Source organism: Peromyscus maniculatus, chromosome 3 (assembly GCF_049852395.1).
Source record: "Peromyscus maniculatus bairdii isolate BWxNUB_F1_BW_parent chromosome 3, HU_Pman_BW_mat_3.1, whole genome shotgun sequence".
Taxonomy (NCBI): Eukaryota; Metazoa; Chordata; class Mammalia; order Rodentia; family Cricetidae; genus Peromyscus; species Peromyscus maniculatus.
Window position 1 is genome coordinate 167,072,341 of NC_134854.1, and position 281,674 is coordinate 167,354,014.

Below are 281,674 nucleotides of genomic sequence, written 5' to 3' on the forward strand. Positions count from 1 at the left end.
CTGGCTGCCTTGAAGTTGCTCTGTAGCCCAGGCTGGCCTCAAACTCACAGAGATCTGCCTGCTTCTGCCTCCCAAGTACTGGGATTAAAGGCATGTGCCACCATCATCTGGCTAACTTTTTGTTTTATTAGACATGGTCTCACTAGGTAGCTCTGGCTGGCCTGGAACTTGATATGTAGACCAGGCTGGTCCAAACTCAGAGATCCATACTGGGATTAAAGGTTAAGCCCTACCACACCTGACCATTAATTTCATTTATACGAGGAAGTTCAATACCAATGGAGGTTCCCAGTTTGGCCACAAAGATAGTGACTGTTGGTGGAAATCAAGAGAGGTGCGAAAGTAGAACTTCCCAGAGATGGGTGGGATAAATCCCAGAAGTTGAGATACTCAAAAATTATTTCCTCGATATGACTTCAAAATGCCCTTCAAATTGTTGGAATTTAAAATTAAAATTTTAAATTTAAAAGTCATATGTGAATAGGATTTAAGAGGGGAGACCTCTGAAAGGTGACTGGGTCCTAAGGACTCTATAGTTTGGATTTTCAAAGCCCCTTAAAGGCTCATCCATGTATTAATAGGCTAATGTGATTAAAGAGTGTTCTCTTGGGCTCTCTGGTTCTGCCTTGTAACAGGCCCCCAGACTTTAATTTCAACTGACTCCATGATGGAAATGACATTGTACCATTCGGGTCATAAAACTCAGCACGTAGACAGCACCACCTGCCAAAATGAAAACGAAGACCTAATCTATCAAAGTCCATCGTTTGGGGAAACTCTCTAAATGTACTGACCTTGCTTTTTGACTTCTGTAATTCTGCTTCTGGCTAACTGTTCTTAACACAATATAACTGAAGTATGTCAGCCCAGTATGTGGCTTTTGTGATTCAAAGCTCCCCCTGAGGAAAGCTTGGTACTACAAATGGGATCCTGAATCCGCAGTGTAGTCACTGGTTAGCTAATAAAGACTTCCTATTGGCTTAAATCCATGTCTGAGCAGTCTTCTCTGGTGGAAGAAGACACCTCACAACAGCCTCACTGTGTTACACCCTCCTCTGTTAGGATTCATCGAGATGTTAGCACCTTGATAGCGGACTTCCCGGTCTCCAGAACACTGAAGTAAGTCAACTGTGCTTTGTAATTACTTGTCTGTGCTATTCAGTGACAGCAACAGAAAACAGGCTAACACATCCACCCACCGCCAACACCAGGAAGATAACCAGGAATAGTCAGTCTGGGGACTATGATAAAGAGTTTTTGTGGGAAATCCAGGAACCAGGCATCTGCAGATTCAGGACTCATTTCCCATTAGCTCATCCCCAAACTAACAGAAATAACCTTCCTGCTATCATTCTGTAGACGGATTTTTCTTGGGCCCCCAGCTCACAAATAACGACACAGAAACTTCCTACAAATTAAGAAAGTTCAGCCTTAGCTTAGGCATGTTTCTAACTAGTTCTTATAACTTAAATTAACCCATGTCTTTTTTTTTCACCCTGAGACAGGGTTTCTCTGTGTAGCTTTGGAGCCTGTCCTGAAACTCGCTTGTAGACCAGGCTGGCTTCTGCCTCCCGAGGGCTGGAATTAAAGGCGTGCGCTGCCATGCTTGGCAGCCCACGACTCTTTATCTACATTCTCTTATGTGGCTTGGTTACCTTTACTCCCTATGGCCCATCCTGCTTCCTCCACGCCTGGCTGGCAACCCCGCCTTTTCCCCCAGAGATCTCTCTTGACTCAGAAGTCCAGCCTCCTGCCTAGCTGTTGGCTAGTCAGCTATTTATTACACCAATCACAGCAATACATCTTCACACAGTGTACAGATCTCTCACAACATCCCTCTTCACATGTAAAACTGTAAATAGGTCTCAATTCTAAATCTAAATTCCTTAAAACTGAACCTGAGGCCTGGCGGTGGTGGCGCACGCCTTTGATCCCAGCATTCCGAAGGCAGAGGCAGGGGGGTCTCTGTGAGTTCGGGCCAGCCTGGTCTACTGAGAGAGTTCCAGGACAGCCAGGCTGTTACACAGAGAAACCCTATCTTGGGATGAAAAAAAAGACTGAACCTGGCTGACTTGCTTATCTTCCGGGACCCTCTCTTCTGGCCAGAGTCCTGCCCTCTCCTCCAGTCCTCCTCACAGTCACACAGAAGGCATTAGCTACCAGTGCCGACTACATACCTCAGCACGGCGCAGTTAAACGCTTCGTTTCCCCCGCTTTCCGTTTCTGGCGTGCCCGCTTCTCCAAAAGGCACCCCTCCCCACTCAGAATGAAAGCACGAATCTGGCCTCCAGCTGGCTAAGCACCTCCTGCCCCAAACGAACCAGACGCCCTCTTTTAGCCACTTGGTTTCCTGGCGAAGGTTAATCTGTTGGATTTAAATGTTGGGACCCCGAGCATTTGTGACCGGCTCGCCGCGTGTGTGTTTTGTGGTCCGCCTGGAAAGTAAAAGTGAAGGAAAACAAGGATTCCAGGTAATGCAGAGAACAACACCCGGGCACAAACTAAGCGCATTCCAGGCCGGCCTGCAGGCGGCTGGCGGACGACGGGAGGAAGCGAGCATCGCCCGGCTCCTGCGGACGACGGGAGGAAGCGAGCATCGCCCGGCTCCTGCGGACGACGGGAGGAAGCGAGCATCGCCCGGCTCCCGGGCCCCTGCGCACGGGCATCCGCCTCCCTGGCCGGGTCCGCCCCGGGCCAACAGCCCCGCCCCTCCCGGCAGCGTGCGTCCTCGGCCACGCCCCCGGGAACGGAGCCCTGTGATTGGCCCAGATCCGCCATAAATTGCCCAATCGCGGCCGAGCGGGGAGCTTTGGCGTCCGTGCGTACGCGGGCAACATGGCGGACCGGCTCACGCAGCTGCAGGACGCGGTGAACTCGGTGAGGGCTCCCGTCCTCCGTCGGCCTTTCCTCCGGACCGAGACGCGCGGAGGGCGCGCTGCCGTGGGGGGCGCGGGGGACGCCGGAGGGCCGGGCCTCAGGGGGCCGCGGGCGGGGTCTGAGGAGACGGCGGCCGGGCCTCAGGGGGGCCGCGGGCGGGGTCTGAGGAGACGGAGGCCGGGCCTCAGGGGGGCCGCGGGCGGGGTCTGAGGAGACGGCGGCCCGTCCTGGGGAGGGGACCCGCGGTCTGTCCTGAGGAGGGGACCTGCGGTCTGTCCTGAGGAGGGGACCCGCGGTCTGTCCTGGGAAGGGGACCCGACGGCCCGTCCTGAGGGGACTCAAGGTGCTTGGCCGAGTAGCAGGACGAGTGAGCTCAGGTCCCAGGGGTCAGGGCCAGCCTGAGCTCCAGTGTGAGTGAGAGCCCACCTCAGAAAACAACACAGACGACCAACACAAAGTGTTGAGTGTTTGTGTTGGAATGTGAGCTTGCCTTGGCTCCTGTGGGCCACTCTGACCAGTCCTTAAAGAATCCCACGTACTAGGGGAGTCTCCAGATCTGGTCCTCGATGGCTTTCCATTTGTTTAGGTCCGCTTTAGGATCTGCCCTTATTGGCTCTTACAGGCAGGCAGAAATGAAGTTCTTGCAGCGCACTACCACGGACAATGACTGTACACAAGGACAATTTTTGTTTTGTTTTGAGACAGGGTCTCACTGTGTAACACTGGCTGACCTGGAAACCACTGTGGAGACCAGGTTGCCCAACAACTTAGGAATCAAAATCTACAACAGAAGCTCCTGAAAACTGCTGGCTGTACTAACTTTGTCCCTTCTGGCTGTTATTCTTGCTTACTATACATGAATGGTAACTACACACAAGCTAAACAATACTTCTGAGCCGAACAAGAATGGTGAGCTCCAGGACAGCCAGAGCTATGTAGAGAGAGACCCTGACTCCAAAAACAAAAATAAAAAATACTTCTGCTTATTTCCATTAAGAGTGCAACAGTTTTCCATTGGTAGTTAAAATCTCAGTGTCATTCTGGTTGTAGCCTGATGTTCTAGGAAAAGCGCCTCTACTGAAAAGAATACCTGGTCCCTGGCCAGTGTTTTTCTTACAGGAGGTCATAACTTGGCTATTGGCAATACATCACTTTGAGAGTACTTTGAGATTGTGAATCTACTTTTGGGAATACTGCCTACTCTGTGTAAATAATTTTTAAGTTGAAGGGCTATGCCTTAAATGTTGATGTAGTCACTAAGCTAAATTCTGCTTTGCAATGATCTCTGTGGGCTGCCAGCCAACTTCTCCCAAGAAAATACTCCTTTGAGATTTTACAAATCTTAATAATGCAGTGTAGGAGCTAATCTCAGGGAAAAAAATCGCATATTTGTGTAGGTCCTGTAGTTAGGATAGTAAAAATACCATATGGTCTTGACTCATCTTAGGAATACTGATAATTTAGCTAACATAGATGCCTACTGTGTCTATAATATGTGTTTACAAAAAGCTACTCCTCAAGGAGCTTAGAAAGATGCCATAAACTCAAGAGACTTAGATGATGAAACCCCACACATGGCTAGGAAGTTAGAGGAAATTGTTTTCAGCTCTTAAGTGCTAAAGTAGATTGGAACATAGAGCAATATTAACATTTGTTCTACCATCTGGAAACTCCTGAGTACAGAAGCTATGTCATGTTCATCTCTATAATATTTATATACAGTACTTGTCATGGGGTTGGTTTTTCAATAAATATTTTTTTTGAACAGATGAACAATGGGTTTTGAAAGCATTTGCGTGACAGAACACGTAGCCACTGTACTGAATAAGTTTCATTTATATTTTTCTATGTGTTATAACCACTACAAAATGGAATGCTGCAACTTAAAAATGAAAAAAAGAAAAAGAAAAAGAAAGAAAAAGAAAAGCCACCCAGGTTAGCTTTTCAAAAATAACCCAAATTTTTGTCATTGAAATGATGACAGCAAAACAATAGAAATGCTGTTTCCTGATTGGAAATAGTAATTGAAGTTTCAGGGATCAGGACTAGTGAGAAGTTGGGTGGGGGGTATACATGTATTTAGTTTGCAAATGGTACGAATTCAAATTTCTTGAATACATTGTTTTTTGCTTTTTTTTTCTTTTTTTTTGAGACAGAGTCATCTTATGTAACTCTGGCTGGACTAGAACTCTCCACATAAACCAGGCTGGCCTCAAACTCACAGAGATCCGCCTACCTCTGCCTCCCAAGTGCTAGGATAAAAGGTGTGCACAACCATGCCCCAACAACAAATATTTTGAGCAACAAGATTATAATTTGAGTCTTGAAGAATTACATTTCTGGCAACTTACAGAATTTTTTTTCATGTAGTCCACACTGGCCTGGAACTTCTTATATAGTTGAGGATGACCTTGAACTTCTGTTCTCCTTGCCTTCTGAGTACTGGAATTACATGTATGTGCTATTACTCCTAGGCTTTGTTCAGTGCTGGGGATCCAATTCAAGGCTTCATGTATTCTAGGCAAGCAATCTACCAACTGAGCTATATCCTTAACACTCCCACTGTTTCTTTAAACTTGGCAACTGCTCTGTTCACAGAAAAGAAATCATGTGCTTTCTACATTACTTTTTTGTTGTTAACCTTGGAAACATAGTAGATATATTTGCTAGTCAGATTTAGTCAATCTCACAACTACTGCTCTTTTTTTTTTTAGAACTTTATTTCAATGTAACTATATGCATAAGAAATACACTCATATTGGTTAATAGAATGCAATTATGTTTAACTTATCCTACACAATCTTGACCAGAAACTTGGTACATGGTTTAAATTTTCAAAAAAAGAAAAACAAAAACTGCAATCTGGTTTATTTCTATCTATTACAAATGTATAAAAGATCCTCCATCAACGCTGCTGATAGCAGCAGAACCTTGAGAAATATACCTTTGGTTTGCCTCAGAAAAGGAACACATATTGCACTGTAAGGTTTATAAAATTGGTGCAAAACATTGTGGTAATGTTACAATACCAGTTTTAAGAGTTCAGTAACTAGTGGGGAGCCGATGGGATGCATGCAGAACTGTAAAAGCGATCTCACTTAGCCAGCTGTACGCGTAGACTGTAAATCTACATTCAGATCATTTCTGAACTAAGACTATCAGCTCAGTTTATCTGTTGAGGTCAACCAGGAAACCCTAGAATATACCTTGATTTTTGCAAAAAAACAAAATAGGGGGAGGGGTTTCTTCAGCATTTCAGTCCACGAGTAACAGTATCCTAACAGGCAAAGTGTTCTCTCACTGTCAACATAGAATGAACTGCTGCTGGAGGTCAACTTGGGCTTTAATTTGCATTAGCACTTACATGCATAGTAGTCCAAGTTGTTGACCTCATGACTTTAAAAAGTAACTCTAAAAAAGTAAAATGGCCCTTCTTGGAAGACTAAAGAAAGACATCCAGCCACAGTTGTAAAAAGTCTCATCAAAACAATGTACCCTTTTATGAATTACGCCTCAATTAAAAAAAAAAGTAGCCCCAAATAAGAAGCAGCTCTGAAAAAGAAAATATAACTTAAGATATTTGAAAAAACAAAACAAAACAAAAAAACAAGGTGAATACAGGTTCAAAAATAATTAAGATACATTTTCCTAAGGCTACCTAGAATTAGGCTTTAAAGAATTCTACCATTTCAAGTTTACCACTAGTTACTAGATACCTATTTACAAACAAGATGTTCACTTTTTTTGTTCCTTTATCAAGAGAAAAATCTACCTTCAGACTATGAGGGTGGTGATGGGGAGGGACTAGAAAACAAGATTCAAACAATCCCATGCAAATATCACATTTTTCAAATGGAAGAACTCCACACTGCACTAGAAGTTCCAATCACTAAGACACTTTCCATTGAAATGATTTAAGTACAAATACATGGCACCAAGACTACTGCTTTTTAATAGTATTTATTTTTGCTTGAAATAAGTACTGACATATATATCTCAATACTTACAAAAGAAAAGAAAGATTAGTTTTGGTTTGTTTGTTTGTTTTTGTTTTTGTTTTTGGAGACAGGGTTTCCCTGTGTGTAGTTCTGGCTATCCTATAATTTGATCTGTAGACCAGGCTGGCCTCGAACTCACAGAGATCTGCCTGCCTCTGCCTTCTGAGTGCTGGGATTAAAGGTGTGTGCCACCACTGGTCAAGACAGGCTCTCATGTAGTACAGGTTGTCCTCAAACACTTATGACTCTGAGGATATCCTTGAAATTCTCATCCTGCCAAGTGCTGGCATTACAGGTGTGCATTGCCATGTGCAGTTTAAGCAGTGCTGTGGATCAAACCCAAGGCTTCATATATGCTAAGCAAACACTCTACCAACTGAACTCGTGTGTGTGTGTGTGTGTGTGTGTGTGTGTGTGTGTGTGTGTGTGTGATTTAAGCATGTGTGGGTGTGTGCAGGTGCATTTACTTCTGCATGCTTATGTAGAGGTCAGCGTTGTCTGAGGATAACTTCTTGTACCATTCTCTCTCTCTCTCTCTCTCTCTCTCTCTCTCTCTCTCTCTCTCTCTCTCTCTCTCTTTCTCTCTCTCTTTGAGTAAGGTCTCTCATTGAACCAAAAGCTCATGTTTTCCAATAGACCAGATGACCATTGTGACCAAAGGGTTTCTGATGTGGGTGCAGAAATCCAAATTCTGGTCCTAATGTTTAACATTTACCCAACCCTGTTTTTTTGCTTGTTTGGTTTTGGTTTTAAATATTAGCATATGGAGCTGGAGAAATGGCTCAGCAGTTAAGTGTCTGCCTGCTCTTTCAGTTTGACTCCCAGCACCCACATCTAAAACTCCAGTCCAGAGGATCTGATGGCCTCTGTGGGCACTGAATGCTTTTGGTCCACATACATACATACATACACATAAGTAAAGTTAGCATATACAATAATTTAGGGGCTGACAAAGTGGCTCAGTAAGTAGAGACACTTGCCACTAGGTCTAACATCCTAATATTGAACCTCAGAACCACACTGTAGAAGGAAAGAACAGACTCTTGCAACCATCATTCTTAGAATAAGAATAGAATTTGTTGTCCACCAGTTCAACCACTTTGGTATCTTAGGATTTGTTTATTGAGTTATGATTTGAAGTAGTCTTTTTTTTTTTTCAATGTGTGTGTTTTTACTACACCTGTGCTTGTGTACCACATGGGTGCCTGGTGCCCACAGAGAACAGAAGAGGATGTCAAATCCTTCGGAATTAGAGTTACAGTTGTGAGCTGTGGATTCTGCGAATTGAACCCAGGTTCTCTGCAAAAGCAGCCAGTGCTCTTAACCATTTAGTGTCTGTTTCTCTATTGCTATTTGTGCATCTGCTGGGATGGATATCTGGTTTTATTTGTGAGCAACCTTCTCTTGAGAACTCAATCTCCAGAACCACTTAGAGAGAATAAAACAATCACTATGGCTGAGTCTTCAGCTTTCTCGTGTATCAGTTCTTTAAGATAGATTGATACAAATTTAATTTCACCTAGACTGATACCAAACAAGTTTCTTCGTATGATTAAACCATTTAATCCAGGCTAGATATAAATAGATTGCTGGTAAGAGTGCTGTACAAACTCTGTCATTGTTAGTAATAACTGGCTCATTTTATATAAAAATATTCCTTTGTGTGAGGAGTTTGCTTTGAGATCATTATTATGACGAAATTATTGCCATGTCTCATAAAATCCTTAAAACTGACAACTCTTTATAACCTTGATTTTTTTTTTCTTCTTTTTTTTCAAGCTTGCAGATCAGTTTTGTAATGCCATTGGAGTGTTACAGCAGTGTGGTCCTCCCGCCTCTTTCAGTAACATTCAAACAGCAATTAATAAAGACCAACCAGCCAATCCTACAGAAGGTGAGGTCTTCTTAGTTTGACTGACATTTCTTCTATAATTTATAGCTTCTTTGTAAAAATGTGACTGTGGTTGTACTCTGTTACTGTTAAGTTTTGCCATAAATAGTTCTTCTTTTTTACATTTATTTATTTAGTGTATATGTGGGTGTGCCTGCCATAGCATGCATGCAAAAGGTCAAAGGATCCGGAGCTATTCTTTCCTTCCACCATGTGGGTTCTGGGGATGAAACTGAGGTCCTTAGATTTGGTAGCAAGTGCTCTTATGTGCAAAGCTATCTCAGAGATAGCCAAGGAATGAATTCATCAACTCAATTCATTATGCTTCATAATTCTGTTCACGTCCAATAAAAAAAAGATTGTTACTCCCTTAGACGAAAGCTTGTATGAGTTGAGCTGAATTTTGCTTGTATGACCTTAGTAAGAAAAGTGTCTCATTTATGGATTCCTTTGTTCAAGGTACCAAAATGTCCTAGGAAATAAAATGACATATTATGCTAATTCCCAATTTGAATTAATATTTAGTGTATAAATAGTATTGATATACTAAAATTATGCTTTACCATTAGAATTGCTATATTTGAAAGTTAGCTGAGCTTTTCTAGTTTTATTAATTTTATAATTTCTGCTTATAAAAATGTAAGACTTTGATAATTTAACTTAATACTTTTCTTCAGAGTATGCCCAGCTTTTTGCAGCACTGATTGCACGAACAGCAAAAGATATTGATGTTTTGATAGATTCCTTACCCAGTGAAGAGTCTACAGCTGCTTTACAGGTGAAAACTCTTTTCTTGTGATAAAATGACTAGTGGTAGAGAACTTTGAATTAAAGGAGGTTGTGACATTCAATTTAAGGTTAAATTTTAAATGGGAGGTATTTTGGAGTGTGTGTGTGTGTGTGTGTGTGTGTGTGTGTGTGTGTGTGGCCAAATACAGGGTCTCGTTCTGGAAAATTATGCTGAATAATTGTCCAATTTTGACTTAAAAGATCTGATCATGTGTGTTCAAGGCAGTATCGACATTGAGCAGTTTCATCTTAGGCAGAAGTCTCCTTAATGCCCTTCATTTTGTTTGACCAGAAGAGTGAGTGGAGAATGGCATTCTGAATATGGACAAAACAGTGTCTATAAGCATTGTATACACAGGACACATATATATACCTATGTATTCTGACAGAAAATTAGTCTTCTAATAACTCAGAGAAAAATTTTTAAGTTGATATTTAAAATACCTGTTACTAAAAGATAAAACACAATGGTTGGAAAATCATTCTGATTTTAAAATAAATACTTGTACTTTAGTTTCTAGCCATTTCATCTCTGAGTATATTAAAATTCATGTCTTAAAGGCTGCTAGCTTATATAAGCTAGAAGAAGAAAATCATGAAGCTGCTACATGTCTGGAAGATGTTGTTTATCGGGGAGATATGCTTCTGGAGAAGATCCAAAGTGCACTTGCTGATATTGCACAGTCACAGCTGAAGACCAGAAGTGTTACCCATAGCCAGTCTCTTCCAGACTCGTAGCATCAACAGAACACGTGACTGAGAAAAGAACTGTTTGGATGACACTAAGAGTGCTGCATCAGATTCAATGTAAGCTCTACCAACAGCTACGGAACATCATATGCTTTGACTGTGTTACCTTTTTAACTAGTTTTCACTATTTTCTGTTTCCACTATTAGTAAAATAAAAAGCTTTAAAATTGCAGTTGAGTCATCCTCAAACATCATTATGTCATTTCCTGGCACTAAGGACCTATGTCTCTCCTACTACTAGTAAGGCAAGTCAAAGGGATGTAGCCATAGAAATGAGACCTACACATATTACAGGAATGAGTGATTTGATCAGGGAATTGGCACACAGAATTCAAGAACTGGGAGAAGGAAAGGACCAAAAAGAACAGAAAAATAATGTCATCCTGAAGATGTGAACAGGCATGTAAAAGATTGTGACAAATAGGAGGAACTGATATGTGGCACTGAACAGAACATAAAGGGAAAGTTTGGGAACAATCTTGTGAAAGCTGCTGCTGTGTAGGACTTGCTGCCTGTGTAGAAACTGCTACCTTGTCATTGGCATGTTGTCTGCTCACTGGATGCCTTGTGTTTCAACAGTGGAAACCCATAGCATCTTGCAATATTAGCTAGTGCCCCATCATAGAATTCCTTTCATTGACCACCTCTAACCTTGCTAACATTAAATATATGTAATACTGAAACAAAAACAAAACCCAACCCTAATCTTGTATGACAGCATGGACATTTCATGAAGTTAGAGGATTTTATGTGTGTTTTGTGTGTGTGTACTAAAAATTGAATCCAGAGCCTTGTGCTTTCTAGACACTCTACCTCTGACCTATATCCAGTCCTCTTTTTACTTTTTGAGACAGTGTCTCTCTAACTTCCCCTGATCTCACTGAGCCCAAGCAGGCCTTGAATTCGCCATTTTCTATATCTCCGGAGTAGCTAAGAGTCTGGGTCTATATTACCAGGGCTAGCTGAAGTTACTGTTTTCTTGTGCCACTTTTTTTTTTGGGGGGGGGGGTTGGTTTTTGTTTTTGTTTGTTTTGTTTTTGCAACAGGGTCTCTCTACATACCCCTGGCTGTCCTGAAACTCACTGTGTAGATGTAGAACTGAACCCAGGTCCTTGCAAGAGCAGCCAGTGCTCCCAACTACTGAGCCAAATCTCCAGTCCCAATAATGATCTTTGTTTTTAAAAGCCTTTGAAGAAAGTATCCTCTGGATCCTTTGTTGCATGAATCCTAAATGGTCTTATAATAAAAACGTGGAGCCAGATATTGGGGTAAATGTAGCAGGAATCTTAAAAGTTCTTATTAATAAAATCAAACCCAAGGCCAGTTATTGGGGTGAATACTGGAAGGTCAGAGAGACAGAACAAGCCACAGCTATCTCACTTCACCAGTTCCTCAGCTGGTCCTGTTTCCTCAGACTGGAAGCCTCTGAGTCCTCATCCAGAATGAATCCCAGCTGAACTGTGCTGCTTCAAAGCCTGAAAGCTTAACCAGCCAAATGTTTAACCAGCCAAATGCTGCTAGTTTCTGGTCCTCACGCCTTAATATACCTTTCTGCTTTCTACCACCACTCTCTGGGATTAAAGTCTGGCTTTCTGGGATTAAAGGCATGAGTCACCATGCCTGGCTGTTTCCAATGTGGCCTTGAACTCAGATCCCAGATGGATTTCTGCCTCTGGAATGCTAGGATTAAAGGCGTGTGTTATCACTGCCTAACTAACTTTTTCTGTTCTCTGACCCCAGATAAGTTTATTAAGGTACACAATATTTTGGGGAACACAATACCACCACATTTCCTCTCTTTTTGTCTAAAAGAAAGCTTATAACTAATACAAGAAAAACTATCCAATAAGTATATACAATATATACAGCCAAAATTTACACTAATGATGTCTAGTCCATTAACATTTGACAAATTCAGATAAAACTCCATTATATATATTAATAATGTCCAGTCCAGTAACATCTGATAAACTCAGACCAAAAAATTTTCATTACTTATCTTATTTAAAACAAGCAGTTCCTTTTTAAAAGTAGATTCCATAATCTCCCTTTTTATCTTATCATATTCATATTCTCTCTTTTTTCTTTTCATAATATATTCAGTAGTCTACCTTTTGTCATTTTTATATCTTCCCCTTTTTCTTCAGTGTAGATTCAGTGATCTACCTATTTATCCTATTATTTCTTTATCTTTTTTCTCAGAGTAGATTTGATGATCTATCTCATATCTTATTCTCTTTTTCGTTTTGCTTTCTAGGGGTGAAGATATCTTTAGGAAATCTTGAAAAGAAAATTTTTGGGTTAATTGTCAAGTCCTGTATCATTTGTCCAGTCTCTGCATAAAAGGAAAGTTCAGGGCTTGTTTCAAGTCTTTGTTCAAGTAGTCTGTCAGGCTGGATCATCTGAGCTAGCCATCTCAAAATTGTCCTAAGCAGTTTGTAGTCCAAAGCAGATCTTTCCGCGGTATTAATCAGCTTAATGGCTTTACCATAGTCCTTTTGAAGATTTCAAAGTTGCTGTTAGGTGTGGTCATGGTTCCATGCAGACTTTTTTTTTTTTTTTTTTTTTTTTTTTTTGTGCCTCCTCTGTGGTTTGGAGCAATCACAGTCTGATAAATGTCTGTCTCTTGGAACCATGAACATTCTTCCCTAGAACAGAAAATCTTCACAACAATTTTTCCCCACCATTTGTCTTGCCAAACTTTTCCAAACTGACCTTTGCCGATGCTTTCTTGTAACACGATGGTCCTGGCAATTCTTCTCTGAACCAGCAGCAGTAAACCCTTCATCCCAGGTAGCAGCATCACTGCAGTCACCAACACGATGAGAAGGAGCTGGCAATGTGGAGCAGTAGCCACTGCTTCCATGGTCCCACCACTCTTTGTGGCTCAGTCCAGGCCAAAGCTTCTCCCAAGCCTCCTAGGCGGGCCTCAAACTCAGGATCCTACTGCCTCTGTCTCCTTCAGCAAATCCTACCAGCATGCGCCACCACAACCGGCTGAGTGTAGCTTGGGCCTGAGCTGGGGCTCACAAGGCCACAGGCAAACAGCTTTTTCATGAATTCATAACATGAACGTTGGGCTCCAGATATAGAAGGAATCTTAAAAGTTCTTATTAATAAAATCAAACCTGTGAGCCAGGTATTGGGGTGAAGCTGGAAGATCAGAGATACAGAACAAGCCACAGCTACCTCACCTCGCTGGATCCTCAGCTGGTCTTGTCTCCTCAGACTGGAGGCCTCCTAGTCCTCATCCAAAATGGGTCTCGGCTGAATTGCTGCTCAAAAGCCTGAATGCTTAACCAGCCAAATGCTTAACCAGCCAAATGCTGCTAGTTTCTGGTTCTAATTAAGGTACACAATATTTTGGGGAACACAATACCACCACAGGTAAGTGCTGAAAGATCAGAGGAAACATGCCACAGCCACTTCTCACCTTGATAGCTCCTCAGCAAAAAAGAGAAGATCCTGTCTCCACAAATCCTCAGACTGAATGCCTCTGAGTCCTCAGCTGAAAGGCTTGAGTTCCTGTCTCCTCACACCTTATATGCCTTTCTTCACCAGCCATATCCTTCCTGTTTCAACCTTCCTAGTGCTGGGATTAAAGGCACGTGACTCCCAAGTACTGGGATTAAAGGTGTGTGCCACCACTGGCTGGTCTTTATGTTTAATCTAGTGGCTTGTTCTGTCCTCTGATCTTCAGGCAAATTTTATTAAGAGTACAAGCAATATATCACCACAGATCCTTCTAGAGAATATAGGGGTATCATTCTCTCCCTTTCCCCCTCCCCCTCCCCCTCCCCCTCCCCCTCTCCCTCCCTGTTTCTCTCTGTGTCTTTCTCTCTCTCTCTCTCTCTCTCTCTCTCTCTCTCTCTCTCTCTCTCTCTCTCTCTCTCTCTCTCTCTCTCTGTGTGTGTGTGTGTGTGTGTGTGTGTGTGTTAGAGATCACAGAATCAAAGCATTAGGATTTGAGAGTGTGACATGATCCTCTGTTGAGGAATCAAGGGGAAGCTGGGCCTTATGCTAACTAAGTCTATAATCCCAGGACTGGGGAGGGAGAGGCAGGAGGATTGCCATTAATTCAAAGCCAGTTTGGGCTACATAGTTTCAGAACAGCCAAGGCTGCTTAGGGACATTAGCCATCTCAAAAGGAATATACTCCCCACCCCAACCCCCCAAAAAACAATGACCTAGATACTCTTCTCTTTCAGAGGAACAATCTGAGCTCTTTAAACTGCCTCCCAATGTCATGCTAATCTGACAGATGGTTGCTTTGTTCTTAGTTGACTGTTCATATTTAATCAGAACAGGCTCCTTCACCACAGCACTGTATCCTGGGTGCTCTTTCCACAACACCTGTACTGGTCATCCTGGGGTCAGCTTTCTTCATGTCTGTACAAAAGAAACCTCAGAGACCATTCCTTACCTGAGACGGCAACTCATCCCGCTCACTCTATGTCCCCTTCAGCTCTTGCTTCTGTTGTTTGTAGTCATGTGACTGGCTTCCTACATTGCTCCTGCTGTGTTTTTAGTAACTAGAACAGAACCTGATATAAAGAACAATCAAATGCCTGTTTCTGTGATCAAACCATAAAAGGAAGTCAAAGATTAACCGATGTATTCTAACTGGTATGTTTTGTTGGTAGGGCATAGCTATCAAAGCACAGATAATCTTTCTAAAAGCAGAGATTCTCTGATTCACTCAAGGCCCTAAGTATTGTGTAAAAAGCAGTGCACCAATATCACTTTCGAATATAAATGAAAACCATAAAGGACATATGTAGATGTAACCAACCGTCTTATTAAATAAGAAACACAGAACCAATGAAAAGAAGAAAGCCAAGAGGTCAGAGCTAAGAGCTAAAACCTTACCCTTCCTCCTGCGGTGGTCCTACCTCTCCGAAAGAGAGCTACTTCCTGTGTTAAAGTCTTTATAAAGACTTTCGGTTCTGCCTTCTCATTGGTTGTAAACCCAACCACATGACCGCCTCGTCACTGCCTGTCTGTACAGACCTCCAGGTCTTCTATGGTTGGTATTGAGATTAAAGGCGTGTGTCTCCATGCTGGCTGTATCCTTGAACACACAGAGATCTGCCTAGCTCTGCCTACCAAGTGCTGGGATTAAAGGAGTGCACCACCACCGCCCAGCTTTCCTATGGCTTGCTAATAGCTCTGAACCCCGGGGAACTTTATTTATTAACATATAAATAACATTTTAGTACAAAATAAAATATCACCATAGACATATCAGCAGATCAAACCATGAGTTCTATTAAATGGGGGCTGGAGAGATGGCTTAGTGGTTAATAGCACTTGGTAAGATCATGAGAACCAAAGTTTGGGTTAAAGCACCCATGTAACAAGCTGGGCACCTGCAAAAACAGTAACTCCAGCTCAGAGGAGTTGGATGCCCTCCTCTGGCCTGCAAATCACACATGTACTCATATAGACATGGAGAATATTAAATTTTTTTTTTTCAGATAGTATATCACTGTATAGCTCTGGCTGGTCTGGAACAACGTGTGTAGACAAGGCTGCCCTCAAACTCAGAGATCTGCCTGTCTCTGCCTCCCAAGTGCTGGGATTAAAGGCATGTACCACCATGCCTGGTTATAATTTTGGGGGTGCTCTCTGCTTCCTGACTGGATGCAATGTGACCAGCTGCTCCAAGTTGTTGCCACCATGACTCCCATGCTGTGATGGTTTGTACCCTTGAACTGTGAGCCAAAATAACCCTTAAAGTTTTGGTTTTGTTTGGTTTGATTTTTGAGATGGCATCTTTTTCTATAACCCAGGCTGGCCTGGAATTCATTATGTAGCAAAAGTTGGGCTCAAACTCATGGCAATTCTCCTGCCTTAGCTTTCTAAGTGTTGGAATTAGAGATGTGAGGCACATTCCCAAATTCTGCTTTTTGTTTGTTTGAGACAGACTCTTTGTTATACTGTACAGGCTGTTCCTGAATTCACTATGTAGCCCAGGATAGCCTTAAACTCTTGATCTATCTCTGCCTTTGGGGTGGTGGAATTACACCTGCACTACCACACCCAACTATCAGCACATCAGTAAGTAACAAAACAATGGGTATAGTGGCATGTGCCTTTAAGTCCAGGATTCAGGAGGATCTCTGAGTTCAAGGCCAACCACAATGAGACCTTGTCTCAATAATGATAGCACAAAGCAACCTTTACTATAAAGATTTAAATAGGAAAAAGGAGTGGTCAACCCTGTACTCCTGGAAAACTCTTTGGCCCCTCCTGATGTACGTTGTTCTGATAACAGGTCAGGAAATGCCATGTGTAAAAGTGGGTACTACAGAAAGTGTTGCCATGGTGCCAGGTAGGCCCAGGAGACCTAGGGGTGTACCCCTTGTCTCTGCTCTGAGAACTGTAGACATGGGTCGACTAGAGACGCTCAACACAGAAAGAAGCAGAGTCAACAACAGATGGCAGTGTGTCCTACACCCCTTCTTTCACCCATCCCTCAATAGGGCTCATCATCTCTGATCCTGAAGGACCACAAGCTCTAAGCCTCAGTATGGAGACCTTTCTAATGCTACAACCCTTTATCGTAGTTCCTCATGTTGTGGTGACCCCCAACCATAAGGTAATTTATATAGCTACTCCATAATTGTAATTTTGCTACTGTTATGAATTGTAATATAGATAGCTACGTTTTCCAGTAGTCTTGAGAGACCTCCAAAGGGGGATCATAACCCACTGGTTGAGAACCACTGAGCTATGGAGACAAATACAACCTTTGTGGTTAGAGAGCTAGATATTAGCCTTTTCCTTTTCCCACTATGAACCCTTGGTGAAATTCCAGTTCCCTGGAGACCTTTGTTTAAATAATCTGATAGCTGAAGGGAGGAACACAGTGTTTCCACTTACAATATCTTCACTCTGGTCAGAATGGTTACAGTGCCAGCCAGAGGAGGAATGGTCTCCCAGGAAGAGATCCCACAGCCCTGATAACATGTCAGAACCTTGCAAGAGAAAATGGATCCTAGACAATGGTGGGTCCCTGATGGGCAGGACCGCGCCTTGACCAGAACTGCTTAGTTATTGCCTCAGGAAGATGGATTGAGGGGTGTGGGACCACTGGTCCTCATGTGACCACATTGAACAAATAGTCTTTGTAACACTAATCTTAAAGGGCCAGGTATTGGGGTGAATACTGGAAGATCAGAGAGACAGAACACAAACCACAGCTGACCTCACCTTGCCAACTTCTCAGCTGATCCTGTATCCTCAGACTATAAGGCTCTGAGTCCTCATCCAAATGGATCTCAGCTGAACTGTTGCTCAAAAGCCTAAAAGCTTAACCAAGCTCTAGTTCCTGGTTCTCATGCCTTGCCTTTTATATACCTTTCTGCTTCCTGCCATCACTTCCTGGGATTAAAGTTGTGTGTCACAATGCCTAGCTGTTTCCAGTGTGGCTTTGAACTCCCAGAGATCCAGATGGATCTCTGCCTCCTGAATGCTAGGATTAAAGGCGTGTGTGCTACTATTGCCTATCCTCTATGTTTAATATTGTGGCTGTTCTGTTCTCTGACCCCAAGATAAGTTTATTAGGGTGCACTATATTGGGGAACACAATATCACCACAAGTCTTTCTCTGCTTTTCCCTGTTATTTGTCTCTTTAATTGGTCTTTTGGGGATGGGTGGCCAAGCCTGGCTTGCTGGTGTTGTTAAGGCCAGTGCTTTGACTCTAACAATTGTTAGCACTGAGAAGCATAAACACCTCAGGTCAATGAGAATATAATGGAAAACAATGGAATCCAGAACTTAATGAAATAAAATAACTGTGCCCAGCTAAGACAGTATTTATGTCAAAAATCTAAGATTCAACTTCCTGTTCTTATTAGGAAAGAAGCTTAAACCTGAGCCGAGTTTCCCATTGGGTTAGAGAAAGAGAAGAAAGGAAACAAAAGTAACAGCAGGACGGCAAACAACCATATGGTGGAGAAAATAGGCACACAATGTTAGAATGTAAAGGTACAGAATCAGCAAGCATGTTTGATCAAGGGAAAAGAGGTGCCATACATAAATAATATTAAACAAAAAGCCAAAGCCTAGCACTGACATTAAAACATTGAGAACAGTTGAAGTTAAAGATATATGCCAATACTGAAAATCTTGACAAAAGGGATGTTTCTAGAAAAATAATTTTAGCAGTGGGCACAAGAAGATATATGCACAATACCTCTTTAGGTTACAGAAATTAAAACAATAATTAAAACTTCCCCACAAATAAAGCACCAAGCTAGAGTTTTGGAAGGTTTTACTATTCATTCAGAATTGGTCTTTGGGGCCTATAGAGGTGGCTCAGCCAATAAGAGGATGTATTGCCAAGTACCTGAGTTCAGTTCCCAGTGTCCACATCTGACAGCCCCAGATCAACACCATCCTCTGGATTCTTTGGGGACGTGCATTACACACGCTCACAGGTGCATGCACATACACACATACACATAATTAAATATAAAATAAATCTATCTGCACATGCTGGTACATACTTTTAACCCCATCACTTGGGAGGCAGAGGCATGCAGATCTCTGTGACCAGACCATCCTGGTCTACATAGTGAGTTCCAGGCCAGTCAGGGCTAAATACTGAGACTCTATTTCTAAATAAATAAATAATTAAATTAATATTTTTAAAAATTTAGTCTTTGAATTCTGGTTTTGCACAAAATATAGGAAAAACCATCAATTTGATAGTGGTAGTCCAAAAATAAAAATTAAGACCTATTTCACTAATAAACATGAAAAATACTAGCAAATCAAATTCACTGGCAATTAGAGAACTGAATGAATCCCTTTGAATCTATGTTTAATCTCAGGAATGAATGCATGGCAGTTTTACCTTTAAAAAATAAATAACTTCACATTTTTGCTAATTTAGATGTTTTCTCTCTCTCTCTCTCTCTCTCTCTCTCTCTCTCTCCGAGACAGGGTTTCTCCGTGTAGTTTTGATGCCTGTCCTGTAGACCAGGTTGGCCTCGAACTCACAGAGATTTGCTTGGCTCTGCCTCCCGAGTGCTGGGATTAAAGGTGTGCACCACCACTGCCTGGCTAGATGTTCACTTTTTAAAACTAAAATTCGTTGATCATTTTGAAATGTAATAATGTATTTTGCAATTAATGGAATCTTTGATCCAGTTAAATGTGATAATATAACTTAACACACTAATAAATTAAAATGAGAATCATACAATAATCCATCTTGGTGCAGGACAAGCATTTTTTTTAAATCTATGAAAAAAAACTTTTAATAAAGGAGAAACAGAAAGTATTTTACACTATAAAGTATAGAGCTAAAGAGACGGCTCAGTGGTTAAGACCACTGGCTGCTCTTCTAGAAGTCCTGAGTTCAATTTCTAGCACTTACATGGTGGCTCACGACCATCCATAGTTGTAGTCTCCTGAGATGCATGCCTTCTTCTGGTATACTGATATATGTGCAGATAAAACGCCTATATGCATAAACTATATAAATAAAAATACTTAAAAAATAAAATGTATATGTAAATGTATAACACACATCGTACTGCAGGGTCAGATGCGTTCCCTGTAAGCCTGAGATCCAGGTCCATTTCTCTTTATGCCTGTGACATCATCAAGACGTTGAAGCACAGAACAAGTTACAATTGTAATATTTTTTCTCTCTTTTTATTTATCATGTACACAGTGTTCTATGTGTATGCTTGAACACCAGAAGAAGGCACCAGATACTTAAGATCCGCATGAGGACAAGCGTGATAGGGCTTGTTTTCATCATTATCACAGGAGCCTAGGATGTAGCTCAGTGGTAGAGATTGCCGACCACACTTCCCTTCCAGTTATTACAGGGTCAGATCAACTGATCAATGAGAGAAAGCCAGAGATGAAGCACTGTCTACACAGGTGTTTGAACTTGGGGTGTCACAGGAGATGTTGCAAATCACTGAGGAAAGAATGAAAACACTGCATGCTGAAACACCTGTTTACATAATACATATATGATGTGCATACATGTAGGTATTGTTTGTGTATATATTATACATACACACACAACACACATACACCATACAATAAAGTCAATGATTATGGGGATCAGGGAAGTTAAAATGTTCAGAGGTTAAACAGCTGTACAAATCTGTGACTACACTAAAAATACTTCATTGTGTCATTTAAAGTGTGAATTTTACATTATGTGAAATAAATGTAAGAACATTTAAAATTCAGACAGGATATATAGGCCACCTAGTAATTGCTTAGGATGTGCAGGGCCCTGGGCTTGGGCTCCAGTATTAGCAATCTGTCTGTCTATCTGTCTGCCTGCCTGTCTCTATCTATCTATCTATTTATCTATCTATCTGTCTGTCTGTCTGTCTGTCTGTCTATCTATCAAATCTACTTACCTATTTATCCATCCACCCACTCATAAATAATTTTTATGCCAAATGCACTTAAAACTTCCACATTAAGGGCAAATATCTTAGAAGACCACAAGAGGGCAGTTTGACCTTGAGTTTGGGCCCTACACAGGCCCTGACTGGAGCGATGTTCCTGACACTGAGAGAGCCTGGTTAGCTAGCTTGGTAGCAGTATCAGAAAGCTGATTTCCCTGAAGTCCACTGAAAATTAGTGTTATGATTCTGTTTGAACTAGTATCACCCTGCAGGCAGAAACTCATGTCCAATGATGAAATATTCTTTTTTAAACATGAAAACCAAAGTGTGTAGACACATATTCATGGTAAAGAATTTTAGGCCTGCCACAGAAAAGTTAAGCACTAGGACCAATACAATGCCACTTGGAACACTGGACACAAGAAGTTATCTGTGTGCATACCCAACACACACTTTAATCTGTCATTTCAAGGGGAAGGGCACCTGATGTGGAATCTCTACCTCTCTGCTATGCTTTGGAATAATCCTTCTATACACTGTGAATATGTGTTACTCTCACTGGTTAATAAAGAAGCTGATTGGCCTACAGAAAGGCAGAATAAAGTTAGGTAGGACAATCAAACTGAGGAGGTTGGGAAGGAGAAGGGAGGAGTCAGGAGATACCAGCCAGCCTCTGAGAAAACAGGACATGTAGAAAATGAGGTAACAAGCCATGAGCCACGTGGCAGAGGGTAAATAAGAAATATAGGTTAATTTAAGCATAAGAGTTAGCTAGTAACAAGCCTGAGCTATGGGTCAAGCATTTGTAATTAATATAAGCCTCAGTGTGGTAATTTGGAAGCAGCTCCTGGGACCGGAAAACTCCACCTGCACTGCCAGAATGGCTCTCTGAAGCTTTTTGGCAACAGATGTTTGGAAATATTTTCATCTTTGGTATGTTGTTGCCAAAAATGATATATGCCATCAATAAAAATCTATGGGACCGCTTAAGACAACTCTATACCCATTTATCTCATCTATTTTAAATCTTCCAAAGTTAGCTTTGAACCCTTTCATTTAAAGTATGAAATCTATGTTTTTGAAATCTAGCAAATCTAAATTTGCTACTTAAATTTCAGTTATAATTGTGTGTGTGTGTGTGATGTATATGCACAGGTGTGTGTGTGTGTGTGTGTGTGTGTGTGTGATGTATATGTGTGCAGGTGTGTGAAATGTATATGTGTGCAGGTGTGTGTGTGTGTGATGTATATGTGTGCAGGTGTGTGTGATATATATGTGTGCAGGCATGTGCGTGTGCAGGTGTGTGTGTGTGTGTGTGTGTTAATAGGTTTTCTACAGAGCCCCCCATAATCACTTTCTCTGCCTATGCAGTAAGCCAGAGCAAGCCAAATTGAAAAGTATAACCACAGGTTTATTGAGCAAAGCAACTCTTGGGCGAGTTCACTGGTCCCAGAGATTGAAGCCAGAGGGCCACTGCCCTCCCACACTAAGGCAGGGAGATTCTATAGGTTGTAGGCGAGGAGTGATGATGTGTCCACCACAAGCTGAGGTTGTGCCCAATATGGTCAGAGGCTGAGGGCTTTTAGGTGGGGACTTGGGTGGCTGGTGGCAACAGGGGAGGAAGCCTCAATAGTCACCAAGAATGAGGCACTGGGCTTTTTGATGCCTTTCCTTTGGAGACTCTCTGAGAAGGCGGGATGGAGAGAGAGAAAGAGGAATGGGGCTTTCTAAACCATACAGGGCAGGCCAGAGGCTCCACCTGTGTGTGTGTGTGTGTGTGTGTGTGTGTGTGTGTGTGTGTGTGCGCGCAAGTGTGCTCACTGGTGTGCATGTGGTGTGTGTGTATGTGTGTGTGTACAAGTGTGCTCACCAATGTTTGTGGGGTGTGTGTGTGTGTGTGGTGTGCAGGTATACTCACCAGTGTGCATGTGGTGTATGTATGTGTGGGTGCAGGTGTGCTTACCAGTGTGTGTGATGTATGTGGGGTGTGTGTGTATGTGTGTGTGTGTGTGTGAAGGTATACTCACTAGTGTGCATGTGGTATATATATGTGTGTGTGTGTGTGGTGGTGTGTACAAGTGTGCTCACCAATGTGTGTGGTATAAGTGTATGTATGTGTGTGTGTGGTATGTGTGTATGTGCAGGTGTGCTCACCAGTGTGACTGTGGTGTATGTGTGTGTCTGTGTGTGGTGTGTATGTGTGTGTGTAGGTATGCTCACAGTGTGTGTATGGTGTATGTGTGTATGCAGGTGTGCTCACAGTGTGTGTACATGTGGGGACCAGAGGTTGACATCAGGATGTCTTCCTCACTCACTTCTCTGTCTTATTTTATTTCACTGATGGCAGAGGCAGGCAGTTCTCTATGAGTTCAAAGCCAGCCAGGTCTGCATCACAAGCTCCAGGACAGCAAGGGTTAGAGAAACCCTGACTCAAAAAAATTCTAATTTTATTCTTATTTTGTGTGTATGAGTCTTTTGCCTGCATGTCTGTGTACCATGTACATGCAGTACCCAGGGAGGCCAAAAGAGGGCACCAGAGCCCCTAGAACTGGAGTTCTAGTGATTGTGAGCCATTGTGTAGGTGTTGGGAATTGAACCTGGATCTTCGAAAACAACAAATGCACTTTAACTGCTGAGCTGTCTCTCCAGCCCCTAGCGTTAGTATTTTTTTTTTAAGCAGCCATTGGTAAAATTAACCAAGCCTTAGAGTTCAACACAAAATCAAATTCGTCATTGTACTCTTTTCTTTTGAAATAGGTATTTTATTTTGATGCATGCATATTTGTGTGTGTGTGCGGGGGGGGGGGGGGGGGAGTTATACCTGTGAGCGCAAGTGCCCTTAGAAGCCAGAAAAGGGCATTAGATCTCCTGGAGCGGGAGTTACAGATGGTTGTGAGTGGCCTTTGTGAGTGCTAGTGTGTACTTACTTCTCCAGCATTAGGTACTCTTAACCACTGAACCATCTTTCCAGCCTGTCATATATTCCTTACAGGCTTATGTTGTGAGGAAAGAAAAAAGGAAACAATTACTTTGCTTAAGAACCCATTTGAGGGCCGGGCGGTGGTGGCGCACGCCTTTAATCCCAGCACTCGGGAGGCAGAGCCAGACGGATCTCTGTGAGTTCGAGGCCAGCCTGGGCTACCAAGTGAGCTCCAGGAAAAGGCGCAAAGCTACACAGAGAAACCCTGTCTCGAAAAACCAAAAAAAAAAAAAAAAAAAAGAACCCATTTGAAGAAGCAGTGAAAACTCCTGCGATCTGGACTCATGACCACACACCCTTGGAACTCTGTGGGGCCAGCCGTGAAGCCTGCATCCGCAAAGCACGTCTGCTGCATGTCAGGAGGGATGGGCTCCTTCATGCAGTGGTGTGTTAATGACTGACACAGTCTGGTTAGTCGTAACCAGGTGACTTCACACAAGCAATGCAACTAACCCTGTCCCTTCGAGGAAGGGCATGTGTTGCCAATGATAAAATTTTAGCTTTCAGGTGAAAAACCAAGAGTTTTAGAAGACTGTATTCTGTCTATGAGTGTGACAGTTTCCTTATACCTGGGGATGTTTCTGATATGCAGCCAGTAATATTAACAATGACTGTGTGGAAGCATTGTGTAAAACTCTGGGCATGGTGGTGCAAGCCTGCTATCCCAGCACTGGGTAGGGCTGAAGCAGGCTGCACTGTCCAGTTAGTGAGATCCAGAACAAGCTGGGAGATAGAGTGAGACCCTGTCTCAAAAAAGGGTCTCAAAGAAGGATAAGCACAACTGTCTGAAATGGCACTAAAATCTTCCTCCTGGCCAAGCATGCTGGCACACGCCTTTAATCCCAGCTCTCAGGAGGCACAGGGAGGAGGATCGCTGCAAATCTGGGGCCAGCCTGGTCTATCTACATAGCAAGCTTCAGTCCAGCCAGGGCTATATAACAAGCCACGTCTTGAAAAAAATTATATATTTACCCTAAAAATTATATATTTCTCCATAAAATGGTTATTTAGACTTTCTTCACATACTTTAACCAAACAATGTATTATGACTGACCCAAAGAAGAAAAGGATGCCACAACCCAGCACTGACAAAATTTTTCTGTATCAAAAGTTATTTATGTGTGTATATAGAAAATAAAGTGTATATATTTCTATAGGATACAGCTTATTGCTTTTAAATAAATTAATAGTGATTACATCTCCATTTCAATTTTTGGATGCCGGGACTGGAACCTGGGACCTTGTGGGGTAGGTACTCTGCTGTTGAGATAGTCCCCGGTTTTTTTTCCACTCCTCTCTCTTGTAGTCCAAGCTTGATGTCATTGGTATTTTGAATCATTGGAACTTGAGAAGAATAATTCTGAGGATGTGAATGACCCATATAGACCATGTCAACCTACGAGAGGAGAGCTGCCCTCACTGTCAGAATTAGCCAGAATGCCACGGTGTTTCTGTGTATTATCTGGACCCAAGATGGGCTAAAGTCACAGATTCCTCTTTGTGGTACTGGGGACAAAGCTTTGTGGGTGCTAGCCAAATCCTCTGCCTCTGGGCTGTCTTTTAATTTTTGACAGGGACTCGCGGTTTGACCATCTGAGCTTGAACTCATTCTGTAGTCCAGGCAAGCCTTGAACTTGTGATCCCCCTGCATCGGGCTCCTGTGTAGCTGGGATAATGGCTGTGCTACCTTGCTCAGCTGGAAGAGTCTTCCCAAGTTACAGCTTTCTTCTGCCAGAGCTAAAAATGTAAGGAAGTCTCTACTAGGTAAAGGGTTGTATTGGTGGTCTTTAAGTTATGATTTTTAGCACATGGTGAAGGCATTGTTATTGAAATAACAAGTCCGTCCCAAAGCAAAAAAACAAAACAAGACAAAAACAAAACAACAAAACCAAAACCAAAATTCAGTAAGAGTTGCTGTAGATATTGCAACTACTGAAGACAGCTGGACACCACTGTCCTGACCAGCCATGGTCACTCCAGCACCTGCTCCTTCCAAATGCTTCAGCAGATAGTCGTCACAGCAAGTCCCCCCATTTCCCAAGAGTGCTGCTTGGAGAGACTTCTCCCCTGCCTATCTAAAGCTCTTTCTTTAGTGCATGGATTATATTTAATTCCTGTGATTTGTGCGTATCATTTCTAACAACAGCTGATGCACAGGGATTCAGGAAGGCTGCTAGGCCTGAGATGGAATTACACTGTCAGCTTTTTGTCATGTTGGCTAAATAAAAAAGGAAGAGTTGCCAAGGAATGTGTGCTACGTAGAACTCAGGACTTACATGGTGATGTGATTCAGCACTGATTTTCTTCTTCTTCTTCTTCTTCTTCTTCTTCTTCTTCTTCTTCTTCTTCTTCTTCTTCTTCTTCTTCTTCTTCTTCTTCTTCTTCTTCTTCTTCTTCTTCTTCTTCTTCTTCTTCTTCTTCTTCTTCTTCTTCTTCTTCTTCTTCTTCTTCTTCTTCTTCTTCTTCTTCTTCTTCTTCTTCTTCTTCTTCTTCTTCTTCTTCTTCTTCTTCTTCTTCTTCTTTTACCCTCATAGTTTTCTGGGAAATTAGACAGTTACTGAGAAAACCAATGAACACTGGCTCTGTGCCCAGTAGGCGTAAACTGGGGTTATGAGAGGCGGGGCTTTACTATGTGCCTCCTGGTATCTTTTTCTCTTAGATGGGACTCAAGGGCTGCAGACCTCAAAGGGGCTCTACCTCTGAGTAAACTGCCCTCCCCTGCCTCAGCTGCCAGTCTCCTAGTTGTTGCTACAAACCCTCCTGCATATTACTGATACATCTCCCTTGAACAGCTCTGTACTAGAAAACCTAAAACACAGGCTCTGAGCCCGAGCCCTGGCTGGACCACTTTAAGTTGTATAATATTGGTTAAGTCCCATCATATTATAGCTATAAAACAAGAATAGTTTCCAGGTTCTGGGCTATTATGGATAATGTTGCTACGAACATAGTTGAGCATGTATCTTTGTGGTATGATTGAGCATTCCTTGCGTATATGCCCAAAAGTGGTATGGCTGGGTCTTGAGATAGATTGATTCCCAATTTTCTGAGAAACCGCCATACTGATTTCCACAGTGGTTGTACTAGTTTACATTCCCACCAACAGTGGAGGAGTGTTCCCTTTGCTCCACATCCTCCCTAACATAGATTGTCATCAGTGTTTTTGATCATAGCCATTCTGACAGGTATAAGGTGGTATCTCAGAGTTGTTTTGATTGGCATTTCTCTGATGATTAAGGATGTTGAGTATTTCCTTAAATGTCTTTCAGCCATTTGAGATTCTTCTTTTGAGAATTCACTGTTTAGCTCTTTAGCCCATTTTTTAAAATTGGATTGTTCAGTATTTTGTTGTCTAGTTTCTTGAGTTCTTTATATACTGTGGAGATCAATCCTCTGTCAGATGTGGGGTTGGTGAAGATCTTTTCCCATTCTGTTGGCTGTCTTTTTGTCTTATTGACTGTGTCCTTTGCTCTACAAAAGCTTCTCAGTTTCAAGAGGTCCCATTTATTAATTGTTGTTCTCAGTGTCTGTGCTACTGGTGTTATATTTAGGAAGTGATCTCCTGTGCCAATGTGTTCAAGACTACTTCCTACTTTCTCTTCTATCAAGTTCAGTGTAACTGGATTTATGTTGAGGTCTTTGATCCACTTGGACTTGAGTTTTGTTCATGGTGACAGAGATGGATCTATTTGTAATCTTTTACATGTTGACATCCAGTTATGCCAGCCACCATTTGTTGAAGATACTTTCTTTTTTCCATTGTATAGTTTTGGCTTCTTTGTCAAAAATCAGGTGTTCATATGTGTGTGGAACAACCTAGATGCCCATCAACTGAAGAATGGATTAAGAAAATGTGGTACATATACATAATGGAGTACTACTCAACAGAGAAAAACAATGACATCATGAGGTTTGCAGGCAAATGGATGGAACTAGAAAATATCATCCTGAGTGAGGTAACCCAGACTTAGAAAGACAAACATGGTATTTACTCACTCATAAGTGGATACTAGATGTAAAACAAAGAACAATCAGACTGCACCTCACAGATCCAGGGATGCTACATAGCAGGGGGGACCCTAAGATGACTGTGGCTTAGAATAAGTTTTATTTTTACTCAATCACTGGGCAAGCTTCAGTGAAACATTTCACTATTAGAATAAGAATTTATACCGTATCAAGCTGATAATAGAAAATAATAATAATAATAATAATAACCTGAAGTGGTGCAGACACTTCTGTGGATCCTGAAAGAAGACGCAAAGAGCACACAGCAAGAGGGCAGGCAGCCGCTATGGGGCTTCACTCCCACAGTCCCCAAGAACAAAACCCTCCAACACACAGTTTAGAAGAGATGAGACCACATCCTCTATCAAGATTGGCAGTAACTGAGGCTAAAATTAATACAACAATACGATGAGAAGCCGAGTATTCCAAAGAGCAAGCATCATTGTTTTGCACCAACCACTGCTGATTCCCTCTGAATAAATGGTATGCAGCCTCAAAAATAAAATAAAATAAAATAAAATAAAATAAAATAAAATGGCTCTTAATGACAAAAAAAAAAAGAATAGTGATGAGCCATCTCATAGAATCATGTGACCTATATCAATAATATACAGTCTGACACTAGTGGCCAATAAATGTTATTAAATGTTTTTAACATTTATCTGTAGCAGCATTCTTAAAAGTTCTTATTAATAAAATCAAACCTGAGGCGAGTTATTGGGGTCCATGCTGGTAGATCAGAGAGACAGAACAAGCCACAGCTATCTCACCTCACCGGATCCTCAGCTGGTCTTGTCTCCTCAAACTGGAGGCCTCTGAGTCCTCATCCAGAATGGGTCTCAGCTGAATTACTGCTCAAAAGCCTGAATGCTTAACCAGTCAAAATCTCCTAGTTTCTGGTCCTCATGCCTTATATATCTTTCTGCTTTCTACCACCACTTCCTGGGATTAAAGGCTGGCTTTCTGGGATTAAAGGCGTGTGTCACCATGCTTGGCTATTTCCAATGTGGCCTTGAACTCACAGAGATCCAGAGGGATTTCTATCTCTGGAATGCTAGGATTAAAGGTGTGAGTGCCACCATTTTCTAGCCTTTGTATCTAGTGGCTGTCTGTTCTCTGACCCCATATAAATTTATTAGAGTACACAATATTTTGGGGAACACAATACCACCACATTTATCTCTCATTGTGACACACAGCAAGTAGAAGCCATAGGACAACTTGCAAGCGTCAGTTTTGTTGTTGCACCATGTTCCAGGGATGAACACAGCCATCAAGCTTGTGGCAGGTACCTTTATCTGATGAGTCATCTCACAGGCTCAATGATTTTATTTATAATTATTTTTTCTTTTACTCTTGCATCTTAGAACAACCTTATGGTTATTATGAGGTGGGTATGCCTAAAGGTAAACTGAGCCTCAGAAGTTAACTATCTGTGGCCTTCTCAAAGCACCTTAGGAGATATGCAGATGTCACTCATTCCTTGTAAGGGCGGGATCGTATAACTTGACTTTACACAGTCTAAGGCCCAATTTAGTCCACTCTGAGGATTTATATCACCCATAAGTATATATATATATATATATATATATATATATATATATATATGAGCTTTAAAACTTTGATCAAAGTACACAAAATTTATTATGTTTATTTCATTCTCTACTAACCACATTTTTGGCTGTTTGCTTTTTGTTTTGTTGAGAGAGGGTCCTATGTAGCCCAAACTGGCTTCAAATTCTATATGTATCTGAAGATGACCTTGAATTTTTCTTTGTTTTATTTTGTTTTGTTTTTTAAGACAGAATTTCTCTGTGTAACAGCTCTGGCTATCCTGAAACTTGATTTGTAGACCAGGCTGGCCTTGAACTCACAGAGATCTGCCTGCCTCTGTCTCCTGAGTGCTGGGGTTAAAGGCGTGCGCCATCACTGCCTAGCAGACTTTGAGTTTTTGATCTTACTTCCTCCACCTCCTGTGCTAAGATCACAGGAGTATACAGACTAGTTACCCAGTTCACACACCTGTTGTTTATTTGCTCATCTATTTATGCAGTAATGGGGGTCGAACCCAGGGCCTCCCGTATGCTATGCAAATGCTCTGCCACAGAACTTCATGTGTTTTATTGCTATATCAATTTCTTCCCTGTTGCTATTATAAAATAGCATGACCAAGGAACTTACAAAAGGAAGGGTTTATTTGGGCTTATGCTGTGGATATCACTCTATATAAATAAAACTCTGATGGCCAGTGACCAGGCAGGAAGTATAGGCGGGACAAAGAGAGAGGAGAATTGGGGAAACAGGAAGAAGGAGGAGAGACACTGCAGCCACGGCCAGGACAAGCAACATGTGAAGACGCTGGGAAGCCACCAGCCACGTGGCAAGGTATAGATTTATAAAAATGGGTTAATTTAAGATAAAAGAACAGTTAGCAAGAAGCCTGCCACGGCCATACAGTTTATAAGTGATATAAGCGTCTGAGTGATTATTTTATATGTGGATTGTGGGACTGCGGGGCTTGGGGAACCTGGAGAGAAGCCCTCCGGCAACAAATGGCGCCCAACGGCTCGAGTTTCCACCTTAAACCTGAGAATATTTAATAACCAATTCTAAACAGAGCCAAAACCAGGTTCCTGCTTCTTGTCTCATATGAGCAGCTAGACGCCACAAAACGCAGGTTTGAACACTGGCGGGTTCCTGGCGTGTGCGTTTGACCGGTAGTATGGCGGGAATGAGGGGTCTGCCAGAGGCACGTTATGCTGTGTAGTAGATTTAGTCTTTACTAGTATTTTTTAAAAAGAGATTTCTGGGCTACATGCTGCTTTGATAAAAGCTTAGACCCACTATTTCTGAGACTTGATGACTCCCAGAGCTGGCGGAAAACGTACCACTGCCATGTTGGGAAGCTGAACTGGGCAGAGCCAGCAGCCATAGCGCTGTTTCAGGCTTAGAAGGATGCAGTTTAAAGCAATAGGCTCACAAAAAGACTGATTCAGATAACATCGTTTACAATGTGTGTAAAATATACGTAGGCTTGAAAGAGACAAAAAAATTAATGTAAAAAGCCACGTAAAGATGAATATTACACAGACAATCTGGATTCTGTTGTCTTTGGGATTTTTAACTGCAAAAAAACATTTGATCAAAAAAGATGTTGAATTAAACCAATATGTATATTTTAAAGGTAACTTGACTTCAAAATTTAGATTTAAGGATATGTTACTTTGGAAAAGAGGTTTTGCTTTTGTTTCCACAGAAAGCCGGAGACTGTGGATTTGTTCCAGATTAAGATACATCAGGTTTCACCAGCCAAGACCCCCTGAAAGGTCTCCGATGACACCATGGCCCAGATGATCCAACATCCAGAGCGGTTTCAAGGCAACTGGTTCACACAATACAGCCTCAAGGACTACCCCATAGGCTTAAAATTTTCTTTGCTTCCCCATAAGATACAGTGCCCCCCTCCAGCAGGAAGTAGTAAGAGATGCTACGCCCAAATTCCCAAATATACCAAGCTGGCTTTAGAGGTGGAATTGGCTCACTCCCCCTCTAAACCCAGACATATTGCTTTTAAAAAAAATGGTTAACAGATTCTTGTGTCCCAAATCAGAAGAGCCCTCTGATGTGGGACAGAGAAAAAACAATATTTTTATTTAAAACAGGTTGATTATAAATGTGATCTCTTTCTAAAAAAGAAAAGGGGATATGATATGGATATATAGGATATGGAGATGATAAGATAAAAGGGTAGATTAATGAACCTACTTTTAAAGAACAACTTGTTTAAAATGTTTTACATTGGCATAGATTTTATTTTATGTTTAAAATGTTTTACATTGGTATAAATTTTAGTTTATTGATACAAACTTGAATTAATTTTGTTATACTGTATATATATATTTCTATTCTTGTTTGAGGTATTGTTTATGTAACTCATTTAAAATTGTAATGGATAATTAAAATAGATTAATAATTAGTCATCTATGATAATCATATTTGTAGCCATGTTAGTTAAGTCTTCTAGGTATACATAGAGATATTTCAGATAGATAGGTAATCTTCAAACACTTCATAGACCTAGAGAATATGGCATTTAAATAACTTAAAATTCTGTTGACGTGAGACACAATTGCTCCTGGCTGCACCAATTGATCCCGAGAGAATGTTGGGCTTCTAAGACATTTCCATTTGGAAGTTTGTCTTTTGGCACAAAATGGCCTACTGGGCAAAGAACTGCCCTTGCCTTGATGGCTGACAGTACAAATGCAATGCTGTCCTTTCTGGACAAGCGGGACACAAGGAAAGCGACCACTGTACTCTGCCAAGACAGGGTAAGATGGTCTCTCAGAATTCCTGCTTCTGAAAATGGTCTGTCAGATACTCTAGGCCTATAGCCAATTTGAATGCACCAACAATGCTGAGAAACATTAGGTGACTGTCCAGGCTGCCAGCTGTCTTGGTCTACTCTTGCAAGATTCCCGAAAGTTGCTTGCATCCATCTACCATTTCTCAGGTACCATTATGTTCCTTCTCAGGTCTTTGATGTGGTTGAAAACTAGATAGTTATAATTTCCTCAGTTATGATAAAAGATAAGTTAGCTATAAAACCTTAAACTCACAAATATAAGATAGGTAAGACATCTTCTTTAATATTGTAACTATAATTCTTGCTCGGTAATTGTTTTGTTATATGTAATTTTACCATGTTAAAGTTAAAACCTTCCTTTTAAAAAAAAAGAAGAAAGGGGAAGTGCTGTGGATATCACTCTATATAAATAAAACTCTGATGGCCAGTGACCAGGCAGGAAGTATAGGCGGGACAAAGAGAGAGGAGAATTGGGGAAACAGGAAGAAGGAGGAGAGACACTGCAGCCACGGCCAGGACAAGCAACATGTGAAGACGCTGGGAAGCCACCAGCCACGTGGCAAGGTATAGATTTATAAAAATGGGTTAATTTAAGATAAAAGAACAGTTAGCAAGAAGCCTGCCACGGCCATACAGTTTATAAGTGATATAAGCGTCTGAGTGATTATTTTATATGTGGATTGTGGGACTGCGGGGCTTGGGGAACCTGGAGAGAAGCCCTCTGGCAACAGGCTTAAGCTCCAGAGGGAGCGTCCACAGTGGTGAGAGAGGCAGGGCAGCAGGCAGACAGGTCAGAAATCTAAGAGGCCGCATCTTCAGCCGTAAACAGGAAGCAGAGAGCAAACTCCAATCAGGATAAGGCTGCAGATTCTGAAAGCCCTCCCCCAGAGACACACTTTCTGCAGTAGGGCTGCACCCCCAAGCCTCCCCAACAGCACTAGTAACTGGGGGCCAAGTGTGCAAATGCCCAAGATATGGAGACATTTTTCATTCAAATCACCACAGTTGCCTTCATGTGCCTTTCCTGACCAGACATCCACGGACCAAAACTGCTACACTTGGAAGTGTTGCCTCCTCACATTTAACATGGTAGCCTCTCAGAGTTCTAGAAGGCAAAGAGGACCCGAACACTAGAGTCCAGCACAGTGCTCTCGAGAATTGAATAAATTAAGAGTTTATTTATTTATTTCTTAACCCAGTGAACATTTGTTATTCTTCCAATGTATGCAAGCACAGCAGCAATTCATAAGCCATAAAACCCCTTATTCTTCTAGAAATTACTCCGTGAATTAAAGGTAGGAGAAAAATATTCTCAGAGACAGAGAACAAAGCAGAATGACGTGATCCAGCTGAGGGGAGAGGCTGGCAGGGAGGTTCTGGGAAGGCCTATTTGTGGGAGTGATCTGAACTTGTTTTTTTTTTGCATCCTTAGAGATGAACAAGCTGAGCAAAGACTCAAGAGTCACACAGTGTGAATGGTAATGGGAGGGCTGGGGCGGAATGTTACAGGAATAAAAAGACGGTGACTGGGAACACTGAAACGAAAATTATTTATTTACCTTCTAGGGGAAAAAAGGAGGGGAAAGGCTGAGGTATGCCTTTCCCTAAAGTAGTTGCAGGGTAGAAGCAGTTTTGGGTTTTTGACAGTTACAGTGCCAAAGTAGGTACTAGGCATTCCTTAGAAGGCATTTGAGAACCAAAACGTCTACCCATTTATCTTTGTTGGTTTGTTTATTTATTGTGTGTGTTGTGGAGATCCACAGAGGTTTCCTAGTGAGAACTTACTCAGGATCTGAGAATCTGAACTTGCTTTACCCAAGAGGGCTGCATAAGGGGATTATTTGACCATGTGCATGGTTACCAGGTGTTTGGAAGGGTCTACACTTGGCTGTGCAGTGAGCTTTGATCTAGCAAGGCGGAGGTCTTTTGGCCTACCCCTTGGCATTGTTATAAAAAGCCCTTTTGAATAAACAGAAAAGGCCATTAGGTATTGACTCAGGTCCTCCTGAAGCTATCCTGTGTTTCTGTCTTTCTCCTTTTCACTATCTTTCTATCTAATATTTTCTTATCCCTTTCTCCTCCTTATAAGAACCCTTGAAAAGGTGGGAGCTGGCCTCCCACAGTGTACTCTGTGTGTGGTACATGCTGAATCAGGGGGCTCCAGCTTCAGCAAGAGACCTTGCCTCAGTAAATAAAGCTCAGAGCAATCTAGGAAGACATGGGACATCAACTTCTGGCCTCACATGCACATGTCCCAGCACATACATGTGCCTTCATGTGTCTCTGACACACACAAAGAATAGAATGCTTTAACTAACTGGGCAGTGTTGGTGCACGCCTTTTTTTTTTTTTTTTTTTTTTTTTTAATATTTACTTATTTATTATGTATACAGTGTTCTGCCTGCAGGCCAGAAGAGGGCACCAGATCTCACTACAGAAGGTTGTGATCCACCATGTGGTTGCTGGGAATTGAACTCAGGACCTCAGGAAGAGCAGCCAGTGCTCTTAACCACTGAACCATCTCTCCAGCCTAGTTCACGCCTTTAATCCCAGCACTCAGGAGCCAGAGGCAGATGGATCTCTGAGTTTGAGGCCAGTCTGGTCTACAGAGTGAGTTCCAGGACAGCCAAGGCTATACAGGGAAACCCTGTCTCAAAAAACAAACAAACAAGCCGGGCTGTGGTGGCGCACGCCTTTAATCCCAGCACTCGGGAGGCAGAGCCAGGCGGATCTCTGTGAGTTCGAGGCCAGCCTGGTCTCCAAAGCGAGTTCCAGGAAAAGGCGCAAAGCTACACAGAGAAACCCTGTCTCGAAAAATACCAAAAAAAAAAAAAAAAAAAAAAAAAAAAAAATAATAATAATAAATAAATAAATAAATAAATAAAATAAGAAAAGAAAAGAAAAAAAAGCCACATGTGTTGGCTTTTATGCTATGGTGCAATGTTATTCATTAAGGCGCTGTGAGAAAAGCCACGAGGCACAACAAAACCCACTATCAGAGTTTGTTAGGGACGGACAGAAGAGGATGTGCTTAGGCCTATGGAAGACATGTGAAGGGAAGGTGGGGGCAGTCTGTGACCTGCTTTTTCTGGATTCCCCTGCACATGCACATATGGGCTTACGGAGCTACACCATGCATGCGCTTAGATTGTGTACTCATGCTGCATGCAAATTACATGACCATGAAGTTCATGGATTACTAGGACGGAAAGCCCTGGAATGACTCATCATTTTGCCAGTGCATGCACGGTCATGTGGCTGGGGGAGTGGCCAGGAATTCCAACAACATTGAAACTTGCAGTAGTCAGATGGTAGACAGCAAGGAGGGCGGCTCGCTTGTTCCTAATCTCTGTGCTTCTCTACGGATTCTTGGTTTGTAGATTTTTCTAAGTAAAATGTCTGACATCTTTATACCATATTTTCAATACCTCTTTAAAAATCCCCCTTCTCAGTGTCTTAAAACTTTGAAAAAATATTGTAAAATTTCCACTATGGTGGAACAAAATTTTTACTCACTCTGGAAACTGGGTTGTCTTTGTTTGAAGCCTCTTCCTCCTAAATCTGAGAACATACCTGCTGTGGATATCGCTCTGTATAAATAAAATGCTGATTGGCCAGTAGCCAGGCAGGAAGTATAGGCGGGATATGCAGAGAGGAGAATTCTGGGAAGTGGAAGGCTGAGACAAGGAGACACTGCCAGCCGCCACCATGACAAGCAAGATGTAAAGATATTGGTAAGCCACGAGCCATGTGGAAACTTATAGACTAATAGACATGGGTTAATTTAAGATAGAAGAAGTAGATAACAAGAAGCCTGCCATGGCCATACAGCTTGTAAGCAATAGAAGTCTCTGTGTGTTTACTTGGTTGGGTCTGAGTGGCTGCGGGACAGAGATTTGTCCTGACCATGGGCCAGGCAGGACTGGAGAAAACTCCAGCTACACACATCCAAGCAACGAGGTAGAAAGTCTTCTATGGTCCAGCGGGGAATTCTGCATTTAGCACAAAAGAAGCAAGTCTGCTGGCAGGCTGGCCACGTGGGTTTTACCAAGGCCTAAACAGATAGTTTTAATATTTAACGTGTGGGTTAACACTTGGGTCAACGGGCAGAGACTGCTCTCAGTTCTGGGGAGAACCAGGCGTGGTCCACTGTTTCCTCAGCTCTGGCTGCTTCTCAGTTCCTTCCGTCTGTGCTGCCTCCTCTGTGGCATTTGGGTTTCTCTCACTCAGTCTGAGAAGGAAGGGCCACCTCCATGGTGGCAAATAGCGGAGGCAAAATGGTAGTGCCTGGCATTTCCCAAAGGTTTCACGTAAACCACAGATAAGATTAGAAGAATCCCACAGCTGAGTCTGAAGAGAAGCAAAGGCATGCAGGAGAGAGGAAGCCAGAGCATCAGGACAGCAAAGCCTCCCTAGTGACAGAAATGGAGAGATGTCAGTCACACAGCCTGCTTTTTAGCCACACCCCTTTTTATTGAAAATAGATTCTTTTCTCATACAATCTATCTTGATTATAGTTTCCTGTCCCTCTGCTCCTCCCAGTTCCTTCCCACGTCCCCTCCCCTCCGGATCCACTCCCTCTCTGTCTCTCATTAGAAAAGAACAGGCTTCTAAGAGATAGCAGCCAAACATGACAAAATAATATTCTAATTCTAGCCCTTGACAATTCATCTCACTTAAGTAGCCATCTATCTTGCCTCATGAATAATTCCCTACAAGTTTTTGGTTTTGCTATTTGCTAAATAGGAAAAAAAAACATAATTAAAAGTTATTTCATCTGCCTAATGTCCACTTCCATGCTCAGATTTAGTGTATCGAGCTGTTTTTAAAGTGTGGCTGGATTACGCACTGGGTGTGGAGGACCCACTGTAGTTCCGACCTTGGGAGGCTGAAGTTGGAGAGAGTTGAAGACTGACCTGGTGGGGGGTGGCATCCAGATGGTTGCATGGGTGAAGGAGGAAATGCCAGGACTGATGCCCTGTTCAGTCCCTGGGAGCCACTGGGGAAGGTGAGCACTGACTTCCCCAAATTGTCACCTGACTTTCATACATGGACACCCCCCCCCTCCATCAATCACATAAAACTGAGAACAAAGGGCTGGAGAGATGGCTCAGCAGTGAAGAGCACTCCCTGCTCTTCCAGAGGACCCAGGTTTGGTTGCCAGGCCACATGGTGGCTCACAGCCATCAGTGACTCCAGTTCCTGCTATCTGGTGCCCCCTCTGGCCACCAAGGGCACTGCACACACATGGTGCACAGACAGATACACAGCCAAATACTCATCCACATAAAAGCAAATCTTTGAGAAAAAAAATTCCTTAGATATTACTATGGAGAGAAAAATAAATTATAGCTATTTAAGCATGGTTTTATATTAAATATTAAAGTAAAATATTAAATTTTACTTTATAGTAAATTTTCTTAGAGATAATGTAAAAAAATCTAGATTTTTAAAAATAAGAAGACAGCGGAAAACATCTATTATTTCACCATCCCAAAATAGGTATTGAAAACATTTTGGTGTCTGTTTTACCTTCTTATATAATACATATCATCTCAGCAAAATGTAGTTCATAATACATATGCTTTACATGACCTGATTTTTTCATTTAAATACCTGTTGAAAACAAATGTATATTTTGTCCCTAAAATTAAATGTTATCTTGATAATTTAGCAACCATTTTATTTGTTGCACACCTGGCTTGTCTTTAATGTCAGATGTGCTCACTACATATGTTACTGATCTCAATGGCAGGAAAATAGCTGATAATGTCTTCTGGGGGATTGATGGGAATCTCTGATCATGGGTGTGAGGATCAGGATTAGACTTAGATGAAATGTCGTTTTAGCGAGTCCACAGTCCTCACTACCTGCCCTCTATTATCTAATCACGTTAGAAGCAGGAAGTCACTTAGCGCTCTCAGTAACAATGACGTTATAAGCCATCTGCTGGTGTTGCTTGTCCAGTATTTCTCGTGTGAAGTGACAGAAACAGTCCGGCATCTGGGCTCCCGTTCTCGGCTGTTTCTGGGTCATCTGAGAAGCAATGCTTGTGTTCTTGGCTGGGCACATGAGACGTCTCAGGCAGATAATTTGACAGGCTCTGGGGAAGCAGCCTAGACCGTCTCCACAGATAGGAACCAAACACAGGGCCTTTTTTTGACTCAAAATAGAAAACCCCATGTGAGGAAATTGGGAACATCCTCTACTCAGATCTATTGTGAGTTTAAAATGTAGTTTTCCAAAATATAATTATTCTACAGAGCATGACATTTTCCTTTCATCATTTTCCTGTGACATAAACACAGTTAATTATTCATTTAGTGAGAAAAGATTTCAAACTGACAGTGGTACAGACTCTGAGATGTTTGCCCAAAGTCTTCTGTGTAATTAATCCTAAGAATTCAAGACAATGCCGGCTGTTCTCTATCAAAGTTAATGATTCCAGAGAGGAATTCAATAGCAACCTGTCCTCAGGACAACAGTTTCATCTTGGAGACCTGCCCACTGTCGCTGTGAGAGGCCCGCCGCAGGAAGACAGGTGCCTCAGTCCACTGGGGTCACGTGATGTGCATCTGTAACCAGAGGGATTAGTTGTTCTGAAGAAGAACAAAGGCCCTTTCTCACTCTCTGAGGAGGTCCTGTAGGGACTTCACCGTGGCTCCTTATTAACTGTTCAGGTTTGGGGACCTAGTTCTCAATGCTGCTGAAGACTGTCGGCACAGTGTGTGCACTCTAATTCTGCCAAGCACTAGTATAACAAGCCCAGTTCCGCTGACAACACTCCAACCACACACACAGAGTTGTGAATGTACCCCGCTTTTCTCCAGGGAGACAGAGACAAGTGCAGGCTGGCAGACACACAAGAAGCAGCTACTCCTGCTTACAGGACACCTCAGCAGAGACAAGGTTTTGTTAATTTTTGCTTTTAAAACATTTATTTTTATTTTATGTGTATGAATGTTTTGCCTGCATATATACCAAATTTGATTCCCAGCACCCAAGTCAGGTGGCTCACAAGAAACCCTCCTTTGGTCCCTGCACCTGCACACATGTGACTTGCACACACATGCGCGCGCACACACACACACACACACACACACACACACGTGAAAATAAAACTAAATCTTAAAAAATGAACTTTCTCTTTTCCTTTTTTTTTCTCTTGTATTTGTTATTTTGAATTTGATTGGGGCTTTTTGTATTTGCTTTTTAAAATATTATGTACTTATCTCATTGTGTGTGTGTGTGTGTGTGTGTGTGTGTGTGTGTGTGTGTGTGTAAGAGAGAGAGTTCAAATGTGCATGTGCCAGGCATGCATGTGGAGGTCAGAGAAGAATGCTGTAGAACAATCCTTCTGTACACTGTGAATATGTGTGACTCTCATTGCTTAATAAAGAGCTGACTGACCTATAGCTGGGCAGGAAGAGTTTGGGTAGGAGAACCAGATGGAAAGATGGAGAATGCTGGGAAGAAGGAGGGCAGAGTCTGGAGTAGCAAGCAGACACAGAGAGAAGCAAGATGAGCATGTTATACTGAGAAAAGGTACTAAGCCGTATGGCAAAGTGTAGATAAGAAATATGGGTTAATTTAAAATGTAAGAGTTAGCTAGTAACAAGCCTGAGTTATTGGCTGAGCATTTGAAATTAATATAAGCCTCAGTGTGTTTATTTGAGAGCTGCTGGCAGGATAGAAACTTGTGTCTATAGTGAGTCTCCTGTCTGCTTCCCATCTCACTGTAGGGGTGCTAGGATTACAGTGCACATGGCTGTATTATGCTTTATGTGGGCTCTGGGGGATCTGAACTCAAGTCCTTATGTTTGCATGCTAAGAGCTTTATTCTGAGCCTTGTCCCCGGCTCCCTGATAAGCTAATCTCAATGTCGCTTAAACCTCCTTCTCTGCCTCAGCAACATACAGCTGCAATCCTAACACTTTGGAGGCTGAAGCAGAAGAGTTGCCATGATGTTAATGCTAGCCTTGGATACAGTGGGTTCCATTGCCAGCCTTCCTACAATGTGAGATCCTGTCTTAAAAGAATAAGCAAACAAACAAAAAACAAAACAAAAGGGTGTAGCATAGTGGTGTATGAGGCCTGGGTTTAGTCCCCAGGACTATAAAGGTGACTTCAGGAATGCAAGATGTAGAACATTATCCAGAAAAACTAGGAGCTTGTCTTTCTGATGTCTTGAGTGGGAGCTTTCCACTGGACAGTCCTGATAGAGGCCACTGTTGAAGGCGACCTTCCTGGCAGGTGACAGACAAAGAGCTGTACTCATCCAGCTGCCATACCCAGACCTGCTCCATCAGGTTTGAGCTGAGCCAGGCATATTTTCAAGTAACCATTTATTTTACTGAACAAAATTAAAACCTATAGGCATCCATTATAACATATTTCCAGGCTCTGTTTAATCTAGGAGAAGGAATTTACGAAATGACACCTTGTTTTTTAGAAGAACTGACTTGACTTAACCAAGTGAGCTGTTTGTCCAAAGAGCATCTTGATGATCGTGCGCGGAAGCTGCCTGCCCTGGGAGGCAACTGGGGATAAGACATCACAGATCCCCTCCTGCATCTAGTTTAATGATGTATACAGAGGGAAGAGAGCTTTGACACAAAAGCATAAATATGGTCCAAGATACAGTGATCTATGATAAGCACCCCCCCATACACTTTAGGTAGCAAAACAACTGATTATATGTCTGCTCTTTGAAAAATAAGCTTGTCTCAATGTGAAAAATGCTTACTGAGGACGCAGTGACCTGCAAGGCCATGGGTTGGGTGGTCAGGATGGAAACAGACAGTGAAGTGGCTGTTCTCCAGAACTCACTATGTAAGGGAACAACAGGGGCACAGCTGGGAGTGATAAAATGTGGGAATGATTACACTAGTCAAATAGAAGATAAAAATGTGGAAACAGTGAGGAAGCTACGGATGCTACCAGGGAGCCCAGGCAGCCAGCAGCAAGGTGCTAGGAAAAACACAGCAGGGGAAATGCTTGAGTTGGATCATGCAGGATCTGTACCACGTTTGTAGAAGGCAGAGAGCTAAGAGATAAAGAGGCACACGAAAGGGGGCAGCAGTGCTCCTTGATGAGAGATGAGTACAAACGACTTCCTAAGACCAAGTAACAAAGCATCATTGAACAGTCTTCCAGGATGCTGGGATGACATGGAAAGCTCTTGGCTGGGGCAGAGACCTGGTCTGAGGGCTGGTGTGTTGTTCTTGTTGCTGTACTGGAGAAAAATCCCTGACAAAAGCGAGCTGAGGAAGGAAGGGTTTGTGTGGCTCACAGTGTGTGAGTACAGCCATCATGAGAGGAGGGCATGAGGGCGAGAGGTCCTTGGTGGCAGGCGTGTGCAGCTGAGACTCGTTGGTGCCTCACATCTGGAGGAATAGGAAGCACAGAATGCACATGAGGCCAGATGATGGGCTTACCCTCCAGGCTTGTCCACCATGACCCACTTTCTCCAGCGAAGCTCCACCCCCTAAAGGTTCCACAACCTAAACAATGCCACCAGCTCGGGACCAAGTGTTCACACGCTAAACAGGCAGTGTGCAATGAGCAAAATGTGGGGACACTGGGGATGTGCTGCTCCACTGGGCTTACGGGCGGAACAGAAGGTTGAAATGTGGCCGCACAGGATCTTCTGGAAGAAGATCAAGGAAAAGCCTCTTAGGAACTGATCTTCAGAATCCGAGAACGCAGGAGACAAGCACAGGCTGATGGGGAGGGGAGCTGGTCAGCAGCCCCAACAGCTGTACAGAGCTCCAGAAAAACAAACCAGAAGCCTACTGGATTGAGCAGCTGAACCACTTTTAGTGGCTCCTTTGAGATCAGTTCCAGGAGAACAAACAGGGTGGGAACCAGTTTCCACGTCAGACATGGAAAAATGTTTGTAACATGCAGGAAATTTGAAGAGAAGCAGGAGCTGATGTAGCCTATCTCAAGGAGAGCAGTGTTCAGGGAAACTTATGGAAAGCTTGAGAAATAGGAACTGAAAATGTCTAGTCTCCCAAACCAGACAGACAAGAAACATTTGCAGAGTGATGTCATTCTGCCTCCTTCGATGATATCATTTTGCCCCTCAGAGGGTAATCCAGACTGCATGAGTCGACATCTATATTTGGACATAAAGAGAACTACCTTCTATGCTGTGTGCCAGTTCAGAAGTCTGTCTATGCTAGTCTGGTTTAGCCCTGCCTAATTATTTTAGGTTATGATTTCACCAACAGCCCCTGGTAGTTAGTCTGTTTAATATCACACAGCACATTCATGCTCACATGCGTCATTGTGATTGGTCTGTTCCCTTATGTTTTTGGAAGACCCTAGCATTATATTCACAAGGACGTTCATAGCATGTTTTTAAAAGGCAAAGTGGAAATATCAGAAGTGATCACATGTCCAGGAGCTTATGCACATGCTAGGTATGACCACACAAGTGTCATGCAGTAGACTCTAGGAACTAAGAGCTCAGGGTTGGCAAGACAGTTTTCATAGAAAATTGCTATTTTTCAATATAGCTCCCAAATCTAGTCAAGGTTACTAGCTGAAAAGGTAAAGCAATTTGTGCCATGTTCCTTCTGGCAGAAAGTGGTGGTATTTCAGCCTTGTGTTCATCTCTTCAAAGACTTACGGTGCTCATTACCGCAAAAGAGAAGTGAACCAAGGGACTAAGGAGATGGCTCAGTTGGTAAAATCCTCCCTGAGAAAGCATGAGGGCCCAAGTTCAAGTCTTAGCACTCACAAAACTACAGAGTAAGACCTTGTCTCAGGAAAAAAAAAAAAAAAAGCTGGGCATGGTTATGCACACTTGTATCCTGGGCTCACTGGCTAGCCAGCTTAACCAAATTTGTGACTCCCAATGAGAGACCTTGTCTCAAAAAACAAAGTGGATAGACTGAGGTGCTGGCACATGCCTTTAACCCCAGCACTTGGGAGGCAGAGGCAGGCCAGTCTCTGAGTTCAAGGCCAGCCTACAGAGTAAAAATGCACACACACACACACCTGCTTGCACCCACACCAACATGTACTCACCCCTGTGACAAACTCACCCCCCCCCACACACACACACACTGTGGAGTCTCCTTTTTCCTCATGGTCCACTGGCCACCAGTCCACGAAGACAAAGGGGCAGAAGGATGACAGAGAGCTTTGGACGGCCTGTGAACACGGCAAAGAGCCTTCCAGGATACAGCTTCAGTGAGACAGCTCAACTTCACCCAGAGTGAGGGGAATATAAAGGATGGGGACAGTGCTGGGGCATCACCTGATTCGCATTAAACAGCACACTCCTATCAGGAAGCTCCTATCGTATGTGGAAGCATGGTCCTAACGTAAAGCACAACGTCCAATTACCATGTGGGCAGCAAGGAAAAGCTGCAGGGAACTGCATCAAGGGTCACTAGAGGTAAGTCAGGCATCTGGGCCTAGAGACATTCTCCAAATAAGGTCAGATAGAGGGAAGGAAGCCCCACTCTGGGGTGGGGGGTCCTCCATGTTTCCGAGCTCAGAGAGAGCTGCCAGGCCATAGCAGACTGCAACCTCTGACCAGCAAAGCCTCCCAACAAGACACATGTACCTCCATGCACCTGTGTATACACAAGCACACACATGTACACATACAGAAAAGGGAGCCAAGTCATGTCACTATGTTCACACTCATCTGTAGAGCTCTTAGTGGGTGTATCTTAGCCATCTAATTTTTATTTGGAGGTAAATGTCACCACATGCATGTTGTTGGTGAAACTGATCAGTGAGTGACTTCAACTTCTACTGGAGAGCAGAAAAACACAAGAGGAAGGAAGCCCACCCCAAGGAGTTAGTCCCGGGGGAAAGCCCAGGTTTCAAAAGACATCAATTCTTGTAAGGTCTTAACTCTTTTGAACTGCGATGATCCTTTCTTTGTTCAAATCCTAATAAGGACACTTGGAGTCTTACTGCTAGACTCCCTACAATGGCCACCTACAGTGGCAAGCACCTGTCCCTACACTGAGGTGACAGATGGTGAGTAAAGATGAAGGAATTGATGCTGCTCTCTCAAGCCATTGAGCTGGCACTGTATGTGTGGTTTTACAAGGACAGTCAGAAGGCTTAGAAAAGGAATGAAGCTACAGACGTAAGCATGGACAGAGCCACGTGTTGGACATGATTAGAGTAGTGATAGCTTCCATGAGTTAAGTGCTCGGCGTCTGCCAGCCAGTCTTCATAGAAAGCATGTTATATAATGGCATGGGGTCTGAAGTAGACGCTGAGAGAGGGATGATGAAGTAAAACTGGGGCATCTGGGGGTGGAACACTGAGCAGTGAAGGGTATGGTGCTTGAGACTGTCATGGGGCCATTTCCCCATGAACTCCCCCAGCTGAAGGAATTACTTTGGAAAGGTCACAAACATCAGATTGCTAATGTTCTGAAGTGTGTAAATAGTTCTTGAAGCACTAATGTAGAAAATAGAGGAGGCTGGGGGTACTGCTTCTGGAGTCGTGTGTGGGGCATGAGGGAGGTTAGCAACACTCACTCATCGTTCAACTCTCGGGGTCCCATTTTCCTCTATTACTGTCAGCAGCTGCACCACAGAGTCACCTCGCTTGGCTGATCATGACCTGCACAAGAACAAGTGGCATTTGATTCCCAGCACTAATACTCCAGGAGGCCCACAGAAGGTACTAGATCTTTATTATTGTTGGATCAGCGAATGAAGCACAGAGCTCTCTATGTTCTTTGTCTGAGCACTTCTGAGCATGGGACAGTCCTCAGGTCGAGCTGCAGACCTTTCTGTGCAGCTAATGTTGTTGCCATGGGCTGCTGTGATCTCATCCAGCTTCACCAAATCCTGCGCCAGCGATTCCCTCCATCTCTGGCAGGAGGCTTCAATGACTTACAAGATTTGACTCCGCTCTTGAAGGCAACATCAGAAACAAAATGATATCTGTGTAAGCAAATGTCATGACTCCTTGAATCTACAGCCTGTGACCAAGGAGATCTCCAGTTTGCCTTTCTCTTTGACCCCAAGATGACACCAAGTTGCTAAGGTGCATTTTTCCCCCACTAATAAGAGTTCTAGTTGAGCATCTTTATTGTGGGTTGAACAGTGCCCTAAAATCTTACGTCTACACAGAACATATGATTATGGCATTGTTTAAGGTAGGGTCCTTGTGGATATAAGCAAGCTAAGATAGGCCATATTGGGAAAAGGCAATAAATCCAGTGACTGGTATCCATATTAAAAGAGGGAAAGTTTGGACATGAAACTCACTGGAATAGCATTTGGTTAGCATGGTAAGGCTCTGGGTTTGATCCCAGCACAGCTAAGAAGGAAGGAAAGAAGAAAGGAAGGAAGGTAGGAAGGAAGGAAGGAAGGAAAGAAGGAAGGAAGGAAGAATGAAAGAAGGAAGGAAGGAAGAAAGGAAGGAAGGAAGGAAGGAAAAATGGAGAAGAGAATTTGGATGAAGAGAAGGCCGTGAAGACACATACCATAACTGGGGAAGAGATTAAGAAGAGATTATGTGTCCACAAACCAAGGGACACTAGGATTTTTGATAGTCACTGGAAGATTTGGAGACATAAGAAGGAATGTGTAGCTCTGAGGAGAGATGGCCCTGCCCACACCTTGATTTTGCACTCCTGCCCTTCAGAGTGTGAGAGAATGTGTTTCTGTTGTCATAAGCCACAAGTTATGGTTATTGTTATCACAGCCCTTACACACACCTTCCTGCTTCTTGGGCAACTCTGTGGCATCCTTTCAGGAAAAATAGGAGAGAGGGAGAGATCTGTTCACAATGAAGCAACTTCCTAGGATTGCTTCACATGCAGCCACCACTCAAGAAAGCTCTAGCGGATTTCATAATGAGGCTCTGCTTTTCTTCTTAATCTAGCCTGTCAAGTTGTAGTGAGAGAAGCAGCCCCTCTGCAGACCCACTGCTTCTAGAACTTTCCTTCATACCAAAGCTGAAACAGTCTCCCAGCCACTCCCTAGCTTGTAATGGGCTATAGTTCCTTATTGGCACTCCCTGAATCATTTTGTTTACTCTTCTTTTTTAAAGATTTATTTTTATTATTTATTTATTTATTTGTGTGTGTGTGTGTGTGTGTGTGTGTGTGTGTGTGTGTGTGTGTGTGTACGCACACGCGTGTGTGCACGTGCCTACAGAGGTCAGAAAAGGGCATCCACTCCTTTGGACCTGGGAGTTACTGATGTTTTAAACTGATTGATTAACTTGGGTTATGGGAACTGAACTCCAGTCTTCTGGAAGAGTAGTAAGTGCTCTTAACCACTGGGCCATCTCTTCAGTCCTTTTATACATTTCTTTACATGCTGGGTCAACCCTACACAATCTCAGATCCATGATGATGGACTTTGTCTCTGGGTAGATCTCTGAAACACCAACAGTGGTGTCTGAGACACAGGAAGTGCTAGAAGAAAAGCAAGCAAGCAAGCAAGCAAGCAAGAAAGAGAGAAAGAAAGAAAGAAAGAAAGAAAGAAAGAAAGAAAGAAAGAAAGAAAGAAAGAGAGAGAGAAAGAGAGAAAGAGAGAGAGAGAAAGAAAGAAAGAAAGAAAGAAAGAAAGAAAGAAAGAAAGAAAGAAAGAGAGAAAGAGAGAAAGAAAGAGATGGAGGGAGGAAGGAAGAAAGAAAGGATAGAAGAGAAAGAAAGGAAGGAAGGCTGACTGAGCCATTGTCAAAGGCATGCTAACGTGAATTTCATCTTAAAGTGGGAATCTTTACACGCAAAAAAATAAATTCTGCATTTTTCCGAAGTGAAGAAGAGTGTAGGGGTGATGGGTGTTTATGTTAACAGACTACAGAAAAAGGCTCAGAACATTGATGTGTAAGAAGAAATCCCTACTCTGGGTTTGTCCTTCCTTCCTGATTCTGAGCTGCTAAGCCCCCGGAAGTTCCCTAGTAGTGGGGAGAGGGGGAATGGGAGATGAATAATGCTGTTATTGTTCATGCAAGTCCCTCCAGCCATAGCTGAGCTGGTTGGCTCTTGGTGGCCCAAGAGAGTGTGCCAGAGGAGACAGCCATGTGAATGAGTATGTGGTTGGAGCTTCGAGCCACACAACCTCCAGGGAGTAAAGAACTAAAGGTGAATTTAGTCGCCAACAGTCAATGATATAATCAATCAAGTCTATGTGACACAGCCTCCATCAAAACCTGAAACAAGGTTATCTGGAGAACTTCCAGGTTGGAGGCCATAGGGGCTGTCAGGATGGTGTGCTCCGAGAGGGAGCAGGAAGGCTTCCCAGGACCTTACCCTGTGTAGCCCTTCCTTTTGGCTCCTCTTAAATCATAACAACAACAACGACGACGACAAAAAGCATTTCCTGAGTTTTGTGAGCAAATTACCGCTCCTGAGGAGGAGCCTCCACCCGTTCGCCTCACACATACATTCCATGGCTGGTTGGTCACAGGACTAGGTGTTAGTGTGTAAAATGACTGAGTTCTCAGCCTGTGGAGTCTACTAACTCTGAGCACCTGACAGAACTAGGCTGAACGCAGGGCATGCAGGTGGAATCCCAAGTTAAAGAATTAATGCCACCAGGTGATGGTGGTGCACGCCTTTAATACACTCAGGAGGCAGAGGCAGGTGGATCTCTGAGTTTGAGGCCAGCCTGGCCTATAGAGTGAGTTCCAGGACAGCTAGAGCTGTTACACAGGCAAACTCTGTCACAAAAACACAACAACAAAAAACAAAACAAACAAACAAACAAAAGCAATTAATGCCTATGAGGGAGATGCTTTGTGTTCAGAAGTGTCAGAAGTGTTGGGAATAAAATCAGTTTGCAGACAGCTGAGTGCAAATCTGAACAGAGATGATGCTGAAGATTCTCTTTTCTCATTGTGAAGAGCATATGAGCTCTGATGGGCCCTTAGTGTCCCTGCTCATTGCTCCTGAGGACAGCCTGCTTTGTTTCTGGAAAAGTCTTTGAAAGACATGCTCTTTTCGGTTTGGTTTCAGAGCTAGGGATGGAACCCAGGTCTTTGTGCATGCTAAGTTCTCTACCACTGACCCGTGTCCCCAGCCCTGGTTTCATGTTTGTTTGCTTGTTTTTCTCACTGTGTAACCAAGTTGACCTTGAACTCACAGAGATACGCCTGCTTCTGCCTCCCAAGTACTGTGATCAAAGATGTGTGCCACCCTACCTGTTTCCCCCCCACACCCCCAAGACAGCATCTCACTCCATAGCCCAGCCTGGCTTGGAACTTACTATGAGTCCATTGTGGCCTAATGGCAATCCTCCTGCCTCGGCTGCCACAGTGCTCGGATTACAGCCACTAGGCCTATTGGAAAGGAACACGCATCTCCTAGACAGGCATGAAAGTGCACATCTGTAATTTCAATAAGACAAGAGGAGAATTTCAAGTTTAAGGTCTGCCACACAGTGAGTTCCAGGCCAGACTGCAAACAGGGTGATGTAGTTGGTTTTTTTCTTCACTCTTTGCTCTGTGGGCCCCCACCCAGCTTCCAAACAAATACATGGAGACTTAATTCTTATTTATGAATGCCTGGCCTTATCTTGGCTTATTTCTAGCCAGCTTTTCTTAACTTAAATTATCCCATCTACTCTTTGCCTCTGGGCTTTTCCATCTTTCTTCCCTTCTTAATCCGTGTCTTGCTGGGTGGTTGGCTCCTGGTCCCCTCTTTTTTTCTCGCTCATCCTTCTTGCTCTTCTCCTCCTATTTATTCTCTTTGTCCACCAGGCCTGCTTGTTTCTCTCTCCTACCTAGCTATTGGCTGTTCAACTCTTTATTAGACCAACCAGGTGTTTTAGACAGGCAAAGTAGCACAGCTTTGCAGGGTTAAAGAAATGCAACGTAAAAGAATGCAACACATTTTTGAATCATTAAGCTAATATTCCACAGCATAAACAAATGTAACACATCTTAAAATAATATTCCACAACAGGGTGAGCTCCCTCATAAAATAACCAACAAAAAGGTCCATCTTTCTAAGAAAAATAGTTATGATATTTCTGGAAGTTGTGAAACTATAAAAAATAAAACACGTACCTTTCCTACAGTATTTTGTAACATTGAAAGGGCCTCCTAACAAGTCACTAGGGATGTTGTTGGCAACTAAGCAAGGAAGTGAGTTGGAAGGACACAGGGTAAGAAAGGAAGAAAGTGGCCGTGACCAGAAAACCCTTCAATTCAGCCAGCAGGACTATTCCACTGTTTTCCTCTAATGTTACAAACAAGCCATTTTCAAGCCTTAAAACCATGACACCTTTATTTGCAATATGGCCAGGGCTTGCTAGGCACAGTCCAGCTTGATTCTGTTTGTGTCATTGGGGCAGCTCAATTGCTTCTGAGGACAGAGGAGCACCTTCAGAATAATCGAGTCACATGCTATTGAGTTGGTACTGACATGGGCTGATGTTGGCAACAGGGGCTGGCCAAGCCGATGGTTCCCCCAGGAGGACGTTCCATGGCTGTGTGGATCTGCAGAGCAGAGCTACTCAGTTCCAAGAGGAAGAAGTTAGTGTTGCCAGGAGTCCCAAAGACTTGGCCCAAAGTTAGCACTCAGTCATTTGTTCTGTCCTCTCATGGTCATAACAGTGTCATGCCAACCCAGATTTAATGGACAGTGAAGTGACAGAATTGGTGCCCATCTTTAATCCTGGCATTCATTTACCTAATCAATCCCTTTTAGTGCATTTTAAATTGTGTCAAACTTTATGTGAGGATTCATTCGATTCCCATTCCATCCATCCCCATTCATGGGAATCCATTCAAAGTTGAATAAAAACTGTTTTTTCTCTTCTGGGAGTTGATAACTTAGTGGGGAGGCAATTGCAGAGAGACAATGGGATGCTGCCACATGAGGGGCCTGGGGTTCAGAGGGAGCACAGAGGACAAATGCCTTAACCACCATAGCCGGGAATCCGGGTCAGCAGAGTTCCCATTGCTGTGTATCCAATGATAGAGTTAGCCAGAAGAGAGAACAGGTGGCAGATGGGGGCACTCCATGGAAGACAGTCCTTAGCAAAAGCACAGACTCCAGAAATAGCACAGTACCGGAGGAGGCAAGGCTGCTGGGGAGAGACTGACAGGAGAAAATAAAGGTGGAGGGAAGACAAAAAGAAAGTAAGAGAAGAGAGCTCGAGTCTGGTTTGTATTTTCTTTAATTATAAAAAAAAAAACATGGAATAAAATGCTTCCTTCTCTTGTCTATGGTAGATGTTGATCCTTCTCAGCACAGATGACATTTTCACCTCACAAGTGCTGCATACACTGCAGGAAAGGGGAAATTCTCAGAGCTTGTGTAGATGTGGAGGACACTGGCCAAGCAGGAAGGAAGGGTTTGAACAGCACATGTTCCAGAGCTTCTGGACTAACCTAGAGGCGAGAATGAGAGACTGAACCCAAACACAGGAGTGCCAGAGAGGAGTGGACAGATGCTAGGGTGATCTAGAATGCTTTTTAAGTTGTTTCACTTATAAATATTTTCTGCCTGAGAATTTTTTATACCATCCTAAGTAAATAGGTATATAAATTAGGTATGTAAACCCAACATTTAGTAATAATAAACAATAAAGAAGTTAATTTAAAAACAATTCTTTGATATAAGTATACTTTTACCATTTACTAAAGACAAAAGAAATTTACATGTTAATTAGAAGGATATGGTTTTTTTTTTAAATAAAGAATTGAATCCTGGCTAAATATTTGATCTGAAGGGCATAGGATATCTTCAGTGTTCTTCAAAGTTGATCAACATTTGATTTAATAATCAAGAACAGTAGTTCACATAAATACATAGTAGAAAATGGCAGGAATATGTTTAGAGAAATTCCAGAAGTTGTTGGACATCTTGTTCTAATTCTAAGTCAAAAAATTAATGTAATAATTCTTTTGAGATAGTTTCTCAAGTACCCCAGGCTGACCTGGAACTCTATATGTAGCTGAGGACGGCCTTGAGCTCCTGAGTACAGGGACTGTAGGCATGCACCACCATACTTGGCTCACTAGAAGGTCTTCAGGGGGACCAAGTGCATGGATCCTTCATTCCTGCTGCTCTGAGCCCTACCTCTCCCTGAAACCCTACTTCCTGGGGAATGTACCTGGTGAATGCTCCATTTGTATCTTAGTGGCCTCTGCTGGAGGCCCCACCTGGTGAATGCTTCACCTGTATCTTATTGGCCTCTGCTGGGGGCCCCACCTGGTTTATGCTTCACCTGTATCTCAGTGGACTCTGCTGGGCCCCCACCTGGTGAATGCTCCACCTGTATCTCAGTGGACTCTGCTGGGGGCCCCACCTGGTGAATGCTCCATTTGTATCTCAGTGGACTCTGCTGGGGGCCCCACCTGGTGAATGCTCCACCTGTATCTCAGTGGACTCTGCTGGGGGTCCCACCTGGTGAATGCTCCATTTGTATCTTAGTGGACTCTTCTGGGGGCCCCACCTGGTGAATGCTCCACCTGTATCTCAGTGGACTCTTCTGGGGGCCCCACCTGGTGAATGCTCCACCTGTATTTTAGTGGACTCTGCTGGGGGCCCACCTGGTGAATGCTCCACCTGTATCTCAGTGGACTCTTCTGGGGGCCCCACCTGGTGAATGCTCCACCTGTATTTTAGTGGACTCTGCTGGGGGCCCACCTGGTGAATCCTCCACCTGTATCTCCACCTGTTTGCTTTCCATCTGGATTCTAGGGTGCAGCTGACCTCGCCAGACCAAGGTGTTTGAAGAAAAAGTGAAAAACTTCCCTTCTGAGAGACAAACACCTCAGGGGACATGACCATTGGACTCCTTCCATGTCACCACAGACCGTCTTTCCAGAAGTCACTCTCCTAGTTACAAGTATTTGCTTGGTCTGTTGCTTGGGTTTCCTTCCCCACTTTTAGGTTACACTTAAAATTCCTTATTTTTATCTGTTGTGAGAAACAAGGCAAAGAATTTGACATTCTAGATAGGTTTCCACCACTTCTCACAACTATTTGGTGAAATTGTTTTTGCTTTTTCCCAAAACATCAAGTTCCTTTAGAGGTGATGATATCACTCATTGGCCCATCTATAAACAATTTGTGTTCTTTGCTATTTCTTAGGACCATTTACAAGTTCCCACTGAGTAAGGTTTGGTCCTGTTTAACATTCTATTTGTGGAGTTCTTGCTATTCGTTCACACACACACACACACACACACACACACACACACACACACACACACACACAGTTCTTGTTTGGTGCTTGAATGTAAGTGAGGACAGGGCTGCTCCCAGGTATAGTCGAGGAGAAAGATTTTATTGTAGGTATGAGTGAGAGCACAGCCAGAGTCATCTGGAAGAGTTTAGACTGAACCCAGCTTTGAGAGGAGAGAAAGGGGAGGAGAGCAAGAAAGAGGAAGAGAAGAGAGATGCGAGAGGGGCCAAGAGGACTGAGAGAGCTCATGGGACCCAAGAGGGTGGGTAGCCAAAATGGCTGAGTTACATAGGAATCAGAATCTGGGGGAGGGGAAGTGAACTCCAGTCCCTGTCAGGAGAGCTTTAGGGTTGGGGCCAGGGTGAGAAGTGCTGGAAGGAGCCACAGGTACTGAGTGGGACTTAGGGGGCAGTTGTCTGTGGGACCTGGCAGTGCTCATGGTGGGGTTGGGTGCAGGGAGTCTGAGGGGATTAGCTTCTGCAGCAGGCACACTGCAGAAGTCAGGTCAGAACAAAGACGGCATGAGGTGGGTGGGGTCTCTGTCCTGGAGTGTTCTCTGAGGCAGTGCTTGAAAGAGCAGAGGTAAGTCAGGAGTGGTCAGAGTATGGCAGTAACTGGGAGTAACCAACCCAAACCCAGTCCTGGCCCAATTGGTAAGGAGTCTAAACATTTCTTCCTCCCCTTTCTTTTTCCTACTGTTTGTTCTTCTGTAGAGACCCACAGAGGTTTCCTAGTGAGAACTTACTCAGGGTCAAAGAATCTGAGCTTGCTTTACCTAGTAGGGCTGCATAAGGGGATAATTTGACCATACGTGTGGCTACCAGGTGTTTGGAAGGGTCTACAGTTGGTGGTGCAGTGTGCTTTGATCTAACAAGGGTCTTTTGCTTCTCCCCTTCGCATGTTATAAAAAGCCTTTTGAATAAACTTCGAGGTCATTGGGTTTTGATCCAGGCCCTTCTGAAGCTAGCCTGTGTTTCTCTCTTTCTCCTCTTCACTATCCTTCTATCTAATATTTTCTTATCCCTCTCTCCTCCTCATAGGAACCCTGGAAAAGGTGGGAGCTGGCCTTTCACAGATGGCACCTGAACAGGGACTTGGATACAGAGGAAATAAGTAAGAATGAGAAGTGGGCACTGCGGAGACAGTTGGACACGTCCAGTTATGAATTAAGGATTAGACGGTGGTTTTCTGTTCTTCAGGAGTAAAACTGTATATAGATAAAGCAGAATGGCTAAAAGTTAAGCCAAAGCAAGTAGTAAAAGTTAAGCTGCAGCAAGTATCTGTCTCTCTGTTTTTTCTCTCTCAACTTCTATTTACTAAATTAGGTAAAAATATAATATTTAGGTATAGGGATATTGTGTAGGCTTAATAGGAAGAAATTTAGGGTAGGAGTAGAATTTCCCTAGTGCCAGACCTGGTGCACAGAAAGAAGTGTCCAGGACTGAGCAGTCACTGCAGACTTAGCAGTCTGAGAAAGAGAAGCCAATATGGGGCAGGGAAATAGTAGATAGATGTTTGAATATTCACTTGTAGAGAGTTTGAAAAATAGGGAGTTAAGGTAGAGTAGCAACAAGTACAGAGGTTCTTAGAGTTTGTAGAGGAGCTGTGTTCTTGGTTTTCTGACTATGGAACCCTGAATGCACACTCATGGGGGAGAATTGGAGTTGAAATTCAACATTATGAGGAGCAAGGGCCAGAAAAGATCCCAGTGGAAGCTTTTGGCTTGTGGGCACTTATTTGGGGCAGTTTGGATCTGAGTCCTAAGTGGCAGGGGGAATTTTCCCTGAGGTAGACATGAGCACAATAAAACCCTCCAATCCACTGGAGCTGCCACTAGATGGGGACACTTTTACAAAATCATTCAATCAAGGTCAGTCCCCTCTTGGCCAAGAAGCTGAGTTTAAGGAACAGAAGTCTTGGTATGAGACAAGGGAAGAACTGAAGGGCTTGAGAGACTTAGAAATTTCTCTTTCTCAAAAATTGGAGACTCTTCAGGTCTCTTCTCAGAAGGGTACTCACCTTCCTTCTGTTGGGCAGAATTAGAGTCACCTGGGAGGTCATGTATCAGAATGGAAAACTTGCACATAATTGCCCTGGCACAAAAGCCTCCTGGAGTATGGCAAACCCTTGCTGCTAGCCCTGTGTCTCCCCTTCAAGCCAGTATTAGAGAAGCAGCTAGCAGAGGGGAGGAGGTGCAAGGATTTCAAATGCTCCCAGTAATTGAACAGCTAGACACCCAGGGTAATATAGTGTGATTGCATGTAAATGGAGCCCGGAGCTACACTGCTTCTGGTTGCTAGTGGCAAACCAATGTGTGGCTCCTTTAAGAGATGGTTTCCTGATTCTTACTAGCTGAGCAGAAAGCTTGTCAAAGAGTTCTACAGCAGTTCAGTTCAGTAATTCCACCTTTGTCCTAGGGCAGCTTTCCTAGAGAAGGCTACCAGAAAATGCAGAGACTCATTTGGACTGGGTTGCTGCACTGCAACAAGTTTTGGTAATGGGACCACTATACAAAGACTCCAGAGCTGCTGATGAGTTAGGCTCTGATTTCAAACTTTCAGGGGAACTTTAAAACTGGTCTCAGAACTGACTTTGAACTTCAAACTTCAGAAATGAAACAGTTTTGACTTCACCTACAATTTTAACTATGGTGACTCACAATTCATGTACCCTCTGTCTTGTTAGAATAAAATGTAAATGGTTCTGTTAAGAGATCACTTTTGAATGTTTGCTAAAGTTTGTAAAGTGTAAATAGTTCTATTGAGAGCCTACTTTTGGATGTTAGTTTGTAAGAATTGTAAATATGTATAGTAATATTCATGCTAGAATTATGTTAACTTATTGATATTAATGAACCATGGTTTGGTGAAGCCAAGGGAGTCTTTAGATTTGATGCAGTTGCATCAGGAGTTTACTGATTTATTTAATGTGGTTACACCAAGAGTTTATTGATTTAAAAAAAGGGCTTGGTGCAGCTAAGACTGCTATAGACATCTTAGACCCCTTCAAAAAGGACATTCCATCTTGGTCATCCTCTATTCCTTTACTGGGAGTTGTGGCAGCCCTAGGAAGCAGGAATATTGCTGTGGTTGTTCCAGCTACTCGCAAGTTCTTAGGGACCTGAGTCAGAGCTGCATAAGGTCAAGCTCTGTACTTTCACCTGCCAGAGGCTGGTAGTCAGAAACAGGTAAGTCCTTCTTGCTAGCTGCCAACCTAAAACAGAGTACACTTGATGGAAAGTTTATCTCCATGACAGGTAAGGCTAATTAGAGGAGAAGAAGACAACCTAAGACAGACACAGTCTGAGGGGTCTGCGGGGCTCTTTAAAATTTTAAGAAGTGGGAGTTATAGAGACCTACAGAGGTTTCCTAGTGAGAACTTACTCAGAGTCCAAGAACCTGAGCTTGCTTTACCCAGAAGGGCTGCATAATGGGATGATTTGACTACGTGCATGGTTACCAGGTGTTTGGAAGGGTCTACACTTGGCTGTGCAGTGACCTTTGATCTAGCAAGGGGGAGGTCTTTTGCCCTGCCCTTGATGTTGTTATAAAAAGCCCTTTTGAATAAACAGAAAAGGCCATTCAGTATTGACCTAGGTCCTCCCAAAGATAGCCTGTGTTTCTGTCGTTCTCCTCTTCACTATTTTTCTACCTAATATTTTCTTACCCCTCTCTCCTCTTCATAAGAACCCCTGAAAAGGTGGGAGCTGGCCTCCCACACTCTTCCATTTCTGAACCTCATACTGTCCTAGCTGTGCTCTTCTTTGACAGAAAATACTGATGGGAAAACACCATGTGTGGGAGCACATGGAGGAAGAGGCAGGAAGATCAGCTGTTCAAGCAAAGACCAGCCTGGGCTACATGAGACCCTACCCTACATGCTCTTCCACAGGGAGGCCCTAGTTCTTTTCTTAATTCAGACTATGTCCCTATGATGTGCCAAGTCTTGGTGCTAGAGACATAGTGTTAGTCAATGTAGTTAATTAAAATAAAAAAAAAAGTCCTGCCATCACACATCAGCAAGAAAACAAAAGCCACTGGGATAATTGGATGAGCTATAAGTTACCCAGAGGGGTGAAAGTCACCATGTGTGAAACTTAATCTCCACTGTCAACTTGAAGGCATTTAGAATCACCGTAGAAACACAGTTTTAGATGTGTCTGTGGGGGTGTTTTCTGAGACATCCTCCCTGAATGTAGACAGCACCATCCCACAGACTGGGGTCTTGGCCTGGATAAAAAGCCTAAGTTAGCAGTGAAGCAGCACTCAGTCTCCCCTTCCTGCCTCTGGACACAAGTGGCAGCTGCCTCACACCGTGCTACTAACTCCAGCTGCTCTCACTCTTGCCACCATTGCCACTCTGAGGGACTGGACCTCCGAATGGTGAGCTGGAATAGACTAGTTCTCCTTAAGTTGCTTTGGTCAGGGGTTTCATCACGCTATGAGAAAGTGCCATATGTGGAGGGGAAACCCTTCACACACTATCAGACCTCCCCAGTTGGTGACCCTTGGAATCAGATGCACCAACAGTGACCTAGAAAGCCTGGGCCATCCGCACAGACCCATCAAACACAGCTTCCCCAAGCTACTGTTCATGTATTCTCGGCAAGTCTGGGCTTTGGTCTGAGTTCTATGGGACCACACTCTAGCTCTTGGCTGGCATTGGAACCCACCCACCCTGCTTAGTTCTTGTCAAGTTGCTTTTGTCAGGAGATCAAATCCTCCTTGTTCTCCTTCCAGCTGGTGGCATTCTTCTAGGCTGGGCTGCTCTCTATCAGCCTAGCTCAGATTCTAGCCAACCACAGGATTGTGGTTGCACATTGCCTTCCAGAGCAGACCAACGGCCCAAGCCGAGCCCAAGTTAGCCTAAGACCATGAAGGTTTTCAGAACTCCTTGGGTTGGCCCACAGTTCCTGCTTTTCTTACTCCTGTTTTTCCCCTGCCTCCATTTTGCAGTGGGACCCCACAGTCTGTGACTAAGTCTGAGTTGTGCCGTTGTTACCCAGAATGCCCTGGGCTTATTGGCAATTGAACACATATTTATCTGTTCTTTCTTCTTTGCTCATGGTCTGAGTATTGCCTGTTCATGCAACAAAAGTTTCCCAAGAGTCCAACATGTGCCAGACACTATTATGAGTGTCAAGGAAACACTAGTTGACTAAACAAGGAGCTTGAGCTAAGCCCTTGCCCTCTGTATGGGCTCTCTGAAGCACTGAACCTCACCATCAAGCCCACTGTGATGCAGACCAGTGGGCCTCTGCCCAGTGGACATAAAATTGCTTCCAATCTCCACGTTTTCAGGGCAAAGGCACCCAGGTATCACCTCCCATCCATGCTGCTCACTTCCTCCAGTGAAAAGGAATCCCCTTGTGGACTGTTTCCAAGCTATCCTGCTGACAGCATGACATCACCCCACAATGACTGTACACAGTTTCCAAACCGCAGCTGATAAGTGAGTTTCAGCTTAGAGATGGAATCATTGCACCCCCATGTCAGAGATTCAACGCTGCCACAGAGAGTCTGAGCTGGTGTTCCTCTTTTCAGAGACTTTAACCAGGCTATTTAAGGAAACACAAAAATGGCTTCTGCTCTGATTAGAACTTATAACAACACGGATCCCTGCTGGTCAAACACTCCTTTATTTTTTCTTCCAACAGTTTGTATTTTGCTTAACACACACACACACACACACACACACACACACACACACACACACACACACACACGGGGTCTATACCCCTGAACATATGTGTAGTGATCTATGCAGTTTCTTCGGCTGTTTTTCATTTTTCTATTACTCATCCTTTCCTTTTTTCCCTTTCATTTCCTTCTCTTTCCCTGCTCTCTCTTCCTCTTTTGAGAAAGGATCTCACCAGATAGCCCTCAAATTTGCAGGAATCCTCCTGCCTCTGCTTCTTGGGTGCTAAGATTACAGGCATGCACCACCACCCCTGCGGTGACAGCTGCTGTCCTCCCTCTCATTCCATCTCAAGAGTCCCCTCTTGACTCTGACAGTAACTAAGCAAACCAATGTTGACTGTCAAAAGCAATTACTAGCCAGGTGTGGCAGTGTGTGGCCATGAGCTGCAGTCTGTGAGGTGCATGGCTGTGATCCCAACACTGGGTGAATGAAGGAGGGAATCACAAGTTTGATGCCAGCCAGGGCTATACAGCAAGATCCTGTCTCAAAGCAAAACAAAGAATAACAGCAAGCAAAGAAATTAATGGTAAGCAGCAACTAGCCAGGAGCCGGGCTGAGCAGTTTCCTCTGGCCTTCAGATAGATACTGTCCCACAGGTCACCTGAGAACCTGAAAGGCTGAGGTCAGGACAATGCCCTGGTGCACACAGGAATGTGCCAGTGATGTAAGACAGACTAAGCTCTGTGTCAGACAGGCGGAGAGGGTAACTGGTCGTGGTTACTGTGACTGTGTGAGGGCAGCGTCACACTCCTACTGCTGGCCTGCATCTGGTATCACAGACAGGACACAAATCGAGGGAGGAGCCCGGGGAGAGAGAAGCTATCCTGGATTCCAGGCTAAATCCAACTTCGTTTTTTCCATCTTGTTTTCCCCAAACATTAGGGGTGCCTTCTAAGAGCAGGGCACTGTGTTCAACATGGACAGGCCAGAGCTAAGTAAGACACACTTTCCTCCTCTCAGGATCTGATAGAAATAAAAATTCAAAACATACGCAAATGAAGGAACCAGCACGATTGCTCAGTGGGTAAAGGGGTGGCTGCCAAGCCTGGTAACAGTTCAGGTCCTGGACCCCACAGGGCGGAAGGAGAGAGCCGACTTCTACAAGTTGTCCTCTGATGTCTACATGCACACCACAGAACACACAAATGTGTAAGTGTGCGCATGTACACAAAATAACAAATGTAATTCTTAGATATGGAAATGAGGGGATTGTGGTCATAGCAGAATAGTCTTTCTCTCTCTCTCTTGCACAGGATGGCCTAGAACTTGAGGCAATCCTCCTGCTTCAGCTCCTGAGTGCTGGGGATATAGGCAGAAGCAACCATGCTGGCTTCAGTTCTGCGTCTTCAGAGCAGGGGCGGACTTATGGATCTGTGTGGTCGGGCAGCAGAACAGTTGTATCAATGTCAGCTTCCTGGTTTTGAGGTTACTGCAGCTCTGTGAAATGTGACCATCGGGAGAAACAGGATGAGAAGTACAGGGACCATTGTTTACTAACTTTGTAAGTTTCTGGACTCAGTGATTATTTACAGTAAAACTATTTTAAGCAGATGGAAGCAGTAGTTGCTCTCGTTTCCCGAGAACATAGGTGAAGTTTCATGACGATTAAAGTGTCAGAATTGAGTTGTGAGGTAACAAAAGCATTCGAGTCTGGAGTTCTGGGGAAAAATCTGGAATGTTTCTGCAGGCCTTGACTGTTGTTGGGGAGGTTTGCTCTTTTTTGGGGGGGCCCTCCAGCCAGCTCCCAAATAAATCACACACAGAGGCTTAGTTTTAATTATGAATGCCCGGTCTTAGCTTGGCTTAGTTTCTAGCCAGCTTTCCTTAAATCATCCCCTCTATCTTTTGCCTCTGGGTTTTTCCTTTTCTATTCCTGTATGCCTTTCTTTGTTTCTTACTCTGTGGCTTGCTGTACAGCTGGGTGACTGGCCCCTGGAGTCCTCCTTCCTTCTCCGTCTTTTTTCTTCCTCCTCCCAGATTCCTTCTTCTATATATTCTCTCTGCCTGCCGGACCCACCTGTCCTCTCTCCTGCCTTGCCATCGGCCGTTCAGTTCTTTATTAGCCCATCAGGTGTTTTAGACAGGCACAGTAACACAGCTTCACAGAGTTACACAAATGCAACATGAACAAAAGTAACACACCTTAAAATAGTATTCTACTACACTTGACTCTCGGTGGAGAATGACGGGGACTACAAACAGCATCGGTGACAGCATGAGGAGGGATGGATAAGGTGTGGCCAGGGAGAAGGAGGAAAACCAAAGGAGCTGGTGTGTGAGCACGGGGGAGACACTAACTTAGGGAACACATGGCTGCTGCCCCTTGACCTCTGCTCTCCTGTCACCCGTGTCCACACCTGCCCGGGAACTCCTTTGTGACCTCGAGGACAGCCCTAAGTTGACCCTCATACTTAGTAATGAACGGGAGGAGAGAGGGTGGGATACGTGTCACACGGATACGAGTCCTCCGATAAATCCGTGTGTGCAGGAGAGGGACCAGTGTCGGTGGGATGGGGACAGGCGATAGGAAGGGGTCTGGATGCTCCAGGATAGGAGCAAGGAGGCCAGAGAGACAGTTTCTAGACACAAAATGGTTGGTGTCCGAAGTTGCCTTCCCGGGTTTCGGCACCAGTTGGTGTCTGAAGTTACCTTTCCCGGGTTTCGGCACCAGTTGCGGCGCGCTCCTCGGCCAGCGAGGAAGAACGACCACCATGCGAGGATCCTTCTCAGAACACACTTTATTGGAGCACCTCTTGATTAAGGGAGAGCGGGAGGTGAGGGGCCGCCCTGAGGACTAAACTGCAGCTGCTTATAAAGGGAATCAGGCAAACGTGCCGTACTGTGATTGGGTCCCGCCAGAATGCTAGCACGGGGAGCCACGGGATAGGCTGAGGACATAAGGCCAATTACCATACTCGTGCATCATAGCCAAATATGGAGTTGTTTACAGCTAGGCTACCAGGAAGCCAGCGCCATCTTTGAATAGCGGCTCCCTACAAAAATGTGAAGCCATCAACCCAGCAGAGTCATCAAGCAGACGGAAGGACGAGATGCTGGACCGGCAGTTTAGCCTGAGCGAGGGCGGGTCAGACACCGACGCTACAGTGAGGAGAAAGGGTGATGGTGGACGTGGGGTGCCAGACTCGTGTGCAGTTTCTGAGATTTTAGTGTTTCCACGTGAATGGGGAGACCAGGCCACTGGCGAGTGTGAGAGATCAGCGAAGAGCAGCAGAGGCGGGGGTCACCGGAGAAGCTGCCGGGACGGAGCGTGCTGGGGCTTATGCACCAGGCTTCCTGGAATGAACCCCTAACACTGCTGAGAGCAGTCCTAGGCCGAGGGCCGAGGTCTGCGGGGTGGGGCCTTCACAGCTGGGCTCCATGCAGCCTCTCGGGTCCCCTCTGCAGTGGAACCAAGTTACAGCTGCTCAAATGAGCAGTAAGCAGCTCGCCCCTTGAGAATGGTGTCTCTGGCCCATCCTGCTCCCTCTCCCTCTCCCTTCCCCTCCCCCTCCCCTCCCCTGCTCCCTCTCCCTCTCCCTTTTCATCATTTCCTCATCTCTCTCATCTCTTTACTCCTGTACTTGAGGAGATTCAAACCCTTGCCTCCTGCTCTGCCTTTGTGGGAACTGAACCCAAGACAAGATCTGAGTTGAAATTGGTGACTATCAAGTGCTATGTACCTGTCTGCCGAAGTGTGATCCTCTAACGCTGTGTGTTAACTTGGAGGTGAAAGGGGAGCCTGGGGCCGGCTCAGGAGACTCTGCAGCCCCTGCCATGAGAACAGTGGGGCCAAGCGTTCACAATATTGGCAAGAGGGTATGCTCAGCTGGTGACCTGAAGTCTAAGATGAGCAGAGGTGGACTGGAGAAAGGAGGTGCTGAGTGCACGAGAGAATGCGGAGTGAACTCGCTGACTGCACCATTGTGGAGATGGGGCCTTGCACACGGTGTGGCTGTGTGTGGAGATGGGGCCTTGCACACGGTGTGGCTGTGTGTGGAGATGGGGCTTTACACACGGTGTGGCTGTGTGTGGAGGTGTGTCACTCTACTGTGTTTCACTGAAAATAAGGAATTTTTAAAGATCTGTGGTGGCAGGTGCTGGGAATGCAGCTTAGGTGGCACAGTGATTGCCAAGTGTGTAGAAAGCCCTGGGTTCAGTCCCCAGCGTGACATTAACCAGTTGTGGCAGCACAAACCTGCAGTCCCAGAATGTGGGAGATAGAGGCAGGAGAATCAAGAGTTCTAGGCCAGCTTCAGCTCCACAGTGAGTTCAAGACCAGCTTGGGATACTGGGATAGGTGAGATACTATATCAGAAAAGAAAGCTAGAATACATGGGCTGGCTTAGTTTTACATGTCAACTTGACACAAGGTAGAGTCATTGGAGAAGAGGGGAGACTCACTTGAGAAAATGCCTTTAAAAGAGCAAGCTGTAGGCAAACCTCTAAGGTGTTTTCTTAATTAGTAACTGATGTGGGAAGGCCCAGCCCATGGAGCTGGCTGAGCAAGCTATGTGGAGCAAGCCAGTAAGCAGCACTCCTCCAAGGCCTCTGCATCAGCGGCTGCCTCCAGGTTCCTGCCCTGCTTGAGTTCCTGCCTGATTTCTATTGGTGAAATTATTAAGGCCACTCCACATAGTTAAAAGATTTATTTAATGGTGTAACTTACAAATGAAGGAATGGGTAGGTTGAGGGTTCTGGGAAAGACACAGCAGTAGTCGGGCGATGTTCTCTGGAGAACTCTCCTCCGTCCACCTCTAGCATCCCAGCTCCCAGCAGCAAGAGAGTGCGGCACATCCCGATCTCGATCTCGGGTCTTCAGGCCCTCCCTTGGCCCCGCCTTGTGGGAGTGATAGTTACCAAAACCTCAATGGGGGTTGGAACTTCCAGACCAAAGCTAAAATGGCTACCCACTACAGACTTCCTTCAGTGATGGACTAGGAAGTATAAGTCAAACACACCCTTTTCTCCACCAGTTGTTTTGGGTTATGGTGTTTATCAAAGAAATAGTAACCCTGACTAAGATAAGAAGAAAGAAAGGAGAGAGGAAGGAAGGAAGGAAGGGAGGGAGGGAGGGAGGGAGGGAGGGGGGGAGGGGGGGGAGGAAGGAAAGGGAGGAAGAAAAATAAAGGGAAAGTCCTGAGGCTGGAATAGCTTGGTGTGTCATAATCTGCCACCCTGGATGGTGATAATGTGGATGACAACAAGCCAGGTGTCAAAGTCTATCATTAAGAGGGGTAGAGTTACATCGACTCCTCTGATGAACCGTGATACAGCCGATGGAACGCCACGACTCAGTCACTGAAGCCATGTGTGTTGACGTAGTCTGAAGTTGCTGACTTTTAGGTTGCATAATATTTTATAGATGCCGGTTCCACCCTTAACACCGCCAACTCTACTGAGGGGCATTTCGGTGTTACAAAGTATAAGTGCCTTTTCTCCAAAGTGTTTTATCTCCTTGGAATCAAGTCCTACCAGTAGAGGGTTGTTGCACTGAAGAGCGTAGATGCCATGTTTTGATATTTCTCCTCAAGTGGCTTTGGGAGAGAAGGGCAACATTTCACACATCCACAGAGAAAACACTGGCTTCAGACTTCTCGAAGCCTGGTCATTAAGTCAATTCAGTCAGCGAAAACCTTTCTTTATTGTTTTAAACCACCTTCCTTAGTATTAGTGGATTAATCCACTAATTAATCTTTCCCAGATGTTTAGAGATGATTTGTATTTTTCATTACTAATTTGTGACTTTTGACCACTTTTTCTATTATTTATATAAGCTCTTTGGCTTGTTGTTCTGTTTTTGCCATGCTGGAGACTAAACCCAGCACCTTGCACTTATATGATAGACAGGTGCACTGTGAGCAAACCACATCTTTTATTGTGGTGGCCTTTAATTCTTTGCCTTATATAGTATTGTTAATTTTCTTTTCCCCTCAGGGGACTGGAGAGATGGTCCAGCAGTTAAGAGTGAGTATTGATCTTGTAAAGAGCCTGAATTCAGTTCCTAGCATTCATGTCCACAGCTCACAACCGCCTCTAGTTCCAGGGGATGTGATGCCCCCTCTGGCCATCTAGGGCACCTGCACTCACACTCACATACCCACACACAGACACATAATTTAAAAAGTAAACAAATCTTTAAAAGATTATTTTTCTCAGTGTGTGTGTGTGTGTGTGTGTGTGTGTGTGTGTGTGATGCTGTTGCCTCCTTCTCCAGAGGTGGATTCTCCTTTCCTACAGTGGGTAAACCTGCATCTTCCACTGTTGTGTCACCAAGAGCAAGTTCCCCCTGCTGTCACATGCTTGCTTTGGGTGGGAGGCAGGCTGCGGCCCCTCCTCTCCCTCTGGGCTGCTGTAGATGCTTGAGTTGTGTGGGCTTTGCTCAGAGTGCCGGCTGTGGGGCAGGTTGAGAAGAAATCAAGTGCTGATACAACACAGTGCTAGGGAAGGGATGGATGCCAGGCAGCCAGGAGGAAAGTGGACTTCTTTCTAGATATATTTGAGACAGGGTCTCGTTTAGCCCAGGCTAACCTCAAACTCACTATGTAGCTCAGGATGCCTTTGAACTTCTGACGCTCCTGCCCCCACATTCAAGTGCTGGGTTGCAGGTGTGCCCACTCACACCCAGGTTTGTGGTGCTGGGGACAGAAGGGGGTGGCAGGTGTGCCCACTCACACCCAGGTTTGTGGTGCTGGGGGCGGAAGGGGGTGGCAGGTGTGCCCACTCACACCCAGGTTTGCAGTGTTGGGGGCGGAAGGGGGTGCCAGGTGTGCCCACTCACACCCAGGTTTGCGGTGCTGGGGTGGGAAGCCAGGCTCCTTGAGTGCTAGGCAGGCATTCTGTCAGCCCGGCCCCAGCCCCGGTCTCAAGTGCATCTCTCCAGTTTGCTCAGCTGCCTTGCTGTGGCTGGCAGCAGCCCTGGGACTTGGGGAAACTCCCGAGTGCGCCAAGGTTTTAGCCTTCTGCAATAGGAAGGGCTCAGGCCTTGTGGTCTTTACCCAAAGGGTCTGTTTCCAGTGTGACATGTTCAGGCCCCTCTGTTGCGTTTCTCCCAGTGTCTGTAGTGAAGCCTGTTGTCACTGAGCTTCAAGAGAATGTGAGTGTCTTGTCCTTGTCTGGAGCTAAGAAGCTGTTAGGAAAACCACTCTCTAAGACTCAGTCACTCTCTTTTTGCTTTCTCAGGAGCTTAGGAATTTCTAGGTAAGACAGCCCATATCCCCAACAGAGGCAGGGCACATCTGTGCAGCCATCTACCCCATGCTCCTCCAGCCACCCTCCCCCAGGATTCGGTCTCCTTTACCCTTGGTCTCTCCCTCTCACCCCGATGACTGGGTCAGGAGCCACTGAGTTCATGCATGACTCTGTCTCCTCTGCGGTTTTATCTTATTGGACCTCCAGTTTTTTGCCTAGGATTTTCTAAACAATGGAGGTGTAAGATTTTAGAAAAGAAAACCGTTGTGTGTCATCAGGGTTCCTTCCTGGGACAGAAGGTAGATTTACAGCGAAGGTGAGGTAGCAGCTGGAGAGAAGCAGAGATCCCAAGCGCCGAGAGGGCCTGGCAGACTTCCAGTCTCTGGTTCCCATTGTTTTCTGTGGCCCAACAGTTAAGGGGAAGAAAGACTAATTTTGACTGATGAACTGAAAGTCCATTATGGTGAGGAAGGCATGGTGGAGTTCATGGTGGCAGGAGGGTAGCTGTGCTTGTTACGCCTTGGAGGATCAGGACATAGCTGGCACTAGGAGCATAGGCAGCTTTGAGCCCTCAACTTCCTTTCCTCTGGCCCTAATCTACCAACCAGCTCCATCTCCTAAAGGTCCCACAGCCCCCTTAGCAGCACCTGCAGCTGGAGGCCAAGTGTTCGAACACTTGAGCCTGTGGGGGACATTTCACTTTTAACCAGTGACATCTTCCTCCTTGGATTTTGAAGCTGGCCACCTCCACCCCCACCCCCCTCTGCTTTTCAGGCTAATTCTGTTTCTGTTACTTTACCATCAACAGCTCTGCTAGAATGGGTGAAGACCTCCAGGGTGCTTTTTATTTCTGGTTGGACTGCATGGAAAGCTCACTGTGAATATCACTCCACATAGGTGAAAAATCAGAGGTGTGTGGTCGCCTGTTGTTTAGATTGTTGAAGAGGATTTCTGACCTGTTAGTGGCTTACAGAAGTGAACACTAGGAAACAAGTCCACTCACAGCACTGTTGGCTTCCTGAGAGAACTGCTTGACTCCTGAGAAGTTGTCTTTCTTTAAGGGAATTGTTTTGTTTTTTGAGCAGCAGAGTTCTATTGTATAGTGTAGAATTCTTGAGACAACTTCCTTTCTGTACACATATATGAGCAACTTAAAAAGTGATATAAGCCAGATGAGCAGTCAAGAAAGGTGTATGCATAGAGTCGGAGTCTCTGCTGAGGCTTGGTCCCCCATTTCACATGACCAATGTCATTAGAAATCTTTTCATTCAGTCACCATGGAGCAATGCTTACTGAGAAACACTGTGGAAGCAGCAGGCTAGACAAAGGGTACATAACCCTGAAAAAGATTAATATGGGACAATTAGAACACATGTGTGCATCAAGGGAATGAGGTATCCTGGGAGTGTGAAGGGACCAGAGACTAACACTAGAAGCAGTGGAACCCACGACTGTCCATGCAGATAACCAAGCTCAGGTCACCATTTTTTAATGACAGCTTTGCAATAAGGTGACAAGCCTCTGTACATGAGCATATCATAGGACCATTAACCCATATCTGATCCTTCCAAATTGAGGTTCTGTTTGTGATAATAGTCTCATGTATCCCAGGCTGGCCTCGATCTTGCTATGTAGCTGAGGATGACTATGATAGATGGGTGTTTTGAGAGTGGCCTCCATAGGCTCATATATTTGAATGCTTAGTCACTTGTTAGTGGAGCTGTTTGGGAAGGATTTAGGAGGCATGACCTTGTTGGAGGAACTGTGACATTGGGAGTATTCTCTGAGATTTCAAAACCCACACCAGGCCTGTGGTTTGAATGTAGTTAGCTCCCATATTCTCATTGGGAGTGGACTATTAGGAGGTATGGCTTTGTTGGAGTGGGTATGGCCTTGTTGGAGGAAGTGTTCCACTGTAGAGGTGAGCTTAGAGGTTTACTCAGGATACCACTGAGTCAGTCAGTTGGCTTCCTGTTGCCTACAAGCCAAGATGTAGCCAGCACCACATCTTCCTGCATGCCGCCATGCTCCCTACCATGACAATAGTGGACTAAACTGTTGTTTGTTCTTGCTCTTTTTTGGGGGCCCACCATCCAGCTCCTAAATAAACCACACATAGAGGCTTATTATTATTATTTTTTTTTTTTTGGTTTTTCGAGACAGGGTTTCTTAGTGTAGCTTTGTGCCTTTCCTGGAACTCACTTGTTAGCCCAGGCTGGCCTCGAACTCACAGAGATCTGCCTGCCTCTGCCTCCCAAGTGCTGGGATTAAAGGCGTGCGCCACCACCGCCCGGCCGGCTTATTCTTAATTATAAATGCCAGGCCTTAGCTTGGCTTGTTTCTTGCCAGCCTTTTCTTAACTTTAAATTAACCCATCTGTCTTTTGCCTCTGGGCTTTTACCTTTCTCTATTTTTGTATACCTTTCTTTCTTACTCCATTGCTGGTTGTGTAGCTGAATGGCTGGCCCCTGATCTCTTCTCCTTCTCTTACTCCTAGATCTCTGTCTCCTTCTATATATTCTCTCTGCCTGCCAGTTCTGCCTATCCTTTCTCCTGCCTTGCTATTGGCTGTTCAGATCTTTATCAGACCAATCAGGTGTATTAGACAGGCACAGTAACACAGCTTCACAGAGTTAAACAAATGCAACGTAAACAAAAGTAACACACCTTAAAATAACATTCTATAACACTAAGTCCCTGAAACTATAAACCAGCCCAATTAAATGTCTTCTTTATAAGAGTTGTTGTGGTCATGGTGTCTCTTCACAGCAATAAAAACCCTGACTATGGCAAGGCCCAATATCTCTCTCTCTCTCTCTCTCTCTCTCTCTCTCTCTCTCTCTCTCTCTCTCTCATTAACAGGAAAGGTGATAGAGCAGGCTTGGTGGCACATTTCTATAACCTCAGCACCTGGCAGAGGCAAGAACATTAGTGGTTCAGAGCCAACCTCAGTTACATAGAGAGTTTCAGACCAGCCTGGGCTGTATAAGAACAAGTTTAAACAGGAAGGAGAGAAAGTAAAAAAGAAAGGAAGAAAGGAAAGAAAGAAAGAAAGAAAGAAAGAAAGAAAGAAAGAAGGAAGGAAGGAAGGAAGGAAGGAAGGAAGGAAGGAGAGAGAGAGAGAGAGAGAGAGAGAGAGAGAGAGAGAGAGAGGAAGAAAGTAAGTAGAGAGAAGAAGCAAAGACCCGTGAGATGGCTCAGCTGGTAACGGTGTTTGCTGACAAACTAACGACCTGAGCTCTATCCCAGGTCCCACGTGGTAGAAAGGAGAGAACTGACTTTTGCAAATTGTCCTCTGACCTCCACACATGTGCTGTAGTGTCAGTACACATACACACAAATGAACAAATAATTTTTTTTAATTTAAAAAGAAAGACAGACTGAATATTTTGATTGATAAGTTCATATGACAAACTGCTGTGCCCACTAAAAGTGATAAGGGTAGACAAGCCTTTGGAAAGTCCTGATCTTATCTCCAGCTTTGCTGATCTCCCTGAGCAAAGGCGGCCAGGGGCAGTATATAAAAAACAGTGCAATTGCTCCAATAAAAACAGAAAGAAAGCTTGAGGGATGCTCAGTGGCTAAGGAGTGTGTGCAGGGGACCCATGTCAGGTGGCTCACAGCTACCTGTAACTCCAGCTCCAGGGGATCTGATGCCTGCTTCTGACTTCTGTAGGCACATGTGTACACAGAAAAACTACAAATAAACATTTTAAATTTTTATTTGAATTTTTAAAAAGTGCCGAGGGGGAAAAGTGCACAAAATTGCATAATGAATTCATTATGGATTTCTGAGAGCAGTGGATCCTCTCTCAGCTTAGGGGGAGCTCAACCTGGTGGGGGTGGAGCAGTCAATGGTCGTGAGTCAGCCTGAGTCAGTGGCTCTGAAGTTCATTGTCTTGTGCTGATTGTGAATAAAGACTCGGACAAAGGAGTGAGAAGTTGGTTTATTGAGAAGTGAGAACGGTGCTCAAGAATGCTAGGGGTCCCAAGAGAGAAGAGCCATCAGTCCGCCTAGGGAATTTTTATAGGAATTGTACCAGAAAGTGGACAAGAACTAAGGTCATTTCTGTTGATGTTGGTTAATTTCAGGGCATATAACAGACCAAGCTAATGGGGCTCACACGCCCTGTGCATGTCCCCCAGACCTAGCTGGGGAGATGGTCATGCACTGCCCACCCAATCAGGACAATGATCAGGAATCCGTTACCCCTGTTCATTTTTTTTTACCTGGGCGTGGTTTGCCAGCTGACCTTGGCTGATACTGTTTTGTATTAATTACACAAGCTGTCTTTTGTCTCATGTTTGTGTACCCATAGCTCACATGACCCCGTCTTTCTGCATACAGGAAGCTAACTCCTGCTACAACTACCAAGACACAGCTGTAGCTTTCCTCCTTACCTCATAGCTGGCTTCTTGCCTATGGTGTGGTATGGGGTGGTCTCCTTCCTAGAAGAGGAGGAGGCTGTTTAAAATCTGTCCTTACCCACAAGTCTGTCTGCCATGGTTAGATATAAGGGCCTGTGAAGGGCACCTGTGCTTGGCATATGTTCCTGGGTTGGGGGCTTTATGGGAGCCAGCTGGAACCTGTGGAGACTGTCCTCAAGTTTCTTTTCGTACTGCTCCTGATCTCATTCTTTTAAGCCTAATGTTCCCTTGAACACTAACATTTGTTTTACTGTAACAAATTGATTTTAATAATTTTTATCGTATGTCTATTGTGAGGTTTTTTTTGGGGGGGGAGTTGTTTGTTTTTTGGACAGGATCTCATACAGCCCAGGCTGGTTTGAACTCATGTCCCTACCTCTTACTTTGGAGAACTGGGGTTATATATATAAAGCACTACACACAGCTATACGTCTTTTTATAAGATACTTCATTTATTTTTAAAAGACTAAACAGAGACTCTCTTCCACTAAAGCTGAGAAAATAAAGTGTAGTTGGTTCAGGCTGAGGCATGAAATGTGATGAAAGAGTGGCGCATGCTTTAACTCCAGCACTCGGGAGGCAGAGGCAGGTGGATCTCTGTGAGTTCAAGGCCAGCCTGGTCTACAGAGTGAGTAAATATACCAAAATAAATAAATAAGCAAAATACAATAAAATATATGCTGATGTGCAAAGCTATTCAAGACATATCTATTAAATGAAAAGGCTATACAGTAAGATACAGAGTAGTATTCATTCACATACTTAAAGATTTATATTTATGTGTACAAATGTTTTGCCTGCATGCTTGTTTGTACATCACGTGTGTGCCTGGGACCCATGGAGGTCAGAAAAGGGATCAGATCCCCTGGAACTGGAGCTACAGTTATATACAGTGGTTACAAACTGTGAAGTGGGTGCTGAGAGCCGCACACAGGTCCTCTGGAAGAGCAGCAAGTGTTCCTAACTGTTAGCTATCTCTCCAGCCTTGCATTCACACTCTTAGAACTTTATATGTTCCTTAAAACATCTTTCCAAGTAACTCTTAACTGACAATGGTAGCCACATCTTAAGTAAGGACTGGGAGTACCATTAGTTACCTGATGTCACATAAGGACACCCTTAAAATGTGTCCTTAGAGCAATAATGATCATTTACAAATTTCCTTGGCTAGCTCTTTCAGGAATTTGGGGGCAGCTCAGTTGGGCTGTGCTGACTCAAGCAATGGTGGGTTCACCTGTGGCTGGGGCTGAAGGAGTCTCAGCACCTGTTCATTTACACATCTGGCCCTGGCCTGTGGTGGTCTGAGCAGCTGGGGCTCATAGTTTCAGAGGAGGTAGTCCATCCACAGTGTGAGGGCGTGGTTGTGGGAAGGGCTCTCTGCTGTGCCAGCAGGAGTGTAACCAGGCAGGAAGTGGGGTCAGATTATAGACTCTCAAAGTTAACCCAGTGACCTACTTCCTCTAAGGGAAGGTCTCCACCTGGCAGCTGGAGACCAAACATTCAAACACACAAGCCTGTGCGGGATTTTTCACATCCCGACCATGACAGTCCTCCACTGGTTTTCCCAGTGTGGAGGCTGCATAGTCACTGGACTTCTTAAATGGCATCTGGGATTCCAGAGAGTTGGAGTAACAGGTCCAGAGAGACAACCAGGTTGCAGCCAGCTTGCCTTTAATGATCTAGCTGTGGAAGTCATGACTGGCACAGTAGTTAGAAAGGTCTGCCCTGGTGGAAGTCGGGAACACAGGTTTCCTGAACCTTCCCTGGTGCAGTGTCAGAATTCCCATTATTGGAGAGTGTGTGTAAGAGGGAATACATTGACAGAAACTTTCTGGCAAAATATTATCTACTACAGCATATTTTATATAATTTTGTGTTGTTTTAACTTTAACGATGAACATCTTATTTCAGAATGAGCAACACCAATATAAAATTACTTCAATTTAAAATTCTACAAAATAAAAAAAAATGAAGTATTTCTTCCGTCCTGCTAACACAAAGAAACAAAACATACATTACATCCTGTCCACATTGTATTACAGTGTTTTCAGTAGGAAGCAATTCTACCAAAAGGAGAGGCGATTACACACCCTATAATTATCACAGAGTGATCTATTTTAACAGAGTCCCGCAAAGCTGCATCACATGGAATGTTTTAAAATAAAATAGGCTTTGCATTAGTGGCATGTCCATTTTGCCCAGACTCATTTGGAGCTATTTAAAAAATTTTAAAGCATTTAAAAAATTTGAAGTCAAGTAACACTGGAGAAGTGATCTCCATTCCTAGAATTAAGAGTTACTCAGTTCTAATACATGATTCCTAATGTGTAGATGAACCTACTGCTTTCTACCAAAAAGTCTGCCATCCCAGAGACTCTAACAACCAAGACCTAAAACCAACGGGGTAGGACAAGGGAAAACTGAAGGGATTGGGAAGGAGAAGGGAAGTCCCATTCCAGAGTCTGTTGAAGCCTGTTGGTAGGAATCAAGAATTCCAGGACAGCCAGCATGTACTGTGGAAGCTGTCTATGTAGAGATGGTATGCCTTTTATAGAGAGATGTTTCCAAATAAGCATCTAAAAACCAGAGTGAGCCATGCTTAAGGCCCAAGTGACATGACCCTGGAGTGTACATGCTCCTTTCCCAAAGGTGAAACTGCAATTCTGTGGGACTCTCACAAATAGTAGATAAGCTTTGGTCCAGTGAAGACACCTCATCTTTCTGTGTACCACACCAGGCAAGGATTCCACCTTGTCAGCTTTTGCTCTATCCAAGGCCCCTCAGGAACCATCAATGATCTCATTCAAGTCCCATTGAGATGTCAGAAACTACCAAAATACACACAAAATTGTAAAGATACTTAAATACAACTCTCTTATTTATTTATTTATTTATTTATTTATTTATTTATTTATTTATTTGTTTATTTGTTTGTGTGTGTGTGTGTGTGTGTGCCATAGCACATGTGTGGAGGTTAGAGATCAGCTTGTGGCAGTAAGCTCTCCCTTTTCATGTGGGTCCCAGGGATCATACTTAGACCATCAGTCTTGGAAGCAAGCACATTTACCTTCTGAGCCGTCTCTCTAGTCCATAATTTTCTCAATTGTATGCTTTAAAAAAGTTATTTATGTATTCATCCATTTGTTTGTTTGTTTGTGGAGGGATGCACACTTGTGCAGGTGTGGCGTTCAGAGGACAACTTGCAGTGACTGGCTCTCTCCTTCCACCGTGTGGGCTCCAGGATTGAACTCGGGTCTCTAGACTCTAAGACAAGCACTTTTACCCCCTGAGCCATCACTCTGCCCCCCACCCCCAGGACCCCCTTGAGAAGCCAGACCCATGACCATGCCCACACCCACACTTGGTTGTGCCTTATCCTCTCCCTGTACCTTGCCGTTAGCTGGTACTTCTTCCTAAGTGGGGCCGGGGATGGCTCAGCGGATAAGACTGTGCTGCTCTTGCTGAGGGCCTGAGTGTGGTTCTTGGGACCCATGCCGGGTGGCTCACAACCACCTGTAACTCCAGCTCCAGGGGATCATCTGAAACCCTTTCCAGCCTCTGTGGGCACCTTCACTCACACGTGTGCACACATGCACACACACACACAGAGGCACACACACAGAGGCACAAACACCCTCTTCCTAACTGCCTGTAGCTCTGCTTCCCACTGGCTCATCTGGAAATTCTCTGTGTCAAGTAGGAACCCTGGTGTTACCCAGTGAGTTCTCTGGAATTCCTCAATTACCTCAGGCGACTGTGGTGCTGAGTCTTCAGCCCATACTGCTGCTGACGCTGTAACCTTAAATTTTCCACTTAAATTAAAAAGGATTTTTTTTTTCATGGCAAAAGCATCACTTTCAGCTTCACTTGGGTCTTCACATCTAATCCTGAGTATGAAGATTCCGATACACAGGGATCCCCGTCACCTACTTTATTGATGATTAAGGTCCACTCTGTTGGTCATAATGACTAATCATTTTGCTTTCTTGCTAAATCACCCTGCTTATTATTCCAAGAAGGAAATTCCCACGCCTTGTCAACAGTCCACTCCTTTCCATTTTCAGAGGAAGGAATGAATCACAGGATTTAAAAAACTTTAAATAGCTCAAATGTTCAACTATTGGTGATTTGTTGGTGTTAGATGTGTTATATTGATTCCCTTACAATGGATGATAAAATATCTGACTTTCCCACATCTTCTCTCATTTCCTCCCTTTCTTACAGTGACATCACCATTTGAGGCCCATGTTTGTTTCCTTAAAATTAACTACAAAACCACAGCGCTCAGTGCTGCAAGGGATTAGGATCGAAACCAGAGGATGAGGATCAGAGATTTAGACAATGTTATGATTCCATTGGCATAGTTATCTGCTTTGAGCTAAATGCTTCTCTCTGAAATTGCCCCTCAAGGGGAACTTCAAATACACAATGCTTTCTATTGTGCTCCCAACATGAAAGTGTGTAATATTATAAATGAGGCCATGTGGAAGGAAAGGTTGCTCTAATGAGAAGAAAAACTTGCTAATTGGGGATGGGGGAAAGAAGTAGACAAGGGGCTGAAGAGACGGCCCAGCACTTAGAGCACTCGCTGCATTCTGCCAGCTGCTCTTGCAAAGGACCCAGGTGTGGGTCCCAGCACCCACTGGTGGCTCATGACTACCTGTAACTCCAGTTTAGGGGATCCGAAGCCCTCTTCTGGCCTTTTCAGTGGACATACAGACAAACAGACACACACACATACACATGCACATACTTTTTAAAAAGCACTAAAAGGAATAAAAATAAATATACTTTTTAAGTGGTAGACAAAGAAATAAATACGGAAGCCAGCCTGAGCGAGTTAGCAAAACCCTGTCTCAAAAACAAAACAACAACAGAAAACCCAGCAACAAAAGGGGCTGGAGAGATGATTCAGTTAAAAATCTCCCCACTCTACCAGGGACCAGATTTGGTTCCTAGCTTCTACTTAAGGCAGCTCACAATCCTCTATAACTCCAGCTCCAGGACATCCTACTCCCTCTTCTAGCCTTTGATGGGATATTCACCCACATGCCATACACCTACCAGACATATACACATACAAAAATAAAACTAATAAAAACAAAAGAATTAGCCGGGCGGTGGTGGCGCACGCCTTTAATCCCAGCACTCGGGAGGCAGAGGCAGGTGGATCTCTGTGAGTTCGAGGCCAGCCTGGTCTCCAAAGCGAGTTCCAGGAAAGGCACAAAGCTACAAAGAGAAACCCTGTCTCGAAAAACCAAAAAAAAAAAAAAAAAAAAAAAAAAGAATTAAATAATGGTAAATAAAAAGCAAAACCCAAATTAAAAGCAATAGCAAAACAAAATAAAAACAAAAACAAAGACAAAAAAATCCCAAAGCCCTAAAGGCAGTGACTGCTAACCCTCTGCTGAGCTGTGAATGAGAACTTCCATATTGTTGGTTGTAGCAGGATATCTAGTCAGATGAAAGTGTTTTAGCTGTGCGCTTAACAAACAAAAATGCTGGGCTCTCCATTAAATAAGCATGCCAAATAAACAACGAACACTTCCAGCATCAGCATACCCTGTGCAGTGTGCTGTCTGGCACCCCTGAAAGATATATTTACCATGCTCCCTTGTAGCAGGGATAATTAAGGATGTGGTGGTTTGAATGAAAATGTTCCCCAGACACCAGCTGAAAAACTTTGAAAGGATTAGGAGGTGTGGCCTTGTTAGAGGAGATGCATCAGCTGGAGGTGGGCTTTGAGGTTTCAAAAGCCCACACCAGTCCTAGGGTCACTTTGTCTGTCTCCCGCCTATGGATCAGGATGTAAATCTCTCAGCTACTGTTCAACTACCATGCTGGTCTGGTTCCTGCCATGATGATCATGGACTAACCCTCTGAAACTGTAAACAAGCTCCCAATTAAATGCTTCCTTTTATATGAGTTGCCTTGGTCATGGTATCTCTTCATAGTAATAGAACAGTGACAGATGTGTAACCAACTCTACATATATGTCTTCTCATCCCAGATAAGGAGTCCACAACAATCTCAAGTACAGATCTTATAAAAGTCCAACTTGGTGAATTATTAGGGTTCTCAAGAAGTCCCACAAAAGACCACCATTCACGTATGCAATTAGCAAGAGCATTTATTATCTTGAGAGTTCTAGCATGCTGGCACCACACATCTGACACAAAGGCAAAATGGCAACCACGAGAGAAGCTTGCAGGCTCTTTTATACACAGCTAAAGGAATATAGGCAGTGCGGTCATTCTATCTAGGGTTGGCTTACACCAGTGGTAATCAGTATGTTTCTGATTAGTTAGGGATAGTAGGGGTTGACTAAATGTTTCTGATTAGTTAGGGATAGTAGGGGTTGGCTAAGGCTACAGTTTTTCCATTTGGGGACTGGCTCAGGCCTTACATGTGCAGTTCCCCTCATCCTTGCTGTCGGGGTTGGCGGGGAGGTGTTGGTGATGGATTGACCTTCGTTTATGCTTCCTCAGAAACTGTCTGCTCAGTTTCAAGAGGTAGGAACTGAAGCCTAGTTCTTAACTGAGTTATTAGGAGCCTGTCATGGTATTTGCTTGGCCTTCTCAGAACCAATGAATTTTACTTGTAATGGAGTTCCTTACAGAATATGGGTGAGGGGTTGCCTACAGGACCAGAAATGACTCAAGAGAGCTGCATCACCAAAGCCCACCCCAGCACAGGTGACAGCTCACAAAGCTGGGAACCGGGACACACTGCACAGCCTGCAGGCAGCTCAGCAGGTTGGAGAGCGTCCTCTCCAGGTGACTCAGTTGGTCTAAACCTCTTCCAGGCAGCCTGGCTGGTTTCTGCTTCTTCCAGATAGCTGGTCTGTCTTCCGAGTCTTCTTCGCAGCTTGGCTTGTCTGAGTCTTCTTTATAGCTTTCCTGTCTGAAAGTGACACTTGGCAGCTTTATTGCTGACTTTGGGAGGGTGGGGCCTAATGAATCTGATCAGTTTCAGGGACTCTCTGAAGCTATTTTGAGTTGTTTGCTTTCTGCTTAAGGAGCTTCCCTGTAGGATGGAATGTTTCAACCTCAAAAGAAAACTATTTCACGGCAGTGACTAAGACAGTAGAGCCTTCTAGAATTGTCTTAGGAAAGTGTCTCCCCAGATACATCCGCAAGTCCTTTTCTCTTCCCGCTTCTTTCTGCTGACATGCTAACATGCTGTGGCGTCTGGTGATCCTGGGGTGTTGTGGAATATTACTTTAACTGTGTAAAGGTGTGTTACATTTGTTTATGCTATGGGATATTACTTTAACTGTGTAAAGATGTGTCACATTAAAAAAAAAAAAAGCCGGGCGGTGGTGGCGCACGCCTTTAATCCCAGCATTCGGGAGGCAGAGCCAGGTGGATCTTTGTGAGTTCGAGGCCAGCCTGGTCTACAGAGCGAGATCCAGGAAAGGCGCAAAGCTACACAGAGAAACCCTGTCTCGAAAAAACCAAAAAAAAAAAAAAAAAAAAAAAAAGATGTGTTACATTTGTTTATGCTATGGGATATTACTTTAACTGTGTAAAGGTGTGCTACATTGTTTCTGCTGCATTTGTTTAGTTATGTAAAGATTTGTTGCATTTGTTTCACCTTGCCTGCCTAAGGCACCAGACTGATCTAATAAAGAGCTGAACAGTCAATAGCTAGACAGAGAAAGAATAGGTGGGGCTGGCGGGAAGAGAGAATAAGTAGGAGGAGAAATCTAGGAATGAGAAGAATGAGAGACAAGAACAAGGGAAAAAGAGAGGAACAAACCTGGGACCAGCCAGGCAGCCGCCAGCCAGCAGACAGAGTAAGACATTCAGAAAGAAAGGTAAAAAGCCCTGAGGCAAAACATAGATGAAGAGAAACAAGTTAAAAGTTAAAGAAAAAAAAAGCTAACCAGAAACGAGCATAAGATAAGGCTGAACATTCATAACTAATAAGTCTCCATGTCATGATTTGGGAGCTGGTTGGTGGCTCAAAAGGAAAAGCCTGGTACATGGGGGCAACTTTGAGAACAGACCCTGTGCGGGGGGCAGGACTGCAGACAGATTGGAGACTAGTAACTGTTGCTGGCCTCACAGAGCAGCTGTGCTGCCTAGACTTATCTTACACAAGAGGAAACCCATTTCTAATTTGTGGAAGCCAGCTATTTGGGCTTATATTTCAAGGTTTTGCAACTCAGTCCTAACCCAAATAGTCCAAGTGTCATTAGAAAAGGTCAGAAGGTCAGACCCCCTTGTCAAAATCTGCCATCTTCATTCAAATAGTATAGGACAATTGTGATGACTATTCTTGTCAACTTGACTGCATCTGGAATTAACTAAAACCCAAGTGACTGGGCACACCTGTAAGGGATTTTTCTCTTAATTAAGTCCTTTGAAGTAGGGAGACCCACATTTAATCCGGATCTTCTAAGGTGGAACAATACACCTATAATCCATATCTTTCAAGGAGGAAACATCCACTTTTAATCTGGGCCACACCTCCTGCTGGCCGCCTGTATAGAGGAGATGGAAGACGGAAGCTCTCCCTCTGACTGCCTGCTCTTGCCAGCAAGTCCTTGTCTTCAACTGGCATCAGAACCTACTTTTCAGGGATTCCAGCCTATACTGGAGAGCAGCTCAGACATTCAGGCTTGTAGACTGAACAACTACTGGATTCTTGGACCTTCTGTTGATAGAGAGCCTTTGTTGGGCTAGCTGGGCCACAGTCTGTAACCCACTCTAATAAATCTGTGTGTGTGTGTGTGTGTGTGTGTGTGTGTGTAAACACACACACATTTTTTTTCTATAAGAAGATGGGTACTGATCAAGCTTGAGTAACCTGATTGAACCTGCTGTCCATACATGGGGCCACCCTGGCTTGAGAAACAGGTGTATGTGTTCTCCCCTGAACTGTGCTGCCTAGTTGCTAACAGCTGGTCACAAACTTGGATTGCACTGGGACAAAATTTTCACATCTACAGTGAAATGAGACAAGAACTAGTTTAGACAACTCCAGGGTTTAGTCAAGGTGTTCGCGACTTTTCTTTTCATCGGGATCAGGATCTGGCAGGGAACAGCTTGAGGGTGGTCGTATTTCTTTTGGCTTGTGTTTTGAGGGGATACAGTCCATCACAGGGAGGGCATGGTGGTCTGTGGTTCTGCAGCAGCAAGAGTGTGGGGCAGCTGGTCACTGCACTGGCAGCCAGGAACAGGACGAGCTGGAACGCCCAGGACGAGCTGGAACGCCCAGGGTCTCTTCCCCAGTGGCCACTTGCGCTAGCAAAGCTCCCTTGCCGAAAGGTCTTGTACTCAACCGAAACAGCATCAGCTGGGAATACTGTCTCACACATGAGCCTACAGGGGACATTTCACAGGTAAATCAGGGCCACTGTGGGTACCGACCTTGAAGTGAGACATTTGCCACCGAGCCAAAAGTGAGGTTAAATGAGCTAGTGCCCAGTGGGGCTAAATGTTTTGTGGCAGGTCTTAAGGCTGTTTTCTTTCTTTTTCCTCTTCTTTCTTCTTCCTCCACAGCTGTTCCATTTCAATTCCCAAAGACACATCTTTTTTGTTTGTTTTGTTTTGAGACAGTGTTTCTCTGTGTAGCCCTTGGCTGTCCTGGAACTCACTCTGTAGCCCAGACTGGCCTTGAACCCTGAGATCTGCCTGTCTCTGCCCCCCAAGTGCTGAGATTAAAGGCGTGTGCTACCATCACCTGGCCCAAGACACATCTTAAGGTCCCAAGGGATCCATCCATTGCTTTATTGGTGGCAACTCTTCAGTCCCCTCCACCCCAGACTTTCCATCATCTATTCTCTCCCCCCAGTTCTTAGTTCAGAAAAACCAACGCTGGATGTTATCCTCCCCCAAACTGCTCTCTCTTCACACTCGCTTTTCTCTAGAAGACTCCACAGTGGCTCTTGCTTTCGTTACTCTGCTTTCCACTAACCTACTCAGTGCAATTGTCAGCCAGCAACTCCAGCATACACCAGACACAAAACATGCCTGGAACCCCACCAGGAACATGGTGCCGATAAGCCTGGACTTACCACAGGAGGTTCATTGTCTATGTGGAGAGATTGAAATTAGCCCATCTCATTTTATCGTCTGTAACTATTTTGAATCCTAGTTAGAGGATCGGCTTGGGGACATTTGGCATAAGTAGTCGCTGTGCAAGTTTGGAAGTGGAGGCTGAGGCTGAGTTGGTGTTTGGTATCCAGAGAAGACAGAAACCTTGAGAGGAGGTGTCGTCTGATCTTTCCAAGGGAGCCAGGGCAATGGCTGAACAAACCAGCACCTTTAACTGGAGTTATTTACAGGAACGTGGGCAACTGATAGGCAGCTATCCCGTCCAGAAAATCCCTTCCTCCTCAACAGCTATTGACTGGTTGGGGATCAAAGGGGTCTCATGCACCTGTCTGCCTTCTAGGAAAGACCGTCCATGGACAGTGCCAGGACCTCTTTTCAAATTATTTATTATTTATGATGTGTGCTTGTGCCTGGAGGACAACTTTCAGGAGTCAGTTCTCACCTTCCACCTTGTTGAGGTGGAGTCTCTTGGGTCTACCCTGTGCTGACTGAGTACCCCAGGCTACCCCTATTCCTTGAGTACCCTATGCTTCCCCTACCCCTTGAGCTTCTGGATGACTCTCCTGTCCCCATCTCCCAGCTCAGACTAGGCGCGCCCCTACATCTGGCTTTTACCTGATTCTGGGGATCGAATTCAAGAGTCAGGCCCGAGAAGCTATCACCCCTACCTGCTGAGTCACATCCTCTGCCCTTGTGAGGATCTCCTGTAGGCGATCACATCGGCTCTGTTTTCGAGATGACGATGGCTAGAGGGTAGCAGCACGATTAGTCTTGGAGAAGGCTTTATGCTGACGGGGAAGATGGTTTTAAGGGGACTATGGTGTTGACGTGAGTCGGTGCCAGCCAACTGAAAAAGAAATGGGACTGGAGGATGGGTAACAGTAGAAATAAACAAATGGTGAGTTGAAGTTTTGGGTTTTTTCCCCCCGAAGTTTGCATTTCTCTAGAAGTCCCTGGCATCACTAAGGTTTCCTCTGTTTAAAGATTTTGGCTCATTGATTCCTAGATGGTAAATTGGGAAGAGCCAATGATTTAACCCTCTCTCCTGAGGCTGACTAATGGAGAGGCTCTGTAGCTGATGCAGAGACTCAATCCGCATTCTCCAGGGAAGTCTGAAACACTGGGTTAGCAGCTCAGGGCCCTGGTGAGCTCACCACACTGTTGCTGCTCTTACATGCTGAGGGCTCCCGTAGGTGGAGTATCACCAGTGTGCTAGAGAAAACTCCCTCCTCTAAACAGGGAAATCCATTCAGTCTCTGTAGACGAGTCAGAAGCAGTGAAGACCACAGCTGATAGGCTGGCTGTCTCTGTTAGTGCAGGGAGAGGTGCCTGGCTGCTGTCTGCGTCTCTGGCCTGGGCTCAGAACATGGAGCTGACTAGTTAATTCTAAGTCAGTTGAGAACATAAAAATGGAGTCTAAAAATAGGAAATGTCACCTAATGGAGAATACATTTGGGTATTAGCTAATTGAAGAAAACCAATGAATAATACGTTATCCTAATTGGTTTATTTAAGTCTAACCAATGTTTATTACTTTTATTTAAAGTCAATGTTTGTTCTTTACTTGTAATTAAGACTTCCCACCTCAGCTTCACTCTCACAAAGAGAAGAAACTTGATTTAGAACTGACAGTGAGGAATTTTATTAACTTTTTTCAATGATGTTTTTAGCTTTTAAAGCTTCATTTTTTTTTATGTGTATGTGTGGTTTGCCTTCAGGTTTGTGCACCATGTCCTTGGAGGCCAGAAGATCTCCTGGAACTTGATCATGAGCCACCCTGTGGATGCTAGGAATTGAACCCAGGTCCTCTGGAAGAGCAGCCTGTGTTGTAATCACTGAGCCATCTAAGACAAGAATGAATTAAGTTAGCATTAGAAGGTTATCCCTTTAAACGTTTTGTAGCCAGACTGGCCTCTTGGACTCACACCAATCTCCCTGCCTCAGCCTCTTGAACACAGTGATTACAGTTTTGAGACATCACATCTGGTTCTTAATATTTTATAATAGTCACACATTATGTTTTATGTACATAAAACACAGATAATGAATAAAATATGTACAAAAAGGTTATGTGTATATACACAAATAATTAATGGGGCCATGTTCCACAAACTGTTATTATGCCCAAGATACCCTGAATCGGTGGGGCATGGTAGTGTATATCTTTAACCACAGTACCCAGGCGGCAGAGGCAGGGGGATTTCTTTGAGCTCAAGGCCTGTCTGGTCTATATAGCCAGTTCCAACCAGCCAGTTCTATGCAGTCTTAATCCAATAATGATACTGAGATTAAAACCAGCTCTTTCCTTCTATCATTCTGACATTTGAGGTCTCATGTAGCCCAGGCTGGTCTCAAACTTGCCATATAGTAGAGCAGTGGTTCTCAACCTTCCTGATGCTTCGACCCTTTAGTACAGCTCCTCATGTGTGGTGACCCCCAACCATAGAATTATTTTCATTGCTGCTTCATAATTGTAATTTTGCTATTGTTATGAACTGTACTGTAAATATGCAGGATACCTGATATACAACCCCTCTGAAAGGGTCAGTCAGCCCCCAAAGGTTGAGAACCATGGTAGCAGAGGATGACCTTGAACCTCTGACCTTCCTGCCTGCACCTCTTGACTACTGCACTCTTACCTGCTAAGACATCTCACTTACATCAGCCACAAGCTGTTATTTTTAGATATGCTAATGATATTTTAACTAAATATCTTCTATATAAATGTTTTTTTTTTCAAGTAGTAAATGTCTTACTTTCCGTAGTCTATCTTCAATTACCATTATTCTACTTTTCAAAACCATTATCTGGCTCTCATCCTTTGGGCTTCTCTTTGCATAGATTTTATTTGTACATTCAGTGACACTGTTCCTGGGGAGGCAAGAACATATATGATGTCTCCTGTCTCCAGATGGAGAATTGATAAGAGGCCAAAGTAAGCATATCACTGAAGTCTAACTTGGTGAATGAATACATTTACTGGGTTTACTTACTTTCAGAAGTGACTCAAGGAAAGCTGCATCACCAAAGTCCTCTCCAGCATGGGAGGTTGCTCACAAAAATCAGAATCCTGGAGCTCACTGTATGACTTGAAGGCAGCTCTACAAGTTGGAGATTGTCTTCTAGGGAGCTTGGTTTGTCTGCACCTCTCTCAGGTCTCTGTCTCCTCAGCAGTCCTCTTGCTTACATAATCTTGGAAATGGAGATGGTCCTTGTACATCTGGTCAGTTTCAGGAACTTCCCAAGACTCTTGAGTTGTTAACTTCCTATGCTGGGTAGTTTTATGTCAACTTGATGCAAGCTAGAGTAATTGGAGAGGAAGGAGCCTCAGTTGAGAAAATGCCTCCAAAAGATCTAGCTACAGATAAACCTGTAGTGCATTTTTTAAAATTAGTGATGGATGGAGGGCTCAGCCCATTGTGTGTGGTGCTGCCCCTGGACTGGTGGTCCTGGGTTCTATAAGAAAGCAGGCTGAACAAGTCATGGGGAGCAAGCTAATATGCAGCACCCTTCCATGGCCTCTGCATCAGCTCCTGCTTCCAGGTTCCTGTCCTGTTTGAGTTTCTTTCCTGACTTCCTTCTGTGATGGACAGTGATGTGGACTGGTAAACCAAACCCTTCCTCCATAAGTTGCTTTTGGGTATGGTGTTTCATCACAGCAATAGTAATCTGGTCTAGGCTACTTCTGAGTCTTAAAGAGTGAGCCTGCCTTTTAATTTCCTAAATATTATTGAGTTTTGGAGAAACTGCTACATAACACTAACACACAAAGTGAAAGCAGCCACTAGGAAAGGCCACACCTGTATGATTCCGACTCCAGGAGAAAGCAGGGAGGGAAAAGTGGTGGAAACAGCAAAGAGGTCAGTGAGTGCCCGGGAAGGGACAACCAGGCAACGCACAGAGGACTTTTTGGGGTGGGATTGCTTTGTGTGCTGCTACAGTGGTGCAGACACAAGTCACTGGGCCCTTTCCAAATCCACTGAAGGCACCCCACCAACACTGAACCCCAGTGGAGGCTGGGCTTTGACTCCTCAGCTGGAGTCGTCCAGGTTGTCATTTGTAACACATGCGTCACTGCAGGACTAGATGTGGACAATGGGGTGGGGGTCCAAGGGTAGGTGGGCCTTCTCTGCGCTTTCCACTCAGCTTTGCTGAGAACCCAAACCTGCTCTAAAAAAATAAAGCCTATTAAAAAAAACTTGCACACCTCTATCCTGGCATGCAGGGGGCAGAGGCAGGTAGATCTCTGAGTTTGAGTCCACCCTGGTCTACAGAGTGAGTTCCAGGACAGCCAGAGCTACACAGAGAAACCCTGTCTCAAAAAACCAAAACAACAACAACAACAACAACAACAACAACAAAAAGTGTTAGCTTAAAAACAGGTCTCAGAGTCAGCGAGCTGGGGCTAAGTACTGATCGGCAGAGCTAGACATCAGCTGTGCTTCCCTATTAAGTCAAGTTAGCTTTCTCCCCTGGCGTTGTCCCTCCCACCCACCCTCTTCATGCTCCTGCAAGCACTCAGTTGCTTGTTTTTGTCTATACTTAACTTCTGATCTCATCTTAGTACTTCCATGTTTGGGGAAGACACACTTAGAGCCTAGCCCGTGGCAGCCGCTGCCAGGGTGGGGTCATCAGAGCATAAGAGGCATTTGTAGAACGGGCCACCCATGTGTGCTTCCTGTCTCTCCGCTGTCCTCCTTCCTGTCCCTTCCCCTCTCTCCTTGTTGACCCCAGCCCTCAGGTGCTCTGGCTCTAGAACTCTTGGGCCCTCAGCAAGACAGACATCCAGGCTAAGTAGAAATTACCACCACTCGCAGGCTCTGAGTTTCCTCTGCCTTCTTCCAGTCCCCAAAACTCAAGCCTGGCCTTTGGGTATGACTGGAGGTACAGAGGAGACCCCCAGACCTCCTCTTCCCTCTCCAGTTAGGGTCCACTTCAGAGGGTATATTCATATTTTTCCTGTTGCTATGATAAAATACCCCAACAAAAGCAACAAAGGGAAGCTTTATTTTGGCACACAGTTTTAGGGTACAGCCCATCATGGCTGGGAAGTCATGGTACATTAGGAGCAGTTGGTCACATTGCTTCCACAGGAAGGAGAGAGGGATAAATTCTGTGTTCACCTCACCTCCTTTCTCTTCAGCCCAGGATCCCAGCTCACAAGAGTATTGCTGACTATACTTAAGTTGAATTTGCCCTTATTTAACCTAACCAAGATAATCCCAGGTGATTCCAGACCCCGAGGTTGACACCCCAATGGTAGCTACCACAGAGGGCTTTTATCTGGGAAGGGTGCAGGGCTGATGAATCCAGTGCCTGGCAGTGGCAGGAAGACACTTACCACTGAGTCACACCCTCATCCTTTACAATTGGTCAAGAGGGCTTTACCAACTGTAGTCTGGTTTCTGCAGCTGGTGAAGGCAGGTTCCTTTCTCTGTAAGTGCAACCTGATGCCCCAAGAGTCTTCCTCTTAAAGACCACACTTCCCATTCACCCCACCCAAGAAAGACAGACTGTCCATGGATCAGAAACCTTCTTTCAGTGGGGCGAGTTCCAACTGGAACACACATTCTTTCCGCTCCAATGCCAGGCTGCCTTATGAGAGCAGGGGAAGAAGCCAGGCAGCCACGGGCCCATGGGGTGATGGGAGGTCTCCCAGGGCAACCACTCCCCCCAAAAGCCATCGACCCTGCCCCCTCCATGGGCCATTTCCTGCCTGTGCAAGCAGCCCCTCCCAATCCCTGAATCTATCTTAGTTCAGAAGCATCCTTGGGGATTCGAGGTCGCTGTGTGGCCAGAAGGTCTTGAACAAAAATATATGGTCCCTGGGGTGTGACTCCATGGCAGCTCCAGAAAGAGCCTGGGTTATTTTAATCTTGTAATAAATAGTCCAGGCCTGTGCCAAACGTGAAACAGTCTCGTATCTATCCTGTTTCAATGTGTGAGCAAACGCAGAAATCCTACGGTGGTGGGGACCTTAACGGCTGGGTTCTCAGCCAGACTGGGAGTGTGCCTGTTTGAGTTCCCTATTTGAACTGCCCTCTCACCGCCTTGGAAGCTTTCTCCTTCCCTGGCAAGCCAGACCCACCCATCTCAGCTCCCCAACTTTCATTTGCAGACCACAATCAAGTCTGGAAAAGATTTGATTAATTCGAACAGGTTTGGAACAAACGAGAATTGAAGTTATGCTGGGAAAGATGACGACGAGAAAAAGTGTGGAACAGAAATGTTCATAAAACTAGAACAGAAATAGAAAATTTGGAAAAGAAACCATGCTGTTACGGAAGAGAGTCACGCTGGGTGAGCTGTCAGAGGCAATAGACCCCTGAAATCCGCAGGTGGTTGGTGGTTGGTGGGTACGGAGTAGAGGGAGATTCCTCAGCGTGGTAGCTGCTCGCTAGGTCCATGCCTGCGCCAGTGACCCTAATTAAATGACTGGTTCACCAAGCTAGGTGAACAGAATCTGTCTTTGGTCTGCTGTTGGTGTCCTGTCTGTTTGCCCTCCCGGAGACGGTCACACGATGCGTGCATATCTGAAAACAAGGCTCTTCCGAATTGATAGCAAACCTGGACATAGAATTCTAAGCTGAAACCCACTTTCCCTCTGAGTGTTGACACTGATGCGGACTCTGGAGTGCCTTTGATGGTGATACACATGCTCAATCAGCATGTTTGTTTGTACACAACTGTATGTGTGCATGTGTGGGTGTGCATCTACGTGAGTGTATGTGTGAGTACACTTTGTGTGTGTGTGTAGTGTACACTTTGTATCCAGAAGCTTTTACATGCCTGTTTGTGTCTCCAGATTATATTACTACTCATGGTGACTCTGAGCATGGTGTGGATCTGCTGATGTGGGCTTCTGTTCTAAATAAATTTAAATAAAATAAAAAAGAACACAAAAACAAAAAAAAAAAGGGTGGTTTTTTTTGTTTGTTTGTTTGTTTTGTTTGTTTTTTGGTGCTAGGGATTGAAGTCAGAGCTTTATGTCCAGTGAGGCTACTGATATGGGTTTATTTATTTTGGTGTATGTGTGCATAGTATAGGTGTGTGTGCATGCACAATCTGTTGTATGGAGGCCAGAGGTCAACGCCAAGTGTCTTCTTGTTGTGGGATATATTTTAACTGGGCAAAGATGTATTACATTTGTTTATGCTCCAGAATATTACTTTAACTGTGTAAAGGTGTGTTTCTTTTGTTTGTGATGCATTTGTTTAATTATGTAAAGATATGTTGCATTTGTTTCACCTTGCCTGTCTAAGGCACCTGATTCATCTAATAAAAAACTGAACAGTCAATAGCTAGGCAGGAGAAAGGATAGGAGGGGCTGGTAGGCAGAGAGAATAAATAGGAGGAGAAATCTAGGTTCAAAAAGCATGAGAGAAGGGGAGAGAGAGAGGGACATGCCTGGGCAAGAAGCCAGGCAGCAGACAGGGGAAGCAGTGAAAGTAAGGTGTGCAGAAGGAAAGAAAGTAAAAAGCCCCGAGGCAAAAGGTAGATAAAGAGAAACAGATTAAGTTAAAAGTGCTATCCAGAAATGAGCCTAAGCTAGCCTGAGCATTCATAACTAATAACAAGTCTCTGTGTCATGATTTGCAAGCTGCTTAGTGGCCCCAAAGAAAAGGCTTCTTCTATTGTTCTCTACTTTTTTTGAGACAGGATCTCTTACTGAACCCAAAGCTCACTGATGGTTGGGCTGGCTACCCAGCAAGCTCCAGGGATGTAGATGCCTTTGATCCCAACACTGGGGAGGAAGAGACAGGCAGATATTTGTGAGTTTCAGGCCATCCTCATTTACATATAGTCCCAGAACACATAGGGCTACATAGTGAGAATCTGTCTCGAAAAATAAAACAAAATGAAACAAAACGAAAGTTAGAGAGTTGGCTCTTTAGTTAAGAGCACTGGCTGTTCTTCTAGAGAGCCCAGGTTAGAGTCCCAGCTCCCAGTTGCCAGCACACAGCTGTGTGGAATTACAGTTCCAAGGCACTCGATCTCTTTGGTCCCCATAGGAACCAGGCATGCATGTGGTGCACAGACATACATGCATGTGGTGCACAGACATACATGCATGTGGTACACAGACATACATGCATGTGAAACACCCATACACATATTTTTTAAGGTGCCTTGTGTCTGAGGAATGACAATGAGGGTTGTTCTCTGTCACACACATGTGTAAACACAATTGCTTTGGGATCTTTGGATGAAAGTAGTGTTTGTAAAGGTCAAACCTTCTTCTTTGGTCAGCTGCAACAATATTCTAAACACTTTTCTGATTGAGCACAGGGAGCTCTCCTTATCATTATGTAGGTAACGATAAGGTTTGCCAACAGTGTGTATGGAATACGGAAGCAATTTGTAACCAATTATTCATTTCTATCTTATTGATTACTGTTGTACCTGCCGTGGCATGCGTACACAAATCAGAAGACAATCTTGTGAAACTGGTTCTCTCCTTCAACCGTTAGTGGGTTCTGGGGGTCAAAGTCAGATCATCAATTTGCAGGGCAAGAGCCTTTCCTGCTAAGCCACCTTATTGTTCCAACAAAGTATTCTTCTCAGAGGCTAAAGAAAACTCAGTGGCTAAGAGAGCTGGGCTGCTGTACCAGGCATTTTGTCTTTTGGGCCACCAACTAGCTCCCAAATTGTGACACCGAGACTTCTCATTAGTTATAAATGCAAGACCTAGCTTAGGCTCATTTCTGGACAGCTCTTTTAACTTAAACTAACCTGTTTCTCTTCATCTACCTTTTGCCTCAGGGATGTTTACTTTTCTTTCCTACTGTATGTCTTATTTTCACTGCTTCTCTATGTCTGTCTGTCTGGCATCTCCTTGGCTTCTGGCCCCAGGCATGTTCCTCCTTCTCTCCCCCTCCTTCTCTCATTCTTCTTTCTCTAAATTTCTCCTATTTATTCTTTCTGCCCGCCAGCCCTGCCTATCCTTTCTCTGCCTAGCTATTGGCTGTTTGGCTCTTTATTAGACCAATCAGGTGCCTTAGGCAGGCAAGGTGAAACAAATATAACACATCTTTACATACTTAAACAAACAGCATAAACAAAAGTAACACACCTTTACACAGTGAAAGTAATATTCTACAGCATAAACAAATGTAACACATCTTTGTCTAGTGAAAAATCATATTCCACAGCAGGCTGCTTTTCCAGAAGACCTAAATTCATTTCCCAGCACCTACAAGGTGGATCACAATTGCCTTTAACTCTAGTTCCAGGGATCTAACACCCTCTTCTTGATTTCATGGAAACTATACATATACAGTGCACATAAATTCATTCAGGTTCATACACATACACATTAATTTAAAAGAATCTTAAAAATAAAATCATGTTCTTCATTGACAGATACTAAGGGTCTTCCCATGGCAAAACTGGTGATATTTGAGATAAACTCAAATAGTACCATTTAAATGAAATACTTTATTATGTTTCTATACTTAAATACTGCTCTGTGTGTGTGTGTATGTGTGTGTGTGTGTGCACATATTGGGGTATGGTTGAACCCAAGGTCTTGTGCATGGCAAGGCCAGTTGTCTGCCACTGAACCATGTCCCCTAATTGGCCCATACTTGCCTCATAGGGAAATGTAGGTGGGAAGTCCTTTTGGAAATGCACTTGATAAGGAAGAGGATTTCTGTGGTTTTATAATTTATCTATTTTTCCACAACCTGTGTAGCACTCAGCTCTGATGAGATATACTCCCAGTAGACCAGATACACATTTCTGCTCATCTAGGTACTTCTGTCCCAAACACATTATGGTATACAGCATAATGCTTAAGGTTAAAACCTCTATGGTCTGTTAATGTCCACATGGCTCCCCTCAGAATAGTTCACACCAGCATCGGAGTGTGCAGTAGTTCACACTGTCATCAGAGTGTGCAGTAGTTCACACTGTCATCAGAGTGTGCAGTAGTTCACACTGTCATCAGAGTGTGCAGTAGTTCACACTGTCATCAGAGTGTGCAGTAGTTCACACTGTCATCAGAGTGTGCAGTAGTTCACACTGTCATCAGAGTGTGCAGTAGTTCACACTGTCATCAGAGTGAGGAGTAGTTCACACTGTCATCAGAGTGTGCAGTAGTTCACCCTGGCATCAGAGTGAGTAGTTCGCACTGTCATCAGAGTGTGTAGTAGTTCACACTGTCATCAGAGTGTGCAGTAGTTCACCCTGGCATCAGAGTGAGGAGTAGTTCACCCTGGCATCAGAGTGAAGAGGAGTTCACACTGTCATCAGAGTGTGCAGTAGTTCTCCCTGGCATCAGAGTGTGCAGTAGTTCACATTGTCATCAGAGTGTGCAGTAGTTCACACTGTCATCAGAGTGTGCAGTAGTTCACACTGTCATCAGAGTGAGGAGTAGTTCACCCTGGCATCAGAGTGAAGAGGAGTTCACATTGGCATCAGAGTGAGTAGTTCACCCTGGCATTGGAGTGATGAGGAGTTCACACTGGCATCGAAGTGTTTGTTTAACCACCTTTCTAAAACCTTCCATGGCTGCCCATTGCTATTACATGAAGCTGAACTTTGACCTTCTTCGGAGGTCCTGTGTGGTCTAACCACAGAGGAGGAGGAAGAAGAGGAGGAGGAAGAGGAGTCACTTTCAACTTGAAAGCCATGTTTGGGTTACTTCCTCCAGGAAACCAAATCAGCAGAAAATGCAGGAGGCAGCAATCACACTTGGGGCGGCTGGAGAGTGTGGCAGAGTGTGAGGAAGGTCCTGGACTGCTGTTTATTCTCCACTCTAGTTTTAGGGAAACACCCAGCAAAAAGCAATAATAGATGATGTAACCGCCCATCCAAGAAATGATCTTGCCTGCCCCAGATTCTTCTAGAAGACTTTATAATTAAAGAAACCACAGGTTTCATAACTTCCCTTTACAGCCTTGTCCCAACTTTAGCCCCAGAACTGAAAGAGGGACTTAGACTCATGCCTGCGAAGCGAGGTCATTCATACCTTATGGTGCTCTCTTAGGTCTTTATTGCTTAGTCCCAAATAGTTAGAAGATTGTGCAAAGAAGCAAAAACCATCCAAACGTGAAGATAACCAGCAATTGATCAATTAAGATGAATCTCTATGGAGGCTTCTTTTCTCTTCCACTCTAGGGTCTATCTCTAGCTTTTGACAATGGCTTAGTCTTTTTTCCCCTCTTTTTTTAAATTTAATTTTTAATTGTGTGTGTCTGTCTATCTGTCTGTCTGTCTCTCTCTCTACATATATGTGTGTGTGTGTGTGTGTGTGTGTGTCTGTCTGTCTCTCTCTATATATATGTGTGTGTGTGTATGTGTGTGTGTGTGTGTGTGTGTGTGTGTGTGTGTGTGTGTGTGTCCTAGAACTGTCTATATATGTAATAGTTATTCGTTCTACCTATGACCTTGGGGTACCTTAAGTGGCTAGTTTAAGACCTGAGGAGCATGTATGTGGGCCCCTTCTCTCTCACACTCTTGGATGGTGAAGACTGAGCCAGGTGGCATGAAACAATGTGGGACCAGTTCTCAGCCTTCCAGGGACTCTGCTACTGAAATGGTCATATCCTGTATCAGTGAGTTGATACCCCATATAATCCCTTAATAAATAGATTCATTATTGGTAATCCATGGAGTTCCTTTTCCTGCATTATTTGGCACCCAATGTGGGGCATGAACCCACGACCCTGAGATTAAGAGTCTCATGCTCTACCACAGAGAGCTGCCTGCCTCCCAAGTGCTGGGATTAAAGCTATGTTCCACCACTCCCAGCTTAAACTCTAATCATAATTTTATTTGAAGTTTCATTCTTCAAGATGGAATTGAAAGACTAGAAGTGAGATAGACTTTCTGGCAGACAGTAAGGAGAGGGGTCAAGGCTACATAGGAGAGATAGCAAATCTGAGGTGGCAGGCTTCTTCCTCACCCTCCTGACTTGCTACCAGCAGGCCCCTGCTGATTTACTCACTCAGCAAGTTCAGGGCCAGGTCAGGATGCCACACAACAGTTATGGACAGATCAACCATCTGTCTTCAAAGTCACCAACCCTGAAGTAGGGAAGAAAAATGCTTCAGAGGCTTTAAAACCACCAGCCCCCGCACCGAGAGACTTTTCAGCTTTCTGAGCCCTTCTCAGAAAGTCTTTGCAGAGGGTCTTTTTTCTCTCTGTGCGTGCATGTGTGTGTGTGTGTTTCCTCAACCTCAATACCTTTCTTCAACTGTCCATTCTGTCTTAATACTTCTCTGTTGCTACCTGCTAGGCTTCAGATGTTTCCTACTCTTTAACTTTTTAACTGGCAGAGAAAATGAATCCATTTCAAGACTCCTAGACTGCATCAGAATCTCCCTGCCAAAAGGCAAAAACAACCCCCCCCCATTTTCTTCAATATTTACAGGCGAATACTAGTCCTTCTTAATAGGTTTCTCCACTGACACAGTAAGCCAGATCAAGCCAAATTGAAAAAAAGTAGAACCAGTTTATTTGAGCAAAGCAACTCCTGGGTAAGTTTTCCAGTCCCAGAGGTTGAGGCCAGAGAATCCACACCCCTGAACTAAAGCAGGAAGACCATAGGCTGTAGGCAAGGGTGATGATGTGTCTAACAAGCTGGGCTTGTGCCCAAGTATGATCAAAAGCTGAGTGCTTTAGGTGGGGATTTGGACTGCCAGCAACAACAGGGGAGGAAGTTGCAATGGTCACCAAGAATGTGGAACTGGGATTTTTGGTGCCTTTTCTTTGTCGGAGAGTCTGAGTGACAGGGTTTGGAGAGAAATATAGGAATGGGGCTTTCTGGATCATGCAGGAGTAAGCTGGGGGTTCCAACTGAACACTTCTAATACTTCATTGATTCCCCCTACAACAATTATCCTCCCATAATGAGGATCTTCTACACTATCCCCATATGGATGAGTACCTTGTGGCAGAGAGTAGAAGAACCATGCCTGTGTTCGTGCCTTTAATGCTGTGGTCGAGTATCTGTCAGAGGTTCATGGCTCATGGTGTGAGAAAGTGTAGTCCTGCAAGGTGGGAAAGGCTTGATAGAATGCATGGTGGCAGAAGGTTGAAGCTGAGACCCTCAACTTGGTGGACATGAAGCAGACAGCGTGGGTAGTAAGCAGAGGGGAGTATAAACTTCAAAGACTCATGTCCCCAGCTAGGCCCCATGTCCTAAAGATCCCTCAAACTCCCCAAACAGCACCACCAGCTTGGGATTGATGCTCACACATGGGCCTACAGTCTGTCCTGCCCTCTAAGCAAAGATGCTGGTAAATGCTTCTGCTAGGTGCCCCCACATTAGGCTCAGGTGGCATCTGAGCTATTCCTGGGGTGTAAGTCAGAGACATTCCCCTTCCTACATGTGCAATCAGACTTGTGTTATCAGGCTCGGTTGCAGGAACCTTCATTTGCTGAGACATCTTGCCAGCCCCTTGAGACATTCTCCATCTGCCTTTTTTCTAGTTTCATCAGCTAACCAACTAGACAAGCAGTTAACATATGCTTGAAGGGGTCGAAGTCGTGCTTAAAGCCACTGAGCAGGGTGGCTATAAGAAAAGGAAAGAAACCACATCCACCACTAAAGGAAACTCCTTCATTACCTTTCTTAGTGTATGGATCTTTAAAAGAGCTCACACATCTCTAAAGAGCTAATTTTAACAATTCAAATAGTCTGAGGCTAAGTCATATTCACTTATAAAAATCAACTACTTTACATAGTTCATATTAATTTAGCATAAATTTGGAGAAGAGGAAAAAGGTAGAAGAACATAAAATCTATATTAAACCACCAGAAAATAAGGTTAGCAATGGCTACAGCATGTATCACTCACCTGGTGTTATTAACTGAGATAGATAGATAGATAGATAGATAGATAGATAGATAGATAGATAGATAGAATGAATTTTAGGAGTCCCACAAATTAACTATTATTTAAAAGAAGGATTTTAAAAAAGATTTATTTTTAATTATGTGGGTGTTGGGGGGGGTATGAACATGTGAGTGAAGGTGCCTATGGAGGCCAGAAGAGGGTGCTGGATCGCTTGGAGCTGGTGTTAGATAGTTGTAAGCCTCCCAATATGGGATGCTGGTGCCTGAGTGTGGGTTTTCTGCAAGAGCCATACATGCTCCTAACTGCTCTGAACAGTCCCTTCAGCTCCAAGAATTTTCTTGAGAATAAATTTTTATGGAATAAAATATGTGTATAGTTCTAGTCAACATGTGCACACTTACATTTCTTTCACTAAATACTAACCGAAAATGATGATTTTTTTTCATCCTAACAGGAGACAGGAAATCACAGTAATATTAGTGATATCCGTGACTTTATTCCCAGTAGAAATGCTACTGCACATTGTCTACCACATTAAAGTCACTTCAAGTGTCTCAAAATATTGCTGATATGTATCACTACTACAAAATTCTTATCAGTCTTGATGTTGTTTAACACATTAATAAAGAATACTGCAGAAAACTGTTTAGTTTTATCTAAAGCTGTGTGACAAATTACCCCCAAACTTTTTTTATTTAAAACAATTTATTGTCTTGTGGAGTAGATCACAATTTTAATCCCAGCACTTGGGAGGCAGAGGCAGGCGGATCTCTGCATTTAAGGCCTGGTCTACAGAGTGAGTTCCAGCACTGCCCAGGCTTCACAGAGAAACCCTGTCTTGAATAAACAAAAACAAAAGGATTTATTACTTCACAGTTGTGTAGGGTAGGACCTGGCATGGCTCAACTGGGTCTGGAGTTGCAATAATAGACACCAGGTATTGAAAGAAGCTGCAATACAAAATTCTGCCTCTAAACTTCCTTGTAAGATTGTAGGCAGGATTCCATTCCTCAGGAATTATTAGATTGAGAGTTTCAACTTCTTGGTGGCTTTTTTGTTTTGTTTTGAGACAGGGTCTCTGTGTATCCCTAACTGACCTGGAACTATGTAGATCAGGATGACCTCCAACTCACAGAGATCTGTCTGCCTCAGCCTCCCAAGTGCTGGGACTAAAGGTGTGGCCACCAAGACCAGGCTCTTGGTGGTTTCTGACTGGGTCTCTCTCTCAGTTCTTGGGTCTGTGACCCCCTACTATAATGTAGGTCACAGTACAGCATCGAGTGTCTACCAAAGTGAGTGACAAGAGAGGATGAGGGGAATGAAGGCCAGAGTCCTTTGTTACCCAGTGTTGGAAATAACAAACCACCGATTTCACTACACTGTCTGTTTTACAACCACATGACAAGGTCCAGCCCACACTCAAGAGAGAAAATTATACAAGGCAACAAAAATCATAAGGATAATTGGGCATCATCTTAAGAGCTACCTACCATATAGCAATATCACAAATTTGCTTTTTTTAGCATTTTGATAAGTGTATAATTAATTTCTCTTGTACATACTTTCCTTTTTTGTTTTTGTTTGTTTGTTTGCTTGCTTGTTTTTCAATACAGATTCCTGGCTGTCTGCTGTGGGATGGTCTGTATGTTAAATTGCTCTGATTGGTCAATAAATAAAACACTGATTGGCCAGTGGCTAGGCAGGAAATATAGGCAGGACTAACAGAGAGGAGAAAAGAAAGAACAGGAAGGCAGAAGGAGTCACTGCCAACCACAGCCATGACAAGCAGCATGTAAAGGCACTGGTAAGCCACGAGCCACGTGGCAAGGTATAGATTTATGGAAATGGATTAATTTAAGCTATAAGAACAGTTAGCAAGAAGCCTGCCACTTCCATACAGTTTGTAAGCAATGTAAGTCTCTGTGTTTACTTGGTTGGGTCTGAGCAGCTGTGGGACTGGCAGGTGACAGAGATTTGTCCTGACTGTGGGCCAGGCAGGAAAACTCTAGGTACAGCTGTCCTGGAACTCGCTCTGTAGACCAGGCTGGCTTTGAACTCACAGAGATCCACCTGCCACTGCCTCCCAAGTGCTGAGATTAAAGGCATGCACTGCCACTCCCTGGTTTAGATATTTTTCTGAATATTACTTTGAATATTATTATATTATATTATATTATATTATATTATATTATATTATATTATATTATGTAATATTATTCAGAATATTACTTTGAAAGGTAATCCATAAAATTCACCAAACTTTCAAAAGGTGCATAGCTCTAAAATGTTTCAGTTTGGATAACATCAATGACTTCCTAAGGGAAGTTGTTTAGAATGATCTCAAGCTATCTAGAGGCCAAACTTATGCTCAAGTCAAACATTCTAGATTAGTTCACATTATCGCAGTGTTGAGAAAAAGCATACATATTTGGAAACTCAAATTTGCTATCAAATAAACCATAAAAAATTCTTGGTCCTACATTCTTGAGTCGGTATGCATATGTATATACTATAAGGAGTGGAGTGTACAGGCCTCCGCCAAGCTTGTTTGATCACAGTTAAACCCACTGTTTGCATATGACAGCTGTCATTTGCAACTATATGACTATGCAAGTGGAACCAATTCCTCAGAAATACACGGAACACCAAACTGTTTGTTTTCTTAAGCTGTGTATGGAAAAAGCACAGAATATGAGAGAGAGAGAGAGAGAGAGAGAGAGAGAGAGAGAGAGAGAGAGAATGAAATAACGCTATAATTCTTTCCTTAAGGCTTTGCATATGTCACCAGCTCTTGGCAAACCTAGTGTTTGTGTGTATCTATCTGTGTGGTTTTTCTATGTGTGCACATGCAGATGCAGGTATACATTCGTGTGCAGAGGCAACTTCCTCAATAACTCTCCACCTTATTATAAAAACAGATTTATTATATGTGTGGTGTGCGGCTATGTTCATGTGAATGCAGTTGCCTGTGGGAACAGGAAGGGAGCATCAGATACCCTGGAGCCTGAGTTACAGGTGATTTTGAGACACACAGAGTACTGGGAAGTGAACTTCCCTCTGATCACCCTTAACCACTATCCTCCAGGGAAATCTGTTTTGTTTTCCTCCTGATACAGAGGACTGAACTCAAGGCCTTACTCATGCTAGGCAAATGCTCTACCACTGAGCTATACCCTTTACAGATGGAACCATCTCTTCATTCCTTAATTGCTATATATTTTAAAATTTAGGTATTTTTATTTGTTTATGTACACACGTGTCTCTGTGTATGTGCCCGCACATGTGCCTGTGTGTAGGTGCCCACAGTGGCTGAAAAGGGCTTCAGAGTCCCTGAGCTGGAATTACAGTGTGAGCCGTCTGCTGCGGATGCTGGGAACCTAGCTCTGCTCTTCTGCAGAGCAGCAAAGTTCTTAATTTCCGAGTCACCTCTCTAGCTCTTGAGTGAAAATTTTCTGCTGCATGTGCTGTTTTGTTTTGTTTTTTTTCCAAGACAATTTGTCTGTGAAGCATGCTCCTAATTAGTCTTATCAATAAAAACCAGGAGTCAAATATCGGGGTAAAAGCTGAAAGATCAGAGAAGCAGAATTGCAGCCACCAGAGACTTCTTACCTCTCTGAATCCTCAGACCAAAACGGCAGAGATCCTGTCTCTGCCTAGCAGGCAGTCTGGATATGCCAAAGACAAGCTGTAGCCGGCTTTTGTTGTTGTTAAGACTGGGTCTCATTCTGTAGCCCCAGCTGGGCTCGAACTCACTATGTAGCCCAGGCTGGTCTCAAACTTGCTGCAGCTCCTGCCCCAGCCTTCGGAGTTGTGGAATTACATGCCTGAGCCACGGTACCTGGCTTTAGAGTATGATTTCCAACGTTGTTGGTTTAAATGAGGGGCAGACCAGATGAGGTTGCTGAAATCAGTGTTTATCGTTACTCTCTTACTGTGCAGGATGTATACGTTACCCACGGGTGTGTGGGGGACACACAGTGTAAAGTGGCTCTATGCTCACTTTCAGGCACTCCCTGGGTCCTGAAGTCTTTGATGAGGAGGGAAGGGAAGACAATTTTCCGACCTAATGTTGTATGTTATGTTGCCAGCTGTCCTAGCATCTTAGAGGTAAGTCAGCAAATTTTTCACGTATGCTGGCAGGTTTCTTGTGTTTTCCTAAATCCTAACTCCGTCTAGGCCTTGGGGTCCAGTCCTGGAGATATGGAAGTCACAGAACTGCAAAACGTGGGACCTCAACCTCTTAACTTCGCATCTTCGCATTGCCCGGAGGAGTGCCGAGGGCGGGTGAGTACCTCTGCATCACACCAGGCCCCTCTCAGGGTAAGGCAGATCCAGTTCGAACCAGAAAGGGCCAAGAGACAAGGATCCCAGACAGCCTAGCAGTGCCAGACCTGAACTGAGGCTCCTGGACCAGCCAGGACTTCCGCCAGAGAAGGTGGGAGGGGCGGGATTGGCGTTGACGCCAGAAGACTACTTCCGCCAGGGTCCGTATGACGTCAGGGCCGACCCTTTAAGACCCTGGAGTCAAGCCTCGCGAGATTCCGGAGCGGTCGCTTTGGCCCCGCCTCACGGGGCGGGGCGGGGCGGAGCTTGGCGCGGTGGACGCGCGCCGCGGGCTGCGGTGGCTGAGGAGGCTGAGCGGCCGCTGGCGACCCGGGCAGGTGAGAGCGGGCGCGGGGCGGGTGCGGGGCAGGGCCTCGGGGCTGCGGCTGCGCTCGCGGCGGGGAGGCGCGGCGGGCTCGGGGCGGCACGGCTCGCGGCGCCCGGCCCTGGTGTCCCCGGCGGAGCGGAGAACCGCGGCGGTGCGCGGCGTCCCCGGGCTGCAGGCGGGGCCGCGCCCCCAGCGCCTGTCAGTCACCGGGGCCTTGGCTGAGGCGGGTGCGGCATCCTGCGCACCCGGAGCGGAGCCGCCGGCCCCGCGCCCGCCCCTGCTCCTGGCCACCTTCCCGTCCGCTCCCGACGCAGAGGGCACGGGCGGCCGGCACAAAGTTGCCGGTGCCCGGTGACAGCGGACTGTTCCCAAGCCGCTGGCCTGCGGGTCACCGGTGCTACTTTTTACGGTACGGGGTCGCTTTTCGGATCCCGAAGTTTGGAGAAACGCTGCCAAGAGATGCGAGGTGTGGCTGAGCAGCCGCTGCTGCAGAAGCGCGCTGCAGCCGCCCCTCGGGACTCGGGGCAGCGCCGACGCGCTCTCCGCCTCCTAAGTGCAACTTGGGATGCGTTTTGCTAGAAGCCACTTATGGAAATGGCCCTGGTATTAGCCCCGCGACTGCCAGGAAGCCAGACGAACAAAGTTAAGTGGTTTTGAGGTGGTGATTGACGAGGGAGATCTTGCCCTTGTTTGGCAGTGGTGGCTTAAATCGGTCAGTTCTCCCTTGAAGTCAAGATCTGCTGTTCTTAAGCCTTGCTAATTGGATACCAAGTTGTCTGTCTGTCTGCCCCCCCCCTCTCTCTCTCTCTCTCTCTCTCACACACACACACACACACACACACACACACACACACACACACACAGAGTTTTTCTTTTATGCCTCAGGATATATAAAACAATTAAGTTTATTGTACTCTCTCCCCCGTGACCAAGAGGCATTGTATCTGAGTTAGCTGTTCCGCTCCTGTGTCTTATTTGGGGAGAGAAATTAGTTCAAGATATGGTAAATTATGATATGGTAAGTTGTATAAGTTCATAAAAGTACTTTTATTTGGAAAATCCTGAACCCAAAAGAAGTACAATGGATAAAAGTTTGGGATATGACCTTACTCTGCTCAGTGTTTTTCTCTGAGTTAGAGGACTGATTAGGTTTCTCATTCGTTGGGATGTGCTTAGAATGAGAAGCACACTGGGTGTAGTTTGTGTGCTCTTTTGAAAGGCCTTGCTGTTAAGGAATGAAACAAATCAGACTCAGAAAAGCCACATTAAGTTAGTACAATACTGCAAGTCCCAGCATTTATTTTTGGAGTTTGCTTAAAAATAAGTCAAAGAATAGAAACTACGATTGTGCAAATACAGTCTTCTCTGTGTTTTTTTAAATTATTTTAAAACAATTTTTAAGTTTAAATATATTTTGATCATATTCTTCCCCTCTCCCAAGCCCTTCCAGATACTCTGCTTCCTACTCACTGGACTTTTAAGTTCTTTCTCAAAAACAACAACAAACCCTGAAGTTTTTTTAATACTAGATTTTAATTTCAGAAGGTGGAACATTAAGAACAAAGGAAAAATGTATTTTATAGAAAATGAGAAAGCAATAGCCTCAGTTTGGCCATTTTTCCTTTAGAAAAGTTCTGCTCCCTCAAATAACAGAGGCATCATGTTGGTAGGGTTGGTAACATGGCCTAGCCTTCTCACAGCTGGGTAAAGTTGGAGGCACCAAAGCCAGGAGGATTTGCATCTCACTGTAATGTTAAAAGAATTTATTTTACATAAGTAAATGCAGGGCCAGTTAAACAAGCATATTGCTGCTTGAGAATCCTAGCATTACAGTCCTAGATGGGCAAGTCATGACTGGGTTAGATTTGACATATGCAGAAAGCTTGCCCCTGAATTTTTATGAAATGCACCATAGGCTGTTTCAGTGAGATGATGGAAACAAGCTTAAGGTAGAAGGATTTTGTTTAAACCAAAACAACAACAACAACAGACCACAAACAAACAGAATAAGCATACATCTCCTTTCTTTCTTCCTTGTCCCTCCAACAACAGTTTTTGTTCTGGTCTCAAAAGAATACTTAGTGAGGCATGAGTGGTGCTTTCATGTACTGGTTACATGGGACTCTGTCTCCAGGTCAAAGTTTTGCTGATTGGGAGGGTATTATTGTTTACAAGCATTGGAAGGGGATGAAAGAAGAGTTGGTTGCCTGCTATACACAGATGCTGTGGTCTGTCCTGAGGCAGGTGGAGCCTTGGAGAGAAATATGACCCTGCCTCCAGTAACTAGAATATAAAATTGATGCTGAAGCTAAGGAAGGAGAGATTCAATCTTCCCAAACAACAGAAGGGTTTCAGGAGGAAAAGGCATTGGTGAAGATGGTTTGAGTGACTTGATAGCATGGGAAGAAAGTAAGAGAACACTTTATACAGGGCCACTTGATGCCAAACCCTTGTTTACCTTCAAGAGTGTTTCTGTTACTCCCACCTTGCTGATGGAATAAATGAGGTGCCAAGGTCGGGTAGACAGGAAGTAACAGAGTCACCTTGGCCTGAACACCTGAGTTTACCCACTGTCCCTGTTTCCTGCTATTCAGTAACGTCTTGCTCAGGTCTGTAGTTGCAAAGAGTGGATTTTGGAAAATGCATATAAATTTTGAGATTGGCTTTCTGAAAAACTCCCAAGGTAACGAAAACCTAGGGAAATGAGTTGTGGTTTTTGTTTTTGTTTTTGAGACAGGGTCTCACTGTGTAGCTGTGTAGTTCCAGGCTGCCCTGTATCTCACTATTTAGACCAGGCTGGTTCTAACTCACAGAGATACACTTTCCTCTGTCTCCCAGTGCTAGGATTAAAGGTGTGTGCCACCACACTCAGCAAGTGAGTTATTTTTGGCATGTAAAATATTTTAGTCCACTTTGGGAAGTTGCTTTTAGTGCTAGTTGGTTGTAACCATTGAGTAAGACTTTTGATAATTTTGAATTACTGCCTGTCAGCACCCATGTGGATTCAGAATGAGAAATTAGAAGCATACTCACCCTTACCCCACTGCAACATTTCAACTGTTGTGTATTTTATCTTGTATTTTTAAAGGTTACTTGGCATTAAATATTGTTTGGATTGACTTATGAAGCTCGAATTGAGTTGATGATGTCAGTCTCATCCCTTTCAGTTTTTATTTCCATAAATAGCTGTTTTGAGTACAGTTTTGTATATGTGTAAAATGAGAGACGTTCAGTCATGGATACTAAATATTTGGGTGTCGTCTAAGGTCTCTTGGACTATGAAGTCACAGGTGTGCTTCATACAGGCATGCTAGGTAAATGGGTACTGAAAAAATAGTGTCTGATTTTATTTATGAATTTTCAGGCTTAATGTTTGTTGCTGGTTAACTGGAAATGGAGTCACAGTAAATTCAGCTAAACTTAAATGGTGTATATGAGTGATCTGTGGTGGGTCCGAGCTCTTCACCTTCACCCTTGCTCAGATTGTCTGTGCTTATTGCAGAAGGTTCAGGGACCAGTTCATGAGTCAGCGTAGAAAGTGTTGTTCTCTTGGCTGAATGGGATAGATTCTGAGATCCCTCTCCAAGCCAGTAATTTGCAGTTCATGAACTTAAGTGGGAGAAAGGAGCAGCTGTCAGGTGGGTCACCTGTGTGCAGGTGGCCTTCATTGTCTTGCCTTGTTCAGTTATTTGTACCTTTGACAACATCTTTCAAATCTTCAGCCCAAAATTTCATAGAGATGCTTTTAAGTCCACTTCAGTAGTTTGAAAGGTTCTTGGGATAAAGGGGCATCAGTTCTTCCATCGAAGGGAAAGCAAGCGCCCTTCCCGGGGGACATCTTTTCCCACTTGAAAAGCACTGAGGCATGATGCCTCCCTCCTAGATGATCTCTGCCAGATCTTAGGGAAGACCTTGACAAACAGGCTGTGTGGTGTTCTGACAATACACTTTCCTGTTGTGTGAATCCCAACAGAACTCAAGCCTTGCTAGTTGCCTGGGCGTACTTGAACTTGTTTGAAGCTTAGTTTAAATTTTTTATGTATATTGTGACATTTCATAATATGTATAATGTATTTTGACCACATTGACCCTCCTATTGCCCTGCCGTCCCTCCTCTCACTTTTAAGTTCTTGAACTAGCACCTTGCCTCCCCTGGAGTAATTCATTCTTCCTCCCTTCCTCAGTTATTTGGTTCCTTAGACTCAGGAAGGGAATTTATTTCTTCCTTTCCTGGTTTCTGGAGCACCTTCGTCGTGGTTCCTGAGCAGGGTGAAGTTAGTAATGCTAGTCCCCCAGATCCACTGCAAATACAACACTTCCAGTGAGAAACAAGAAGGCAGCACCCAGATGACTGCATGACTGCTGATGCCATCTATCTTTGGCATGCCAAATCACAGCCTTTGCTGTGGGTCCCAGCTTTTGTTGTGTCTCTGAAAGTTTAGAAAGTTGAGTCTGGGCCAGAGAATCACCTATAGACATTAACATGCCCCTCTTGGTATACTTTCATGCCTGTTGTACACGTGCAGGAGCCGATGTGGCTGGTGCTTTTGTGACTTGGGATTTTGACTGTGTTTCTCTCTGCAGCCCTCAGTAGTAGTCTGGTCAAAACTGTCTCCCAGTGTGATTTATAGATTTGATCCAGAGCTGTATGCTCTTCCTCCTACACAGGTGTCATCTGTTTTCACCAGGTATATGTCTAATTTCTCAATAGCTGTTTAATTTATTACTTGGTATGTATTGGCACTGTACTCCGTAACATGAATACAGTGTGTATAGACAGTCTAACTGGATACATAAAGGACCCTAACGGATCATTATCTGAGGAAGTTGGAACTTAGAAAGATGAGGTGACTTGGCCAGGAATATGGGGGAGATAGAGGTAGAGTTTGATAGTCACCACTAAGGCTTGTTCTCTCTCCTGTTACTTTATTACCAAAGCTTTTCCTTGGCTGTTTGCTTATCCCCTCTCCCAGTCTTGCCTGACTTTTCTTTTTTCCCTCTTACCCCTTAGGAGCTATTTACAGTTTGCATGCCAAACATTAACTTTCCTGGGAAATACCTACAACTGTGCTCAGATATATAGTGAGGGGCTTGCTCCTGAAGAAAGCTTATCTCAAGATTTGCACCTTGTATTGTGTTTCATGGTTCTGTGAAGCACTTTTATATATGTTCTTGCTCATTTGTGGATGTGTAGGGAGGATGGGGCAGTTACATCCATGTACAGGGGAGAGAGAACTCAGATTTGAGTAACTTATCTGAGATCTTAACAGAGAGAGCCAACACCTAAACTTGAATCTAACATGAACACATGCATGCTAGTTGTCTTAATAGACTAGAAGCCATTGTAAGCAGAGTGCTTGCTGAGAACTCTACAAAATTAGTTGATGAGACATGGTTCTTGGCCTCAACAATTAAGCCAAAATAAACAATACTATCAGCCATCTGACTTAATTAAAACCAATTAGGGTTGGCTAAATATTACAGCACAGCATTTTCTTTAACAGTGGCATAGTTTTGAGCCTCGAGCATTGTTTTTGATTTTATAAAATTGTGAGGCTGGATTTTATTTTTCCATTTGTAATCATGAAATGCTCAGTCTTCGGTTCTTAGTTAAGTTGCTCTCTGCTCGTCCTGAGCTCAGAGGCTTGCCTCCTAACTAGAATAATCATGCTGAAGGAGTGGATGAGGCAGAACAGATAGAAATTGAAATAAAAAACCGAGGGTTGGAGCTAGGCTTGGTGAAGAAGGGCAATCTCACCTTTTTAGTATGTGTGCGTGTATGTATGTATGTATGCAAGCAAGTAATTTTAGGCAGGGTTTCACTATGTAGCCCTGGCTGGCCTGGAACTTGAAATGTGGACCAGCTGGCCTCAAGCTTAAAGAGGTCTGCTTGTGTCTGCCTCCTGTGTGCAGTGATTAAAGATATGCATGACTAGGCTTGGCAATGAGCTATCTTACAGTGGCCCTGTTGTAGGAAATTCAGTATGCATTTTATAGCATGGGAAAATGGGCTCTTTGAGAGATCAGAGAACCTCTTTAGTGATCTATTTATGGAAATATTATCTTGTACCAGTATCTTGCTCCATATAATTTAATTTTTAGAAGTCATGAGCATTTTTTTCTTAGTTAAACATTGACGTGCTGCCAGACCCCCATTATGGAAGCACCATGCAGTATTTGCCCTGCAGGCTCTTCTTTCTGTATTTGTCCTCAGGGGCTGGTTGCCTGGTTTATAGCACTAAGGAGTTGCCCTTGGCTGCATTTTTTGCAGTTGAGATCCATATCATTGCTTGTATACACCTTTCACATCTGGTGAGGAGATTCTCCCCATATGCCCGCCATTTCTGTGCCTGGTGTGGAAAAATTTCAGTACTGAATTGCATGCATTGCCCTGTTGGTATTCTTAAAATGGGTTAGCACTCAAGGAAACTCCTGATGCTTCTAATCAGGTTAATTGTAATTTGGCTTCTTGTCCAGCACTGTGAGGTACCTGGCAAAACAGACAGTGTGATGTATTACCTTCCTCGAAGATGGATTCTGTCTTGTAAGTGGTGTGGTGAATAGGTACAAATAACTACAGTTCAAACAGAATGGGACATCTAGAATACAGAGGAAGCAGAGATTCTACTGAGTGGGCAGATTAGGAAAGTGTCTTTCATGAACTCAACTGTGAATTGACCATTTAAGAGTGAAGGACATGCCAGGCAGAGGGATTAGCATAATTTGGGTGTGTCCTGATAACACCGGATAAGTTATGTGCTAATTATGTAATTTTTTTTTTGTTCAATTGGATTTGAGGCCATTGAGCTTGGAGAAAGGTGATTTTTAGCATCTCAGCCTTTTCTTCAACAGCCACATAGCTTGGGACATTTAATTAAAGTTGTGCGTCAGTAATAGTACAGTGATAGGCGTACATAGGGGGTGAGCCAAGAGAAGGGAGACCAGAAGTGGGAAGACCACTGAGAGTGGTGGGCATTGTCCTTGTGTTTCTTCATGCTGAGGCACCTGCCTGTGCTGCAGGTGATGTGGGGTCACCGAGTTTTGGTGCTCTCTCACTGGACACGCAGCCAGCCAGCCAGAGTAATGGTGTCATAGGTGTAACGCTTTAGCAGGGCACAGTGCAGGAACAGTGAGACGATAAAAAAAAAAGAAGCCTCTGTTTAGGAACTGTGATTTAGGCTTTCCCAAGAAGGGATAGTGTTTGAGCTGCCATTTGATGGATAAGTAGGAGTTTTTAAGGCCAACTAGTCACAGGAAGACATCATAAAATGATGTAAGACACTGGAACATTCGGGGCGCCATGGGCCCTGGGTTTTTTAGTGTTGGGACATGAGGCTGGGCAGGACAAATGAGCTTTTTATTTGCAGTGCTTTTTGGTGTTATTTTGTCTGGCTTGAACACCCTGACCTTTTGTAAGTGTTTTGTTACTTCATATAGGCCTGATGGAAGCATCCTTGGTGAGTGTCCTCCCTCCTGCACTTGGAGTTTCAGCAAGAAACTACCTTTTGCTTCTGTTTTGGGAAATTAGACAGAGAAAGTGACAGCACCATCAGCTAGAGAGAGGAAGAAAAAAAAAACAATTTACTAAATGCCTTTAATGAATGCATGGACTTACTCTGGTTCTTGTATAAAGAGACTTGCAGCAAAGCACAGCTTCAAGACCAGTTGTCCTGGGGAGGGGCATTGTAGGAGGAAGCGTTGTTTATCTTTTCTCTAAGGCTTATGGAACACTGGATTTCTGTGGGATACCTTCAAGTGATGGCAGGCATTCTCTCCCCCACCCTGCTGCTGGTCATAATGAGTTCTGATGCCCATTCCACTGTTGCAGCTAGAAGCTCACATGTGTTCTTTCTGCGGTGCTGTTCTGTTCTGTGGACTAAGCCCAGGAAACAATACATTTAAACAGTTCTCTGCAGACAGCCGAAAAGTTAATAGCAGACTGCAAGTAGGAAATGCCCATTGTGTTTCCAGGCCATGGGTCCGCAGCTGTGTTAGCTTTATTACCATAACTAGCTATAATAAACATTTACGAGCAATAGGCATGGCTGGGAGAAGTGAAAGACAGAAAAGCAGAAGGAGAAGTCCTACAGAGCAGTGGGGGAGGCCCTGGGTGGAGAGGTGAAGTTCATGTGTTAGAAAAGACCAGGTGCTTCTAACACCTTCCCAGGTGAGAGTTGAGGTCAGGTTAACTCACAGTTGCCTCACAGTGCCCTGTGGGGATCCTTAGGGCAAATAGTGGCAGCGTGTTTTAACCCAGTATTTATAGATTCAATTTAAAATGTGTTCAATAGAGACTCTCTAGACTTGGGCAGAATGGGAAACAAAAATCAACACTTTAAATAGTCGTGAACATTATAGCCACAGTTCTGAAATGTAGAAAATAAGTAAGGATATGAATCCATAGGTGTTTGACATTGGGCCATAAGCAGTTTTCTGATATGCCTTTGCCCACACTTTGTGGGTAATTCCCATATTCTCTTCTTTCCTTTTACATGTAGCCCCTGTCAGGTGGAGGTGGGGGCAAGAGGTAGGAATGTTTGTATGAGATAGCATTTGTTTTTTTTATTATGACCAATAGGGTTTTCCTTACCAGTATGAGACCCTTAATGCATCAAAGTAGGTTTTATTAGACAGTAAACAAAACATTTTGAGATAGCATTTTTTAAAGATTTATTCTTATTTTATGTGTATGAGTATTTGCCTGTATGTCTGTGCACCATGTGTGTGCAGTGCCCTTGGATGCCAGAAGGCGGCATTGGATACCCAGAAACTGGAGTTACAGATGGTTGTCAGTCTCCACGTGGGTGTTGGGACCTGATCCCAGGCCCTCTGACAGAGAAGCCAGTGCTCTTTTTTGTTTGTTTTGTTTTTGAGACAGGGTTTCTCTGTGTAGTTTTGGTGCTGTCCTGGATCTTGCTCTGTAAACCAGGCTGGCCTCGAACTCACAGAGATCCACCTGGCCTTGTCTCCCGAGTGCTGGGATTAAAGGCGTGCGCCACCACCGCTGGGCCGAAGCCAGTGCTTTTAACTGCTGCGCCATCTATAGCCCTGTGTTAGAGTTTTTACTAGTAGAAAATTGCATTTTCTAGCTGATGTATAGTATAACTGTTTCTAGGAGGGAAATGGATGAGAGTCATCTGGAGCTTGTGTTGTCTTGTCCACAGAAGCCCCGCCACACACCTGCCCCTGGAAAACAGCCCCAGGGGCTGACACCAGACTGACAAAGAAGTCAGATCCCAGGCTTTAGTTTTTCCATGATGACAGTAAGTTATTTCACTTCCCTGTGGAAAGGCATTCTGCAGTTCATATCTAGTCAGTTCCAATAGAAAGTATCTCTCTGTCACTGCCACCAACTGGATTCTGATTTCTGTCTAAATATTTAAGCTCCTTCAGCTCTTACGGCAGCTGGTTTTCATACTTTTAATGGTTGCTATTCTCCAGCCTTCTACCCCCACTTGTCCTACTCCATATGCTCTGGGGTTGGTGATCTCATGTGGTCTGATATCTTTAATGGGCTCTGTGCAATGATGACTTCCAAACTTACATATCTTTTTAAAAACCTTTTTAATGATATGCCTGGGGGTGGGGAGTATGTGCATATGAGTATGGTTGCCCAAAGGAACCCAAAGCATCAGATTCCCTGGAGCTGGAGATACAGGCTGTTGTGAGTGACCTGGTGTGGGAGCTGGGACCCAAACTCAGATCCTCTGCAAAAGCAGTACCTGTTCTTAACCCTACATCTCACCAGCCTGGTGTGCTCCTTGGATAACTTGGATTCCATTTGCCTAACTTTACCTTCTGTCCTAGCTCTTGCTCATTCCAGTATGTGATGTTACTCTATCACACACTTGTTCTTGTATTTTGAGATGAGATTTCATATGTTTGCCTCAGCCTTCCAAGGTAATCTGACCCATAACCCTGGAAATTATCCTTGGCCCCTCCTTACTGGTCACTGTGGCCTGTCATTTATGAAGGGCCACCTGCCATTGTACCTGCCCTTTATTCTTGTGTTTGCTTCATTCTTAGTGCCGCTCTCTTGACGTCAGGCATTTCCCATTGCTCCGTCTTTCCCTCTTCCAATCCTTTGGCTCCATAGAATTCTAATTATGTAATTCTTACACTTAAGAGTCCTAGGCAGGAGAGAACTCACTTCCACAAATTGTCCTCTGATTTCTACATGAGGTCAGTGCCCCATCAATAAAAAACATAAATTAAAAAATTTAATATTTCCAGTGATTCCCTATAACCCCCCTGCAGACATTCTTCTCAGTTTTGGTTCAATTTGGGAACCTCTAGGTCATCACATCCATGGATTACTAAAGTTAGTGGCTAATTTCTCTCTGTTTAATTCATTCTAGTGTCATTTCTACAGTATGACTTAATCTCAGATTTTGAGGGCTTTCTTTGAAAATAACTACAGGGCATGACCACATGTTGAAACTTCTCCAAGTTTTGTCTCTACTCTAGCCACACTAAACCTGGAGCTTTTCTTACATTGGGCCACATACACTGTTTCCTATAGACTTTCCAGCCTTTGTGGGTAACCCTGTGTTCTCTGCTTAGGTGTCCCCTCTGTAAAGGACATCTTCCTTTCCTCTTTCTGGCAGTTAGCTGTGTGCCTTACCTCCCCAAACCTTGGCTTTTCTAAGTGTTTTATACATGTGTCTGCAATGGTGTTTTACATCTTAAAGCAATGGTAAATAACATGCTATTACTCTATTTACTATTCGTCAGGCTTGGAACAGTGTTAACTGGAATTTTCTCCTGTGTAATTTGGCCTGTTCTTACCACTGAATTAGGTAATTTCTGGGGAGAGCAAAGTAGTATTTGAAGATGACTATCTTACACCTCTGTTTATAGCTAAGCATCTTTATTTCCCGTATTCAAATATGGGTTCTGCACATTTCACCGTCTTAGCCACTCCTCTTTGTCTTTGTTTTGTCAGTGTTTGATTGACATTGTCATAAGGAAGGCAGGATGCCCCAGATGTTTAGAACCTCGATTTGGATTCCATATATAAGGCCTGATGCTCACCTTTCTAGATCTGTTCTTGTGAAGGTTTTGTTTTGGGTCTAGAAGTCATCAGGATTTGGGGAATTTGTTTAACTTACCAAGTGATTGAGAGCCTGATGTATAAACAGGATTGCTAATTAGCAGCTTTGTTCATAGGAGTAGAATGAAACTGGGGTCAGCATACTGCCCCCTACAGGGGAGCCACAATCTAATCAAGTGGATAATCCCAGTAGGAGTCACTGAGCCAGGATAACCTGATGTTGCCTCTTTGTAAAGACACTTGGCTTGTCTCACTCAGAGTGTGTGCAGTGCACATGTTCTTCAGACAAACTGTAAGGTACAAAGCAAAACCTTGCTTGTTAACTCTTGCTTCCTCATCCCAGACTGACAGGTTTCCTCTGTTGTCTTAATCTCTGTTCTATGGCTGTGATAAAATACCATGACCAAGGCAACTTACAAAAGAGTGTACTTGGACTTAGGGTTTCCAGAGGGTTAGTTTGTGATGGCAGAGCAAAGGTATGGTGGCAGGCAGCTGGATCTGCAGCTGAGAGCGCACATCCCAGTCTGCAAGCAGGAGGCAGAGAAAGCACACTGGGGATGATGGAGGCTTTTGAAACCTCATGCCCACCCCTAGTGACACACCTCCTTCAACAGGGCCACACCTCCTAATCCTTCTCATACAGTTCCACCAGCTGGGGACTAAGCATTCAAGTGCCCAAGACTTATAGGGGCTTCTCATTCAAACCACTGCATTTATTAACACACTCTTTTCTTCAGCAAGGTTCTTGTTTTCACATTCCAGAGTCTGCATCCTTCTCACTGCTCTTGGACTTGGGATGCTCCAGGTTTCTGCAACCACATCTTGGAATTACTTGATGTTGGTGACTGGTTTCAGTCACTCCTTGTGGTTCATGCTGGTGTTAACTAAATTTTCAAGTCATGGGGACACTTACTCTGCCTATGCATGCCTGACTATGGAGCCTGGCCTAGTGTTAGAATACTTCCTCTGGTGTAAATTGACTTACTGCTACATGGTACTCAGGTGTGAACTTTATAGATGTAGTGTGGAAAGGTTGGACACACCTAATAAGTATGACACTCACTTTCCTTGTTTCTGAACCATCTCAGCCTGAAGTTTAAGAATATGAAAATTTGTGTGGCAGGGTGGCCATCTCGTTCTTAGTAAAAATAGTGCATGTAACAGTTTATCTCTTAGTGTTTGCTTTCTTGTGTGTGTGTGTGTGTGTGTGTGTGTGTGTGTGTGTGTGTGTTTACAAGTGTCTGCAGGTGAGTGTATGTGTGAGAGAACAGGTGTTTGCACAGGTTTGTGTAGGTGAGTGTGTGTGTGTGTATGTGTGTGTGTAAACAGGTGTTTGCACAGGTTTGTGTAGGTGAGTGTGTGTGTGTGTGTATGTGTGTGTGTAAACAGGTGTTTGCACAGGTTTGTGCAGGTGAATGTGTGTGTGGAGCCCCAAGGATGATATTGGATGTCTTTCTATGTTCTCTCACTAAACCTGTAGCTTACCAGTTCATTTGTCCTGGATTGCCAGTGAGCTCTAGGAATCTGTCTGTCTCCTGAGCAGTAGGACTACATGTGTGTGCTACTGTGCTCAGCTTAGGTGGAAAGTCGGAATCCAAACTCAGGTCCTTATACTTATTCAGCAGCCACTTTATAGACTGAACCATCTTCCCAGTCCCATATTTGATTTAAAAAATTTAAGTCAAATATAGTTTATATTTTGTGTATTTAATTTAATTTATTCTTCTGTTAAAGTGTTTCAAATTTGGACTCTAGTATGCTATTTTGGATTATTCTTCCCAGATTTAGGTAGGTAACTCTACAGTCAGTATTGACTAAGTCATATGAGTCTTGTAGAACTTATGGACATTCTTAGGTTTGTTTGCTTTGTTTTTGTGACAGGGTCTCAGTACGCAGCCTAAGTTGACTTTGAACTGGCCTTCCTCTTGTCTTGGCTTTTTGAGTACCAGGATAATGACAGGTTTTTGCTCGCATCCACCTTACATTCTGAATCATGTTTAATCATTCGCCAAATACATCTGATTCTTATATTCTCTCTCTCTCTCTCTCTCTCTCTCTCTCTCTCTCTCTCTCTCTCTCTCTCTCTCTCTCTCCCCCTCCCTCCCTCCCTCCCTCCCTCCCTCCCTCCTTCCCTCCCCACCCAATAGAATGTAGTTTGTGAAATCCATTCAGACAACTCACAGAGGTTTGTCCCAAAGCTTTGCTGACAAGAGAAATAGCAGCATGGGTAGCACCCTCCTCTCCCAGAATTCTAATTCACCCCTTTCCACCTCTTGTAAACTTCCATAATAAAATCTTCCTTGAGGCCCGTTTATAAAGTTTTAAAGTGTCTCTAAGCCCCCCCTATGCTTTGCATACCCCTCCCCTACTAGACCATAAGGGTACTTTGTATCAGTCACCTGTATTCCAAGAGCAGTGCCTGGCACACAGTGATGCCTGGTATTTGTTGAGCTAATTAATCAAAGCCATTTCACTAGAATTCTATTCTTGAGAGCTTCCTAAAACATGACTCACACTTTCCTTTAGCATCTGAAGCAGGATTTGCTTTTCTTTGTTCTGAACATTTTGTAATTTGTGTTCCCTGATTGTGTCCCACATTCCCATTTCCAGCTAGCATAGCAAGCTTCAGAATTCTGTGCTTAATTGCCCTCCATTCAGTCAGCTCACTTCCTCCCAGTGGTCACATTGATGCCTAGAATATTTCTTTCACTATATGAGACATAATGGGCTATTTTAGCAAGGCACTCCTAAATGTCTTCATTTTAGCTGTGGGAGAATTTTAGCAGATATCCTCAAAGTTGAGGTCCTCGTCACCACAGCTCATTTCTGCATCAGCTTCTGTCTCTAGAGTATCAGTGCCTCTGACATCTCTGCTCTCCTGCCATTGCTGCATCCAGTCCAGAGCCCCGCCCCATCCTCTTCTCTGTGATGCTCAGTGGTACCATGTTGACTTGGTGGTGAAGGGTCAAGTACTTTCTTTATTGAATACCCAGCTTCTAGTCATGGTCTCCTGGGCTTGCTGGGCTTTTGAGGGATGGGGATCCAAGTCACACTGTTGGTAACACCCTTCCCATTTGTTTCATTCAACACATAAAAATAACAGATGCCTTCTCTGAAGTCATGTTCTTCCTTAGGAATTAAGTGACAGGCAGGTGTTATACAGGGTATACTGCTTGCCATCATTTGTTAAGTAATGGATGTATTCAGTCTGAATGGTGGTATATGGTGCTCATGGTCCTTAGTATCAGTAGCAGAAGCCATTCTCTGGGTAAGCACATTCTTCTTCCTCTCAGTAAGATAGTCTCACTAGCAAGGTCCCTCCCTCCCTGTATGCTGAAGTACAGCTCCATTTCTCTCTTCTCTAGGTCACCAAGTTGGTAGAAGACTCACAGTAGTGAGTTTCCGTGTCTGCTAAGGTTGGAGTCCAGGCGATAGTGATGACTTTATTGAGAACGCAGTCATTGCACATTGAAATTAAATTAAAATACATCTTTAAATTTAAAGTATCAATTTTATAAAATAGAAATGTCACCTAAGGCCGTCTCTCAGTAGTGCAGTTTTTGCTTAATATGTTTAAAGGTCTTGATTTGAGCTCCAAACTGCAAAATAAGTCATTTTTTTTTGTAGTTTACATTTGGTAAATTCCATGTACTTTAATTGATTCAATATAAAATAGACAAATTAAAATATTTCCTTAGGAACAGAGAAAGCACTGTAAAAACTTTTGCTAGGCATTGGTAAGTTAAATAGTCTAAAACATTACATTTTGAAAATTTTGTTATTAATTTGTTTATTGAGACAGACTGGTCCTGAACAGTCCTCCTGTCTCAGCCTCCCAAGTGGGATGACAGACATGCACCACCAGTCAGCATTTTTCTTGTGAAAATGAGTATAACTGTTGAGTATTTACTTTCTGAAGTGGCTCTTGGTTGTAGAATAATATGAAGAGTTCTGTGTTTAGTATACTCAGAATGAAACAAGTATTTGCTCTATGGGCAGTTTTAATAGGGTACTTCACGTCCTTCTCATCCTGTGTGTAGGAAAGGTCAGTCAGTGAAAGATAACATACACAGGAAGTCCCAGGACTAAAAAGCATGGAATGAGTGCAGGTTAGTGTTACTGTGTGTGTGAAAACTGCTTCTTCCCAAGCAGCCTGCAGCATGGCTGGCCCAGAAAGATGCATGGTTTAGGAATAGCAGTATCTCTCAAGCAGTATCTTTTAGTGCAGTTCTGACTTTGTCTCTAGTCTAAGCACCCTTTAAAAACCTCATGCCTTTTCTCTGGAGATGGGAAGTATTTGAGATTTTCAATTACTATCTCTTTGGAAGATGCCTAGAGAAACCCAGTTGTCATTCCCAAGAACTCTTGTGTGTAGGGCTTAGCATCCCTGCTGTTACTGTTGTGACACTTGAAGGGCCTCCTACAGAACAGTGCCTCTCAGCAATCTTCTGTTACACCCTTAGGACAGCACTTGACCGGCCCAAGTTGCGTGCATGGGTTACAGAGAGGCTGGGCTGAAGCTGATTTTTTTTTGCTACACATTTGAGTACTTCTGTACATTCAGTGTTATCCTGATTATCATGAGGAGTGGGTTTGGGATGGCTCTGGATATCAAGGAATTTGGATCTTCATGGTTATAGCATATATGACTATAAGTCTGTCTGCTTGAGCTTATGATTTGACACCTTATTGTGAGATTGGTAATAAGTGCAACACAAGTTCTGAAACGAAAATCAAGTTGGAGACATGAAATCTAGCAAAAGAAGGAAAATTCATTATTTTCTGTAAATATAATAGAAGGAAAAAGAAGGAACATTTTTGTTTTTGTATTTGTATGTGTGTATGTGCTTGTAGAGGACAGAGGCCAACCTTGGTTATTATTCCTCAGAGTTGCTGTCTACTGTGTGTTAGGGTAGAGTTTTAAAAATATTTTTATATCTACATGTATGGGTCTGTGTGTAGGAGTGTGCTTATGTAAGTGCCGAGGCCTTTGGAGTCCAGAAGAGGGTATTGGATCCTCTGGAGCTGGAATTATAGACAGTTGCTAGCCACCTGATATGGGTGCTAGGAACTAGACTCCAGTTCTCTGGAAGAGCAGCAAGCACTCTTAACTAATGAGCCATCTCTTCAGGCCCTGTGTCTGGGTTTTTACATGAGTTCTCAGGATGGAACTCAGGTCCTCATGATTGTATGCACATACTTTATGGGCTGAGCTAGTTCCCTACCACAGTTTTTATTTATTTGTTGATGGTACAAGAGATTGAACTTGGCTCTGTACTTACTAAGTGCATATTCCTCCCCCGAGCTATTCCTCCAAGTCCTGAGGAAGGACCATTTAAAATTTATAACACATGCATGCAACTTGGGCAGGTCAAGGCTTCATGGTAAGATTCATTGTAGCATGCCATTAGGCTGTTGAGGGAGGGGACTAATGAATGGTAGAAAATAAAGTTACATATTTAGGGTGGGTCACATTACAGGATTTAATAAAAACCAAGCTTAGAAGTTTAAGTTGGAATGACTTCCGTGGCATCATCCCAGTTTTAAATTGGACAGTGGCTTAGAGATAAGAGGCTGGCATCTGTAAGCCTGCCTCATGCTGCTTCAGCAGACGGGTCCTGCAGCATAGTTGGGGATGCAGGTGAGAATGAAGAGGATGATGGATGGTAGGATGAAGTGAGAAAGGAGAGACCAAGACAGACTGCTTCCCAGGCTCCTTGCCTGGGTGGGAGTGGGGACACCACCATGAGCAGGTAAGGCACAGCTTGACTCTCTGGCATTTACCTTGGGTGTAATTAAATAGATGTGAGTTAACTCTTAGATGTTTTAGCTGAAATGTACCAGAGAGTAGAGACATGAGATTGGGTGAAAAGATGGATCCAGAAGATTTAGGGGAGTTCCTCAGCTTTGTTGAGGGTTACTTAGCCTAGGGAAGGGATCTTCTCGCAAGAGTCAGAGACATAGACCAAGGGCACTGTCACAGTCACATCTAGTAAAAGTCTGAAGAGCTCTTCTTACACATGCTGACTGAAGTTACTTTGTAATTTCTCCCAGGAATGTGGCATACAATGCTCTTTAGGAAATTAGAAATTGTCAAAGGTATGAAGGAGAAAAGATGATTGGGGCACCTAATGCAGCTTCTCTCCTGACTTTTTTCTTAGAAGAGGATAGCAAATCCATGTGTGCATGTGTGTATATGTGCAAGGTCATGTAATATATACCTCTTCATTTTTGTTGAGACAAGGTTTCCCTATGTAGGCTGGCTTGAAACCTCATGAGCTTCCTACCTCAGCTTTCCAAGGCCTGGGACTCACTATGAACACCAGGCTGGCCTTGAACTCAGGCTCATAGAGATCCACCTGCCTCTGCTTCCCAAGTGCTGGGATTAAAGGTGTGCACTGTCACACCCAACCTAATAAAGTATGTTTTTAAACAGTGCTTTTAGTCACCTCACATATTAAAGAACTACTGTGTCATTCCATAAAATACCACACATGCCTACATTCCTTTTAATTTTTAAAATTTGATTGAATGAGGGGTTAGAGAGATGGCTCACTGGTTAAGAGCACTTACTGTTCCTGCAGAGGACCCACCATGTACATTGGATACCTCACAACCACTTGTAACTCCAGTTCCAGAGGATCCAACACCCTATTCTGGCCTCCATATGCACTATATACATGTGGTGCATATGCAGATAAGTAGGTGTATACCCCCTGACACACAAAAATATTTTTAATTATTGAATAAAAGAATGTTAAATGTCCCTTTCTGGTAATTTCCTTCATTCCAACCCCTGCATGTCTAACCCATTTCTGGCTGTAATGTGGCAGGCTGTATAGCTGTAAGGGAAGCCATGCCATGTCTGGCCATGGAGAGGCACTTCTGTTATGCTTATGATATTAATAGACTTGTATGCTGCTTTCTACTGAAGCTGAGTTAATTTTATTTCCTCCTAAAAGATGGTACTGCCCTATTGATGTTGTTAAAATCATCTTTCTGAGTCAGTAAGGTTGAAGATGGAGCCTGGGTTGTGATAAATGGCCAAGCTAACAAATGCACTGTTAAGAACCCTCTGATAAAGTTAGTCACTGGCCTCTACCATGTGAGAACTCAGAAGATAGTTAACTCTTAGAGTCCATACATTTTAACTTTTGAGGCAACAAAAGCAATGTTTTTAAAAACATACTTTATTAGGCTGAGTGGTGATGCACACCTTTAATTCCAGTACTTGGGAGGCAGAGACAGGGGGTTCTCTGAGAGTTGGAGTTTGAAGCCAGCTTGTTCTACATATGGAATTCCAGGCCAGCCAAAGATATGGAGTTGAACCCTGTCTTTAAATAAAATTGTTGCCTCTAAGGGTCTCCTAGAGGAGTGGGTCTCTTGCAGAAGTGACGAAGGCAATCTAGAGAATGTGCTGCTTTCCTGGGTGTACTGTGAAGTTTTCAGGTGAAACTCACTTCACCAAAGGAAATTTTTGGTTTAAAAAACAAACAAACAAACACTGAAAATTCTTCTCTTAGTTTTATTAGTGAAAAAGTACTCGTTTTTGAAAACAACTTAATTCAGAGGTTTGATTTGAAATAGAAATTTTGTACTGAAAGCTTCTATGGAGCTCTGCCTATATCAAATGTAACCCTTTGTCTCAGTCTGCCATAATCTTGAAAATTTCTTATGTTACAGGTAGAATTTTTCTCACTTTCTACATATTTTTTTTCTTTCTTTGTTCAGCCTCCAGTAGAATCACAAAGGGAAAAGAAAAGAAAAAATAAAAGTGTCCATGTTTATACAATACAAAGTAGCCATTTAGTTCCTAAGAATTTTGGATGGTTCTGAGGTTTCATGCCACTAGGCCAGTGATGAGACTGCACAGTCATCCCTAGGATCAGAGTGTCTGGGCCTCTGTAGCAAGCTTTCTTGTCACACAATCTTTGGGTCACCAGCCCCCAAATAACTACATGGAGACTTACTATTAATTATGAAAGTTTGGCCTTAGCTTAGGTTTTTTCCAACTAGCTCTTATAACTTAAATTAACCTGTTCCTATTAATCTACGTTCTGCCACGTGGCTCACTTACCTCTGTTCTGTCCATATGTTCAACTTCTGCAGAGTCTCTGGCTAAATCTATGTGCTTAGATTGCTCCTCCTCTTCCTCCCCGTCTCCCCAGAAGTCCTGCCCATCCTCTCCTGCCCAGCTATTGGCCATTTAGATCTTTATTAAACTAATCAGGAGGTACCTTAGGTAGAGACAGATCTCTACAGTGTACACAGATATTCTGCAACATTTCCCCTTTTTGTCTAAATAAAAAGGAAAAAGTTCAACTCTAACACATTGAAACTATATTTAATAAGAACAGTTATCAGGTTAGAATTACATTCACAATGTCCAGTCCATTTGTATTTGGTAATTTTGGAGAAAATACTCTGTTATCTAGCCTATCTTGATGAGTCTAAAGTTTTATTCCTAAACCATTTTCTATCATAACTTGTATTACCATCCTAAAAATACCTTTTTAGACCTCAAAACATTTTCTTAGATAAACAGTTTAAGCTTTTATGTCTCTCAACCTTTATAAACTTAGCATCTCTTTCTTTTTTAAAAAGATTTATTTATTTATTATGCATACATTGTTCTGCCTGTATGTGTGTCTGCACGCCAGAAGAGGGCACCAGATCTCATTACAGATGGTTGTGAGCCACCATGTGGTTGCTGGGAATTGAACTCAGGACCTCTGGAAGAACAGCCAGTACTCTTAACCTCTGAGCCATCTCTTCAGCCCCTAGCATCTCTTTTTTGAGTTTTTTTTTTTAACTTGGTAGCAGAGAAAATGGTATAACTATCTACTTTTCAACCCCCATCAGAGACCCAAGAAGAATAAACTATTACCTGAATAAATAGGAAGTGCAGAGCAAATAACTTCCAAAACTATAGAAATGACAAAGACAGCTGGCTGCCTGGACGTCACACAAGGTTCCTCTGTAATGTAGGAGCATCCATCTTTGGCCAACAAGCCTAGATTATCTGATAGACTTTTCTGAGAAGCAGGAATTTTGAAGGACTGTCCTACTTTGTCTTGGCAAAGCTTGGCATTTGCCTTCTTTCGTGTTTTCCCTGTCCAATTTGGGCAGCATACTGTCAGCAGTCGAGGCAAGGGCAGTTTCTTGTCCAAATGGCCAGTTTTGCCACATAGAAAGCAAGCTCCATAAGGAGGTTCTTCGATGCCCATCATCCTTTTTTGAAGTAAATTGGTGCTGCCAATCACAGATGTGCCTCACTGTCATGAAAAGCCTTATGTTATTAAAACATTTAAATAATATATTCTCTAGATTTCTGAAGTGTTTGAAGATCATCTACCTATCTAAACTGTATCTCTGTTTGACCTTGAAAACATACCTAACATGGCCACAAATTTGATTGTTATAGCTGGCTTAACTACTAACCTTTATTTCTTATTTTCCTAAATAGCTTTCAAGGACTAGAACGTTACAGTTTTAAAATGAGCTGCATAGGTACAATACCTTAAACAAGAATAGAAACATATATACAATATATTATAACAAAATAACCTTAAATTTGTATCAATATACAAAAACCTATATCAGTGTAAAAACATTTGAGACTAGTGTAGCTGGACATTTCTCCAGTCCTGCTAGGGCCCGCAGCCACTCAGACCCAAGTAAACACACAGAGACTTATATTACTTATAAACTGTATGCTGTGTCAGGCTTCTTGCTATCTAGTTCTTATATCTTAAATTAACCCATTTCTATTAATCTATGAGTTGCCACGTGGCTTGTGGCTTTACATCATACTTCTCATGGCGGCGGCTGCTGGCAGCTTCTCCTGACTCAGCCTTCCACCTCCCAGAATTCTCCTCTGCTTATCCCACCTATATTATACTTTCTGCCTGGCTACTGGCCAATTAGCATTTTATTTATCAGTCAATCAGAGCAACACATTTACAGCATAAAGACATTCCCAACAGACTAGTAGTTGTTTTTTAGTCTAAAAGTAGATTCAATAATCTATTCTTCTTTCCTATAATTCCCATATCCCCTCCCTGGTTGTTGTTTTTTTTTTTTTTTTCTTTTTTTCAGAAAGAGATCCTTGAATCCAACCTCCCTTGCTTAATTTCCTCCCTTACCATAACCAGTAACAATTTGCAACCAAGCCTTCTAAATGATGACATTTATAATCCACCAAGTGACTATAAACTACCCACCCCGACCTCTTGGGAATGTGGACCTTGTGTACTTAAAATTACTTCCTATTGTCTGGGGGGTGATGGTGTCTTTAGGGAACCCTGAGAAAATTGAGATAATGGTCAAGTCCTGGGAAAACTAGTGTAATATTTGTTGTCCAGTCTCTGTTATAATAGGAAAGTGCAGGGATTATCTGAAGTTCTGGCTGGAGTTATCTGTGAGGCTGGAGCATCTCAGCTAGCAGCTTTAAAGTTGTTTTGAGGAAACTGCAACAGAAGCATTCTGAGAGGCTGGATCACCTGGGCTGCTTGTCTTCATTGGTGTCTGGTCTTTTTTTTTTGGTTTTGTTTTGTTTTGGTTTGGTTTTTCTGAAAACACACAAACTTTTAAAGGTAACATATCTGTATTCACACAAGTATGGAATGTGCAGTGTGCACAAGTCAGCTAAAGATGATTTTTTTGTTTTATGTTTGAGCAGGTAAAAGGCATCTGTTAACTTTATAAGTCTGTTTGGATTGGATAACCAAACCAAACATGAAAGGATAACATGTAATAATAAGTCATGAGGACTCTATAGCCAACAAGATTTATCATGTCTCATCTAGTCTCAGAGCTGTTCCCATAGTAAAGGAATCAACTTACATATCACCTGTCTTGTAGTTTTGTATTTTTCCCCCGTATCTATAGCTAAGATTTTAGGAGGTCTCCCCTAATCAAATATGGTCTTTATTAATTTTGAAGAAATCTATAGCTTTTTCTTTCCTATGGAAACAAAAGCACAACCTCTCCCCCAAACACAACACATTTTCTGACTTCCATTTAGAAGTTAAGACATTTTAAAAATATATAGGTTGGTTTAGTTGAGCAGTTTCCGTAATCCAGTGTCTCTCAGCAGCTATTGTTTTTTTGTTCATTAGCATTTTAAAAATTCAAAGTCAACAAAGCACCATACAGGATCCAGACACCCTGTGTATTTTCCATCCTTACATGGCTTTTTTTTTTTTTTTCTTTTTTGGTTTTTCGAGACAGGGTTTCTCTGTGTAGCTTTGCGCCTTTTTCCTGGAATTCACTTGGTAGTCCAGGCTGGCCTCGAACTCACAGAGATCCGCCTGCCTCTGCCTCCCGAGTGCTGGGATTAAAGGAATGTGCCACCACCGCCCGGCTTTTTTTTTTTTTTTTATTTTATTACTTTACTCCCTCTTTAAAGACTTCACTTTGTTATTTTTAAACTATTTGTTTTCCTATGACTGTCTATACGCATTTTCTTTTCTTTCTTTAGCACCTAAGCACATTTTAAAGCATACTATTTCTGCTCATATGTTTTCTGTTTTCTGGGTCTGGACCTGGACCTGACTTTTTTTTTTTTTTTTTTTTTTGATTTTCGAGATAGGGTTTCTCTGTGTAGCTTTGCGCCTTTTCCTGGAACTCACTTGGTAGCCCAAGCTGGCCTCGAACTCACAGAGATCCGCCTGGCTCTGCCTCCCGAGTGCTGGGATTAAAGGCGTACGCCACCACTGCCCGGCCTGGACCTGACTTTATAAGTGCCTGCAACAGTACATTTGCAGCGTTCTCTGACTGTGTGAACCAAACCTGAAACTGCTGAGCACTGGCCAAGCCCTCCACCACAAGGCTCCACTTAGCACATGGTCAGGTGGCTGGCTCTGCCCTCTTTGGGTCAGTGAGTGCGGAGTCTTATGCCTTCAGGCCCTGGCCTAGAACAGGTCTATCTGCCCTAGCTCTGGGAAGTTTCTGGGTCCACACTGCAGTAGGTATTTCTGTCTCCTGCAACCAAATTGTGAGCCTGTGGCTTATAAACCTGTTCAAGTGCTCAGTAGCAGGGCCTCATAAAAGAGCTACGCCTCTGAACACCACAAGCACTGAACCTACTTGGAACTTTTTCTTTCAGCTTTTTCAGGCCTTATGCGGATGTACATGCCAGATGTTGGGCACCAATTGTAGCAAGCTTTCTTGTTGGACTGTCTTTGGATTACCAGGCCCCAAATAATGACATGGAGACTTATTAATTATGAAAGCTTGGCCTTAGCTTAGGCTTTTTTCCAACTCATAACTTAAATTAGCCTGTCTCTATTAATCTACATTCTGCCATGTGGCTCGCTATGTCTGTCCTGTACCATATGTCCGACTTTGTCAGAGTCTCATTGGCTTCTCCCTGGCTTTAGATGACTAAGGTGTTTGATTCCCTGTTTATGATCTGCTGAACAGAAAACAGCATGCTGCTGCTTTCCATTGGGTCCATCTGGGTGGCTCTAGTTTAAAATGCTTCCCAAATTATATTTGATGAAGCACAAGCCCTACAAAAATCGCTGTGTAAAATCCTCATGTTAATGTTTCCCAGGGACTGGAGAGGTGGCTCAGTACTTAGACCAGTGCCTGAAGTAGAGAGCTACCAAAGAATAGTCATAATATTACTGCCATGCTCAGTCCTTCCTTCTGTAAGACACAGAGCTTCTGCTCATTTATGTGATCTTTATTGTATGACATTTTAAAGACTTCTATTACATGGAAATTAAACCTTCTACACATCTGTGACAATGAGCTATTCATGGTGCATATATTTTATTACCCATAATTGTCAGCTTTTGGTAGCATTGTTTGCTATGACTTCCTTCCTCCCCTAGTGAAAAAAAATCCATATAATTGACTGTTTAGATCACCTTGTTCTAGTTAGGGTCACCATTGCTGTGATGAAACACCATGATCAAAGCAACATGGGGAGGAAAGGGCTTACTTCCCTGTAGCTGGAGTTATCTCCAGTCCTGCCAGGGCTGCAGCTGCTCAGACCCAAATAAACACACAAAGACTTATATTGCTTATAAACTGTATGGCCGTGGCAAGCTTCTTGTTATCTAGTTCTTATATCTTAAATTAACACATTTCTATTAATCTATAAGTTGCCGCACAGTTTGTGGCTTACTGGTACCTGCTTCTCATGGCGGTGGCAGCTGGCAGCATCTCCCAACTCAGCCTTCCACCTCCCAGAATTCTCTCTCCTTATCCTGCCTACACTATACTTCCTGCCTGGCTACTGGCCAATCAGCATTTTATTTATCAACCAATCAGAACAATACATTCACAGCATCCCCAGCACTTCCCACGTAACAATCCATCACTGAGGGAAGTCAGGACAAGGCAGGAACCTGGAGGCAGGAGCTGATGCAGAGGCCATGGAGGAGTGATGCTTATTGGCTTGCTCTTCATGGCTTGCTCAGCCTGCTTTCTTATAGAACCCAAAACCACTAGCCCAGGGATGGCACCACCCACAGTGGGCTGAACCCTTCCACATCAATCACTAATTAATAAAATGTCCTATAGGCTTGCCTACAGCCAGATCTTATGGAGGCATTTTTTTTTTTCTGTTGTCTGTCTGTCTAAGGTTTCCCCTCCCTCTTCTCCTCCCAGTCTCTCTGTCCATCCATTCTTCCTCCTCTTTTTCTCTTCAGAAAAGGGCAGGCCTCCCCAGCATATAGCATATCAACCAGGCATGGTATATCAAGTTGCACTGAGACTAGGCACCTCCTTTTTTTATTGCCTGGATGATGCACTCTAGTAGGAGGAATGGGTCCCAAAAGCAGGCAACAGAATCAGACAGCCCCTGTTCCCACTGTTAGGAGTCCCATAAGAAGACCAAGCTATACAACTGTCACATAATGCAGAGGGCCTAGGTTAGTCTCATGCAGGCTCCCTGGTTGTCAGTTCAGTCTCTGTAAGCCCTTTAAGCCCAAGTTAGTTGGTTCTCTGGGTTTTCTTGTGGTGCCCTTGACCCTACAGGCTCCTACAATCCTTTTTCTCTCTCTCTTCCACTGGATTCCCTGAGCTCTGCCTAATGTTTGGCTGTGGGTCTGCATCTGTTTCCATCAGTTGTTGGATGAAGCCTCTCTGATGGCAGTTGGACTAGGCACCAATCTATGAGTATAGCAGAATATCATTAGGAATCATTTCATTGCCTTTTTTTAATGGAGGCATTTTCTTAATTGAGGCTCCTTCTGCTCCAACAAGTCTAGCTTGTGTCAGGTTGACATAAAACTAGCACACTGTTGTTTTATTCCCATGTGTAACTGAGTTGAAGACCTCCCTGTCCTACCAGATGTGACTTGGGGATCTGTAGTAGTAGCCCAGGGAGGTCAAATATATCTTGTTTGTTGTTTTTTTGAAATAGGGTCTCCAGTTAACTCAGACTGTCCATGAACTCCTATGTATGAGGATGAGCATGAACTTCTGTTCTTCCTGTCTCAGCTGAAAGTGCTGGGAAGATGACCAACTAAGATGAGACTTAAACTGATATTCTGCTTGGGTCTTATGGTGTAAAGCTATAGACTGAAGTTCCTTGGTGTCTTCAAGGTTTACTATTGCTGTGAAGAGACACCATGACCATGGCAACTCTTATAAAGAAAGCATTTAATTGAGGTGTCTCACTAATGGTTTCTGAGTTTAATCATCATGAAGGGGACATGGCAGCATGCAGGCAATGTGGAGCTGGAGCTGAGTGCTACATCTTGCAGGCAACAGGAAGTCAACTGCTTGTCACACTGAGGGAAGCTTAAGAAAAAGAGACCTCAAAGCCCACCCCCACAGTGACACACTTCTCCAGCAAGGCCACACCTCCAAATAGTGCCTCCCTTTGGGGGCCATTTCCTTTCAAACTACCTGACTTGGTGTATGTGACTTGTTGGCCTGTCCATGTTACTTCCTTTAGCTTATAGCTCAGAGATCCTGATTACCCTGTGAAGGACTTTCTTCTTATTTGAAGATGGTGATAGGGGTCTTAACAGTGTAACCACACAGCAGGGATGATGCCCTGGCAGTGACAGTGGCCGTGTCTTCAGATTGACCATTACCTGTGTCCAGTGTCCACAGGCATCCTTTCTGTCCTTGAGAATGCCAAGACCTAGACAGGTGTAGTCACTTGTCTAAGATTATACAGCAGTAAGAATGGGGTGGGACTCGAACTCAGCAGTGGCCTTGTGGCATCTTAGAAACAAGACACCTTTTCAACTTGTGCTCTGAAGAAATATTCATTTGTTTGGTTGGTTTTTTGAGACAGGGTTTCTCTGTGTAGCATTGTGCCTTTCCTGGAACTCGCTTTGGAGACCAGGCTGGCCTTCATTTATAGTTTTAAGAGACTTTAACTAAAGATGTCATAGCCAGATAGTGGGAAAACACACTACATGTGGGGCTTAGGGCCACACACTGTCAGGACAGCTTGGAGCTAGTTGCTGGAGGGTTCCACATGAGTAGTTGTTAGGTTTAGTGAGCTGACAGTAATCTGAAAGATTTCAAATGCCCACACCTTTAACTCCATCCTCCATAGGCTGTGTGCCCTGGAGAGTCAGTGAGGGATGGCAGACAACACTGCAGAGGGCTTCCCGAGAGACAGACAGACACAGACACAGACACAGACACAGACACACACACACACACACACTCACTCTCTCTCTCTCTCTCTCTCTCTCTCTCTCTCTCTCTCTCTCTCTCTCTCTCTCTCTCTGTGGGTGTGGGTGTGGGTGTGGGTGTGTGGGTGTGTGTATTTCTCTGAAGCACCATCCTGAACAAGAGATAAAACTTCCACTGTCCTCAAGCACATTAAGTAGCCCAGGCTGACTGGCCAGCAAGCCCCATGGATCTGATCCATCCACCGAGTGTGCTGGGACTACAAGCCCAGGCCATGCTGTGGCCCTTCTGGGGATGGACTAATGTCCTCATGCTTTCCTGACTGAACTGTCTTCCCAGCCCCTGCAACATAGGGACTCTAACATAACTGTGTGGAAGTCACCAAACACATCTAAAAGTGTCTGCTTTCCTGGCTTTGGGTTACACATATTTTCCTCTGCACCTTAGTTTTGGATTTAAAACATCTCATTGGCTTATGAGTTTTCTTTAAGCTGATGCTACTATGACAATTGGCTGTTTCCAGGTACAATTTTTACTGGCTGTGGTTTGTTGACTAGTTCATCTGTAGATAGACTCCATGAATAAAAGTCAGTACTTAGTAAAGATTATGGGATGTTAGCAGAGGCATGCTCTGGCTTCTCATCCCTTCATTTAAAAATGGGCAGAGATGGAAGGACCATGGCTAGTGTGGGAGCCCATTTTCAGGTTTCCTAGTGGCTTTACCCAGCAGGTCCACATAGAGAGGATGATTGGACCACGGGCCTGAGTGCAGGTGTCTGAGATGGTTTGCACTTGGCTGTGCTGGAGGGGAGGTCTTTTGCTCCACCCCTTGGCATTTCTATAAATACCCTAGGGCAGAGCCGGCTAGGAAGGCCAGGACTGAGGTGCCTTACTGAGGGCTTAGGCACATGACTCAGCTGGGTGTTCACATTAATGGAAAAGTTTTTAAATTGTACCATCAACTTTAAATATTACATTTTTCCTCTCTTGCCTCCTCAAGGAAGGAGAGGAAAAGTCTCCCCTTTCCCGCCTTTGTGTAGTCAAATAAGGACTAAAAATGAACTCGCTGTGTGGAAGGCATCACACTGATTGAATTCCATATTTGTCTTGGAAGGAAATCCAGACTTCTGTATATGATGACTGGACTGTGCTTCTGTGTATTCTAGGGTGGGTTCTCTTAACACTCTGCCTGAGATACAAAGTCACCCCGAATTGTTTTGTTTTTGTTTTCTCTTAGCCCACAGTCACTGTGTGTACAGTATATCAGAGCTGTTGAATCTGTTTGCTCTGGAAGGACTTAATTGTAGACATTCTCAGAGCCCAATATGATGAAAACTTGGACAGTTAATGTGGGTGATGAAATGAATACTGGGAAAACAGAAACCTGACTGCAGATGAGAGAGCAGGGAGTCATGACTGGGAAGCTGAGTCTGGGGCTGGGCGTGGTGGTGCACACTGTGAGCCCACTTGCCTGTCAGTCAGGTGCTTAGCATCTCATGTGGCCCAAGCTGGCCTCAAACTCACTATGTAGCTGAGGCCTTGAAAGCTTGATCTTCCCGTCTCTACTTCTCAAGTGCTAGGATTACAGGTGCACACCACAAAGTCTGGCCACAAATAATATTTTTGAGGAAAAAATTGCTGTTTTATTGTAAAATTTGAAGCAAAATCCATGTAGTTTGTCATCTATACCGATTGATACTTTCTGATGTGCCTTTTTATGAGGCCACGATATAAGACAGCTGTAAGGAAAAGGCCTATTGAGTCAACACACGGAGAGTGTTCTGCATAGTTATGTGGTAAATACAGAAGCGTGTTGAGTCATCAGAAATGATGTATATACGCTGTGACATCATTAAGATCTGCTAGTCAGCAAGGAGTTGCCACCTATACCATGTGGCAGGGACCAGACAGAACAAGCTATCCTTTTTGTGTGCTTAACATCTGTCACTTTCAAAACACAGTCCCTGTTAATTAGGCACCTACTGTGTGTAAGATGTTGTCCTAGAAACTGTATCCCATTTGATGAGCTGTGAACTCTAAGGCTAGGTCCTTTTCCTGAAAGTTTCTATGTATCTTGAAGCACTTGAATGAGGTCTCAGAACTCTCTGCTGATGCTGCTGTGCTCAGGCCCCCAGCCTGCTGGACAGACTGTCCTCACTGTCGCCTAACTACCACAAAAGCCTCCCTTCCTTTCCTTCTTCCTTTCTCTGTCCTTCCCGAATCCTTGCTAACCACCAAATGCACTTGCTTACTCTGTGAACTGGAGCACCCTCTCCTCCTGAAGTCTCTAGCATGGCTTCCTTGTTAATTTCCACAGTGGTACTGGGGCTCCTTGGCTTCACATTTACAGTCCTTCCCTGTCCTATCCAGTCCTGTCTGGCCACTGTCTGCTGTCTTTCCAGTCTACCAGGTTTAGCCTCAGACTTACACTGTATTGGTGGTGTCTGCATCGTGCTGACTGCATTCTGTCCATATCATACAGCACATGGGATGCATTCTCTAAATGTCTGTGAAATAAATGAGGGTACTCCATGTGGTCATGGTATAAATTAATGACACTTGAGAGTTTAACTGTTTTATAAATCTAATTATTATTTTATAGCAGAAAGTGAACTGAAATATCTTACCAACCCTTTCACTTTCTCAGCAGGTAAACTGAAAGCCAGAAACTGAGTTACTACTGACTAGTGGCCACAGGAGGATTAATCTGCCTGCCCCTTGCTGTGACTGACCAAAACTTTGAAATATGGCAAGACATTTACTGTGATAAAAGTTACATCATTTTTTTAGGCCTTTGGGTTTTTTCTGTTTGTTTTCATTTTGAGACAGGATCTTGCTATGTGGTCCAGGCCACCTTGATGTCACCGTCTTCCCGACTCAGCCTTCCTGGGATTGTAGGCATGTGCCACCACCCCTGTTGTATTACTGCATTGTGACAAGATACCTAATTAAGATAATTTAAGGAAGGGCGGGTTTATTTTGACCCACTGATTGAAGGGACAGTCCACCGTGGTAGGGACAGCGTGGAGCAGGAGCCTGAGGCAGCTGGCCACATTGCACCTGCAGTCAGGAAGGAGAGAGGGCTGAAGACTGGTATTCAGTTTGCTTTCTCCTTTTTGTTCAGTCTGGACCTTCAGTATGTGGGATGGTGCTGCCCACATCCAGGGTGTCTCCCACCTCAACCTAATCCAGAAACCTTCTCATAAACATCTGTCTCCTAGGTGATTGTAAATTCTCTCAAGTTGACATCAATATTAAATCTAGGATTTCCTTCCCAAATTTTTTATAGGGGAAAAAATTAACATGAAAATGAGGAACGTGGTGTTTTTGCATGTACCCATTACTAGCTTAAACGGTGTGAAGCTGTGGTAGGTCTTGATTCATCTACACTGTGTCAATTTCTGTTTTCTTTTTTCTCCCTCCTGGTTTTTAGGACAGGGTCTCACTATCACCTAGGGTGGCCTGGAGCAACCTGCCTTTCTTCTGCTTTGGATATGGATTGTCTCCCTATAAAAAGTTCATTCACCAGCTACTGAATCCAGCTCTCACTGAGAGGTGATTACATCATGAAGATGTTAACTTGATCAGTAGATCAATCCAGTCTACTAATGGAATCATGATTGGATGGCATTATTGTAGGGACACGGAACTTTGGGAGATAAGGGTCACTGGGACAGTGTTCTTGATGGCTGACTTGACCTGGGCTCTTCTCTGTCTTGCTACTTCTTAGCCTCCATGTACCAGAGAGCTCTGCCTCACTGCAGGCCCACACTGTTTGTTGCAGCAGTGGAACATTCACTAACATACTCACCTCTGAGAGAGACAGAGACATACTCCATTCACCCTACTGTGCAGTAAAATACAACTGCCTTCTCCAAGCCTAACTTGGTACCCTGTTCCTCATTTCAGAACGTAGTCATTCCTCTTTGACCTCAACCACTCTTGAAGTATGTAGGGAACTATATGCTGCTGTTGTTTTTACTTTTTAAAATGTGTGCTGCAAAGCTGTTGGGTGTGTGGTGTAGTGGTGTGTAACCTCCCTGTGTGTCTCAGTGGAAAGCATCTGAGACGTCATGTGAGCCTTGCACATCCTACTGTGTGTGCTGTTTACACACATTTAAAGCACCAGCAATGTTTAAAATGATAAAGGAAGTAAGTAGGTGAACTTATTTTAGTGAAGTTGACTTAAAAATCAACTTAACGGTGAGTTTTCTGTTTGCAAAGAAAGTACCTAATGAAGGCCGTATTGTGTTCCCTGCCTGAGTGATGTTCCTGAGAACAAATGGGTAGAGAAACATGATTCATAGGCTTTAAAAGTCAGATAACCATCTTGATCAGAGCACCACACGGTGTGTCTGTATCCAGTATTGCATGGCACCCTATAAATAGGCGTACTTTTTATGTCTATTAAATGAATAAACTTTAAAAAGGCAAAATAACTGTAGAGTTTGCATGTAATTGAATAATTTTTGTAATTTTTTTAAAAGCAAGTTTTGCCCTAGTCCCTCTGGAATATTTCCCAGCTGTGTATAGCTTTAGATTTTGCTTCTTGGAAGGAGACAGAATGTCCATTATGTTTACATAACTAAAAATTACCCCCTCCTTTTTTTTTTTTTTTTTTTTTTTTTAACCAAACCTAGTGCTGGTAAAAATTTCTGACTCAGTAATTCTGAAAGAACTACTTCTTTCCAGAAATAGACAAGCTCACACACTGGGGCTTCTGTACTAGTAACTTTCCGTCATGTCAGGAAGCTGGGTGGATGCAGAACTCATATGAAGAGGGACTTGTCAGGATCAGGCTGTGGTAAGAACTTCCCTACCTAGTCTAGAGGGGCCGGTTCTGGCCAGTGGGAGACACTTCTTTTAGCTCACTGCCCAGTGACTACGAGTAACCCCAGCATATCCACCTGGCATTTAGTTAGACTAAAGCAGAGCTACCTACTCTGTTTGTATCTGGTATTGTAGCTTACATGCACCTGTCCCTATTCTTAAGCCCTGCTTTATCACCGAGTCCCTCCCAGGCATTTGTTTTTGCACCCAGTGTTTATATGGGTTAGTCTTACTATACTTCCGTGGTATTGCACATTCAGCAACCACTTACACTTCTAGTGCCTAGTACACTGTCTTTATGGTGTGATCTTTGTGTCCCTCTTACCTGCTTTATTTTACTACTGTTTCCAGGAAACCCTGGAAACCCACATGGCAGCACACACTAATAGGCTTGTTTGTTTGTTTCTAGGCTAGCTTCAGACATGCTGCCCTCCTGGAGTAGTGGCATTGCAGGAGTCACCATCTCTCCTGTTAACTAGTGGGTTTTTAAATACCTTATTGTGCCGCCTATAATGTTAACAGATACTGTCAGTTTGTATGTAACTTAGAAAGGGGCTTTAGAAAACCATCATCTTTTATTTGGATCCTTGTGTCTGGTAGCAGAAATACCTTGGCAAAGGAACCAGAATCAGCTTGAGGTTAAGACTGAGGCTGGATGGTGAGCCATACTTTCTCCAAGTAAAGGCCCAGAAAGCAGGCTCACATTTAGAGGGAAGGTGCAGCTGAGGGCAGGGAGATGAGATGCATCATACAGCTGTGAAAATGAAAGTTTAGTTTCATGTGGTAACAGTGAAGAAGGGTAAGTATCTAGGTCAGTCAGCCGTGTTCTGCAGTTGCTCATACCATCTAGTCTTATGTTACGCATTTTCCCGTTCGTTCGTTCCTTCCTCCCTCCCTCCCTTCCTCCCTCCCTCCCCCTCTCTCTCTTTCTCTCTCTCTCTGCCTTTCTGTCTGTCTGTCTGTCTGTCTCACTGTCTCACTTATGTAGCCCTGGCTGACCTTGAACTTACCAGCTTCTCAAGGGCTGAGATTAAAGGCATGTGCCACCATACTGGGTTCCTCACCTAATTTTTAAGATTACATTCTTTTTAAAAAAATGTTTTAGATTTGTTCATTTTATTTATGTGTATGAATAGTTTCTCTGTGTGCATGTATGTATACATGTCTGCCTGGTGCTCATGGAGGTCAGAGGAGGGTATCTGATACCTTGGAACGGGAGTTGTGGATGGTTGTGAGCCACCCCATAGGTACTGAGAGCTGAACTCAGGTCCCCTGCAAGAGCAACCAGTGCTCTTAACTACTAAGCCATCTCTCCAACCCCTTGGGTTAACATTCTTTTTTTTTTTTTTTTTCTTCGAGACAGGGTTTCTCTGTGTAGCTTTGCGCCTTTCCTGGGACTCACTCTGTAGCCCAGGCTGGCCTTGAACTCACAGAGATCCGCCTGGCTCTGCCTCCCGAGTGCTGGGATTAAAGGCGTGCGCCACCACAGCCCGGCACACATTCTTAAGAGGTTTTAGTTTGAAAGCTTGGATTTGTTGCTTTTTCCATAAGTTTTAAAATGGGAAGGAGTCAGATAAATAAAATTGGTTATAAAGAACTTGGTGTTAAGAGCAGATTCTCTGTTCTGTGAGAGAGGCTTGCTGGGGCTGGGTAGTCACAGTGCAAGATTGCCTGCTTTGCATGCCCAAGGCCTAGTTAGTTCCCAGCACCACAAGACTCACTAAAGTGAAAGTGCTGATAGCACTGGCTGACGGCATTCAGAGCAGGGCTCTGGTGCATTTGCTGGTTCTGTAACTGCTGAAGTAACTCAGCCTGTCTCTTCATCCCTGAATTTGAAAGGCACCTACTTCCCACACAGCAAAGGTAAAAGGACACTGCACATTGCACATTAAGCTCTGTGTCTGAGAAGGCCAGCTAACAGTGGCTGTCACTAGTTTATCATGAGACCCGCCAGGGCCGGGGAGTGCGCCTTTTAAATTCTCAGGTAGCAGTTTTAGATAGACGCACATTTCGAAGGTTGGTATTATTTACACACTGGTTTCTTGAGTAACGTATCAGTTCTTTCCTTAGCAAAATGGATGAAAGTTTAAGAACTTATTGATTGTGCAGTGAAAGAGAATCAAAACTAGTACAGACTCCAGTTACCCCCCTCCCCCCAGCTTTGAGTGAAGGTTTTCATTTTATGGAAAATATGAGAAAAACAAATGAGTTTGAGTTTGAGTGGAAGAGAATTAGGTTAGCTGTAAGAAGAACTTTCTGACCACAGGCTGCCAAACAGATAAGAGGAGCTACTTTCTCAGTTCTGGGAGACAGCATCTCCCAGAATGTTCCTTTTGGGCCTCTGAGACTGCCAGGCTCACAGGAATCCATCTAAAGGTAGCTCAGTCCTGAACTTCCCCTAGTTCCCTGGCAGGGCATCTTTGCCAGGGTTCTATCTCCCTTCCAGTGGTGAGTAAGCTTCCTGCCCAGACAGCGAAGCATTTGGAAACCTGAGCATAGGCAGTATCTATTTTAAAACTCTGAAATAGTTCCAGGGATTATGACATGAGAGTCCATTAAAAAGACGGGCTGTGAGCATGCTGAGCACAGCCTGCAGCCCCCAGGAGGATAACAGTGACAAGGAGGCTGCAGGGCTGATGGCCAGCAAAGCATTTTCCAAACTGGGATGTTGTCGTTATTTAATAAAGGAAGGGACTGTCGAGGTGACTCTGGGCGAAGCTCCTGCCATGCAGGTATGAGGACCTGAATGAGACCCACAGTGCCCATGGGAAGCCAGGCATCTGTGATCCTAGGTCTCCTACAGTGAGGTGGGACATAGAAACAGGAGAATTCGCCAGCTAGCTTGGCATATGCAGAGTTGAACAAGGAGAGCTTGCCTCAGAGTGGAAGGGGAGGACGGACCTCACCCCTACCCACACTCACACACACGATAACGTACGTGTGTTGGCTCAAATAAGTGAATAATAAACTTCCAATATCTGGGTGCCCAAATCTTAGTTTATAATGATTTTTACTAAATCTTTTAAGTTTTTGGATTATGTTTAGTAGTTTTGATGTGAGCCTGTGGATTTATAAGAATATAAATCTCCATTCTGAAATAACCAAGTTCTTTTGTGAGCTAAAACATTGTCTTTTCTCATGCTGGGAACATTGAAGTTGCTTAACAACTGTTAGCATTATGGTGTGATTTCAGCTACTTAAAGTGGGATGTGATAGTTAGAGAGTCCAGATGAGCTTTTCCACAGAAAACTGGAATAAAAGACTTTAGTCAGCGAGGTAGGCTTTGTGGTACAAACCTTTAATCTCAACACTTTGGAAACAAAGCAGACAGATTTCTGTGAGTTAGAGGTCAGCCTGGTCTACATGGAGAGTTCTAGGCCAGACAGATCATAGTGAGACCCTATCTTGAAGAGGAGGAGAAAGAATTATTTACAAATCATAGAAAGATACTTAATTCACTGTAATCAAAGAAACACATAAACAAAACCAAGATTCTCTGTAGTGGGGATCAGTGTGGCTTTCAATAAACCCCATGGTTAATTTTGCTTCTTTGACCATCTGGACAAAGTAGGCAGAGTTAGTTTTTTGATCCACGGATTATAAGGTAAAAGGGGAAGCAATAACTCGGCTTAGATTGGGATCTTGTGTTAGAGCAGATAAGGACCACAGAGTCCATTGGCTGGTCCCCACGTCAGTACTGACATTGAGCTGTTCTGCAGGATGGTGTAGTGTCCTGGGATTGCCACTGCCCTGTGCCCTTACCAGCCTCAGTGGAAGCTTCACTATAGGCTACCACATAGCCTATTGTACCACCCTTGTCTGTGGGCCACATAGCCTGTTTTTCCACACCACATGGGTGGGTTATCTAACCTGTTCTCCCATACCACTTGTGTCTGTGGGCTTCACATCTGGAAAGTGGGGTGGTGGTAGAGGGGTGGTCTGCCCCTTAACAGATAAGATAGTCTTTACATCAGTCAAAATGACAGTTTTCTGTAAGCAAAATTGGCTCTTTAAGGTACTCAGATGTATTTTTCATATTAGAACCTGCACTAGAGTCTAGAAAACTCTGGAGAGACTTGAACTCAGACACTGCTTCATGGAGGGTGTCCTGAGTTCTTAAGTTGAATTAAAGGGTGTCCTTGATGACAGCTTGCTGCAGTTTATTTTTAGTCCATTCTAGGTGGTTTTTTTCTACACACACACAATTCCCCCCACATAATCCAGTTTGTGCTTCCGTGTTGTTCAGGGCTCAGTGGTAAATTGATGGGATGGTCATTAAGTCTTAGAGACTTTTGTGCTCTGATGTGTCAACAGGACAGAGCCTTCTGGATCTTGTCAGGTTGGCTGAAGTTGAGTGGTCTGTGTGCTTAGCACAGTGTCAGTCACCAGTCACATGTGTCTGTTTTTAGCTGGGAGCAGTTTCTTTGGTCACTTGTGATAGCCAAAAAAGTCTCTTGGGAGAGTTTAAATGACTCAAAATTAATAAAACTCACTGGTAGCTACTTAGGTTTTAAGCTATACACTTGAATTTTAGTCCTAATTTCTTGCTCCCATAAAGGACCACTTGTAGTTCAGAATTATTCAGTTAGTCTGATCTCCTTTGATTTCAGTTGAAAGGACTAACACACACACACAAATTCACACCCTTTCTTAGTGTGAATGACTGTGTGCTTGTATGTGAGTGTGTATGTGCCTGCATGTATGAGTGTGTGTGTTCGTGTGTGTTCATGTGTATGTATGTGAGTGATTGTGTGTGTGCATTCCCATTAGAAGTTCAATTTTAGGAAAGTGAACAGTGTCCCCAGATGCCCAAGCTTTACATACAGCCTGGTTGAGTCACTGGTTCAGGCTGCTTCCCCAGCTGGCCCCTCCCTGACCAGGATGTCACACCACCTCTCACCACTGATCCCCTTTCCTTGCCTGTCCAATCATTGGTTGTTCTTTCTTCACACCAGGCCCTCACCTTCTGGCACAGCGCCTGCATCTGATGTCAGGCAGAGCTTCCTTGGAGTACAGGACACAAGAGGGCAGGCTCCTCCTCAGATCCAGAGCCTTTCTGTTTCTCTTTTCTCCATGTTTGAACTCCCCTTGCCATATACTGCTGGAAGGTAGTTGAGCTCAGGTTTGTGCTGCCCTGGTTTGTGGCTTTAATGTAAGCCTTAGAGTCATCGGCAGGGAAGACATGTGAAAAGACTGGTCATTTGAGCCCCGTAAAGAAGGCAGTTTTGAGAGTTCCTGTAAAAAACTGCTTTCCTAAAAGGAGTCTGAGATGTAACTGAAAAACTCACTTCAGGATTTTCCTCACTTTTCCTCACTCCAAACATCCTCTTTGTTTTTAGTTTTGCTCCCATGACATCAACTCTTGTCATAATCCTTTGGATCCTAAGACAAAACCCGGGTCCACTATGGTACAGGGCGCTGGCTCTGTGCCGTGATGCAGGTTGATTCCTACCCTTGGCCCCACTGTCGACACCTGGAGGAGCACGCTCCTTCACCTCAAAGAGCACCTTGTAGCCTGTTAATTCTCTGTGCTTTCATTGGCTCGTAATGTTGAACACTTCTATTTTATGCTTTTTTTATTTATTGTTTTTATTAAGGTCTTTGTTTACAGATTTAGTGTTAAAAAGCAGTATATGACATCTACATACATATTCTGGATTTTTTAATAGATACTTAATGTTGATTTTGAACCGACTGAATTTCTGCCTTTCTCATCTACTCCTGGGCAAGAGACTGGCCGGCTGCTCCTCCTCGGGGACCCAGCATCAGGGACTGCTGCAGCTTCAGGCGCAGTCCCAGGGTCAGGGTGGATTAGGAGAGCCACACTGCTGGGCATTCCGGTAGCGTTCAAGATACTGAGGTGGATTCAGGGTCAGGTGAAGCCACTGCTTTCTGCCTTTGAAGCTTGCTGGTAATGGAGACACACTTCTGTTTGTAGATGCGTGCGTGCGTGCGTGCGTGCGTGCGTGCGTGCGTGCGTGTCTCCCGCCCACTAAACTAAGGAATGGTGGACTTCACTGTTGGTAGTATTTCCCTGATGAATTGGGGGTCACTTGTTGACGTGAACAGGAAGTTGAAGGGCTCTGGTGTATGTTTCTCAGTCTGGGAATTCTAGGCTTACAGGTTGTACCCTGTCTTTTTTTCTGGCTAGAGAAAGGGCTTTAATAAAAGACCGTTAAGTCCACTAAGGGTGTGGGTTTACAGCGTAACAACTGCTGGTCTAGATTATTCTTTGAAAAGTTTGAGCATTTCTTAGTTTTTTGTATAATTAAAAAATTTAAAGACTGCTTGTGTCTGGTTAGAACAAAAGAATTCTCCTTGTAAAAGCTAATCTCACCAAGGACTGCACACCGGTCTCAAAAGGAAAACTTCCTTCCGAAGGTGAACACGGCACCAGGCGGTTTGTAGCTTTGGACCCAAATGAGATACTACAGATGGGACACACGCGTGGGCTGAGCTCCATCAAATTCAAATCGACTGTTCGTGTGGCATCAGCACACCTGCCCAGGCTGCCGGCATCGATCACAGAATGATGCACAGCGTTTTCTCTGACCTGGTTTTTCAATCAAGCCATATGGACTTCCACATGTGTCTAACAAGAATGGAAAGAGTATGCTAATAACAATTATAAAGTACCTAAAAATAATTTTTCATTGACATCTGTTTTGGGTTTTGGAGTAAAGTTCATTACATCATCTTCTGGGGAGGAAAGAGGCCTCATCCGCTTATTCCTTATAAAGATCCAGATTGACAGATCTGTGTCTGAGGACCTCATTTGTTCTCTCTATATTTTTAATGCAGGCACTCTCTGGGACTTGGGAATTGTTTTATTTTCTGCCACACGTTTATGTGTTACATAAAAATGTCTTCCAAGATTTTGCTCAGCTATCTTCCTTTCTCCTGTGGCCCACAGACCTGCTCCTAAAGGGAAGTTTGGTCAGCTGTGGCAGTTAGTGTTATTGTCTCCTCCAGCACTTGGCCATGACTGGGGACTCCAGGAGACAGGGATCGGTTCTTTAGCCATGCTCCCCACCGCATCCTGAAGTCGCTGAATGTTTATATTGAGTGACTCTTCCTCTGGACACTAACCTGGTTTCCTGGCAACAGCACCATCCTAATTCAGACTTCTTTTTTGTTGGCCTGCAACAATGGAGTGCTTTGTGACAACATGCAGATCTTGTTCCTCCCTAGTCCACCTCTTACTGTGTACATCAGTACACTGATTTTCTGTTTGTGTGCCAGTCTTCTGTAAGTTTGGCTATGATATAGTAGCTTCCAGATTTTGATTGACCACTAGATCTTGGCCAACTGAGTAGGGAGTATATTCTGCACCTCCCTGCTGCAGCCAGTTGCTTGCTCCAAGGGTGTCTCTCCTCCACCCTCTTTTCCTGACTTAAGCAAGCATTATTACAAGTCACGAAACTCCATGATCACTGTCACTTTGCATTTTTAAAAGAGGTTTTAAGAAAAGCTTGATTCTTCCTTAGCTTTGTGAAAGGATTTTGTTGTCCTGGAGTAGTACAGTTAGCTCTTGCCTGGTTTTTGCTTCTGCGAACTGGTACCATACCAGTGTTGTCTTCTCAGCTGGACATTGCCCTATTCAGGACCACTTGTTGCCAAAGGAAAGGCACAGAAAGCATCCTGAAGTCCTTAGGAATTGCACTTGGTTGGAGCTCTTGAGGACTCTTGCCCCCAAAAGGTGTTCGTTGAGAAAAGTAGCTGACACTTGCTTCCTTAAGCTCTGAAGATCTGTGAGCTTGGGCTTCATGTGCCTTGAGGACGCTCTCCAGGGCACTGCCTGCACCCTTGGGTGCACACATGCTGACATAAGACAGCTGGCAAGTTTTGCCTGAGCATCCTAACTGTGATCTAGGTTTCTTAAGTTTACTCAGAAGTTTTGATTCTTTGGTCCACACCCCCCCCACACACACACACACACAATCCTGACAGCAGACATGATTTGGGAGATGTTAGCTGTGTGACAGCTGTTTCTCTTCCCCTACTTTCGCCTTTTCCACATCTGATCTCAAAACAGAACTTGAGCCCTGGGATTCTGAGGTTTAAAAAAAAAATGCTTTGCTTAGGGTTCAGTTAAAGCAGTGGAGTCCTTAGCAGATCTTGTGACTGTGACAATTCTTGGGGTACTTTCTATTACTATTAATTTTAAAGAAATACTATTATTATATCATCAGCAGTATTTTTAAATGAAGCTGCATGTAGTGATTACAGAGACACTCTGACTTTCTGTGGGTTTCCTGGGCATCACCCTCACATGGCCTCAGGCCTGCAAAGTCAGCAGAGCACAGGTTGCAGTCTCCTCTTGGGAAGGTGGCTGGGGTCAGACCTTACGATCTGGATGGGTTAGAACTGTTTTTCTGACCCTAGTGTCAGAGAAACTTGCTTTTTTCCAGCTCTTTCATCCCTTCCTGTCATTCTTATTTGTGAGGTGGTCTCCGTCATTCATTACTGTCTGCGCTGTGTCAGATAGGATGCGGTGGTGAATGTTCAAAGAGGAACTGGGGAGATAGTGCCTGGAGAAGTTCTAGTTAGAGCAATGGGCAAGTGATTGGCAGAGACGTACACCGGTGCCTGAGGTGCACATTCAGAGACTGCCCACCAAAGAATGAGTGGTGTCTTCTCATAGAGAAGGTTAGAGACAAGGTAGAGCCACAACCATCAGCAGGTACCCACACATCTGAGTGGTTTAAGAGAGGTCATGTGCAGGACTGTAGGCATGAAGGAGGGCTCGGGTAATACTCCAAAGCAAGTTGGAATTGACTACTGACTCCACAGCCCATTGCTCTGTGAGCTTCCCAAGCCCCAGGTCCCTGTCCTAAGGATGCCGTGAGGGCTGCTATCCTAAGGCCTCAGTCAATGAATAAAATACAGTTGTCCTGAGACACCCATCCCTGGTGTCTGCCAGCTATGCTTTGTAAGCTAATTTGACGTGGTGGTGTGTGTAGAAGAAGCCATGAAAGTTTTAACCAAGGGCTGGGTCAGCTTCTCATAACCAGAGGGAGAGTTAACCGGTCTGCAGAACAGCTTTGTAGTGAGTTTGAGGCACTCACATAGTAGTACACTGTCTGCTAAAGTCCATGAGACAGCAATGGGGTTAAATTACATACTTCCAATCTGTGCCTGATGAACAGGAGTTCTTTGTTTCTTCCCTAGCCCTGGCTTCCAGCTCTGCTCAGGTCTGCAAGCAGAGCCCCATGTCTTCATGTCTTTGTGGGGAATGCTGGTCAGCTGAGTAGAACTTGGGATGCTCACCTGGCAAGCCATCTCTTGTCCAGAATGGTCTGTTAGGACCTTCTTCTAGGTACCAAGAGTCTTTTATGTATGAGCTGCTCTTGTCTTTGTGGCTTATCAAAGCCTGTGGTAAGCAAATGTTGCAGAAGTGCTACCACCATGGCCTGTAGAGTCGTCTTTCTGTGAAAGGGCTGTTTTACCAAATTCCTTGCCTTCCTAAGAGTTGAAATGACCTTCATACAGTGGTTCGTCAAAGTTGGCACTTGGATGCCTCTGAGCAGACGTATACTATTCAGAACTGATTAATTTATATTTACTTTCTGGTTTTCAAAGGCATTTGAGCTTTATTTGAAAATGAAACGTACCTTATAGTCTGGAAAAAAAAATGCTACACCTTGTGCCATCTCAGAAACAGAATTTGGAATGGAAAGAGCATTTGTGACCCATCCCTAAAACATCTATCTGCATAGAGTGCTAGTGCCCGCATGCATGTTTAATAGGACATGCCAAATTTCAGAGGATTTATGCAGCAGAAGTTATGCTTACCATCGAAACCACATTCTATCTTAAGAGATTTATTTATTGGGAATGTAACTATTGGCAAAATTTTATAAAGTTTGACAAGTGGTCAATAAATCAGCAAAATGGACTGGTGCTTCCTTGTTTTAAACACTGCCACGTACGGCCTTTTGTGAACTAGTGCTCCTGTTAATGTGTGGACTGCCTCCAGTGCCGCTTTCTGTAATTAACTTCTGTTTTTTCCAGGACAGAATTAATTTCTCTGGCTCTGAACCCCGTGCATCTTTGGGAGTGGTTATGAGCCACCATACCTGGCTTGCATCTGTTTCTTATTAGCTTTGTGTGGGAGGTGTGGGAGGCCAGTGCCCACCTTTTACAGGGTTCCTATGAGGAGGAGAGAGGAATAAGGAATTTGTAGAAAGACAGTGGAGAGGAGACAGACAGAAACACAAGATAGCCTTGGGAGGACCCGGGTCAATACCCAGCAGCCCCTTCTGTCTTTTCAGAAGGGCTTTTTATAATGCCAAGGGGCAGGGCAAAAGACCTTTCCCTTGCTAGATCAAAGCACACCACACAGCCAAGTGCAGACCCTTCTAAGCACCTGGTAACCATGCACATGGTCAAGCCTTCCCCTTATGTAGCCCTGCTGGGTAAAGCAAGCTCACTAGGAAACCTCTGTGGGCTCCCACAGTTTTGTATTATTTTAATTAAGAAACCTGGGTGTTAACTAATAGTAGAATTATTCTTAGTAGAAATGAAACATTTTTAGAGTTTGATAAAAGAAGTGGGAAGGTTTTTTGTTTGTTTTGTTTTTAAATTGCTGAAGAATTTGCTTTTATATGTCATTTCAGTTCCAGTTACTATGGCAATGACAGCAGGGGCAGCAACCACCTTTCCTATGAGCAACCATACCCGGGAAAGAGTGACTGTGGCCAAGCTCACACTGGAGAATTTTTACAGCAACCTAATTTTGCAGCATGAAGAGAGAGAAACCAGGTACAGTAGAGGCTAAAGTTTGCTTAGTGTTCTGTGGCTGGCTGGACCCGCCTGCTGTTAAGTTTCCTGCACTGACAGTACACCTGGTTGCTTGTTTCATTTCCTGGATTCCCAGAGTCTTGTGCACATATGCTTGAATTGCACATTAGTTGTGTTTATCACAGATCTTTCCAGCACTGTGTTATGCCTTTGTGCTTTCCTTTAGAGAGATGGCTTTAGAAATTACTGACTAATGTAGAACGTTAGTGGTGCTGTGTTTTATTAGTGGGAATAGAGAAAACAGAATGGCATGTCCTTTGCCTCAGTGAACCTTGGAGTGTAGTAAGAGAGCTGGTGTGCACAGATGCCCTGTGAGAGAGTGGGCAGTGGCAGTAGGGCACCAGAAAGGACACGTGCTTTGACTAGTGAAGTGGGAGACTTCCCAAATGACAGCGACATTTGACCAGGAAGAGCATTCTTCACACATAGTAAGAGGAAGTGGAGGAGGTAGAGCAGGACGTACCAGGTCTCAGCATCCTGGGCTGTAGCTGCTCTACCACATGGCAGTGTTGCAGGCCAGGCTGGCCTTTATCATTCTGGCAGTCCTCCTGCCTCGGCCCACTGAGTGCTGGGATTGCAGTTGAATGCCAGTGTGCCCAGCAGGAAAGTCTTACTTTTAAAAGTCGTTCCAGGGAAGCTATGGATGGATCTTCCTGTTGAGACATGATAGAAACGGATGTAAGTTTGCAGATTAAGGCATGATTTCATGAAGTATTGCTCTTGTGGAGACTGAGGAAGGGTGCAGTAGATTTGACAGGCAGTAAGCCTTTCTCTGTTGATAGTCCCTCCTGGAGGGTCCTCCTGCTCCTGCTCATTCTGCATAAAAAACTGGAACTCCTCACCCACTACGCAGCCCTGAAGACCCTTTGGTGATAGCAGGCAGAGAGGCTGGTACTGAGTGTAAATCTCACTCTGAGGGCTGGGCCTGGGGAATAGTACATCAGTGAAATCCAGCAGCAGGCACTCAGCCTGAGATAAGCACTGAGAACTAGTCCCTGGTTTCATCACCATCACTGGGCTGCCGAGCCTCTAACAGGGTTCAGATACAGTGGTAATGGATTTTCCATGGGGAGAAAGGGAGTGATCTTAGTACTGATTTAAAAAGGAGCTTATCTTTGGTGTGTTCTCATGAGTAGCAGATATAAAGACTGTGATAGTTGATCCTCAATCCTCCACCCATTTGGGTAAATTCAGGAGTGTTGGTCCTTATTGTTTAATCCAAAGCTACCTTAGGATGAGTTGTCCAGATACACGATTAGGGAAAACACCAACACTGTAGACATGGAATACTGTTCACTTAAGAAGGAGTGGCAAAACGTGGTCCACAGCCCTGTTACCATCTGCAACCGCATCCGAAGTACTTGGCTTAACTAACCACGTTTTTAGAAAAAAAAATGCTGGATAGCCACACTTGGCTGTACCTAGGAAAGCAAAAGTTCTGCTCAATGGTTATTATCATATATATATATATATGACTTTTCAATCTCCAAAGAATTTTAAAATATTTGCCATCAGAGTCCTGAGTTGGAAAAGTCATTTTTTATTGGGAGATAAACAATAAAGCTTTGGTCAGTATGAAAATGCTAAATCTAAGTATCTCAAGAAAGAATCCTGATCATAGTGAATAGTTGAATCTTGGTTCAGTTTGAAAGATTGTCTTAGCATAACATACTCAATGATTGGCTTGATTTAATAACTGTAGTTCTTAAATGGAAATAGGAACATATTTAGAAAGTCTAATTATTTTTTCTTTGGAAAAGGCAGAAGAAATTAGAAGTGGCCATGGAAGAAGAAGGATTGGCAGATGAGGAGGTAAAGTAACCATCTATTCTAAACCATGTCAGCTGACTGTTTGGCTTGGCTATGGTAGATTTGTTTCTCCATCTGAATATAGCTTCTTACTGTGTTGCCATTGTGAGTACCTCGGGAGGAGATGGCCTTTGCCCCCAAGAACATCACATTTTCTGGACACCATCCACAATATTCTGTGTTTGAGACAAGGACAGGCTCTGGACATCATCTGTCCATGGTGTTCTGTCTGTGGGACAGGGTTAGGTGCTGAACACCATCCATCCACCCTGTTCTGTGTGTTCAGGACAGGGTTAGGTGCTGGACACCATCCATCCACCCTGTTCTGTGTGTTCAGGACAGGGTTAGGTGCTGGACACCATCCACCTACCCTGTTCTGTGTGTTCAGGACAGGGTTAGGTGCTGGACACCATCCATCCACCATGTTCTGGGTGTGCAGGACAGGGTTAGGTGCTGGACACCATCCACCTACCCTGTTCTGTGTGTTCAGGACAGGGTTAGGTGCTGGACACCATCCATCCACCATGTTCTGGGTGTGCAGGACATGGTTAGGTGCTGAACACTGTCCATCCACTGTATTCTCTGTGTATGGGACATGGTTAAGTGCTGGACACCATCTATCCACCCTCTCCTGTGGGTGGGACAGAGTTAGGTGCTGGACACCATCCATCCACCATGTTCTGTGGCGGGGGGACACACAGAGTTAGGTGCTGGACACCATCCATCCACCCTCTCCTGTGTGTGTGGGACAGGGAAAGGTGTAGCAGGCTCTGGACCTGTCCGTTCATTCCTCCTTCTCACATTTTTTTCTGAATATTTTTTAAATAGTCTACTCCCTGATTTAGGCTCCCTTGCATCTCGCTGATTAATGTCTTGAATTGGTCTCTTCCTCCTGTCCCCAGTTTTTCTGCACTCTGAAAACAAGTCTGGCTAACTGTCCTTCTTGCCTGTGATGGCTTCAGTGAGACATCATGCCTTCCTGCGCCCCACCCCTCTGCATCCTCCCCCAAGCCTCTGTTTGTGTGCTTGGTTCCCAGTTGGTGGTGCTGTTTGGGGAGGTTCAGGAGATGTGGCCTTGTTGGAGGAGTGTGTCGTTGGAGGCTGGCTTTGAGAGTTCCAAGATTTAGCGTTTCAAGTTTGCTCTCTCTGCTCCTTGCTTGTGGTTGAAGATGTCCTTCTGCCTCCTGCTTCTGCTGCCATGCCTTTGCTCCACACCATGGACTTGAACCCTCTAGAACTGTGAGCACAAAGTCTCTCGTGAGACTTGGTTGTGGTGTTGATCACAGTAGAAGGGTAGTCAGTACAATGCAGTGCAGCTTCTTTGCTAGTGACCTATTTCTCTGCAGCCTTAGCTCTTAGCACCCCATCCAGCCTTGACCAATACCAGATTGCTCTGATTTTCCCTGCTTGTCTGTGGCCCCTTTCATGTGCTATTTCTGCCTCTTGAAGCACTTTCTCCTCCTTAACATCTCGCTTCACTGGGAAATCCTCCCTAATCACTCAGCTACTTGTCCTACATTCTACACTGACACTGTTTCTGTCCTTGTGATAGCCTGAAAACACTGTCTTCCCAGAGAGTAGAGACTGCATCCTGTCTTACTCAGCTTTGCATCCAGAGCAGGAAGAGGGCCAGAGTGAATACTCTGGTAGTGAGTGAACAGTGGGCCTCCTTGCCTTCAAGGACTCTATGAGTTGGAAGGAAAGGTTCTTAAGTGCTTTGGAAGGAAGTGGGGATCATACATGCATGAAAACCTGTATACATTGTAGGGGCTGCTAGTATAGTTCAGGGCAGAGTGCTTGCAAAGCCCCCTTCCAACAAGTAAAAAAATAGGTATGCATTATGGAGTATAGCAAACTTTGAAGGTACACAGACTGTAGACGGAAGCTTATCTGTCTTACCTAGCCCTGCAGTCCAGACAAATCTCTCCCACCCAAGCTCTTGCAGATGCTTATAAAATAATCATTCAGAGGCTTATTTTAATTACAAACTGTTTGGTCCATGGCTCAGGCTCATTACTAACTAGCTCTTAGAACTTAACTCAACCCATTCCTATTAATCTATGTTTAGCCATGCGGTTTCATGGCATTGCCTGTTCTCTCACATCTTGCTTCTCCTGGCGGCAGTTCGCAGCTTCTGCCTGACTCCACCCTTCTTCATCTCCATCTTCAGTTTGAGTGTACCACCTAGTCTTATTCTGCCTCGTCGTTGGCCAAACCGCTTTGCTTATCAACCAGTGAGAGCAAAACATATTCCAGCACACAGAAAGACATCCCACAGCAACAGACTCCTTCCTCCCCCAATACAAGGGGTCAGAAGAGGTTTTATGGAGAATGTAGCAATTTGAATCTTAACTGATGGATAGAATTTACTCCGCAAGTTAGCACTATATACAGAAATAATGACTGTGCATGCAGAATAACAAGTCTGTTTTAAAGTGGGCAATAGGAAAGGGAAGGGAAATTGAAGGCGTGGAAAGCTAGCTTTAGGGCAGCTAAAAAAAAAATTTTTATTTTCTGGATGAGAATGAGTTATAGCCTAGGCTGACAGACCGTTTAGTAGTCAGAAAGGAGCTTGGAATGAAAACTCTGACCACCAAGTGAGACTTGAAACCAGGTGAGCTAATGCATTCCACAGCTTCCTTCGCTACATGCCTGTCCTTTCAGCTGATGTCTTAGGGAGGCTAGGAAAGGTTGAAGTTATTTACATAAAATCAATAAGTATCTTAAAACCCTATTTTATCTTGTTAAATTTTAGTGAGAGGAGTAATTTAAGGCCTGCATCCTAGTCTATAGAGAAAGGTGAGCACATCTCCCCTTAGTTTTTCACATTAATATTATAACTTTCTCATACTTAGTAATGATTGCGCGACAAATCTTTTTTTGTTTTGTTTTGCTTATTTATTTATTTATTTATTTATTTATTTATTTATTTACTTACTTACTTACTTACTTACTTACTTACTTACTTATTTTTGAGACATGGTTTCTCTGTGTAGTCCTGGCTGTCCTGGCTGTCCTTGAACTCAGAGATCTGCTTGCCTCTGCCTCCTGAGTGCTGGGATAAAAGGTGAGAGCCCCCACTGCCTGGCCAATACAGAAATCTTAAACACAGGATCTTAATTGAAAGAGAGGTTACCAGACTGGAAGCCCCCAGCTGAGCACAGTGGGCACTGGACATTGAAGGACAGCCTGCACTGTACAGCAGGACCCCGTCTCGGGGAAGAAGGGAAAAAAAGAAAGGAAAGGAAAAGGAGGAGAAAGAAATAGTTTTTTGGTAATACGTTTGTTCCTCACACTTTATGTTAATGAAGACCTGTCATTTGTCAGATACTAAGCTCAGGATCTACCATGTCAGGTGACAAATTACAAAACAGTTGCCCCTCTGTTAGCCCAGTGTGGAAAGGTTCCTGCTGTACAAGAGCTGGAAGTCTGGACTTTTGCATAAATTTTTTTAAGCTGCTTTAAAAAATATTGCCAAGTGATGAGAGAATTTAAAAACCAACTTGGGGTCCAGAACTGCCTGGGAATGCCTGTTTGTAGCGGCCCTTGGCGCCTCCTGGTGGGCACTAATGATTTTTTTTCTTGATTCTTGTAAATAGCTTGTAGAAAATGTCAAATCATTTTGCTTCTAAAAGTCAATGGCTTATAATATGTTTTTAAACATCCCACTTATTTTCTGAAAAGTATTTTAAAATTCCTGTGTTTATTGCTAGGCTCTGTGCTTGGTTTTGATTATGTTGTATATAAAACAAAACAAATTCTCTCAATCTTAATGTTGGAACTGTCATTGTAAGGAGTTAGAATTTCTTGTTTCTTCAAACAAACAACAAACAAACAAGTTTTCTTGTGGCTGTGGGGTGCACATGAGGCCAGAGGACAACTTGAGGTGCCTCTGCAATGCTGCCTACTTCCTGTTGACCCGGAGCTCACTAAGTAGGCTAGGCTGCTTGTCCAGCGGCCTCCGAAGTCCACCTGTTCCTGCCTCCCCAGTGCTGTGATTATAGGTGTATGCCACCACACCTGGCGTTTTGCATAAATTATGGGGATTAAATGCAAGTCCTTATGTCTGCAAGATAAGCTTTTTATCAACTGAGCTACCTTCAAGTCCAGTTTTTCAATGAAAATTAATACCCTTCATTCATTCTGTAATAGAAAGTGGTCTGGAAATGGTTCATGAGTGAGCTGTGAGATTATTAAACTGTGCACAACAGTGGCTGACATGAAGTTGTTAGCTGAACCCTTAGAAATATCCTGACTGCTTTATAGACGCCTGGGCATCCTACAGATTGAACAGGAATGGAGTCTAATCCCAGCACCGGGGAGGGAAAGGCAAGCTACAAAATGAGATTGTCTCAAAACACAGGGGGAAGATATATGTTAATCAACATGAGTCATAAACAGTGGATGTTTACTAATGGGAAAACCAAAATAAGTGATTACAGCTGCAGAAGAAAACCATGAAGCAGTTGTCTGCCCACACCCTTTTCTTAGGAGAGGAAAGGATGTGTTAGCACAGGGATCTTGTTTCAGTACCCACTCTGAGCAGGTAGAGTAAGTGATTTTCATGGGCTTTAAAAATGTGATGTTGCTCCAGCTACCACTGGACTGCAGTACTGACTGAAGGGCTGAGCTCACTGACTAGGCTTTACTGGGGCCAGTGCTCTGATGGGAATGATGTGATGCACACTGTGGGTCATCTTTTGCTCTTGAAGGGCTGTGTTCTGGCAGACATGAGCACCTATCAGATACTCAGTGACTCTAATTTTTTTGGTGTTACTGTTATTGTTTTGGGGTGTTTGTTGCTGTTGGGTTTTTATTTTTGGGGCTTTTTTTGTTTTTTTGTTTTTTGGCAAACTCTTGTCTGTAGATCATAAGCACATTTTATGAAGCTGCACAGTCAGGTTTCTTCTTTCAGATGAGACATGTTTCTGTAGCCAGATGCTACTGTGCTATTTTATAACCATGAAAAGGAAAAATTCAGAATCATCTTCCACATTCTTGTGTCCATTTATTATGTGTAATTAGAAATTAAAACAAGCCCTTTTATTGCCATGAGGGACACACTTCTCTAGTGTCACCAAGTGGCCTTTAAAAAGAGGACTCTATTTTGGAACTTAAAATAAGCAGAGTCTCAGAGCTGCAGGTGGTAGGTTCTTGTAAGAGAAGAAAACATGGGACACTGTGCTGTGAAGTCTATCTTTGCTTTGTAATGATATGGATGAAGTTGGTTGTTTTTTGTTCTTTGCTCTGTGGCGGCCTACCACTCAGCTCCCAAATAAATACACAGAGACTTATTCTTACTTATGAATGCCTGACCTTAGCTTGGCTTGTTTCTATCCAGTTCTTCTTAACTAATTATCCCATCTACCTTTTGCCTCTGGGCTTTTACTTTCTTTATTCTATACACCTCTTCTTCCTTCTTACTCTGTGGCTGGCTGTGTTGCTGGGTGGCTGGTCCCTGGCGTCCTCCTCTCCTTTTTCACTCCTCCCTCTTCTCTTTTTCTTCCCTCTTATTTATTCTCTCTGCATGCCAGCCCTGCCTATCTTTTCTCTCTTGCCTAACTATTGGCTGGTCAGCTCTTTATTAGACCAATCAGATGTTTTAAACAGGCATAGTAACATAGCTTCAGAGTTAAACAAATGCAACACATCTTTGTATCATTAAACAAATATTCCACAGCATAAACAAATGTAACACATCTTCAACTAATATTCCACAACATTTCCCCCTTTTGTCTAAATAAAAATGAAAGGTTTTAACTTTGACATAGTAAAACTATATACAACAAAAACAGTTATCAAGTAAGAATCACATTTACAATATTCAGTCCATTTGTATTTAGCAAATTCAGAGAAAATATTCCATTATCTATCTTTTCTTAGTGAGTCCAAAGTTTTACACCTAACTTGCTTTCTATCATAACTAAGGAAAATTATAACTCTAACTATTTAGTCTTTAACTCCATCAAAGACCCCAGAAGGATGTAATATTACCTAACAACAGAGACACCTAGCTGCCTGGACAGTCACCCAAAGTTCTTCTGCAATGTTGGGGCATCCATCTTCAGCCTACAGGCCTAGAATATCTTGCAGATTCTTCTGTGAAGCAGGAATCTCGAAGGACTATCCTGCTTTGTCTTGGCAAAGTTCAGCAGTCTTTTTCCTGTGTCCTTGCCACATTGAAAGCAAACTCCATATGGAGTTTCTTCTATGCCCATCATCCTTTTATGAAGTAAATTGGTGCTGCCATGAGCAGATGTGTCTCATTGTCATGAAAAACAATAGATTATTAAACATCTTAAATGCCATATTCTGGAGGTCTTTGAAGTGTTTGAAAATCATCTGTCTAAAATATACCTGTTTAACCTTGAAAGCATAGCTAATATGACTACAAGTTTGATTATTATAGATCAACTACTAACCTCATTTCTTAATTATACATTGTATATTTAAGTGAGCTTTATAAGCACAATACCCCAAACAAGAGTAGAAACATATATACAGTGTAACGAAAATAACTTTAGATTTGTATCAATATACCAAAATCCATGCCAATGCAAAATATCTGAGATTAATAGTTGTCTCTTTATCCTGTATTCCCCTAAATGATAACAAACATCCATAATCCACCAAATAACCAGCAAACACTTATAACCCAACTCTTGGGAATGTGAGCAGCATCTTCTTTAGATTAGACTGCTTCCGGTTGTCTGTGGGCAAAGGCATCTTTAGGGGTCCCTGAGAAAATTCATATAATGGCCAAGTCCTGGGAAGACCAGCTGTAACTGTTGTTGATATAGATCACCTGTCAAGATTCAGGAGGTCTTCCCCATCAAACCTGATCCATATCAACCCTGAAGGAATCCACAGCCTCTCATTTCCTATGGAAATAAAAGCAAAACCTCTTCTCTAAAGCAATCCATTTTTTGAGTTCCATTTTGAAGTTAAGGAATTCTTAAAATATCTAGGCTGGATTATTTCAGCAGTCCTTTCAACCCCATGCTTCTCAGCAGCTGATGTTTGCTTATCAGCAATCAAAATATTCAAAATCAAAACAGTAACATACAGGATCCAGCTCCCAGTGTATTTTCCATCTCTATGGGGCTTATTTTTATATTACTTTACTTTTCTCTTTAAAAACTTTATTATTTTTAAACTATTTACTTCTTTTTATGACTGTCTATATCCTTTTTCTTTTCTTAAGCCTATGTACATTGTTAAACACACTGGAACCTGTTTAGAGGTTTTTTCCATCTGGACCTCTTTTACTCTGTATCTCTAGTCTTTTTTTTTTTTTTTTTTTTTTTTTTTTAACTACATGAGCCTTTAAACTGCTAAGGGGTGACTTTTGCCAGCTTTAGCAGCTGGCTCTACTGGCTTCTTGGGTGTGTGACTGCCAAGCCTAAAGCTTGAGGCCTGGTCAGGGTGCAGAACTGGGAACTGCATTCAACCACCCAGAACTCTAAAATGCTGATGGTTGAGCTGTGGCATTTTTTGCTTAACTCCCCCCCCCCCACACACACACACACACTACTTAATGTACTGGCTGCTCAAGGGCTTGCTGTAAGGATCCCTGTCCTTTTTTTTTTTAAAGCTTTCTTGGGCCCTATGGAAATTCGAACTTCATGTTGGTATGTAGTTGGTTATTTTTACTCTTTGCTCTTTGGGGGCCTGCCACCCAGCTTCCAAATAAATACACAGAGACTTATTCTTTCTTATGAATGCCTGGCCTTAGCCTGGCTTGTTTCTAGCCAGCTTTTCTTAAACTATCCGATCTACCTTTCACCTCTGGGCTTTTACCTTTCTCTATTCTGTGTTCCTTTCTTTCCTTCCTTCTCTGTGGCTGGTTGTGCAGCTAAGTGGCTGGCCCCTGGTGTCCTCCTCTCCTCCTTTTCTCATTCCACCTTTTCACTCTTCTTCTATTTATTCTCTCTGCCTGGCAGCCCAGTCTATCCTTTATCTCCTGTCTTGCTATTGACCATTCTGCTCTTTATTTGACCAATCAGGTGTTTTAGACAAAGTAACACAGCTTCACAGAGTTAAACAAATGCAACACAAAAGCATACAACACATCTTTGCATCATTAAACAAATAATTTACAGCATAAACAAATATAGCACATTATAAACTAATATTCCACAACATATAGATGTGATTTTAGCTGCATTAGACTATTTAAAGGATTAAAGTTTTCCAAACTCCAAGATAAGTGCAGTCTATTTTTTTAAAGTAAACATGTAAAACAGAATTTACTATATTTTCATTCCTTTATTGCCTGGTTCCTACCCAAAGATATGCGCGAGCGCAGACACACACACACACACACACACACACACACACACACACACACACACACATCAAAATGAAATTGGGGACTGGAGAGAAGGCTCAGCAATTAAAAGCACTGGCTGCTCTTGCAGAGGGCCCAGATTCAATTAATAACACTTATATGTCAGCTCACAACTGTTAGTAACTTTAGTTCCAGGGGATCTGACGTCCTCTTCTGACCTGTGCACACCAGGCATGCACATAGTGCACAGACATACATTTAGGCAAAGTATCCTTATGTACAAAATAAAACAAATTTAAAGTAAAAAATTAATGCAGCTTCAGTGAACTGTGTGAACTGAAGACATTTCTTTCTTCCCTCCTATTTCTGCTACAAGTAGTAGAATTCTGTTTTGATGATACACGGACTTCTAATTAGACACCTAACTATCTACAGCAGACAGACGGGCGCAGGATAGGTGAGTGGCCCTGCTTAGAACTGTGTTTGGGGGCAGTTTGTCTGAGCTGATGGGTTGTTAGGACTTGTGTACCTGAACTCAACCTACGAAAGGTTGATGGAGTCATTCAAATGTGAGTAGGAGTTGAATACTTTCAGTGGTTTTATATCCCACTGTGTGCTGCCCCTGCTGGGAACTATCTGTCATGAACCTTTTATTAGATTAGGAGTCAATGAGGTTAGAACAAGAAAATGAATGATTTCCAATGCAGCCTTTGGGTATTTCAAAATGTTGCTTATTAATAGTTCCTATTTTGTTATCTTTGCTGAATCAGATTATTACTGTGATATTATTGACTTGGATGGTTTTTGGTTGGTTGGTTGGTTGGTTTTGTTTTGTTTGTGAGACAGGGTCTCTATATAGTCTTGGCTGACCTAGAACTCACAGATACCCACCTACCTCTGCTTCCTGAGTGCTGGGATTGAAGGTGTGTGCCACCATTCCCAGCTAACTTGGATATTTTAGTGATACTTTGTGTAGCTAGAGTTTTCCTTCCTGGCCCACAGTCAGGACAAATCTTTGTCACCCGCCAGTCCCACAGCCGCTCAGACCCAACCAAGTAATCACAGAGACTTATATTGCTTACAAACTGTGTGGCCGTGGCAGGCTTCTTGCTAACTGTTCTTATAGCTTAAATTAATCCATTTCCATAAATCTATACCTTGCCACATAGCTCATGGCTTACCAGGATCTTCACATTCGGCTTGTCATGGCAGTGGTTGGCAGTGATTCCTTCTGCCTTCCTGTTCTTTCTTTTCTCCTCTCTGTTAGTCCCACCTATACTTTCTGCCTAGCCACTGGCCAATCAATGTTTTATTTATTGACCAATCAGAGCAATTTGACATACAGACCACCCCACAGCATTTCCCCTTTTCTTTTCTTTTCTTTTTCTTTTTTTTTTAAAGAGGAAGGTTTTAACTTTTACACATCTCCAAAGCCAGCTTGGTATATTTGGGAATTTGGGTGTAACTTCTCTTACTACTTCCTGCTGGAGGGGGGTGCTGTATCTTATGGGAACACAAAGAAAATTTTAAGATTATGGAGTAGTCCATGAGGGTGTATTGTCTGAACCAGTTGCCTTGAAACGGTTCTGGATGTTGGATCATCTGAGCCTTGGTGTCATCGGAGACCTTTCAGGGGGTCTTGGCTGGTCAAACCTGATGTATCTTAATCTGGAACAAATCCATAGCCTCTGGCTTTCTGTGGAAACAAAAGCAGAGCCTCTTTTCCAAAGCAACATATCCTTATATCCAAATTTTAAAGTCAAGGTACCTTTTAAAATACACATTTTGGCATAACTCAACAGCTTTTGCAATCAAATGTTTTTCTTCCGTTACGAATATCAAAGAGAACATAATCCAGATTTTCTGTGTGGTATCCATCTTTACGTGGCTTATTTTTATATTACCTTGAGCCTATTGCTTTAAACTGCAGCATTCTAAGACTGAAACAGCGCTGTGGCTGCTGGCTCCACCCACTTCAGCTTCCCAACATGGTGGTGGTACGTTTTTTGCCAGCCCTGGGAGCCATCAACTCTCAGAAATAGTGGGTCTATGCTTCTATTAACGCAGCGTGTAGCCCAGAAACCTCTTTTTGTTTTGTACTAGCAAAGGCAGTTTAATGTGCCACTTGCAGAGGCCTCATTCCCGCCAAACTGCAGGTCGAGCACACATGCCAGGAACCCGCCATAGTAGTTCAAACATGCAGGCTGCCACTAACTTGAGAGAAACAACTAGGAACTGTTTTTAGCTTCCTTTTAGAATCTTTTTTCTCAGGTTTTAGGTGGACACTCTTGCCCCATGTTGGGCGCCATTTGTAGCTAGAATTTTTCTGCCTTGCCCACAGTCAGGACAAATCTCTGTCACCTGCCAGTCCCACAGCTGCTCAGACCCAACCAAGTAAACACAGAGACTTATTTTGCTTACAAACTGTGTGGCCGTGGCAGGCTTCTTGCTAACTGTTCTTATAGCTTAAATTAACCCATTTCCATAAATCTATACCTTGCCATGTGGCTCGTGGTTTACCGGCATTTTCACATGCTGTTTGTCACGGTGGCAGCTGACAGTGACTCCTTCTGCCTTCCTGTTCTTTCTTTTCTCCTCTCTGTTAGTCCCTCCTATACTTTCTTCCTAGCCACTGGCCAATCAGTGTTTTATTTATTGACTAATCAGAGCAATTTGACATACAGACCATCCCATAGCAACTTTGTGATTTTATTTTGCAATTTCATGTCATTAAAAAGTTGTGTGAAGTTTCACACAGTTTGCTGAAATTTATGCAAGAATCAGTTTTACTCTAAGAAATTCCCATGGAAACACTGATGTTGTGTAACTTTTTCTGGTCACAGGTTTCAGTAGCTATAACAGCACCTAGGAAAGTAAAGAATTGGAGCACATTTCCTGACAAAGTGAAAATAAGTGTCAGGAAGCAGAGCCTTTAACCTCAGCACTCAGGAGCTGGGGCATGAGTTCCAGTCAAGCCTGGGCTGCTCAGTGAGATCCGGTCTCAAAAATAAGTAAATAAACTCTGGGCATTTGCATTATCTAAGTTTTATTTTTGTGAGTTAAGTTACCACTCAGAAGGCAGCGACTTACACATATAATAAACTGGTTAAGATGACGTAGTCCATAAAGTCTCCTTTCATGGGTACAGACTTAACAATTGTTTAGAAATGTTTTCTTAATACTGTTTAATTCTCCCCTTACTTAATAAATAATTGATGTTGGCAACTAGATTATAGACAAGCATATGATAATTATGATACCATACCTCTGTCGATTCATTCATTTAAAATTTTATGTGTGTGAGTGAGTGTGACTTTGTGCTTGAGAGTGCAATTCCTGAGGAGGCCAGAATCACCTGATGCCCCTGTAGCTGAATGTGGGTGCGGGAAGCTGAGCTTATATCTCTGCAAGAACATCGCGGGTCTTAGCTGCTGGGCCATATCTCCAGTCACTATGCCTTTGTTTCTTGTTGTTTGTTATGCTGTGTTTTGTTTTTCCAAGACAAGCTTTCTCTGTGCTGCCCTGGCTGTCTTGGAACTCACTCTGTAGATCAGGCTGGCCTTGAACTCACAGAGAGCCACCTGCCTCTGCCTCTTGAGTGCTAGGATTAAAGGAATGCGCTGCCACCACCTGTCTTTGTTTTATGTGTATCATCTTTTAACATTATGCATGCCTTTGAAACAGCCTTCCTTTAAAATCATCTTTTTAAATTCTATTTTTAATAGAAAAAGTTACGCCGATCACAACATGCTCGTAAAGAAACAGAGTTCTTACGGCTCAAGAGGACCAGACTTGGCCTGGATGACTTTGAGTCTCTGAAGGTTATAGGGAGAGGAGCTTTTGGAGAGGTGAGCTGCTTTGTTCACGTCACCACTTTTGAAAGTAGATGCAATAAATGTTTAAATATAGTTCCTAAGCTCCGAGGTCATAGGTCAATTGGTAAGAGTGCTTGCCTAGTATCCACAAAGAGCCCTGTATGACTCAGTATCATAGATATCAGGTGTGCCTTGGAGGAGGTGGGAATGGGGGGATGCATTGGGGGGGCTTGGGGGTGGGAGGAGGGAGGACGGGGGAATCTGTGGCTGATAATGTGAAATTAAGCTATTTATAAAATAAAAACATTAAATAAATAAAATTTTAAAAAAAGAAACAAAGTGTGATGGCACACCTCTATATCTTAGCACTTGGGAGATAGAGGCAGGAGGATCAGAAGTTTAAGATCATCCACACCAAATAGTAATAAGTTCAAGGCCAGCCTGGGCTACACTAGACCCCTGCTCCCCATCAGTGTGTGTGTGTGGGGTTTATAATTATTTTGATATCGTTGGTGGTAAATTCTAAGGTTCAGTAAAGGAAGCACTTATGTTTGTGCTCTAGGTGCGGCTGGTCCAGAAGAAGGACACGGGGCACATCTATGCCATGAAGATCCTGAGGAAAGCTGACATGCTTGAAAAGGAGCAGGTGTGTCTCACACACGTACAGTGCCCAAGGCCTCTCGTGAGAGGACTCAGAGTAGTGTTGATGTTGAAAGTTATAAAAAGAAAGCTAGCTTACTAGATATTACTAAATTTATAGTCTATTCTAGTGTTTTCAGTTTTCAGGTTCAGATTTCAGCTTCTCCAACTTTATGATGTCTGTGTTAGTTTGCTCAGTTACTATTAGAAAGCAACACAGGCTGGACCATAACAACAGAAGCCATTGCTTTTTCGTGGTTCTGTTCGAGGTCAAAATGTTCAGTAGCTTTTAGTGTCTGATGGAGCCGACACGGGATCCCATGAGCACTGCTGCTGTCTCCTCCTGTAAGAGCACTGGTCCCATCTCAGCACACCAGAGTCCGCTAACTCTGCAGAGAGGCTTAAGGAGATAAGCTCAAGCACACTGCTTCCTCGGGTCTGCATATTAATGAGAGGATCAAAACTGCAGACTTCCTGCATGACTGTTGGGGATGGATGATTGGAACAGGTCAGTTATCTTTTTAAAACATGCTCATCCAGGTGGCTCATATTCGAGCTGAAAGAGACATTTTGGTGGAAGCAGACGGTGCCTGGGTGGTGAAGATGTTCTACAGTTTTCAGGACAAGCGGAATCTCTACCTGATCATGGAGTTTCTTCCTGGAGGTAAATAGCAGAGGCAGGCAGACCAGAGCTCATCTTCATATGGAATAATTTTATCTGCCTATGCAGTAAGAATGTCAGCTAGTTTTACTACTGAATTTTATTGCGTTTATACATAGCCATCGTTTTTCAGTATTTCCTCCCAGAACAGTGGAAGATGATTTGGCCACAGACCATGTAGTTTTGAAGGACTATTAGGATGACATTTTATTTACTGTCGTTCTGTGTTCACTGCAGCCCAGGGTAGAGCTAAGGGACGTAAGTCTGTATCCAGAAAGACAGAATTCTGGTTTCCAGGTGTGCTTATTCAGGCTTCGTGCTTCTGAACTCTGCTCTGCCCCTGGTAACTTCACATGCACCCCACTGGCACCGTTGCATGCACTTTGCAGGGTGGTTTGAGGTACGGGGCAAATCATGAAACTGCAGATCTGACATAGTCTGTACGTATGAAGGGAGTCCGAAGAGAGTCCCTTTAACTAGGTATGTGCTACCACACACCCATAATGCCAGCACTAGGGTTCCAGACAGTAACTAACGTTCATGAAAAGTGGACCTGTGACTGAGGCTTCCGGTCTGTCATCTCACACCAGCAAAGATTAAAGCTGTTGACCCCTGTGGGTGAGCAAAGCAGGAGGAGGATATCAGAAAAGTGAGAGCCGGTTGTGGTGACGCGCACGGTAGGGTTCGCTGAAGGAGGCAGAGGCAGAAAAGGGAGAAATTGGGGTGGATGCAGGAAGCTGGGGTGAATCACCCCAGTTTGCAGTACCTTGGTGCTTTGATAACTCAGGTGACATGATGACGCTGCTGATGAAGAAGGACACCTTGACGGAAGAGGAGACACAGTTCTACATCTCAGAGACAGTCTTGGCGATCGACGCAATCCACCAGCTGGGCTTCATCCACCGGGACATCAAGCCAGACAACCTTTTACTGGATGCCAAGGCACGTGAGGGGCCAGAGAATCCTTAGGCTTCTCACCATGAAGAACTACCGGTTTCCTGGCTACAGATAGCAGCCATGGTTTAGGTTGTTTTGGATTAACTAAGTTTTTTCATAGAAGGCATGTATAAGTGACTGTTCTGAAATAACATTACGGGAAATGGCTTTTTTTTAAAAAAAAACTCACTCTGTTTTCCATTAAAATGGAAAATCATCAAACCTGCATGATCTCACATTTTCAGCTATATATGTTTTAGGTTAAGAATTTTTTTATAATAATTGCATTAAAGGAGTTTACAATGAGGCTTTTTTGTTTTCAGAGTTAACGTAGTTGGCCTGACTGTAATTTGTTGCTCTAGGGGCATGTGAAACTGTCTGATTTCGGTCTGTGCACGGGATTAAAGAAAGCGCACAGGACTGAATTCTACAGAAACCTCTCGCACAACCCACCAAGGGACTTCTGTAAGTTTACACTTTCCCGTTGGCTCTGAAACTTCAGTTCTGTGAGGCAGGGAGGCTCCAGCCTCCTCCTGAGTTGCCCACGTTCCAGATGTAGGTGTGAGTTTCCTATTTTGTCAGTTTGCCCCTCTGATTGCAGTTGTGTCTTGTTAAATTAGCGTTTCAGAACATGAACTCGAAGCGGAAAGCGGAGACCTGGAAGAAGAACAGGAGACAGCTGGTGAGTTCTGAGGAATGCTGTGCCCTGGACCTCGAGTCCCGAGGTCGGCTGGGACAGCGACTCTAGAGCTCACGCTCTGCTGCCAGTGAAGATGGAAGACTCAGACACGTGTGGGAGTGAACAGAGCAGCAGCCTGGTTTGTTAAGGAGGTTTCAGAACAGCGAGAGCGGAGGAAAAGTGGGAGAAGCCCAGTGGAGTGGGGACCGGCTGTTGAGACTCCTCGGGTAGGGCTGTGGCAGGAACTGGTTGCTGAAGCTGGCCAGTTCTCCGGGCTGTCATGGGCTGAGCCTGTGGAGTTCTTCACATGCTGCCCGCCCATTTAATTGTGCTTGGAGACCGCTCTCTCCGTCTCTGCCTGCAGCTTTACTAGGTCCTGCCCGTGACCGTCGTCACTGTTGAGCACTCGACCAGCCTGCTGCCTCCACCTTGCAGTGATTACACTAAGATGTCTGTTCCCACGAAAAAGAAGCCACAGTTGTGCTTGGTTAGCGGTCAGTGGGTTGGTCTGGGGTGTCCTTCCTGAGGTAGGTGGGGTTTGCTTGAAGCTATCTCTACCTCAGCTGTGAGTTAGAAGCAAGCAGATGTAAAGAACTGTAGAACCCAGCATACACTCCTGAAGGAGAGGGTCTCCTGGAGCCACAGCGGCCACCAACACTGGCCTTTCTTTCAGATCCTAAGTCTCTTTTAAACTCTGTTTTAACACAGGTGCCCTTGGCTGTGTCCAAACCAGGCACAAGCTCTGTGTTTCTCATCCTGGTGTTTGACTCAGCTGTTTTAACCCACACCTTTCTTTGAACTCCTGTTTTCACCATGGCCTTATTCCCTTACTGCCTGCAGAGGACTGCAGAGGAGACCTATTCTCATTTACAGTTAGCTTGGGGTGTCTGTCACTCTCGCTGTTGTTTCCCTGTGGTTTTAGTGGATATAAGAACTATGTAATTATATGTAATTAACTGAGGTGTGAACATTTGCAGTTAGCAATGCGGCTTTGACTTTGTTTCCCCTGGTTCCTTGTACAGTGCCCAGACCGTGCAGACACTTGTCAGTTCAATAAGCAATGACAAAGCTGCTGACTGGAACGTGCTAGAGTCAGGTGACAGCAGCCTGGCGCCCCCAACACAACTGAATGAATGACCTTGGCATATTTCAGTTCGTTTGTTCATTGGAGTTACTTTTTAAGATTTATTTATTATGTATACAATTTTCTGCCTGCATGTATACCTGCAGGCCAGAAGAGGGCACCAGATCTCATTAAGATGGTTGTGAGCCACCATGTGTTTGCTGGGAATTGAACTCAGAACCTTTGGATGAGCAGTCAGTGCTCCTAACTGCTGAGCATCTTTCCAGCCCACTTTTCAGAGTTTTAAAAGTGTGCTTAGCTGTGCATTAATGAGGAAAACTTCATTCTGGTTTTGATTATGCCATTTTAAATCAGATTGTTATATTTGAGAAACGATTACAGTCTTCCTGTTGTTAAAGGGGAAAAAGTGAATACTGCTTAAAAGTTTGTCTGAGGGGTGAGCGTGGGTGTGAGAGCTCACCTGTGACCCACTACTTAACAGACTGCAGCAGGGGCATCCTGAGTTCTGAGTCCAGCCTGGCTTCACAGTGAGACCCTATCTTAAAAAATACATAAAAACATGGCAGAGGATTTCTGTATCTCCTACTGAGAGTCATCGTAGGTCAGTGGCTTCCCAGAGATCGATGTCTGGGTCAGGAGATCCCTTCAGCCCACCAAGTGCCGTTCTCGTCCCCTGGTCCTTGAAGTGACGTCTGCGGTCACATTTTCAGTGATTTCTACAGTAGTGCGCCTGTTGAGAGCTGCTGACTTTCAGAATCATTTTGTAGGGTTTGATGTGGACTGAAGAGGAACGTGCACACAGCTCATGGTGTGACACACTGGAATTACGTTCTAAGGAAGGTGGCTTGCAGAGCATGTTCCTTTTCTTGTTTTACCTCAGATGAAGCTGTTGGATCTTTGGGGAGCAGAAGCCAAGGTTCAGAGAGTGGCTCACATGAGTAGTAAGCAGGGAAGTCAGGCTCGCTTTTCCTTCCTTTTGAAGTGGACAAAGGGCCTCTCCTTGGCCCAGAACCCTGTGTTCTATACACAGTGCCTGACTCAGCATCTGTCAGTCAGCTTTACATGTAACACACAAAGTCACCAATAAGTGAAAACTTGTCCTGTGTCCAGTGTTTCCTCCTGTAGTAATCCACACTCATGTGATCCTTAAGAGGTTCAGAATGCCAGTTTGACAAGCTGTTCCTTTGTAGGCATATTCCACAGTCGGAACACCAGACTACATTGCTCCAGAGGTCTTCATGCAGACTGGCTACAGCACACTGTGTGACTGGTGGTCCTTGGGAGTGATCATGTATGAAATGCTAATAGGTAGGTTCTGTTTATGTGCATGATCATATCTCTTTTGGTGCCATTGTTGGAACATACCATGTTACAGCTATTAAACACGAAAATAGCAGAGCCATTTTGAATCTGTTTCTCACATTCTTCAATGTTAAATACATATTGTTAAGTCCCCAATAAACTGCCAAGGGACCCTACGGTAGGAAGATAGTTATTTAGCTTGGCTTCCTTTATCAAATTCTATATGTAGGGTTCAGATAAGACAAGACAGACTTCGTTAGTAATTCTATAGTAAATTGATGCATGCTAGTGTTACTTCAGAGCACTCTGGGTTTTGTTTCCCATGGCACATACTTGTAGGTCTGAACTGATGACAAAAGCTGATGCATTTTTGTTGTTTCCCTGACACCCAGGCTTCCCACCTTTCTGCTCTGAAACCCCTCAGGAGACATACAGAAAAGTTATGAGCTGGAAGGAGACACTGGCATTTCCTCCAGAAGTGCCTGTCTCTGAGAAAGCCAAGGACTTGATTCTCAGGTTAGTGACTCTTAAAACTTCCCAGTGCCCAAATGATCCATTTTTCTGAGGCAGGGCAGGTGTTTGCAGGGAGAATGCCACTGATCTGATCAGTTTTAAAAAAGGATTTACAAAATTCAAACTTTAAAAAAAAAAAAGATTTTATTTATTTTTATGTGTAAGTGTTTGGGTACCACTTGCTCACAGAGGCTAGAAGATCCATCCCTTGGAACTGGACTTGTAGGCAGTTGTGAGCCACCTAGTGTGGGTGCTAGGAGTTGAACCCAGGTCCTCTGCAAGAGCAGCAAATGCCCTTAACTACCTATTTTTCCTTCCCTACAAAATGCAAATACTTCAAGTTTGTGGAACAATGAGGTTCAGAAGAGAGATCTTGTTGGACAACTGGTAATATTATCAGAGTGTCACTTCTCTTAGACTTCAAGGACTGAGTGTGTCAGGAACGAATGGAGACTAAATGTATTAGAAGCAGAAGCTCCTGCCATGAGAGCACACAGGAACCTACGCAGAAGACTGCTCAGACGAAGTGTCTGCACTGCTGTGAGGGGAAGAAGGGATGTTGTAATAGGGCTTTCTCTGTCCCTCCAGCCAGCTCCCAAGTAATGACATGGAGACTTCTTATTAATGAAAGCTTGACCCATAGCTTAGGCTTGTTTCTAACTAGTTCTTACAACTTAAATTAGTCCATTTATATTAATCTATGTTCTATGCCGTGGTGTTACCTCTCCTTGTACCTCCTGTTTCTTTTCCATATCTCCTGGCTTCTCCTGTGTTCCTAGATTCCTCCTTCTCTTCTTTTCTCTTCCTGGAAGTCCTGCCTTTATCTCCTGCCTAGCTATTGGCTGTTCAGCTTTTTATTACACCAATCACAACAATATATCTTCACACAGTGTACAAATATCCCACAACAGGATATGAACTGTGACAACCCTTGTGGGTGGCCAGCTGGCAGCATATTGTATAAAATTGTTAAACTGTATGTGACCTTTGACCAGCAGTTTTATTTCTAGCAACTTAATAGAGCATATAACCATGTAGGGGCAAAGAGTTAGGCATGCTTCTTGTATTATTTTAGTTGTGAAAAATTGGAACTCATATAAGTCTTCAGCAGCAGCTATGGATGTAACACTCTGATGTCTCCATACACAGGTCTCAAAAAATTACCTCACAGGAAAATACTGAACAGCATTGGGAAATTTTCTTGGTGTATTAAGTGAAAAAAAAAAGTCTTTGATCATTATTGTGTCGACAGTGTTTTTAATATTATTACAAGAGATGAAAAGAAATGGCTTCAGAATGTTTCTTGGGTATCTGATTGGTAGGCTTGTAGGTGATTTATATTCCCCATGTTCCCACAGTAAACTCAATAACTAAATTAAAATACTTCCTGAAAATATTTGAAGTAATACATTAGAGTGTTTTAAGTGAAAAATGTGACTAATACTTGGTTTCTCTTTCTAGATTTTGTACTGATTCTGAGAACAGAATTGGGAATGGTGGTGTAGAAGAGATCAAAGGTCACCCCTTCTTTGAGGGTGTAGACTGGGGGCATATCAGGTATGTTCTGAGGCCTGGGCTGAGCAGTGAGCTTCTGAATCTGTGGTGAGTGTGCCTCTGATTCTTCTAGACCAGTGGTTCTCAACCTGTGTGTCAGGACCCTTTCACAGGGGTTGCCTGAGACCATCAGAAAACACCTATTATATAATGAATCATAACAGCGGCAAATTTACAGTTGTGAAGTAGTAATGGAAAGTGTTATGGTTGAAGTCTCCACAGCACAAGGAACTGTATTACAGGGACGCAGTGTCAGGGAGGTTGAGAACCACTGTAAGGCTAAACAAGAGGCAGCTGCCTCAGCTGAGACATATGTCACCTGTTGTCACAGAGCTGAGGCAGCTGCCTAAACTCACAGCACCGTAGGGACAGGGAAGGTTGGGTCACACAGGCCCCTCTTTCCACTCAGTTGAGTCTTAATGAAACGTCCATAGTCATCGTGCCTGGTCTAGAAGTTCTAGGTAGGACACCATTGTAGATGTAACCAACAGTCTTATTAAATAAGAAACACAGAACCAATGTAAAAGAGAAAACCAAGAGGTCAGAGCTTAGAGCTAAAATCTTACCCTTCCTCCTGCAGTGGTCTTAGCTTCACGAAAGAGAGCTATTTCCTGTGTGTAAGTCGTTTCATAGTCATTCTGCCTTCTCATTGGTTGTAAACCCAAACACGTGACTGCCTCGTCACTGTCTGTATGTACAGCCCCCCAGGTCTTAAAGGCATATGTCTCCAATGCTGGCTGTATCCCTGAACACACAGAGATCTATGGGGTTAAAGGTGTGCGCCACCACCACCACACTCTGTCTATGGCTCTAATAGCTCTGACCCCTGGGCAACTTTATTTATTAACATACAATCAAAATCACATTTCAGTACAATTAGATTACCACCACACACCATGGACGAGATTAGCAGTTCCTCAGGGTAAGATGGAAAATGTGTATTCTATACTCGTGAGAGTACTGGGCACACAGTGGGACTTCTAGGGAAGGCACGTAAGTTAATTATTCTTTAAGAATGACTCTTACACAGACATGGACAGTACCTGCTCTTTCATAATTTGGTAGGCTTAACACCTAGTAGATCCTTTAAACATTTTGTTGGAAAAAAATAAATAAAAGCTGATAAGGAACTGTTGAAGTGACTCAGCAGGAGAAGCCTGAAGATCTGAGTTCAGTCCCCGGTCCTGCGTGGTAGGAGGAGAGAGCCAACCCCTGAATGCTGTCCTCTGACTCCACTTGCAGGTGTGTGTGTGTGTGTGTGTGTGTGTGTGTGTGTGTGTGTGTGTGTGTGTGTGTGTGTTGTCCCTGACCTCTACACTTGCGGTGTGCATGTGTGTGTGCATTGAACGCTGTCCTCTTGACTATACACTTGGAGTGTGCGCGCGTGCGTGTGTGCATATGTGTTGTGTACATGAACGTTGTACTTTGACCTCTACACTTGTGATGTATGCAAGTGCAAGTGTGCATAGCAAGTAAATAGATAAATAGAACTTAAAGTGTTTTAACTTAACCTTTCTGGTTCTCTTAAAATTTATACGACTGACAAGTTACTGCATTCAGATTTTATCACAAATATATGTGTAGCCCCTCTTTTGCAGATAGATGTCTGTGTTCAGTAATCTTCACTAGATTGTAGCCCTGACTCACTTAGATAGATCTCACTGTCTCCCACATACTCAATACCACTATAAAATCTCAGTAAAATGACTCTTAGTGGGGGTGGTGGCACACACCTTTAATCCCAGCTCTCAGAAGGCAGAGGCAGCCAGATCTCTTTGAGTTCAAGGATAGCCTGGCCAAAGAATGAGTTCTAGCATAGCCAAGGTTACACAGAGAAAAACCTGTCTCAGAAAAACAAACAAAAACCCCAAGTTCCTTCTCTTCTAATTTTCCTTTCACTGGGTCTTGTTTTTTCACCTGAACAAAAAATAGCATGAAGGGTTAAGACTGTCTTAGTGTAGAGTATTTGCCTTGCTGTTGTTCAGTCTCCAGTACTACAGGGGGAAGAGCATGAGAAAGTCTTCATGCAAGAGTGTAAAACTTCCAAGTAAATGTAAACATTGTAGTAAAAAATTACAGTCAGCTATCTTGACATCCACCTAACTGTTCAGATCCATAGCAGACACCCTTGGGTTTCCTGTCCCATGGAGTGGTGGGCAGGAGTTCAAGAAAATTTACCATGGATGATGAATTGCCTCTTTCAGGGAAAGGCCAGCAGCCATCCCTATAGAAATCAAGAGCATTGACGACACCTCAAACTTTGATGACTTCCCCGAGTCTGATATCTTACAGCCAGGTAAGACAGGCTCCTAGCATATTCCACGCTGCAGTCACCTGTGAGGTGACAGGTGACAGACATCACTAATGAAATCCTTTTGCCCTCGGTTAACTTTCCTCTCCTCCTAGTGCCGAATACCACAGAGCCCGACTACAAATCCAAAGACTGGGTTTTCCTCAATTACACCTACAAAAGGTTCGAAGGGCTGACCCAGCGCGGCTCCATCCCCACGTACGTGAAAGCCGGGAAATCATGAGTGACAGTCACAGTCACCCACAGCCAAGAACTCAGGTAGCTGCATCTCCAGGCTGGCTTGGCAACAACACCAGACACTCCCAGGATGCTGGTGCTCACCAGCCCGAGGAACTTCAACAGGCTTGGATTCTGAGACAACTGCAGGAATCGCTCGGCTTTTTTTTTTTTTTTTTTAATATTATTTGTATTAACTTTATTATACAAAGGTACTGGAACAAAAGGAACGGACATTCCTTCCTAACTGCACTGCCTATGTGCTTGTTGAGGTCCATTCTGCCTGTGTTCTGCGCTTCCAACTGCAACACTAATCCAGCCAGAACTGCGTAGCACTGACGGCGCCGTGGCAGCCTGCGGTCGGTCACTCTTGGTGTCCCTGCTTCACTGCAAAGCTCGTGGGTCTTGAATCAGTAAAAGCCATCTGTAGCTGCTGGAGAACATTCGCCGTGTTGGTTTGGATGCTGTGGGCTCTGCGTGAAGACAGCTTCTGTAACGGTCCTAAGGAGAAGGACTCTGACGTCAGCATGAGAATTTCCTGTCAGGCTCTCACAGTCCCTGGGGTAGGGAAGGTGACCTTCTGTCAGGGTGAGGACATGTCTCACCTTCACTCCAGCATCCTCCCAGGCTGACTGCTCTGAGTAGTGACCACTGTTTGCACACGTAGGGAGATGTACTACTGTACTCAGCAAATGTCAGTTACTTTTCTTGTGATACAAGGACTTCTTTTTTAACAAGAGGACAGGCGTTATTTTAACTGGGTGATGGTGAGTTGAGTTTCATAAATGACCATGAAAGCTGCTTGTAGAACCTAGTGTATTTTTATTAAACTATTTTTTTAAATGTCAAACTTCTGATCATGTCAATGGACACGTGGAGAACAAGAGTGAGACTCACTTGGGCTTTCTGCAAAGTCAGTGTGTGTCATTGCTGGTACCCTTTGTTTCCTTTGGTAGCTTTAGTGCCATTGTTTTCCAATGAACCAAAGATCCTGAACAGTGGCAGTCAGTGGTGAGTGGAACTCCACTTTCCAGGGGGTGCTACACTCCACGTGACAGACTTTCAACAGGCCAGCCCTGTTCATGGTTAGTTCATCACTGTGGTTGAAGTCCACAATGGAGTAAAGGAAGCGGGTACAGGCCGGAGAGGGGCGGGAGTGACTGAAGACTGGGCAGAAAACGTCAGCATCAGATTCCTCAGGTATTTGCCCGATGATTGCATCATCTTTTCTTGCTCAGCATTTTGACTCTAAAACAACGTTCTAAGTTGTAGTTGAGAAATAACTTCTCAGCAAATGGTTAATGTTTATCATCTGTGATGGAGATGGAATGAGGATTTATTAGGAGGAATGTCTCATGGGGGGACTGAGCAATGCCTTGTACAAATTTCCAAAAGCTTTTAAAACACTGCTGCTGGATGACCCCTTTTCCATCAAGGCTATCAGCTCTTGAAGTATTTTGGTGAATTGCTGGGTCTGGTGAGTACTCTCCACCTGTTAGTCTACTGGCTTAACTGTAGCCTGATCCTGTGACTGAGTGTTTGGAGAAAGCAGACTGGACACAGTGGATATCTCATCTCACTGATGACTCTAATTAACTGCCTTAACTTATATGGGGTGTGTGGGCTCCTCCAGCTCATCTGTTTCGGAGGTGCAGCAGCAGAGACTCCAGCAATAGAATGGGACTTTACTAGTGTGGGGTGACGAGGTTGGACACAGAGCACTGTGTTCCCTAGCTCAGGTGTGATTAACTACCTGGCTTCCACAGGGTGACAGTGTTGTCAAGTCCAGGTAACGGGTAGGTTGAGACTAGTGTAAGGAAGAACTACCCAGCTTACGTTTCTGTGATGTAGGGACAGCACTTTGATCTCCCTGTTGTGACCAGGAAGAACAGTTTTCCTGGTGGTGGAGGGCTTTTGAGAAGTTTGCTTTGCTAGAGTTAACAGGAGTCAGTCTTCAGGGATTGCTCATGAAAGCCTTTCTTAAGCTACTATCTAAAGGCAATGAAAGACTGTGCCTGCCCCTTGGAAGCTAAAAATATGAATCAGGGTACAGATGAAGCAAATAACTGACTTTCCATTGTATATCCCCCATATCTCAGGTGAATCATGTAATTTAAGTGACAAAAGTCTGTCTAATCACTGGGCATAGTGATATTTTCTCTAGTCTCTGTTTTGAATCAAAGAAGTTTTACTATGTGGTTTGGGCTTTTCTAAGGATATAGAAAGTGTGTCTGATCCAGATCTATTGGTTTCCTGTTTTAATACAGACATTCACTTTCCATTAAAGCCTTCGTGTTAAGGCAGTTGTTAACAGCCAAGTCTGCAGGTGTGTGAAGCCCTCAGCTGTCCAGAAGCAGCAGTGACCGCTCAGCCATAGGTGACAGTTAGTCTAGTGAAAATGCCAGCTGTGGGCTATTAAAAAGGATTCTTCATTGCTGAGGCTTAGATGGGGCTCACTTATTCCCATAACAGCATAGCTTTCTAACACATGCATAGCTTTGCACAAGGTATACATCTTTAAGTATTTTGAAGCATATTTATATTTGATGTTTTGCTGTAGAACACCTTTAGACAGTCTGTGCTGTCAAGAGTAATGGCTACCTGTCTTTTGGCGGTCTACAAGTAAGTTACTTGACGATCAGAAGAGTCCCTGGCTACCTGACACACTCTTTGAGTTGTTAAAATTCAGAAAATTCAAAAGCAACTGTTTTGCTGTGATCACAATTATTTCTCATTTTATTTCAAATTAATTTTCTCTGTAGAAGTGCACTTATTTCTGAAAATCTTATGAAGCCAACACTTAATAAATATAAGACAATTGGGACTACTAGAAATATTTTAGATTTTTATTACAAAATGTGAGCAAATAATGCTGCTTTTAAAGGAATAAAGAAATAAAAGTGTATTGTAGTTATTTTTTTAAAAACAATATAATTCAGCAGTTGTCCAGAACCATCGAGCTTCAGAGTCCAGCGTTTCGAAGACTGTTGGGCAGCAAGAAAGCACAGCGAGAATAAAAACCGTGTTTCTGAAAGTTCTGCTCTTGGTGTTTCTTTTGTTTTGTTTTGTTGTTTGCAGATTGGTGTTATCCAAAACTTAAGAAATACTATTTTCTGAATGAAATTACCAAATAGCTATTGTACCTGAAGAGCATCATGAAAAGGTTTAAGTATTTGGAGTTTGAATCGTATTATATTTAAACAATCAAAATAGTTGAACAAGTCTGTGTGGGAGTCTGCCGGAGTCCAGCTCCAACCTGACGAAGGGGTCTTAGGAGAAGGAGAGAGGAATGAGGAAATGATAGATAGAAAGAGACAATAAGAAAGACAGAGACACAGGATAGCTTTGGGAGGGCCCTGGGTCAATACCCAGTCTCCTCGAGGTTTATTCCAAAGGGCTTTTTATGCAATGCCATGAGGCAAAAGACCTCCCCACTTTCAATATCAAAGCACAACGTACTGCCAAGTGTAGACCCTTCAGAACACGTGGTAACCACTCCCGTGGCAAAAGCATTCCATTATGCAGCTCTGCTGGGTAAAGCAAGCTCAGGCTCAGACTCAAGGTCTTACTAGGAAGCCTCTGTGGGCCTCCACAAGTCTGGGTTTAAAATTGTTCAGATCCATAGCTGGAAACATACACCTTTGTAAGTTGTCATTTTAAGGGCATACGGGGCATAGATCTTATATGCAGCTTCTCCAGTGAGTCAGAACCTGAGTACATCAGTAAACTGAAAATACTCGAGTTCAGAGATAAAATCAACTCAGCCACTACCCACTGTGTCCCTTCCTATGGAAGTCACAACTCCAGAATTGCCACTGAGCCCAGAAAGAGCCAGGCAGAACCGATCCAGCCCACTGTGCTCCACAGTACCTAGCGTGCACCATTTCAATGATGTAAGACTGAGAACACTGGAGGTCAGAGTTGGGGAGAACAAACTTGTAAACTCTTAAGTCCAACTCTCAAAAGTGTCTAGTGAGACAGCTTACCATTTATAATCGCACTTTGATTTACATGATGCACTGTTTAAAACTATTCTGTAAAGAAATGGAATCACCAGGACACGAGACACCCAGAGCTCCGCGCCAGTACTTTTTGCTTCCAAAGCATACACAGAGCATGCTCTGTTGGCAGATTGTCCCCCTATGCTTTTAAAACCTCAGAGGAAACGGGTGAGATGACAGTTAGTACTTGGGAACAGGAATGACAACAGGCGGCACAAGGCAGGTAAGTGGTTTCACCGGTAAGGAAATGATCTCATCACACAAGGTCACAAGTTCTCCTCCAGGATAGTCAGTTCATCAAAAAAAACCAAACAAACAAACAAAAAAAAAACCCCAAAAAACCACAAACTATATGAACCCCTTCCATTTTATTACTTTTGTCATGTTGCTTTGTCCTTGGTCAGAGAGAGCTAGATGGCTCAAAGAATTAAGTGTCAGTCCTTATATAGCTTGAAGGCTCAAGTTTTTCAGAGAGCCTGGAGGTGCTGAGAGATGGCTGAGCAGTCAAGAGTGAGTACTGCCTTCGTAGAGGACCTGAATTTGGGTCCCGGTACGCATGCCAGATGGCTCACAGTCACTTATAAACTCCAGGGGATCAGATGACTGGCATCTGCAGTCACACATGCACATAATTAGACATAATAAGAATGCTTTGCTGAGCTGGGCTGTGGTGGCACACTTTTTTTTTTTTTTTTTTTTTTTTTTTTTGGTTTTTCGAGACAGGGTTTCTTAGTGTAGCTTTGCGCCTTTCCTGGAACTCACTTGGTAGCCCAGGTTGGCCTCGAACTCACAGAGATCCACCTGGCTCTGCCTCCTGAGTGCTGGGATTAAAGGCGTGCGCCACCACAGCCCGGCAACATATCTTTAACCCCAGCACTTGGGAGGCAGAGGCTGGCGAATCTTTGTGAGTTCGAGGCCAGCCTGGTCTACAGAGCGAGATCCAGGAAAGGCGCAAAGCTACACAGAGAAACCCTGTCTCAAAAAACAAAAACAAGAATGCTTTGCTGGACAGTGCCCCCATGTGTTACTGGCTGTGATTATAACAACTATCTGTTAATTAACTGGTACCTGGCCTGGTGGTTGACTTAGATACAATTCATGTTCTAGTACCAGGGTGGGCCTTACTATACACATCCATGGGTACCTGAAACCAAATTAGGGTTCTTCTAAGAATCTTAAAACATGTCCTCTGCAAGCCTGACCTGGATTACACAGACCCTGTCCTGAAGGAGAAGGGAGATGGGAGGAGACGACAACAACACTGGTCTTTAGTCTACAGCACTGCACTTCTGTCATGGTCAGTGAGTTGCAGGCCGGCTCCTTGTCCCTCCTGACCCACCTGTGAGACTGGGGCACCGAGAACCACTGTACTGGGCACTCAGATCCGAGGTTCCTGTGCTCTGGGGAGTCCCCGGAGTCTCATATTTCCTCTTGTGCTCCTGTCTTCCCAACTGCTGTTCTCCAAGGCTCATCCCCTCTAAAGTGGTTATAAACAAATACAGAGTTCGTCAACCCAGTCAGGGGTGGGTAGTCTAACTGTTGACTCAGGTGCTGTGTCTAAATTAGGTAGGAAGGTGTTCACTAATCTTTTCATTGAAACATCTGTGGTCAAAGATGGCTATTAAGTCCTTTCCCTAGGGCAAAACTAATAGAAAGGGAGACTGCTGTCAGGCCTAGCTTTGTCTGTACTTGGTCTTGCTGGTAAAGTATTGTCTTGAGCAAGACTGACCCTTCTGTACAGTTCTACCTTAGGGGGAACCTGGACACCATGGCTGCTTTCAGAGTGTCCAAACCTGGAAGAGTATTACTGTATTACTTCAGGTGCACACGTGCGCTTTGTGCTTTCTCTCTCTCTCTCTCTCTCTCTCTCTCTCTCTCTCTCTCTCTCTCTCTCTCTCTCTCTCTCTCTCTCTCTCACACACACACACACACACACAGCCCTTCTTGATGATTTCCTCATTCTATTAAAAGAAAAACTTACAACTGTATGTGTAGGTCTGTACGTAAGAGTGCAGTGCCCTCAGAGACCAGAAGGCATCAGGCCTCCTGGAGTTCGCAGGTGGTTATGAACTGCCTAGGGTGGCTGCTGAGAACCTAACTTCTGTCCTCAGGAAGGTGGTATGCAGTAGGTTGCTCTTAACCACTCAGCCAAGTCACCAGCCAGATTGTATCATTTTTGTCCCATCTGTACTTGACTACAGTTTTCTCGGGATTTTATTGTTCTCTTGCTTGGAGAAGTAATCTTTCCTTCCTCTACCCACAACCTAGCTGTAGGAAATTTGAATCTTTAAGGAAGCACTGCATCCTGGAGTACAGTACTCAGCAGCTGGGTCTTATTTGAAAGAACTTGGAGTGTGTCTCACCCTCAGACCAGCACCTGTAGGGCAGAGCTGAGACCAGACTCTCATCATCGGATTTGGGGCTACTGAGTTGTAGAAAGGTAAACTCTGCAGAGTTTGTGATATGTTCCTTGTTGGTTATTGTGCGAACAGCCATATAAAGGAACAGGCGGTGTGCAGTAGGTGAAGGCCAAAGACGACAGAGCCTAGCACATGGTGAGCGCTGGGTGGCCCTCCTTTGTAACGACGACCAGTTTCAAAATGTTTTGACTTTTAATAAAAACAACTCCAAAAACATTGAAGCTTTGCTGAAGTTGTTTAGGTTAGCAAGCAATACAGGATTCGAACTAACTAGCTCTTACATAGTAAGTTACCCCATATTTATGCTCTGCCACAGGGTGGTACCTCCATTGCATGGCACTTCATCTCCTGCTCCCTCGGCATCTGGCTGGTGATTCCTGACTCTGCCCTTCTTCATCCCATCATTGTTAGTTTGGTCACCCCCCCCCATACTTCCTGCCTGGCTACTGACCAATTGGCTGTCTATTATACCAATTTGAGTGACATCTTTACAGTATACAAGAGGATTATTCCACATCGGTCTTCTCTTCCATACCTCCCTGTCATAGGTCAAACCCAAGCCCATCTTTTTGTCCCAGAAGCCCATAGTGGGTCTGTCAGTGTAGACAGACTGAAGACTAGTGCTTCCAGCTCTCCACACTGTCCTCTCCACTCTTTGCACAAGCCCAGGAGTCTCCGCAGAGACTCCTTCCTGGACCACCACTGGAAGCAGAAGGAAAAGGCCATCTAAGGTATTATTAGTATGGTTGTTTCTCTTCAACCTCTTAAGAGCTCAAAAATGGATATTTGTTGTTTTTATGAACCTTGGAAAATATCTTAGGTTTAATTAACTCTGCTGCTGTTTGACCCCAGTTGTTGGGAAAGGCCCCATTCATGGTTGTAAAGCTGGCTCTTCCCAGGTGGGCAAAAGAATACTGCCTGTGCCTTGCAAGCTGATTTTACAGGATCTTTAGCAGTGAAACAAAATGATTGTCCACTTGGGGTGAGCAAGGGTTCCGGCTCTAGGGGGAACCAGAGCACCATGGCTGCTTTCAGAGCTCCAAACCTGGAAAAGTATTATTTCAGGTGTACACATGCTCTCTCCCTCCCTCCTTCCCTCCCTCCTTCCCTCCCTCCCTCTCTCCTCTCTCTCTCTCTCTCTCTCTCTCTCTCTCTCTCTCTCTCTCTCTCTCTCTCACACACACACACACACACACACACACACACACAGAGCCCTTTTTGGGCTCTGAGCTGGGGGCCAACTGATGTTGATGAGAAAGAACTAGCCAGGATTCTGTAAATTTGGTTTCAAATCTACTCAGAAATTTCCCAAGGAGAAAGTAAGGGCTACTACTGGCTACAAATGAGAAAGTACCTTCTATCTTTAAGACTGGATCTCATGCAGCCCTGGCCAGCCTTGAACTCACTGTACAGCCGAGGGTGACCTTGAGCTCCCCATCATCCAGCTTTCAATTCTCAGGCACTAGGATTGCATATGTGCACCGCCATGATGGTTTCTCGGGGTTCTGAAGATTAAACAACATCCCCAGCCCTCCCCACACCCTCTACCTTCTGGGGCTTATTTGAGACAGTCCCAGCCCAAGCTGGCCTCCAAATGGACTTGACCCAAAGATAACCTTGACCACCACTCCATCTTCTACCCCTACCTCCCAAGTGCTAGGATTCCAAGTGTGTACCCCGGCTATTATGTTTAAGAAATAGAAAACAAACCCCTTGTCTAGAAAGAAAGCAAAGCTTCCAGGCATAAAGAAACAGGAATAGGATATAAACCCGATAGTGGAGGGGTGGAGGACACTAGACACAGGGCAGTCGCCCCAAGAACCTGGCCTGGCCTGGGCCCACAGCTTCCTGAGGTCCTGGGGGAGTGGCTGCATTCTTCCCTTTGTTTTCAGGCTGTGGGAGAAATGAATCATCATTTCAGGGAAGTGAGGCCTGTGGTGACTCATGGGCAGGCTCACTGGCTGCCATGCAGGGGATCAACTCTTGAGACCTGACCTACAATCTCAGCTCTGGTATCTATGAAGGACCTTGCCAAAATACTCTCTCTCTCTCTTTTTAATGGAGTATATTCATTGCACACAGCGCTGGGTTCCTAGGACACTGTCATCCAAGTACGCAGATTACTCTGATCACCTTCTCCTGACTGCTCTCTCACCTCTGCCTCAGTCCCCTTTGTCCTGTAGACAGTCTTACTGTCTACATACACGTCATGAAATCTAGATTCACGATATTTTTCTAAGCCTGGTTTCATTCATTCAGTACCATTATCTCTACTTGTATCTGCTTTCCTGAAAACGACATACTTTTGTTTGTCGTGGTTGAATGGAGCTCCACTATGTGTATGCACCACTGTTACCCATTCATCTGCTGACAGACACAGGTTGGTTGCAAAGCTTAGCTATAGGAAGGCTACAGTAAACATGGATGTCCCAGGGGCTCGGTGATGTGCTCACTTGGCGGTAGCTGGGTCATTCAGATGCTCTATTTTAGTTTTAAGGCATCTCTATGATGAGTTCCATATTGGCTGGATTAGTTAGGTTCCACCAGAAGTATATTGGGGGCCCCTTTGTCCACACCCTTCTGAGGGTCAGTCCTCACTTGTTTTCTTAATGTTTGTTGTTCTAATGGTGCTGGAACCTCAGCATAGTTTGAATTTGCATTTCTGAACACTTTTTCATGTTTCTTGGACATTTTTGCCTCATCTTTTGAAAACTGACTGTTCATGAGCCCACTTATTGATCGGGCTTTTTAAAAAAGATTCTTTATGTGTTTGTTTTGTCTGCATGATATTTATGTGTACTACAGGACGCTGTGGCGGTCAGAAGAGGGTGACAGATCTCCCTGAACCTGGCGTTCTGGTTGTAAACTCCATGTGGGTGCTGGGAATCGAACCCGAGTCCTCTACAAGAGCCGCAAGTGCTCTTAACCACTGAGCCATTTCTCTAACCCCTTAATTAGGTTTTTTGATTTCTTGGCATTTTGTCTTTTGGATTGCTTATGTGATATGCATACTAATCTTGTCAGATGTTTAGTTAGTACAGATTTCCTCCCATTTGATGGTGTTCCTGCATGAGCCTCTCCCACTGAGAAAACAGTAATGAATGGATGTTCACTCAGCTACAGCAGCACCAAGGGAGTGGCCGGATGGCAGAGGTAAAAACGGCTGTTGGCATTTGGAACTTGGAGAGAAGTTTTGATGAGGCGGTGTCTGTGTGTGACAGGAGCGGCAGTTTGGGCACCGACTTGCACACTATGGTAACTAGGAAGGGCCACACCCTCTGCCTTCTGGACCCAACAAGAAGAGTCTGCCACTGAGTCCTTGGAGATCCAGGGGACTCCTGCCAAACCCTGGCGTTTTCACTGCTGTTGCTTTACCTAGGCAAACTGTAACTCAGGAACCCAGTCAGTGTGTTCTGGAGGAACCGCAGTAGGAGGAAGGGAGGTCCAGAGCTCTGAGGAGCTTGATGACATGCGTGCCTAACTGTTACGGGAGTCCCTGAGACGGCTGTTGACACCCACACCCGAACTCCGCAGCTAGGCGCTTCTTGCACCACGCAGGGGTCTCCCCGGTCCTCCCAGGGCGCCCCACCGCCTCCCAGGGCGCGCCGGCTGCAGCTCGTTGGCTCGGGGCTGTCGGCTCAGGCTCCGCCTGTGCGGGAGCCTGGTCCCGCCCCGGGCTGGCAAGGGCTGCCGGGGCTGCGGTGGCCGAGCCCGCGCCCCGCTCCGGGGGCGCCCGGGTCGTATGGGGAGTCGCGGGGCTGCGGGGCGCGCGATGGCGGCAGCCAGAGCTGAGGTGCCGGGTGAGTAGCTTGCGGAGACCTCGACATCGCCGGGGGTCCCCGATGGCGAGTCAGGACCCCGACCCCATGCTGGGAGTCCCCGGATGGCAAAGCCAGGACCCCACTCCCATGCTGGGGGTTCCTGCATGGCTACGCCAGGGTCTTTCTCATCTGGTGGCAATGGGTCCAGGCGGTGGGTCCCTGCAGCCCCAGCGCAGGTGCACCGCCTTGGGGACTGAGTCCCCGGTGTGGGGTCGGGTCCCGGCGGCGGCGCCCTACAGAGGGTGAGCTGTGTGCACAGTCGCCCGGCGCCCCGCGTCTTCGTGCTCTGCAACCAGCGGCTCGGGTTTGCTCCGCTCTGGAAGAAGCAGCGGGTTCCAGGGTGCTGCCGGAGGCCCTCGTTGCGTCCCAGTGGCCAAGTCCCTCCTGGGGAGCGTGGGGAGGGGGGGTACCCTCGCAATCTCATCACAGCCTCGGTAGCAAAGCGAGCAGTGGACTTGGGGTGGGGGGTGGGGGAACAGTCCCCTTATCTTTCCCGCCAGGCGCTGTAACCTCAGCTTGCTCCTTTTCGGGTTTGCCGGTCTTGTTGGGAGTTTTGTCTCATTTGTCCTCTCTTGCTCTCAGTGATAAACTTGGAGGAGTCTTCCCTGGGAGACTGTGGCCATTACTTCACAGAGGATAATCGTAAAAAGCTGTTACTTAAGGCAGGTGGTAGGCAGGAGAAAAAAAACAGTAAGTAAAAACAGGCACAAAAGCCAGGCCGCAGTTATTTTTGATCGACTGACTGACTGATGGATTGATTTCTTGCGGTGTAGCCCTTAGCTGGCCTGGAAGTTACTGTAAGACCATCTCGACCTGGACTTGCTTGTCTCAACTCAACGGGTGTAATTTTAACAAACGGTGGAGATTTCTGTCTGTGGCCTTTCAAAGGCTTGTGTGCCCTTTCTACAAGGTGCTCACAGCTGTTTGGTTGATAAGAGGATCCCTTCACTCTGAGCTCTGTTTCCCTCTCCTCTGGGTACCTCAGTTTCCTCCCTGTAAAATGGAGTAGTAACCACCTCAGCCTCTACAGTTCGCAGCTGTGAAGATTAACAAGCTAAAAGGCGTTTGGCATGCTTAGTCTAAGTCTCAGGAGTCTCCATGAACATCGACTAAACACCCTTTAGTTTAAGGACACTTGTCCACCCCACTACACAAGAATCACCTAAGTGTGGTGACAGTTTGGCTACACTGTGGTGATGTGTTGTGTACCCTAATAAAGCTTGAGGATCAGAGGACAGAGCCAATCACTAGATTAGACATAGAGGCAGGCAGTGGTGGCACACACCCTTAGTCCTTTCACTCTGGAGGCAGAGATCCATGAGGATCTCTGTGAGTTCAAGGCCACACTGGAAACAGAGGCAGGCAGTGGTGGCACACACCTTTAATCCCAGTACTGGGAAGCACACATGTCTTTAATCCCAGGAAGTGACATGGCTGGGCAGAGAAAGGTATATAAGGCGTGAGGAAACAGGAACTAAGGCAGTTCAGCTGAGACCCTCAGGGGTGAGGACTCAGAGGCTTTCAGTCTAAGGATTCATGGAAACAGGATTGGCTGAGGAGTTGGCGAGGTGAGCGTGGCTGTGGCTTGTTCTGCTTCTCTGGTCTTTCAGCTTTCATCCCAATATCTGGCTCGTGTTTTGTTTTTTTTTTTTTATAAGACCATTTAAGATTCGAACAACACTGCACTGTGGATAGTTGGGCTTGTTTGGTTACAAGAAAGTGAAAATTGATAACAAAAACCCAAAACAAAAAAGGTCTTTATATCAGACTCCAGGGCCATGCTAGTTTTACCTGCACGTCATTTGGAGTTGGGTGCTCATGGGAAAACAAAAATCTAAAAACTACTGCTGTTGGTGGCAGTGGGCAGCCCACAGCTGGGCTTACATTGTGTGAAACACAAATCTTAACCACAGGGCTGTTTTGAAGGTGTCCACAGAAAGAAAGGTGGAGTCGAACGTAATTGCTCGCTCACTTACCATTTTATGAGACCAGCTTGTGGGGTAAATGCTGAGACTAAGCCTGCTGCCCAGTGGCTGTGCATCGTCCTGGAAGACGGTCCCAGAACCTTTGGAGCTAGGGAGAGGGCCCACAACTGCACTGGCTTAAATCCATGTTCATGACTCAGAAACCCAACTGGTGTCCCATCCTGCTTTGCATAAGCTCTTGTTCCTGGCCTGTGTTCTTGGTAGTTTCTTCCAGGAATGCCTCACACAAGCTAATCCAGGATGGGCTTGGTGCTCTCAGCATGGCGAAAGCTTGAGTTTCTCCTGTGCGTGGGATCTAGGTCATTAGTCAGCCCCTGAACCCACTCAGCATTATCAGGGACTCGGTGTTAGCCTGCATGGCCCTGGGAAGCTGAGGTACGGGGAAGCCTGCCCTGTAAGGTTCTTCCTGCCCTAGTGTCTGCCAATCTGTCCCATGCTCCTGCCTGATTTCAGCATCTAGCACCTCCTCTGTAAGATGGGGACAATGGGAGCTTCTGCTTGATTAGAATTAGGTGAGACTGAGGTGCATGGTAAGGGGCTAGAGAGAAGGCTCAGTGGTTAGAGCACTGGCTGTTCCTGCAAAGGGCCTGAGTTCGGTTCCCAGCACCCACATGGTAGCTCACAACCATCTGTAACTCCAGATCCAGGCAGTTTGATGTCCTCTGCTGGCTTCTGTGGTCACAGAGGGCACACATGTGGTACATATACATCCATACAGGCAAAACACTCATACACAAAACTCACACACAGTTTTGGAGAACCTGCTGGGTATTTTTTACCGAGTGTGTGTGTGTGTGTGTGTGTGTGTGTGTGTGTGTGCGCGCGCTCGCGTGTGCGCTTGGTGGTGCTGCGGATCAAAGCCAGGACCTTGTACCTGTCAGGCTCATGTCCCACCAGGAGATCCATTCCCAAGGCCTAGGGAATCTTATCAGACTTGAATCCTGGGCCACAAGCATCATTTCTTCCCTGTTTGTTTATGGTGGAGATCTGTTAGGAAAATCATTGTCTACCAGCTGTGATTTTGGCCAAATTATTTAGTTTCTTGGAGCTCCAGCTTCCTTATTTATAAAATTGGGCTAAAAAATCCCTGACAGCAAGTGGTGACAGTTAACGGAGGTAATGACTACAGACTGGAGTCATCCGACTTCCACACACACTTACTTCCCTTTTTCCTCATGACCTTTCCCAGGGCATTGTCTCTATCACAGAAGCCCTCCCTAATTCCTGTTTTCACACTGCAGTGCTTTGTCTCTGGGAGCAATCCTGTCTGTTTGTCTGTGTTGTTTGTGTTGGTCTCAAGGCTCTGCCTTCAGCATGCTGGTCCTGGGAGAGCAGAGCTGGTCCTTACCCGTCCTTTCCATCTCTGATTCCTTCTCCTGTTAAGTGCCTAGTAAAGACTGTAGCTCTTAAATGAGACTTTGCTTAAGGTGTGCACAGGGCTGACTCATTCATAAAGGACCCACCGAGTGCTCACTGTTGACTAGACAAACAGATGGTGGAAACCGGAGTTCTGGGGAGAGAGGTCAGCAGTGGCTTGTCTGGGTGAGAGGTTACGTGCCTGACTTTTCTCCTTACGAATGTGTCATAGAAGTGACTCAGAACAGGTTTTTTCTGGCTCTCAGTTCAAGGGGATACAGCTCTCCACAGTGGAGAAGACATGGTAACAGGAGAGTGAGGCTGCTGGTCGCCTGTGTCCACAGAAGCAGAGCGCAGACAGGAAGGCCCTCCCACAGCGAACCACTTCCTCCAGTGAGGCTCCGCCTCCCACGGTTCCGCAATCTTCTAAACAGCGCCACCCCCTGGGGACTCAGCGTTCAAGCACATGAGCCCGTGGGAGACGGTTCACACTCAAACCACAACAGAGACAGGCTGCAACATTGCATTGTGTTAACAAACAAAAAAATAACAGGCTAACCACTGAGAATGAGGCCCCCTCTCACAACTGGGGGGACACTGTCTAATTTATGAAGAGGGAGCACTTTAGTATTCGTGGGTGGGTGTCTCTCAGAAGCGGTGGTATGTCTTTCAGGGGACAGAATAGAAACAAAAGTGGAGAATGGCAGGTGACCGGAGGATGTGACACTTGGAGTCTTTGATTTGAGTAGAATCTGGAAAAGGAAGGCCAGCTTTGCTGAGGTTGCCTCAATGGTGTTAGCTCCCCTGGCCATGTGGACAGTTAAACAGAAAGTCCATTTGAGGGGCAGAGGTTTTTCCAGATTGAAGACACATGCATCTTTTATTTTGTGGTTCCTGGTTGGCAGCAGCACATTCATCACCATGGAAGAGGAGTGAGCTGGACCTGGGCTGAGGGAGAAGGCAGGAAAGCAGAGGAATGCCTCTCAGAGGGTGGGCCGGGTGGCCTTGCCTCCCTTCCACACATGTCCTTCTCTCATTCTCTTTTGTTTTCTGAGGAAGCAGCTCCTTGTGACTTTCAAGCTACCTCACACTCCATCTTTCAAAAAACATTCTCAGAATTATTTAGTTCGCCCTCACGACAGCCTTTTGGGAAGCAGGTACCCGCCCCTCCCTGTCTGTCTGCATCACACTGGCTCACTGTGGCCATCACTTCTGACTTCCTTGTGTGGTTCTAGGGTCTGGGCACACACAGGAAAAATGGAAAAAACAAACACATGGTGCTCAAAGACCCTTCCCGTGGCATTCTGTAGACAGAGCTGAGACCCTCAGCCTTGACTTCTAATATAAATACATGATGACGGCTTATAAACAAGGAGCCCAGGCCTTCAGGGTGTGCTCCTGATGTGGGAGAAGCACATGTGGAAACCCCATCTGTGATATCAGATGTTCCTGTATCAGTTTCGGGCCAGGGACTGTTTGGCTCACAGGTTACTTCAGAGCAGGGGTATGGGGGTCTCAATTATATCTGTAATCTTAGCATTCAAGAAGTAGGGGTTACTACAAGATTGAGTCTAAGCTAGGTTACATGGTGAGTTCAGATGCTGCTCTGGGCTATTCAGAGATATCTTTTCTCAAACAGGAAACAAACCAAAAAGCCCTAAGTATTTATGAATAAATCACCATAAGCATCACAACTCATCTTCATCTAGATTTTGTAGTAGAAGGCTGTTAGGGACCCTGTACTGCTGTGCTCAGAGAGATGTCCGAGCTATGGGTGTCTTTCACAGGAATACAGATCTGGGGACGGGAGATTGGCTCAGTCAGTGCTTGCAAGTGTGAGGACTTTGATGGCAGAACTCATGGGGGAAAGCCAGGCCTGATGGAAGGTGCTGAGGATGCAGAACCAGGACACTTCCAAAGGCTCAGTCAACCAGCCTAGCGAACTTGGCAAGTTGCAGACTAGAGACACTGTCTTAAGAGGTGATGTCTCCTGAGGACACCTGAGGTTGTCCTCTGGCCTCCAAACACAAATGCCCCTGAACACATATATACACAATAGGCACCAGTTCCCTACCCCACCCCCTCATTTCTTCTTATTCAAAAGGATCACATTACATTTCTTGGAATGTCCTGGAACTCATAATGTAGCCCAGCTTGGCCTTGAACTCCAGATCCTCCTGACCCCGCCCCCCAAATACTGTGATTACAGGTGTTCACCACCACATCTGGTGGGTCAGGTGTTTGAAGCTAGTATGCAGTAAATGCAGTTGACATTGATTGAGTACTTTGTAGACATCTAAAGGTACAGAAGATGGCCAGGGCCCTAGGGGTGATCTGATGAAATATTCTGCGTAAGACCCCTGCCCCCGGGTCGGCTTTCACTCTCTGGATGTGTACCAGCTCCTTGGTTGGAGAATTAGACTTCCTGTTTGAGTTACATTTGAATTGCCATGGAGACAAACAGGACTGGGCTACCACTGCTTTACAGGTCTCCCAGGCAACCACGCTGACTTAGAGAGGAGACCAGACCCAGCTTCTTTGTGTCATGGTGCTTCAGGGTTCCCTAAATGTTAGCACTTAACATTCCCTTAAAGTGTTAGCACTTCTTTTTTAATTTTTTAATTAGTGTATTTATTTATACACACACACACACACACACACACACACACACACACACACACACATACACACACACACACACTCACGTATGCCGTGGCACACTGGTAGGGGTCAGAGGATAACTTTCAAGAGTCAATTCTTCACTGACGGTTCCAGGGATCAAACTCACGTCTCAGGCTGCTGCAGCAGGTGCTTTTACCCAGGAACCCTCTGTCTGGTCCTTATTACTTCGTTTACACAGTTACCACAGTTACCTCTAGGCCATGTGACAGGAAGCAAAAGGGCTGATGGAAAGGGGGCAACAAATCCGTACCCCAGAATTTAAAATATTTGAGGGTAAGCTATTTAGAGAAAGATTTAGAAATGATTTGTTATTGATTTCTCTAGGAGCTGACAAGAATTTTAGATTCTGGGCATCACTGTTACTAAGGTAACAGTGGCATTAAGAATGTAAATGATAAGGTTATTTCGTTGCTTTTAAAGTGTTTATTATGCAGGGTTTGGTGACTCAGACCTGCCAGCACACACCCGTGGGTGCAGAACTCAGCAGGCTGAGGCAAGAGGATTTCAAGTTCATGGTCAAGGTCAAGTTTTGCTGTACAAAGATCCTATCTGAAAACAAAACAAAACAAACACAAAAAGATTCCCACTGTTTCAGAGGGTGGAGGTTTTGTTTTCTTCTTTTCAGGCTCCTTCATATTTTGATAATAATTGATCAGTTTTGAAAAGTCATGCGATTGTTTTTATGAGCACTGATGAGTCCCTCTCCTGCCTCTGAAGTTTAATGGCATGGTAGGGCAATCCTTCACGGGTTCTGAACCCGGTGTGGCCACTGGACCCGATTCACTAACAACAATTATCCCAGTGGCCTCCAGTGGCCTCTGTTCACTGCGGGAACTTGATTTGTGGTTTCTCCTGTGAAGCAGCCCCTCGGGGAGACCCTGCTGAGGCGCCCTGCCATGCCTCCATCCTTCAGTGTGGGGCTCACCAGGTCTGGGACAGGTTGGAGTACTTCGCTGAGGTTCTGAGGACCTGCTTTGTCCTGTTCTCATCTGTCCTGGGGTCAGGTGGAATGCTTTCTCTAAAATTCATCATCGGAGAGACAGTCTTTGGGCTTGTGTCACTCTGACTATATTCTGAGTCACGGTTGAGTGATTTCTCGTGACTCAGTTCCCTCAGTCATCACGGGTGTTTGACCCCGCATCTCCCCTTTGGAACACTCGGGCTGTGCTTTCCTGGGAAGTTCTAAACACTTTCCATGTTCTACTCACGGGCTCGGCAGTAGCTGCGTAGACAGTGCTGTTTTATTCTGTGCTCCAGATGCATGAGCTGAGAACTTAGGCTCATTGCCTGAGGGGAAGGCTGCTGAACCAGAGCTTGAACCCAGGCCGTCTGGCCTCCAGACCGTGTAACCTTTTTGCCTGGGCTTGGATTGCATTTCTTCAGTACCTGCAGTCCTTCCAATGGTGCCATTTTTGTGACATGCTGATGTTTAAAATGGAGCCTGTCTGTTGGCAGGGGGAATGGAGTGCCAGCCTCCATGACTTTGAGGGATTCTGAACACTTCACCTGGCAATTAAGTGATGTTGGGCAGGTGTGAGTATCAGGGCACAGGCGGAGGAGCAGAGGTGTGCGAGCCTTCTTAAACTGGTCAGCAGGGAGTTGGCATGCAAAGTGGTGCAGCTACAGAGGCCAGTCTGTTACGTGCAGGGTGGACGGTCCACAGGCTGGCCGAGGGGCTCTGCTGCTGCTGTCCACTGTTCTCCAGGGAAGCCTCAGGTATGTCTCAGGCCCTTTGATGGATCAGGCCCTTCCAGTCTACCTGGGAGCATTTCCTTGCTGATAAATGCACCTGTGATGAGCATTGGTGACTTCTACAAAGGTTGTTGGATTGTGTTGCAGCTGGAGAGTTTTCTCTCCGGGTTCTGCCAAGCCCCCACAGTCCGACAGCCCACTTATAAAATAAACACACAGACGCTTATATTATTTAAACTGTTTGGCCTAATGGCTCAGGCTTCTAGCTATCTAGTTCTTACATCTTAAATTAACCCATTTCTATTAATCTATACCTTGCCACGTGGCTGGTGGCTTACCGACATCTTCACATGCTGCTTGTCATGGCAGCGGCTGGCAGTGTCTCCCCGCCTCAGCCTTCCACTTCCCAGAATTCTCTTCTCAGCTTGTCCCGCCTATACTTCCTGCCTGGCCACTGGCCAATCAGCGTTTTATTTAGACAGAGCGGTATCCACAGCATTGTGCTGCTGAGAACTGTGGTCAACAAGCAGACACAGCAAAACAAACAACATACACCCAATCCTGGTGAGCTTTTCACTTCTCTTTGCCTGCTTCTCGTGTGTCAGAGACAGCGAGTGCCCGTGGGGTGACTGAGGAGAGACTGAGAGTGATAAAGTGATGTTACCCAGGATCTACTAAGCCTGCTTAGGGAAGATTGAGTTACAAAAGCGGAATTTGGCTAAAGGTGTGCTTGAGGCAGAGGGTGCACTGAGCGAGGTTAAGATTGCTAAGGAAGGGTTCTACGAGACTGTCCGCCAGCGTGCCACCAATTAGCTCCCCTTCCATAACAAACAATTAGGCATGGCTACAGGCCACTGGACGGGACGTGGGCTGGGCCTCTTTCGAAGTACTTGACCAAACCCAGTGTGTACGGTGTGACCGAACCCAGTGTGTATGGTGTGACCAAACCCAGTGTGAATGGTGTGACCAAACCCAGTGTGAATGGTGTGACCAAACCCAGTGTGAATGGTGTGACCAAACCCAGTGTGTACGGTATGACCAAACCCAGTGTGAATGGTGTGACCAAACCCAGTGTGAATGGTGTGACCAAACCCAGTGTGAATGGTGTGACCAAACCCAGTGTGAATGGTGTGACCAAAGCCAGTGTGAATGGTGTGACCAAACCCAGTGTGTACGGTGTGACCAAAGCCAGCTCCCTCGTGTGTTTCTGACCGGACTGGCTCCTAAGCGGCTTGCACACCACACTGGTGGTGTGGAATGGGAGGGAAGGCCCAAGTCAGTGAGAAATGAGATCAGTGAAGCCGGGTCCGGTGCAGTCCTGGACACATCTTTTGTCTCCATGATGCCGAGTGAGGGTCTGTCCTCACTTCCTCCCACTGTCCTGGATGTGACAGCCCCACTTGGCTCACACAGGTTGCCTGGTTTTGACTTTTCCTTTGGTTCTGTGGCTTATCCAAGGATGTAGAGGATCTGGTCCCAAAGTTGATTGTCAGATGGGGTTTCCTGTAGCCCAGGCTGCCCTCAAACTTGTGACCTCCCTGGTGCTGTCTTCTGAGAGCTGGGGTTAGAGGTGTTTGAGTCACACTCAACCATTGTTGAAAGATTTTGATGAATTTGTAGGAGGAAAGTCTTTGTCTAAACATTTACAACAATTTTTGCTTCTACCAGAGTCGTGAGAAATGATGGGACTGCCTCCTTTTCTCCCCCTTGCCCTCCTTAAAGCACCTTGGTCTGTATTTCTTAGTATTAATTGAATGGTGGATATTACCACAATAGAAAACCTATCTACTGGGCTATACCCCTAGCCCTGCGTCTCATTCAGTAATTCTCAGTCAGCCCTCAGTTGGCACAGCCAATCACAGCTGTGTATTTCAGAGCTAGGAAGCAAGGCTGCCATTTCTCTGACCTTGTTGCCGATTCCTGGTATCCCCCAGCTCCCTCCATTCTGGCTGCCCCTGGGCTTCATGCCCTCATACACTTGTTTTACTGTCTTTTACAGTCAGGGAGGACAATAAACTCTCAGAGATGGATGAACACACATATTTCAAACTAATATTTGAATTCTCTCTCCTCCTGTCATGTTTTTCTTAGCTGAGTTTTTAGATATCAAGACAGCACTACTTTTTAACTGTGATGTGATAATGCATCAGATGAAAGTTAGTGTCTTTCTGTGCTTTCTCACCCACAGGTAGAGGGCTGATAGAGAGCCAGAGCCTTGCCCTCACGGTTTCTGGTCACGTGAGCCCAGGGACAAAACTCGCAGCTCCTGGACCTGTCAACTCTCTTGTAATGGAGTTTCCAAGGAAACGCAAAGGAAGTGATTCGGAGCCGGCCCAGTAAGTGTGTGTTCTTCTAACCCCCTGAAATCCGTCAGTCGGCGAAAGGAGACCATGGTTACATCTTTATTTCTAAGTCTGTGGCAGCAAAGCAGCTGGTCACTGCCTACTGCTACCTGCCACTGACCTTGCCTTCCAGGTGATGATGGATGTCCAGGAGGCTCAGCTAGAATCTGAAGGAGATGTTGGTGCACAATCACTGTCAGTACGAAATGCTCATGGTCACAGCTCCCCTCCTTCCTCACCAACATACTGCACCAGGAGCAAAACAGTCATCCATGTTTGGCTTCTGGTCACTTCACTGACCACCCAACTCACCAGTTATAGAATAACCAGGCCTTCGTGATCTGTGGTCAGCTTAATCATATGAAGCTCTTGTTTCCATAGTTACTAAGCCAGGTAGATAACGAGATGATACCCTTGTTACTTGCTTGTTTGTTTTTGTGTTGCTGGGAATAAACCCAGGACCCTAAGTGTGCTAGGCAAGATTTGCGTTTCTGAGCCACACCCCAGATCCTTGCTGGAGGATTCTAGGCAGGAGCTCCACCACTGAGCCACACTTCAGCCTGTCATCCCCCCTCCACCCCCTTATGCGTCCTGTAGCCTGAGATTCTTTTATTACTCCCCCAAAGCTAGGATTATACAGTACAATTTTGGGACAGATCTTAGGATGGCACTGTATGTGAGTGGGAAAGCTGGAGACAGTTTCCCACCATACCTGAAAGTTCTGAGTTAGAGAGGAGAAAGCAAATAAGCCTTCTAGATCATTTTAGGTCAGTTCTCACAAGGATCCTTCATCTTTTAGCTTTGATCCCCAGGACAATGGCGCTGGTGTGATTCAACCATAAACTTCAAAGTACTTCCCAGGCCAATTGTGCATGCCTGGAAGATTTCCTCCTTACTTGGCTATCTGTACCCCCATTTCCTCCCCCTTAACAAGATGTACGGTAGAAGAGCAGCTGCCAAGGACAGTTACCTTCATCTTGAGTTATTAGTTGATAACAAATGATAGTTCCTACTATGTTTTTTTATTTATTTTTTTGTGGAGGATGGTGGTGTTTTTTTGCTTTTTGAGACATAATTTCTGTATGTAACACTACCTAGGCTGGAACTCATTCTGTAGGACTTGTAGCTCAGGCTGGCTTTAAACTCCATAATTCAGGGAGGGTTTTCATTCCCCTGTTAAGCCTGTAGGAGTAGTCTCATGGACATACCTGGAGGTGTGTCTCCTAGGTAATTCCAAATCCTGTCAGGTGATGATGAACTTTACCATCGCAGGGAGGACCCAAGGCCTCCTTCCTTCCAGGTCAGAGTTCATGACAGAGCAATGGGGAAACCTTCCCCAGAGCCCCTTTACCCATCTTCTTCAACAAGATTAGAAGTAGTGGCACCCAGTGGCAGCAGGCAAGGTCATCAGCCTGGTCTCTCTGCTCTGTGACGAGGCTGCAGCGTGTGAAGGAGCAGGCTTTGCTCATTGTGCTCCTCAGAGGTTTTCCCTGGCCTGGTTCTCCTTTGCTCCTACCATTTTCCATGATTTTTCAAAGTATAGTTCTTGCTAAGTGTTGGGTATGAGTGATGGCTCACTTAGGGTGACATGTGAGCAGTCTTGTTCCCACAGCCCCAGACTGTTTGACACTGGTAAAGACCCCGTGATAACTGTCACTTTCTTATGGCACTGCTGGCTTCGGGTGGATAGTTGATTCTCTCAAAGGAACTGTGGCCAAGATCCTGTGCTATATAATCATTCAACATTTATTAAGAACCTACTATATGGGGCTAAAGAGATGTCTCAGCAGTTAAGAACACTTGTTGCTCTTTCAGAGGACCCGAGTTTTAATCCCAGCACCCACAAATGACTCACAACTGCTTGTAATTCCAGCTCCAAGGAATCTGATACCCTCTTCTGGCCTCCATGGACACCCCCTCCAACACACACACACACACAGAGAGAGAGAGAGAGAAACAACTAATAAAATCTTTTTAAAAAGATGTATGTATATGAGTATTTACCTACATGTATGTATGTGCACCACATATGTGCAGTTCCTACAGAGGCCAGAAGAGGGTGTCAGATCCCCTGGAAATGGAGTTGCAGGCAGTTATGAGTCACCTGTGGATGCTAGAAACTAAACTCAAGTCCTCTACAAGAACAGCAGTGCTCTTAACCACTGGGCCATTTCTCTAGCCCTCAAAAAACAAAACAAAGCAAAACAAAACAAAAACAAAAAACCGTACTATGTGACATCTGGAGAGTAAGAGGCTGAGAAACCGATGAGACACACTGTGTTTTGAATGGAGAGCAGTATCAATGGGTGAGGATTGCTGAATGGTAATTCTGGAAGTGTGGGTAGCATAGACCAGCTGAGGAAAATATTAGAAGGAAGCTTGGTTTAAAAGGCTTTGGGAGCAGTGCAGGGCCCCAGAGTGAGGCTGATGGTGGCTGAAGCGGAGGCCCACCACATGGAGGGAAGAGCACGCAGGGGTGGGGGAAGGAGACTGAAGGAGGCAGGTGGGGGGATGCATTTGGCTTGGAATTTCTTTAGTTGCAGTGAAGAGCGTTCAGGGACAAGTCTGCTTCCAAAGGCTGGGGAGGTGGGGGTGTGAGGACCATTTTTATAGTGCATAGTCAGGGAGCCATGCAGAGCCTGGGAAGGGTGCGTTCTCCCAGGGTGCTCTGCTCTGGGGAGACAGGCACCGAGCAGGGGATCTGATAATACCAGTCTTTAGGGAGAAGGGAAGCTGAGTGAATTGTCTCTGTGCTGAGCTGGGCATGGAGAACCAAGGAGGACAAGGAGCAGGAGGGAATACAGAAGCCAGGGTAAAGGAAGACCTCCAAGCTAGTGGGATGCTCAGGGGGTAGAGACCTCACGAGCCTGACACCTACCTGAGATCCAGCCTCAGAACCCATGAAATGTGGGGAGTGACCGACTCCACAAGAGCTGTCGCCTGAACTCCGTCTGTGTGCTGTGGCATGCACCATGATAGTGGTGACAATGATGATAGTGGTGATGATGGTGGTGGTGATGGTAGTGATGATGGTGACAGTGGTGGTGATAATGGTGATGGTGGTGGTGGTGACAATGGTGATGGTGATGGTGGTGATGGTGACGGTGGTGATGATGGTGGTGGTGATGGTGATGATGGTGGTGATGATGATAATGATGATGGTGATGGTGACAGTGGTGGTGATAATGGTGATGATGGTCGTGGTGGTGGTGGTGATGATGATGATAAATAGTAGTAATTGAAATAGAAATTATAAAAACCTTCCTAGGACGGTGGGTAGAAGCATGGGCTTATCCTTGGTTTGTGCTTTGAAGACAGGGTCTGGATGCATAGACCTTGAACTTGCAGTTCTTTTCCTCCACCAGTCTCCAAAATGTGGGGATTACAGGCTTGGGCCCTCATGATTTTAAACATGGAGAAACTTCAGTGGAAACCATGGGCTTTCCGAGAACCAGGTGGAAACGGAAGACTGAGTGTCAAAAACCTCAGCGACAGTACTAGAATTCACCGTGGTATCTTCCGAGCAGGGCTCTAGCACTTTCTAGACGCAGTCAGGAGCTGGGTGGGAATGAGGATGACAGCTGTGCAAATGTCAGGTCTGTTCCACAGGAGGGAGGGAGAAAGGAAACCACAGCCCTCAGACCACAGATGGCCTAGCTTAGGACGTTCATGGTCAAAGCCGTTGGATGAGCTGGAGGTAAGATGCTTTTACAAGCACTTTTCCCAGAAGCTGGTGTCTCACGGTAAATGCAGCCTTGAGGAAGAACATCCTGAGTGTCGAGGGCTCCACACCCTCAAGTGCCTCTGGGCGACAGGGTGAGCATTAGCCAAGGAGGTTCTTCCTCCCTCCCAGGGAAGCACACAGCCAGATGGAAAAGCGGCGGAGAGACAAGATGAACCATCTGATTCAGGAGCTGTCGTCTATGATCCCTCCACTCAGCCCTGCAACCCCCAAACTGGACAAGCTCAGTGTTCTGAGGAGGGCGGTGCAGTACTTGAGGTCCCTGAGAGGTAAGACGAGGGCTGCTCCAGGCTGGGCATTGTCTGCATATCAGAGCAGCACTCTTACTTTGTGGTGGGTCCTGGCTTGATATGTCTGTCCACCTTACCGCACCCACGCAGAATTATACCCCTTCTTTTCATGTGAGCAGATAGGCTGTCAGATACCGAAAACCTCAGATGCAAGTGGAGACAGGCAGATTAGGAGCTCAAGGCCATCCTTGGTTACATAGGGGATTCAAGGCCAGCCTGGGCTACCTGAGACCTTGTCTCAAAGCAAACAAAATATAAAATGGATGCACACTGCCGCCTTGTGGTTCCTGTTTATATCTCCACCTGTAAATCCAAGCACAGAGCAAGGATTTCAGAGAACAGGGACCACAGAGCAACCTTACTAGGCAGTGGTTGCTGGAGAGAGCAGAGCTGTCCGGGACTTCCTTTTCTGTGCTTGGAGATCCGGGTTCCATTAGTCTGTTGAGAAATGAAAGTCTCCTTTACCCACTCCTGAGGCTTGCGTAAGTTACTTGGGATTCCCTTGAGTCTTTAGCAACAAAAACTTTTAGGCTCCACTGAGGTCATTTGATTCCATCCCAGAGATTACCCAAGTACCTTCACTTTAGCCTTTTCCCAGGGGGACAGGGAGCGAAGCCATGAGAAACCATGAGTCAGTCAGCTAATTCAACACACAGGAATTGAACACTAGCTATAAACTTAGAATGAGCCAAAGTCTCTGCACTCTGGATGGATGTCGCTGTTGACTGGGGGGGGCGGGGCAAACCCACAGTGAGGTCATTGTCACCTGGGTGTGGGGACAGTGAGATGGCTCAGATGCTTGTCAACAAACGTGACAACCTGAGTTTAGTTCCTGGGACCCACATGGTAGGAGGAGGGAACCGACCCCTCCATACACACACAAATAAATAAATGTTTTAATATGTAACAAAAAAGCTCCTAGTGCGGGATGTGTCCTGGCAGAGGTGTGTATGTGCTGAAATGAACTATGGGAACTCAGCAGGGGAGACGTTCGCTAAATCCATAGCCATTCCTGGAGCAGAAGTGTGTCATGGTGTCATGGCCGTTCTCAGCCACCATGTGGCCAGCTGCTTGTCCACACAGCCTGACCAAGCCTGAGTCAGTCAGCACATTAGTGACATGGCTTACGACACTTGGTCCTGTGCTCCAGGGTGCTTCTCCCAGCACAGCCTAACTTACTCTGCAAAAGCTTAGATACCGACCCTCAGAGGGCGGCCTGTGGATTGTGTTATAGACACACAGTCAGAGGGAGGCCTGTGGATTGTGTTATAGACACACAGTCAGAGGGCAGCTATAGATGTAACCAACCGTTCTATTAAATAAGAAACACAGAAATAATGCAAAAGAGAAAGCCGAGAGGTCAGAGCTCAGAGCCAAAATCTCACCCTTCCGCCTGCGGTGTCCCAGCTTCCCGAATGAGCGCGCTCTTTCCTGTCCGTTCGTCTATTTAAAGAGACAGAACAAGCCACAGCTATCTCACCTCACCAGTTCCTCAGCTGGTCCTGTTTCCTCAGACTGGAAGCTTCTGTGTCCTCATCCCAATAGCTCTCAGCTGAACTGTGTTGCTCCAAAGCCTGAAAGCTTAACCAGCCAAATGCTTCTAGTTTCTGGTCCTCACGCCTTATATATCTTTTTGCTTTCTACCACCACTCCCTGGGATTAAAGGCTGGCTTTCTGGGATTAAAGGCGTGTGCCACCACCGCCACACTCTTGCAATGGCTCTAATAGCTCTGACCCCCGGGCAACTTTATTTATTAACATACAATCAAAATCACATTTCAGTATAATTAGATTACCACCACAGGCAGCCTGTGGATTGTGTTATAGACACACAGTCAGAGGGTGGCCTGTGGATTGTGTTATAGACACACAGTCAGAGGGCAGCCTGTGGATTGTGTTATTTGGGTCCCAGGTGAATTACTGTAAGGGCTGATGAGATGTTTTTGCCCCTACTGCTCAGCGGTTATTTTCAAATTAAGGAAGTCAAGAACAAATGACCCCCTGTCCCCTACCCCCAACTCAGTGCCTGGTAAAATACACCTGATTACTGAAAAGTTAATCAAGGGCTTCGATGGCATGAAAACGGTTGCATTCCCACAAATGTTTCAAACACTTCTTAGTTCATTTGTTTTTTTGTTTTTTTAATTTATTATGTATACAGAGTTCTGCCTGTATATATCCCTGCACACCAGAAGAGGGCACCAGATCTCATTACAGATGGTTGTGAGCCACCATGTGGTTGCTGGGAATTGAACTCAGGACGTCTGGAAGAGCACTCAATGCTCTTAACCTCTGAGCCATCTCTCCAGCCCTAATTTGTTTTTGTGTTATTGCAACAGGCTTTCATTTGGACCTTGAATTCACTATGTAGCAAGACTGGTTTTGAACTTCCACCTTTCCTATCTCTGTGTCCTGGGTGCTAAGATTATATGCATGCACCCTATAGCCAGCTCTAATAGCTTATTGCTATCAGTATTACTATTACTGTTATTTGGCTTTTTAGTACAGGGTTTGCTGGATCTTGCTCTGTAGACCAGGCTGGCCTTGAACTCAGGGATCCACCTGCCTCTGCCTCCCAAGCAAGTACTGGGATTAAAGGCGTGTACCACCACACCTGCTTAAAAAAAAAAAATTTAATTTAAAAAAGTGTGTGTGTGTGTGTGTGTGTGTGTGTGTGTGTGTGTGTGTGTGTGTAATGCAAGTGAGACCAAAAGAGGGCTGGACCCCTTGGAGCTAGAGTTATAGGCAGCTGTGAGCCACCCAATGTAGTTGCTGGGGACCAAACTTGGGTCCTTTTCGAGAGCAGTCCATACTCTTAACCACTGAGCCATCTCTCCAGCCTCTAAGAGCATGTTCTTAAGTCCCTAGGACCCCCATATGTGGCCATTTTCCCCACAGCCTCGGGCCTGCCTGCCTAGACAGCCCTGTTCTGTCTCTACGATACCCTCGTTCACTTTCCTGGTTCGGAGCTCCCCTGTCTGGGTTCCGTAACTCACTTTTGCGGTGTGTTCCGTTGACATGTGTCACTGGCCAAGGCCTGTCTTGTCCCTCCCCAGGTCCTGGCTTCAGCCCCAGGGTTGGATGTTTTGAGGATGTGGCTTCTGTCCTTTGCTCGTCACAGGCCAAACATGACCCAATTTTGCCCTAATGAATTCCTTAGCTTTTTGCCAACTTTCTAGTTGTTTCTTTTTAATATAATGAGCTCTGAACTAAGGTCTCAAGTGATACTTCAGACACATTTTATATAGTTTCGCATATTATCAGAAGTTTCTATCTGGTCTTTAGAGGGATTTCTTTTTTCTGAGACAGGATTTCTCTGTGTAGCCCTAGCTGTCCTGGAACTCAATTTGTAGCCCAGGCTGGCCTTGAACTCACAGAGATCCGCCTGCCTCTACCTCCCAAGTGCTGGGATTAAAGGCGTGCACCACCACCACACGGCTTGGGTTTTTTGTTGTTGTTGTTGTTTTGTCTATTAATCCATAATGTTTGTTAAGAGTTCCAGAATTCTCCCCTTGAGCTTTAGTAAACTAAGAAATCATCAACTATAGGTGTGGTTGCATTTTTTCTCTCAAGCTCTTACTCTCCATGTGTTTGAATATTAAAAATACCCAGGTTTAGTGGTGCACACCTCAGCATTCTGTAATCTGAAGCAGGAGGATTGTTATGAGTTCAAGGCCAGCCTGGGCTGTAGAGACAGACTCTGGGGATGTAGCTCTGTTGGTAGAGTGCTTGCTTGGAATGTATGAAGCTCTGGTTGGATTCTCAGCACCACATAAACTGGGCATGATGGCACACACCTGTGATCCTAGCTCTCGGGAAGTGGGGGCAGGAAGATCAAGAGTTCAAGGCCAGCCTAGAATACACGAGACCCTATTTAACAGAAAGAGGAAGAATGAAGCAAGGAAGGGGGAAGAGGGAAGGGTCGCCAGAGACGGGCGTTGCAAACACCACCGCACCATCATTGTGATAGCAGCAGCTCCTGGGCAGTGTTCGCTGAGCGATCACTAAGTTCCTTTGTATTTTCACTCACTTTGGCCTGTTTGTTTTTAGGCATGACAGAGTCTTTCTTGGAAGAAAATTCTAGACCCTCATTTATTCATGATAAGGAGCTCAGTCACTTAATCCTCAAGGTAAGTGGCTGGACATGGATTTGGATGGGGTTGGGGGAGGGATTGAGTTCACCTATTGTAGACATCAGAGAGCCTGTGTCTACATTTCCTTAGCTTAGACACTGAAGGTGAGGAAATAGCCTGATGAACTAATACCTCATTAGTTTAGGAGGATGGACACTTCCCAGAGGAAGAGCAGTGGACATGTCCACTGTGGATCCCTCACACCTGAGACACCCCCTCACACCTGAGACACCCCCTCACACCTGAGACACCCCCTCACACCTGAGACACCCCCTCACACCTGAGACACCCCTTCATACCCGAGACACCCCCTCACACCTGAGACACTCCCTCACACCTGAGGCACCCCTTACACCTGAGACACCCCTTCACACCTGAGACACTCCCTCACACCTGAGACACCCCTTCATACCTGAGACACCCCCTCACACCTGAGACACCCCCTCACACCTGAGACCACCCTTCACACCTGAGGCACCCCTCACACCTGAGACACCCCCTCACACCTGAGACACCCCCTCACACCTGAGACCACCCTTCACACCTGAGGCACCCCTCACACCTGAGACCACCCCCTCACACCTGAGACACCCCTTCACACATGAGACCACCCTTCACACCTGAGGCACCCCTCACACCTGAGACCACCCCCTCACACCTGAGACACCCCTTCACACATGAGACACTCCCTCACACCTGAGACACCCCCTCACACCTGAGATACCCCCTCACACCTGAGACACCCCCTCACACCTGAGACCACCCTTCACACCTGAGGCACCCCTCACACCTGAGACACCCCCTCACACCTGAGACACCTCCTCACACCTGAGACACCCCTTCATACCTGAGACACTCCCTCACACCTGAGACACCCCTTCATACCTGAGACACCCCCTCACACCTGAGACCACCCCCTCATACCAAGGATCAGCCATGGTCACCACCTCCTCAGAGCCACCCCTATGGAGTCCAGCTCTTGCGGATCTGTCATCTGAAGCTTAGGGAAGGAGTCATTCAGAGCTCTGCTGTCATGGCTTCATTTTCTCACAGTCGGGGCTTTCAGACCCCACAGCAGAAAATTTGGTGTCTGATTGACAGCCATGTGCTATGACATAGGTTCATGTTTGTTCATTTTTCTTTAACTTTGGAAAAAAGTTACTGTAGCTAGAGTTTCCCTGCCTCGCCCACAGTCAGGACAAATCTCTGTCACCCGCCAGTCCCATAGCCGCTCAGACCCAACCAAGTAATCACAGAGATTTATACTGTTTACAAACTGTATGGCCGTGGCAGGCTTCTTGCTAACTGTTCTTATATCTTAAATTAACCCATTTCTATAAATCCATACCTTGCCACATGGCTCATGGCTTACCGGCGTCTTCACATGCAGCTTGTCCTGGCGGCGGCGGCTGGCAGTGACTCCTTCCACCTTCCTGTTCTTTTATTTCTCCTCTCTGTTAGTCCCGCCTATACTTCCTGCCTAGCCACTGGCCAATCAGTGTTTTATTTATTGACCAATCAGAGTAATTTGACATACAGACCATCCCACAGCACTTCCCCTTTTCTTTTTTTTTAAAAGGTTTTAACCTTAACATAGTAAAATTACATATAATTTGGGAATTTGGGTGTAGCTTCTCTTACTACTTCCTGCTGGAGGGGGGTGCTGTATCTTATGGGGACACAAAGAAAATTTTAGGATTATGGAGTAGTCCATGAGGCTGTATTATCTGAGCCAGTTGCCTTTAAACCATTCTGGATGTTGAATCATCTGGGCCATGGTGTCATCGGAGACCTTTCAGGGGGTCTTGGCTGGTCAAACCTGATGTATCTTAATCTGGAACAAATCCATAGCCTCTGGCTTTCTGTGGGAACAAAAGCAGAGAGTCTCCTTTTTAAAGCAACACATCCTTACATCTAAATTTTGAAGTTAAGGTATCTTTAAAATATACATATTGGTTTAACTCGACATCTTTTACAATCAAATGTTTTTTTGTAGTTAAAAATCCCAAAGACAACACAATCTAGATTTTTTGTGTAAATTTATCTTTACGTGGCTTATTTTTATATTAACTTTATTGTTTTTTTAAAGATTTTATTTTTTTAAAACTATGTATTTGTTTATATAACTGTATATAGGTTTACTTTTTATTCATGCATATGTGTTTGTGTCTGCATGTGTATATGTGCGAGGGGGGTGTCCCCAGAGGACAGAAGATCTCTTGGAGCACAGGTTATAGAATCACCTGATGTGGGTACTGGAAACTAAACTCTGGTCCTCTGAAAGAACAGCAAGTGCTTTTAACTGTTGAATTGTATCCCCAGTTCCTGGACTGTAGGCGGACTTTTCTGTCCCACCAACCAGTTCCCAAATAACCACACAGGGACTTAACATTCATTATAAATGCTTGGCCAATAGCTTAGTCTTGCTTTTAACTAGCTGCTATAACTTAAATTAACCTATTTCTATTCATCTATGTGCTGCTCTGAGGCTCGTTTATGTCATCTATGAACTTCCCATGTTCCTTCTTCCGAGCCTGGCTCCAGACTCCTCAGACTCTGCCCTTCTTCCCAGTATTCTCTATGCTCCAGAAATCTTGCTTAGCTAACCATCAATCAGCTTTTTATTAACAATGAGAGCAACACATTTTCACACTGTACAGAAGGATTATTCCACAGCACGGGACAGTTAATTTAAAACATTTTATTATACTGATGTGTGGAGGGAGGGAGAATACATGTCATGGCATGTGCATGCGTGTGTAGATCAGAGAACAGCTTGTGGGAGCTGGTTCTCTTTCCATCATGTGGGTCTCAGGATTCAAATCCAGGTCATCAGCCTTGGCAGCCAGTGTCTTTTCCCACTGAGCCACCTTGCTGGCCATGAACAATGAATTTTGTGGACACAGAACAGTCTTTAAGTTGTATAATCATACAGAGTGCTTTGGAAGCACTAGCCATCGAGGGTTTTCTCGCTCATTACTTCCTGTTCCCACAGCTCTCCCCGGCACGTGTCTACCTAACCTTCTCTTGTTTGTCGCTGTCAGAGCACAGGGAAGGTGACTCAGTTGGCAGAGTTCCTCCCTAGCATGCACAAAACCCCTGGTTCGCGGCCCCAGCTCTGTGCAAAGCAGGTGTGGTGGTGAATGCTTGCGATCCCAGCACTTGGGCGGTGAAAGCAGGAAACTGGGAATTCAAAGTTGTCCTAGACTACATAGCGCGCGCGCGCACACACACACACACACACACACACACACACACACACGGCCCTTCCTCTCCCAATTTGCACAGCAGTTGCTGCAAATGATATATTTTGAGATCTTTACAGGGTTTCTCTTTGTAGCAGAGTGGAATTTGGCAAGGGCGAATTTATTTTAAAATGTTATCATATGAAGTAATGGATTTTACTGTAACATCTTCACATATATATGTTTATACTTTGTTCATTTATGCTTTCCCACCCCAAATGGTCCCCACTTCTGTCTTCATGTCACATGTATTCCGTTACCTTCTCTTTTTCTCCCTTTACCCTTAATGTCTCCGCTTCCCTCTCATGGTCTGTGTGCCATGACCCTGCACACACGTAGTTTGATAATGAGATACCAATCAAATATTCTATAAACTTCTCATGTCAAAAATTTTAGAATTGAATTTGAGATTCTCTATACATCACATAAAAAATTTAGGCTGAGATTTGCCAGCTATCTTACCAGCTCTGTGAGTTTTATTGACAGTGATTTCCTCAAAAGCTGAGGGGGTATAAGAGAAATGACCCGATTTTGGTTTTGTTTTAATCCTAGACAGCAGAAGGCTTCCTGTTCGTGGTCGGATGTGAACGAGGGAGAATTCTCTTCGTATCTAAGTCCATCTCCAAAGCACTGCAGTATGACCAGGTATCAGCCCACTGTTTTCCACATGGTCCTGATTCTTTTTAACAAATCCTACTTTGAAGCTGTCTCTGACTCCTCCCTTCCCTTTGCGCTAAGTTAGAGCTTAGAGAGCTGGAAGACAATGGAAGGGTGAATTCTCATGACCGTCATTGTGTCTTCATCAGACATTGAGAGGTGATGTCACTTTCTGAACCTTAGCTTTGTCCGCTGTCAGAGCGGTACCTGCGGTCAGGATGAAGTGACCGAACAAGATGTCATATTGGAGTCTCTGCAGAGTGTTGGTGGCCCTTCTTGGTCCCCTCCAACAGTCACATTATTGCTCATTGTGCTGACAACACACTCAAGTCATGTTCATCTAGCAGCCTGCTACTCATCTCCTCCAAGTTACACTCCACTTGCTTTAGGTAGCTGCTCGGGAGCTGTCCCCAAAGCAGGCCTGCAGAGCACACGTGTGGCTGTAGAACCCGGGCAAGCACGGCTTTGATGGGGAATGCCTCCCTCTGGCTTCTGCTGCTTTCAATTTTAGCTTAGCAGGTAATGAGACAAATGGCAGAAGGGGAAGTCTGAGCCTCTGTGCGGGAGGCTTGAGACTAAAGAACCCCAAGCTGGAGACAGCTGGGAACAAAAATGATGTAAGAACGGATAATCCATCTTCTAACTGGAGCTTCTTTCTAATTGGAAAATAATATACATACATACACATACATACATGCACATTTGTACACATATATGCTTATACACACATGTGCACACATGCATTCATACATGTGCACACAAATGCACAGATACATAGGTAACTAACAGTTCAAGACAACCTTAAATTCCAGATTAGTGACATGGGTTGATGTCCACTGGGATTGAGTGGATATCTGCAGCCATTGAAGACTCTCCCTGCCTGCTCCCGAGGATGTCAGGTCTAGTGCTTGGCTTTTCAGAATCAGAGACCTGGCGCTGCTGAGTGAGCTCTCGACATGGACTCGTGTTAACCAAGCATACGATAGATAGACGGATTCCAAAGGCGAATCACTGGGTCTTCCGTATGAGCGCTCTAACCGGCTGGTCCACTGGTTTTGTCTCCTGCAGAACATCCACTGGGGAACTTTGTGAGAGGATGGGCTTCTCATCGAAGTGGGGTGTAGGGGGGTCTTTAGGGTGAAAAGAGGACAGGAATTTCAGGCTGTGCGTCAAGCGTCTAGAGTCTAAGAAGCAGTTGGCTGAGCAGCCATAGCCATGGAATTTAGCTTAGAGAGGATGGGTGAGAGGCACATGCCTGAGAGCCCGGTCAGTGCTCAGAGGCTGAGGCAGGAGGAGCCTGAGTTTGAGGTCAACCTGGGTTAATAGTTAGAGGCAAAGAAAAATACCACTAAAAAGAAAAGAAATGTAGAGAGGGCAGAGGGAAGGAGGGAGAGAGAGGGAAGTGTACCTATTGCTTTCCTGGTCCTGCCTGGCCCACAGTCAGGACAAATCTCTCTCACCCACCAGTCCCACAGCCGCTCAGACCCGACCAAGTAAACACACAGAGACTTATATTACTTATAAACTGTATGGCCGTGGCAGGCTTCTTGCTAACCATTCTTTTTTTTTTGGGGGGGGGGGGAATGTGGGTGTAGTTTTTTTTAATTTTATTTTATTTTACAATACCATTCAGTTTTAAGTATCAGCCACGGGTTCCCCTATTCCCCCACTCCCACCCTCTCCCCTTACTCCCAGCCCACCCCCCCATTCCCACCTCCTCCAGGGCAAATCCTCCCCCGAGGACTGCGATCAACCTGGTAGACTCAGTCCAGGCAGGTCCAGTCCCTTCCTCCCAGACTGAGCCAAGTGTCCCTGCATAAGCTCCAGGTTTCAAACAGCCAACTCATGCAATGAGCACAGGACTTGGTCCCACTGCCTAGTTGCCTCCCAAACTGATCAAGCCAATCAACTGTCTCACCTATTCAAAGGGCCTGATGCTAACTATTCTTATATCTTAAATCAACCCATTTCTATTAATCCATGAGTTGCCAGGTGGCTCGTGGCTTACTGGTACCTTACATCTTGCTTTTCATGGCAGCAGCTGGCAGTGTCTCTCTCCTCAGCCTTCCATTTCCCAGAATTCTCCTCTCTCCTTGTCCCACCTATACTTCCTGCCTGGCTACTGGCCAATCAGTGTTTTATTTATTAACTAATCAGAGCAACACATTTAACATACAGAACATTCCACAGCAGGGAGGGAGGGAGGGAGGGAGGAAGGAAGGAAGGAAGGAAAAACACACCTTGGACTGAGTTTAGAAAGGACAATGGATTTTACAGGAGACGACGTGCCTTTCTGTTGGGAGTTGTGGAGTGGGAAGCGGGCTGAATGTTGGATTTGCATTTTCTTCACGTGTTGAGTTGTGATGTGGCAGATGTTCTGGGCTTCATTTTCTACAGTAATGTAATCCGTTGCCTTGTATTGAAAGTGGTGAGGTTTATGGGCTGGGAGATGCTCGGTCAGCACAGTGCCTGCTATGAAAGCTCAAGGCCTTCAGTTTGGATCTCCACGGCCGTGTGGCTGGGTGTGGCCGTGTGCACCTGTAATCCCAGCACTGAAGAGGCAGAAAGGATGATCCCTGGGGCTCTCTGGCCAGCTCTTCTGGCCTTATCAGTCAGCTCCAGGTTTAATGTGCACACATGTGTGTGCACACACATGCACGCTTGCACACGCATTTACACACACACACACAGAGGAATGGATAGACACACTCACACAGACACATACATATGCAGAAAATGAAGATGAACTTTAAATCCTAATGCCTTAGAAACAACCCTGAATTTGGAGATATTAAGTAGGTTTACACAATAACAGGATTTAAGAGAAAATCAGAAGTCAGTGTTCGTATGTGGTTTATATATATCTTTCCTGATACAGTTTCAAATGCATTTTTAAAAAAATTTATTTTATGTATGAGTGTTTTGCCTGCTTGCCTGTCTGTGCACCACATGCATGCATGTGTACCACAGAAGCCAGAGGAGGGTGTCAGATCCTCTGGGACTAGAGTACAGATAGCTGTGAGCTGCCCTATGAGTCCTGAGTCTTCTGGAAGAGCAGCATGTGCTTCCTAACAACTGAGCCATTTCCCCAGCCCCTCAGATGTATGTATATTTAAGCTTAAGGAAAACCCACTGGTAGAGCATTCTCCAGGCACACACAAGGCCCTGGGTCTGATCTCCAGTGGGGGGGGGGGGAGTCAACCTCTAACAAGGAAGGAAAGGGTATTTATCTTATGTGTGAAGAAATGTCTAAAAAATGTCGTAACTGATGTTAAATGTGTGTCTGCTTTTTTTAACAGGGCAGCTTGATGGGACAAAATTTGTTTGACTTTTTACACCCAAAAGATGTTGCCAAAGTAAAGGAACAACTTTCTTGTGATGTTTTCCCAAGAGAGAAATCTCTAGACACCAAAAGTGAGTTCTCCCTTCAGGGTGCTCACCCCTGTAGTACTGGTTAATTTTCTGTCACTATGGTAAATTACCACAGACAAAAGCAAACTAAGAATAAAGGGCTTTTTTTTTTTTAAGTTTACCCTTTCAGTCTGTCATGGTGGGAAAGACATGGCGTGGAGGCGGGGACAGGAAACAGGTCAATTACAGGGAGAGGGGGAGAGAGAGAGAGAGAGAAAATTCCTTTACAGACATATACAATAAATGTATTCACATGAACGTGATGTGTGGAAATACATGATTACTTACAGTTTTCAATCGAAATGAAACTTTCATAAGACAATATTTGAGGCTAAAAAGTTGCTGGAGTTTTCTTCTCTTTTGTATGTGGCCCAGATTTTTCTGGTATGAAAGATCTTGTACAACTGGGCTTGGGAAGTATATTTATTCATTATCCAAAGACACTTGACTTGTGAAAATGCATAGTGCCAAACAATTATTTATGGTGTAGAAACAGTGGTTTGGGGCGGAAAGGTGGCTCAGTGGTTAAAAGCACTTACGGCTCTTGCAGAGGGCCCAGGTTCTGTCCCCAGCATGAACAGTGCTGCTCACACCTGCCTGCAGCTCCAGCTCCAGAGGGTCTGATGCCCTCTCTTGGCCTCCATGGTGTGCACATGGTACACATATATCCACGCAGGTAAACACACATACATAAAATAAAAATAAATTGTTTTTAGCCGGGCGGTGGTGGCTCACACCTTTAATCCCAGCACTCGGGAGGCAGAGGCAGGTGGATCTCTGTGAGTTCAAGGCCAGCCTGGGCTACCAAGTGAGTCCCAGGAAAGGCGCAAAGCTACACAGAGAAACCCTGTCTCGAAAAATTAAAAAAAAAAAAAAATGTTTTTAAAAATTAAGGGAAGAAAATTATCTAATCAGCTATTAATTTTTTAAGTTTTGGTTATTTATTTGTTTGTTTGTTTGTTTGAGACAGAGTTTCACTATGTAGCTTTTGCTAGTCTGGAGCTCCCTATGGAGACCAGGCTAGCCTTGAACTCTCAGAGATCTCCTACCTCTGCCTCCCAAGTGTTGGGTTTAAAGGCATACTCTGTGATTATTTTCTTTTTTAAGAGAAGGAAAGAAGAGAGGATGGGAGGAGGTGGGTTTTAAGCATGTCTGTGACTCTTCTGTTCTTGTTCCTGATGCTATGGAAGCCCCTCTGCAGGTTTACGGTCACGGCCACACAGGGCGACCACACATGCATCCTGGCTCCAGACGATCTTTCTTCTTTAGAATGAAGAGCTGTAAAATCCCTGTCAAAGAAGAGCTTCGATGCTCACCCTGCTCAAAGAAGAAAGGTGGGACCCCGGGAGAGCCAGTGATTCAGAGCCTGGTGTGAAACACAAGGTCCTAATTAGTTTCTATACCAGAAAAAGTACATTTCACAGTCAAGGCAAGAGATAGGTGCAAACGTCTGAGTGAGATGGTTTCAAACCAAGATTGTCCGTATTGGCTCACCACAAGGCACCCCTTCTCCTGCCCAGGATTTCCTTGGTGCCACCAAACTTGTAGTAGGAAGAGCCTAAGTTCCATTTGGGCCCAGATCTGGTGGCCTTGAACCTCAGCACTCAGGAAAAAGGGGCAGGTGGATCTCTATGAGTTCAAGGCCAGTCAGGGCTACATAGCAAGACCCTGTCTTAAAAATAAAATAAAAACTCATATGGTGATATATTGTGTACCCTAGTAAACTTGCCTGAGGATCAGAGAACAGAGCCAGCCACTAGATTAGACATAGAGGTCAGGCAGTGGTGGCACACACCTTTAATCCTATCACTTAAGATCTCATGCCTTTGCTTGGGAAGCACACACGCCTTTAATCCCAGGAAGCAATGTAGCAGGGCAGAGAAAGGCATATAAGGTGTGAGGAAACAGGAACCCACTCTCTTTAGGCTGGGGATTTTGTAGAGGTAAGAACTAGTGGCTGTTCTGCTTCTCTGATCGTTCAGCTTTCATCCTGGTATCTGGCTTGGGTTTTTGTTTTTATTAATAAGACCATCTAAGATTCGAACAACAAACTCAAATGACGACAAAGTTTGATCTCTTTTTTAACAATTTTTTGTGGTTTTTGCTTGTGTTTTGGTTTTTTTTTGTTTTTTTGAGACAAGGTCTCACTCTGTAACCCTGGCCAGGAATTCACGCACTGTGTTGACCAGGCAGGCCTCAAACTCACAGAGATCCACCAACCTCTGCCTTCTGAAGCACTGAGATTAAAGGTGCATGCTACTGTGCCCAGCCCTCAAGTAATTTTTAATCTTAGGTGTGTGTGTGTGTGTGTGTGTGTGTGTGTACAGTGCCCACAGAGCCCATTACATTTCCTGGAGCTGGAATTACACTCAGCTGTGAGCTAGCTGCCTGATGTGGATGCTGGGAACTGAACTTGGGTCCTTTGAAAGAGCAGCGAGCACTGTTGACTACTGAGCTACCTCTCCAGCCCCTGGCTTGTTGCCTTTTGAGAGAGTCTAACTATGAGTCCAGGCCGGTCTAGAGCTTACAGCCTTCATCCTCCTGCCTCAGCCTCCCTAGCACTGAGATTTCAGGTGTGGGCCACCTCACTGGCTAAAAAGTGATCTTTATATGGGACTGTGTGGTTCTGTGTATTTATAAATTTTAGTCCAAATCTTTTTTTATAGCCACATATGAAGGAAATCACACATGTTGACATGTTAAGCATTTACTCTGTTCATGATACTATGCTGAGCATTTTTAATTCTCATGAAAGTATTCTGTTATCTGTCTTAGAATCAAGGAGGAGACACTTGAGAGGCTTAATAAACACCCAGTCACCTCCTTCTTGCCATGGCTCTGTGTGGTGCAGAGCCTAAGGCAGGGGCTGTCCCTAGTAATTGTTTTTTCACTACAGGGAGAGCAGTTATTTCTTGTTTTCATGTCTGAGAGTGAATACATGCTGCTTGTCTTTCTGAATTCACAGAACATAGTGTTCTCTGCTTTCTTTCATTTTGCCGCAAATAACGGGATTCCATTTTCCGCTATGTGCGCACATCACTCCATTGTTTATATACCATGTCCCCTCTGGACCTGTCTGTCGATGGGTTCCTAGGCTGATTCCTATCTTAACTGGTGTGACCATGTGCTTTAAACATGAGCATTTTGGGGGTTTCTTTGTACCCTGACTTTGTTTCTCTAGATATACACCCAGAAGTGAGGTAGCTGGATCTCATGATGCTATAGCTTCCTGAAAAATTTCCATACTGTTTTCCATAGAAGCTACTAGTGAGGATTCCCCATGACTGTGTGGCTCTCTTTCTCCACAGCCTCCCCAGCATTTTGTTATTTGTCCTTTTGATTACAGCTGTTCTAACTGGGGTGAGTCGGACTCTTATTGACCTTGGAGTTTGTATTTCCCTGGTGGCTAAGGATACTGATCACTGTGTTATATATTTCTTGGCCATTTGTATTTCTTCTTTCGGATGGTGTCTTAGTTAGGGTTACTATTGCTATGACAAAACACCATGACCAAAAAGTAACTTGGGGAGGAAAGGGCTCATTTGACTTACACTTCCTCATTGCTGTCCATCATTGAAGGAAGTCAAGCAGGGCAGGATGCTGGAGGCAGGAGCTGATACAGAGGCCATGGGGGGGGGGGGTGCTGGAATGGCACTGCTTACTGGTTTGCTCCCCATGGCTTGCTCAACCTGCTTTCTTATAGAACCCAGGATCACCAGCCCAGGGAGGGCACCATCCACAAGGAGCTGGACTCTCCCCAATCAATCACCAATCTTTTAAAAATGCCTAACAGACCTGCCTACAGCCCAATCTTATGGAAGCATTGTCTTAATTGAGGTTCCTGCCTCTCAGATGACTTTAGCTTGTGTCAAGTTGACACAAAACTACCCTGCACATGTGGAGACTCTTTGGACTGATTTCTATTTTGTTAAGTTTGTACTCTTCATATATGCTAGATATTAACCCTTTGTGAGACGAGTCACCAGCCAGTCTCTCTTAGCTTCTGTATTGTTTTCTTTTGTTGACTGTTCCTATGCTGTGGACTAGACTTTGAGCCCAGAGGTCCTGTCTAGGAAAAGATTGCCTGTCCCCATCTGAGGCACCTGCTCTGCCTCCTGTTAGTAGCTGTGGAAGTCCTGCACCGAGGTCTTCACACGTGTGCCCGTTGACCTCCGTGCCGGGGGAGGGACAGGGCTTGAGTCTCAGTGCTGCGTGTGGATGTCCAGTTTCCCCAGCACTGTTGATGACGCTGTTGTTTCCACACCAGCATTGAGAATCAGCTGGCTGCAGGCATGGGTTTTCTTCTGGCTCCTCGTTCTGTTCTGTGGCCCGTGTGTGCATTGCTGTGCCGTTACCATGCTGTTGGGGCGCAGTGCTAGTGATATTCTGAAGTTAGACCCTCCAGCTTCGCTCTTCGGCCCCTTAGTACTTCCATGAGAATTTTAGGTATTTTTTTCAGCTCTGTTGAGGGTGTCGTTTGTATTCTGATTGGGGGGACTGCCTTGCTGTGGGATGGTCTATATGTCAAATGCTCTGATTGGTCAATAAATAAAACAGATTGGCCAGTGACCAGGCAGGAAGTATAGGTGGGACTAACAGAGAGGAGAACAGAGAACACAGGAAGGTGGAGGGAGACACTGCCAGCTGCCGCCATGACAAGCAACATGTGAAGACTCTGGTAAGCCACGAGCCACATGGCAAGGTATAGATTTATGGAAATGGATTAATTTAAGCTATAAGAACAGTTAGCAAGAAGCCTGCCACGGCCATACAGTTTGTAAGCAATATAAGTCTCTGTGTTTACTTGGTTGGGTCTGAGCGGCTGTGGGACTGGTGGGTGACAAAGATTTGTCCTGACTGTGGACCAGGCAGGAAAACTCTAGCTACACTGCCTCGAATCTGTAGACTGCATTGAGTTGAGCCAAAAGAACATAAGTGGAGCTATTCTGATTTGGAGTTTGTTTTGTTCTTGCTTTTCTAAAATGAAGCATTAGGTTTTGTATTTGAATTCTGTCTTCTTGACCTTTTATTTTTATGTAAGCACTCATTGCTATAAACTTCCTTCTTAGTACATTTTGTTCTATGCCAAAGAGTTTGGCCCATTGTATTTTTTTTTTAATTTTTAAAGAATCCTTAACACAGAAGGTACTGGGTGTCATTGTGCATCTTTTTTCATGTATACATTATACGTTGGCTGTTCCCATTTGCTCCTCTCCTCCTCGTGCCCCTCCCATCCTAGTTCCTTCCTTCTCCTCTCAGTCCTCTTCTCCCTTCCCACAGGTATTTCCATTCTGTCTGTTTCAAGAACGTCTTAAATCCCCCTCGGAATGAAAGCGCACTGTCCTGCCTCGACGCAGATACACAGTTTTTAGTTCTTATTGGCTCATCCCATTGTGCCAGCAAAGATACAGGATATGATTTAATTCTGCACGAATTTGTTAAGATCATTTTGTGGCCCAACACACAGTCTATTTGAGAGACAATTCCACGTGTAGATGAACAGAATGTGAACAGCACAGAGGCTGAGAGGATGAGCTCTGGAGCCAGCCTGTCGACACTTGGTCCTTGGCTCCACCCTGAACATGCTGTGACTGTAGCCCTTATCTGTTTCCAAAGACAAACGGAGACTATTAGAGCACCTCACAAAACTATTAAGGATGTTAGACGAGTTATACATTCCCAGCCATAAGATCATCTGGCATGTGGCTCACCCTCTTCATCTCTACCCTGTTATAACTGTAACCCTTCAGACAACCTGCAGCATTTTCTGTTAAAAGAAAAACAAACTTTTTTTTTTTTTAAGATTTATTGTTGGGGGCTGGAAGGTGGTGGTGCACACCTTTAATCCCAGCACTCAGGAGGCAGAGACAGGAGGATCTTTGTGAGTTCGAGGCCAGCCTGGTCTACAGAATGAGATCCAGGAAAGGTGCAAAGTTACACAGAGAAACCCTATCTTGAAAAACCAAAAAAAAAAAAAAAAAAAAAAAAAAAAAAAAAAAAAAAAAAAAAAAGATTTATTGTTGGGGATGAACAAGATGTTGTGATAGGTAAAGGCATTTGTAGCACAAGCCCAGTGATCTGAGTTTAATCCCACAACGGTGGAAAGAGAATCGGCTTCTCAAAGCTGTCCTCTGAGCTCCACAGGCAGGCTACTGCACATGTGCCCACACACATATCATACACACCATAATGGGAATGATGAACTCTATTGTCCTGTCAGTCTTCCCGAATACTGCAATTGAAAACAATGGCGGTCTGGTCTTTTGCAACACAACAGAATGTTTTACAGAATTTGTATTAGGTTTTCTCTGCTTTTTAACATTAAGTCACCTTTTCTAGGCGTGTGTGATGTGTGCACCACCATCTTCTGAGCCCGTGTGATAGTTCATTGTTTTCCTAAACTTTTCCCATTTTGAGCATATGATTTCTGTCTCATTTTTCATTTTGGTGGGCTGGTTTGATAAGCTGTTTCATGGGAATTAATGGCTTAGAATTTTTTGAAAAGTCAAAGTTTTCAGTCTTTTTTTTAAAAACTTTTATTGTGTTTCCAAATGCTCATCAAGTATTTCAGTGGTCCTACTATGACAATATATGTCTATTAATCATCATCACAACCAACAATAAGAAATTTTCTTCATAATAGACAGACATGGTAGTGCAGGTCTGTAACTACTTAGGAGGCTGAGGCAATAGTATTCAGGAATTAAGGGATAGCCTGATATACATAGGGAGCTAGAAACTAGCCTGGGCTACAGGATGAATTTGTCTCAAAAAAAAAAAAAAAAAGGAAGAGGGAAAGAGGAAATGGTGGTGGTAACATTGGCATTCATGTTCTAAGTGTATTTCTATGGTTTTTCATTAGACCACAGAAAATTCTACACTGTCCATTGCACTGGATACTTGAGAAGCTGGCCTCCGAATGTTGTTGGCATGGAGAAAGAGAGGGACAATGAGAAAGATAGTGGCCCTCTTACCTGCCTTGTAGCCATGGGACGGTTACATCCATATGCTGTCCCTCAGAAGAGCGGCAAGATCAGATTGAGGCCAACTGAGTTCGTAACCCGCTTTGCAATGAATGGAAAATTTGTCTACGTTGATCAAAGGTAAACACTCAGGCGGTGGTTGTTAGAAGCCACTGAAGCAGTTGAGGTTGTTCAAGTTGTGGCTCGGTAGCTCTACTGTATTTTTCTTCTAATTAGGGCTTGAGAATAGGAAGTATGGTTTAAGTGACGTACGGATATGGTTGTGTTGGTGATTTTGGTCAAGCCGGACAAACGTGGAAAAGTGTTTCTTAGCAGTGGTGCTGAATCCGGACGTGCTTCATGGCCAGTGCTGGTGGCACCTTTGTGAGGACATCAGCTGGACCTCATGGAGCCTCACCTGGCTGGCCTGTTTGCAGCTCCGGCCTGTGGCTGGGGAGGACCAGGGCAGCCCATAGCAGCCTGGTGGTCCACGTGCCCTGCGGTCCACGTGCCCTGCAGTCCACGTGCCCAGTGGTCCACGTGACTAGCTCTTCTCCTGGGCTGTGGCTACGAAGTCCCACCTGCGCTGGATTTGCAGCATTCTGGGAACCATCACCTTCAGCAAGTGACATGTTTATCTTCTCTTCAAAACTAGGGCAACTGCAATTTTAGGATACCTGCCTCAGGAACTTTTGGGAACTTCCTGTTATGAATATTTTCATCAAGATGACCACAGTAATTTGACGGACAAGCACAAAGCAGGTGGGTAATTCATTGAGTGAGGTGCTCCGAGGGTAACTTAAAAGACAACTTCAGCCAGGTGTGATGGGTCATTTTCAAAATCTCAGTACTTGGGAGGTAGAAATAGAAGGAGCAGGAGTTCCAGGATAGCCTGGGCTACACAGCGAAACCCTGACTAAATAAATAATTAAATTATTGTAGCATCAACTCTCAATTTATTGTTCCTTATTAAATCCCAAACTCAAATTGATTCTCAGGGTGCTGCTTTTGGGTTTGGTGTTTGCTTCTGGTCTGGGATTCAATATGGGTCTCTGACTGGCCTGAAACCAGCAGCTACCCTCTCCTCAGCCTCCTGAGTGCTGGGATTCCAGGCAGGGGCCATCACACCCAGCTTGAAGGCTTTTGATTTTAAAGGCCACTCTGTTGATCTCGTCTTTTCTTGTGAAGTTCTGCAGAGTAAGGAGAAAATACTTACAGACTCATACAAATTCAGAGTGAAGGATGGCTCCTTTGTAACCCTGAGAAGCCAGTGGTTCAGCTTTACTAACCCTTGGACCAAAGAGCTGGAGTACATCGTGTCTGTCAACACACTGGTCTTGTGAGTAGTGCTCTGTCTTCTTAAAACCTTTGGACTAATTTCAGATGAGTATCTCTGCTTTTCCCAAGAAGTCATTAAAACTGCATGGTCCTCTGGTCGTATGGATGCTCAGTCTGGGGATGGATGCCAGGATCTAGCACAGGTGCCAGAATCCTTGTGGGCTTCTCCCATGTCTATCCCCAGAGCATCATTAGTTACAACCCAGGAGACAATGTAAAGTCATGTAAATGGTAGTTGTACCAGACCATTTAGGAATAATGATAAGAAAAAAGCCTCTATGTGTTTGGGAAAGATACAAGTTTTTCCCCTCAAATATTTTTAGTCCACAGTTGGTGACTCCACAGAACAAAACCCAAGTCTGTGGTGGCCAGTGGTGTCTGAGAATTTCCTTTACTCTTCATTGATGTTAGCTGCTCAAGTGAAGCTGAAACTTTGCCCTTTGTAATGTAATGTGATGTAACCCTTTGTGCTTGGTATAATGTCTGGTGGTGAAGGTAGGTGTGGTTTGCACACCTATGATCCTGGCTCTGGAGGTGGAGGCAGGAGGATGAGAAACTCCAAGTCATTCTTGGCTATATGGGGAGTTTGAGGCCAGTCTAGACTACTTGAGACCTTGTCTCAAAATGACAACAAAGAAGAGGAAAAGAAGAAGCAGCACTTCTAATTTTAGGTTGGGGTACAGCTCAATGGTAGAGTACTTGACTAACATGTACACAACCCTGGGTTCAGTCTCCCCAGCGTTGGTGGGGAGAGGGGGGAAGCTGGGCACACTCGTTTAATTCCAGTACTAAGGAAGCAGTGGCAGGCAGATCTCTGAGTTTGAGGTCAACCTGGTCTACGTTACATGAACAGGAAAGCCAGGACTACATAGACCCTGTCTTGAAACAAAAACAAAACAAAAAAGAGGGATGTATCTTTTATACCTGTGTACGGCATAGAACTATGGCCGGTACAACCACAGAGTGAACAGAAATCTGGCCCGTGTCTTTGAGGGAAGCGCCTACCTCTAGTCAGCTCAGCCTGGTCTGAGCTCTGTTAGTTTATAAGTGGGTGTAAGGTTCCGTCACTGTGCTGGGATATTTGATCACACTCTGACACTCCCAAAACTGCCAATAAAGTTTACTTTGAATTGGAGGGTGGAGCTAGCTACTAGCTGACCAAAATCAATCATAGAGGTTTTGGAGGACCAAGTACAGACAGATACAGGAAGTAGCAGGGAGGGGCTGAGAGAAAGGCTTGGCCCTTTTGGATGGGGGGGGGGGGAATGAGGAGGTCACTGGTTGCTTCTCCGCTGTTTCTCTGATCAGTCAGGTTCTCACCTCGACATCTGACTCCTGAGTTTATTGATGAGGAATAATTATGTAAACGCTTCATGTCACACCAGTTCCGTTTGCTGGTCTGTAACGTTAGTTTAAGCAGCACCAGGAGGCACGTGTGCCTGTGTTCCTGTCAGCGTCCCGACACAGCTGCGGACCTTAGCACTGGACAGGAACCAAGCACGTCACTCTGAGAATAGACCCGCCAGGGCGGCATCTGACACAGATCCCAGTCTTATCCGATGGTGTGAACAATAAGATACAAATGAGTGGGAACGGTCAGGTCACATGCATGGAGCCAGGGCAGATGCGGTCACAGGTGTGATCACACGCATGGAGCCAGGGCAGATGCAGTCACAGGTGTGATCACATGCGTGGAGCCAGGGCAGATGCAGTCACAGGTGTGATCACACACGTGGAGCCAGGGCAGATGCAGTCACAGGTGTGATCACACGCATGGAGCCAGGGCAGATGCAGTCACAGGTGTGATCACACGCGTGGAGCCAGGGCAGATGCAGTCACAGGTGTGATCACACGCGTGGAGCCAGGGCAGATGCAGTCACAGGTGTGATCACACGCGTGGAGCCAGGGCAGATGCAGTCACAGGTGTGATCACACGCGTGGAGCCAGGGCAGATGCAGTCACAGGTGTGATCACACGCGTGGAGCCAGGGCAGATGCAGTCACAGGTGTGATCACACGCGTGGAGCCAGGGCAGATGCAGTCACAGGTGTGATCACACGCATGGAGCCAGGGCAGATGCAGTCACAGGTGTGATCACATGCATGGAGCCAGGGCAGATGCAGTCACAGGTGTGATCACACGCATGGAGCCAGGGCAGATGCAGTCACAGGTGTGATCACACGCATGGAGCCAGGGCAGATGCAGTCACAGGTGTGATCACACGCATGGAGCCAGGGCAGATGCAGTCACAGGTGTGATCACATGCATGGAGCCAGGGCAGATGCAGTCACAGGTGTGATTACATGCATGGAGCGATGCAGGTGCACAGGTTCCCCTCACCTCAGGGATGTCATGTGTGCTGTCTCTAACTTCCAGGGGGCGCAGCGAGACCGGGGCCTCATCCATACTTCACTGCGGCAGCCAGTCCTCGGAAGGTAAGCTGGAGTTTCATCATCTGGTGTGTATCCTGTGAAGATACATACATGGTCTTCCGTCTAAGAGAGGAGTCTTCCGGGGAGGTTAGACGACATTTTGACTGGACAGACATCACGTGTTTGGTTACAGAAGAAGGAGGCCAAGGCAGGAGAGGTGACTCGCAAGTCCAGGCACTTGTCACGCACAGATAGTGACCTGAGTTCAACCCTGAAAACACACATAAAGGTGGAGAAGAGGAAAGATACCACGGTGCTGTCCTGTGAACTCCACCACCACATGCATGCTTCATACATGTATGTATCACATACACATATATACACACATATACACCATCATACACGTCAAATGCACATATGTTATACACATGTACATACATCACACACATACATATGTACACACATATCATATATACATTATACATTTGTACACACATCATACATACCTATAAACATATACACATACACACAAACACACATACATATACACACATATATATGCACACACATATATATACATTATAAACACATATACACACATCATACACATACATGCATACACACATACACACATACAAAAACAAAACAAAACAAAAAACACAGGGGGCTGTGAGATGGCAGGTAAAGGGTCTTGCCTCCAAATGTGACAGCCTGAGTTCAATTTCCAGGACCAACAAGGTAGACGAGAACAGACTTCCATATGTGGTCCTCTGACCTCCAAGTGTAAGCTGTAGCATGGGTGCAGCAACATACATCGTTTACACACACAGTAATAAGAGACTGTGTTCAGAGGGCACATAGGTCCCATAGGAACTTTCAGGAACCCCCATTATTCCCTTGAGGTGTCCCAGCACCGGCTCATATCTCTGCTGTAGTGTAACATGGCACCACACATAAGTAGTTGCTCACATGAATGCTTTCCCACTGCCCGGGGCTCCTCATGAGCAGGACAGGGGTTTTCACATGGTCCCCTGCAGCTAGCATTCCTCCTTGTCCACTGTGTTCGTTACAACCACCAGGCAAATGAGAGACAACACGAAGGGTGTGTTATGCATCTCTCTCTCTCTCTCTCTCTCTCTCTCTCTCTCTCTCTCTCTCTCTCTCTCTCTCTCTCTCTCTCTCTCTCCCTCTCCCTCTCCACAGATATTCAAGTATCTGAATATGGTGCTGACACATGCATGTAATCACAGCCCTTGGGAGGCAGGGTCAGGAAGATCAGAAATAATCTCCTTAGCTACATGAGACCCTATTTAAAAAACAAAACAAAACAAAAAACACCAGGAGGCAGAGGCAGGTGGATCTGATTTCAAGAACGAACAGCCTGGTCCACAGAGTGAGTTCCAGGACAGCCAGTGCTACACAGAGAAATCATTTTTCAAAACAGAAAGTAAAAACAAACAAACAAACCAAGCACCTGGGCTAGGGCAACGGCTCATGGCTAAGAGCATGGCTGCGGCTGTAGAGGACCTGAGTTTGGTTCTCAGCACCCACACGGGGCTCACAACTGCCCGACTCTGCCCCACAGGCACTGCAGCATTTGATGCACCTGCATACATGCAAGCAAACACTCATCACATAAATAAAACAGCAGCACAAAAGGAACTATGGCTCTGCTGTAAAGGTCAAGGGGAAGAGACCATGCTGGAGGTCATGGGTGGTGGCCGTGCCCTTGGTGCTACTCACAGTGTCTCTAGCACTGGGAACTATGTGATGAAAGGTTAGGTGTTTTTTGGCGTTTTAAGGTGTGGCTCATCCATTTCTTTTCAGGAGAAGCTAGGAAGTTATTTAAATAGAAAGAAAGCCCCAGCTGGGCTGTGTGTTCTTCAACACCCCGGCTGAGTTCTCTCCTGTGCTGTTGCCTAGACTCATGCAGACAGCCCTGCGTCAGTGTGCCTGGCATGACCACGGGGACTGTACTTGGTGCTGGGAGTATTGGAACGGAGATAGCAAACGAGGTCCTGAGCCTACGGAGGTAAAGTTTTATCACTGCAAATATTCTCAAGTAAACGGCTGTCTTAGCTACAAACCAGTACACAGATCAGTTGTTCTCCTGTGTGAGCGTGTGCGTGTGCGTGTGCGTGTGCGTGTGCGTGTGCGTGTGCGTGTGCGTGTGCGTGTGCGTGTGCGTGTGTGTGTGTGTGTGTGTGTGTGTGTGTAAGCATTCAGGGTGGGCCGGGTGGGGGGGTATGTGCATATGAGTGCCATGCCTACAGGGTCAGAGGCATCAGATCCTCTGGAACTGGAGTTACAAGCAGTTGGGAGCCACCCAGATAAGGACTTTTATAATCTTAATTTGCCAAGTTATTTCTAAACATTACACCAAATACAGAATTCAAGAAGAAAGAATTGATAAATTTAATTGCATGAAAGTTCAAAATTGAAGTATAAACTATACCATTACAACAAAGTTAAAAACATAAACTGGAAAATGAGTGTATTTTGTTTAATAAAACAGATTATCTTTAACTTATAAAGAATTTTATACCATAAATATATTAAAATATATAAATTTTATATAGTTATATGTTAAACTTCATGTATAGCATCGAGAAGAATTATTTAATAATTTTGTAAGTGGCTGGAAAGATGACTCAGCAGCTAAGGGTACTTATTGCTCTTGTAGGAAAACACACATTCAGTTTCAGCTCCCACATAATGGCTCACAATGGTCTGTAACTCCAGTTCTAGGAGATCCAGCTCCCTCTTCTGGCTACTGAGGTCACTGTACACATGTGGTACACATATATGGATGCAGGCAAACACTCATAACCATAAACTGAAAATAAATAAAATAAAACAATTTCTTAGAATAGCCATATTGTATTGAGACTAAATAGTAGAAATGAAGAGAAAAAATGTAAGGTAAATAGCCCAAGAAACTTTAAAATTGTTCATTTCCACTCATATTTAAATATATGCACATATAATTAAGCAATGGGTTATGTACTTTTTCACTTAGCTTATCAAAGATTTGAAAGTTTGATAATCTTCTATATTGTGGAGAGTGTGAAAAAGAAACAGATCCCCAATTCTTTATAAAATATAAATTAAGCCAAGCAGTAGTGGTGCACACCTTTAATCCCAGCACTTGGGAGGCAGAGCCAGGCGAATTTCTGAGTTCGAGGTCAGCCTGGTCTATAGAGCGAGATCCAGGACAGGCACCAAAACTGCATAGAGAAACCCTGTCTCCAAAAACCAAACAAAAGAAAAGGAAAAGAAAATATAAATTAGTGAAATAACTTTGGATGGATATTAGACAAGATGCATCAAAAATATTAGGGTACATTAGGCATGGTTATGCACTCAGGCCAGATGATCCTTCCGAGTTCCAGGCCAGCCTGTGCTTCATTCAGAGACCTTATCTTTAAAACAAAATGTATTTAGGTGGGGCGTAGTGGTGCAAGCCTTTAATCCTAGCACTTGAGAAATAGAGGGAAGAGGAGCTCTGTGAGTTTAAAGACAGCCTGGTCTACATAGAGAGTTCTAGGCTAGCCAGTGCTACAGAGTGAGACCTTGTCTCAAAAAAAAAAAAGCCTATTTAATATGAGACTCATACCAAGCTGTCTTGGCCAGCTGTGGAAGACCGAGACTGTCGGCGGCTGCAGCAGGGCCTTACCCAGCTGTGTCGTCCCTCTGATGCGTCCGTACAGTAGGTGCTCTCAGTGCATGGTGGGGCGGGAACGATGGCTCAGCAGTTAACAGGGCCCAAGCTCAGTTCCCAGCACCCACAGGGCAGCTCACAGCCATTTATACCTCCAGTTCTGGGGTATCTGACGCCCTCTTCTGGGCTTCAAAAGCACCAGGCATGCACATGGGAAAAGGGACAGAAATGGAGAAATAGGAAGAAAAGGATAGTACGTGTGAGTACACACCTTGCTTGTTTGGCATCGTAGTCTCAATTACAAGTTCTCTTTCTCCTTCCATTGAAGGTTTGTAATCAGGGGATCTGCTTATGTGCCTTACTTTAAAAAAAAATTACATCTTGTTTACTTATTTTGTGTATGTGCATGTGTGTGGGTGAGTGCATGTGTGTGGGTGAGTGCATGTGTGTGGGTGAGTGCATGCCACAGCATGTGTCAGGCTCAGAGGATTACTTGTAGAAGTCACTTCTCCTGTGGGTCCCAGGGATTAAACTCAGGTCATCAGGCTTGATGACAGGAGCCTTTATCCCCTATGTACATAAATATACATAGAAACAAAATCTTAAAATGCACAGCTCAGCAGCACTCAGTGCATTGTGGTGCAACCATCACCACATACTCCTGAGGCTTCTTCATTTAATCTCCCCACTCCCCGGCCTGCTCCCCCACAGCCACGGTCACGGCCACGGCCACCTCCTATTTCCTATTTGCTTGCCTGTCTTCAGCACTCCAGAGTCAAAAACAAGCCTGGCACCTAACAAGTCAGCCTGGTTGTAAAGACTTAGGTGTCTGGTCTGGAGTTCCTTGTTGTAGTTTATCTGTCAGTCTCTTGTGATGCATTCAGAGGAGAAAAATTCCTTCTAGAATCCTGCCAGAGGGATAAACATCTCTTGTCTCCCTTCTTAGGTTACACTCTTCATCCCCAGATGATTCAAATCCTTCAGAAATCGTGAGAGATAGCCATGGTATAAACTGCAGGAATGCCAGCGTGCCTGTGAGTGAAGTAAATGTTCATTGTTCATGACTTCCTTTGAGAAAGAGGCTGTTCTAAAAAAATAAATGAACCTTTCTGCTGACTTGGTGGCCTGGAGGGGGCAGTGCAGGTCAGTGGTTACAGGAGCCATGGAGAGAAGAACACAGAAGGGTTCCAGATTGTGGCTTCAATACCCAGTCTTTGTAATATTAGGTTCAAATTTGAACTCTGCCTCAGTTCCCTGACTTGTAAGGCAGGTATGATAATAATATCCCCTGGATGAATATGAGAATTGGGTGATGGAATATCAACCAAAACATGTTTTGAGACAGGGTCCCATATAGCCTGGACTGACTCACGGTGTAGCTGAGGTTGACCTTGAACTCCTGATTTTTCTGCCTCCACCTCCCAAGTACTGGGATTTCAGGCATATATCACCATACCAGATAAACCAAAAACTCTTCAAATGGTGGTTGTCACACCGACTAAGGGCTTAATGAGTGTTAGCTGTTATGATTGTCACAGATTCTAACTTGGTGACTTAAGAACACTGTAGTAGATTGAAAGAGCTTTAAATAAGATAAGCCATGAAATAAATCCTGGAGGCTCCGTGGTCACACCGACATACTCCAGCCAACGGAAATTCATGTTGCACCTGTAACAATCACAGCATGGGCTGGCGGTGCACACCTGTCACTTGAGTGACCTCAAAACTAGCTTAGGCAACTTAGTGAGACCCTGTCTTGAAATAAAAAGTTTTAAAAATTAAAAAAAATTAAGGAATGGAAATACAGATTAGTGGTGGAGCTCTTGCCTAGCATATGGAAAGACCTGGGTTTGATTCCTGTAACTGGGGACACTAAACCTCATGCTATCTGGGAGTCTGAAATGCATTAGTGTAGATGAACGGTCTTGTTAAATAAGAAACACAGAGCCAATGCAGAGATGAAAGCCCAAGAGGTCAGAGCTAAAAACCTTATCCTTCACTGCTGCTGCTGTCCTCTTCAGCAAGCGAGCTACTTCCTGTCTGTTTGTCTTTTTTATAGACTTTCCGTTCTGCCTTCTCATTGGTTGTAAACCCAACCACATGACCTCCTTGTCACTGCCTGTCTGTACAGACCTCCAGGTCTTCTGTGGTTGGTATTGAGATTAAAGGCGTGTGTCTCCATGCTGGCTGTATCCCTGAACTCACAGAGATCTGCCTAGCTCTGCTCCCAAGAGCTGGGATTAAAGGCGTGTACCACCACCACCCAGCTTCTGCTAAGGCTTGCTATTAGCTCTGACCCCCAGGCAACTTTATTTATTAACATACAAATAAAATCACATTTCAGTACAATTAAAATATCACCATACATTATAATCCTAGTGTGGTGTAGACCAAACATCGTGAGGTCAGCTCTGTGCTCTCATAATACAGGAGGAGGACGATGTGTGACCAGGGGGAGCAGGGGCCTGAAAGTACAAACATCACATGATACTCATATGAAAATATAACTGGTCTTCCTATTTATTTATTTAGTCATTTATTTACACATTTAGCAAATGAAGTGATCTCATAGAAATGGACATATAAACCATTGTAATAAAATCTTCCAGCCTCCGCATGTGCATAGCTGTGCATACCTGCACACACACAGACATGCCACACACATCGCATGAAAGGATCTCAGCTTTGCAATAGATGCCTTGGTTTGGAATCTGGTGCCGACAGAGAACAGCTCTTGGCTCTTTAAGCTTCAGATGTGGACGATGCACGCGGTGGGTTCTTATGAACTGCTGACGGAGGTTCTGGTGCTGGCCCACGCTGAAATCACCCAGTGGTTCTCCTGTGCTCACGGCTTGCTCACCGCCCTGTCCTGCCTTTCCAGGTGTCCACAAAGGAGTGCTTTTCACCAAGTCCTGACACGGGGGGCCTGGAGGCTGCCAGGCAGCACTGGACTATTGAAGCTGCTCACAGTCACGGGCTCCTCCTCAGTAAGTTGTCCCTGTCACCGGCCGCCACGTGAACTTTCTCAAGTCCTCTTTTTGTCTCTGTATTCTTATGCACAGGAGATGTTTGAGGAAGGAAATGGTTTTTAAAATAATTTTTTCCACCAGGCATGGTGGCACTTACCTATAATCCCAAAATATGGGAGGCTGAGGCAGAGAATTGCTATGAATTCAAGGCCATCTTGGGTTACATAGTGAATAGCAGACCAGCCAGGGCTTCAGAGAAAGAAAGCCACCACCCCCTTGAAATATCCCCAAGATTCCCCCACTCAGAATCCTAGTACAATAATCAGCAGGTATTATTTTTTAAGATTTATTTATTTTTATTTTATGTGTATGTGTTTTGCCTTGCATGTATGTTTGTGTCCCACAGGCATTCAGTCCCCTCAGAAAGTGTGTCGTCCCCCCTGGACTGGAGTTACAGATGGTTGTGAGCCGCCATGTGGGTGCTGGGAACCGAACCTGGGCCTCTGGAAGAGCAGCTGGTGCTCTTAACTGCTGAGCCATCTCTACAGCTCCAGCCGCTACTCTTGATATTAAGATGTATGTCGTTCACTGAACCTGAAGGATTCAGTCATCAGTTGAGCCAATTTTGGCCTTTGCCGAATACACATAATTCAAATAAAAACTTAAAAGTATTTCCATCTAGGAAAAAAATAAAAGACCATTTTCAAGAATTAAGAAATTTAAAGACTTGTGCTTAAAAAAAAAAACAAAAGTAAAATTAAAGGGTAGGGGGTCATGGAGAGATGGCTCAATGGTTAGGAGCCACTTATTGCTCTTGGAGAGGACTCTGGTTCGATTCCCAGCACCTACAGGGTAGCTCACAACCATCTGTAACTCCAGTCCAGAGTAATCAAACCCCCTCTTCAGTCACCAGGCATACACATATATACATGCAGGCAAAACACTCAAACATATAAAATAAATAAATATAAAAAGTTTTTTAAAGTGTAAGATTTAATCACTCACTTTTAGATGTTCATGCAAAATCCAAATCATGCAAATGCAGCCGCTCAGGTTCACACCTCCTGAAGGCACTGCTGTCCCAAATGCAGCCGCTCAGGTTCACACCTCCTGAAGGCACTGCTGTCCCAAATGCAGCCGCTCAGGTTCACACCTCCTGATGTCACTGCTGTCCCAAATGCAGCCGCTCAGGTTCACACCTCCTGAAGGCACTGCTGTCCCAAATGCAGCCGCTCAGGTTCACACCTCCTGAAGGCACTGCTGTCCCAAATGCAGCCGCTCAGGTTCACACCTCCTGAAGGCACTGCTGTCCCAAATGCAGCCGCTCAGGTTCACACCTCCTGAAGGCACTGCTGTCCCAAATGCAGTAGCTCAGGTTCACACCTCCTGATGTTACTGCTGTCCCAAATGCAGTAGCTCAGGTTCACACCTCCTGAAGGCACTACTGTCCCAAATGCAGTAGCTCAGGTTCACACCTCCTGAGGGCACTGCTGTCCCAAATGCAGTAGCTCAGGTTCACACCTCCTGAAGGCACTGCTGTCCCAAATGCAGTTGCTCAGGTTCACACCTCCTGAAGGCACTGCTGTCCCAAATGCAGTCACTCAGGTTCACACCTCCTGATGTCACTGCTGTCCTAAATGCAGTCACTCAGATTCATACCTCCTGAAGGCACTGCTGTCCCAAATGCAGTTGCTCAGGTTCACACCTCCTGAGGGCACTGCTGTCCCAAATGCAGTTGCTCAGGTTCACACCTCCTGAAGGCACGCTTCCCACTCATCTCAGGTTCTGCTGACTTTGAAAACACCCAGAAAACTTGGATTACTTCTTACTGTATTTTAGCCTTTGTTGTTCAGAACCTGTTGTATCTCGAATTTAAATCTCACCTCCAGCTGCATCCTCATCCTTTTTCAGTCCCTGGTTTCTCACATGAAAATTTCAGCATTTTGGAATCTGACGCTTTCTCCAGCTTCACATTTTAGCATTAAACAAGTAGAACCCTGCTCAGTACAGATGAATCAAATAAGTACTGGGCTCCCAACAGCCCGGGAGTCTGTGCCCTCCGTCCATCGGTGTCGTTTTCTACTATGAAATCACAAGACCTGCTCATTTAGAAATATGTCAGGGCACTGGAGAGGCAGTGACTCAGTGGTCAAGAGCGCTGGCTGCCCTTGCAGAGGACCCAAGTTCAATTCCCAGCAACCACATGGCCGCTCCTCTGGTACTGCGTGTACATGATGCATGGACATACTTGTGGGCAAAATACCCATACACGTAAAATAAAATAATATAAAAATACATCCAGTTTTGCAATTTAAGACATGTATTTCACCTTCCTGATTTGCACCATGTGGCCTCTGCCTGGCTTTATCTTTTTTTTTTTTTTTTTAAGATGTTTTAATTTCCTTCCTGTCACAGTGATATGATACCCTGACAAGAATTGGCTTAAGGCAAACGGGTTTATTTCAGCTCACAGTTCCAGGTCACAGTCCATCACTGAGGGGACATCCAGGCAAGAACGTGAAGCTTAGTCCAATCCACCGTCAAGAGCAGAAACAGCTGAGTACTCACTTGCTCAGCTTGCTTTTTTATGTTGACACAATTTAGGGCCCTGTCCACGGAAGGGTCTCACCTGCAGTCAGGGTGGCTCCTTAAAAACATTCCTCACAGGCCTTCCCACAGGTCCAGACACTCCCTCATCAAGACTCTTCCCAGGTCATGGATTGTAGCAAGTTGACAAATAAAGCTAAGTGTCACCAGGACCTCTTGTATCTCAGGTTGGGCTCAAATATGTATGTAGCTAGGGTTCACCTTGAACTTCTGGTCCTCCTGCCTCATGCTGAGATTACAGGTGTGCATCTCCACACCTGACTTGTACGGTGCTGGGCATCATACCCAGGGCTTCGAGAATGCTAGACAGGCACTTCCGCACCAGACCCTCAGCCCTCCCATTGGTTTGCTGTTCTTGACTACAGTTATGTTTTATATTTATGTGTATGAGAGACTTGTTGGCATGTAAGTCAGTGCACATGTGTGTTTAGTGCCCACTGAGGCCAGAAGAGGTTACCAGATCCCCCGAGTTACAAATGTGGAGGATCTCAAAGAGCGGCCCATGCTCTTAGCCTCTGAGCCGGCTCTCTAGACTGCCCACAGTTATTTTAACACGTGACTTCCGTCATGGCCTCCCTGTACTTACTCATATAAGCCTGTGTTCTAACTTACAGGTGATGGTACCCAGCTGGATTTCGATGCCCTGTGTGACAGTGATGACTCAGCCATGGCTGCGTTCATGAATTACCTCGAAGCAGAGGCAGGCCTGGGTGACCCTGGGGCCTTCAGCGACATCCAGTGGACACTCTAGCATTTGGACTAAATGAGAATCATTTCAGAGTGTCCCATTTACGAAACATTCTATTCTTCTATACTGTATCGATACTTCCTGTCTTTTGTTAATAGTCTACCGATTTTTATACATCTGCACCTTACTCTCACAGGGCTGTGGGAGAGTGAGTGTTTTCCTCTACAGTGAAACAGTCAAGTTCATCAAACGCTCTTTACTCAGTGAGCTAGCCTGGGGTCAGGCTGCCATATTTTTGCTAAAATGTTCTGACCAAAAAAATGCTGCCAACCATATGGTTTGGGCTTTGCTTTTGTTTTTTGTATATTTTGTTTTTTGAGCTTGGGAATTTTAATATACTGACATTTTCCCTGTCTGTGGCCTATGAGACTGATAATGTGGGCTTGTGTGCTGAGACATATTCCCACACCTCAAGCCTTTCCTTAATTGACAAATGAGCTTGGTGCTTCTGGGATGTGGTGAGTACTTGAACATTTAAAGGGGCAGCACAGCTTATGGCCATCCTGACGACGGGCACTGTGCATTCAGCCTTTGTAGAACTTGGCAAGGATTGCTAGGATGTTGAGGCTCCCTTGAGCACTTTACAATGGACTCCGAGGGAGAGGACTTCTTAGAACACAGAAAAGGCCTAAGTTCCAGCTTTGTTTACAGAAGAGGGTGGACCCTGAGCCCTTGATCTTGGCAGTGAACCTTTGCAAGAAGATATTTAACCACTAAGGATTTTCACTGTAACTAGAACTGCCTTGCAGGGTTCCACTGTTAAAGCTGCTTAGCAATAGATTCAGCCTGGAGGATAAAACAGGCCCAGGCAGATGAAATGCCCTGTGGAAGGTCCCACCTTAAATTCATTATATACATTAAACATTAAGTTGTTGATGTTTAATGTATATAAGCCAGTTGCGTTTGTGAAGGCAGTGGACTCTGGTTACCTAGTGACCGAGCTGACCTGGGAGACAGCTGGAGCCTGCTAGATAATTGACCGTTAGTCATTGCCTGCAGCCGGGTCATGAGACAGATGGTAAATGGAGCTAGTGGTTGTTGTTTCGTTGTATGGGTTTTGTTTTGTTTTTGTTGTTTATTTGTTTTTGTTTTTTGAGACAGAATCTATGTAACCCAGGCTGGTCTGGAACTTACTATGTAGACTAGGCTGGCCTATATAGATACCATAGAGATCTACCTGTTGCTGCCTTCCAGATGTTGGGATTAAAGCCAAATATCACAATTCCTGGCTTAAAACAATTCTTTAAATCACAAGGCAATGAAAAATTGCTTAAAAGCTAATTTTTTAGTAATAATTAAAATTTTAGAAGACATTTTAAAACAGTAATTAGCTCAGAGATGGTTCAAAAGGAATGTAAGAATTAAGATGGTTTAAAATCTGGCCTAGGAATGCAGGTCAGTTGGTAGAATGCTTGCCTAGTATGCAGGAGCCGGGGTTCAGCTCCTACCATTGTGAACCAGCTGTGGTGGTGCCCACCTGTAATCCTAGCACTCAGGAGGTAAAGACAGGAGGATCAGAAGGTCAAGGCCAGCCTGCGATCCATGAAACCCTGTCTTTAAAAATAAATAAAATAAAAAGAATATTTAGAATTCTATCTATCTGCCTTCCTGAAGAACCACACTCGGTTTTATTCTATGTGCATCAGTGTTTTGCCTGCGTGTGTGACCCTGCACCACTTGCATGCCTGTGCCTGTGGAGGCCAGAAGAGGGCATCAGATCCCCTGGAACTGGAATTGCAGACAGTTATGTGCTGTGGGATGTTCTGTATGTCCTGTGGGAGCCCTTCTTGGGTTCTTTGTGGCGTTACCCAGCAGGTCCGTATAGAGGATGATTAGGACCATGGGCCTGAGTGCAGGTGTTTGAGATGGTCTGCACTTGGCTGTGCTGGGGGATGGTCTGTATGTCAAGTTGCTCTGATTGGTTAATAAATAAAACCTGATCGGCCGTGGCTAGGCAGGAAAGATAGGCGGGACTAACAGAGAGGAGAAATAAAAGGACAGAAAGGCAGAAGGAGACGCTGCAGCCGCTGCCATGACCAGAGACGCTGCAGCCGCCGCCATGACCAGAGACGCTGCAGCCGCCGCCATGACCAGAAGCATGTGAAGATGCCAGTAAGCCACCAGCCACATGGCAAGGTATAGATGTATGGAAATGGATCAATTTAAGATAAAAGCACAGTTAGCAAGATAAGGACAGTTAGCAGGAAGCCTGCCACGGCCATACAGTTTGTAAGCAATATAAGTGTCTGTGTTTATTTGGTTGGGTCTGAGCGGCTGTGGGACTGGCGGGTGACAAAGATTTGTCCTGACTGTGGGCAAGGCAGGAAAACTCAAGCTACAGTTATGGGTGCCCTGTGGGTCCCTGGGTCTCTTAACCACTGAGCATCTCAGGCTGGGGAGGATCAGGGAAGCCCTCGAACTCTAATGCAGGCTCAGATCCACGTCTTCCTTTTCTGTGGTGCTACATCTTCCCAGCGAACGGCACTCTGAGCCCCTCCACTTGTGTCCTTTTGGAACTCTGTGTGCCAGTCATTCAGGCTATAGATGATCAAGCAGAACTTGGTCAGGTCTGTGAGTGCCAAGTGTCACCAGCTTGCCAGGTGCCTGGTGTTCGGTTTTGCAGTGACTGGGTACATAAGGATGTGTTAGCCCACTGTCCACTGGAGCTGATGTTGAGGGCCAGCACCCTACAGGATCCACTTGAGAGACATCTGGGCCCAGCATAAGCTATAGAAACCCTGTCCAATGTGTGTGTGGTGGGTGGTGGTGGGGAGTGGTGGCCAGAGCCTCGGCCTTGAAGCATGAAGGATGCCACTTGAGGAGTCCGGCAGGGAGAGGGTCTGCCAACACTTCCTTAGGGGACAGCACCGTGGTCCGGCAGTTTTCCAGTGTTGGAGGATAAGTTGTCATGGCGATGTGTCCTCAAGAGCAGGTCGACCTGGGGTTGCGCATCTGTAATCCCCGCACCAGGAGGCTGAGGTAGGGGGATGGCTGCAGGTTTGAGTCTGCCTGGGCTATGTAGAGAGTTCTAGATTATCTTGGGCTACAGTACGAATCCCTGTCTCAAAACAAAGGCGGGTGGAACAAGCCCTCATGGTCTGAGAGGCAAGCTTTAGGGACCCTGACCTCCTCTCACAATGGCGGTTTTCCCTCTCAGCCAGAGGACAGGCCACTCCCGAGACTTCGTGGGCAGATGGCTATGTTTATGCTCTGTGGACATCTTGACCCTTTTTCAGCCTAGTGAAATCTTTTTCTACAGATTCCACTGTCCTGAAACCAGAGTCCACCCTCCCCAGCCCTATCCTGTGCTTTGTGGTACTCCGTCATCGTCATCCTGTGTTTAGTGTTTCTTCTTCCAATGCATCCCATTTGTGTTTGATTGATTCCATTGCATTTGAGTGGCGGATTTTTTTTGTTTGGTTGATTTGGATTTTTCGTTTGTTTGTTTGTTTTGTTTTGGAGACAGGGTTTCTCTGTGTAGCCCTGGCTGTCCTGTAACTCACTCTGTAGACCAGGCTAGCTTCGAACTCAGAGATTCTCCTGCCTCTGGTTCCCAAGTGCTGGGATTAAAGGTGTGTGCCACCACTTCATGGAAGAGGAGCAAAACTTTCATGGCTTACACAATATCACTTTTTTTCTCCCATGATTTGTTAAAATTTTAGTAAGAAATAATTGTCTAAAAATGACATCCAAGCATCATTAAGACAGTACTGTAGTTTTCGTGTGCGTGTATGGTTTCTGGGACAGGTTCTTACTGTGTGCCCCAGTCTAACCTTGGACTCATCCTGTATCCCAGGCTGCCCTAAAACTTTCTGCAATCCTCCTGCCTTGGCTATCAGTTCAATGATTATACCACTGTGCACTGGCTCAGGTTAGGGCTTTTCAACCCTAAGAATTACAACTATAATAATGTAGCAGTGTTGGGGAAGAGCCTGGGAGCAGAAAACCCTATCAGCCTGAATTAGACCTATGACCTGGAGCTAACTTGAGAGTCCCTGTGCCTGTTTCCTCAGGGTAAGAGGTTAGATGGCTGGTCCTGGCTCTGAGCCTGTGCCTCTGACACACAGTACGGAGCCCACAGTGGAAAGGGGCTCTGCATCTATTCCTGCCACCATTTGCCATGTGGCTCTGGGTCCCTGTGCCTGTGGCTGACACTGGTGCTCAAAGACAGTATCACAAACGGACATGGAATATTGCGCTAACAAGTCTGCATTCACTGTTCCAATGCTATTTGGAATATATGGGGTTAAGGCAAAAAATTAAAATGAATTGTAGTTGGATCTTCTAACTTTTATGTTATTTTTGGCTGAAACTGTGGTGATATTTGTAGTCTAAGAAATAAAGCTTCCATGAAGATCATAGGACAGAGCCAGCCACAGAGTTAAACATAGAGGCCAGGCAGTGGCGGCACACACCTTTAATCCTAGCACTCGGGAGGCAGAGATCTGTCTGGATCTCTGTGAGTTCAAGGCCACACTGGGCTATGTGAGATTGATCCAGTCTAGGAGAGAAACAGAGCCAGGCAGTGGTGGCACACACCTTTAACCCTGGTATTTGGGAAGCATACACACCATTAATGAGAGTACTAGGAAGGTTGAGATAGGAAGTGAAATGGCTGGGTGGAGAAAGGCATACAAGGCGTGAGGATATAGGAACCAGAGAGCCTTTCAGCTGAGGACTCCGAGACATTCAGTCAGAGGATTCGTGGAGTTGTCGAGGTGAGAAGTAGCTGTGGCTTGTTCCTTTGTCTCTCTGATCTTTCAGCATTCACCCCAATATCTGACTCCGAGTTTCTATTATAAGACCATTTAGGATCCATGCATTATGAAACCCACAGCCCCAGCTTGGTCTCCTAAGTATTGGGATTGCACCCAGTTACCCTGCTGTTTTTATCTTTTTAATGTTGCTAGCATATCTTTCTACTGGACAGCACCGCACTAGGACATCTTGTTAGGTGGATATTATGAAAATGGACCACAGGTTGAGGGATGAGGTCATTCTTGTAACCCCAGTCCTTATAGGCCAAGTCAAGAAAAATCTCTGAGCCTGGGCTACAGAGTGAGATTTCAAAGTTGCCATGTATTTTATTATGTGATGATAGCCTGAAGTTAAATAAAACTTGAGTCAATATTGATACCATATGGCCAATAAATACATAAATTTATTAAGAGACAAAGACACCAGGAGATATGGAAGAAGCAGGAATGTAACTAGAGTTTTCCTGCCTTGCCCACAGTCAGGACAAATCTTTGTCACCCGCCAGTCCCACAGCCGCTCAGACCCAACCAAGTAAACACAGAGACTTATATTGCTTACAAACTGTATGGCCGTGGCAGGCTTCTTGCTAACTGTTCTTATAGCTTAAATTAATCCATTTCCATAAATCTATACCTTGCCACATGGCTCGTGGCTTACCGGCATCTTCACATGCGGCTTGTCATGGTGGCGCTGGCAGTGACTCCTTCTGCCTTCCTGTTCTTTCTTTTCTCCTCTCTGTTAGTCCCGCCTATACTGCCTGCCTAGCCACTGGCCAATCAGTGTTTTATTTATTGACCAATCAGAGCAACTTGACATACAGAACATCCCACAGCACAGGAACTGTCAGAATGAGGAGGAAGGGCTTGTTTGTAGTGTTCCTCTAAAAAAAGCTGTACCCGCACTCCCAGTATTCATGAAGTTGAGGCACAAGGATCACTGTTAGTTTGAGGCTAATCTGAGCCACATAATGAGTCTGTGCCTCACTGAAATCAGAATAAATAATGAACTGGCATCCCTGTCCGTCTGCAGGATCTCTGCAGTAAGGTGTGAAGCCTCCTGTGTCCCTGGGGCCTTGTCAGGCCACACGGAGAGCTGACTGCCTCTTGGTTTACCCAGCTGTAGATCAGAGCTGACAGCCAGAACTCTCCAGAGGCTGAGAAAGAGCGGAGTAGCGGCTAGGTGCCCTCTCCCTTCTCTGAGGAGCTTTCTTTGGATTAATCCCCCCCCCGCCCCCCCGGGGCCTGGGAGAGGCATTGGAAGCTCCCCGCACCTCCCCCCCCCAGCACCCCCGGGGCCTGGGAGAGGCATTGGAGGCTCCCTGCCTGGGACGCAGCGGCCCTTGAGCTGTTGAGTGAGAGATGATTGCCAGAGGAGTCCTGAAGGTTCTTCTCAAGCTGTAGAGAGAACTTCCCAGATGTGCTAGTCGGTGCAAACCTCAGAGAGCCTGGCTGGCTGGGGTGCCCTCTGACCTCTGGGGAGCTGTCATCACCCAGCTTCTTGAAGGATGATTTGATCCCATGTGCAGCTCCTTCTAACTCTCATGTTCTTGTCTGTATGTAATACTATTTTTTAAAGTCTGCAGTAGATAATGAAAAGTGCAAAATTAAATTATATTTTATATGAATAACTAGTTTGTGGGCTTTTTAATTTAATAAACTATCTCCCCTTGATGTTGTAAACTAGTTTCTAATGGAGAAACACAGATTAAGGAAAGTGTTGGCAATAGAATCTCTGGGCAGAACAGAGCACAGTTGCTGTCCACATTCATGTGCCTCAACATTTAGATTAGAATTTAATGCTGGAATTCCCACTGGGCCACAGTAATTCCTTTTTTCTTATCTCTTCTTTCATGAAAATTTTTTAAAATTTATAATGTTTTGTATGTACTTATTTATAAAACATAAAAACAAGAAGTAGTGGTATGTGGTTTGAAAGAAGATGTTCCCCAAAGCACTGTTAGAAGGTGTGGTCTTGTGGGAGGAAGTGTGTCTCTGTGGAGGCGGGCTCTGAGGTCTTATATATACTCAAGCCACTCTCAGTGTTTCAGACCACTTTCTGTTGCCTGCATATCAAGATCTAGGACTCTCAGCTCCAGCACCATGTCTGCCTACATGCCATCATGTTGCACCAGGATGATAATGGATTAAACCTCTGAAAATGTAAGCCACCCCAATTAAATGTTTTCCTTTATAAGAGTTGCCATGATCATGGTGTCTTTTCATAGCAATAGAAACCCTAAGACAGTGGCCTTTCCTCACTTCATTTCCTTTTAAAGTTACATATGTGTATACATATATGGCAAATTAACCACACTGGGTTGTACTTAGGGATCAGGGTGTTTATCATCCTGCCTGTATTAATTAGGCTTCTCTAGAGTAACAGAACTTATAGAATGAATCTCTCTATATACATAGAAAGGGGATTTATTAGAATGATTTACAGGCTGTTGTCCAGCTAGTTCAACAATGGCTGGCTATTAATGGAAAGTTCAAGAATCTAGTAGTTGCTCAGCTCACGAGGCTGGATGTCTCAGCTGGTCTTCAGCATATACTGGACTCCCAAAGAAGGAGGCTCTAATGCCCTGAAGGAATGGACTTGCTAGTGAGGGGAGAGCAAGCCGGAAAAGAGCAAAAGCTTCCTCTTTCCGTGTCCTTACAGCAGAGGGCAGGGCCCAGATCTATATTAAAGGTGTGTCTTCCTACCTCAAAGTGGGGAGAAGTGGATCTTCCCACTTCAAATTAAGCAGAAATCCCTCACAGGTGTGCCCTTCATTTTTAAGTTTTAGTTAATTCCAGATGTAGTCAAGTTAAAAACCAAGAATAGCCATCACACTGCCCAAACATCTAGAATTTGTACAAACCCACTTCCAGCACGATTGTGCTTGGAATACCCTGCCCAATGCTACAGTCACATTCTCTTGTGTAGAGCGGGCAGTGGTGGCAAAGCATCATGAGGAAGAGGTGTGTGTGCTGGGGGAGAGGGGAGAAAGACCTGACCCATTGAGTCTGACCGTCACACTGAGTTAGTCTCTGCCATGAGAAGGTTCCTGGCCTCCCTCCCTATGACTTATCTCCTTACCAGATCACTTTCTTCCCTAGAGTAGGAGACGCCAGCCCAGTAGAAAAAGAAGTAAAGACGCTGATCCTAGTGGACAGGGCTGAGAGTGACCAGGGTAGCAGAGGTCTCAAGGGGGTGGGGGTGGGGAATGGGGGTGGGGGAGGTGCTGTGCCCCCCTTTCCCACACCTTCCTTGTTCCACAAAAGAAAGTAAACCCTTCACAGCAGTGGCTCTCAGTTTGTGGGTGAGTGGTACTTTTGCACCTGTCCCCTCAGGGCTGTGGCAAAGTATAGACATTTTTGGTCACCATACTGAGTTGCTAGTGGCATCTTGTGGCCAACATCTTTAGCGTGTTGTATTTGGAAAGATGTCTATATTCTGATCCTAAAATTGGTGGGAATTTTATTGTTTTTAAAAGTATTTGCCTATTTATATCAGGCGGTGGTAGCACATACCTTTAATCCCAGCACTTGGGAGGCAGAGCCAGGTGGATCTCTGTGAGTTCGAGGCCAGCCTGGTCTACAAAGCGAGATCCAGGACAGCCAAGGCTACACAGAGAAACCCTGTCTCGAAAAAAAAAAAAACAACTATTTGTCTGTTTATTTATTTACGGAGACCAGGCCTTGCTATATAGCTCAGACTGACCTTAGACTCACGCGCCTCCTGTCACTGCATCCCAGGACTGAGAGAATCGCAGGCACACAGACCCTCCCACATCCCTCTGGAGAAGCAGTCATTCCCAAGCCATGCAGAAGGAGGGTCCTGGAAGTGAGCTGGAGGAGCTACACCAACCTCATCACAGATGTTCTATGGCCTGGGGAGGGTGTGCTGCTGGGCCTCGACTCTTCCTGTCAACCCGAGGAAGAGTCCTGATGTGCTTCTGCAGCACTCCCTTCAGACATGGACGGCCCAGTCCCGAGATCCCACCCCTCCTGACAGGTGACAGGTTGGCTTCAAATCCATGATCCTCCTGCCTCAGTTCCTGAAGTATAGACATACCCACACTTGGCTTTACATTTCTTTTGATGAAATCTGTTTCACTGTTAAATTATGTTTATGATGGCTCTTGTGTTTCAGCGGCACACAGCACATGCTATAAGGAACAGCCAGCCAGGCATGATGGGTTAGGCCTGTACACCAACACCCGGAGAGAAAGGCAGGAAGATCAGCAGTTCAAGGTCATCCTCAGTAACAGACTGAGCTAAAGGCCATCCTGAGCTACATGGGAAAAGGCTATCCTGGGCTACACAGGGAAAAAACAAATCAGTCAAAAAAGGCACAGTAACTTTTTAATTGGCATTTCTGTGGATGTCAGTGAATGCAAACCCTAAGTCTGGAGATGTTTCCCTGCCTTGCTTGGTCACAGTAACTACTGTTGTCATTTTTAATGTTTTGCTGTCCCCGATCACTTAGAAAGGACCGTAGCTGTGTGGACACAGAGACATCAAGAACTAAAAGGATCAGCAGGCTTTGGTGGCAGGACCTGTGCTCCCAGAGCTCAAAAATTTTAAAATAGCCGGGGGGTGGTGGCGGTGGCGGCGGCAGTGCAGGCCTTTAATCCCAGCATTCGGGAGGCAGAGGCAAGGCCAGCCTGGTCTACAGAGCGAGTTCCAGGAAAGGTGCAAAGCTACACAGAGAAACCCTATCTCGAAAAACAAAACAAAACAAAACAAAAATAAATAAATAAAATACAATTAAAATAAAAAGAGGGGCTGGAGAAATGACTCAGCAGTTAAGAGTACTGGCTGCTTTTCCAGAGAACTCAGGTTTGATCCCAGCACCTACATGACAGCTCACAATGGTCTATAACCCTAGTTCCAGATGATGTGATGCCCCCTTGTGGCTTCCTTGGGCACCAGGTATGCATGGTGGTACACAGACACACCCAGGCAAAACAGTCATATACATAAAATATAAATAAAAATTTAGAAACACAATGAACTCAAAATGTGGTCAGAGGACCTGAATACACATTTCTCCAAAGAATAAATACACATAACAACAACCATACAAAAGATGCTCGTTAGATTTGCACAGATCTAAAGCACAATGAAGAATTACCAAAGGCCCATCAGAATGAACACTGGTCAGAAAAGAAGCCAACAACCTGAGTTGGCAAGACTGTGAAGAACTAGCAACCTTATGTGCTATTGGTCAGAATACACAATAGTGAAACTATGGAAAGTAGAGTGGAAGTGTCTCAAAATGTTTATAATGGAATCCCGCTTCACCCCTCTCTTTCTCTGTCTCGATAGATAGATAGATAGATAGATAGATAGATAGATAGATAGATAGATAGATAGATAGATAGATAGATAGATGGTTAGAAAATACAGATAGGTAGGTAGGTAGGTAGGTAGGTAGGTAGGTAGATAGATAGATAGATAGATAGATAGATAGATAGATAGATGCATGCATACATATATAGAAGACAGATGTAGATAGAAGATAGATAGATATGGATAGAGGTAGATGATATGTAGATAGAGATATGCACATACTAAAAGCAGGATCTTGAAGAGATATCTACACATCCACCTTGGTCACGTTCACTATAGCTAAGATAGAAAAGTCCCAAATATCCAACTATCCATCAATGGATAACTAGGTAGTGTAATATGTGCATACAGCAGAATTACACAGTCTCAAAAAAGAAGAAAGCCTAGTCATCTGGTACAAGAAGCTTAAACCTTGAGGATAGTATGGTAAGTGAAATGAGCCACTCTAAAGAGACAACTACTTCACAATGCCTAAACATAGCCTGACTCATAGAAATAAAGTAGGGGCTGCCAGTCCCTGGTGACAGGGACTCATTCAGAGCATGCAGACAAGATCCCTAGAGATCTGTCATAGGACAGTGTGGCTATTGCTCAAAATGGAAGTGTACCTGTAATGGCAGCATAGTACCTTTTTATGTCTTTTGCAGTTAGGAAACGTATTTTAAAATACTGTAAGCGGTCAGATATAGCAACATAGGCTCGCAGTACCACAGGAGTGTGAAGTCAGCTGGGGGCAGACAGTGAGACCCACACAAACAAACAACTGTGTATTGAATTAAGTGTAGGAAAGGGTAGGAAGATCCATGGGTGTCTTACCAAGTCAGCCAGCACACACTTAAGAGTACCAGTCTGGCAGCTGGAGAGCTGACTCATCAGTTACGAGTGTGTACTACTCTTGCAGAGGACCCAGGTTCTGCTCCCAGCACAAAAGTGGGGGGTAACGCTCACAACTGCCTAAACTCCAGTTCCAGGGGGATCTGACACTCTCTTCTGACAGCCTCAGGAATCTTCAATCAATTGTGCATGCATGTGTGCACGCACGCACACATTTTCATGTGCACACTCACATACACATGTATACATAATTAAAAAATAAAAGTAGATATAATTTTTAAAAGCTCAGCAGTCTAGACTGCTTGGGTCTGGATCCCCAATCCAGCATCTGAATTGGGTAACTCTGCCAAGTTGCTTAACTGTAAGATCCAGTTTCCTCTTGCGTAAAGCAGGGTGATGCCAGTATGCATCTTCAGTGGGGTTAGGATCTGAGCCTGAAGCAAGAAAAATCAAGTACAGGTTAGATTTAGGTCTCATTCTGCAGAATATCAACAACTCAAGAGAATTTATCTATCTATCTATCTATCTATCTATCTATCTATCTATCTATCTATCTATCTATCTACTTATTTTTCAAGACAGGGTTTCTCTGTGTAGCCTTGGCTGTCCTGGATCTCACTCTGTAGCCCATGCTGACCTCAAACTCACAGAGATCTGCCTGCCTCTGCCTCCCAAGTGCTAGGATTAAAGGTGTGTGCTACCACTGCCTGGCATAAATGGGCAAATAATTTTAAACACAATAAAATTCCTACCAATTTTAGGATCAGAATATAGACATCTTTCCAAATACAACACGCTAAAGATGTTGGCCACTAGATGCCGCTAGCAACTCAGTATGGTGACCAAAAATGTCTATACTTTGCCACAACCCTAAGGGGACAGGTGCAAAAGTACCACCCACCCACAAACTGAGAGCCACTGCTGTGAAGGGTTTACTTTCTTTTGTGGAACAAGGAAGGTGTGGGAAAGGGGGGCACAGCACCCCCCCACCCCCATTCCCCACCCCCACCCCCCTTGAGACCTCTGCTACCCTGGCCACTCAGCCCTGTCCACTAGGATCAGCGTCTTTACTTCTTTTTCTACTGGGCTGGCGTCTGAAGTTATGAGTCTCCTACTCTAGGGAAGAAAGTGATCTGGTAAGGAGATAAGTCACAGGGAGGGAGGCCAGGAACCTTCTCATGGCAGAGACTAACTCTGTGTGACGATCAGACTCAATGGGTCAGGTCTTTCTCCCCTCTCCCCCAGCACACACACCCCTTCCCCATGATGGTCAGCCAATTTGACACAGCCTACTATTGCCTGGGAAGACAGGCTCAATGAAGAATTGTCTTGGTTGGGTTGGCCTATGGGTGTGCCTCTGAGGTATTTTCTTAGTTAACTGAGGAGGAGGCCCATCCTGCATGTGGGAGCACCATCCCCTAAGCAGGGAGTTGTGAACTGTGTGAGTAGAGGAATCCATCCTGAGCACGAGCAACCATGCACACACTCGTCTCTCTGCTCTGGACTGTGGATGCAATGTGACGGTGAAGTTCCTGCCTCTACTTCCTCACTATGATGGATTGTCACCTGTTCTACATAGTGGGTTCCGAGCCACCCAGGGCTACATAGCAAGACACTGTCTCAGAAAAACCAATCAGTTCATTGACAAACACAGCCAGCTGTCACCACTGTGACACTGAACACTGGGACACTGAACACTGGGACACTGAACGCTGTGACACCTGAACACTGGGACACTGAGCACTGGGACACTGAGCACTGGGACACTGAACACTGGGACACTGAACACTGACACTGAACACTGGGACACTGAACCCTGTGACACTGAACACTGGGACACTGAACCCTGGGACACTGAACCCTGTGACACTGAACACTGTGACACTGAACACTGGGACACTGAACACTGGGACACTGAACACTGGGACACTGAACACTGGGACACTGAACACTGGGACACTGAACCCTGTGACACTGAACACTGGGACACTGAACACTGGGACACTGAACACTGGGACACTGAACCCTGTGACACTGAGCACTGGGACACTGAACACTGGGACACTGAACACTGGGACACTGAACACTGGGACACTGAACCCTGTGACACTGAACACTGGGACACTGAACCCTGTGACACTGAACACTGACACTGAACACTGGGACACTGAGCACTGGGACACTGAACACTGACACTGAACACTGGGACACTGAACACTGGGACACTGAACACTGGGACACTGAACACTGGGACACTGAACCCTGTGACACTGAACACTGACACTGAACACTGGGACACTGAGCACTGGGACACTGAACACTGACACTGAACCCTGTGACACTGAACCCTGGGACACTGAACACTGGGACACTGAACACTGTGACACTGAACACTGATACTGAACCTTGTGACACTGAACACTGTGACACTGAACACTGGGACACTGAACACTGGGACACTGAACACTGGGACACTGAACACTGGGACACTGAACACTGGGACACTGAACACTGATACTGAACCTTGTGACACTGAACACTGACACTGAACACTGTGACACTGAACACTGTGACACTGAACACTGATACTGAACCTTGTGACACTGAACACTGTGACACTGAACACTGGGACACTGAACACTGGGACACTGAACACTGGGACACTGAACACTGGGACACTGAACACTGGGACACTGAACACTGGGACACTTGAACACTGGGACACTTGAAGCATTACCTCTCCTGACCAGTGTCAGCATGGCCTCCCGGGAGCCCCACAGAGTGAGTGCCATGGTCCCACCCACCCTGTCCCTGGGAAGCACCTGAGTCACAGAACAAAGAACTTAAGGCCCCCTATCACCGCTGCTTCAACCAGGCCACACCCCCCAAACAAGAGGGCCACCATCAGCCACTCCAGACCCCACAAACAAGAGGGCCACCATCAGCCACTCCAGACCCCACAAACAAGAGGACCACCATCAGCCACTCCAGACCCCACAAACAAGAGGGCCACCATCAGCCACTCCAGACCCCATAAACAAGAGGGCCACCATCAGCCACTCCAGACCCCATAAACAAGAGGGCCACCATCAGTCACCCCTGACCCCACAAACAAGAGGGCCACATCAGTCACCCCTGACCCCACAAACAAGAGGGCCACATCAGCCACTCCAGACCCCATAAACAAGAGGGCCACCTCTCGTCACCGGGTAGGGAGCAGCACACTCACTAAGGCTGAGCAGGGCGCACCCACACTCTGCCGTCTGCATGAGTGTCTCCACTTGAGAGTCCTCAGGGACAGTGAGTCTCTTGAACCCCAACATGTGGCTTGCATGGTGCTCAAACTCACTGGGTGAGGATTACTGAGGTAACAGTAGGAACCGAGAACACACTCGAGCAGGTATACAGGAACTGTGAGGTCCTCCCCCTCGGGTCTCCAAGCAGCCAATGCTGCTCGTGAGTTACGGCCGTGGTGAGTCCATTGCCATCCCCACCCCGCTTTCCTCTTGGTGCAGGAAAGTAAAAACAACGAAAAACGGAGAGTAGGACTTAATGTTTTTCTTTGTGTCAGGATAACAAGACTGCTCGAGCACCAGACGTGCTCCTTCAAGGGCTTGTTTGCCAGTTGTTAGGCCCTGGTCCTCTGGAATTAATATTTTTTAAAATAATTTTTAAATTTATTTATTTTTATTTTATGAGCATTGGTGTTTTATCTGAGTTTATGTCTGTGTAAGGGTGTTGAACCCTCTGGAACTGGAGTTACAGACAGGTGTGAGCTGCCTCATGGGTGCTGGGAACTGAACCCAGGTCCTCTGTAAGAACAGTCAGTGCCCTTAGCTGCTGAGCCATCTCTCCAGCCCCTGGAATTAATATTTATAATCTTCTTCCCAGCCTTTGTATGATGTGGATTGGCAAACAAATGAACTATTTATTCATTTATCTGTTTTCATTTATATAGCCTGGGATGGCCTTGAACTGGCTACCTAGCCAAGGATGACCATAGACTTCTGGTCTCTCTTCTTTCCTCCACCTCCCAGGTGTTCACCGCCACGCCCAGGTTATGAGGTAATGGAGTTAAAGCCCAGGGCTTCATGCTTGCTAGGCAAACACCGAACAGACAGAGCTACAGCCCCAGGCCGACAGGTGAGCTTTGGACAGAAGCATCTGCTTAGCATAACCAGCTGTGGCTGAAGTTTGCATCCAGGAAGGCTTTCTTCACCTTGAAGTCCTAAGATTGTCCCAGGTCGCAGCTGCCCTGCAAGCTCTGTATGGGCAGACAGCTGCATCGCTCCATCTGAAGACACATTCTCCTCAAGCATCATGTTAATCTGCAGGCTTCTATTATAATCCGTGTCCCTCCACTCCACCTCAGAAGCTGAGGTTGCTGCTTCTAGATGAGCCCTGATGGTTGTAAAGATATTTCTTGTAATTTCAGTCAAAGCAGATGCTTTGCCTGGGTCTCTGAATAAACATTTGGATAAGCACGCATTCTGTGCTCTGGGCTTCCAGAAGCAAAGCAAGGAACGAGTCAGTCAGCTCTCAATTACAAGGAACGTCCCAGCCCCCAGTAAGTTATGGAACCAATTGTACTCATGACAGTTGATGCTGGCTGGGCTGTGGTGGCTCACGTCTTTAATCCCAGCACTTGGGAGGCAGAGGCAGGCAGATCTCTGTGCGTTCAAAGCCAGCCTTGTCTACATAGTGAGTTCCAGGACAGGCTCCAAAGCTACAGAGAAAACCTGTCTCAAAAAACAAAAACAAAAAACAAACAAACAAACAAACAAACAAAAAAGCCAGCTGGTGCTGGCAGAAGGTTCCAGTGAACACAGTGACACAGAATGAGCAAAGGTTTTTCTGTCCTTCCCTCTCTCTCTGCTTCTTTGTGGGAATTTTTCCTGCACAGAGAAAACTTACCTTAAAAGCGCTTTTGTCTTGGATGGAGTTACATCTTGTGTCTGAGGAGTTACTTAAAAAATGGAGGGAGTTAAAATATCTGATAGTAAAGCCACTGAGAAGTCAGGCATGGTGGTGCACACCTGTGAGCCCAGCACTTAGGAGGCTGAGGCAGGAGGATTGCTATGAGTGTCAGTCCACCTGGCCTACATAGTGAGACCCTGTCTTGATTAATAAATAAAATGCAAGTTCTGTGCATGGTGAAGCTCTCCTATATTCCCAGCATTCTGGAAGTGGAAGCAGGAAGGTCAGGAGTTCAGAGTCATCCTTGGCTACATAGTGAGTTTGAGGCCAGCTTGAACTACATAAAACTCTGTGTCAAATAAATAAATTATAATATAAATCAATCGAGTCATCCATTGGCAACACAAAACCTGTCACTCCTGACTCTTCGTTGTCACTCTGGTTCTCTGGCCTGGATCCTCACTGCTCCCATCACGGAACCCTGAGAGCTTATGAAGCCAGCATCTCCCCCTTGGAGAACCAAGAGAAGGAGCTTCTCTGTGATGAACTAATTTTGTGGGCTTCAGTGACTGGCTACCTGTGTCTAAAATTTCTAGCCAAAGCTGGGCATGGTGATGCATGCCTTGGGAGGCCAAGGCAGGAGATCTCAAATTAAAGGCCAGTCTGGGACATTCAACGAGACCCCATTAAAACCAAAACCTCTCTAGCCACACCACGCCTGCAGAGATTTCAGAGCTCAGGGCAGGGCCCTTGCCAGCCTTTCTGTCTCACTTGTCTTTCAATTCGTTGGCCAGTTCTGGTCACAGTCCTGACTTCCTCCAGGTCAGCTTCCTCTCAGCTGCTTTTACCGAATGTGCTGCTGTTACCTCTAGGAGCCAGGAGGAGGACATGGGGTTAAGCCGGGTCTTACAGGTTCGTGAAGGTCATTGCCCTGGAAGTCAGCCTGTTTGTCCTGCCCTGAGGTCATTACTGGTGTCCTGCTCTGCTTCCAGAAGTCCTACACTGCCCTCCGGTTTGAGGCAAGCACTACATTTTCTCAATAACCCATGCTTCTTAAGGCTGGGCTGGCTGAGGGGCAGCACGTGACCTGACCTGATGTGTGATGGGCACCCCACTTGTGAACTTGTCCCCTGGAACTTTATAAACTAGCAGAGGCACTGATACTGAATGAACAAACATTCATCTGTCGTCCCAAGTCTTCTTGGGAATCACTGTTCAGAAGCAGTAAATTACCATGAGCCAAAGTTCTCAGAGAAAGCTCTGCAAGGCACAGCCCAGTCACAGGCAGGGATCCCCTAGTTAGCTGGATGCTGTTAGAGATAATCTCACCAGGCTGGTGAGATGACTCAGTGGATAAGCCAGACAACCTGAGTTTGATTCCCCGGGACCCACGTGGTGGAAGGGGAACACCGCCCCAGCAGCCGTCCTCCGTATGTGCAGTGTGTTCGGTTAGAACCTACAGCTCTCTCCTGCAGCTCCTGTAGGATCAGGAAAGCTCCAAACCCTGCCCACTCAGAATCTCCAAACAAAGGGAAGGCACCAAGATGCCCAGTTCAGCATTCTTGGCTGCTATGGCTGCTCCTCTCCCGAAGCTGCCAGCACCCCAAGCCCCAGCCTAGAGCGTTCAACTTTGACCATTCTTGGGCACAAACCCAGCTTGTGGCAGACACATCATCACCCCTCACCTACAAGCTGTATAATCTTCCTACTTTAGCTCGAGCATGTGGCTTCTCTGGCCTCTATCTCTGGGACTGGAGGACCCACCCAGGAGTTGCTTTGCTCAAATGAACCTGTTGTTTTTTTAGTTTGGCTTGATCTGGCTTACTGTGTTGGTGGAGAAACCTTTTATCAGGGGACAGAAAACCCATTATAATGTTGTATGAGAGTGTTTCTGTAAGGATTCTGTCCTTAATTACATCACCAGCCTGCAATGGTATCCCAGCCTAAAAAGCAGGCGGGCCCTCTGTGCATCCCCTTTCTCTTTCCGCTCTCCTTCCATCTGTTCTCTCTCTCTCTCTCTCTCTCTCTCTCTCTCTCTCTCTCTCTCTCTCTCTCTCTCTCTCTCTCTCTCTCTCTTCTCCTCTCCCAATAAAGCTCTAAAAAGGTAACTATGGCTGTGATTCTTCCGATCAGCACTCTCCTCTGCTGTCATGGCTGCAGTGGGCAGTGGCCAGCCAGGAGCAGGGCTGCCACTTAACAGCATTGGTGCTGTTCAGACTCGGATACACCACCGAGACCTGCTGTGACCGCTGCGCCTGCCGCCACTTCCGCCATCCAGTGAGACCATGAGACCGCGAGTGCGTGCATCCCTTGTCACCTGTGCTGGACCCCCACACAGCTACTGCTGCCGTCCACAGTGAGTCCGCCATTCTTGCGGCTGTAGTCTGAGCTATGTTCTTTGTGATGGACACCCCGGGGGTTGTTCTCGGGCTGTGCTGGCAAGGGCAGGCACACTTTCGCTCCTGACGAGGGGTCAATGCTGTCTCTGGTCCAACGGTGGACCAACGGCAGTGCAGCTGCAGCCCTCACGATCCCTTGACGAAGAGGAACGGTGACTTTAGCTGATTCATAGATCTCTCTCCACTCTTTGGGGATGCCCAAGATTGTAGTCTGGTCCCGGTTTATTATTTTAATTTTTTATTTTTCTCTTGGCTATAGCCATGGGACAAAGGGGCAGATACATTTACCAACTACACTGGCGGATAGGGGCGGGCACCCGTAAACCTGGCCACATAGCAGCGTAAATCTGGCCACATAACAGAGTCGCGGGAACTTCTGCCAGCGAATGGGCAAATAAAACAGTTACTTTATCCCCAAGCTTTCTGCTAAAGCTCTAAACCCTTCTCCTTCCCAGCTTCTGCGTCTGCCACATGCAACCTTTTCTGTCTGACTTCTGCTGGCAGTGGGCGGGCTCAAATGGGCGGGATTGGGCAGTTTCTATGACTCTAGCCCTAACTCACCTTAACTCCACACACTCATTCTCAAACTGCCTTGAGAGACACAGACAGGTTTGGAAGTGGCTAAGATCCATACAAATAAGTTTACAGTAGTCAGGATGGCTCTTAAGCCAAAAATCAGCTTATAGCCTCAGACAAGTCTTCCAAAAGGATCAGTTTATAGTCTCCCTCCTGGCAGATCTTCCAAAAGCTGTCCTTAAGCCACCAATCATCAGAAAAAAAATTCAGGACAAAGAGTAAAATCCATCTCTTGTTCCCCAGACCTCCACGACTAAAACTTAAGCATCTAGAGAGCAAGGCTCCTGACCCCACAGGCAAGAGAGTCATCTGTGGCATTTAAGGTGTGCCAGCCAAAAACAAAATTGCCAAGTGCTGGCACTCGCTGACTCCCAAAAGCTGTTGGGTCCCTGTTTTAAGTGAGGAAAAAGTCCACAGGCTAGCGAATGCCCTGCCAGGCCATCAATAGCCTTGTTAAAAGTGCCGCCTAGAAAGACAACCAGTCAGCTGACTGCCCCCAGGCACCAAGATGCATGGGTACATCAAGCTAAGACCTCCAGCAGACCGAGGCTTGGCTACAGACATGGCAGGGAACCCAGAACGCAGCAGGGAAGCGATCTGTTTCTTTCCTTCTGGACACCAGAGCCACTGACACAGTCCTGGGAGTTTTGGGATGTCACCTCTCCTTTATTGTCGGGTACAGAGGACAGCCTTACCCACTTCACCAGATTTAATTGTACCTTTAGAGTTACTGCCTGTGTTTCTCACGTGCATACAGACAGGGCCCTGGTCTTTGCCTTGTCCCTGATTCCAAAAAAATAAGTTCTCATGCACCACAAGCTTTTCTCTTCCCAGTTCCCTGTTCTAACTCACTGTTCAGCTAATGGTACAGGACAACCACAGAACTGGAGTCCAGAAACCATCAAGTAAGAAACTGTAACAGCTAAAAGGTATTTACACCCCCAGACCCAAAAGTGTCTGGGCGCTACAAAAAGACTTTAATATAAACATCTATTACTGTGAGATGCTTTTAACAATTGATCACCTGTCTCCTGGATGCTGAACTATTAAAGGAAACAGGTACTTTAAAATAATCTGTCTCTGATAAAGCTTAACATTCAAAATCCATCTGAACAGGCTGGATCTACCAACATAAAATAATAATGTTTCTTTTCTCTCTAAGCTTTTTTCTATGTCACCAGCATCTTGTCAAACAGAAAGTTCCCTGCCACAGCCAAGAGGGATACATGTCTCCAGAGCAAACGGATGACAGACAGCATCCCACAACGCTTGTCTACCTCTAAAGACTCCCCTTCTCCATTCCCCCAAGAGCCAACCGACCTCCACAAGTCAGCTGGAAGCAGTTTTTGAGAGGAACGATGCCCCCATTCCCATCTACCTGCTTTTTTTAATAATAAGCGAAAGTCTGGGATGTAAGGATTCTGTCCTTAATTACGTCACCAGCCTGCGACGGTGTCCCAGCCTAAAAGGCAGGAGGGCCCTCTGTGTGTCCCCCTTCTCTTTCTGCTCTTTCTCTCCTTCCGTCTGTTCTCTCCCTCTCCCTCTCCCTCTCTCTCTCCCTCTCCCCCCCTCTCTTCCCCCAATAAAGCTCTAAAAAGGTAACCATGCCTTGTGATTTTTCTGATCAGCACTCTTCGCCAGCATGGCTGCTGCAGGCAGCGGCCAGCCACGAGCAGCGCCACCTCTTAACCAACATGGTTAACCAATTTGTTTTCCCTCCATATTGATAAATGCAATACAAATGTGATGAGAGATGCATGGCTATAGAGAAGCTGAATTTCAAGCACATGAACGTGTCATATAAAAGTGAGGAAATGGGAGAAAGTTAAGGCACTGTGAGTCTTTGTAGGTGGAACAGCTTTCCTGGCTTTGTGTGTTCAATGCCACAAAAGTGTGTCCTTTAATGGCATTACCCCCATGGAGACATTTCCTAGGAGAAATGGATGAGGAGTTTCAGGATTTCCTGAGACATTGCTCTGTCTGAAGGGGTTCTTGATTTTGGTAGACTCCAAATTGCCAAGCCAGTCCTCAGTCATCTTTTCTCCTAAGGATAACAGAGGCACAAACGCGTCTGCCTTTTGCTTCATTACCCCTGTGGATTCTCCTCCCAGACATTCATAGCAGTCGGTTTTCACTGGCTGTTCTTTCCACCTCCAAAAAGGTAGGTCCCTGGGGAGCTGCAAGGTCAGGGCCCCTGTGTGTCTCTGCTCACATTGTCATCCGCCAATCAATCTATAGCCTTGGTTTATGTGTACTCTTGTGCAAAAACATATTTAATATATATGTATCCAGGGCTGGCCTTGAACCCATTACATGGCCCAGAACGACTTTGAATTTCTAACCATCCTGTTTCTATCTCCCAAATGCTGGGATCACAGGCCAGCAACACCACACCCAGCTTAACACATTGTTGATTCATTGGCCTTGAACTCAGCTGCCAACAATGCTGAGTGAAGTTTTTCTCTGCCTTTTCACCCCGAGGGACATTAGCCAGCAGTCCAGTGCTGAGCTTCTGGACACAAAGCTACAGAAAACAAGGAATGCAGAGCACTGACCAGACCTGGAAGAGAAACGTGTTCGCAGCAGGAAAGCTGAAGGCAGAAAACAGAGCATGTCACCAGGCTCCACGCAGCCAGGGGTCCAGTATTTGCTTCTTAAAGCACCCAGGGTCTTTCTTTTAGAGTCAGTTTGCAGATACAGAATCTGAACAGTGGGGAGTGATGAGGAACAGAGAGCCACCCTGTCCTTCCACCCAGCCACACTCACTCTGCCAAATGCTCTCATTCTTGGCCTTCTCTTCTAGAACCTTCCTGGGCCTGTCTTCCAGAGCTGGTGTGTTCTTAATGGGAGCCTCTCCCTCCCCACTGTTAGTAGCTAGTCCTCTCCATGGCGAGTATTGGTGAGCCAAGAGGAACTGGATATAGTAAGTTCTAATAGAGAAGTCCTCTCCAGTGTGTTTATAAGGAACCCTTCCACTTAACAGAAGGACTATAGCAGGCCAGGGAGGCCCTCGGGAATAAACTTATTCCTCACATCCCATTGTAGAAGAAACAGGCTAGTTTGAGGATTTGAAACTTTCTTCCTAGGTCTGTGGTTGTAATCTGGTCCTGGAGTTTGATGTCAGTGGCCTCAGAGCCCACTCTCCCTGGGCATTTCAAGATAATACTTCGATGTCCCAGGTGAGGCATAGATACCTCAATGATGTCCCAGGAGAGGCATAGATACCTCAATGATGTCCCAGGTGAGGCATAGATACCTCAGTGTCCCAGGTGAGGCATAGATACCTCAATGTCCCAGGAGAGGCACTTCGAGTCTAGCCCGTGTATTAGAGCAGGTGAGATTCTGGAACTGAACCTCCAGCGTGTTATAGACCATCCCTGGCCTCAGAGCACGATTTCTAGGGACTGACTGCATGGGAGGTGTGTCCCATGAAAGTCTTCTGCGTGGCCAGGATTCTGTAGCATCGTTATTCATTATTGTAGGTTGTTGTTTGGCTCTTTTGGGGGGGCCCACCACCCAGCTCCCAAATATATCACACACAGAGGCTTATTCTTAATTATGAATGCCCAGCCTTAGCTTGCCTTAGTTTCTAGCCAGCTTTCCTTAACTTATCCTGTCTACCTTTTACCTCTGGGCTTTTCCTTTTCTCTTACTTCTGTAAATCTTACTCTTACTCTGTGGCTTGTAGTGTAGCTGGGTGGCTGGCCCCTGGAGTCCCTCTCTTTCTCTGGCTCCTAGATCTTAGCTACCTCTTCCCAGGTTTCTCCTTCTATTTATTCTCTCTGCCTGCCAACCCTGCCTATCCTTTCTCCTGCCTTGGCATTGGCCATTCAGTTCTTTACTAGATCATCAGATATTTTAGACAGGCACAGTAACACAGCTTCACAGAGTTAAACAAATGCTACATAAACAAAATAACACACCTTAAACTAATATTCTACTACAATCCACTGTTCATAGGCTTATCATTCTGAAAATTGAGTTCTACGCAGACTCTGCCCAGATAAAAGCTGTTTTTCCTCTGGACTTCTGTGGCTGTGTGCAAGCTCTGAAAAATCTTCACATTAGATTAAAGCCTAGCTAAAGAATGGAACTCGCTCACACATATCCCCTAAAAAAGTCACAAATATTCAAACATCAAAGAACAGAAACCTGACTCCAGCAGTCCCCCCCCCGTCCCCCCCCCCCCCCCCCCCCCCCCCCCCCCCCCCCCGGCTACACACACACAGAATTTAAAAACTGCCTGCAGCTTCATGGAAATGAACTGTCCATAGAGCAGAAAGAGTGAGAGGAAATGGTGCAGGCTGACTGCACATCCTCCCTTCCACAGAAGCCCTGTGGGTCTGCCATGCCTCTGGGCTCCCTATGTCTCCCTCCCCAGGGAGACACAGCCGAGCAAGGATGGGAACTGTCGTAGGAAACCATAAAAAGCTGGCCTCTTCTCATTTAATGTTCATTTTAGTTTATTTTCAGCATCTGTTTTCCCCATTACAGCATTGCTAAGCTCATCATGAAGACCCCCAACCTTCTGAGAGGCGCATTGGCTGGCTCAAAACACATAGTGCCCGTGCGAAGCCTTTAGTAAAACGGATAACATAGTTTATGCTTTTATCAAGATTATAACAATCATTTTACCATTAACTTTCGAGTGTCATGTGAGTGGGTTAAAGAGGTTTTATTTTTGTGTGTGTGTGTGTCTGCGTCATATGTGCCAGTGTCCCTGGAGGCCGTGAGGGGCTCCAGAGCTCCTTGAGCGGGATGCCTGTAAGCTGCCCAACACAGAAGCTGGAAGCAGAACTTGGGTCCTTTGGAGGAGCAATAAGCACTCTTAATTGCTGATCCATGTCTCCGGCACTCCCGCATCTTTTTGTTTTCAAGTTTTAATTTACATGTATTTACTTTGTATGGGTGAGGGTGTGTGTGAGCATACATGTCACAGCATGCGTGTGGAGGTCAGAGGACAATTTGTGGGCGTGGTTCTCTTCTTCCATCATGTGGATACAGGAAACTGGATTTAAGTCATCAAGCTTGGCAGCAAGTGCCTTAACTGGCTCAGCCATCTAGCTGGCCCTGGGTACTTTTTTTTTCTTTTTTTTTTTTTGTCTTTTTAAGGCATGGTTTTGCCATGTGATCCAGGGTGACCTCAAGCTTAGCCCAGGCTGGACTCACTTTTAGTCTCCCTGCTCCCTGGGTGCTGGAAGGCCAGGCCCATGTTCCCATGCTCAGCCAGGGTAAGTGTGTGTGGCAGTTCCTCTTAAACAAATCTACTGTGGGTTATTTTGTTCCAGTTGTCAGAAGCAAGGCTGGAGTTGCCCCAAAGAAGACACATGGTGAGGGGGTCCTGCAGGAAAATGTTTGGAAGCTTCTGGAGACAGGCAGGGCTGGATGGAGAAATATCAAGTGAGAGTTCAGGGCCTTCATGCAGAGAATAAGAAGAGCCCTGAAACATGTCTTAGCCCCAGGCACACATCAGGTTATCACATGCCTCTAGATTCTTAAAAAGTGGGTTATGGCGTAATGGGTAAAAATGATAACTCTGTTTATCAACAATGTCAAAACTGAGAGTGGACTTCTGCTGTCCAGGAGTAGGCCATGCCAGTCAGAAAAACAGATAGGTGAACTTAGGCAGAGACTGCCTGGTGGACAAGAGATCACACCTGCCACCAGAACCACAGATAGGCAATCCACCAGCAGACTGCCTCCAATCACTCAGTGCCCACAATATACTTCCTCGTTGTTTTTTGGGTTTTTTTGTTTGTTTTTTTGTTTGTTTGTTTGTTTTCCTTTCTTGGAGTTGAGGACCAAACCCAGGGCCTTGTGCTTGCTAGGCAAGTGCTCTACCACTGAGCTAAGTCCCCAGCCCCATCCTCCCCATCCTTCCTCATTTGTAAGTCAGTTACCACTTCAACTTAAACAGCAATGAAAGTCATGGGGGAACTTCAGCTGAGGTTTCATTCCTAAATATGTGGTGCTGTAGGCACTATTTGCCCTGATTTTTCTCCTACGTGCTAGAAACTTCTATAGCTCTGACCCTGGCCTGGCTCTTCTCAGAGTTGAATGTGTAAGGAAACTTCCGCATCTTGGCCCTCTCCTAACATTCAGGATGGGACAGTCTCCCTGTTCTCCATTATGCCTTTCTCTGAACGCAGTTTTCTTAAAAACAGTGACTTGTTTACTAAACGGATGAAAGCAGGGGCTCTCCTGATGTGGAGGGAGAACCCATTCTTTCCGGTGGTCAGGCTCTCGCTTCTCAGGGCCCCTCTGGCGCTTCTCAGTGCCGTGGTGGTCCACAGTCCACCCACATCCATCCAGTAGGACGCCAGAGCAGAATTTCTAATGTTGAGACATAATTATTAAAGCACCAGAATCCCCCAGATCCAGGGTCTGTCTAAAGGTATCCTGAGAGAGTGCAGAATGTTCCTCCTCTGAGGTGGAAAGGACGTGGGAAAGGAAGAGGGGAAACATTCGTGTTTTGAATGGAGGAAAGCCTCAAAGGTGTTGTTTGGTAGTAGAGAGTCATCAGCTGGCCTTGATCAGTGCCCTAGGCTACCATCGGATCACAGAGGGAGCAGCAGTGCCTAGGAGCCAGGCCCAGCAGGACAGAAACCAGCTGCTGGGGGTCACATGCTTGGCAGTCAACAAGAGATGCCAAAACGTTTTTGCTGAGTAACAGTGAGAAACTGAGTGTGGTGGCTCATGCCTGCAATTCAATGCTTAAGAGGTTGAGGCAGGAGGATTGCCATGAGTTCAAGGTCATTCTGAACTATAAAGCAGGACTCTTACTCAGAAAAACAGAACAAAAATAAGGAAGTTATATTTGCTGGTTGTGGTGGTGCACATCTGTAATAATAGCCTTAAAAGACAGAGGCAGGAGGCTCAGGGATTCAGAGCCAGCCTTGGCTAAATATTGAATTTGAGGCCAGCCTAGGCTGTGTGAGAACCTGTTTCCAAAAAAATCTAAGTCACCATCACCACCACCACCATCATCATGAGATCTCAATGTGAAGAGTGGCCACAGTACAGTGGTGCTTAAGGCCATGGTCCTTGAGGCCAGGCTATCTGGGTTTGGATATAAATCACAGATCCTTCCCCTGTTTAACTGTTTTAAAAATTAGCTGATATATGTAAAATACATACAAGAATATCTGGCATATTGTGAACATTCAAAAAGTATTCACTATTATGGTGATGATTGAATTTCTTTTCCTGGGACCACAAGGGCCTAGTTGTGAAATGAGTAGGAACCTAAAGACTGGAGTGTTGTAAAATATTTTTTTCCCCGAGACAGGGTTTCTCTGTGTAGCTTTGCACCTTTCCTGGAACTTGCTTTGGAGACCAGGCTGGCCTTGAACTCACAGAGCTCCGCCTGGCTCTGCCTCCCGAGTGCTGGGGTAAAATATTATTTTAAAGTGTGCTACTTTTGTTTATGTTGCATTTGTTTAACTCTGTGAAGCGGTGCTACTGTGCCTGTCTACAACATCTGATGGTCTAACAAAGATCCCAATGGCCAATGGCCGTTCCAGCAACTGCCCAGCTCCCAGTGCCTTCCCAATCATCACTTTACCCCTATTAATATGTCAGATAGGTAGCCATTACCAAACCCTGCTTCCAGACAAAGTAATTAGCTCTGGCCCCAAACAAAACAGCAGACATGTGGCAAAACCAGGCTTCAAACATGGTTGTGAACTCAAAGGTAAGGCTTATAAATCATTCCACTTCATCTCCATCCGCTAGATGATTTGGGTAGGTGAGGAGAAAAGGCTTAGGCGTGGAGAGGTGTAAAGGCATGAGGTCAGTACTCGGCTTCCCGTAAATGATGGCGGGAAGTGTAAACTTGGCACTGAAGTCCTGGGAAAGGGAAGTGTGTTTTCCAAGTGTGTAGTCAGAGGAAGTATGGGCTTTGAGGGACAGGAGGGGACAGAACCATAGCTTGCAACCATGGCTTGCACGGTCCACCGTTCTGCTGAGTGAGGAGCTGTAGCTCGGTTGTCCAGGCAGAAGGTTTGAGCTCCTCTGAAGAAGTCAGAGGCCCCACAGGAAAAGGACAGTGGGAGACGAGACTAGAGTTGAAGGGTGTGGTGGAAGAAGCTGAGGTCAGAGAGCATCTCAGGTCACTGCGTGTCGGAGGCCAGTTGATGGATGAGGAGATGGCAGGATGGGAGACGGCTCTATCCCTAGAAGAGAAACCGGGAGGCTGAGGCAAGCTGGTGGTGCAGGCTAGAGACAGGCCGGACACTGCTGTCTTTGCTCTCAGGAGAGGGAGTTAGGAGTTTTTCATGCTGGGTTCCAAGTAGAATGTCGGAGGGAGCAGGCCCAACTGCAAGCTTTCCCGCCCAGGGGTGGACCACACTGCAAGGCCTCCCTCTGCCTTGGGTGCTGGGGAACTCAGGCTCTACCAAACAGCCCCGGGAAACAAAGTGCTGCCTCCCAGGACTCTGAGGTACACATGATGGCAAGATTGGGAGGGACAAGAATATGGCCACTCCATGCACTGTTTCATAGCTGGGCTGTTTCATCAGATCCCTGATTATTCAAGTCATGCTTGGTGAATTTCTGAGATGCCAAATTATCCAGCAAGTGGGCTCTGAAGAGGTTAATTTGGGTTGGGGGGTGGGCTAGTGAATCAATTCCCCACGAGTCAACTGTCTTCTAAAGTTGTTGATCAGTTAGTTCCTTTTGACTAAAACACATTTTTTTTTTTCCAAAGTCATAATTGTAAATTTTTTTTGTGGGATGTGGAGAAAGGAAGAAGGGTTCCCACTCATTGACTAATTCCAAACAGCCCTGGAAGTCAACAGTAAAACAAAGGAAGGGATACAGGGAGAAGGAGGCGTGCTTTCGATAAGAATGAGTGCTTCCAAACTTTCCTGTGTCTGGGAACCACCAGGGTCTTGCTGAAATGAAGAGCCTGATCCAGGGAGGCTGGGGAGGGCAGAGGTTTTGTGTGTTCAGCAAGCACAGAGCTCATGAGCTGCTGTTGTGGGCCATGCTCAGGGTGGTGAGCTTCTTCCCACTGTGTGGAGACTTAGAGTTAGCTTCAGAAGATGGCCTGCCTCGGGGGTCATCAGGCTGAATGGACATCAGGTTCATGTTCACAGACATTTGTGAAATTGAAAGTTTAAATCTTGCTTCTACTATATCTTAGCAATGAAACTTTGGGCAAATCATGGGTCATTGCTGACTCTGTTTCCTGATTTAAAAAGTAGAAATAGTTAAGACCTGCCTTACTGACTGCCCACAGGGTGGTTGTAAGGATTGAATAAAATAATGTAACGAACGTGCCTACCTAACCAAAAGCACTTCAAGTGTATAATCAGTATTACTATCACTACTACTGTGTTATGTGAAGTTAAAGAAACCTCTCTCCTTTTCTCTGAGTGTGCAATGTGGGTGTGTAGATGTAACCAACCGTCTTATTAAATAAGAAACACAGAAACAATGTAAAAGAGAAAGCCGAGAGGTCAGAGCTCAGAGCTAAAATCTCACCCTTCCGCCTGTGGTGTCCCAGCTTCCCGAAAGAGGGCTACTTCCTGTCTGTACGCCTTTTTTATAGTATTATTGTTCTGCCTTCTCATTGGTTGTAAACCCAAACACGTGACTGCCTCATCACTGTCTGAATGTACAGCCCCCTAGGTCTTAAAGGCATATGTCTCCAATGCTGGCTGTATCCCTGAACACACAGAGATCTATGGGATTAAAGGCGTGTGCCACCACCGCCACACTCTGTCTATGGCTCTAATAGCTCTGACCCCCAGGCAACTTTATTTATTAACATACAATCAAAATCACATTTCAGTACAATTAGAATACCACCACATGGGTGTGCAGATGTGTGTTTGTTACCTACTTTGTTTTTAGTTCTTTAAAAGCAATCAATTAGTATTTATGTGTAATGTACATTTTCTCTGGTGTGCATGTGGAGGGCAAAGGATCACTTGTAGCAATCAGTTCTCTCCAACCATTTGGGTTCTGGGGATTGACTCAGGTCATCAGGCTGGGCAGCAAGTCCCTTTATCTGTGGAGCCCTCTTGATGGCTGTGGTGGTGTGAAAGAAAATGGCCCACAAAGGGAGTGGCACTATTAGGAGGTGTGGCCTTGTTGGAGTAGGTGTGGTCTTGTTGGAGGAAGTGTGCCATTGTGGAGATGGGCTTTGAGGTCTCATATATGCTCAAGTCGTACCCAGTAAGACAGACCACTTCCTGTTGCTTGCAAGCCAAGATGTAGGACACTCAGCTACTTCTCCAGCACCATGTCTGCCTGCACACCACCATGCTACACCATGATGATAATGGACTAAACCTCTGAAACTGTAAGCCACCCCAATTAAATGTTTTCCTTTATAAGAGTTGCTGTGGTCATGGTGTTTCTTCACAGCAATTGAAACCCTAACTAAGACAATGGTCCCCACATATTTTTTTTTTTTTGAGACAGAGTTTCTCACTGATCTGGAGCTCTGGATTCAGTAGGCTAGGTTGTGTGGCCAGCAAGACCCAGAGATCTCCTTGTTTCTGAACCAACAGAGCCGTCTCCACATCACCTCCTTGTAGCTTTTCACATGTGTTTCTGTCTCACCCTTCTCTATCTGTTTGTTTTGCGGGTCATTGGTTGTTTATTTTGAGACAAGATCTCATGTTGTAAGCCCTGGCTGGCCTGGAACTCACTATGTAGTCTGAGCTGGCCTCAAAGTGACGGTAATCCCCCTGTCACAGTCTCCCAAGTGTTGGGGCTCTAGATATGAACCACCTGCACCTTCTTTGCGTTTCTTTCCCCTTTGTTATCGTCACTGCCGAAGTGCTTGAACCCTCCCCTCCATGATTCTCCAATCTCCAGTGAGCTCACCTGGCTGGAGTGAAGGGCCAGGCTCACACACAGCTGCCGGTGGTATGGTATACATTGGTCGAGCCTTTAGAAGTTCAGTCTGGGAGTGGGGACTGGAGAAATGGCTGGGCTGTTAGCACCTGCTGCTCTTATGAAAGTGTAGTTGAAGTTATCCTGCTCCTGCCCAGCTCCGTGGCCCTCAGACCCAAGTAAACACACAGATGCTTATATTATTTATAAACTGTATGGCCGTGTGGCTCAGGCTTGCTATCTAGTTTTTATATCTTAAATTAACCCATTTCTATAAATCTATACCTTGCCACGTGGCTTGTGGCTTACCGGTACTTTACATCCTGCTCCTCATGGCGGCGGCTGGCAGCGTCTCCTAACTCAGCCTTCCATTTCCCAGACTTCTCTCTCTTTGTCCCACCTATACTTCCTGCCTGGCTACTGGCCAATCAGCACGTTATTTATTAACCAATCAGAGTAACACATTCAGAGTATACAGAACATCCCACAGTATGAAGGATTCGGGTTCTGCTCACAGCCTTCCATACAAACATTTTCTGTTTTAAAGTTCAATTTAGAAATATTTCTCTAAATCCTGAAGACTCTGTATGATACTAACTTTGATCTAATGATCCCAGTTCTAGGAAAGTTGCCCGAGCAGCTAGGGGAGCACTGGCCATACTTAATGAGAACACTCGTTATTACATCATGCTAGTGAGGAACTGGAAACCACACAGTTGTCAGTGTTGGGAAACACCAAACAAATACCAGGTCTAGCGACAGAAAGTGATAGCCGAAATTGCCTTAGTGGTCAAGTCTCTGGAGGAGACTGTCTCTGGTCATTTGTACCTGAAATACTAGTGATTTATATTCTCTTTTCTAGTTTTTGCAATGTGTGCATTACGTAATCAGAAATAACTTATAAGCATAGAGTTCTGCTCCGATAATGGTGGTTATGTGTGTCTCTGTGGTGCCCCTATTCAAGGGTGATCTACAGACTTTGACGTGAGTGGCACCCTTGGGAACAATCCTTGCTCTGTACACTTGAACAGTGACTCTCAGGAGCTTGCTCTGGGGTCTCTTAGAATGGACAGCCAGCGTGGCAGGGTGGGAAACAGAACTAGCCACACGTGAGAGGACACTGCTGCCCTTGCTGACAGCACTCCTGTCATTGTCCTTGTAGCGCTGAAGTAATGGCTGTCACACCCGCAGCCCTCAGTAATGAGATGTCCCTGCAGATGAGGCCAGCTGCCAAGGAACAACTGACTGAGAAGAGCAGTGACTTTCTCCAAAACGTCAGTGTGACCGAAGGTGTGAAGTAAGTCAGGGCTGGGCTCACAGGGCCACTTCTGGGGACCTGCCTAGAGACTTCCTGAGGCCAGCAGGAGCAGATAATGAGAGATTTCAAGTTCAGGGTCAGAGTAGACGTTTTCTTCTCCAATTCATCTAATTTTAACTCATAAATACCTACCAAAGTATGACCAGAACGAGGCCTCATCAGGCAGAACTGGCAAGACTTGATTTCCATTTGGGAAGTTGGTTGTTTCATGTTGATTACTTCATGGCTGCCTTATCGATAGTTGCAGTCATTTAGAATGCATATTAACAGTACATTAGTTACATAATCATGGGTTTACCAGTGAGGATGGAATTGGGCCCTTAACTAGGCCAATGGGTAGCTCTTGTTGCTGTTGATTATATTTGAGATAGTGTCTCACTATCTGCCTGGTCTGGAACTCGTTAAGTAGGCCAAGCTGGCTTTGGATTCAGAGAGATCTGCTTGCCTTTGCCTCCCAATTGCCGGGATTAAGGATAATTTCCATTAGTATATGAATGCCAGGGTCCTTTCCTAAGTCTGAGTATTCGTTACTCTTCTCTCTGTGACAAAGCACCATGACCAAGGCCGTTTATAGAAGAAGGAGTTTCTTGGGCTCACAGTTCCAGAAGGTGAGTCCACGGAGTGGGGCAGAGGCAGCAGGCGGCAGGCGCATCTTGGACTGCAAGCACAAAGTGGGGAAAGCACAAAGTGGACTGCAAGCACAACCCGGAAAGCCCGCCTCCAGCTACACACTTCCTCCAATGAGGCCACACTCCCAAATCTCCCAAACAGCACCATCAATTTGGCACCAAGCTGCCAAATGTCTGAGAGATGGGGACACCTCCTTCAATCCACCAGCACAGAGTAGGTGTGAAGTGTCCCCAGCCCATTTCTGGGCTCAGGGTCCACAGACATGGAATTACCTACTAAAGACATGCATTATAAGGTTGTTGTGATTCATTTTTTAAATGTGTCTATGTGTCATATATACGCAGTTTAGTAAAATAATAACAGCTTAATAGGAGATGGGCGAAGGGCTCTGAGACTTGCTACACAGGAGAGAAGAGGACGGGCTGTGAACACACAGGGAGGAACGGCCTGCCCTGTGCTGGTGTGTACACACACACACACACACACACACACACACACACACGAACTGCCTGCCCTGTGCTGGTGTGTACACACACACACACACACACACACAGGAACTGCATGTACCTGTGCTGGCACACACACAGCACACACACACACACACACACACACACACAGGAACTACCTGTCCCAGTGCTGGTGTGTATACACACACACACACACACACACACACACACACACACACACACAGGAACTACCTGTCCCTGTGCTGGTGTGCACAGACACACACACAGACACACACACACACAGGAACTGCATGTACCTGTGCTGGTGTACACACACACACACACACACACACACACACACACACACACACACACCAGATAAAAAATGATCATACTGCCCCAACAGAGTCCTGCATATAAAGCAGTCCTTATGTACTGATATGAAATGGACTTCGAATAGGTTATTGCAAAGGAACTTCAGAAGGAAGTGTGTAAATGTACTTTCGTACAGACCTGTAGAAACTTGCATGCTTGTCATACCCTCTATGGAAGAACAAAGAGTAAAGAATTAAGAACATTGTAGGCGTACTAAATATTTAAAGCCGTTGTGGTTTAAAGGTGGCTTCGTGTGTTTGAACACTTGGTCCCAACATTTGGTGCTGTTTTGGGAGGCTGTGGGATCTCCGTGAGACCCAGCTGGAGGAAGTGAGGTCGCTGGGTCGCTGGGGAGTGAGCTTTAGAGGCTGTAGCTGGGTCCTTTTCCTGCTGATCTCTGCTTCCTGATTGCAGACTGCATGTGAGCAGGCATAAGCTACCTGCCCCGCCCCTCTCCGCCATGGTGCACTGTTCCCTTTACTGTTCCTTCTCAGGAACTGGTCACGGCAATTAGAAAGGCACCAGTGTGTCTCAGTTTCTTTTCCCCTTGCTGTAGTTAAATAACAACAACAAAAGCAATCCATGGCAGAGAGGGTTTATCTTGGCTCACAATTGAAGGCACAGTCTGTATCGATGGATAAATCAAGGCAGTGGTCTCTCTGCCTACCCACCCTCTGGAACCCGTGGTTTTGAGGCTTCACTCTTGGCTGTTTCTTTATGTGTATCTCTCCCACACATGTAAATACAAATAGCAGCAATTTGGAATTTGGAATCTCATTGATAAAAAATGTATGGATTCAGCCAACAAATATTTATGCAGCTCTATTTCTCTTCTGCAAAATGCACTATATATGACATTATTCACCAGGACAAAGTCAGTATGAGGGTAGCAGATGATCCCTGGGGCTGGGGAGTGACTCACAGGTCTCCATTAAAAGCGTGTAGAACAGACGACCAGGCCAGCCTCCCATGGTGCAGTAACAACCTGTATCTGCTTTGTGTCATCTGCAATTGCTAAGGGAAATTGTCAAAATGGAGCACACCTCGGACAGGCCAGAGGAAAAAGACACATTTTCGAAAAACCTACAGGCTGATTTCCTTCACGAGATGGACACTAAAATATGGGTAAGCTAAGCTGGGCCTGATGGTATGTGCTTGTAATCCCAGTCTTTGGGCGGTGAGCATAGGAGAATGACGAGCTCAAGGTCAGCCTTGGGTACAATGGACCCCAACACAAGCAGACCAAAAAGAAAAAGGAGTCAGCCAGACAGAAATGTCATAGCAGTAAAGAAATGACCTCACCTGTGTCTCAAAACAGGAAGAACATGCCAAGGCTTTCCTCTTCACAGCTGTAACACTGCCACCGAGAGAGGCAGGTATGGCACTGTTTCCCGGATGCTGCTGTCTACACACAGGGTCTTCCTAACTTTCCCATGGCCCCCTGTGCGTTAAGGCATTTGTGTCTGTGAGGATCAGTTATCACTGGCATAGGCCACCTTAGAGCAGATGTTATGTGTAAAATCCTCCCCTGCCTGAATGTCTTCCAACAGAATTCATTCATTCGGCTTTGATTCTGTCTCCAGGGGGAATCCCTCCTCTTCCTGCTTCTGGTGCGTCTAGGCTTTCACTGGCTGCGCCTGCTCACTGGCTGCGCCTGCTCACTGGCTGCGCCTGCTCACTGGCTGCGCCTGCTCACTGGCTGCGCCTGCTCACTGGCTGCGCCTGCTCACTGGCTGCGCCTGCTCACTGGCTGCGCCTGCTCACTGGCTGCGCCTGCTCACTGGCTGCGCCTGCTCACTGGCTGCGCCTGCTCACTGGCTGCGCCTGCTCACTGGCTGCGCCTGCTCACTGGCTGCGCCTGCTCACTGGCTGCGCCTGCTCACTGGCTGCGCCTGCTCACTGCTGTCTCTGTCTCTGTCTCCCTGTGCCTGTCCCACATCTATGCCTTCTCGCTGGATTTGGGAACTGCCCAGATAATCTATGATGACCCGATTGCAAGCTCTTTTAACGCAGTGACAAAGTTTACAAAGACTTTTGTCCAAATAAGGTGGCATGCACTGTGTTGGGACACGTGTATGTTCCTGGTTCGAGCAGTTAATCCACTGTGTTACATGAACATTGGTGAGCCATCTGCACGAAGGCTGAGAGCATTTCCAACCTGCCTGTGCCCCCTCAAGTCTACTTGAGGATACAGACTGCTTTCTGAAGAGCGCTGAGATGTGTGCAGTGGCCTTGGCTGGGGTTTACGCGGGTATCTTGGTGAGGAACACCTCTGTTCTGCCTACCCCAAGCTTTTCTCTTTCCAGTTTAAAACTTGTTTTATTAAAGCACAGGAGTTTTGCTTAAAACTTCTTCAAAGAACTATTTTATGGTAAAGTTTAAAAAAAAAAAAAGGGTGCTCTAAGGTTAGTTACTGTCATTTTTCGGTCATTTTTGCATGTGTAGTGTTGAAATGCCAAAGAATGACTTTAGAATAATGTGGTGATATCATGTCCCCCAATATATTGTGCACCCTAATAAACCTTATTTGGGGTCAGAGAACAGAACAGCCACTAGATAGACATAGAAGCCAGAAAATGGTGGCACACACACATTTAATCCTAGCATTCCAGATGCAGAGATCCATCTGGATCTCTGTGAGTTCAAAGCCACACTGGAAACAGCCAGGCATGGTGGCACACACCTTTAATCCCAGCACTTGAGATCTCAGGTCTTGCTTGGGAAAGACACATGCCTTTAATCCCAGGAAGTGGTAGCAGGAAAAAGAAAGTTATATAAGGCTGAGGACCAGGAACTAGAGGCTTTTTAAGCTTTTAGCTTTTTAGCAGCAGTTCAGCTGAGATCCATTTGGATGAGGACTCAGAGGCTTCCAGTTTAAGGAAACAGGATCAGCTGAGAAGTTATTGAGGCGAGGTGAGGCTAGCTGTGACTTGTTCTGTCTCTCTGATCTTCCAGCATTCACCCCAATACCTGGCTCTGGGTTTGTTTTTATTAATAAGACCTTTTAAGATGTGTGTTAGAGAAGAGAGAGAGAGAGAGAGAGAGAGAGAGAGAGAGAGAGAGAGAGAGAGAGAGAGAGAGAGAAACAGGAAGGAAGGAATTCTATGGACTAAATACAACAGAGCAGGCTATTTCTCTCAAGCCCTTTGCCATAAGATAAATAACAAGAGACCACAGAAGCACAGAGCAATGGTCAGGCGTGTTCTTACAGCTGCACCTTAAAATGGTTAGCATTCACAGCATTTATTTTTGTGTGTATAAATAGATGCACTTTGCTAAGCCATTTAAAAGTAGGACAAACATAACAACTTGTCCCTGTTGCCTTCAGAAAGCATCTCTAAAAATAAAGATTTTTCTTCTATGTAGCCAAAATACTGTCAGCACATCTAAAGAAATTAGCAGTTCGACACATAGAGGAGTCTAATCTTCTCATTCTCTCAATATTCCGGTTTCCTCAATTATGCCTCAAATGTTTTTAGAGCTATGTCATTTTCAAAGATTCATTTGTGTATTTTATGTGTATAAGTGTTTTCCCTACATGTATGACTGTGCATCATGTGCATTCCTGGTGCCCTCAGAGGCCAATAGAGGGCATCAGATTCCCTGGAACTGGAGTCACAAGTGATTGTGAGCTGAGAACTGAACCTAGGTCCTAGAGCTGTATTTTTCTTTTTTAACTAACATTGGAACAAGATCTATGCCGTGCACTTAGTATTCATAGCTCAGTAGATTGGCTGAATACGAAACACTTGTACTTGGCCTTTTGTGATATTGAGGGCTCCCACCCTTGTTTTGTTGTGGCCTTGTTATGCAGCCCAGGCTGGCCTATAACTCACTATGTGGCCTAGGCTGGCCCAGGACTCACTGTGTAAGCCAGACAGGCCTCATACTCATGGCAGTCTCCTACCCCAGCCTCCTGAGGGCCAGGGTGCAGATGTGCACTCCTGCCTGTCCGAGGTTGAGTTTTTGAAGAGACTAGAAGAGCTGTGTCATTTCAGTCAAGTTTTGGGGTTCATGATTGGGTGCATTTCTACTGTTCACCCTAAAAACAACTCTTCCCTGGAGGCTGGTGCTGGGAAGCCGACCCCCGCTGCTGCGCGGCAGAGGCCTTGTCTCCCTGTGCACTAGCAGGCAGGGGGCCGCGACAGGCTGTGTCAGGCAGGGCTGAAGGAGCCAGGATCTCTCACGATTACCCATTTGTTCTACTTTTCTTCCATCATCGGCTTATGCAGGATAGGTTGGAGCAGGGATCTAAGCACAGCCAGGACCCACCGAGCAATCCGGATGAGCAGGAAGTAACTCTTGTTTGTGAGGACCCTCAAGATTCACTGTCACCGTTTTCAGAGAAGAGCACCCCTGCACTGTAAGCTTTGACCTGACCGGTGGGGAGCGCTGAGTGATGTGGGGGAGAAGCTTAGTAAGGAACTCAGAGAAAGCCTGCTGAGCCATGCAGCATCCATGTGCACAGGGACGGGCCGACCCTGCCCAGCGAGACTGAAGGGTCAGCCAGTCCTGAGCTGAAGACACTGGCAGAGCTGCCAGGCCTTTTGAGTGTCCTTGGATTTGGAGTGAGAATGGATGCACATCTTAAAAGTCTCAGATAACTGCTTACATGTGAAAATCATCCCAAGAATCATTAAAAGCCTGCCACGAAGCCCTTGTGTGTCACCTCCCGTGGCACACCTCTCCTCCGCTGCCACGGTCCTGACCTAACATTCATTACATAGCGGGAGATTTCAAATGTATCTGTTTTTAGGGCTGGGGCAATAGCTCAGTAGTAGGGTACTTGCTTAGTGTGTGTGAGGCCCTGGGTTCAGTCCTTAGCATCGAGAAAAATACATAATTTTTTAAAAAAGTATGTGTATGAATGTTTTGCCTGCATCATGTATATACGTACATTGCGTGTGTCCCTAAAAAAAACTCAGAAGAGGTTATCAGCTCCTCTGTCTCTGGAATTATGCATGCTTATGAACCACCCTATGGGTGCTGGGAATCAAACCCAGGTTCTGTGCAAGAGCAACAAGTGCTTGAAACCAATTGAGCCCATTCTTCAACCCTGTGTAAAACTTTTAAGAGCTGGGCTTGTAGCTCTGTGGTAGGGTGCTTACTCGGTGTGAGGTCCTGGGTTTGAGTCTCACTAACACACATATATATTTTGCAGGATTATTTGCTTTATCCAGGCTTTTAAAGACCTGTTTATACAGATAAATAAATGTCCACCTGGCCCATTTTGGTCCTGGGAAACACATACATAGATCAGCTTGTCAGTCAAAGGAAGAGCGTTTAGAGCTATGTGAAGTGTTTTTCATTTCCTACCTTCCAGTGATCAGATTCTGTTTCTGCAGGACCCCAGAGAACTCAATCCTCAAGCTGAGCTCCTGGAATGCAAAGATGGGTCTACAAATGAAAGAACTTGGAGCTGACCACGTTGACTGGTTGGAGAAGATCAATGGCATTATACAAAAGATAAACAATACAGAAAGCACAGTGAAGAGGTAAACACTGGATATTGGGGTTGGCAGGAAAACAGTAGGATGCCTCATAGCTTTAAAGCTCAGAACATTGTGGGAGCATCAGTGAAGCCTCAGGGCAAGAAGCAGAGACCTAGGGCTGGAAGTCAACATCCCAGGCTTACATCAGAGCTCTATGAGTCTCTCCCTCTCAATGATTTCTCCCATACACTCTTTATTTAAAACTGAGTTATTTATCAAAGAGATGCACACAGGTACCCAGTGGGTGTGCATACTTTCTCTCTCTCTCTTAACTTATTTTTATCATTTTTACCTATGTGTGTATTATGCATGTGGGTACATGCAGGTAAGCACAGGTGCCCAGGAGGCCAGAAGCATCAGATCCTCTGGAGCTTGAGTCACAGGCATCTGTGAGCCTCCACGTGGATCCTGAGAAAGCAGCATGGCCTTCAACTGCTGAGCTATCTCTCCGGGGCCCTGCAGGGTCTCATGTAGCCCAGGCTAACCCCAAGCTCTGTGTATCTGAGCTACTACTCCTGCCTCCACTTCCCAATTATGGAATGTGCTACCACAGCCTGTGTTATGCTGGAATTTGAACCCAGGTCTTAGGCAAACACTCCACTAACCGAGCTACACCTGCATTAGAGAGACTGAGTTTGAATCCTGATGCCCATTTATTATCTAAGGACTTGCCTTTCCTCATATATAAAAAGTTACTACTGGTACCCTCGTCACGGGCTTATTTTGAGGCTGGTACACAGTCAACGATGAACAAACAGAAGCTCTTGCTGAAGATCAGTGTCTGAAGACTTGAATTTCCCTACCATGTTCCATCCTCTTTCCTAGCACAAAGGTGCTGCATTCCTAGCTGTTTACCTGTCACAAGTGTCTGTTCATATACACCCCATCCAGGTGGACCTCCTGTCCTCCAAAGCATTAAAAAGAATCCAAATCCCACACAAATGTATTTTCTCTTTTAAATTAAAGTATAATTACATGACAATTGTGTTTTTTAATGTAAGGTCCTGTGAGTTTCACAAATGCATGTAGTTATGAAACCAGCACCATGAGAACACACCTTGATCCATCACAAAATCCATTATTTTCTTCTTTCCTTGTGTTTGTTTTAAGGCTGTGTCTCATGTAGCCCAAACTAACATGGCACTCCTGATCCGCCTGCCTCCACCTCCTCAGTGGGATTAGGTGTGCACCACCACACCCGACATGTTGCTGAGTTGAAGGTCCGTGATATAGTCTGGATGAAAGCCCAGATACTCAGAATTTGGATTTTCAAACGTCACTGTCCAGGCTGTGGCTACAGCTCAGTGCCTCTCTGCACAAGTCCCTAGGTCCAGTCCCAGCACTGGAGAAACAGCTCTTTCCCAGCCTGCACCTTTTCTTCCCACACCTTCAACAGCCTCTCTCGAGAAGCCAACACTCACATCCCCTTAGTGCCCTTCTATGTAGAACAGCACTTCATTTCTGAAAGATCGGAAATCTCTCCCATGTTGGATGATTGTTTTCTCAACTCACAGGACTCAGTCCATTTCTCCATCTGTTTGTAGCCTGTTAACTGAGGTGATATCCCTGGAAAACCAGTCTGAACATTTGGAGGACCCTGATCAAGAAACAAACGTTGAGGTAAGCTGGGTTCAGACTTCAGCCTCCACCTCCCTCCAAACAGATCAAAGCTAGAGGGAAAACACGCTTCCGTCACAGAGCCAGGCCCCTTCCTCCAGGGGACACCAATTCCCTTGTTTGATGATCAGAATCCTGAACTCCACCTGGCTTCCCTCCTCATAGGCTTCTGTCTTGATGCACTCTTCATGAGGACACAGGCCTTAAGGAGACCTATCTGCTTGAATCTCAGAATCCCAGCCCTGCTATTTCAGAGAAAACATCTAGGAAATGGGAATTTGTTAACTGTGTCCTTAGAAATCAAGAGCTGACTATGTGGCCTTGGATGACTTCTTGATATGTTCTTGTGTTATTTCTAAATCTCCGAAGCATCTTATTTCTTTATCTCTTTATGTTCTTAGAGATACTTCTCAGAGAGAGTTTTTTTCCTTTGATGTTTATTTTTAATTTTTCATTGTAGTTATGTACTTATTGTATGTCTCTGTGTGTGTATGCATTGAGCATATATGTATTTGTTCATGTGTGCCTGTGTGTATGCATGCATGTGTGTATATGTGAATGCATGTGTGTATGCATGCATGTGTGTATATGTGAATGCATATGTGGATGCATGCAAGTGTGTGTATGTGTGTGTGTGTGTGTGTGTGTGTGTGTATAAATGGAGGTCAGAGACAACTTGCCAGGTTTTCTCTTTCTACCTTGTGGGGCCCAGGGATGTAAGTCAGGTTGGTACTTTTACCTGCTGAGCCATCTCCCTGATCTAGTTGTAAGTTGTTTTTGTTTTGTTTTGAGACAAGGCTCTTCTCTTAAACATAGGTTGATCTGGGACTCATTATGTAGACTAACCTGTAGGCAGAGTTTTCCTGTCTTGACTACTAGCTCCAAAATAAACACACAGAGACTTAATATTAATTATAAATGCTTGGTCTATAGCTCAGGCTTGTTACTAGCTAACTCTTACATTTTAAATTAACCAGTTTCTATTAATCTACATTCTGCTAGATGGCTTTACCTCTCTTTCATCTTGTAGCTCCTGTTTCCTCTCCATATCTGGATGGTGACTCCTCTGACTCCCTCTTCTTCTTCCCAGTGTCCTTAGTCTGATTTTCCTGCCTAATCTTATTCTGTGCAGCTATTGGCCAGTCAGCTTCTTTATTAAACCAATCACAATGACATATATTCACACAGTATAACGGAATACTCCACACTAACCTTGTTAGTTTGTGCTTACCTTGAGCTCTCAGCAAGGCAGCTGCATCAGTCTCCTTGGTGCTGTGAGCCACCACACTCAGGGAGACTTGTGTCCAAAGTGGGGACTTGAGATCATTGGAAAGGAGAAGGTGTCACACATTTGTATGAAACAGTGCTGGGCTATGCAATTTTGTGTAAAAGCTAAAAGCAAAGCATAACAAATGCCACACATGAGCTTAAGAACCAGAAACAGTCCAAATGCCCTCCAATCGATAGACTGATAAGCCATATCTTGTGTGCACAAGGGAATACCATCTTGAAATAAAAAAGACTGAAAATCTGATTCTTCCAGCTGCATGAGTGATCTCAGACACAGCAGGCTATTTGAAAGGTACCAGCTCAGATGGCTTCAGACTTCATGATCCAGTCATGTAACAAAAAGGCAAAACCATGGGAACAGAGGAATGGCGGGCGGTTGCTGGAGCTGAAGAGGGAAGGAAGGAGGCAGTTAAAAAAATGACCCTGGAGGTCTGTTCTCCCAGTACCTGGGAGGTGGAGGCAGAGGATCGGGGGTCCATGCTCACCCTCCTGATAGCACAACTCCTTATTAAACCAAGTGATTTGGTGACTGGTGATGAGTTAATGTGGTACTAAATGAGGGTGAATACATATCCCCATATGTAACCACGTGCTACTGATGGTTACTGGCTGCTCAGGATGACCAGTGCTCCTGTTACTTGTATTGGACAAGCCCAGTGCCTCGCTTGGGGTTCACTTGCATGGGGTGTGGCCAATCATACCTTTAAAAAAAAGTTTTGTGTGTATGTGTCTGCTTGTCTGTATGTGTCCCATTCATGTAGTGTTCACAGAGGCCCAAAGAGGGCATCAGATCCCCTGGAACAGCAGTTACAGATGGTTGTGAGCCACCATGTAGGTGCTGGGGAACCAAATCCGGATCCTCTACAAGAGCAGCCAGTGTTTGAACCACTGGGCCATTACTCCGGAGCCGCCAACTGTATCTTACTGACATAATTTGATGTTGGCTTTTATAAATCAACGTATTTATAAGGGGGAAAATAACTATGAAATCTGACATTGGTGGACCGTGCATGTGTTTCTCCTAAAAATTGTTTCTATCCTTATGTTATAGGAGAAGATCATAGGAATTAGAAAGCAATTAAAAGAAATGAACATCAAATTGGCCCAGGTAATGAGGCATCTTTATAAACCAGGAGGAAAAACAGCCCTTGAAAGCATAGAACTTAAAGTCAAAGGAAGGGTCCCACTCAGAAGTTAGCATTTGGAGGGGACTCAGTGATACGATGCTCGCTTTCAGAAGAACAGTCCTGTGATTTCAAGATGAAGTGGCTCAGTAGTAGAGCTTTTGTGAGACATGTTCGAGGGATCGAGGTCCAATCTATAGCTACACACACACACACACACACACACACACACACACACTCACACACACACATACACACTCACACACACACACACACTCACACACTCACACACACACACACTCACACACTCACACACACACACACATACACACACACACCACACACACACACACACACACACCACACACACACACACACACACACACACACACACACACACACACACACACGTGCGCGCGCGCATGCGCGCGCGCGACTCACTCTTAGTTCCAGATAAAAAGCCGCTCTCAGGCCAGCGAGAGGACTCGGGGTGAAGCAGCTTTGCCGCCAAACATGCCGACTTGAGTTTGAACTCTGGAATCCATACGATGAAAGGAGGGAACAGACTCCTGCGTACTGTCCTCTGACCCCAACACATGTTCCATGGCATGAGTGCTGCCAGCTACAAAAAAACAAATGTGATAAAAAGTGAAAAAAATGTAAACATTCACTTTTTCTCTTCCCTTTCCATTTATATTAACATCACATGGAGTATCACATATGTATGATTTTTTTTCTTCTAACAAGTAACACTTATTTTGGCAATTAAAACAATATGAAAGAAGGTCACATAAAAATGGAAAATAGCTGGTTATGGTGCCACACACTTTTACTTCTGGCACTTGGGAGGCAGAGGCAGGCAGATCTTTGTGAGTTTGAGGCCAGCCTGGTCTACAGAGCGAGTTTCAGGACAACCAGGGCTATGTAAAGAGACCTTGTCTCCAAAAAACAGACAAAATCAAAAAGAAGGACCTAGACCCTTCAAAGATAAGCACAGAGAACATTTTTGTGAGATTATGTTCTTCTAAACATCACATTGATTTCCACACTGAATAGCGTTGTCGTCGGATGCGTCCGTCTTGAGCTTGTCTTTTCCTAGGCCACTTTCCCTCAGACTTTCCAGTGCCAGGGGATGTCGTCTTTGGTCACTGCTGTACAACTTGAGACTGATGTTGGAGTGTACTAGCCTTGTTTCTTGGACAGTTGGGATTTTGTGTATGAGTATTTACCCCGTGAGAAACTGAGCCTCCAGAGGTCCAGTCCTGGGGCGACGGCCGTGGCTCAGTGACTGTCACACGCAGGGCCCAGGGTTCAACCACCAGCTCCTGATAAACCAGGCTTGGTGGCACACATGTGTAATCCCAGCGCTTGGGAGGCGAAGGCAGGAGGATCTGAATTCAAGTTCATGCTTGGCTGCACAGAAAATTGGAGGCCAGCCTGGAAGATGTGAGAGCCTTTCTCAAAAAAAAAAAAAAAAAAAAAAAAATTAAGAAAAGAAAGAACAAAAAGCCTCCACCTGTCAGTGCGCCTTTAATAATCAAAACAAGACTATGCATTCCCTCCTAGACAGCCTGCTGGAGATTTGGGAAGCAAATGGGAGAGGTATTATCCCACAGGTCACTCCTGCTGAGCCAGAGCCTGGATATTCAAGCTGATGTGATGAGATCTTACATTGATATCTTAGAATTTTTTTTTTTTACCTATTTAAAAAAATACTTTATTTTATCATAAACCTACTCTTTCACCAGCTTCTATCTTGATGGAAGACTTTTGTTTTTAATAGTATGTGTATGGATGGTTTTACCAGCATATATGTCTGTGTACCACATACATGCAATGCTCATAGAAGCCAGAAGAGTGTGCTAGATTTCCTGGAATTGGAGTTACAGGTGGTTTGTGAGCCACCATGAGGGTGCTGAGAACTGAGCCTGCGTCCTCTGCAAGAGCAACCAGTGTCCTCAACTGCTGAGCCATCTCTCTAGCCCTAGATTTTTAAGGAGCATAAAAGGTGTAACAAACAGAAAGAATGGCTTACTAGAGGCTGTTGTATGAACTTATGCTTTTATCTTATTCATATGTATATGTGTGTGCTATGCATGAATGTGTGCATACATATTTGCATGGACACAGGTGTGTGTGCTGGTGCCTGTGCGTGTGTATGCAAGTGCATGAGGCCTAAAGCTGATATCAGACATTTTTCTCAATTGCTCTCCACTTTATTTTGAGGCAGGGTCTCTCGCTCATCCCGAGGGCTCTAGTTCTGGCTAGTCTAACGAGTTTGCTCTGAGATGCTCCTGTCTCTGCCTCTCAGGCAGCTCCCATGCCTGTCCAGCTCCTATGTGGGGTCCAGGCATCTGAACGTTTACCCTCATACTTGCAAGGAAAATGCTTCATCGACTGAGCCAACTTCTCAGCCCCTAAATTTATTTATTCATTTATGTATTTATTCATTTTTGAAACAGAATCTCACTCACAGCCCTGGCTGGCCTTGAACTTGCAGAGATTCGCTTGCCTCTCCCTCTGTGTGCCGGGATTAAAGGCAAGCACCACTCTACTGGGGAATTTGTACTTACAAAGGACTGAAAATAACCCGTGTTGATCTTGGCTATTCTTCTTGTAATATGCAGTTCATGACCTGATTTGTAAACAGTTTGCCTCACGTTTGTTCCATCACTGTTTTCATTCATTTGCTTTTGTGGTGCGGAGCACAGAGCGCAGAGTCCTGTACGTGGTAGGCTAGCATTCCACCACTGTGCTGCAGCCTCAGACCCAGAAATCCACTGTCACGGAAGCTGTCACTGAGTAAAAGTGAATACCTCAGCACAGCCACTTTGTGTGTGGTGCAAAACTGAGAGATTTTATTATACATAAACCAGAAAGACTTGCTTGTCAGTGTACTCTGACCTGTGGATGTCTTTTTAGGTCGATGCTTGCAATGAAGCCCGTGAGTTAAAGGAGAAACTCATTGAACGGATAGAGGTGAGAAGCCCCAAGTTCACCTATCCAACAGGTCAGTTGGGTTCCAGCTAAACCTGGCAGCTCGTTCACAAAGCTAAACTACACCTCATTCTGGTCTCTGGCTGGTCACAAGTCTTCTTTTGCATCCCTCGGGCCTTGGGCCAAAAGAACCCTGATGGTTTCTGGTGTGTCCTCACTTTACTCCTCTGCCTCTCACCTCTTAGTCATCGTCCTCTCTGTCTACATGTTCTGAATTCTGCAAGGTTCAGTGCAAATGACATCTCTTTCCCAGACCTCTCCTGTCTCTCTTACCCAGAGAAATAAGTTCATCTCTGAGTTTCTTCCCTGACACCTTACATGTGTGTGTGTGTGTGGGGGGAATGTGAATGTGTGGCTGAAACAGGAACAGATGGGTTATTACCCTGCTATTCAGAGGTGCTAGCTCATCAGCGTCCCTGGGTAGATGGTCCTCACCCCATCAAGCCTCAGCCACACTCCTTAGCATGCCTCTCGCTCTAATGTACATGGATGTTTAGTTGTGTGTTGTTAAATTTTCTCCCCAGAGCTTTTATAAGGAAATGAACGTACTGAACACTAAGCTGGAGATGTACCACACGCAAGGAAGGGAGACAGACTCCCACAGCTCTGAAGACTCAGACGCGGAACAAACAGAGCCCCTGCTTCCCGAGGCTTCACCAACCCCCTCAGGGTCACACACTCCTCCCTACTTACTCCCAGTGTGGTGAGTAAGGAAAGGGCTGGCACCGGCTGGACAAACTTACCCAGTGTGATCAGGAGTGGTGGCATGCACCTTTAATCACAGCACTCCAGGGGCGGCAGCAGGTGGATCTCTGAGTTCTAGGCCAGATTGGTCTACATAGTGAGATCACATGCATGCATATGTGCATGTGTGCATGTGCACGTATGTGTGTGTGTGTGTGTGTCTAGCTTCACAACACAGGAACTATTTTAAGACTCATTGGATATCTTCAAGTGTTGACTAAAATGTTTTCTTTTGTAAATTTTGTCTGTTAATTGAAGTCATAGGATTTTTCTTATTTTAACTATACATCTATTGTATTAAGAAGTCTATAGGCATAGATAGCTTTCTTATTACTTTAGCTAAATCTGCCTATATGTAATACTTCTATTTTACCTGTATACAATATCTTTCTAAATCATTTTGAGATGTGTGCAATGTAGGGGACTGAACGCAGGACCTCACATATGCTAGGCAGGCGTTCTATCACCGAGAAACACCACAGTGCCTATATAACTACATCCTTTTTTAAAAATTAAAAGTTTTTAGATTTATTTACTTTATTTTGTGTGTATGGGTGTTTGCTTGCATGTATGTGTGTACACCCTATACATGCCTGGTACCTAGGGAGGTCAGAATGGGTGCTGGGTCCCTAGAACTGGAGTTACAGATGTTGTGAGCTGTCACATGGATGCTGGGGACTGAACTTCGGGTCACTGAGCCATCTCGCCTGCTCCTCCATCTACCAGTTAAAGATTGGAATTTACAGACTCTGGTCACCACCTCCACAACAGGAAACTACTGATCAAGCAGATCTGGCAACTTTTGTTTGTTTGACAAGATTACTCCCTCACTCTACTTTAAAAAAAATCACTTTATTGTTAAGAACTCGCAAATGAAACACAGCCAGATTAAGGCAACCATTCAAACAAGCACCTGCCTGGTCCCAGAGCCGGTGCATGTCATCGGGCCCCTGTCCAGCTGGAAGACACTCGGAAGCTGTCGGGCTTACCCTTCACTATTATATTTTTATTGACTTACTAATTACAAACAAAGGAAAAAACAATGACAGAATCAAAGCTAGAGAGACAATTCACTTTATATCCTCTTTCATGACTCATGGCTTTTTTTTTTTTTTTTCTTGCTTTTTCAGGAAAAGTTTTCTCTGTGTAGTTTTGGTGCCTGTCCTGGATCTTGCTCTGTAGGCCAGGCTGGCCTCGAACTCACAGAGATCCGCCTGGCTCTGCCTCCCGAGTGCTGGGATTAAAGGCGTGCGCCCACCATGTCCAGTGACTCATGTCCTTCACTTGCCATTAATCCTTCCTTGTCACTCAGCGTTACCCTTCTTTAGGGTCCTTTCTACGTTCCATACAGTACCACATTTACAGACGTTTACATATAAACATGTATACATTACAGACGAGAGAACCTTTTTTTCTTTGTGAGATTGCTTGACCCTGCTTAATAGCGTGCCTCCTCAGTTCATCCAGTTTCCTGCCAAGTTCATAATTTCAGTTTTCTTCACAGCTGAACAGTATTCCATAGTGTAGATGGACTGTTTTCCTTGCCCATTCGTCTGTTGGTGGACATCTAGGTTGTTTCCAACTTCTTGCTACTGTAAATACTGCAGCAATAAACATGGATACGCAAATGCCTGTGGTAGGATATGGAGTTCTCTAGGTGTACGTTGGGGAACCTCTTCCTTATACAATATTGGAGACATACTGATGAAAATTTCAAATCTTCTCTTTTGAAACATGGTCTCCTTTTAAAGCTCAGGATGGCCTTGGCAGGATCCTCCTGCGTGAGGCTAGGGCTCAGTGCTGGGATTTTGGTGTGTATCACCATCCCTGGCTTAATTTCTTAGTCCTTGGATCCCCTTACAGAGCTGATACACCATCTTGAAGAAATAGTCCTTTCTCCAAGAAGAGACCTCCCACCCTTCCTTTCCAGCCACCAACTCAGACAGAGTCCTCAGCAACCTGTTTTCTGGAGCATGTCCAGTTGTTTTTGAAGGAGACCGCTGCACAGTGGGGGCTTCCTCCCAGACCCCAGATTAGGCACAAACCACACCCAAACACCTGTTTGCACAGAGATCCTTTATTAAACCGGGAAGAAAAGTTAAAGTGGCTGCTTTCTGACTCAGGCAGAAAACAGCAGCAAATGACCTTGCAGGTGTCATGTTTAAGAGGAGAAAAGGGGAGGTCTGTGTTAGAACGGGCTAGGACACAGTGGTAAAGGAGATGGGGTGAGGGATGAGGGAGAAGGAAGGGGACAAGGGAAGGGTTATTTGTCCCAGAGGGACAAAGGGCTGCCTGTGATAGAGGGGAGACAGATGTGGCACATAGGCAAAAGGGGAACTCCGCGTTAGTTAGGACGAGGTGTTTAATTTTAATTGGGCATGTTAATTAGGTGAACCAAGGGGGCTTTTGTTGGCTGTACTTTGGTAGTCAGCCCCCTGAGGAGGCTGAAAGTAGGAGGAGAAAGTATCCAAATAAGGGAATAGACTTTGGTGGGTGGCTTTAGGAAAATGATCTAGTGGTTTTGGGCAAGGCGGAGGGAATGGGGGAGACGGGCAAGGCCTGCCAGCGCCACATGCTCTAGCGGGCTGGTGTCCCTTCAGTCTTTGGTTGTCTTTTCGTTGCCTGGTTGTAATATCATGAATCCCTGCACCTTGCACATTACCCTGCCATGGAGCCAACATCATATTGCAGTTCAATTGTTTCAATTCTTAAAACTCTATGAACTATGAAACTGGGATCTTTATCATTTGAGACGTACACCACCATGCACAGGAAATGCCAGATAAAGAGTGGTACTAGTGAAAATGGTCATGACCTCAGAATATTCTTCTCCATAGAATCAATAGATAGAGACATTGTCCAGAATCAGGGCCAGAGAGAAGGGTGTGTAAAAGTGCTTGCCGCTGAGCAACAAGCCAGTTTCAGTGGCATGCACCTGCAACCAACATCCCCACAGCAAGATGGGAGGTGAGGACAGGAGAATGTCCCTGAAGCTCATGATCACCTAGCCTGGAGTAATCAGCTCTGAAGCAAGATTGAAGCATTCTGTCCTGCAGGGAAGCTCCTTGAGCAAGAAGGTCACCAACTCAAATAGCCTTAGGAAATCCCTGAAACTGACCAGATTCAGCAGGCCCCTCCTTGCCAGAGTAAACAATAAAAACTGAGAGTCCCACCCCTCATCTCAGATGGAAGGAAGTTGGGCTAAAAAGACTCAGACAAGAACAGCTGCCTGGAGGAAGCAGAGGCCAGCAGGCTGCCAGGAAGGGGTTTGGACTGTCTGCGGCCCCTACAAACCAACCGAGGCGCCTGCAGAGCGGCCTGCAGGCTGTGCAGTGTGCTGCAAGTTCCCTGTTTTGTGAGCTGCCACCTGTGCTGTCTCGGTCATTTCTGTCCTGTAGGTAACCCCAATAAAACACACCAGTTCACCAAGCTGGACTTTGGTGGTATCCACATTTTGGTCTGTTGTGGTTTCCCTATCTGGAGGTTGTAGATTTGTGCGATACCTCTCCCCAGGAAATGTTTTGTCTCTCAACACAGAAACAAGGGAGGGCTTATCTCAACAAAGTGGAAGGAGAGACCTGGCCCCCCAAACTTGTCCTCTGGCCACCCCCACCCGCCATGTGCACCACAGTACATGTGCATCAGTTCCCAAATACTCATGCACATTCACACACAGTAATGTTTTAATTGTTGTAATATATACATAGACATGCATATATGCATATATAACTTTTCCAGAATTTTGAAAATTAAGGATTTAGAATCCATAATGTATAAAGAACTTTTCTAATGCCAGGAAGAAGTACATCCCAGATTTTAAAACAGGTAAAGGACTTGGACATTTCACCAGAGAATGAAATGACTACTACACAGGTGGTCAGCGGCCATATGAAGAGCTATGCGATGGAGCTGTCCGTTAGTGGAATACAAGTCGGGACACAATATGTGCAATAAGAAGCTGCTTTATACCCACTCTAGCTGCAGTGTACAGTACAGAATAATTTTATATGCCACTGCGTACGTCATCATGTGTTTGGTGACTGTGTACCATTTAAAATAAATATTACAGAAATACTTTGATTCACTTGATAGAAAATTAATACATCTTTAAAAGTCGGTCAAAATCAGTGATTCTGTAGTATCAAACAAAGGGGCCCCCAACTATACCTTAGAAAGCGTGCAAGGACAAAGAGACCAACACTACGAAACGCGGGTGCGGGCGCATGCGCTGCATCCTCCTTTGAGGAAGACGGGGGTCATATGTCAGAGATCTCCCACCCCCACCCGCACCCCACACACTCAGGGCGGAGCTGCGGGGATGGAGGAGCCGCACCGTAAATGAGGCTCTGTTCCGGGACTAAACACGTGTCTTCTTTGCTGTAGGAAGCACGCACTGAAGCTCTTCCTCATGGTCTATGTGATCACCATCACTGGCCTGTCGTGTTACACGCTATTTGTGGACGCCACGTTTCTCTTCGAAAGGGTGCTGCCCAGCGTGCTGGGGCGCCGCACCATGTGGGAGCTTCGGGAGATGATGGCGCCTTTCCTGAATTTGGAAGCAGAAGATTTGCTACCATCCTAAAGATCCAAATGCTACTGATACCCGAATCTCTTCCTCGCCAATAAATTTTACATGTTCCTATTTTATAGCTGTTGGCTTATTTTTCAAAAGATACCATTCAGTATTTTATAAAAGATACTATTTTTATGTAAAGTTTAGTTGATCACAGAAAAAGTGAAAAGGATTTCATTAGTTAAACGCAGGACCTTGCTCTGTAGAGGAGGCTAGTCTCGAACTCATGATGGGAAGCCACAGCTCTCTAAGTGCTGGAACCATAGTGTGTGCTGGGAGGCCGAGCTCTCACAGTGGCCGCCTTTACCACTTCCAGGCCCGGCTCTTCTCCCATCCTGAGTACTTCGGGACAATCATGTGTTAGCCCCCCCATTGCTCCCACTCTCCCTGTTTGGACTTCTGAGGCTTAGTGACGGAAGAACTCCTTTCTTCTGGGGCTGGGGCTGGGGCTGGAGGGCAGTAGCGGGCATTTCTTGATTTTTCTCAATGTTCATTTTTCCTATTGACAACCTTTGAAAGAAAGATCTTTCCTTAGCAAATACAGCTACAAGGGTCCCTTCTGATGATGCTCCTGCCTTTCTGTGACTAAGAGGCAGCATGCACAGGCCTGCACACTCCTGAACATAATCACCAACACGTACAAACATGCTTGCATGCAGGTATGCTCAGGTACACACACACACACACACACACACACACACACACACACACACACACACACGAGGTGCAGTGTGTTGTGTCAGATGTCCTCTGAGAATTTTAAGAATGTGTATGCAAAGAATTGAGATGTTTGGATTTTTTTTTGTGTGTGTGTGTGTGTGTGTGTGTGTGTGTGTGTGTGTGTGTAGGTCCATTCTATTTTTCTGCTTAAACCAGTCAGATCTAGTTCTGTTGCTTACAATCAAAAGAATTCTGAGTAATGTAGGGAAGTTTGATGTTTCATTCCTAGTCATAGGTGATGAGGAACTACATTTGTTTTTAATATGAGAAGTAGTTCTAACTGAGCTGTGCAAGACTGGTAGAATTGTAACTGGAGTGGGTAGGCAGATGGCGTGTAAGACACTGGTTGGGGTGGGATTGGCTCAGTTGGTGAAGTGTTACTCATCGGCGTGAAGCCCTGGCTTTAGTCCTTAGCACCTATAAAACCAGGTGTGCTGGTGCATGTCTATAATCCCAGCACTTAGGAGGAGGGACAGGAGGACCCGAAGTTCATAATCATTCTCAACTTCATACAAAGTCAGAGGCCAGCCTGGGACCCTGTCTCCACAAGCAAACAACCCATTCGGGGGTCTGGTGGGCTACAGAGGCAGTGGTGGGAATGGAAGGGAGTGATGGAGAGGTAAACACTGTGGGACAGACTCTACGGTGTGTGGTTGTGTAATAGATGAAGAGGAATGGGCAGAGAGGGTTGTGAATGTGGTCCCAGTCCTTACAGCTGAGTTGAACCATTTTTATTTTTAGGATATTTTTAGGACAGAGAAGAGGAAATCCTCCCAGAAAAAAAGAGACGGAGTTAAAGTTGGACGTTGTTTTTCTGGTTTGTTTGCTTGAGGTTATTTGTTGTTGTTGTATTTTGAAACAGGATCTTACTATGCAGCCCTAGAGAGCCTTCATGTGCAGACCAGGCTGGTGTCAAACTTGTGGCAATCCTCCTGCCTCTGCACTTCCTGCATGGGGATTACAGATGTGTACTACCATGCTTGGTTTCTATCTTTCAGATAACTTGCAATTCCATCATTAAATTTCCGATTTCACATTCCAGCAATTGCTGGGTCATACAACTTTTCCAAACTGAGCTACTGTCCTTTGCATTCATGTTGCCACCATTCAAATACAACGTGTACACATGGGTCCCTGCTGCAAAACCCAGTCAGTTTCTACTTGCATAGACTGACAATATGCACACAGCCTTGGAAAACTGCAGATGTTACCATAAACAACTTGCGTTTGTGTGTGAGTGTGTGTGTGTGTGGGGTGGTGGTGGTGGTGAATGTGTATATGCAAGTGTGTTTGTATGTATATATGAGTGTATGTGTGTGTTTGCGTGTGAGTTTGTGCATGTGTATATGTGTATGAGTGTATTGTGAGTGTACGAGAGTGAGTGTGTTTGTGTGTGTGCATGTGCGAGTATGTTTATGTGTATATGTGAGTGTGTGTGTGTGCATGCATGTTAATGTGAGCGTGTGCACCTGTGAGCATGCATGTGAAGGTCAGAGGACGACTTGGGAGCTGTTTCTCCTCCACCTTGCAGTATCTCTCATCGTCTCTGCTGCTGTGTGTACTGAAAACCAGCCGGTAGCCGGCCAGAAGCCTCGGGCCATTCCCGTCTCTGTTGCCCTCCTTGATGAAGGAGTGCTGGCATTACAGGTGTGCTCCTCTCATCCAGGTTTTTGTGGTTCTGGGGATCACAGCCATCTTCTCAGGCATGTAGTGTGGCAGGTGCTTTACCCCCGAAGCATCTCAAAGCCCCAAATATCTCTTTTATGCTGATATTCTATAGCCACAAAACCTTACTGGTTGTTGGAAATGTAGTTGGTTTGTGAGTAGCTGGACTAGCTATCTACAGAATTCCAGGTAGAAGCATTTGGTTACACGTTTATTTAGCTCTACCTCCAGAAGTCCTGATCCTTCAAAGTCCCTATTTTAACAGATCCCCCAGACAACTCTTATGATCCAGGGCTCAAATTGCTACCATGCTGTTCCAGACAAAAGCTAACTGGATTGCAGATTAGTCATGAGGCACACAACACTAATCAGGAGCTGACTAACTTCTTAGTGGGGCAGGAGGCCTGGTGGGAATGAGAGGGAATTCCCAGGACACACACACGAAGTCCAGACCTCAGGAACAGCGAACACTCACAGGGTTTCCTGGTGTAGTTTTTCTAAAGTCATGGATACAGACTTGTTTACTGATAAAGGGCCTGTTCAGACCAGATTGCAGACAGGACTTGGTGTGTCTATTTCGTAATTCTCAATACTCAACATGATACCAGAGGATTCACTTGTGAACCCTAAAAGGGAGTTTTAAGGTTAAGTAGCTCACATAAAGTTCAAACTCTTGTGATAATCATATAGCACAAATAACAAAGTATTGTTTTAAGAAGATTATATTAAAGGATAAGTTAGTATTTCAGTGACTTCTACGATTAGTTTTTCTTGGGATTTTGACAAAGCTGAGAATTTTGTTCCTAGGGGAAGATTATCCTTGAGATGCAAGTGGTATTTTTTTTTTTTTCAGTTTGTCAGCCTCTCACCCTGGACAGCTGGAGGTAGAAAATTCAGTTCTATGGAGGGAGAGAAACTGAGGAACGTTGTAACATGGAGAGTGACTCGGGGTGTGGGGCAGTGCAGCTGGCTGGTCCTGGTTGATTGGCTCTGGTCTTGTTTCAGAACTTTTAATGCCACGGTCTGCTGAGCCCAGCATTGTTCTACACTGTTAGCTAAAAATGTCTGAGTCACTGTATGAATACGTGCTCGGTTTGGGACTGTGAGGAGAGTGTTCACCGCCTCTGCGTGCCGTGCTTTCTGAGCGACGTAAGTGTGCTGTAGTGAGTGATAAGAGCTTTGAACTTGGATTCAAAGTTAGGTTAGAGTCGCGCTTTGCCTCCAGTTGTGTGTGTGCTGGAGTCCTCTAGTCTGCCTGTGGAAGGAGATCCCTTTGCCACGAGTGTTGGCTCCGGGGAGTTAGGGTCCTCCCTCACTCGCTCTTGGTCAGGGAGCTGCCTCACCCTGGGTTCCTCTGAGATTGATCTTTCAGTGTCCACCTGACTTAGGAGACTGAGTGCACCTCTGCGTGTGTACGTGGGAGTGTTTCAGAGAGGAAAAGACCCACCACAAATGTAGGCAGCACCATCCAATTGGCTGGGAGCCTAACTAGAAGTGGGCGGGGAAGTGAGCTGAGGACCAGCATTCATCTCCGTCTGTTTCCTAGCTGCAGAGGCCATGTGACCAACTGCTTCCTGTTCCAGCTGCCACGCCTTCCCCACCTTGATGGACTGTATCCCCCCAAACTGTAAGCTAAAACAAATCTTTCCTCCCTATGGTCTTAGGTATTTGGTTACAGCCCCCTTCTGTGGGACTTGTCTGCGTGACCAATACAGGGCACATTTCTGGAGGGTCCCCCAGGCTCCAGCACTAACTGTGGGATCACCTGACGCCTGTACTGTGTTTGCCATCATACTGTAAGTTCTCCGTCTTCTCAACCCCATTCCCAACATGCTCTTTACAGTTCCATTTTGAGCACTGCCCACACACTCATATGGAAGTCCCATTTCCCAGACACTCTAAGACCCCTGGAAAAATACATGAAGGCCAGTTATGTCAAGAGAGTTAGTCATTAGCATTTTTTCCCCCAGAGACACAAAGAGGGGCAGAGAATTGGGAAGTTTTACAGTAGTCCTACACGGTGTGGCAACTGATTTCTTTTTCTTCATCAGAAAATTGTATACAATGAGACGTGTTATTTCTTAAAACTTTTCATCTTAAGGGGTTAGGAGACAGCTTAGCGATTAGGAGCAAAAGCACTTGCTGCTCTTGCCAAGGGTCGGGCTTGATTCTCATTACCCACACCAGGCAGTTCACGTCCATCTGGAACTCCAGCTCCAGGGAAGTCTGATGCTCTCTTCCGGTCCTGCGGGCACTGTACTCACATGCACATTCCCCCCCCCCTTCATTTTAAATCAATATCAAACAAAACTTGCAAAAAATAAAATGAAGAATTCACATATTTATTCAGATCCACAAAATAACCTTATGCCACATTTTATTTCTTAATTTGTGTTTCTCAATAGACTTCTTTGTATTCATTTGAAACTGCGTATGTCACGCCTTTCTTCCCATTATATTTAGCAGGTGTACAGCCTAAGAACAAAGATATTTTATACAGATCAACAGTATAATTATGAAACAGGGGAAGCTTGATATGGACCCATTTCTCTACTATCCATGTTATTTTATCAATTGTCTTAAAACTGTCCTGTATAGAATTTCCTTCCATATAGTATCTAGTTCAGTATCACATTTACATGCGCTATAGTCTTGTCCTGTCTTTTAAGTTTTTTCAGTCCACACCGACTGATCATAGCTGCTATGCCCTTTTCATCTGTGCATGTGAGTATAACGTCGTCAGTCCTTGCTGAGCATGCCTCTGACATTTTAAGAGTGATCTAGTTATTTACAGAATGCCTCTCCATTTGAGTTCTGCATGATTGGACTCAGATTGTGTATTTTTAGCTATTCTATTAGCTAAATAGTATAAAAATCTTTTCAGGGTATTATCTCTTGAGTTGGGCAAAACACATCTGCTCCTCATTGGTGATGTTTATTGATCAGCCATAGAAGATGCAATCTGGTTTCCCCTACAAAAGCATGATTATATGTATATGTATGTATATATATATTAAAAGAATTTTAAAAAATTACGTGTATGTGTGTGCGCCTCATGTATGCAGTACCCATAGAGGCCAGAAGAGGACACCCTATTCACAGAACCAGAGTAACAGGTGTTTGTGAGCCTCCATGTGGGTTCTGGGAACTTAATCCAGGTCTCCTGAAAGAGCAGTATGTACTTTGAAATGCTGAGCAAGCCTTCTATCCCCAGGGAAAAATTTTTACAGTAGAAAATTGTAATCACATTACAATAATGAAGATCACATTACAGTAATTAAGAATGAAGCATAAATGAAAATTCTATGCCATGTCTTTGTGTATAAAGAACATTTATTTTCATCACTGGTCCTGAACTGAGTGGTAGAGTAGAACCAGGAAGCATCTGGGTGCTAAAAAGACATGCAGGTCTGCAGAGCTGAAGTAATTTGCCCCAAATGGCAGAGCCAGGTAGGCCAGTGTGTTCTGTACCTCCCTGTCACCTACTCGCTCCCCTGTGTGTGTGAGGAAAGCAGAGGAAATGCCTTCTCTGCTCACTTGTCACTCAAGAACACTTCCAAAGAAGGACCCACGTCCCTCCCCTCCTTGCCTCCTGGCACAGGAACATTCCCAGATCATCAGTCCAGACTTCAGATCTCTCCACATTAAATCACTGGCCACGTCCAGACTGAGCATTCATTTCCTGTCTTATCATTTCAAAGAGCTACCTTAATCCCTGGCTGTCTCTGCAAACTCTCTGCTCCCTGCTTGTAGCTTGGAGCCAGCCGAGCCTGAGATAGACTAGACCACAGCTTGTGGGATTCAGTCCACAGAGGTGTCCTTGTGTAGCTTGTGAGTAAAAATGTAATAGTGTCACCCCCGACCTGACCCCAACTCAAATCAGAATCAACTGCACTGTTTTGAAATCTTCCAAAAGCAGACAACCCAAGAACCTGTAATTGTAGAGGGACATCTCCCTGGCAGTCATGTCTGTAGGATGTGCTGCAGATGCCCAGAGCAGGTTCAGCCCTGAGGTTCCCATCACTGCATGGTTGGACTCGAGCTTTGCTCATATCTTGTATCAAGACAGCAAGAGCAGATCTCTCTGTGCCTTCATTTCTACTCTGGTGATAAAAGCCTCATCCTCACATGGGGTTTATTTTGAACAAACACAGGGACATTTCTGGAGGCTCCCTGCTTACTGGCTGCTATGGGCTGCCCTAGAAACCCTGACCATAGTATCTGGAATGTGACTGTATTTGGAGATGGGGGACTTTAAAGGGGTAATTAAAGAGGACATTATTGTGGATCTAATCCCTAAGAATATGTGAAGACACAAGAAAGGGCAGCTGGCAGCAGGTCAATCAGGGAGGTATCAGGAGACATCAGATCTCCTTGGCCTTGGGCTTCAAGTCTCCAGAAAGGTGAGAAACGGATTCTGTCGTGTAATATCCACTCAGTGAAGTTTCCTGGGGCCTGGCAAAGTAAGTGATTGAGTGACCTGGGGAAAGTTACCTAACCCTTGTAAGCAGGACAAGTGACATGGCTTCCAGGCTCAGAACCAAGTGTGAAGCTTCTTGTTAAAAGACGATTAGGAATTTCAAGACAAGCAGGTATGGTGGCTTATAACCATAATCCCAGAATTGCAGAGCTCTAAGCAGAAGAATTACTTAGAATTTGAGGCCAACTTGGGCTAAATAGTAAGTCCCAGGCCAGCACATAAATGTTAGACAGTATTGCAGAATATTACCCCTTTGGGATGCTCTCTAAGCTGTTGGGTGGGGGTGTCCCTGGATGGCTGCACACATCACCTGCCCACAAAGCTGGTTCTACTCAGTTTCGTCATCCTGAAAGTGGTGGTAATGATGCCACTTACTTTTAGAGTTGATTAAATAAGATTGTAGATAAGCTATCAGAGAACATGAAAGGGTGACCACGAAGATTGTTCAAAGTTTCTCATGAACTGTCTTGCCCGGGTCCCAGGATTCCAAGAAAGAATGGTCAGGGAGCTGTTAGTTAAAGGATGTGGGAGGGTGCATGAGATGGGGTCTGAGAGCATGGAATGGTGGAGCCGAGTGATTCTGCTGGAGTGAATAGAACCCATGCTAACTGCCTTGCTTACTTCTAGTCTGGGGGGTCTCTGCACAGGGAAGGCAGCGATTTTTCCTTCTCTTCTCTGGCTTTTGCCTACTATGCAGGAAGTATGCTCCACTTCAAGTGGGCTTTGGATCCCGGCACTTTCTGACAAAGGTGTTATTATTTCCACACATATGACTCCTTTATTCTATAAATAAATAAAGCTTTAGAAGAGAACCAAACACAGCCCTGGGGCTTAAAATAGGGCAGGACAAATAAAGCTGAGCTCAGAAAATGAATACTCCTAAGGACGTGAAGAAAGTCGGGGGATTTTGAGTGACATTTTGGACAAGAAAAATTAATTTCATATTTATTGTTTTCTAAAATTACTTAGAAACCAGTGGGTTGGATATTAGAATGAAATGGCCAATGAAAATTCTTTTAGAGGATACTATTCCATGGAAATAGTTTTTAGTATAAGACATAAAGGTCTAACTAAACTCCCCCCCCCCCCACACACACACACATTTTAGCAGCTTTCATGGTGGCTCTTGGCAACTTACTTGCAATTCAGACTCTCAGGAAGGGCTAAGCTACGGTCCAAGTCTTTTCCTACTTCACAGGAGGATGAACGTACCTCCTTTGATTGACAGGCAAGCTTGGAAAATTACAAATAACTTTATAAGAAAGCAGTGTTTTCTTTGTCTCCAGGGTTTCTTCTCACAAATGTACTTCATAAAAGCAAAGCAAGGTTGTTGGAGAGATTTTTTTTTAAGTGAAATAAGATAGTAGTAAGATATGCCCTGACTTTGTTCTCACTCTAATTAGAACACTGTAATCTTAACTCCTTCAAGACCCTCAGTGACCTGGCTGCTGATGTGGGAGATTACGGGAAGATAAAATGACATCCAGGCTCCTTTTCTCTTGGTCTTTGTTCACTGGGCTGTAATCACAGCTGCTTCACCCCAGTTGCTGACGGAAAGAATGAGGTGGAGCAGGGCCATGTAATTAATATAATGACATTTAATTAATATGCAATGATAATTACTCGTTGTAGTCATATTCTGAACAAATGTAGTATCCAACAAAATAGACCCCAAGACAGAATAAGGCTGACCCAAAACAAAGTCACCAGGAAATAAGATTAGAAACAAAAGGTCTTGCTCACCAGGTTGTGTCTTAGGAATTTTCTCATCGATTCAGGATAGAAATATTCGGCTCTGTCCAGTCTGTGGCTCCTGGGAAATGTGAAACACTCCCACGTATACACCTTGTTAGAGCCATAGGTTAAAGCTCTTTCAAGGGTTTTAGATCCTGCCAGCTGATAGACAAGGGTGTGAGACAATCTGAGTGGTGAGAGACCCGGAGGAAGGCACTGAGCCTCGGAGCCTCAGGGGAACTGGACCATGGCACAAGCTTCCCAGCCCCGCGGCGTATGTCACAGCCTACCTTTTTGCAGGCTCTCATGCCAAACTAGATGGAATAAGGTTATTTCATAGTTTTGTGACCTCAGAAAAGCACTTAAGCACAGTCTATAGCTTGGTTTACCCATTTAGGAAATAAGACAGGCGTTACAGAATTCATGTTAATACATGAAAAAGACTTAAAATTGGCTGAATTGACTTTGAATACTATCGTCTTGGTTATTGTTATTCCTTGCAACTGCACCTGCAGCAGCTATTGTCAGTCCCACGGCATCTGCTGCCTCGTGACTTCTGACCACCCTGTAGTCTGTGTGGGATCGTAGACCCACGGCATCTGCTGCCTCGTGACTTCTGACCACCCTGTAGCCTATGTGGGATCGTAGACCCACGGCATCTGCTGCCTCGTGACTTCTGACCACCCTGTAGTCTGTGTGGGATCGTAGACCCACGGCATCTGCTGCCTCGTGACTTCTGACCACCCTGTAGTCTATGTGGGATCGTAGACCCTCCTCCAGTCACTGACTGCTTTATTTTGATCTCTTTTTCTGTAACCACACACTCTTGCCTGCTTGTGGGTCAGTCCATTGCTTGTCTTTGTGTCTTTGCCTCAGCTACTCTACTTCTCTAGTGTCTGGTGTTCAGATCTCACACCCGTTGTCTTTCGAGAAAACTTGATTGGGCCAATTAGTGATGATTCAGTGTGGACTTCTGAGACACCATGTTTGTTCTTCTGATTTCACTCGCACTTAACTGTCTGAGTCAAGTGAGAATCACATGCAGTCTGGCAGGATGGCCCCATGGGTAAAGGCACTTGCTGCCAAGTTGCATGGCCCAGGTTTCATCTCCAGGACCTATGTGGTGGAAAGAGAGAGCTGACTCCCACAGCTTGTTCTCTGATCTCCACACACAAATAAACAAATGTAAAAATAAACTTTTAAAAAAGGTGGTAAGTTAAGGAAAACAGGGTGGAGGGCAGGTGTGGTAGTGCGCAACTCCTATTCCAGAGGCAGGTAGAGCTCTTTGGGTTCAAGGTCAGCCTAGTCTACACACATCAGCTAGGGCTGCACAGTGAGACCCTATCTCTCTCTCAAAAAGAAAAAGTACTCTCATCATTTTTACTGTTATTTTATTTTCCATTACATCTGTAGATATTGTCTGCAGGCTACCCGAGGGATCCTGTATAATGAACCATTTCAGACCGCTAGAAGAAAGCTGTGGGGTCACAGCTTCCAATATTTCACACGCTTTGGGCATGCTCTGCCTTTCTGTCTCCTGACATCTCCCTTACAGTTGGAGAAACTGAGACCCAAGGTTCTGAGTTATGTAGGCCTTACAGCTCAGGCTGCAGACTTGAGTTTTACCAAAGGACAGGTGGTGAGTTTTACACTTTTTTAAGATTTAGGAATGGGTGACAATTTTTTCCTGTCTCTCCAGAAATAGCGACTTGTAATAGAAAAGGCATGTCTGTGGTAATTACATTATATCTTATTGTGAATCCAAGCAGCCGAGGGGCACATGGAAATGCTCTAAGGTAAAATAGAAGCATGGTGGTTTAAAGCTTTTAAAAGAGAGACACACTTAAGTAATAGCTGTGACACTCTCTCTTGGCTCCCTTAACCCGCTGGCTAGTTAAACAGACCACAGCACTAATTACTTGGCAGTGGAGATGCTGCGGAGTCAGCATCCTTCCGAGGAAAGGCTTTTCTGAAAGCAGTGTCTAGAGGAGACAGCGAAAGTGGCAGGAACCCCGAGTTACGGAACCTGAGAGATTCATTCATCAGGAAGAGTCTCAGCTGTTCATGCCAGGAAGATTCCATCCATGGAAGCAGTTTTTCAAACCAAAGGGTGCCCCACTCATCTTACATCTGCTATTTGCAAAGACTCTTTCCCCTCAGTCTTCTTAGAAGTTTCTGGATTGAAGGCCATTCAAAAAGGTAAATTCTGGCTCTGTAGATAAATTCTAGTAAA

General features: G+C 44.9%; 4 protein-coding genes and 1 long non-coding RNA gene across 18 annotated transcripts; 4 read left to right on the forward strand and 1 right to left on the reverse strand.

Annotated features, from left to right (window-relative positions):
* The first annotated feature begins 2,740 nt into the window (after positions 1 to 2,740).
* On the forward strand, positions 2,741 to 10,477 carry Med21 (mediator complex subunit 21). Its single transcript, XM_006986635.4, has 4 exons — positions 2,741 to 2,877; positions 8,655 to 8,769; positions 9,444 to 9,544; positions 10,117 to 10,477. Exons 1-4 carry the CDS (start codon positions 2,836 to 2,838, stop codon positions 10,291 to 10,293), a joined length of 435 nt encoding a protein of 144 aa, XP_006986697.1. The 5' UTR covers positions 2,741 to 2,835; the 3' UTR covers positions 10,294 to 10,477.
* A 65,143-nt stretch (positions 10,478 to 75,620) lies between these two features.
* Positions 75,621 to 97,865, reverse strand: LOC121828175 (uncharacterized). 4 transcript variants are annotated; one of them, XR_006070698.2, is made up of 4 exons: positions 96,987 to 97,865; positions 82,566 to 82,873; positions 80,241 to 80,436; positions 75,621 to 76,411 (listed from the first exon to the last, which is right to left on the reverse strand). It is a non-coding gene; the product is annotated as an uncharacterized LOC121828175 (long non-coding RNA). The 4 variants fall into 4 exon arrangements; XR_013050251.1 differs by lacking the exons at positions 75,621 to 76,411; positions 80,241 to 80,436 and adding exons at positions 81,191 to 81,416; positions 82,329 to 82,443 and having other exon boundaries at positions 96,987 to 97,845; XR_013050250.1 differs by lacking the exons at positions 75,621 to 76,411; positions 80,241 to 80,436 and adding an exon at positions 81,191 to 81,416 and having other exon boundaries at positions 96,987 to 97,845.
* A 48-nt stretch (positions 97,866 to 97,913) lies between these two features.
* On the forward strand, positions 97,914 to 164,985 carry Stk38l (serine/threonine kinase 38 like). Of its 4 annotated transcripts, none has more exons than XM_076568311.1 (14): positions 97,914 to 98,038; positions 140,143 to 140,287; positions 142,087 to 142,138; positions 154,151 to 154,273; positions 154,803 to 154,886; positions 155,420 to 155,543; positions 156,328 to 156,482; positions 156,839 to 156,941; positions 157,097 to 157,158; positions 159,430 to 159,547; positions 159,934 to 160,057; positions 161,516 to 161,611; positions 163,813 to 163,904; positions 164,015 to 164,985. In XM_076568311.1, exons 2-14 carry the CDS (start codon positions 140,154 to 140,156, stop codon positions 164,140 to 164,142), a joined length of 1,395 nt encoding a protein of 464 aa, XP_076424426.1. In that variant the 5' UTR covers positions 97,914 to 98,038; positions 140,143 to 140,153; the 3' UTR covers positions 164,143 to 164,985. The 4 variants fall into 4 exon arrangements, with proteins under 4 accessions (XP_076424426.1, XP_076424428.1, XP_076424429.1 ...); XM_076568313.1 differs by having other exon boundaries at positions 97,954 to 98,038; positions 142,091 to 142,138; XM_076568314.1 differs by lacking the exon at positions 97,914 to 98,038 and adding an exon at positions 98,302 to 98,437.
* A 9,251-nt stretch (positions 164,986 to 174,236) lies between these two features.
* On the forward strand, positions 174,237 to 220,843 carry Bmal2 (basic helix-loop-helix ARNT like 2). Of its 4 annotated transcripts, none has more exons than XM_016005164.3 (15): positions 174,237 to 174,356; positions 184,281 to 184,428; positions 188,288 to 188,445; positions 192,517 to 192,596; positions 196,397 to 196,489; positions 199,801 to 199,915; positions 201,103 to 201,246; positions 206,775 to 207,015; positions 207,530 to 207,636; positions 208,063 to 208,213; positions 210,588 to 210,646; positions 212,507 to 212,615; positions 215,191 to 215,278; positions 217,126 to 217,231; positions 220,435 to 220,843. In XM_016005164.3, exons 1-15 carry the CDS (start codon positions 174,299 to 174,301, stop codon positions 220,569 to 220,571), a joined length of 1,794 nt encoding a protein of 597 aa, XP_015860650.1. In that variant the 5' UTR covers positions 174,237 to 174,298; the 3' UTR covers positions 220,572 to 220,843. The 4 variants fall into 4 exon arrangements, with proteins under 4 accessions (XP_015860650.1, XP_015860649.1, XP_076424431.1 ...); XM_016005163.3 differs by having other exon boundaries at positions 174,244 to 174,356; positions 215,191 to 215,287; XM_076568316.1 differs by lacking the exon at positions 188,288 to 188,445 and having other exon boundaries at positions 174,244 to 174,356; positions 215,191 to 215,287.
* Positions 220,844 to 247,667: 26,824 nt separating this feature from the next.
* Positions 247,668 to 270,916, forward strand: Smco2 (single-pass membrane protein with coiled-coil domains 2). 5 transcript variants are annotated; one of them, XM_006986638.4, is made up of 10 exons: positions 247,668 to 247,828; positions 251,399 to 251,533; positions 254,025 to 254,130; positions 257,238 to 257,368; positions 258,351 to 258,500; positions 260,042 to 260,117; positions 262,456 to 262,512; positions 265,451 to 265,507; positions 266,050 to 266,228; positions 270,653 to 270,916. In XM_006986638.4, exons 2-10 carry the CDS (start codon positions 251,409 to 251,411, stop codon positions 270,849 to 270,851), a joined length of 1,080 nt encoding a protein of 359 aa, XP_006986700.1. In that variant the 5' UTR covers positions 247,668 to 247,828; positions 251,399 to 251,408; the 3' UTR covers positions 270,852 to 270,916. The 5 variants fall into 5 exon arrangements, with proteins under 5 accessions (XP_006986700.1, XP_042130280.1, XP_015860687.1 ...); XM_042274346.2 differs by lacking the exon at positions 266,050 to 266,228; XM_016005201.3 differs by lacking the exon at positions 262,456 to 262,512.
* Positions 270,917 to 281,674: the final 10,758 nt, after the last annotated feature.

Bases quoted from the DNA above. Each gene is read 5' to 3' on its own strand.
- Med21 (XM_006986635.4), top strand. From the start codon at position 2,836: ATGGCGGACCGGCTCACGCAGCTGCAGGACGCGGTGAACTCG. The intron at 2,878-8,654 runs GTGAGGGCTCCC...TTTTTTTTCAAG, and splicing joins TGCAGGACGCGGTGAACTCG to CTTGCAGATCAGTTTTGTAA. The intron at 8,770-9,443 runs GTGAGGTCTTCT...ACTTTTCTTCAG, and splicing joins ACCAGCCAATCCTACAGAAG to AGTATGCCCAGCTTTTTGCA.
- Stk38l (XM_076568311.1), top strand. From the start codon at position 140,154: ATGGCAATGACAGCAGGGGCAGCAACCACCTTTCCTATGAGCAACCAT. The intron at 154,274-154,802 runs GTGAGCTGCTTT...TTTGTGCTCTAG, and splicing joins GGAGAGGAGCTTTTGGAGAG to GTGCGGCTGGTCCAGAAGAA. The intron at 160,058-161,515 runs GTTAGTGACTCT...TTCTCTTTCTAG, and splicing joins GCCAAGGACTTGATTCTCAG to ATTTTGTACTGATTCTGAGA.
- Bmal2 (XM_016005163.3), top strand. From the start codon at position 174,299: ATGGGGAGTCGCGGGGCTGCGGGGCGCGCGATGGCGGCAGCCAGAGCT. The intron at 207,016-207,529 runs GTAAACACTCAG...CTTCAAAACTAG, and splicing joins TTTGTCTACGTTGATCAAAG to GGCAACTGCAATTTTAGGAT. The intron at 207,637-208,062 runs GTGGGTAATTCA...TTTCTTGTGAAG, and splicing joins GACGGACAAGCACAAAGCAG to TTCTGCAGAGTAAGGAGAAA.
- Smco2 (XM_006986638.4), top strand. From the start codon at position 251,409: ATGGCTGTCACACCCGCAGCCCTCAGTAATGAGATGTCCCTGCAGATG. The intron at 251,534-254,024 runs GTAAGTCAGGGC...GCAATTGCTAAG, and splicing joins AGTGTGACCGAAGGTGTGAA to GGAAATTGTCAAAATGGAGC. The intron at 254,131-257,237 runs GTAAGCTAAGCT...CGGCTTATGCAG, and splicing joins AGATGGACACTAAAATATGG to GATAGGTTGGAGCAGGGATC.